This window comes from Daucus carota, chromosome 6 (assembly GCF_001625215.2).
Source record: "Daucus carota subsp. sativus chromosome 6, DH1 v3.0, whole genome shotgun sequence".
Taxonomy (NCBI): Eukaryota; Viridiplantae; Streptophyta; class Magnoliopsida; order Apiales; family Apiaceae; genus Daucus; species Daucus carota.
The window spans coordinates 20280458-20564261 of record NC_030386.2 but is presented as its reverse complement, the minus strand read 5'-3'; the positions used below and the strand labels follow the sequence as shown (position 1 = coordinate 20564261).

General features: G+C 34.6%; 36 protein-coding genes, 2 long non-coding RNA genes and 1 pseudogene across 46 annotated transcripts; 18 read left to right on the top strand and 21 right to left on the bottom strand.

Moving 5' to 3' along the window:
- Positions 1-12019: 12019 nt before the first annotated feature.
- LOC108225217 (ras-related protein RABA3) lies at positions 12020-13911 on the bottom strand. The gene is made up of 2 exons (XM_017400043.2): positions 13524-13911; positions 12020-12686 (listed from the first exon to the last, which is right to left on the bottom strand). Exons 1-2 carry the CDS (start codon positions 13784-13786, stop codon positions 12239-12241), a joined length of 711 nt encoding a protein of 236 aa, XP_017255532.1. The 5' UTR covers positions 13787-13911; the 3' UTR covers positions 12020-12238.
- Positions 13912-20281: 6370 nt separating this feature from the next.
- On the bottom strand, positions 20282-21532 carry LOC108226036 (F-box protein At3g07870). The gene has a single exon (XM_017400992.2). It carries the CDS (start codon positions 21530-21532, stop codon positions 20282-20284), a length of 1251 nt encoding a protein of 416 aa, XP_017256481.1.
- A 3526-nt stretch (positions 21533-25058) lies between these two features.
- On the top strand, positions 25059-30716 carry LOC108227213 (U-box domain-containing protein 44). The gene is made up of 5 exons (XM_017402247.2): positions 25059-25282; positions 25589-26868; positions 27194-27491; positions 27687-28174; positions 29190-30716. The coding sequence occupies exons 2-5, from the start codon at positions 25672-25674 to the stop codon at positions 30183-30185; spliced, it is 2979 nt and encodes a 992-aa protein (XP_017257736.1). The 5' UTR covers positions 25059-25282; positions 25589-25671; the 3' UTR covers positions 30186-30716.
- A 28-nt stretch (positions 30717-30744) lies between these two features.
- Positions 30745-37570, bottom strand: LOC108227212 (calcium-transporting ATPase, endoplasmic reticulum-type). Its single transcript, XM_017402245.2, has 7 exons — positions 35526-37570; positions 35318-35439; positions 33801-34079; positions 33039-33422; positions 32600-32709; positions 32289-32517; positions 30745-31519 (listed from the first exon to the last, which is right to left on the bottom strand). Exons 1-7 carry the CDS (start codon positions 37021-37023, stop codon positions 30959-30961), a joined length of 3183 nt encoding a protein of 1060 aa, XP_017257734.2. The 5' UTR covers positions 37024-37570; the 3' UTR covers positions 30745-30958.
- Positions 37571-40339: 2769 nt separating this feature from the next.
- LOC108226446 (calcium-binding protein KIC) lies at positions 40340-41074 on the bottom strand. Its single transcript, XM_017401408.2, has one exon. The coding sequence runs from the start codon at positions 40776-40778 to the stop codon at positions 40413-40415; it is 366 nt and encodes a 121-aa protein (XP_017256897.1). The 5' UTR covers positions 40779-41074; the 3' UTR covers positions 40340-40412.
- Positions 41075-43242: 2168 nt separating this feature from the next.
- Positions 43243-47498, bottom strand: LOC108227879 (probable serine/threonine-protein kinase WNK10). Of its 2 annotated transcripts, XM_017403250.2 has the most exons (7): positions 46722-47498; positions 45806-45843; positions 45448-45675; positions 45150-45370; positions 44915-45072; positions 44319-44712; positions 43243-44219 (listed from the first exon to the last, which is right to left on the bottom strand). In XM_017403250.2, exons 1-7 carry the CDS (start codon positions 46839-46841, stop codon positions 43366-43368), a joined length of 2013 nt encoding a protein of 670 aa, XP_017258739.1. In that variant the 5' UTR covers positions 46842-47498; the 3' UTR covers positions 43243-43365. The 2 variants fall into 2 exon arrangements, with proteins under 2 accessions (XP_017258739.1, XP_017258740.1); XM_017403251.2 differs by lacking the exon at positions 45806-45843.
- A 2052-nt stretch (positions 47499-49550) lies between these two features.
- Positions 49551-53060, top strand: LOC108227542 (protein LEAD-SENSITIVE 1). 3 transcript variants are annotated; one of them, XM_017402747.2, is made up of 3 exons: positions 49551-49585; positions 49920-50032; positions 52197-53060. In XM_017402747.2, the coding sequence occupies exons 2-3, from the start codon at positions 49939-49941 to the stop codon at positions 52889-52891; spliced, it is 789 nt and encodes a 262-aa protein (XP_017258236.1). In that variant the 5' UTR covers positions 49551-49585; positions 49920-49938; the 3' UTR covers positions 52892-53060. The 3 variants fall into 3 exon arrangements, with proteins under 3 accessions (XP_017258236.1, XP_017258234.1, XP_017258235.1); XM_017402745.2 differs by having other exon boundaries at positions 49582-49720; XM_017402746.2 differs by lacking the exon at positions 49551-49585 and adding an exon at positions 49712-49826.
- Positions 53061-53153: 93 nt separating this feature from the next.
- On the bottom strand, positions 53154-55751 carry LOC108227541 (laccase-6). The gene is made up of 6 exons (XM_017402744.2): positions 55591-55751; positions 55329-55480; positions 54925-55169; positions 54704-54832; positions 53585-54526; positions 53154-53465 (listed from the first exon to the last, which is right to left on the bottom strand). The coding sequence occupies exons 1-6, from the start codon at positions 55699-55701 to the stop codon at positions 53335-53337; spliced, it is 1710 nt and encodes a 569-aa protein (XP_017258233.1). The 5' UTR covers positions 55702-55751; the 3' UTR covers positions 53154-53334.
- A 3791-nt stretch (positions 55752-59542) lies between these two features.
- Positions 59543-59926, bottom strand: LOC108227543 (ylmG homolog protein 1-2, chloroplastic). Its single transcript, XM_017402748.2, has one exon. It carries the CDS (start codon positions 59924-59926, stop codon positions 59543-59545), a length of 384 nt encoding a protein of 127 aa, XP_017258237.2.
- A 2012-nt stretch (positions 59927-61938) lies between these two features.
- Positions 61939-67746, bottom strand: LOC108227544 (single-stranded DNA-binding protein, mitochondrial). Of its 2 annotated transcripts, XM_017402749.2 has the most exons (6): positions 67580-67734; positions 67303-67457; positions 66752-66960; positions 66575-66675; positions 62350-62409; positions 61939-62231 (listed from the first exon to the last, which is right to left on the bottom strand). In XM_017402749.2, exons 1-6 carry the CDS (start codon positions 67641-67643, stop codon positions 62215-62217), a joined length of 606 nt encoding a protein of 201 aa, XP_017258238.1. In that variant the 5' UTR covers positions 67644-67734; the 3' UTR covers positions 61939-62214. The 2 variants fall into 2 exon arrangements, with proteins under 2 accessions (XP_017258238.1, XP_063935669.1); XM_064079599.1 differs by lacking the exon at positions 62350-62409 and having other exon boundaries at positions 67580-67746.
- Positions 67747-69221: 1475 nt separating this feature from the next.
- On the bottom strand, positions 69222-77457 carry LOC108227523 (eukaryotic translation initiation factor 3 subunit A). The gene is made up of 15 exons (XM_017402711.2): positions 77290-77457; positions 77172-77198; positions 76694-76757; positions 76092-76573; positions 74143-74358; positions 73663-74031; positions 73552-73581; positions 72949-73176; positions 72665-72826; positions 71537-71758; positions 71226-71432; positions 70922-71128; positions 70543-70623; positions 70118-70319; positions 69222-69811 (listed from the first exon to the last, which is right to left on the bottom strand). The coding sequence occupies exons 3-15, from the start codon at positions 76737-76739 to the stop codon at positions 69417-69419; spliced, it is 2847 nt and encodes a 948-aa protein (XP_017258200.2). The 5' UTR covers positions 76740-76757; positions 77172-77198; positions 77290-77457; the 3' UTR covers positions 69222-69416.
- A 1103-nt stretch (positions 77458-78560) lies between these two features.
- On the bottom strand, positions 78561-80228 carry LOC108226695 (F-box protein PP2-B15). The gene is made up of 3 exons (XM_017401691.2): positions 79842-80228; positions 79320-79438; positions 78561-79120 (listed from the first exon to the last, which is right to left on the bottom strand). The coding sequence occupies exons 1-3, from the start codon at positions 80100-80102 to the stop codon at positions 78652-78654; spliced, it is 849 nt and encodes a 282-aa protein (XP_017257180.1). The 5' UTR covers positions 80103-80228; the 3' UTR covers positions 78561-78651.
- Positions 80229-83688: 3460 nt separating this feature from the next.
- On the top strand, positions 83689-87564 carry LOC108225443 (putative pectinesterase/pectinesterase inhibitor 22). Its single transcript, XM_017400298.2, has 2 exons — positions 83689-86203; positions 86759-87564. The coding sequence occupies exons 1-2, from the start codon at positions 85264-85266 to the stop codon at positions 87427-87429; spliced, it is 1611 nt and encodes a 536-aa protein (XP_017255787.1). The 5' UTR covers positions 83689-85263; the 3' UTR covers positions 87430-87564.
- A 477-nt stretch (positions 87565-88041) lies between these two features.
- Positions 88042-90165, top strand: LOC108225444 (probable pectinesterase/pectinesterase inhibitor 20). The gene is made up of 2 exons (XM_017400299.2): positions 88042-89159; positions 89455-90165. Exons 1-2 carry the CDS (start codon positions 88256-88258, stop codon positions 90129-90131), a joined length of 1581 nt encoding a protein of 526 aa, XP_017255788.1. The 5' UTR covers positions 88042-88255; the 3' UTR covers positions 90132-90165.
- Positions 90166-93495: 3330 nt separating this feature from the next.
- Positions 93496-95356, top strand: LOC108226712 (pectinesterase). The gene is made up of 2 exons (XM_017401709.2): positions 93496-94491; positions 94625-95356. Exons 1-2 carry the CDS (start codon positions 93594-93596, stop codon positions 95302-95304), a joined length of 1578 nt encoding a protein of 525 aa, XP_017257198.1. The 5' UTR covers positions 93496-93593; the 3' UTR covers positions 95305-95356.
- A 441-nt stretch (positions 95357-95797) lies between these two features.
- On the top strand, positions 95798-98654 carry LOC108226035 (probable pectinesterase/pectinesterase inhibitor 58). Its single transcript, XM_017400991.2, has 2 exons — positions 95798-96944; positions 97035-98654. The coding sequence occupies exons 1-2, from the start codon at positions 95972-95974 to the stop codon at positions 98507-98509; spliced, it is 2448 nt and encodes an 815-aa protein (XP_017256480.1). The 5' UTR covers positions 95798-95971; the 3' UTR covers positions 98510-98654.
- A 3950-nt stretch (positions 98655-102604) lies between these two features.
- Positions 102605-105043, top strand: LOC108226466 (uncharacterized). The gene is made up of 3 exons (XR_001807668.2): positions 102605-102992; positions 103965-104500; positions 104744-105043. It is a non-coding gene; the product is annotated as an uncharacterized LOC108226466 (long non-coding RNA).
- A 2917-nt stretch (positions 105044-107960) lies between these two features.
- On the top strand, positions 107961-110666 carry LOC108192947 (uncharacterized). Its single transcript, XM_017359494.2, has 6 exons — positions 107961-108208; positions 109237-109315; positions 109399-109464; positions 110020-110064; positions 110144-110200; positions 110292-110666. Exons 1-6 carry the CDS (start codon positions 108015-108017, stop codon positions 110382-110384), a joined length of 534 nt encoding a protein of 177 aa, XP_017214983.1. The 5' UTR covers positions 107961-108014; the 3' UTR covers positions 110385-110666.
- A 1648-nt stretch (positions 110667-112314) lies between these two features.
- Positions 112315-116291, top strand: LOC108224469 (uncharacterized). The gene is made up of 7 exons (XM_017399107.2): positions 112315-112950; positions 113541-113627; positions 113752-113796; positions 113909-114004; positions 114122-114223; positions 115616-115770; positions 115854-116291. The coding sequence occupies exons 1-7, from the start codon at positions 112378-112380 to the stop codon at positions 115933-115935; spliced, it is 1140 nt and encodes a 379-aa protein (XP_017254596.1). The 5' UTR covers positions 112315-112377; the 3' UTR covers positions 115936-116291.
- A 2648-nt stretch (positions 116292-118939) lies between these two features.
- Positions 118940-120890, top strand: LOC108226034 (bidirectional sugar transporter SWEET16-like). The gene is made up of 6 exons (XM_017400989.2): positions 118940-119038; positions 119122-119158; positions 119312-119525; positions 119628-119786; positions 119895-120014; positions 120206-120890. The coding sequence occupies exons 1-6, from the start codon at positions 119005-119007 to the stop codon at positions 120593-120595; spliced, it is 954 nt and encodes a 317-aa protein (XP_017256478.2). The 5' UTR covers positions 118940-119004; the 3' UTR covers positions 120596-120890.
- An 11126-nt stretch (positions 120891-132016) lies between these two features.
- On the bottom strand, positions 132017-133854 carry LOC135147242 (acetylajmalan esterase-like). Its single transcript, XM_064080124.1, has 5 exons — positions 133590-133854; positions 132992-133210; positions 132757-132905; positions 132324-132597; positions 132017-132240 (listed from the first exon to the last, which is right to left on the bottom strand). Exons 1-5 carry the CDS (start codon positions 133852-133854, stop codon positions 132017-132019), a joined length of 1131 nt encoding a protein of 376 aa, XP_063936194.1.
- Positions 133855-135439: 1585 nt separating this feature from the next.
- Positions 135440-144152, bottom strand: LOC108224516 (E3 ubiquitin-protein ligase IPI1). Of its 2 annotated transcripts, none has more exons than XM_017399165.2 (8): positions 143938-144152; positions 141586-141749; positions 140394-140563; positions 138050-138108; positions 137115-137137; positions 136858-137034; positions 136650-136773; positions 135440-136135 (listed from the first exon to the last, which is right to left on the bottom strand). In XM_017399165.2, exons 1-8 carry the CDS (start codon positions 143991-143993, stop codon positions 135709-135711), a joined length of 1200 nt encoding a protein of 399 aa, XP_017254654.1. In that variant the 5' UTR covers positions 143994-144152; the 3' UTR covers positions 135440-135708. The 2 variants fall into 2 exon arrangements, with proteins under 2 accessions (XP_017254654.1, XP_017254653.1); XM_017399164.2 differs by having other exon boundaries at positions 137115-137140; positions 143938-144151.
- An 11669-nt stretch (positions 144153-155821) lies between these two features.
- Positions 155822-162959, bottom strand: LOC108227548 (E3 ubiquitin-protein ligase RFI2). 2 transcript variants are annotated; one of them, XM_017402752.2, is made up of 6 exons: positions 162559-162959; positions 160331-160500; positions 158414-158472; positions 157652-157677; positions 157184-157574; positions 155822-156607 (listed from the first exon to the last, which is right to left on the bottom strand). In XM_017402752.2, the coding sequence occupies exons 1-6, from the start codon at positions 162722-162724 to the stop codon at positions 156139-156141; spliced, it is 1281 nt and encodes a 426-aa protein (XP_017258241.1). In that variant the 5' UTR covers positions 162725-162959; the 3' UTR covers positions 155822-156138. The 2 variants fall into 2 exon arrangements, with proteins under 2 accessions (XP_017258241.1, XP_063935739.1); XM_064079669.1 differs by having other exon boundaries at positions 155822-156619; positions 162559-162950.
- A 2579-nt stretch (positions 162960-165538) lies between these two features.
- On the bottom strand, positions 165539-169842 carry LOC108227546 (uncharacterized). The gene is made up of 13 exons (XM_017402751.2): positions 169490-169842; positions 169110-169247; positions 168938-169019; positions 168320-168396; positions 168023-168141; positions 167830-167947; positions 167311-167427; positions 167104-167195; positions 166660-166726; positions 166500-166581; positions 166318-166409; positions 166017-166160; positions 165539-165908 (listed from the first exon to the last, which is right to left on the bottom strand). Exons 1-13 carry the CDS (start codon positions 169643-169645, stop codon positions 165762-165764), a joined length of 1431 nt encoding a protein of 476 aa, XP_017258240.1. The 5' UTR covers positions 169646-169842; the 3' UTR covers positions 165539-165761.
- Positions 169843-171189: 1347 nt separating this feature from the next.
- On the top strand, positions 171190-174514 carry LOC108227545 (formin-like protein 11). The gene is made up of 4 exons (XM_017402750.2): positions 171190-172867; positions 172945-173135; positions 173216-173451; positions 173707-174514. The coding sequence occupies exons 1-4, from the start codon at positions 171312-171314 to the stop codon at positions 174436-174438; spliced, it is 2715 nt and encodes a 904-aa protein (XP_017258239.1). The 5' UTR covers positions 171190-171311; the 3' UTR covers positions 174439-174514.
- A 648-nt stretch (positions 174515-175162) lies between these two features.
- LOC108227909 (F-actin-capping protein subunit alpha-like) lies at positions 175163-179668 on the bottom strand. Its single transcript, XM_017403301.2, has 11 exons — positions 179407-179668; positions 179169-179284; positions 178928-179017; positions 178550-178614; positions 177584-177745; positions 177040-177118; positions 176871-176948; positions 176705-176779; positions 176589-176624; positions 175755-175894; positions 175163-175425 (listed from the first exon to the last, which is right to left on the bottom strand). The coding sequence occupies exons 1-10, from the start codon at positions 179510-179512 to the stop codon at positions 175775-175777; spliced, it is 927 nt and encodes a 308-aa protein (XP_017258790.1). The 5' UTR covers positions 179513-179668; the 3' UTR covers positions 175163-175425; positions 175755-175774.
- A 146-nt stretch (positions 179669-179814) lies between these two features.
- On the bottom strand, positions 179815-183767 carry LOC108227908 (uncharacterized). The gene is made up of 7 exons (XM_017403300.2): positions 183398-183767; positions 182586-182704; positions 182401-182466; positions 182075-182272; positions 181316-181434; positions 180754-180859; positions 179815-180672 (listed from the first exon to the last, which is right to left on the bottom strand). The coding sequence occupies exons 1-7, from the start codon at positions 183606-183608 to the stop codon at positions 180124-180126; spliced, it is 1368 nt and encodes a 455-aa protein (XP_017258789.1). The 5' UTR covers positions 183609-183767; the 3' UTR covers positions 179815-180123.
- A 1092-nt stretch (positions 183768-184859) lies between these two features.
- On the top strand, positions 184860-187740 carry LOC108224485 (REF/SRPP-like protein At3g05500). Of its 3 annotated transcripts, none has more exons than XM_064079873.1 (4): positions 184860-184999; positions 185115-185199; positions 186577-186801; positions 187075-187740. In XM_064079873.1, the coding sequence occupies exons 2-4, from the start codon at positions 185155-185157 to the stop codon at positions 187561-187563; spliced, it is 759 nt and encodes a 252-aa protein (XP_063935943.1). In that variant the 5' UTR covers positions 184860-184999; positions 185115-185154; the 3' UTR covers positions 187564-187740. The 3 variants fall into 3 exon arrangements, with proteins under 3 accessions (XP_063935943.1, XP_017254613.1, XP_017254614.1); XM_017399125.2 differs by having other exon boundaries at positions 184865-185022; XM_017399124.2 differs by having other exon boundaries at positions 184864-185199.
- Positions 187741-189384: 1644 nt separating this feature from the next.
- On the top strand, positions 189385-196945 carry LOC108228084 (ATP-dependent Clp protease proteolytic subunit-related protein 3, chloroplastic). Its single transcript, XM_017403564.2, has 10 exons — positions 189385-189802; positions 192219-192320; positions 192623-192745; positions 194021-194080; positions 194836-194932; positions 195033-195106; positions 195358-195411; positions 195560-195643; positions 195724-195843; positions 196584-196945. Exons 1-9 carry the CDS (start codon positions 189515-189517, stop codon positions 195817-195819), a joined length of 978 nt encoding a protein of 325 aa, XP_017259053.1. The 5' UTR covers positions 189385-189514; the 3' UTR covers positions 195820-195843; positions 196584-196945.
- Positions 196946-204683: 7738 nt separating this feature from the next.
- On the top strand, positions 204684-209326 carry LOC108224612 (putative protease Do-like 14). Its single transcript, XM_017399287.2, has 11 exons — positions 204684-204831; positions 204990-205068; positions 205510-205629; positions 205821-206009; positions 206095-206222; positions 206678-206889; positions 207049-207130; positions 207281-207423; positions 208286-208406; positions 208819-208911; positions 209052-209326. Exons 1-11 carry the CDS (start codon positions 204817-204819, stop codon positions 209166-209168), a joined length of 1299 nt encoding a protein of 432 aa, XP_017254776.1. The 5' UTR covers positions 204684-204816; the 3' UTR covers positions 209169-209326.
- A 4313-nt stretch (positions 209327-213639) lies between these two features.
- LOC108226956 (mechanosensitive ion channel protein 10-like) lies at positions 213640-217236 on the bottom strand. The gene is made up of 5 exons (XM_017401951.2): positions 216138-217236; positions 215886-216009; positions 214639-214935; positions 214347-214549; positions 213640-214189 (listed from the first exon to the last, which is right to left on the bottom strand). The coding sequence occupies exons 1-5, from the start codon at positions 216935-216937 to the stop codon at positions 213979-213981; spliced, it is 1635 nt and encodes a 544-aa protein (XP_017257440.1). The 5' UTR covers positions 216938-217236; the 3' UTR covers positions 213640-213978.
- A 4495-nt stretch (positions 217237-221731) lies between these two features.
- On the bottom strand, positions 221732-223749 carry LOC108226033 (mechanosensitive ion channel protein 10-like). Its single transcript, XM_017400988.1, has 5 exons — positions 223358-223749; positions 223113-223236; positions 222409-222705; positions 222117-222319; positions 221732-221942 (listed from the first exon to the last, which is right to left on the bottom strand). Exons 1-5 carry the CDS (start codon positions 223747-223749, stop codon positions 221732-221734), a joined length of 1227 nt encoding a protein of 408 aa, XP_017256477.1.
- A 13110-nt stretch (positions 223750-236859) lies between these two features.
- LOC108226032 (mechanosensitive ion channel protein 10-like) lies at positions 236860-238101 on the bottom strand. Its single transcript, XM_017400987.2, has 3 exons — positions 237601-238101; positions 237309-237511; positions 236860-237164 (listed from the first exon to the last, which is right to left on the bottom strand). Exons 1-3 carry the CDS (start codon positions 237763-237765, stop codon positions 236954-236956), a joined length of 579 nt encoding a protein of 192 aa, XP_017256476.2. The 5' UTR covers positions 237766-238101; the 3' UTR covers positions 236860-236953.
- A 4750-nt stretch (positions 238102-242851) lies between these two features.
- LOC108226031 (uncharacterized) lies at positions 242852-246459 on the top strand. The gene is made up of 4 exons (XM_017400986.2): positions 242852-245397; positions 245480-245579; positions 245667-245826; positions 245915-246459. Exons 1-4 carry the CDS (start codon positions 242852-242854, stop codon positions 246457-246459), a joined length of 3351 nt encoding a protein of 1116 aa, XP_017256475.2.
- Positions 246460-247570: 1111 nt separating this feature from the next.
- LOC108227104 (uncharacterized) lies at positions 247571-251839 on the top strand. Its single transcript, XM_017402099.2, has 6 exons — positions 247571-247908; positions 247997-248123; positions 248211-248537; positions 249637-249729; positions 249964-250459; positions 251474-251839. The coding sequence occupies exons 1-5, from the start codon at positions 247580-247582 to the stop codon at positions 250225-250227; spliced, it is 1140 nt and encodes a 379-aa protein (XP_017257588.2). The 5' UTR covers positions 247571-247579; the 3' UTR covers positions 250228-250459; positions 251474-251839.
- A 6367-nt stretch (positions 251840-258206) lies between these two features.
- On the bottom strand, positions 258207-259639 carry LOC108227050 (protein SRC2). The gene has a single exon (XM_017402049.2). The coding sequence runs from the start codon at positions 259521-259523 to the stop codon at positions 258525-258527; it is 999 nt and encodes a 332-aa protein (XP_017257538.1). The 5' UTR covers positions 259524-259639; the 3' UTR covers positions 258207-258524.
- A 1261-nt stretch (positions 259640-260900) lies between these two features.
- Positions 260901-265856, bottom strand: LOC108227632 (PWWP domain-containing protein 1). Its single transcript, XM_017402879.2, has 2 exons — positions 264638-265856; positions 260901-263424 (listed from the first exon to the last, which is right to left on the bottom strand). Exons 1-2 carry the CDS (start codon positions 265644-265646, stop codon positions 260948-260950), a joined length of 3486 nt encoding a protein of 1161 aa, XP_017258368.1. The 5' UTR covers positions 265647-265856; the 3' UTR covers positions 260901-260947.
- A 3522-nt stretch (positions 265857-269378) lies between these two features.
- On the top strand, positions 269379-272040 carry LOC108226885 (uncharacterized; annotated as a pseudogene).
- A 921-nt stretch (positions 272041-272961) lies between these two features.
- Positions 272962-278644, top strand: LOC135146971 (uncharacterized). The gene is made up of 3 exons (XR_010284156.1): positions 272962-273298; positions 273964-274182; positions 278002-278644. It is a non-coding gene; the product is annotated as an uncharacterized LOC135146971 (long non-coding RNA).
- Positions 278645-283804: the final 5160 nt, after the last annotated feature.

The following is a 283804-nucleotide window of genomic DNA, read 5'->3' as shown; positions in this document are numbered from 1 at the left end:
TTACCTTGATCAAGTTCCCCTTAGTTATAAGTAGCTATCCTCCATTAGATGAAAGAAGAATCTCCCCCTCAGTAGTACACAGCTAAAGAGTAGTTTAATCCTCCTTAGTTGTAGACAGCTAAAAAAAGCTAACTTACTTTTTCTTCCCCCTTTCATATATTCTCCCCCTAAATATATTCTCCTCCTTAGTTGTGGAATCCTCCGAGGATATGTGGTATCAAATATGGTCAAGGAACGTGTCCAATACATCCTGTACCAAAAGATAATATCCCTGTAGAGAACTAAACAACGCTAAAGCTGGGGTCGAAGAAAGAGTTCAGAAGAAGGGTTTACTTTGATTGGGTTGGTCCCTATGCTGAAAGAATAGGTTCCAAACGGAAAAGTAATGAGTAAAACTGACATTCCAGTAACAACATCCACTTTGTCTTTAGGTATAAATTTGGTAATTAGTAGGTGTCTCACTAAAATGTTCTGCAGGTGTATCACTCAACACTCAATTTTCTCTCGGTTTTTGGGTAAGGGTGTCACTCACGAGTTCTGTAAGTGTATCCCTCCACACAAATACTGAGCTTCCAAAATGCTGAGTACCTGCAAGAAAATCACCTTAGCCACCCTTAAAGGGGGTCACCGGTGGTGCAATGGGAGTTCGTAATTCCCAGTCCCTGCAGACTCATCAGATAAATCCGAATCATGGTCCACAAGTTGCCAACCACTAAGTGGCTTATCCAATTAAGGATCCAGAGTTGTTTGCTCTGGGAGGTTAGACAAAGGCTTAATTATGGCAAAGGCCTAAGTCCTCCTCAATGTCTGTGAAGACACTTGATTCAAGAGAATCATCAACCATAGGTTCACACCGTGAAATGGAATGAACTATAGTTGCTTCCGTCAATTCTTTCAACAACTTGTGAGCTTTCAATACCGATTATTATTATATGTACCTCACAAGTGTTTCACTCTTCTCAAAATCCTATGTGTTTGCACTCACTTATGCTCACATATTTCTCATTCTGATGTCTCACTGGTTCTTCTCAGAATCTCACCAAGTGTTTAACTCTCAGTGTTTAGCTCACAGTGTTTCTCTCAACACTCAAAGTATGGTCTTCTGTACCTGCATGAGAAAATCACCATAGCCCCTTCAAGAGAGGTCACTGGCGGTGCAATGGGGTTTCGTAAATCCCCGATCCTCAACTGACTCATCAATAAATTGACTCATAGTCAGAGAGTTGCCGATCTCCTATAAATAGGAAATCCATTCCAATTGGATCCAGATCTGTTCTTATCTGGGGAGGGAGACGAGAATCCTGAAGATTTGGCAATTGAGATCCTCGTTTCCTCCTTACACCTGTAAAGGCATCAACCATCTTATCTACCGTAAAATGGTAAATGAAGAAGTTGCTTCTGGAACAAAACCTTTAACCTCACTGTGCACTCTCTTGTATTGTGTCCATAAGATTTTTTGTTTAGGCTCTTCATCAGAGTGATTACTGATAATGTGCTTGACTCAATACAAGATGCTCTGGCTGACGAGCGAATTTCAATGGACTCATCCTGTTGAGAGAATGATTCCAGAGACTGTTTAATTGCCTTTTCAGCTCTATATTCTTTTGGGAGAATACAGATGAGCGACAGTTACCTCAAGTTTGAAAACACCTTTTCTTCTTGAGAGGTAGAGCTGTGGGTACACTATATCCCTCACATCCTTATTTGCTGTAACGAGTACAGTTTCTCCCTCATTGACCTCTAGTCTAAAAAGTTCCTTATTACTCCAGGGGAAAAGTTGGGATGTGTTCTGAATTTGGTTTTATAGTCTGGGATAAAGATTGTTGGTTTTCAACCTTATGACTATCTAGGAAAGCCAAGAGGCTGATAAAGTTCCGAAGAACAGAATGAGATATAAATGCACTTTAGAAAATCTATGATTTTGAATGAAAGCAATTGCATTTAATCTTTTGAGGAAAACTGAATCAGTTGTGACTGTAAAATTATTTTCATAAAGAATGACAATCACAACCGATGAAAGAATCAAAGTTTTCCATTAAAAACTGGTTTGAGTACGAGAGTCTGAATCTATGCATAAAAGTTTAAATGAACTAGTCTTTGAAAAAGACACAGACTCCTGTTTCTCACTACAATTTTAAAAAGGAAACAAGAAAATTTATGCGCTACAGTGTATAAAGCACTCGCCACACTAAATAGTGAAAAGGCCTCATACTAGCACATCGTCAAAACAGACGCTGCAAGTGACAAAGATAACCAAGTACACAAATACAAGATAATCAATATCTCGTCTTATGACGCTACATGTATTGATGTAAAATATTCTAAGAAATATTTATGAAATAGAGTAGTGGATATCAATTGTTGAAATCAATTGATAAGGAAATTTCTTGACAGAAACTCACCACTCCAGAACATAAATACGAGACAGAATAAAGATTTTGTTGTCTCCCTTGTACTCAGAATATTAAACACCTAAAATATATTAGCACTAGTGGTTTTAAGAAATATGCAACAATATTTCACTAGTGCCAATACATCACAATCAATTCACAAATAAAACATCAATAAAGCATCAAGAAAAGATACCAATCAAATATTTCAAAGATGAATTAATCATGCTTCTATTATTCTATCAAAGTCAATCATGAAACAAATAGGCATATAATTGTCATAGATCACAATTTAACTGAGATAAAATAATAATTACCTACGCAATATCATATGATTATCAGATCAGCATATAACAACTAAAATCATGACAATCATACAAAGATATTCGCAAGCCTGAGGAAAAGTTGAAGAAAAGTTCACGAGTCTTATACAGATAATCATTTAAACACAAGTGGACTCACACAACTCCTCGCAGAAAAATATTAACAATTAATATTAGTGATCTACATATAAGCATGCAAAAATATCACTAACACTAAAAGTGTCACAACTATATGCAGTTAGACATGAAATAAAATATCAATTAATAAATCATCAAATATCCAACACCAAAAGTTATGCTTCAAATATATACACTAATATAAATGGATTCAGCCTAGAGAGAATCTATGTAACTCCACAAATACTAGTATATCATGACTAAATTCTAACTAGATTCTAACCACATACCAATTACTGATACAAGTTACAAGTCTAGAAACAAATAAGTCATGCTTCAGATTTTATACCTATAAAAAATGAATTCAACCTAGAAAATAATCCTAAGTATGTTCACAAATACAGATATATCACGACAAAATTATGACAAAGTTCTCTACTAGATACCAATTGTTAAAGAAGTATAGGTCAAGAAAAATAACATAATTAAGTCATGCTTCATGTCATCTCTAATCATTTAAATCATGAACAAATAAGTCACTTAATTGTCATGCACCATAATTTAAATAATTTGAAATAACAAATACTCATGCTAAAATATATGATCACCATCAAAGCATGCAAAACAATAAACATGGCAATCATATATAATAGCAAAAAGCACGAGGTACTGGATTTTAAATAAATTCACAAGTCCTATGTATAGACAATTTAATACTCATGAACTCATTCAAGAAATACGATAGACACGCTCATGAAATAAGTAATACCTTATGGAAAATATAGTATGTGATCCACTTTAAGTAAAGTGATAAGTTGAATACCTCTGAGACTTGACATTTCAGTTGATGTACCTTTCTTGTACTGATCAAGTCCAGTGGTTGTTGGCATAAGTCTTGGCAGGTCTAGAATCTTCCAAAATGCGCATACTCAAAAGATCTTTGACTTCCTTTTATCGCCATCATTCTTTAGGCTAGGTAGTAGACCATAAAGAATTGCAACTTTCCAACAAACTCATCATATCACTAATCTGCATTCACTTAGCAATTATCTTGCACAAGTGACGTTAGTCCACATATAATATAATCATGGTATTACAGCACAGATAGTTGTATTGTGTGTGCCTTGTATCATGAGAGGTAATAATTTGGATACCAAATATGACTCTAGCAAACAGATATTAAGATAATATGCTAGTAAGAAGTCATACCATGTCTGTGACGATCATCAGGTGTTGGATAGCAACTCATAGAGAGCTGGTGAAGAAATAGGTATACAAATTCCGTTGGATCTGCAACTGCAAAGTCCTTGAAATATTGTATGAATCTTCATCTTCTAGCTCACTGTAATATCCTGAACCCGAGTCTCGTCAATGGTGCTTTAGTTAAATCATGAAGGTCGTTGAGTCCCCTAAGATGTAGAGTCCTGAACTTGAAGATTCTGTTTCCATCATCTTCATAACCTTCTCCTTTGTAATAACTCTGAGCAACCAAATTGGCTTGTCCCTCGTAACAGAGCCAAAAACATCCAGTTGGAATCTAAATACCCGACAAATACCAAGTACTGAATTGTCATTAGGTCAGGGTATCAGACTCTGCATAATCTGCTTTCAAACTGACTGAGATCATCTTGCTGTGCAATCACTCAATCTGGATCCCATTAAGAGCTTTTGAATCTTCCCCAAGTTTCACTTCAGATTGAAACCCAAAGAAATAACATCCTTTCACCATAGCTCTCCTAGTCTTCACTTCACCATTAGGAACATTTAAGAACTAGAACCCGAGAATGATATTGATTTCAAACCCTTTGTCTAAGCAGATACGTTCTTGATATGTCCTGTTCATCTTCAATTTGGTGTTGAGTTTGACTAGTGGATCCACCAAATGCTCCCCCTAAGCTGTTGCTGGGATCTCCTTAATAATCCTTATCCTTGCAAAGAGATTCTGCTTGGATCTGAATCATTATTAAACCAATACTATCACCTTTAACAGCTTGGAGCAAAGTGTCGTTCAATGTCCCGTCTAGACTTACAATCACCTTCTATTGATCAATCACAATCACCCTGTAGATTGTAGACTTCATAGAGTAGCCGAGGAAAATATTCTTTGAGCTTCAAATGCAAGAGTTGCAAAGAGGCATTTTCCTCCAAACACATACCAAGAGTTAGTGTTTGCTTCTAATTGGCCACCGGAAAGAATGGTGTCTTTCTGGATTTATCAATGATCAGGGTTCATCTTGATCAACCTTCATTTGTGACATCTTGTCCTTCGAACACATAAGAACAACACAAAAGACTCTAGAGTAGTCAACGATCATCACAAAAAGATATCTGGCTTTGTTGTAGATATAACATTAACTGATCCGTAGAAATCCATATGTATCATCTGAAGCGGCTCAGAAATGTTGATCATATCTTTGCTTCTTTGTGATGCTCCTTCGACTTCCCTATTGACATACCTCATAAGCTTCATCCATATAGAATCCCAGATGAGGTAGTCCTCTCACCAATTCTCTTCTTACGAATAAAAAGAGCTCCTTGTTTTGACATACAAGTTTGAGAGCTTCATGTTCCATAGCTAACACTCATCCGATGAAGCTTTACTATCAAAATAGCTCACTCCATCTTCAATTGAAGTTACATATTAGCTACGAGCAAATTCAAATCCTTCCTGATTTGAGATAAAACACTATTCCATGAACTGACATAATGTCCTTTGTCAGAGAACAGTCTGATACTAGGAATTTGTGTGCTTTGACTCTTTCAAGAAAGATATGTTTCCATGATGACATTCCAGGAAAACAGGCATGTCCCGTAAGAGAATCTTTGTTGTCATCTTTCAAAGATTATTGACGGAACTCCTCACACGATCACATTTGCTAACAGGGTACTTTTGTGAATCATATGACTTCAGCTACTCAGCAAACAAAGTGCACCAAAAATCATATGGAACATATGTAACCTGCAATCACAAATGGAAAGAGTTCTATGGTCCCCAATCATAACTGGGTCCGGATGGATTAGAGATTTTTCTTTAACAGTGGTAACAACAGAAGCAGCCTTAACATGCTAATTCTTATCTAGACATTGCCCTAATGTGATTCTCAAACATGCTTTTCTAAAATCAATGCAAGTACAAAGACATGCATTCATGACATGAAAATAAACAGACATGATGTTGAGTACACATGGCAAACAGACAAAGATAAGACAAGAGCAAGACAGGCAGTTATGCAATTCAGAAGATTCAGTACTCTCTACTTAAACCAATTAACACAAGTGTAATAGGTAGAAAGCAGAATTACAGATATTCAATAATCTCCTAAAATCATAATGATCATAGACAAATTAATAATCACATTATCAATTCATACTAATCCCAATCTGTTGTTATATGGCATTATACTATCTCTATTACCTAAGTCAGTTTTAGATCTAACATGAAGTTCTAAAAGTTCTACTGACAGAAGGTAGACATTCCATCATAGAACAAATAAATTCCTTAACAAACAATTCAGATAAATAAGCAAATCTAATTGTACTAGGGAATCTGAAAGTAAATGTTTTAACAAAGTTATATATGCTAGGATCATAACCCCTAAAACTAAGAGTTGTTTTCCAAAGGAAAGCTTCTAATTTCACCATTGCAAATAATCAGATCCTAAATATTCATACACATGTTAAGAATCTGCTAAAGACACATGCACAAGATTATCATCAATCCTAGTTACCAGAATAGTCATCTAGCATACTAGTTTAACATTATCTATTGTAATGTTATCATGCTTGTGCTTGTGTGTTAAACAATTCTACTCAGAGATTTATAACATGCTTTGAATATAATGAAATAAGTATTGCAAAGTTAGAAAGAATTCATACCTGAGATGTGCAAAGTGAATCATCTTCAGAGAATGCTTGGATAGCCAGATAACCATAATCATCCTTCTCATCAGCAACTGATCCAGCTCACACCTTTCCTAAAATAGCATAAGAACTTGTTGTGATGTTTCTTTCAAAACATCCACTTGAATTTCAGACAAGCCCTATCATCCTTGTTTGTCGAGGCATCAAATATATATAGCAACCCTTCTTTGCTAAAAATACCAATCAATATTGTGTGTACTGACCAACTCAGTTTTCAATAAACCTGTCGAACTGAACCCCGAAGAGTCTCCACTTGAAACCAATGGATTCCATCTGAATCTGACATGACTAAACCTCTCAGACAGTGTTATACTAATCCTTGAAGTTCTGACTTTCGTCGACTTGAGCTTCCTCAAATTCAGCAGTTACAAACTCTTCTGTTCAATCCTAAGGTTCTGACATAAATGCACGAAACTGATTTGGTGTGGTAGTAACTCGATAATTATATCCTTAAACCTCCACAGTTCTTTGTCTTTGATCTCAGCTGATTCCAGATAGATTTAGCATTGATACAATTCACTGAGTAATTGTATATTCCTGAATCACTGAGTTAGATTGAAATCCCTTGAAGATTCTTCTGCAAAAACTTCTCTTTTCCTACTACTAGTGGTGCCATTCAAAGTTGACATTCCGAGCCCTGAAAAGATGCTTCATTGTAGATTTAGCAAATTCCCATCCTGATCTGGTGATCTGATAATCAAGTCGGAGTAATTACTCAGATCAAGGCCTGAAGTACCTTCTTCAAAATCCACTTTTAGTAGTACCAAATTAGTCTTCAATAGAATCTTCTTTGAATCACAATCAGCTTTGTCGAACATAGAAAACTGCTTCTAATAATCCTTTGAGAAATCAATTGGATTGGGTTATCAATGTACATCCATTACCGGTTCTGAGAATTTGGTATTAGAAATCCCGGTGTTTGTCTTGTAATCTGTCAGCCTGATCTGTCTCAACTAATGTCAATCTGATTTGTCTTGGAGTAGAATAATTAAAAAGGTTACGGGACACTTGATTATTTAAACTAAGTTTAAATTATAAAGAAAATAAATTTAAAAATAAGTTTTTAAAAAAAAGAAAAATAAAGTATAAAATAAACTTAGTTAAATCTATAAAGTAAATTTAAATATATTTAAAAAATAAATTCAAATAAATTCATAATAAACTGAATAAGTTTAGAATAAATTTATTTCAAATTCATTTAGTAAATATATTAAAATTTATTAGATAAATTTAATTTTTGAAAATATTCAAGTGTCTCGTCTCCAATTAAATCATAGCTTCCAAAACAAACTAAATTGAACCCTTGAACTTGAACTTATATCCATAATCAATAAAATCCTCATAAATTTATATTCTAGATTTTAACTTAAATTTAAATCATAAACTATACAAATTTAAATAATAAATTTATAAAAATTTATGATAAGCTTGGTAAAGTCTAAGAGTAAACTTTACAAGTCTAAAATAAATTTAAACAAATTTAATAATTGAATTTGGTAAAGTTTATAAAGTAAATTTAATTAGGTTTATAAAATAAATTTAATTAATTCATAATAAACTCAATTAATAAGTTTAAAATAAATTAAGTCAAATTTATAAAATAAACTTATTAAAATTTAAAGTATAAATTTATAAGTCCTGGTCCAAAGTTCAGTATCCGACGGATAATCCTTGCTTAGGCCTACGGACAAATTCAGCAACACAAACCGGAAGAACATTTCCCCTAATCAAATATCAAAAGCTAGGTTCTTGATTTTCCGTACGATAAGGATCCTGATTTGTATATCAATCAGCCTGGCTCTGATACCAATTGTTAGGTCCAAAGTATCGTAGAAGGGGGGGTTGAATACGATACTCACTACAATTTAAAATTCTTTCGAATCTTGCGGATAAACAAATTGCAGTCCTGTAATGGGTTTCGTGTTCCGGATAATTATTAGGTCGGTTTCTGAGGATATGAAAATATTAAACCAACACACAATATTTTCCAAGGTATATCTGTATATTGATAAATACCTCGAAGGTGCTACAAATCCAAACCCGAAGGTTGGCTACAATGACCACTCCTCTAAATATTACAAGCCCTATCCACTACAAATATTTATGGTACAAAACTAGGCTAGGGTATGTGTATATTTGAGAGAGTTTGTGCATAGCACTTGGCCATCCATCCCGAAGGATGTTGTAAATTGTGAGAACCACAATCACATATTTATAAGCTTTCATAAACTAACCATGGTTAACGAGTTCGTCCTGGACGACTTGAGTTCGTCCTGGACGGATTCGTTTTAAGAAAATAAATCTAACTCCAATAGGCACAAGAGATGGCGCCACTTTCATATACATATATATATATATAAGTATATGTATATGAAAGTTGCGCTTTATATACATGTAAATGTATATAACAGTTGTTCCACCTGTGAGAGTCAAAGTTGGCGCCCACCAGGTCAAACATTGCGCTCTACAGTGCTCCATATACATGCCTTAGAAGAAATTGCTGAAGTTGCGCTTTGGACAAATCAGAGTCGCAACCTTTGACTTGGTCAAAGGTTGCGCTCGAGCACCACTGTGTTGCCTGTGACTTAGCCAAATAAAGAATTGGCAAACTTGCGCCATGGATGATAGATAGGAGGCGCAACATTTGACCGGGTCAAATGTTGCGCTCCAAGCCTTTGTACAGTGTAGATGTCCTTAGTAGATTTTCCAGAAATGAGCCAAAGTGTACCACTGAAGGAATGGCTTGGAGGCGCAAACTTTGACTTGGTCAAAGTTTGGTCTCCAAGTGAAGTTGCTCCCATGTTGTATGTATGTGACTTAGAAAATATTCTAAGTCCAATTCAAGCTCCATAGTGAAGATGCTCCCTTATTCTCTCTCATCACTTGGGGACGAACTTTGACTTTGGTCAAAGTTTGCTCCTCAAGAGTGCATGTCTTCACTTGTGATGGTACTTAGAGAATTTTCTAAGTGAGGAAGAGCTGTTGACTTCGGTCAAATGTTGTTCCTCACATAGTAAGAGCTTTCCTTGTTATCACTCCTTTGACTGAGATTGACTTGAGTATGCTCCATCCATATATTTATATTATATTATATTCATAATATTATATAAATATATGTATAAATAAAGATATATATATAAATGTATATAAATAATATTTATATAAACATATAGTAATATGTATATATACATATATTTAAATATATTCTCATATATTTAAATATATATAATATACATAAAGTTATATGTAAATATAAATATAAATATATATAGGGATATATATATAATTACTTATGGATATAAATATATACATATTTATGCACATAATATAATATATATATATATACACTTAAATATATAAGTGTTTATATAAAATATAAATACATATACTATATACATATATATTTATTTAAATATATATACATATAAATATACATATACATATGTTTAAAAACATATATACATATATATTATATATATTATATTTAATTAAATATACATATATACATATATAATTATATTTGTACATATACAAATATATAAGTGCACACATATATAAAATGTCACTTCCTGATATGGCTTTCTGTGGAAGCTTTGACATATGGCATTTGAGCAGTAAGCTTTGGCATAGCTGGCATTTGACTTGGCTTGGCTTGGCTTTGGAACAAATGACTTGATATGACTGGATCAATTCTTCGATCGATAAATACTTTGCAAAGCTCCGTACGTGTTGACGCTTAGTGCACTGGTCTGGTTCACAAGCGACTAACACTGAAGTTAAACATTGTATCGTCTTTGTCAGCAAACATTGATCAGTCGGTTCCGGGTTAGTTTATGCTTCAGTTTGTTGATTATAAATAACCAACCAAGATATATAAAAATATCTTGCTTCAGGGGTTGCACCGAAATCTTTCGAGTACTTGGACAACATCTTCATTGCTTCCACAATCTTGAATACTTCAATCTTTATTCTTCACTGAGGCATGAACATATTAATGAACTTCTTCCAGTGAACTTATTCCTTCAAGACTGTAGATGGCTTCTTCAACCTTTGTCTTCGTATTTTCCGATTCCGGTGCAGGCGTAGTGTTATTTACTTGTCCTGTTCTATTGTTGAGTTATCATCCCTATGTAACAGATAGGGTGGTTGTCTTTACATTTAGACTTACAGACTCACTTATCACTTATAATCTACTTCTTCACTTAAACAATAAATATTTTTTTTTTTAGTTAAGCCAAGCGGCCCCTATGTCACACACTCAAAATGTGTGAGATTTTTATGCAATATTCTTATTCAAACATAAAGGTTTCCATAAGTCAGAAACTGACTTAAAGTTAGAAGTCGATGATAAATTTTCTCACTAATGGCAACCAGCCGCCCAATCTCCCTTTCATCTTAATGGTCATCATTTCCCTCTCCACAACTTCTACTCATCTACCTCCATCTCTATCTCATTTCTTTCCATTTCAATTCTCTCTCTCATACCAATCTGAATTTCTAACTATCCCTTCTCTATCCACACAACACCTCTCTTCTCTTATTATCAATTCTTTTATTAAGAAACATTCTCTTTTGTTTGTTTCTTCTTTAATAAAATCGACAAAACTCGATTTTTTCATTTCGTTATGTTTGAGTTATTATTTGTGTTTGAGTGTCTCGTTTTGTGCGAAATGTGTCGCTTTATTTGATGTGGTGGTTGTGTTAAAATGAACTTTATGGTTGGAAGATTTGAGAATATTACATCAACAACACTTTCGACATATTTATAATGGGTATTCGGCACTTAGATAGCTGAGATGCGTTTGGAACGGTAGTGAAAATCGAATGTGCTCATCTCTTACAAAAATTATATGTTCATAACATGAGACCTTTAAATTCAGTTTTTGCAACTGAGTCCTTTGAAATTTCCTCTATTTTTCACTTTGACACACAGTGGAGGGTCTACGCATATTTTGTGATAACTTCGCTGGTACACCATTATTTTCCAACACATCGCGGTCGAGGCAATTAGGACGGATCCTTTGTATTAACTCCGTCGCAATAGCCCATCCTTGTTGTAGTGACATGTGGCCAGATACTTCGTATCATTTTTTTAAATTTATGTAACAGGCGAGGGACTGTGATTAGATTTGTAGATAATGTTCTGAGAATTAGTAAATTTACTGAAGCAATTTTGGTAAGATGATAAACTAGTGCCTTAAGAAACTACTTGGGGTTCACAGCAAAGTAAGAATAGCTTTTCATGTTCACAAGAGCATTGTATGGTACTATGGTAGAACAAATTGCAACTATAATACATGATCCATGTGTTGAAGTGAACATATTTCTGAGATTGAGAGAACAAGCACAACATAAATCAAGCTTTCCAGCAATGTACTGATCATATCCAACTCACATCAACCGGAAAATGTTCCTTCAATGGTCGCGCCATCCTCACAATAACTACTATAAAAGCATTCTTTCTTAAAATGACAAAAAGCTGTGAGATCAACAAGAGCACGTCGACGATTTTTTCAATTCACTCACTTCAAAATCCTTGGAGCCGGAGATAACATCAATAGTAGAGCCTCTAAGATTAGTACCATTAGCTTTACCATCACCACAATCCAAGGCTTTCTTGGACACAACTTTGTATATTTCCTCTAGCAGCTTAAAAAATGCAGCTTCCACATTGTCACCATTGAGAGCTGATGTCTCGAAGAAATATAGGCCTTGATCCTCTGCAAACTCTATTGCATCTTCTGTGGGCACGACCCTGAGGTCTACGAGATCAGCTTTATTGCCAATTAACATGATCACTATGGTGTTGTCAGCATGAGCTCGGAGTTCTTCCACCCATCTTGCCACATGATCAAACGTTTGTCGCTTGGTGACGTCGTATACCAACATGGCTCCTAGTGCTCCCCTGTAGTATGCACTTGTCACTGCTCTATACCTGTTTCCAGTTTGCAAGTTTTAAGTGAAGGGAACATATAGAAACTGATATTGAATTAATTGTCCATGTGGTTATTAACACATTATAGTCAGATTTGACTTCATTTGTTCTCATTTAGAACAAACAACAATTAACATCATGTCCAGCTTCGTCAAAAAAAAGAAAACATCATGTCCAGCTTATGCATAAACAGGCACTTTATAAAAACGTTAAAATTCAATTAGTAATGCCATTTAGATCATAACATCGATGAAATCATATCAAACTGGCCCTTGATCAAAAGCAGCACTGAGAAAAAGAGTGCAGAGATTCATGCAATCTGATGAGTTATGTCTCAGATTAAATGGACCTGATTAAACTGCTTCGATTTCATTTATCAGGTGAAATAAATTTGAAATAATACTGAGTGTATATATATTATCAGACGGAGCTAGGAATTATAGAAAGGGTCGCGGTCCTTGGCAAGCGACTGCCAGAGACATGTCCACCGATCAGGATATAACAAAATTTTTACATTTCCAACGCTTTTTAATTACTCGACGAGGGATCTCTGGCGTTTTTTAACGCCTGACTGCTGGATATTCATTCGACAGTCAAAAATCAATAGCTTGTATAACGCGTCCCGGCAGTCACTTGCCAAGGACCGCGACCCTTAACAAAAAGACAACTCTACATTTTCATGTCATTTCATACACCAAGCCGTACCTCTAACTACTGGGGGACAAAACCTACAACTAAGAGTCCGACGTTCAAGGGTTCTAATTGATTTTGACTAATGTCTCGTGAACTCTAAACCGACTAGTGTAAGATAAATAAAAATGAGAGAACAGAATATACCTTTCCTGGCCAGCAGTGTCCCAGATCTGAGCCTTGATGAGCTTGGAGTTGATAGTAAGAGTCCTGGTCTGGAACTCAACACCGATGGTTGATTTAGAGTCCAAACAGAAGTCATTCTTGGTAAACCTTGACAAAATCTGAGTCTTCCCCACTGCAGAGTCGCCAATGACCACAACCTTGTACACATAATCTATCTTTTCTATATTCACCCCATTGTTAGTATTCTCTTTCATATTTCCCACCACCTCACCACCATCATTCATTCTGCTCTTCCTTAACTTGCAAGTATTCAAGAATGCAAAACAAGAAAGAATTTCGGTTCTGTTCCTCGGAAACTTATAAAACTAGTCACTAGCTTTTGTTTGTTGGAGTAAGTAAAGATAGTGACAGGGACTTGTGAAAACAAAATACCAAAACATGGCCAGACCAGCTGGACTTGTTTCGGTCACTATACATACACATGTCATATATGCATACATACGTATGATCACAGCGGATACAGAGCAGTTCGCAGGTTAAAAATTCTGCTCTCTCAGTGATTTTTCCGCTGAAAGATAATATTTATATTATACATTTAAGATTAATGATATCGGATAGTTTTTCAACTAAAAAAATTGTTTTATAATACGATGTGCCAATTGTATGTTATCGTCGGGGTGGGATCCAAACCTAGGGCGTGAACAGAGCCGAGTCGAGTTTGGACCGGCCTGAGTCAAACTTTAAATTTTTTCCAATCGAACCGAGCCGAACCGAGCTTTCTTATCGAACAAAAAAATATGTTCGAACTCGAGCTCGTTAACTAACAAGCCGAACACGAGCTTGTTCACGAACAAATACGAGCCGAGCCGAGCTGAGCCGAATAGAGAAAAATAAGGTCAAACCGCTACTTTACTCTTAAAATAGCAAACCAAATAAAATTTTTAGTGTGTTCGAGCTCGAGCTCTTAATGAACCGAGCCGAACCGAGTTTTTATCGAGCCGAGTTCGAGCTTGTTCGCGAACAGCTCAAACCCATGTATAATATGATCTTGATATAAATAATGATAATCTGTCCAATTATGTAGACCAGGCTGCTATTGAGTGCGTCCTCGCGAGATTATGGAAGAATATACTACTAATGAAGAACTTTAAGTTCCACAGCCCTCTAATTATTAGTGGACATGGCACTGTGTTGGTCAAAAGGAGGTCTGTGAATCCGACATGAATGAGCAAAATAACTCTGCTTTTGTCTCAGAAAGCAGAGTATTTTGTTTAGTACAACAACAAAATTCCTGCCTAAATTCATGGTCATTAAATTTGAAAAATACAACTTCTTCCCTCTCATGAAACAATGTATGGGGTGAAACACTAGAGATTAAGAAAAAAATATAGGGGCCGTTTGGCTGGGCTCAAAAGAAGTGACTTATTGCTTAAAATAAAGAAGTGGATTAAAAATGAGAAGTTGGTTTAGACTTATAAGCTATTATAAGTGTTTGGATACCGTGACTTATAAGTTTTATAAGTTTTTTAAGTGTTTGGATGACTTAACTTATAAGTTGGTATAGTTTCGTAGTTTTGTAATATAATTATTTGTTATTTACGAAATAAATTGAGAAAAATTGATGAAAATATTATATTAAATTAATATTTATATTATATAGAAAATGATTTACGGTTTGCTTTGTCTCTCATTATGATAGAACTTTTGCTTTCATTTATTTATTTCTTAAAATTATAGTAAAAATATAATTCAGGAATAAATGAAAAGATTTAACCAAACTTCTATTATTATAATTTATTCACAATTAATAACTTAAATAAGTGAAATTATGATTCGAAACTATATATCGTAATGGACTAAAATGTCTCACATTTAGGTGATCTATAAGTGTGTTTAAAAATTTATATAAATATTAATTTATGATATAAATATATTTGAGTATTTTATAAAATTGAAAATAAAAATTTAAATAAAAAAACCATATATTCAATCACATCTAGAAGGAGATAACATGAAGCAGAGGAATAAAAAGTAAACAAAAAAAATAAAAAAGGAAGCAGCATATGAAAGAAGGATAAGCTGAGCAACGAAAAAAGCCACGTTCAGTAGCTTCTTCTTCCGGACTTTTTGTGCTTTTTTTAGGTGTTTGAGATGAACTGCCAAACGGTTAGTACAAAAGACGAAGTTGGCTTCTGGGCTTTTAAGCCCAGAAGTTCCCTTTCCCAAACACCATCATAATTTAGTCAAGAATTGCAAAGAAATTGGATGAAATGATAAGACCAACTAATATTTAATATATAAAATGAGTATAATGGAAAAGTAACCGATGTAGTTAAATTTTTATATTATAAAATTTTATTATTTTAGAAATATATTAAATTGTGTAAAACTGACGGGATAGACGGGTGAAAGGATAAAAGGAGTGCTCAGAAAAAGAAGAAGAAAAGATTAGTTACTCTAATATGTTGGGTGCGCAACACCCGTTAACTCAGCATTAGTATGATATTTGATATTGTCCGTTTTGTGTCGTGACCAAACCCGCTTAAATTTTTTTCGGGCTCCTCCCAAAAGGTCTCGTACTAATGCAGTTCTTTGAGTACTTGTATTCAATTCAAGAAAAATCTTTTTTATTTTTCTGATGTGGGACTTGGGTTGACCCCTACTCAACAATCTCTCCTCAATTCAAGAAGCACTAATCTTGTGATTCTTATACTGCCGCTGTTCATCTGTTCCTCATCTTGCAAGACACGCCGTCCGACCACCTTAATAAGGAAAACTTTCGACATAAGTTGTTCAAGACGTCCAATCAACATCTTCGGAGAGCCTCCCACATCAAGCAACTGCAACCCGTAATCTCAGGATTAATTTCTTAACCTGACTATGATGTCACTTGTTAGGGCACGTAACACCGTTAACCGATATGGATGGTCACCGCACAGATTTTTTTCGAGCTCCTCCCAAAATGCCACATATTAATAAAGTTTTTTGATTACTTATATGTAAGAAAAATCTTCTTTTATCTGTCACTTGGATTGATCACGCTCAGCATAATCTTCCTAAATTTTCTAAAATAAAAACTTGAAATTAGAGTTGTAATCAGGGTCAGCACCAAACGTATTGAACTGGGTTGGTCAGGTTGCTTGGATTGGACCACTTGCATGTAATTTCAAGGTAGGTGTCTATATATTTCGAGGTTTCTGGTAGGTCTCATAGTATTCGTATACATATTATAATAACGGTCTTTCTAATGTGTGCCCAAGGGCACACAATAAGCACCAACTCTCATGAAAATGGCTTCATTTGATTGGTGGAATTGGTGTAAATGCAGGGGGGCCATCAACATTTATTATCCATCCACCAATCAAAAGCTAGTATTTTCATGGGAGTTAGGGACTAATGTGTGCCCATGGGCACACCATAGAAAATTCGTTATAATAAATCTTTAGTGCGATCACTTTCCACGTATAGTATAATTTAATGAAGTGACTCGAAATTTCCTGCATATCGATACATGTTTGTGAGAAATGGAGAGATTATTTGCAGAAATTTCCTACATGTTTATATATGTTTGTGAGAAATGGAAAGATTATTTCCAGAAATATAACCATCTCTTGTTTGTACAAAAGTTGGCACCGACGCATGCCTGGTTGTCAAACCATGGACAGGTGCTCTCTTATCATCTTATCTTCAAACCATGGAAATTTAGTGGTTATTTAGGTTGCTTAAAAAAATACATATTATATTCATCAATTTCAATAAGTTTGAAAAAGTATATTGATAATTTATAATTTCAATAAGTTTGAAAAAGTATATTGATAATTTATAATTTAGAGAAAAATTATCAATAAAAATAAAATGATAATAAATTATAATTTATGTGTTATAAATTGATGTAAAAATAGCAAGCGATAACTAGGGATGTGCATCGAATCATTTCGAGACTGGGGAGGGTTATACCTTATCCCCAAATCTATACCCAATTCCCATCACCGGTCCGATCTCCATGTGGATTATTTTCTGTTCCCTAACTCCGGCCCAAATGGGTTTTGGAGATACATGTAGTGATTGTTTGTTTTAAGAGTTAATTGCATTTCACACTCCTACACTTGGGGTCAAAAGCACTTTGGTATGCAAATTTTAGATAATTGCACTTCGGCACTCACTGGTATTTTGTGCGCAACAATATGCATCCCTTCCGTCAAAAGTTAACGGTATCGTTAAAAAATTGAGGGCAATTGTGGTATATAAAAAAATTAAAATACAAACCCATTATTAATGGGTTAATTAGACAGTTTAATAAATTGAATTCACCCAGGGTTTCGTCTTGGCGACTTTCTAGCTAGGCGAGGCACACTTGAAAGTACCCTGTAGAAGCTCTGGCCTAACCTCACTGGTCCGAGTCACAACCCCTCATCGCTACTAATTTCCCAATTTCAGATGTACTTAATTCCCTCAATCTGCAATGTCATCAGCCATTTGCTTATGAGAGAGCTATTTGCCTATTATAGTTTGATGCTTTAACATTGTATAATCTGAGACCATTTGCTTTTGCAGTTTTTTTAGTCTGATTACTAATGAGTTGAGTCATCAAGATTTTGGAAGAATAGAATGACAGTTTATGATTTCATGGACATGTAGCATGTTAGTGTGAGGACATAGTACTGCAACTTGTAATTCATCTCATGTATACTGCGAAAGAATACTTGGGCATCTTTCCTTTTGTTTACTCATAAGTTCTGTTTCAACAAACACACTCATATCACAACCCTCTTCCACATAACACATTCAATGCTCATAACAATTAAAACACACACACTGCTTGCAGAATTCACAACAAGACAAAACCACAGGACACACAATAAAGCGAGGTTACAACCCCTTTGAATTTGCAGCTTTCCATTGATTAAGATTCTCAACTGGAGTCAGCAAATTCTCAGAAAATCCAGAATCACAGGACTATTCACCTCGGAAATAGTAGTATCGCCCACAGAAAAGGTTATAGAATCATTTGAATCACCAATGCCCTCTTCATTCTCCCCTCATCATCAGCAACGTTGTTGCAGCGTGTAATATTACAGTAAATTAGGGCTAATGAACATGAGATTAGGGTTTATATAAAGTAAAATGGGGAAGAAGATAGTTAAAAAGTTGATTTTCCAACGTTAAACATGAATATTTAACGGAGGTTGACGGAAAGGGTGCATATTGCCGCGCACAAAATACCAGTGGATGGCGTAATGCAATTATCGAAAGTTTGCATACTAAAGTGTTTTTGGGCCCAAGTGCAGGGGTGTGAAATGCAATTAACTCTTTTCTTAATTTGAACTAAAATTTATATTTAAATACTTTAGCTAGGCTTAGTTTTTCATCTTGCAAAAATAATAATTACAACAACATAAATAATATAAAATTTATTAATTTTAGTAGGTGCACACAAGCTAATAGAATTCAAGAAATTGTTATCCTTAAAATCTAGAGCAAAAGTCTGATCACATCAAAACCTAATAGATAACATATTAAAAGTTAGTACGACACATCCATAAATATACACATGACAATTTTTAAAATCTCATATATACAATATAATATATAATAATCGGGTTGGGGATCAGGCCGACAATCGGGAAAAATCAGGTCGGAAAAATGTGAAAATCGTACCCAACCCGATCAGGTTGGTAAAGACAATTGCACGGGGAGGAGTGATCTCTTCGGGTCTAATCACTGAGCATTGACCAGTTACTCTGTATATCATTAAAAAATTTTAAGCAGTTACGTATGCTACAAAAGATATAAACTATTATTAACAATAATAATCAAAAATTAGAATCATGAATTAAAATATATAATATAAAATTAGAAGTAAAATATTAATTGAATATGAAAAGAAAGCTTCTAAAAGGGTAGTATTGGAACATGGCAAAATTACGTAGTATCCGCAATGTTTCATTGTGGGTATCAAGTACCCTATAGTGAATCATTACGGTTAGTTTCCTTCATCCAACAGCCACCATCTGGTGGCTGCTTCTCCATTAGTGGCTGTTTACCAAAGTCCCCCCATATACATATATAGGGATTTACTCCAATACAAATTAGTAAAATACAAACTAAATACAAACGCAATACGATTAAGTAGAATGGTAAGGATTTTGGGACCGTGGATAGACCCGAGATGAGCTTAGACAGGGTCTAAGTGGGGTCTAGTGGGGTCGGGATGGGGCCTACTGGGATCATGGCGGGGTCAAGTTTTGGCTTTTAAGGCTATCTAGAGCCTGTCCAGGACATATGCGGAGCCTTAGCGAGGCTCTAGCGGGCCCGGGGTGGATTGAGTGGGGGCGAGGATGAGCCCCAAGTGGGTGATGACATATAGAAGGGTGGGTGATGTCGTTTAGGTATAATTTCTCTTGTTTTGTATTTTTGTTTTTATTTTAATGGTTTGTATTTGAACAATTGTCTATCTCTGTGTGTGTGTGTGGACACTCTTTATAATTTTCATATAACAAATTCATTCATTACAACAGAAAATGAAGATGCCTTCAAAATAATTCATTTTGAGCATATAAAGGATGACAAGAAACAAGTTGTAGAAAATTGAGAAAGACATTCAGAAATTAATACAATTGAGAAGTTTAATATCTTCATTTTCTTAATAGGTATTGTCTCGACATTATTATTAATCTAACAGATGGAGAGATAATTGTATCAAAGAAAGCAGAATGAAACTAGAAATACAACCTACTAACTTTAAAATATACTCAACTTATCTCAACTAACTAACAGATTCACTTGGATTTGTGCGCAGAACATCTAGCACTCACTTCTGTATCCAGCACGCATCCGGTAGACATAAGATCGATGGGACAAAAGCTTGATGAGTGAATTGTGAGATAGTTAAATTCAGCGAGGAGCTCCACATTATCAATTTCAAACCTGGTGAAATTCATATTCTTCTGATCATAAAAATAGAAGTTACCGCTTCCTGACTTTATGATGAATCCATCATCCTTTAGAGCCGCTAGTGGGTGAATTGTTGACTTACATATGCCAGCAGGAATAGAGGCTGTCAAAATGCACTTTAAAGCCCAAGACTCTCTAACTCCATACTCTTCCATCGACCATATACCAAAATGAGCAGGATGTGAATTATCAAATAAACACAGACAATTGTTCAACATCCCAACACTCATATTAACCTTGTCGTTACCTATATTAGGAGGAAATGGGACCATATAGTTTTGCTCGTCCTCGATGTTGAATGCATACAAAGATGTAAAATCTTTCATCTCGTTATAAAACAACCAATGAAAAGCTCCTTTTACAGTACCACCAAGAGATTCTTGATTACTTGGATATGGAAGATAACCCACTCGCTTCCATGTATTAGTCCCAATAATAAGGACATCAGCCTCTGATCTTTTTTTATAAATTGGGTGCGGCGGGTCAATTGGCGTTGAAATTCTTAAAATCTTATAATTACCAGTTTTGGTGATAATACCCAACCCGTAAACTTCTTTCCTTTTCCCGTTGTAAGTATAATTATTGTTACCGGGCTCCGGAAGCCTAGCATATTGTCCCAGAATTGGGTTACAAAGGTAAAGATATGGTTGTAAACAATAGATGTCAGGACCATAATGCCTTAGTAAATGTTCACATGAAACCAAAATAAGAAGCAAGCCATTGCAGGAGCCGATACTTTTAGCTTTGTTGATTGGGATTATAGATTTATATAATTGACAATTTCCCTTTGCAAGCTCAACTAAATGAACCCCAAAATTAGTGTTAATAACAACAGTGATATATGGGGAAATCTCAGCATATAGTTTAGTAAACCAGTTTTCAGAAATCAATTTCAGAAATAATTTGTTTACGCACCTCCACGCACAAATAGAAGCAATTGGGAGTCCTGCAATAACGTTCGCAACGAGTGACTCTGATAGAATGTCAATCAAACTTGTCTGGTTGATTTCTTTCCCAAATTCTTCTGCCTTGTGTTGCTTTATCGATTTCTTTGTGCGTCTTTTCTTCCGAGCCATAATGAAAGAAGGTGATATGTTAAGTGTAAAAGGGGGATCTATGAGGGAGGCTTGATGTTGGCATAAAACATCGAAGAAATCTTGTCAAATCTAGATTTTATTAATCAATTAAAAATCTCGAACCATCTTTTCAGATTTTGTAAAAACAATAAGTAATAAGATAAAACTGATATATAAGTTACATGATTTCATATATTAATCGGACTCGGGTATCGACACGGGTCCGGATCCACACGCTAAAGTCTCAATTTTTTAAAATATTAGACAATCCTAATGCGGCTCCAATACTTGGTCACGCAAGGACTTAATTCCCGTACCCACATTGTGTTATGTCTGATACGAATATAAGAGAAAATTATAAAATTTTAGATAACAAAGATAAACCATATATATATATATATATATATATATATGGTTTACCAACAGGCCCTAAACCCTCAATCCTAAATCTTAACCATCAATCAATTTAATTTCAAGTATAAATAAATCATTCTAAAACCCAAATATGAACCATAAATGTTAACAACTGTTAATTTACGTCCCAATATTAACTTTATTACAATGGTTCCGAGGCTTTAGGGCCTCATGGCCTCAAAGCCTCGAATTATTTACGGTTTAGGCTCGAGGTTTTGGGGAAAAAGTTCAAGATCTTAAAAATTAAAAGTAGTTCAGCAAAATAATATAATCTTCGGTGTCAAATAGGTCTTCAACATCCAATTTTTTACACTAAAAATTACTTTAACAATCTTGTCAAAGACATGAAATTGAATTCAATTAAAAAATTAAGTACTAACAAATAATGAACAAATATATTCATGAATATAATCTCATTAATGTTTGTTTACTACTTAAATAGATAAATTTAAGGTCATAAATACATTTACAGTTAAACCTTGATTAAGTAATATCCGATAAAGTAATAACCTCGCTTAATTAATAAATTTTGTCGGCCCCAACTTGGGCCAATGTTGTAAAGTAATATTTTCGCTAAAAGCATAAGATAATAAAATTTTAGAAATTCATTAAAAGTCCAGGTAATATGTAAAGTAATAATTCATGAATTATATATATACATAATGTACATGAATTACAAATTTCAGTTCTTTTTAAAATATGAATCTATAGTAGCTTGTTTCTTCTTTCCACCAAAGCCAAAATTAACCTCAACCTTGACTTAAAGCATAAATAACTCCCGGTATGTTTTGCTCATGTTGTAACAAGTAATTGTTTAAAGTGTTAATTGCTTAAGTGCTTCCTTTGATGACACGCTTGGGATGACATTGCTATCGTCTAATGCATGCATAAATTTAGTTTTCACATATAATTAATTATTATAAAAGTAATTTTAAATCAAATATATTGCATGTGACTGATTCTTGTTTTTAAAAATAATGAATTATAATTTATAAATATATAGAAATGCGGTAAAATAATAAAATATTACTTTATCGATAAAGTAATATTTTTTCCCGATCCGAGGGGTATTACTTTAAAGAGGTTTAACTCGTAACAAACAAACAATATACATGTTTGTGCTCCTAAATAAACATAGCAATAAATTTAATCTCATATTCTCATTTATAAATTTAATCTCATATATAGTTTAAATAGCAAACAAAAATTACTATATTAAATCTATGGAGCACACAAATACAGTAAAGCTAAATGGACAAGGCTAATATTTGACGAGATGGATAAATTTAAGATGTTCTCATATTTTTCCATCGAGTTGGGTTGGATTGATTTATAAACCCGAAACTCATGTTCAACCCAACTAAACCGTATTAATACCTTTTCAATCCAATTACTTATCGGGTTAAAAAATTTCGAATTGGATTGGTCGAAATATGGTTGGTTTGGATCGGGTTGGTCGGTTTTACCAACCGGTGTACACCCTACATGTTGTTGGAGAGGAAGGTTGTCAAGATTTATACCAATAAAATGGTGATCCAGTTATTAGTTAAGTGGAAGGGTTATCCCAGTACTGAAGTCACATGGGAGGTAGTAGAAGCTTTTCAACATCAATTTCCTAATTTACAGTTACCTTCATCTTGCATAGGTTTTGAGGACAAGTCATTCTTAAGGAAGGAATTTATGTTATAGGATCATAAATCAACAATAACTTGGAAATTCAGAGTCGAGAAAGTTAGTTGCAATTTCAGTTGTAGTTATATACATGAAGACTGTACTCATTTTAGAACATCTTGAATATAATACAATCTCTCTGTTAATTCTGCTTATATTTGGGGTTAAAATATCATAAAAATTAAATCATTCTTTATTAATAATATAGGTCTATATATATTGAGATTGTTAAAGTTCTATCGAACGGAAGAAACAAACAATTCTCCTGAATTTGAAATCGATAATCCTAAATAAAAAGAATCGATTCAGCTTCATGTGAAGTTAAATACTCCCTCCGTCCCACAATACAATACAAGTCTCTTTTGAAAAAAGTACGCGTATTAAGAAAACATTGATTAGATAACATTTCTCAGTTGTACCCCTAATATATATGCATAAATGTAGACTCTTATTCAATTTTCATTAATTATTATAGAACTTTTAAAAAAAATAATTTTGGAATAATATCAATATATTTGCATTAGAAACCAAAAGTGAACAAGTATTATGAGTTTTTTTTTTTGCCAAAAAAAACTATTATGGGACGGAGGGAGTGTTGAGTGTTGTGCATCCTAAAATTCAATCTTATGTCTTCAACCGAGTGTCGGCTAATGACTGATCTTGGTGTATAAATCAATGGCATTTGTAGCAAGCATGTAGTGAGTCTGATAAAACAGTCACGCTCTGGTAAAAGAGAGAACGAGAGATGAATGAGAATTGAGAGGTGGTGGAAAAGAGCGTTACGACCTGCTGGCAGAAAATATTCAAACTGTCCAATTTAGTGTGAGGTAAGTATGTTGGAGCTGAGCGTATATTTTAAATAAAAACTTGTAAAATGTTGCGTGAAAAACAGTATTATGAAAATGTTAAAAATCATAACTAATCGGTTGAGCCACTTTTAACCGTCAATTGAATAGTTGGGGATTAACATGATTAATCAGATAATTAATTTATTAAATCAATTATATTAATTTAAATAATATTGTGATTAATCGGATGCTTGACAAACTACCTTATACTCCCCCGTCCCCGTCATTTGTTTACATTGAGGGACGTGGGCTCGACACGCATTTTAATACTCTCATAAATCGTAGCTTGATAAATTATTTTGAATTTTTTTCTGAATAAAAGTTTGATTTTTATATTTTTATACAAATTTTTTTTAAAAAAATAAATTATACAACTATGTTTTATATGCGCTTTAAAAAAACTGTAAAAAAATGAGAGGGACATTGAGCAACAATTAATCAGGTGATTACCGTGTCGAAAACACTGACACTGTACATCCGTTTTGTTTAAATTATTAATATTCATATTATATTCGGCAAATAATAAAATAGTCGGAGGAGGGTAACCACGAAAGCTGTCGAAGATATAAACAAAGAAAACGAATAATAATTTCATTTCATTCTGGTTGAACATTTCTGCCATGGCCTTTGACTCTCTCTCTCTAACTGGTTTTTTTCTCCCCCCAAAATAACGTTGCTGTTTCCAGCACAATAACAATTCAACTTTTACTTTTATGCTTTGCTCAGTCTCTGCTCTCCTGTGATATTTCATGTTTTGCAGTGTTGAGGTCAACCCACACTAGTCAACGCAACTCCTTCTCTTCGCTTCATCCACACGGTGTTTCTCCATTTCTACTTCATTCCTTAGCTCATGTCTTTATTATTAATCCATTCTTTTATTTATGCTTATATTTTCTTGTTAATTCTTGAAACCCTACTTATTAGCTGCTTACAATTTTCTTAATTTCTGCTCTTGTTTCTGTTTTTACATCTTTATGCTTTGTGGATTCTTGAAATTAATTATACTAGAGTTCTAGTTGTTTTTATTGTTGTAATTTTAGCAATTAAGTAGATAATTAATGTTTTTCGCAATTTCGAGCTTGATCAGAATTCGCCCTTCTAATCGCAATTTCATGGAATGTAGTTGCTGTCCTTGGAAAACAGAGTTTATATGATGTCGTCGTCGCGAAGTTTATGAATTGTTGAGGTATTCTAGACTGAAGCAGAATGGTTCTGGATGCAGAAACTATTCCTAATGTGATAGAGGCACTTGTGGAGGTGATACATGCTGCGAAAGATGTGTTTTTTAAGGACAGTTTTTCGAAGCTTTCTGCCAGTTTACTTGGGATTATACCTATACTGGAGGAATTGAATAAAAAGAATGTATATGATTCTCAAGTACTGAACAATGCGCTTGAAATTCTTGATCGGGAGGTTAAGGAATTCAAGAAAGTCGTTCTGGAATGCAGCAAAAGAAGTAAAGTTTATCAGTTTGTCAAGTATCGTTTTGTTTCCAAGCGCATTGAAGATATTAACAAGGAGATCATCCATGCATTGAGCCTTATCTCGTTGGCTTCGCTGGATGTTTCAGCAAGTATAAGAGAGAATGTCAACCAGCTATGTGACAGTATGCGCGCTGCTGAATTTAAGACGGCGACAGCCTATGAAGATATTTTGGACAAGATAGATTCAGGAATTCAAGAGAGGAATATTGACCGTGCCAACGCTTATAAATTAGCTCTTATGATAGGACAGGCTGTTGGAATCTCAACACAGACTGCATTAAAACAGGAATTTGAAGGATTTAAGACTGAGATTGAAGATGCAAAGCTGAGAAAAGACCAGGCAGAAGCCATACAGATGGAACAAATAATTGCGCTGCTTGAAAGGGGTGATGCTACTTCCTCTTTCGAGGAAAAAGAAAAGAAATATATTAGTAAACGGAATTCTTTAGGTACTCAGCCACTAGAACCTCTTCAGTCCTTTTATTGTCCAATTACTAGGGAAGTTATGGAAGACCCTGTGGAGACTTCTTCAGGGCAAACATTTGAGAGAAAAGCCATTGAGGAATGGCTTGCATCTGGGAGCAATTTATGTCCCATGACCAACATTGTTTTAGAAACTCCATTATTCAGGCCTAACAAAACTCTTAGGCAATCAATTGAAGAATGGAAAGATAGAAATACCATGATCTCAATTGCATCTATGAGACCAAAACTCTTATCAGGGGATGTAGAGGAAATCATTCACTGCTTAGAAGAGCTACAGGATCTTTGTGAACAAAGAGATATACATCGGGAATGGGTGATATTGGAAAATTACATACCTGTTCTAGTTAGTTTTCTGAGAGCAGAAAACCGGGATATCAGAACTTGTGCTCTGGTCATTCTTCATATCCTGTCTAAAAACAACGATGATACAAAGGTACTCATCTTATGCCATTAATATTTGTAACTTGACATGGATCATGTATACAAGCTTCGTAATTTAGCTTATGATCTCTGCTAGTTATAGCTAAAATTCAAGGTCGGAATACAACAGTACTATATAGGAATCTTGTCATTGAGGGACAGATTTGAATTGAGATTTATTTTCTAATTTGCTGTTATTTAGAGTATTCTTGTCCAAATATTTTCCTATGTTAAAAAGTTCATTAATCTACCCGGATACACGCCTTTAAAATTTATCAGAAACTTTGTTGCTTTCAAAGGAAAAGAAGTTTACAGTCTTAAACTAAAATACAATGCAGGAAATAATAGCAAAATCTGATGATGCCCTTGAATCTATTGTTCGCTCTCTTGGACGTCGTGATGGGAAGTTGGCTGTAGCTTTGCTGTTAGAATTATCAAAGAACGATTCTTTGAGGCAGAGTATCGGAAAGGTCAAAGGCTGCATAATCTACTTGGTGACTATGTCAAACAGCACTGACAGCCAATCTGCTAGAGATGCAAGGGATCTCTTACAGAATCTATCTTTTTCTGATGAGAATGTTATCCAGATGGCCAAGACTAATTATTTTGAACATCTTCTGGAGCGCCTATCTTCAGGTTGACTTCAGATAACCTTTTTTTCTATTTGCTGATTGAGCACACTCATGCACTCATATCGTCTTAAACAAGCTTGATCCCTCGACCTTTCATGAAGGAAGCGGGGATGAAATAGATAGAGAAAGATTTTTATGGTAAAATTACCATTTAATAGGTAAGCATTAATAATTCACATAAATTGCATCTGTTTTACAGGACCAGCAGATGTGCAGTTGAAAATGGCAAGAACCTTGGCAGAAATGGACATAACTGATCATTATAAATCTTCTCTGTTTGAACAAGGTGTACTGCATTCACTTCTTCAGTTGATGAAAGAGGGGGATGATCAGATGAAAGAAGTAGCAGTTAAAGCTCTTCGGAACCTATCAGACCTTCCACAAAATGGGTGGCATATGATCAGGCAAGGTTCTGTGAGCACACTTCTAAGTCTTCTTTACCACCCTTCCTCGTCAACTAGTTTGCGTGAACAAGCTGCTGCCACCATCATGCATCTTGCAATATCAACAACAGTTGAAAATACTGGTGAATCACCAGTGTCATTGTTTGAATCTGATGATGAGATTAACACTTTTTTTTCCTGCATTATCTTGGCTGTACCTGAAGTGCAAGAAAGTATACTGCGCTCTTTCCAAGCTATCTGCCAGTCTCCCTCTGCCTCGAATGTTATGAAAAAGTTAAATCAGGTACATTATGATTACCTTTTATATATGGTTTCTAGATCAAGGCGGTCATCTTTCTTGTTAAAATATCTCACTATGCTACCCAAACTTCACGGCAACTCATTTTAAACACTCAGATCATTATAAATATCGCCACGTTAAATCAAGAAAATGTATTAATAGAAAACATAAAGGAATTCTAGCCACAAGATGAAGTGTACATGTGACTCATATAACAAAAATAAATCACAATTATACGTGCAGATTATACATGTTCAGTCACGTTAAAAGACATATATGAACATTAATGATGTGTGTTTTTTTTAAATTTTCTATTTAGCATCTTCAATCTTGATATTTGCTCGTGTACTTGATTTTTGGTTGCAAACTAAAACTCGAATTGTCAATGAACTAATCCATTAGCAAAAAGAAAAAAAAATCCCTCGATTATGTTTCCCCCCCCCCCCCCCCCCCCGAAATTTAACTGAGTGATATATACAGTGATTTGAGTACTATAAATCAGTGTTATGAAATCGGCCGATCAACCGATTAATGGGGCGATTAAACGGTAATTGGACGGATTCTGATGCGATTTTCAAAAATCGGGTCAAAAATCGGTTAATATAAAAATCTGTCAAAATTCGGTTAAATCGGTCAAATATCGAATTAATCGGCTAGAATACTAAAATTTGTAAATTTTGTTGGAAAAAATTAAAAACTAGATATACATGTATTTAATAAATATAAATAATATTAAATTAATAATGATTAATTATTCTGATTAATCGCCGATTTTCGGATTAATCGCTAATTGGTGCCTTCAAGATTAGTTCTGATTCCCCGCTTTTTACGACACTGCTTTAAATGAGTCCCCATAAACATCGTGAAGAAATAGTAAGCACAGATAGGAATTGCATAACAAATTTTAAAAACAGATATTGTTATCTATAAAATCGTTTTTCCCCTGCGGCTCTTCTTAGTTGATGAGTTTCTTGAGTTATATAGATGCTAATTCTTTGCTGCGTAATTGCCTTCGCAGAGTACATCAATACAAGTTTTGGTTCAACTGTGTGAGCTTGATGACCACAATGTTCGGGTGAATGCTGTTAAGTTGCTCTATTGCCTAACAGAATATGGTACTGAAGACAACATCATGGAGCATTTGAGTCAAAATTTAACTGAGACATTAACCAGAATCATCATGACTTCTATTGACAGTGAGGAGATCGCTTCTGCTATGGGTATTATCTCCAATCTAACAGTGTCACCCCAGATAAGTGAGTGGCTTTTGGAAGCAGAGGGGCTTTCTAAGATCTTAGATCATCTTTGTGATGGCAGGAAAAATGGTCAATATAAGAATCAATTAATTGAAAATGCTTTGGCAGCAATATGCCGTTTCACTGCTCCAGAAAATCTGCAATTGCAGAAAATGGCAGCTGAAAAAGGCATAATTCCAGTGCTGGTAGAATTACTAGAGCAAGGAACTAGTTTGACTAAACGACGAGCTGCCACTTCCCTTGCACAGTTCTCAAAGAGTACCCCTGCACTGACAAAGCCAATCCCGAGGCGTCATGCACTCTGGTGCTTCTCAGCTCAAGCAGAGGCCGGTTGCCCTGTTCATGCAGGATTCTGCACAGTTGAATCCTCGTTTTGCCTGGTTGAGGCTGGTGCAGTTGCATCTCTAGTAAGACTTCTTGGAGTACAAGATACTGGATTATGTGAAGCTTCTTTGGATGCCCTATTGACTCTTATTCAAGATCCAAGACTTAAAAGTGGAAGCAAGGTGCTTGATGAAGCAAGAGCTATACCTTGTATGATCAAATTACTAAATGTACCTTCTCCCCCACTGCAGGAGAAAGTTTTAAGTTGTTTAGAACGAATGTTTACCTTACAAGAGTTGAGACAGAAGTATGGAGGATCATCTCAGATGCCGTTAGTTGAATTGACTCAGCGGGGACATAACACCATAAAGTCTTCAGCTGCTAGGATTTTGGCTCAGCTCAATGTTCTACATGAGCAGTCCTCTTATTTTTGATGGAGGTTTCTGGTCTCCAAACTCATCTTAGTAGAAGACATATTATTACTGCATAGATGAATCTAATGATCGCTTCAAGAAGTTCCTTCAGGTTCTTCAATTTGTGAGATGTAAAGAATCCCTGAACATAGTTGGTTGGTGATCCTATTGGTGACTGCACATTGCAGACCATTTATTTTGATTCTTGGAAGAAATTCGTGTTGTTCGTATATTTTTGGCAAGGTGGGCAGGGTTTATAGGCACGCCCTTACCTTGACATACTTATGCCCACATGCCTAGATTTGAATCCTCAGCATCTCGTCACCATTCTCAGAGGAATAGGGATATCTCCTAGACTACACTCATTATTGTATTAAAGTTGTCTAGTCGGATGAAAGCCTTGTCATCCATAGCAGCATTTAGACTTCTTGTAATTTATGTTCATATGATAGGTAGAAAAGAAAATTCTGAACCTGGCTGTTCAGCCGCTTAGCTGAGATCATATTGTATGAGTTGATATTTTCATAGTCAACATAAATGTTTATTCGATTATGATAAAAGCCATTAATATAGCTTCGTACAGAAATGTGTCATAATATCTTATAGTAGTGTATAATACAAAGTCGTTATGAATCCCGTAAACCATGCACACATATGAGGTGAAGGTAAAGCCCCAATTGGGAGGGGAAAAAACCCTCATAAATAATTTATCCAAAAGTAACCAACTAAAAAAACTACATACAAATAGCAGTAACAGTTTCCTCCTAGCTATTCAAACACCCAGGTTTCAGGCTTCATGCTTTCTTTACTTTGGCTATCCATTTTCTATTACGTCCCACAAACTTCAACAGTTCATCAATAAGAATCACAGGTGCTGATACCAATATAACCAGACGCCACTCATGTAGACTCAACGGAACAATACCAAACACATCTGCCAAGAAGGGAACATATAATATTAAGCAATGCAGCCCAAATGAGATAGACATGGCAATTAGCAGCCAATGGTTTCTCCATGGTGGCATGGTTATCAAACTGTTGTCTTCAGAAAGGGCATTTAGAGAGTTAAACATTTCTATGGCCACCAGTACAGAGAGTGATAAAGTCATTGCCTTCATTTTCCCAGTAGAGAAGTAATCACATGGATCAGAGAAAGTAATCAAGCGGCCATCACTAAGCGTAAAAGGAGTAACAGTGAAATTCGACCATGAGTGACACTCTCCCCAGTTGCGAAGTTGTGATAGCTCAACAAGTGTGTGCCCATCACCCACAAGATTTATTCCCAGAAATGATGGTCTGGTGTACCACAAAATGAAAATGCCAACAGTAGCAATGCCAACATAAGAACCTACTACCTGCCATATTCAAATTACAAGAGAAATAACGACACATAAATGATAAAAGCTGACATTGCATACAAATTTAATGTCATGGCATACAAATTTAGTTTAGCAGTTAGCTCTATGGTAAACAATGTTTAAAGCATACAGGATATTGCAATATACTGAATTACTAATTAATAATATTATCATCCATGCAATAAAAATATTGTTTGTTAAAATGTCCACCATTAAACCTGCAGAACTAGTATTCTACTATGACATTGTGAACTCTATATAAGTATGCAACTGCCTGGAGCTTTATCAGTCACACGTCTTTATGACTTTATTACTATTTACTTGAGAAATTAGCATTAAAAACAAAAATTGGTGGGAATGGAATGAAATTTGAACTATAAAATGGGTAATGTTCAAAACTTCATTCTTTCATCCTTTCCCATTCCTAACAATTTAAACTATAGCTCTAGCCCCTCAATTTAGGAAGGAATGCCCAATTCTCCACCACACCCATTTTCTTCACAATTCTTATTATAACAAATTTGCACTCCCTTATTTTTTTAAAAACCTTACCTCCAAACTTCATTGTGTTCCTTTAATCTCATCCATTGCATTTCATTCTACCCAACCAAACAAAGTCATTCTAGTCCATTTGTTTTTCCGATAGCTCTCACAAGAACGTGGTTAAATGTAGGTCATGCATATAGGATAGCAGAAAAGTAAAAAACATAAGTAAAACAACCGCACTGCTGAAAACAAGAAACATAAGTACTCAATCATCACTAACCAAATAACGGAAGAGAACCCAAGAGTTTATGAGTGCATCATTGCTTTTCCGTGGTGGTTTTCGCATAATATTAACATCCGCGGGATTAAATCCAAGAGCTGTTGCAGGAGGTCCATCAGTGACTAAATTAACCCACAAGAGCTGCACAGGTATTAAGCACTCAGGTATCCCCAGCGCAGCAGTCAAAAAGATTGATATAACTTCCCCAATATTTGATGATATCATGTATCTGCATACTCATGAAATTGAAGCGACTGTTAAGTGAGGATTTGTTTTGATCTAACGAAAAATAGAAAGATTCAAATATAAACCTGATGAAAGCTTTCATGTTGTCATAGATTGAACGCCCCTCAGCAACAGCTGAAACAATGGTACTGAAATTATCATCAGCCAGAACCATATCTGAAGCTTCTTTTGCAACCTGGTAAATCAATCATGTAAACATTACTAGAAAAAATAAATTTCTTTACAAGTTGCATGCAACCAAAACTAAAAGTTGGGCTTCCTTTATAAGATCATGCCTGAAGATCAATGAAGCAAAAAGGGCCTCAAAGAAACTGTTAATGCCATGAGTGGAAAAGATAAAGTTTAAAATCACCCTGTGTTGTTAGGGCTATGCTACAATCCAAAGTCGAACCCGCTAATCTTTCTTTCTATATAAACAAGCCGATATAAGCAGGGAAAATCAATGTTGGACACAGTGGATAGACAAGTGCTTTACAAATCCAAAGGAGTGGTTTTCTTGATTACCTCCGTTCCAGTAATGCCCATGGCAATTCCAATATCAGCAAGTTTCAGTGCAGGTGCATCATTGACACCATCCCCAGTCATAGCAACAACATCACCCATCTCTTTTAAAATTCTAACAATTTCCTGCTTGTGTTTAGGTTCAGCACGAGAGAAAACCTTTGCCCCGGAACTTGATAGTATTTCTCTTTGTTGAGAAGCAGACAGTGCCATGAACTCTTTACCAGTAAAGCTTATCCTTTTAAGATCGTCTCCATCAGAAAACAATCGAATTTCCCTACAGATGGCTTCAGCAGTGGTCTTATTATCACCAGTTATCACCATAACTTTAATCCCAGCTTCTCTACAATCATCAATTGCTTTATGAACTTCATCACGAGGAGGGTCCTGACATTTTAATTTTAGAATTAGCATCACTATTAGTAATTTTGACAATAAAAAGAAGCAAAGTTTAACAATATTACTGCAATAGCAAAACGATAACAGAGAAAACGCAGAACTATATATTTTTTTTATTACCATTGCAAGACAGATAACATATATGTACTTCAAAGGAAATAAACTTACCCTGATAACATACTACATAACTGCTAATAGAAACTGCCTAATTGATTCCTGTAGTTCATATAAACGCAATAACTAAATACACATATCTATTTATTAGTAATAAAGCATATTTTAATAATCACAGAAAAATAAAATATAATGTATCTCTTTGTCTGGTGAACCAATGGAATTCATGTTTACTTGCAAAAGTGCACTCACCCGTATACCAACCATCCCAACAAAAACCAAATCACTTTCAATTGAAGTGTAACAAGCTGGATCCAGCAACTTCTTATGAGCAGGATGAGTTTCAGCATAGTAGTCCGAAAACTCACCCAACTCATCTTTATAAGCCATACCCAAGCATCGCAATCCTTTTGAACTCATCTCCAATTGTCTAAACTGCAATAGTTGCCTACAAGGTTCATCCAGCAGAACAACAGATCCATCTGCAAGTTGCACGTGTGAACTGCGCTCTAGTAAACTCTCAACAGCACCCTGCAGATCCAAACGTTAATCAGAAATCAAATTTGAAATGAAAACAAAACTGTCCACGAGCTATGTAATCCTTACAGAACACTCAAAAGCACACCTGAGGGTCAGCTTAGGTCTTCCTTTGTTATATAGAAGTTCCATGGTACTGCTACTTTGTTTTTAGAAGTTCAATGCTGCTACCACATTACAACTTTTAAAATATAAATATAATGCAACATTCACTCTGGGGTCCTATCACCTTTTGAAATTTGTTATACCTCTGCAATTGGCATTACTGAAGTATATAGTTTGGTGTATCTTCCAAATTCACATGGGTATAAAGTAACTAGCTAAAACCTTTGAAGCAGGGATAATTAGGTTATCCAACATATCTCCACGTCAGACTCGACACTCATACCCCCATGCGCACAAGCCTAATTAAAATTTTAATTTTCACAAATCATATTCCGAATTGGCTTTCTAAGTAACAACAGTTACAGAAGTAAAGTATTGATGTCAATTACCAGATAAATAGCATTAATGTTTATATTTACTGCCAGATTCTGTTTGTTTATATTCACTGCAAGATCCTGTTTTACATGATTAAGTTATGCATATGATGCGATTTGCATTTAGTTTATAGGACGATAGTTTTTCATCATACATGATTCAGATATATTCTATACATTTATATTATTTTTCTTCATGTCGCCTACTCATATGACATATCCAGCACACTAAAATCCCTGCATTACGCACCCGTATCCTTGCTTCATTAGCTAAATTGAACAATTTACATTATTTCTTCAAGTACAAGCTAGACACATTATTTCTTCAGATGAATCCAAGTTACTCATCTTAGGTTGGAGGGAAGATCTCTTAAGAAGATCAAAAAAAGGAAGCCATATATACATGTTGCAACTTGACATATTAATTGGCACTTCGGTCTGCGGCATGCACATAGCCAAGCTGAATAAAAAAGTTAACAAGTGAATAGTTTCTATCAAATTATCAATTAAAAGCAGAAACCTGCAACAGTTGCTACTTTAATATATTGTTATTTCAGAAGCTGTAATTAAGTTATGAAGCCATCAGCTACTGCAAATGATCTTATGACTAGAATGTAGATGTATGTAAGTGATGTGTGGGTAACCCTATAAAATGTGAAGCAAATATTGAACATTGCTATACTCTATTTGCTCTATATCCAGAACAAAAGAAGTAAGCATTTATATACCTTAACAAAAGTTGATAAAATATACCTTAACAAGAAGGCGGTTATGTCCTGTTGACTCCCTGGCAATAACACTCATCGATTTGCGAGCGCGATCAAACTCAAGTGTGGCAACTCTCTTTGACCTTTTTGTCCACCATTCACAACAGCCTATAAAACAATAAATTTATGAAATTGCATGCCTAGAAGGTGAAATTGCCTTGGAGAGAGATTAAAAAAAGTTAGACTTTGTTCACCTAACTTCACAGCCTCATGGTCAATAAGATAATTAGCCGTAATCTTAGAATCACGGATTCTGTTCCTTGCTTTAATATCTGGAACACCCATCTTTTCAACCAAGACCTTAAGAGCTGCCTCAGTAGGTAAACCTGTCGTATGAAAAAGACGGCCATTGCAAAAAACACCAGCATCATTGCAGACAGCACATATCTTCGCCATGGATTGCAAGTTAGCATCCATATTGTAGCATTTCCAGTCGACAATTCCTCCATCCTTAGGATCATAAGTTGTGCCATTAACATGGAATATCTGACAAGCGGTGCTGTTCAGTCCTAATACAATAAATTCCATCACCGACATCTGATTCGTTGTCAGTGTCCCTGTTTTATCAGAACAGATTACAGTTGTACATCCTAAGGTCTCCACACTTGGTAGCTTTCTAACAATTGCATTTTTCTGTGCCATTTTTCGTGTACCTAAAGCTAAGCAAGTTGTAATAACAGCAGGAAGTCCTTCTGGTATAGCAGCTACTGCAAGGGCAACTGCTATTTTAAAATAATATGTGCACTTCTCAAAAGAAAATCGAATATTTGTTGGCCATCCATTAATTAAATCCCAATAGAGAAAATATTTATAGTTGATAACCCATACCGCAAGACAAACAAAACCGATAGCAGTTGTAAGCCTATTCCCAAACTCATCAAGCTTCTTCTTCAAAGGAGTATCACCCTCTTCCAGAGAAGCTTCATAAATTTGTGTCTGTATCTTGCCAATTTCAGTAAGCATCCCTGTGTTCACAGTAATGCAGATGCAGCTTCCATTAACAACTGTTGTTCCAGCAAAAAGCATATTTTCTTTGGCCTGTAATTCACAGTCAACCATGAGTGCAGTATTGGTTCCTTTCAGGACAGGCATAGCTTCCCCAGTCAAGGAGCTCTGCTCAGCTCTTAAGGTCGAAGTTTTCAAAACCGCAACTCTCATGTCTGCTGGAACTTTGTCACCCACATGCAATTCAACAATATCCCCAGGAACAAGCTCTCTAGCGGGTAAATCGGGCACTAAGTACCTATCCCTTAAAACTTTACAAGAGTCACATTGCATCTCCTTTAAAGCCTCAAGAGCTTTCTCAGCTTTATTCTCTTGCCAGACTCCAACAATGGCATTAAGGACCAAGATCAAGATGATCACGAGAGGTTCAACATAGGCTTGCACTCCATTATTCCCAGTTTCTTTCCCGTGCAAATACGCCAAAATGAAAGAGATCAAGGCTGCAACAAGTAAAATCTTTACAAGCATATCATCAAATTGCTGCAAAACCAGCTGCCACAAGGGCTTCCCTTTTTCTTTCCTCAGCTCGTTCCATCCATACGTCTCACGCAGCTTGTCAACGTCATAAGTACTCAAACCCTTGTCAATCTTTACTTTGTATTCTTTCAAACATTCCTCAACAGACCACGACCACGCAGGAAACGGCTTATCCATCACGTCTTTCATACCGAGGTTAAATGAAAGCATAAAATGACCTCAAACACATTCCGAATACCTAGAACAAAGTTTAAAGGGAACTACTCCTAGCGAAGCGGCTTCAAGCCATAAATTCTCATACCCTAAAATCCCAACTCCAGTACAGTGAAATGAAAAAGCAAAAAACTAAATGCCTAAAGCAATTCTCTTAAAGACTGTTATACCATTCCCTACAAGTTGAATGATCATAAATTTATGGCAACTACCAACTAACTACAAAGCATTATTATTGATAAATTCAGGGCAACCACTTTGTCATAATAAAAAAATGGCCTAAATAATTATTCGGTAAATATTAGCAGTAGAAATGGGAAAGGAATAAGATAAAAACAAGCAAAACAATAGCAGCCCAGATAACAAAAGTAGTAGTAACATAGCAGCGGTAAAACAAAGTAAACAAACTGCAAATCTCGAGCCCTGCAGATAAGAAGCAAGAACAGTAGTTGTTGTGTGTGTGTGGACGAGAGAGAGGGAGAGGGAGAGAGAGAGGGAGAGAGTACTTGTACCTTCTTCTTTTTCAAAATCTGAGCCCCAGTATGACAGTATGTTACTCCCTCCGTCCCGGTCAATAGTATACATTGGGGGACGGGGGCGCGGCACGGACTTTAATGCTTCAATATAATATAGTTCTGTAAATTATTTTTAAGATTTTCTTTTTTTGTATAAAAGTATAACATTTATACTTTTATACAAAAAAAGAAAATTTCAAAAATAAGTTGTAGAACTATGTTTTATAAGAGCCTTAAAAAGCGTGTCGAGCAGTGAAAAAGAAACGTATACAATTGACTGGGACAGAGGGAGTAGTATTTTTATCTGGGAGTAATGAGTAACTGAATCCAACTGCTTCAATATTTGCACTTACGTCCTCAGCCTTTCTACATTATACACACTCCCCCCTCAACCCAATTGAACATATACATTAATCATTAGTAATTAGTCATTTCAAATTTATAGTATTTGATTTGATGAAATTCATCCTGCTGATATTTTTTGATCGTCAGGTTTTGTACAGTCTCGTCTAGAAACTCTTAATATACTAATATTTGTAACAAAAATTGGTTAAAAAAAAAAAAAAAATTGGTTCAATTAAACAGCAGACAACTCAAATTCTTTTGTACATGTCATACACGTCCAACTCTAACTCTGTCTTATTTTCTTAAGAAAAAACCAAAAAATGCATATCTTTTTGTTAAAAAATAAAACACTGTCTTTTGTCTGCAAAGAAAATTATTAGATCGTGCAACACCCGTCAACTATGGATTAATATGATATTGTTCGTTCTAGATCATGACTGTCCAACACCTCCAATCGTAGTTCTGGAGAGCCTCCCACATCTCACCCTCATAGAAAGACTCGTAGTTATGGAAAGCCTCCCACATCACATCCTTATGGAAAGACTTACGAAACAAGTCATCTAAGACCTCCGATCGTAGTTTTAGAAAGCCTCCCACATCACACCTACATGGAAAGACTTTCGAGACAAGTCGTCCCAATCACACCCTCATGAGCCTCCCACATCGCACAATTGTAGCCCGCAACCCCATGATCGAACTTCTTAATCATTGTCTATGATACCACTTGTTGGACGGCGCAACACCTGTTACCTCTGGCATTAATATGATATTGTCCGTTTTTAGCCGTGGTCAAACCCACACAAATTTGTTTTCAGGTTCCTCTCAAAAGATCTCATCTTAATGGAACTCCTTGACTGTTTATATTCAAGACAAATCTTCTTTATCTTTACACGTGAGATTTGGATTGACACCCGCTCAACTAAATTAAGCTAATATTACATATTAAAAATGAATGACCCCATATCACTATTCAAAATAGGGCCTCCTGGGAGTTGGGATACCTATAATGAACTTACGTTTTTACCTGATCATGCAATTGGTATCAGAAGTTTCAAGCCAATTTAATAATCTAAACCTGCTAAGCTAGGCTGCTATTCAGCTACTCAACTAATAAAATTTAATTGTATAGCAATGAAAGATGTGATGTACAGGCTGCTAGCAGCTTAGCATCTTTCTTCATCTTTCCCTGTATGCATCTCCGTCTATACATACTCCCTCCGTACCATTTAATTTTATACGTTTCTTTTTCACTATTCGACACGCACTTCAATACTTTTATAAAATATAATTTTATAACTTATTTTTAAAATTTTCTTTTTCTGAATAAAAATATAACATTCAAACTTTTATTCAAAAAAAAAATCTTAAAAATACGTTACGGAACTATACTTTATAAGAGCATTAAAGTCCGTATCGCGTCCCCGTCCCCCAATGTATATAACTTAGGGGGATGGAAGGAGTATAATTCATACAAGAAACAAACATAATAATTAAAATATTTTTGTGTTCTTATAAGTATGTATATTTAGAGGGGTGGATTGGATTGGGATTTTAAAACATTTTTTTTCATTCATAAAATCTGAGGGTATTCGATTGAGATTGTTTGAAATCCATTAAAATCTTGAGATATTCAATTGGTATTTTAAATTATGCTACAAAATCTGGTGGTATTCAATTGGGATTTTAAATTATGCTTTAAAATCCGATGATATTCAATTGAGATTGTTTAAAATCCATTAAAATCTGATGGTATTCAAATGCTGATGGATTTTTTTGGATTTCATAAAATGATGGATTTGGTGGCATTCTTCAGTGTATTTTAAGTTTTTTGAAATCCCACCAAATTCAATGGAATTTTGAAGCATGGTGCTTAAATCCTATCTAACTCCACGACATTTTATTAATAATTCGCACAAAATCAAAATCACATACAGTCTAAAAAAATCCATTAACTAAAAACAATCCATTAAAATCCCAATCAAATACACCCCTTTTAGTAACAACTTACAAAGACTCGTTTCTGTTTTTTAAGTTTTTAAAAGAATTAATTTACGAAATGGAAGTTGAGAAACATGAACAGCCTTTGCCTTTCTAAACAACGCTTCCTTATTTTCCATTTTTTCATAGTATTGAGAACATTTTTTTCCGTTCGTGATATTTTGGACATTATATCTTAAAACTGTGACACACCGAGCCAACACTCTTGGATTTGATCGTACTTAGCCTCTTAAGATCGAGTTATACATAGTCTTTAATCTATTATCATCGCAAACACGTCAATGAAACAATATCAGTTAGTCCAGTAAACCTCTTTTTTATCGATTAATGATAACCACTTATAAGCTGTTAAGCAATTTTAGTGGCTCCCAGAACTTCTGAACTGATATATAAAAAAGAAGAACAAGTTTTCATGTCTATAATCAGATATCAACATTTCACCATCACGAAAAATTTAAGTAGGAGAATTTATTGATAAAAGTAAGAAATTAAGATGAACCATGTATATATAGCCAACTCAAACTCGGATCAAAGCAGACTCTCAACTTCATGCTGGAGAGCCTTATCAAGCCACGCTTCAGCATCTTCCATCATACCAGGACTTAGCCTCACCATCAATATACAAAACTCCGTTTCATTAAGCGATCCATCTCCGTCCAGGTCTCCTTCTTTAACCATCGCTTCCGCGTCTTCTTTGCTCATCCCTTCCATTCCAAGAAGCCCTGAATTTTTCTTCAAACTCTCGGACGTGATCAATCCGCTTGCAGGATCAGCTAATAGCCTGAATCCGCCACACAGCTCTGACACGAACGCCTCCACGTCCAGCTTCTCCGCCATGACAGGTAACAGATCTTCGTACTGATCACCACTTCTCGTATCTCTGTGGCTTTCCATCTCGTAATTTGATTCGACTTGATCAAAATGAAATGGCTATTTATAGCAATACAAGGTCTCAATAATTTTAACTAATTTCTCTGGGAATCGATGCTGACATATCAACTGAATGGCTACATGTGAAATCTATTAAGCTTATCAAAAGTAGGTTGGAAATTTCGGAAAGTTGTATTTACAGACAACAAGTATCGTATTGAATATCAAATTACAGTTTCCAGGAAGGTTCCTAAATTCTGAGGTAAGGTATACGGCACTATGCCCGTCCCGACCATTTTTTTAGTGTTATTTTCAGTTCGTTACATTTTAAAACTTATTAAATATAGTAAACTTTTATAATATGAAAATCAACTACACCTACTATATTTATCCGAATACCAAATCATCTACGTGGCCAATTTAAATGTATACATATGGATGGGACAGAACGAGCAGAAGTCTATTATAAGTTGTGGACAAAACACTTGTTGAGTTGCTAGTGCCATGACTAGATGCTTCAAAATAATGGCTTGTATTTTCCTAACTTCTGCGAAGCTTCCTGCCCTCGTTCACTATTCTTCCCCTTAAATTTTACATAACTACAAAATATAGTGGCCCTGTGACCCTTGGTAATGTTTTATATAATAATACTAAATTTCTATAGTATTCTGCTTGTTTAGATTTATAATATGTGCGTGTGAATTGTAAATGCATAACTCGTGTTAGTTTGTCTGAACTGTAACTAAGAGGGGTGTATTGGATTGGGATTTTAAAGCATTTTTTTGCATTCATGAAATCCGAGGGTATTCGATTGGGATTGTTTGAAATCCATTAAAATCTTGAGGTATTCAATTGGGATTTTAAATTATGCCACAAAATCTGGTGGTATTCAATTGGGATTTTAAATTATGTTTTAAAATCCAATGGTATTCAATTGGGATTGTTTAAAATCCATTAAAATCTGATGGTATTCAAATGCTGATGGATTTTTTTTCATTTCATAAAATGATGGATTTTGTGGCATTCTTCAGTGTATTTTAAGTTTTTTGAAATCCCATCAAATTCAATGGGATTTTGAAGCATTGTACCTAAATCCTATCAACTCTGCGACATTTCATCAAGAATCTGCACAAAATCAAAATCCCATACAATCCATTAAAATCCATAGACTAAAAACAATGCATTAAAATCCCAATCGAATACACTTACCTAAGTTTAAGTCTACGTTTCTAGAGCTGGCCTTAAGAGTTTCATACGTTATTAGTTGACAATTGGATGGACATGAGATTAACAAGTGCTGGAAAAAATTGAGAAAATTGCAACACCCCAATAGGACAGTTACTTAACGACGGTCTGAGTTGGTAATTTTCTGCAATCTGTATATATGGGGAAAATAATGAAGAATTTGCATAAGAGTTACTTCTGTGTAACTGCAAGAGCAGATTGCTCGTTTATGTTGAATAATACATGATACAGTTGGGGTCTTTTCTGATACCCCGGGCCGGCCTTATACACCTAAAGTTGTTAGATGAGCTGGTTTCTTAAAATCGTGACGGAGCTCCCTGCAGGGAGGGGTCGGATTCCTATTCCCTCAAGCCCCTTCATCCTCTTGTTGTCTGCCTGGTCCAGTCTCCAGAGTCCTATCTCGTCCTCCTGCAACTCATTGCATTAAAATACCAGGAAAAAAAACTCCTTCGCAGTTACAAGCTAGTCCAGAATACAGATAGTTCTTCGTAAAACTACAAGCAACTTATCTTTGACCTCGGCAGGATAGATCTCAAAAAGCAGTACAGCAAGCAAACCATGTTGTATACATATTGCAAGCGACTTATATTTGACCTGGAAAGGGTAGATCTCGAAAAGCAGTACAGCACATTGCAACTTGGAACACTAACAGAGAGTGGAACATCATGACCTCAGGAGTTGCCTTAGCGGGCAACCCTGTAACACAGGAAATATGGCTAATAAGCAGTCAATTAACTCCGTTGATGAGCCTTTTAAGAATGTACCAGAAAATAGATCCGTGCTATTTCACCAACTGCTATCTATACGTAGTTAACAACCCACATCAGAAGAAAAACAGAACCAATAGTAGTTGTAGGCCTATTTCCAAACTCACCAAGCTTCATTTTCAAAGGGGGGTCCCCTCTTCCAGAGAAGCCTCATGAATTTGTGTCGGCAACTTGTCAATTTCAGTGAACATCCCACCATTCACGGAAATGTAGATGCAGCTTTCCACTCAGCAAAACTAGGTACATATGTAAACCCACAAAGAATCATTCGCAATCTTGCTCCATCAGATTTGAAGGAATTTTAGTTCCAGTTCTTCACCCTCTCTTTTGCTAAAAGAGATGATGGTGGTCAATAACATTTGTTTTGTAATCGCAAGTTCCTAACAATGTAAAACTGCAAAACCAACTAGTCTGTCATCTAAATTGCAACGAAATAACTTTTAATCTATCCTAGGACTAGACAAAGATACTAATACTCGCACAATCAAAAAAAATCCATTAAAAGCAAAATAACTGTCTAAATAAAACATATGAAAGCCATCATATAAAATAGAATATTTCAAGAAAGTCGAACAATTTGGACAAAGATCATCTTATCGTTAATTCATGGGCGGGTTCTTATCTATGATCCATCTGTTCCTAATGGCATTAACTTCTGCTTCCCCCCTCATCGAGAGTTCTTCAAACCACTGCTGATATTGTACCTCAATTGCATCAAGTTCCATTGTTAGTTCTGCCACCTGTTCTTCATCTGTCGAGGACAAATGCGAACTATTGCAACCCAAACCTGTCGAACTTATAACTTTGGAGACTCCAGCTAGATCTGCCAAAGTCATCTCCCAGTTTTTTGCAATGTCATTAGGTTGAATACATTCGACAACATCAGTATCACTTTCCTGCATTTTAAACTCGTCGTAGTATAAATCCCTGAAGTCCAGCTCAGAATCAAGGCCACTCGAATTTTGCCGTATTTCATTGATATTAGAATTAACATAATCAGCCTTTATCTCATTCTTCATAACAGTATCTTCGCACATCATTTCAGAAGCAGCTGATGCTTGTGACTCTTTATCATCCATATTTGCAAAGTTTGGACTTGCCTGTAATGTGATATGAGAGAGAGGGACTGAACTCTGACGCGGATTATGTCCAACATGCACAAAATCTTCTTGATGTTTTACGCTAGAGGTTAAATTAGAGACAGTCTCTTGATCAGGTGGGGATGCATTCCATGAATTTGGCATGAAAGAACGGTCATTTGTTTCAGGATTGTGACATAAATCCGGCAAAGCCTTTGAGCCTTTTATAATTTTGCTTATTAGATAATCAATAAAATCTGCAATAAAAGCCACATCATGGTCTGCTAACTCCAGCTGTTCAACCATTTCACTAGCAACTGATAATGCAGTGTCAGTTTCGAGATAGAATTGGAAGTGTATGTTTCTCACTCGGCCTGCAAATAAAAAAAACTGGTCACATAATGGCAGATAATTGATGATAATGGTAAAAATCAATGAACAACAACATGAGATATCATTGTTCATTTATGTACCGCTAAGGTCAGCTATTCGCAAGGTCAATGCTATAGAATTGTCTGGATTTTTCATGCCCCTCAATCTAAATTCATTATTCTGATGCTTCCTCTTAAATTCCAAAACAGGATATTGCGGGGTTCCGCAACTAGATTCTGTACATACAGACTGCTTATACTCATAATCCATATCCATGGAAAGAGACCCACAGCTCAAGACACTCAATGATTTGTGGAGCTCAGTAGACAATAACATCTGATTGTGATTTGTTTCTTTCGGAGTCTCAAGTTGGAAAAAGGGGTCCTTAAGAAGCTCCCTTGCTGGCAACCTTTCAGACGCTGGAAGCAAACACTTTTCAATGAATTCTTTAACTTTGGGATCAGACACCTTGCCTAGTGAAGCAGGTTTAATACCCTGCAAGAATATATTTTTTAGGGATGTCATTAATGATCTGTTTACAAGCAAAAACTATATTAAGACAAATTTTTGAATCCAGATGGAATCACACTTTATGCATTCCAAATTTCCAATTATGTTAGTGTATGAATTTTGTGCTACCACAGTTGTTGAACTAGTTGCTATTAGGAAGACATACAGTTGAAGAGGAGAAACTTACAGAAGTGACTTTCTTATAGATTTGAGCAGGATTCTTGCACTCGCAATATGGATATTCAAAGGTAACCATTTCCAAGAGGCACATGCCAAAGGAATATATGTCTACTAGTTCATTGTATTCCTCGTCATACATTTCCGGTGCCATAAATTCAGGAGTCCCTATTTAGAAAAAATAAGTCAGCATTCCATTAGTGGTTTATTCCACAATTTAAGAATCTCCGTAAATGTGCGCTTACCAATGACACTCTTCGCCGTAGGCTGCTGCCTAACAATTGCTAATCCAAGGTCCCCAATTTTAACTTCTCCGTGATTGCCATTTACAAATATATTGTCACACTTTAAGTCCCTGTGAATGATAGGCTGGTTCTGGCTATGAAGATAGTCCAAGCCGCATAAGATCTGTCTTGCCCAGCTTTTGACAGCCTTCATATCAACACATTTATGCTTCTTACGATATCTAGTATAAAATATACATGATTATTTAAACAATGGAAAAGGATGAACATATAGTAAAGGGACATGAAGGGGACTTACTGCCTCATACTCCCAGATGTGAAGAGCTCAGTTATCATGTTTATAGTTTTCTTCTTATCGTCTACCCATGAATCATACAATTTCATGATATTATCGTGTTTCAGTGATCTGAGAAGATGAACTTCAGAATACAATTTTTCAAAATCAACTGCTGACTGTAGCACATCGTCGACTTTTACCCGGCTCCAAGCAACTTCTATTCCATGAAGTTGATCGAATGCTTTATAGCTACAAGTAACCGGAAAGAAGTGCAAAAAAAGGGTCAATAAGAATTTGCCTCAAGGTTAACCACCCATCATTTTCTACATAAGTAATTCACTAAATTTAATAGACAGAAAGCTAAAGTTACAAAACATACACAGTCTTGAATGCACCTTTGCCCAAGATTTCATTGTACTGTAAAGATAGGGTAGAAAAATATATATTAATGATTGCAAAGGCAGATTATATCGCATAAGAATGAAATCTTGAAACGAAAAAAAAAAGTAAAATCCAATTAGGACAAAAAAATCCTCCCTCTATCCCAGTGGGTTGTTTACATTTGGGACGGAGTGCTCAAACACGCATTTTAAGGCTCTAATAAAGTATGGTATCATAAATAATTTTAATTTTTTCTCTATTGAATAAAAATTTAAAGTTGAAAGTTTTGTTCAAAAAATTAATATTTTAAGAATAAGGAAACTATACTTCATATACACCTTGAAATGTATGCCAAGCACCTAAGAAAACCCGTAAAGAAATGAGTGGGACGGAGGGACTAATACATAGAGGAAAACACAATATATAAATACTTACATGTACAAGGAAATTTCTTCTTATTGCTACAAATAGAAAGTAAAACTAAACAATATAACACAGCATATTAATCCGCGTGTTTCGAAATTTTCAGCAATCAAGTAGTGTGCAGATTTAACATCAATTCGGCTCATAAAGACAATGGGAATTAGTGGGACATTGAAATGATGATAGCTATCTGATAAGAGGTCTAAAATGCATTCACCAGGAGATATTAATCAGCGTGTTTCAAAATTGTCAACAATCAAGTAGTGTATAGATTTAACAACAATCCGGCACATAAAGACAATGGTAATTAATGGGATATTGAAATGATGATAGCAATCTGATTGGAGGTCTAAAATGCATTCACCAGTCCACATCAATAAAAAGGTCAATTAAAACATGTGTATGAGGTGATGGGCATATTTACGACATGTAATATAAGCAAATGTTAAATAACGAAATTGATAATAAAGCCACAAAGAAAAAGAAAGTACCCGAACATATCGACCCTTAGGATCCATTTCAACATAATCAACCTGAGGATCCACATTACCAATCAAACCATCCTTATATACAGACAACATAGACCCCCCACTTTGGGAACCCGAATTCATGATTTCGAAGAAATATCAAACAGATACAAGAGAAAAGACAACAGGGAAGATGACAAAAGAAAAGGAGAAACAACAATTAATCAAAAACCACCTCGTTATTGCATACAGCCAAATGGTAACAAATTAGACTGTTTTTGTTGTTGTTTCTGGGAAAATGGTTTTGTAGCAATAGAGTATAAATCGAATGCCGATCCCGTTGGTAATCGCGATCGACATTCGACACCAAAGTCATCGAGATCCAATGAGCTCGATGAAGAAGAAAGATTGAATCTTTGGTTGATTAAAAGCATAACCCCATCATCCATTGCGAGAATAAACAAGTTTGTCTCCTCATATCAATAAAGAATTGAGCTGCCGCTGCTGCTGCTTTATGAATAACAAATTACAATAATAATAAGAAGAAAACAAGACTCAAAAGAGAATCATAATTGGTTAAACCAATGGCGGCCCATAAGAATGAAGCAAGCAAAGGCTCGGAAGAAATGAAAGAGAGTAATTGGCAATTCAAGGAAGCTAGGGGGAGGGGGAGGAGGAGAGAGAGAGAGTGGTGAATTGCTATCGATATTGCTATTGATAGGAGGAGGAGAGAAGGGATTTCTTCTGGATTTTATTACCGGGTATCTTCTCGGGTTTTCCGATTTTCAAGATTTTCACCCACATTTGTTCGGTTACTTTGTTTCCCCTTTTGTTTTCATCCCACCTGCTAGGGGTCCACCTCGAAAAATTAGGTTGATCAAAAATTAATCATATATCAAAGTTAATATTTTTAAAATTTCTTAATATTGTATAATATAAAGATTAGATCAGAGATTTATTGATAAACATAATATAATATTACATTATACAATAATGATAATATTTTGATGATTATATATTTATGATATATCTTATCTTATATATATAATATATGCAAATAGGAGCATTAACAGATTTATTTAAGTTCATCTTCGATATTTTTCAGATTGAATTCTTGATGAATTGGATCCTACCAATTCAGATTTTTTTTTAACCTGATCTATATTCGACCTATTAGCTATTGAATCGGATCGCGTATCCGACTATATATGTCCTTGTCATCAGCTCTTAAACTCAATTACAAATTAAACCCAAATTCATTTTTCGACTTCAGAATGTATAATTTTATAAAATAATTACTTAAGCTTTTGTTTTATTTGAATTCGAATATTATAATATGTTTTATTTTATATTTAATATAATATATTGGATTTGATTAAATTAATTAAAATATGACTCGGATCGAGACGGTCAAAATCAAAATTGGATGGATGTTGGCCTCCATTTTCATAATTCCATCACTAATGCACAGAATATAATGATATGAAAAAATAAAAAAATAGCATCCAATACCATGTATTAACGTTATATCCTGTAACGTTTTGGATATTTATATAAAACGTTACATCGTGTAAGATTTTGTCAAAGTTAAAAGAATATAACGCTATTTTATGTAGCGTTTCGTTGGAGTTAAAAGAATGAACTCTACATGAGATAGCACTCTAATGGCGTTAAAATACAGAACGCTATTTCATGTAGTAATTTACTGGAGTTAAAACAACAAAATGCTATACGATCTATATGGTTCTTCCAAATTAAAAATGTTAAATTATCCGGCAATAATAACTTACATTTAGAGTCATTTTCCCCAACCATGTTATTTTGAATATTAATTATGTGTTTTGTGAGATATGTGGACATTTTCAAGTGGGATCAAGACCTTAACTGATATATTAGATCTTTTTAAGATAATCACAGTCAGTGTGATGATTCTTTTGCATAAATTTGTTTTTTTATACCTTCATGGATCCGTTCCACTTTCTTTGTTTTGTTTAGAGTCATTTTCCCCAACCGTGTTATTTTGAATATTAACTATGTGTTTTGTGAGATATGTGGACATTTTCAAGTGGGATCAAGACCTTAACTGATATATAAGATCTTTTTAAGATAATCACAGTCAGTGTGATGATTCTTTGGCATAAATTTGTTTTTTTTGATATCTTCATGGATCCGTTCCACTTTCTTTGTTTTGTTTGATTTTTTGTAATCAAATTATTTGATGAATAATTTATAATTATTTTTAAATGATTTTGACGATAAAATAATATATTTAAGAGTAGATTAGGCGTAGATTCTAGTAATATATTTTTATATAATTATTTATAATATATGAGAATGGATTATCAGATAAATCTGATATTGCGTATATGAGGTGAAACCGTGAAAGCGGGGACCTGGTGCATGCTGTTCATTTTTTGAGACATCATTTTCTAATTATGTGCAGATCTTTTTTAATTATGTGTATATGAGGTCGTATAAACCTCCTTATTACATTATTACATAATACATAATGATTGGATATACATATGTTATTTTGTGTGTATGAACTAAACTCTTGATTTCTTAAAAAAGAAAATAGATGGAGGCGGATGATACGTGTTACCTGAAACGACAATTCAAATATGTTTGAAAGACAACAAATCATGGAGTTTAATCATTTAAACACACTACTTATATAAGGTTAATCAAATATATTTTTTTCCTCAATATATGAGAATTTCAGTTAAAATTTAATCAATTTAATAAAAAACATACAATGACAAAAAAGTGTAACGGAATTAGTAATAAACAATATTTATGTAGTACAATTTTAGGGAATTTGTCGGTAATAAATAACAAAGCAAAATACTGAAAGAGGAATAGAGCAAGAGAATGATGAGTTGAACAAGGTAAGAAAACAAAAGGCAGTAAAGCAAAAGAGTCTCCATCAATCATCATCATCTATCATGAATGCACATACATACACACACTGATAAAATATATGCATAGATAGAATTGTAACGGTTGTTGATCTGATTCATTTGGTAAGCCAATCATCTCTCTCCACGCACACTCCCCCTCTCTTTAACTATTCCCAGAGATGATGGATGATGAGACCACCCACCTTGCAGGATTACTATTCTTATATATGTATATGTTTATGTATATGTAATGGGTCTCACTCTAAGCTGCTGCATTTGCGTTATCTTTCGTTGACCAGGGCTTTGACTTTTTGTGTTGCAGTTGAAGAGCAAGGGAAGAAATGGGGATACTGAGCAACAGAGTAGAGAAAGAGGAGTTAAAAGGGGGTGATCATATCTATACTTACAGGGCTGTTTTTGCTTACTCTCATCATGGTATGCAATGCAATGCATCCCTTGTTCTGGCTTATTCTTACATAATTATCTCAATCTTTGTTTCTTTCAATTCTATTGTTCAGCATATAGTTGGTTTTTTGTCTAATTGTTTGTGCTTAAAGTAAAGTATCTTAATGCCATTCTGTGTTTTGGAGAGGGTGATTGGTTTGGCTAGGTTGCAAAATTGGATCTTGGTTTCCGACTTCTTACTCTTAAGTTTCTTCAATTCGAGTCGATGCCTCCTAGGACTTCGTTCTTATTTTGTTTTTCCTTGAAAGATTGAGGTGTGGTTTGACACTGATGCTTTGTGACTTGGGTCGTCCTTGGACTCGGGCTGCTGTTTGGTTGGATAAAATGAATATGAATGGAATGGAGAGATGTGGGGAAATAAAATTAATGTTGGAGGACATAATTGAAAGATGGAACTGATGAGCAATTAGCATATTGGTGGGGTTAACTTTAGTTTTGATATGTGTGAATGAAATGTTGTGAGGGAAATTAATATATCAAGCGCCCACATGATAAAACAAATTCTATTCAGTTCCAGTTTTATCTAATATCATTCTTCCAACCAAATGGAGCTAGTAGTTAGGCTTTGTTCACCTGGATCGAATGGAATACGAGTAGAATGAAATGAAATTTGTACTATAAATTCTGGGTGATTAGATAAAATTTCTATTATTTTCATTCCTTCAATCATTCCATTCCAAACTATTTGAACTAGAAATCTAACCTACATCTTTTGGAAGGAATGACCATTCAACTTCTTTATCATGTTACCTTACAATCTTCATCATAAAAAATCTAGACTTACTCATATATAGTCACTATCGTTTCATAAATTCCTATTCTTTCCATAAAACTTCTTTTTGATTTTTCATTTCCTTCTCCCCCCATTCCATTCCATCCAAGTGAACGCAAGCGCAATACTAGAGTTTCGTCTTGTACTCCCTAATCATTCGGTATGAGTTCAGATGGTATGATCTGTTACACTTGTCCACTTTGGAACCAAATGAATGGTGAGAGAACACTATGAAGTTTGATAAAGAAAATAAGAGGCGTGGATGCAGTCTGAAGAATATAAATGACTGCAAAATTTGTATCTTAAGATTTGTAAATAAATGGTACAAGAAAATAATGACCTTCCATTGTGAAATTGAAAGAAACAGCTCTACTTTAAACTTGAAGAATGGAATTGGAGGGAATTAATATTTGTGCAAACATGTTTCAAATTTAGTTGAATTTTCAATTTATTCACCCACCTTTCGATTCGCTCGAGATGGGCACAAACTAATTGATCTGACTTCTGGGTTCGGTAATGGTACCCAATTTACTCTTCAGTTATCACTTAATAATGTTGAGCAATGTGCTCATCAAAGGCTTGGATCTCTTGGGCTGTAAAATTTGCCAACTCCTTGTTAGATATGGTTCGCTCTTGACGAAAATCTGTATTTATGTTGGTAGCCATATACCGTGCAAGAGGAGTACAACATTTTGATTTAAAGTGTCTATCGTTCATCTTTTCATGCTTGGGGTTAGAATATGGATGATATGTAGAGATACTCTATGACGTGGTAACAAAGAAGAAAGAGTGAAGAGTAATATTGTGTTTGGTTGGGATCAATAAAATGACATTTGAACTGTAATATGGGTATATACTCAAAAAATTGTGTCCCTTTTTCATTCCTAACAAATTGAACTAGAGCTCAAATCTCTCTATTTGAGAAGGATTGCTCCAGTCTCCCTCTTACCCATTTTCTTCCCAAATCTCATCACAACTTCTACAATCTTCCCTCCTACCACCATTGTTTTTCCTTTCTTTTTACTCATTCCATTCCATTCTCTTGAATCTAATATGACATAAAGGTTCCTTGTGCTAGCCACAAGTCACAAGGAAAGAAGTAGATAATCAATCGAACTAGATTGAAATTTTGCCTTGTGTTAAAAATGGTTTATTTAGAATTTGCTTCTGCTGTCTTTCCATGCATTTACTATAAATATATTCTTTATATGCAAACTATATCTTTCAGTGGCAGAATGATGTCAAAGAAAACTTGCAAGTGGTACACCTTGCTGTTGTCAATTCCTCAGTTGTTGAGATGCTACTTAAGCACGGGTTATGTTATTAATAATTCTTAATTAAGATTATTTAAAAAAAATGCAGGTATCTTTGTTGGGGGAAACAAGGTTGTTCATTTCACCCCTAAAAGAGAAGAGAATTCAAGCACTGAAGCACCTCTTATTACCTTTGATGGTATGTCAGACACAGCATTTTCCTGTCCGACTTATCCAGACTGCGGATTCAGACAGCCTAACAGCGGGGTAGTGCTCACCTGCCTAGACTGCTTTCTTCGGAACGGATCTCTTTACTCCTTTGATTATGAAGTTAGCCCCTCGATTTTCCTTACTAGAGTACGAGGTGGGACTTGTACCACTGCAGCATCTGATCCACCTCAGACGGTTATTCATCGCGCAATGTATCTGCTCCAGAATGGATTCGGAAACTATGATGTTTTTCAAAATAATTGTGAGGATTTTGCCCTATACTGCAAAACAGGTCTTCTGACAGTTGATAGGCTCGGGGTTGGAAGAAGCGGCCAAGCTTCTACGGTTATTGGTGCTCCTTTGGCTGCCCTTCTCTCCACTCCTCTGAAGTTGTTAATGCCTAGTCCTGTTGGTGTGGCAACTGTAACAGCAGGAATGTATTGCATGAGCAGATACGCTACTGATATTGGCGTTCGTACTGATGTTATCAAAGTAGCTGTGGAGGACCTGGCTGTAAATCTTGGCTGGCTCAATAGCGATGAAGAAGAACTTGAGAAAAATAAGGCCTCTGGCGAGCAGCTTGTGAAACTCTGAATTCCCATTAGTTTCTTGAGGAAGTTCAATACATGTACATACATTCCTGGCTTTCCTTGTTAAACATATATTCAATTTAAATGTGTTGCAATTGTGGGTTATTCCAGCCCATGACTTTGTATTTCAAGATTTCTATTTTCGTATAATAGTTAGTGCAGTTCTGAATTCATCCTCCTAGTCCTTGTTCCTTAACATCAAGTTTCTTTATTATGCCACTTTCCAGTCTGTGGACTTGATAGTTCTGAAAATCTAGGGAAAAGAAAAATTTTAATCATTTCTTGCAATTCTATTGTTAGTGAAGGCAAAATGTTGCAAGTACAATTCCCCCAATAATTCCTATTCCATCCAATCTTTTTCCTTGAAATACAAAAATGTTTTTGTAATAATAAAAATTACTAGTAAAAATGCACCTCCAATAACTAAAAGAAAAAGAATTTATCTCTTCAACATCTTGGCAAGTCTGCTGGAGGACGAGGAAGGGTCTGAAGCGGACCTTTCCCATTCTTCACTATGAATACAGTGGACAAACCCCATGTCAAATGTATCTCCAGGTGACAGTGCATAAACCATACCCCTGCAACATTTTATATATTACGCGATTAGTCTATGTACATATTTGTCTGTGTTTAAGTTACATGCTAGCTACGTCTACGTGTGAATGAACCAGATGTGTGTGTGATTGTGCATTCTTACCTGGATTGTCAGCAACGAAACGAATGGCTGCCCATCCACCTACAGGAACTCCTATGGTGTTCATATAAGGGGGATCCACTAGGTTAAATTTTGACGACTGTGGATTGTAGTTCCCAGTGCCATATCCTACGACATAGAAGCTGTAGCCATGAAGATGAACCGGGTGATTCTCTGTTGTGACTGTACCAGTATCCTGCAAAATAAGTTGAACCCTGGTCCCGAATTCAAGAACTTTGGTCCTTGTTCCAGTTAATGACTGAGTGTTGTTAGGAGCTGTATTTGGTGCCCCATTCACAAAATCATAGAATTTTAATGGCACCCCTGGGAAATCCTCTGTAAATAGTCCATTAATCTTGCTGTAGTAAGCTTGCAGAACTGAAACATTAGGCCTGGTAAAAGTTATGTTGTTCATTGATGCAGCCATGACACCTCCATTGTTCCCTTGGCAGTTTTTCTTAGGATTGCTGGACTGACATTTTTCAACGTTCAATCCTATGGTAAAGAAAAGATTTTCATCAATCTCTTTTGGTACATCACCTGAATTGAGGCTTCTGAGCCCATCCATCACTGTTGCAACCGCAAGATTATCATTAAAGCGAGGTAGACTAGCTGCAACTGCTGCACTATTTGGCAAGGCTCCTAAGTAATTGAAGTAAGCTAGTGAAGATATATTTTGAAATGACACGTTTTTGCCAGAAATGTACGGTCCCATGGCCATAGAATATCTTCCTATGGGTTGATTTGCGGTAACAAGAACATTGAGCGTCTGTCCAGGTCCTAGCATTACACGGTCTGTGGTAAATGGTTTGGCATACTCCCCATCCGCCTCAACAATTGTTATCTTATGATTAGCGATTGTGAAGAAACTCTCTGTGTTCAGTGTTGCACTTATTAGCCTCAAGAGGTATGTTTTGCCCGGAACAACATCAATCTTGTATACATCTGAGAATAAAAAGAACAAATTGATATCCAGCAGCATGTTTTTCCAATCAAAAATATAATAACTTCAATTCCAGACCAAGGAATTACCAGAAGTACTTGTAAAATGATCAAACCTAAATAGTCTAAATGGCAATCATATTCAATAAAATATTTCTTGTATCGTATTCATATGAGTACCATTGTCGGAGCAATTGTAGTTAGGACCTGGATGGCCATTGATTGTAAAAGCATCTGCTGGTGGAGGAACCCCGCCATCTGCTATAACAGCCTGCTCAAGCTTTACGACATCTCTCATCCAGTATTCCCCTGATGTGAGATTAAAGTCATACAAAGAAATATATAATTGAAGCCTATATATATTGAACATACTAAAAGTGATGATATGAAAATATATGTACCTAAAATTATGATGTGCTCTTCATGAGGTGATTTAAAAGGATATGGAACCCCGAGCTTAGGGTATATAACAATGGCACCATAAACAGTTGCTCGGAGCCATGAGAAATGAGCATGCCACATAAGTGTTCCCTTCTGCTTCACAAGACTGAACTCATAGGTGAATGTTTGTCCCGATTGAATGGGGCATTGCGTGATATAAGAAGGACCATCGGACCAGCATGACAGCATCTGCCTCACACCATGCCTGTAAAGTGAGCAAAATCAATATTGCAGCTAATGGACATTATTGTATAATCATTCAAGTCACAAACACACAGAGTGGTCTTAGGTAATTTAAGTAGCTTAGACACCATCTAAACCAGACCCGAAATTGAGTAGATTTATACATAAAACCAGTGATTACCAATGGACTGTGGCATTATATGGAGTCTCATTGATGACCCTTACAATCACTCGGTCATCCTCTTGAGCATACACAACTGGTCCAGGAAACATCTGGTTGATGGTCACAATTTTGTTGGTCTGACATAGTTTTTTGAGCTTCATGGTTTGCACCTGAAATGATATCATACATTTAGCAAACTCTTTCATAAGGCAAGAAACTAGTAGTAATTATAACTTGGGAGAGTGCATTTAGATATCTTGACAGAGAGATCAAAGAATACCCTGAATTCATAATATCTTGTTGGTCCTGCTCCTGGCCATAATGCCGTGACATCCATAGCATGAGCATATATTAATAAGCCTAAGCTGAGCGAAATGCCCAGATTTGCCATTCCTTTGTGAGTGTGTGCAGACAGTAACTAAAAGAGGGAAGATGGGAGCCATTGAAATGGTGATACTAGTTATATATAAGGTATATTACAAGGGGGGCAGAAGAAGCATCAGAAGCAATGTAGCTATTATGGTTGTGAGCTCTGTATCATGATTTGTGTCGCATGGTTTTGTAGTAATAAGTGTTGGGGAGATGTATGTTCAACATGGCCTCTAATGAATCAACAAATCTAAGCTTTAACATACATGTTCTTTAAGACCAATCATGACAGAAGAAGATTAAGCATTTTTCACCAGCTCTGAAAACAATTAACCGCAGAAACAACATTAAATAATAACCTACAAAAAAGAGAGAGTATTTGCATTTATGTAGTAGTAAATGGAACATGATTTTATCAGAGTCGGGACTAAAACATTATGTACATTATGTTTCATTAAGTTTTAGAACTCACTCCGGAATTGAAATATTTTCAACACCGCTGAAACAGTAATCCACCTCACCTCTCGGGTGTCAATTGTCATCCTGTCTGCATGCATAAAGCATTTTATTGCTTCTTGTAGTCGTATCTTAAAAGTAAATATGAGGTCAACTGGGTGATCACAAGTTCACAACTACAAACACAACTGAGGTGAGGTGAGGTGGGAATACCAGACACTATCCGAACCCGACTTGAACCCGACCCGATCCCGCAATCCGATTTACTGAGACAAAACCTGAAAGTGACCTGAAAATCATCCGATTGACACGAAATGGACCCGAAATGACACGAAATTAGAATTTCGTTTCTAATCACTTCAATTTTCAGTTTTATTTAATTTTAAGTGATTTTAGCTTGACCCAAAAGCGAAAGTCGACCCGAAATCGACCTGATTGCTGACACGAACACGACCCGTTATCCGAAATTGCTACCCCTTTCCACAAGTACGTACGTATGTTTTTCAGTAGCTTTTGGTGGACATTGATAGTTTAGTCAACCACAGACATCTTGCTTCACGCCTTCCTACCTATTTACTCCTACCTTCTGGGACTTTTTCATTATAATTTGGAACCTGCCTCAGGCCCTCTGTCATTTTTATTATATTCCCGAATGGCAACTGTGTCATATTAGAGAAATTTACATTTAGTCAGATTCAACTTCCACCCGAATATCCGAAAATTCTAATATAGTATTTAAATTCTGAATTGGATATATATGAATTTCATAAATGATTTTTTTTCATTAAAAAAATCACAATTGAATATCCCTGGATACAAAACAAAACGCCCGACTCCCCCTAAATAAGTAGGACAGTAGAATGATGAGAGAAGAATCTGATAGGTCACGCCTCACGCTTGTAGTATACGTTACACTACAGGCCTGCTCTTCTGTGGTGATGCTGTCTCTTTTATATTCTTCTCCGTCCCTATTTAGACCAATTCCAATCATGATATCAAATAACTACGTATCAGTACAATGGCTCATACTGTAAATGGAAAACACTTTCTTCTTTACTGTTAGTAAGAGTGCAAGGCAACAACATTATCTATTTGCTCAAGTTCAACAAACCTTCAAATCTACTTAAACCTCACAAGTGCAATTTAGATTCCATCAAGTAAAATTTCTACTTCTCCAAATATACATGACACTTTTTGCACTTTTGCTTCCTCTATTTCGATCTGATGAAGTTGGAGACACTGACGGGATCAAATGTTGGGACATCCAAAGCATAAAACCTCAAGAGAATACTTGCATGCCTCGTAGTAAAACAAACATAAGAAGAAAAGTACGTCTCAATACTTTTCTCTCAGTGGTGATTACAACAATGTTGTATGAGACTGAGTTTCGGAATAACTAAGTAACACCAGGAAGCAAATAAGCAACATGCATGAACTGGAATATGGGTGCACCCAAGAAGCACAGAATCGACATTAACATAAGCTGGAATATTTATGAGCCTAGGATACAGTTGTCATGTCGCAATGTTTTCACCAAAACTATGAACCCTAGACTTCCAAACCTCCTACATACATGTGGCATCAATCCCAATGTCATATCAAAATAACAATTTTGCATGTGTACAAACAGGAATGAAGGCCTATGCAGACCTCTGAACAAATTCTGAACATGAAAACATGATAAAGTATTGAGAATCCACATAAACATAAGCTGAAATATTCAGAAGCCTGAGAGACCGTCATCATGTCTCAATGTCTTCACCAAAACCTTTAAAGTAATATTAGTAGTGCCACTCCTACCTGGCATTTGCCCTCCCTTGCCATTCTAGAATCTCCGTTGAATTCATTTCATCTTGAGCACTAGAACAAGGGGTCGACAGCCAATATGGAAAATCACGGCTTTCATATCAATATTACTATGTCTATGCCAAATGCACCCGCTTTCATTATGTACAAAGCAAGAGGGAAGCAATAAGCGTGCCGCTTAATAATTTTGGTTCTATTCCAATGCAAGAAATATGTCCACGGAGGTAAGTATGCTATTCGTGAAGGATATGATTATTAAGTGAAATAGATCATTAGCATTATGATGAAGCTGAAGGGTATGAGATGAAGTTGCATTCAGAGAATGGAACCAAGGGAGTTGAAGAGAACAAAATAGTGTTTGTGTCTATTAAAATATAATTTCTTCCCCCAAGAAGCATAGTGAATCAACACATCAACTAAAGAGCAAAGTTTGTCTATTTGTGCACAGATAAGGGGAAATTCTGACATATATCCACAAGTAATATCTAAGAGTTACATTACCAGCATTCTTCCAACTACAATGCAAGTACTTGCGACTAAATAAAAAAGGCATTAAGCACAGAGGAGGTAGTGATCAAGTACTTGGATGTCCAGCCACCTGCTTAGGCAATAAAATCATAAGGTGCAAATGAATGGGCTAACTCGATCAGCTAGCTCCTGATCAAACAGCTCTAACATCCAGAAAAATTTCAGTGAATTTAGCTACTTGAGTTCAATACTAGCAGAATTTAAGCAAGTGCAGATTCCTCGTAACTCTATGTGATTTCAGGAACTAAAGACCTAAGTTATCTATTAATCAAAGCCAGTGAAGTGGTATTATTTTGTGAAGAGGTAACAACACCAAACCCCCCCCCCCCCCCCCCCACCCCCCAAAAAAAAAAAAACACACACACACACACACACATTTAAGCACCCTCACACGGCTGCCAACTATTGTAATGAAAAGTTGACATATTTGACATAGATGAAAAAGAAAATAAAAACTATTATTATTAGTGTGTTTCGCATCCCCAAAGGTGCCTGAGTGCCTCTATTGGAGATGCTCCGCGTTCAGTTCATGGCTAATGAGCCGTGTTAATGGAAAAATCTGAACCTCAATCCCATATGATTATGATTGGATTAGCAATTTGGTTGTTTGGAATGGGAACGTCATTCCCATAGGTGGGTAAATCACTCCCTATAACTCCTTGGGATTTAGTATCATTCTCATTCCCAATTGGCAATTCCGTTCCCTCAATGATCCAACGCCCTCAAATTTATCCCATAACATCTTAAATGGCAAGATTAAGTAAACTCACAAACATTGCATTATATCCCCACAAAGGCACAAAGCTGTATAACTATTTAATGCTAGCAAATGTTACATATTTGAAGCTATAAAATTATTAATATCTAAAGCAAATAGAAGAGGCAGGCAGTACAAATTAACATAACAAAAAGAAATCACCATTTGTATTTAGATGTTTACTATGTTGTAACAAATTGACAAACAGTACAGCCACCAAAATTCTTCATATAACATCTAGTATCGCAACAATATGTAAAATTACAAACCTCCATACCAAACCACAAATTCATTAACCTGTGCAGCATTTCTAAGCTCAATAAGGTGTGGTTGCGGCACCAAGAATCCCAGCAAGCGACCCCAAAACCGCAAATGCCAAAAGTGGACTAACATCCAAAGTATTGAAAAGCGGAGGAATTATATTTCTAAAAAGATTCAAATAAGGATCACACAAGTCCCGAATCGCTGACAACGGTTGACGATCCCATGGAATATTCGGAAACCAACTAAGCAACACCCTAACCATCAACACAGCACTATAAATCTCAAGCCATTTGGACATTCCTGCAGCTACCACAGTCAATGGTGTGTTCAAAGACCTGGGCCCACTACTAATTGCTGCAAAAAACAAAGGACTCATTGTGCAAACCAATGTATCTTGAACACCCTGAATAGCTAGTAGCTCATCTGGGTCAGGCATTGCAAAAACACCCCTTAATTTTAGGGCCAAAATCCCAACTTTTTGGGTCAAGAACCTTGAAATTGACAGAGTGATAGCTAGGAGAGTTGTAAAGTTTGAATCTTTTGATGAATTGGCTGGTGGGTCAGTGGGGAAACCTGAAGAAGATGATGAAGCAACAATCTTGGATTTTCTTGAAATTTGAGGACTGAGCTTTGGGTAAATAGATACACAAGATGTATGTATATGCTTTGGGTGTGGAGAACAAGGAAGAGATAGAGATGAGGAAGGGAGTTTTGAGATGGGAAGATGGATAGATACATTAGATGTATGTATATGTTTAGGATGTGAAGAGTGAAGAGACAGAGAGGTGTTTAGGAGATTTAGGGTTTGGGAAGCCATGGAATTGGATGAAAGAAGCTCAAGAAGATAATTCAATAAAAATCTCACCTTTTGTTGTTGTTTGCTTACACTGCAACACTTCAACAAATCCGTCAGTTTTGTTTTGTTTTATTCTAATTCTATTCTAATTTAATTATTTAATTAATAGTCAATATTTGCTAAAAAAAATTCAAAATTTATAAGATTTATAATTAACATATATTTATAAATAATTCCGGATGGCGAAGTATAAAATTGAATAAAGACGGTTTAAATTTTATATAGATAATATACCGATCAACACAATGACATTTAATTTTTTTTCTTTAATAATATATTTAAATATTTTTCATTATAAATTAATGATCATATTCGCAATTATGTGCAATTCCACACTGAATTTCATTATATAACACATTATAAAATTGTGCGAATAAGTCTCATAATCGATAAAATCAAAGATAACATGCAAAATAAAAAATAAAAAATAAAATTCTTGCATGCATGTCTGAAGAACAACTCATCTATGATACACAGAATCAAAATCAAAGAAACGAAGGAACTAATTCATAGGCCCAAGTACGGAAACAATCTCAAAAAATATAGTTTAATTTACATTGATGCAAGGAAGAAGAAAAGGTTGAGCAGAAATCAAGAAGTGAATGCAGTAGATCTGGTGCGGGGAAGGAGAGGCCGTCTGTAAGTGTTTGATAAATCAGCATGTCCATATCCGTAAATATAGTCATCATCTTCTTCATCTATATCGTCATGAACCGTGCTCAGGTTAATGCAGTAGCAGCGTTCTAATGACGCGAAGAACACGGTGACCACGCTGTTGCCTACCCAGTTTGCCACTCTATCCAGCTTCTCGCAAGCTATGGACCTTCCACAATGGTTGTCCAACCTCGTCTTGATATTCGATGACATTTCTTTCGAGCACATTGTTGCCTCTGCAGCTATCAGCTTGATCCAGATTTGAGTTTTTGTGTTCCTGGAGCATAAGAAAAAAGAGGGAGGGAGGAGTGGTGATGGATTCTTGTAATTTTACCTGTTCTAATGAATTTACCGTGCTTGTAGGAGTCTATTACCAAGTATTCTCCACAAAAAATGGAGAACCAGTCCTCCTCTGTACATGTAAGATACAAACATTAAAAGCCTCAGAGAAAAAACAGACATCAAGCCATACTTTTCGCCCCAAAATATCACAACATAATCAAAAGGCTGTTGAATAAGGCTCTAAAGTAGGGGTGAAGGTGCCCATTGCAACACAATGCAATAGCTCCGTGAGTCGACAGGCAGCAGAGCAAGCTACTACTCTAGTGTGATTCTATGTGAAGAACTAGACGTGTCCAGCAGAAAACTACAACAGAGTATTTCTGCATCTATTCCCCTCCGCAGTTTTCTCTTGGAACAGCCTACACAGGCTGTTTGAAGAGCAATTCGAAGGAGACAACAGTATAGTATCTGAACGGTAAATAAACTGCTTTGCTTCTCCCAGAAGAACAAACAAGCTAATGCAATAATGATAAAAAAATATGCAGAAATAAGTAATCCCCCAGAAACCTTTTTACATTCTACAATCGAATATGAAGAGGATATGTCTTGATCTATATGCATATCCATTTACTCGACTGAATTTGGCTAGAATAAGATTGATTGTTCAAATATGAATTTTATAATCAATTACATGTACATAAGAGTACTAGGCATTATACTTAATTAACTGAAGTAACAGCTAGAAACATATTGCAAGCTGCTGAGAGAGTGAGAGTATCTGAATTGAGAATAAGAACAACCACAAAACGATACCAATTCTTTTTCAGTTACAATAAAATCTAATTGGATCAGTATACAGCGTTACTCAATATCCAGACACCTTATTCTGCAGCTGCTAAAACTTTTTCAGTTCAGAAAAGCTCAACTTTAAACTAGAGCAATCCCTCTCCTGCAGAGGATAAACAAAAGTATTGGTACAACATAGAGTTTGCTCAATCATAACAAGTATCATGAAATTATCAGCTTTTTCAGTCCCAAAAAGCCAGTGAACTAATTGAAAAGCTTACGTAGTTCATCCAAAGAAATATTGCTGACACTTTCACCTGATTTTATAAGACGAATCCTACCTACAAAGGAAAAGAAATCCCATTGTAATGATGTTCAACAAAGAATATATTTGTCTTTCATTTCAGATTCTACATAATAATTTTATTAGTTTCGAGTCACGAGTCAATTAAGAAATTCTCTGTTGTATCTAGCGGTAAATAAATATGCAATTACATAAATAATATTCTACAAACATGATTGTTGAAGAATCAAACTTTTATAGTTAAACAATATGCAAGGCTTGAGGTCTGAGAATACAATCAGGAGGCTTAGGATAACCATGGTGCATTAGTAGCTTGACTATACAATTGGAGTGTTCATTAGACAGTCGTTACAGTAATTAACGAATAGTCATTTTCTTTGCAAGTTTCTGTTATTACCCAGTACATGAAAATAGAAGTGATAACACCATCTTTCTCCTCTAATTTATTCTCCTCTCTATAGATTCCCCCCAAGTACTTCCATAATTTTGCTCTCACATATCCTTTCTGTCTGATTTCATTTTAATATTTAAATCTAACAATTAATCTCCATTATCCTAATAGATCATAATGTCAACATATAGAAGAGAATGTGAACAATCACATGGAAGGAATAAGAGAATGAATGAAAATATAAGGAAGCAACTGGCAAAAATATTGGTAGGTTACTGATACAGGAAACATAAGTTGTCTAGCCATATTAACATGTTTATATTCACAAATATGATCTTGCTATGCACTATCTCACATCAACAGTTTGATTACTATATTATCACTTTGCACACAGGTATTAAATGACTAAATGATGTGTGATATTTATAATCACACTTTTTCCTCATATTTTAATTACTTTTGCATGAAATTGGATTTTATTTAATATATATTTTCATGTTTTCTTGTAGAAAATAAAGAATTCTCATAATAGAAGGAATGGAGCAAAAAAATGCATTATTTGAAGTGATTTCTAGCAAAATTCGGAATTTGGGACTAATTGTGTTGTGTTCATTGTTTTGATCATAACCGGAGTTCTGTAAGTCCGTTTTGGGCCCGTAAACAGCCGTTGGAAAGCTTGCGAGAAGACCTTTAATTCAATTAAGGTTTCAGAATTTATTGACATTCCAATCAGCCCAGAATATGGCCAGAAGCAGAAAGTCCGAATTTTCTACTTTGAACTCCTATTCTATTTGAGAAACTTATTTGTAGTAATTATTTTATTCAAAATATAGTATAGGTTAAGAATAGATCAGTTATTGTTTTGTTTTGTAATGGGCTTGGGAGTTACATGGGCCAAGAGACACACACAAACATTACACTAGAGCAGTTACACGCAAGAAGAAAAAACAGAGAGACACAGGGGAGAAAGCAGGGGGAAGAAAAGAGAAGAAGCAATTCAAGGGGGAAGCTAGTGATTGAAGATCAAATTCAGAGTTTCATCTTCTCCTATTCATTTTCCTTGATTGTATATTTGATATCATGTCTACCTTCATGTGTTTAGTTTATTTTCTTGTAATGTTGAACTAGAACTCTTGCTAGGCCCGTAATGGATTCTTGTGTCTATATATAAGATTATTCTTCAATTCTTGGTTTCTGTGCTCTTATCAATTGTTTATGATGATTTGTGTATATTGCTTTTCAAGGAATGATCAACCTTGAAATTGATTTGGTAATTCTTGTTGACTTGGGAGAGAAAACTTGAATTAAGGCCATATCATAATAACTTGGGATTAATACTTGTGTTGATTTGTGTTTAGGATAGGAATATACCTAAACACCCCAAGTAGTCTATCTAAGGTAGCTTTTAATGCTGTTCTAAGGCTTAAATTCTTCATAGGAATATGGGAATTGGTTGAGGAATTAGGATCACTTGAGATTCGGAAGGACCGTGTGATTAGTAGAAACCTTAGACTAGCAGTTGGAGCATAGAAATAAAGACTTGGGAGTGACTTATTGATGAACATAAGATGAAGTTATTGGCCTAGTTTTGTTAATCTTGAAATTATATTGTGTTAGTAAATCTTGATGGTTAATTACTTTGTCATTTTCAAACCATTGTGTAGTTTGACTTGAATTAGAAGAACAATTGTGTGTGGTATTTAGCAGCTTAGAATAAGTCTCAGTGGGAACGAATTTTTATACTACTTGTAACGATACGTGCACTTGCGTATAAGTTGTAAAATCGCTAACAAGTTTTTGGCGCCGCTGCCGGGGACTGATTTTAAGTATTTATTTGTTAATATCATTACATTGTTAAGTATTTTAAGATCAAGTTATTTATTGTTCTTTTGTTGAAATTTTGTAGGAGTTCTACAGTGTATGCGTAGAGTGCGCTCATCTTCACTTATTCCACTTGACTTGGAGATTGAGAAAACTGCAAAAGCAAACAGAAGAAAAGCTAAAGAATCTAGGAATCGATCATCCACGATGGGTGATAATGCAAATGTTCCTCCCAGGCGTTTGCGGGTGAAGGATTATATTATGCCTTCTTTCGATGGCATTCATTCTAGTATTGCAAGGCCAGCTATTGCAGCAAATAATTTTCATGTTGATTCAGCAACAATGCAAGCTATTAGAGACAACAAATTTAATGGCCTTTCTGCTGAAGATCCCAATGCTCATTTGAGGAATTTTCTTGAGATTGTTGATAATTTCAAGGTCAATGGTGTTCCCGAGGAGACTATTAGATTGAGATTGTTTAGTCGCTCACTTGATGGAAGGGCTAGAGAATGGCTAGATTCTTTGCCAAATAATTCTATTACTACTTGGAATCAGCTTGTTGAGAAATTCTTAAACAAGTACTTTTCTCCTGCAAAGACCGAGCGCTTGATAAAGGAAATTCAGAATTTTCAGCAGTTTGATATGGAGTCTTTGTATGAAGCTTATGAAAGATTCAAGGACCTTTTGCGAAAGTGCCCACATCATGGGTTATCTGATACACAGAAGATCCGTACATTCTATAATGGGTTGACAATACAATGTGCCACTCAAGTTGATGGAGCAGCTAGAGGTTCCTTGACAAACCAATATCCCGAGGATGCTTTTGAGATATTGGAGGATATTACTTCAAATAATTGTAGAGCCTATGATCGTTCAAGTTCAAAGAAGGTAGCAGGTGTACATGAAGTTGATCCATTGACATCTTTTTCAGCACAAGTGGTGTCTCAATTTGAAGCTTTGAACAAAAAGCTTGAGTCTTTATCAGTGGATAGACAACAGCCAGTTCAGTCGGCTCATCAAGTTCAGAATATTCATGTCTTTTGTGATATGTGTGGGGAAGGCCATCCGACTCAGCAATGTCCATTGATCTATCATGATGTGGCACAGTCTAGTTCCGTGAACTATGTGGGAAATTCAAGCAATCAGCAAAACAATCCTTTCTCCAATACCTACAATCTAGGTTGGAGAAATCATCCCAATTTTTCATGGAATAACAATGTTAGGTCAAATATGCCTTTCAAGCAGAATGTACCACCAGGTTTTCAACAGAATTCAAGGCCACAAGAGATGGAAAAGAAGCCTAACACTGAAGATCTTTTACTTCAATATATGCAGAAAACTGATGCTTTAATTCAGAGTCAAAGTGCATCGATGAGAGCGTTGGAGATGCAAGTGGGTCAATTGGCTAGTGCTATCAACAACCGACCTTCGGGTTCTTTGCCTAGCAACACGGAGCCAAATCCCAAAAATGACAAAAGAGAGCATTGCAAGCCAATTACTTTGAGGAGTGGGAAAGAAATTGAAGGAAACACAAAGAAAGTTGATGATGGTGGAGATCCTGAAAAAGTTTTGAATGAAGAACCTAGTGTACTCTCAAATCCTAAGGCTGATGCATCAACACCAAAGAAGCATGTATATCCTCCACCTCCATTTCCTCAACGTTTGCAGAAGCAGAAGCAAGATAAGCAATTTCAAAAATTTATGGATGTCTTCAAGAAATTATCAATCACTAAACGACTACCCATATATAACTTCCCAGCAGAACTTTCTTACAAATTGAAACAAAGGAACCACATCACCAGGAATGATAAGAAAATATAGCTGTTTAGTGAGTCTTTTCACTTTTGTAATTGAGCAAAAGTTTACATCAGAAACACGTTTAAGCAATAAAAGGGTTGATACCAAGAATCGGAGCAAGGATTAAATCAAATAAAAAATCAAATATGATTACAATTTTTAAAAAAATATTAATTAAATTAAGTTTACATACCATCACGACGTACACAGATCTCTGGTATGTTCTTAACAGTACCATTGATACTATCATTGTAGACTCTGGTTTCGATATCACCCTCCACATAAACTGAAGAGCTGAAGGAACATTACAACATCAGCAAGGCAGAAGGAAACAAAATAACCTAAATAGCAATAAACTAATGTCACATACTTTTTGACAAGTTTTTGGATTGCATAAGCGCCGAGGTCATCATTGTGCACAGCAATTCTATGCCACTGAGCTGGCTTTGGCAAGTCTCTAGTTCCCAATAGTCTTTGATCGAACATACCTCCTGTCCCAACTGTAAAGATGGTAACAGTTCGACCATTTCTCAGAATCTTCTGAACAGGAACATTCCCAATTTTTCCACATATAATTGCCTGCACAAGTGACATTTAAGAAATGAGAATTACAATTAACAAATTGGCTTCCACAAGAACCGAGTGAAATCTGAAAGCGTTGTCTTTCATGTTTCCATGGTACAGCTCCGAGCTTAAGAAATAACTACACTAATCATATTACAATCAAAAAGCATATATCTCTGCTAGTCACACACTCACACTTGAGACCAACATGTCCTGATCACATCCCGAAACGCCATCACTTAAGTAAAGTATGAGTTGGTAAAATACGGTTAGCATTAGTTGGTAAAGTATAACAGATGAATTTAAAAACATACAAACATTCACATTGTAATAACATTTAAGGACATATATATAAACCTTATGCACACCGCGAAAATCCCAGCCTTTTCGGGGATCGACAGTCTGTAAATGCAACTCTTGTTTCGGCGGAATAAAGTCATCAACTTTATCAGCATCAGATTCACTACCAGAAGAGGCAGTTGTATACAGTGCATTGCTTCCGCAGCCCGGCACTACAAATCATCAAACCCCATCATATCATGTGAAAATGTGAGTGCTCTGCCATCTATTTGTTAAAAGTCCTCAGAGAAACATATAATAAATCTTAATAACTTAACAAATGTACAGTAAGTACCGGGAAATAGAGAGCGGGTTCGAGTGAAAACCGAGAGATTCAGATGCTTTGAGATCGAACTCATTGTTATAACAACCTAGTTATCTATGAATGTGTGTATCACATGCTACTCTTGTCTTGTTGCAAATTCATGAACAGGGGTTTAAAAAGGGTTTAAGAAGGATTTCGGATCCACCCGGTTAGATTCGACCCGATCAATTTATGCAGCCGTCTATTATTTAAGAATAAAATTTGAGAGTAATTCAAATTATTATTGGATAATATTCGACTATATTTTATATTTTTGCGAAACAATATTATCCCATATTTTAATTTAGAATTGATTATCTGATACATAATCTTTTATATTTATAAAAATATAAATCAATTATTTACTTACAAAGTCAAACATTATTTTAGCTAAACAGTCAAAAGCCACTTCAGCTCACCTGGGGTGAGCATTCAGTTCGGTTAACCGAAAACCGTACCGAATAACCGAAATTTTTCAGTTCGGTTAACCGAAATATATATTTCAGTTCGGTTTTCGGTAGTGAAAATTTTGAAATTCGATTTTTCAATTTTTAATTTCGGTTAATCGAAAAATCGAACGGTTAACCAAATTTTTAATATTTGATAATATTTTATTAATAATAATATCTGTATTATACTACGAAGTATCAGTTTAAGTTTAAATAGCTTCGTTGTCATATCAAATTCGCTTCTTGATTAGGATTTGTACAGGTGAACAAAAGAAATGTGTGGTATGAGCTCTGCTGCTGCTCGCTGATTCAGTCACTCAGTCAGTGTATTCACCACTTCACGTTACAAAACACAGTTTATACAGATATTTGCTTTCTTATTAGACGAATCAAGTTGTGTTTACCTGTATTTGAGAAATGTCTAAACACCAAGTGTTCCCTGATTTGAGTTGCAGCAAAATATTTGATGCATTAGTCACTAGTTCAAAAATTATTCAAATTTCGGTTATTAATTTCGGTTTTCGGTAATAACCGAAATAATAATTTCGGTTTCGGTTATAAACCCAAATAAATTCGGTTCGGTTTTCGGTAGCTAGTTTCCACTAATTTCGGTTTCGGTTAACCGAAAAAAAATTCAGTGTCGGTTTCGGTTAACCGAATACTCACCCTACCTAAAAGTATCCCTACCGCATATCTTCTTGAGAAGAAACTCAATGCTCGCAACTCCACTGAAATTGCTCTTCAGAAATGCTATTTTGTATGAGGTTGAAAGAGCTTTCGAAGATTATGACGAAAATAAAATCATATAATTTGAAGATACCAACTACAAGGACGTCATTCTAGAAACCCACATTCTAAAATCTACTAATGCTTTTCAGCTTCTTACAAACTTTCCTCATTCTTTAGAAAGAAAAAAAAAACTTATAAAGTTCGAGTATAGGTGGCGCCGTGGTGGACACTTGCAAGCAAATCTTTATCCTCCTTTATCCTACACGGATCTGTAGCATAATTTATGTGCATCCACAAAGCAGCCAGGTGGCTATTATTTAGCAAAATTAACATTATTCGTTTTATTGAGTTCAATCACAAAATGTTTAAATACGAGGCTACAACATCTAAGCAAGTGAAAGAGTGATCATCCCTGCGGAAAAACTCATAAAATCTTCTACTCAAAGTCAATCAGCTGTCCAAATGAAGAACTTTATTGCCCAAAACTTCATCACATATCTTAGTACCAATGTTTAGCGCGTCCAGGTCTAGATATCATGAAAACTCGATTTGAGAAACAATAAAACCAAAATCTTAAGCACTTTCATCAAGTTCCGAATCCACTCACTATTTCACAAAGAATTATATTTCACCGCCTGTTGGGTACAGAATTAGCCACCCCTTGGAGGGATCCTGGATGCTCCCCAAGATTGTCTTTGACCACCACCACGCCACCTGTCGCCCCCAGGAGGCGGCAGTGTCCGATCATCTTGTCTGCCGCTGCCCCACCGGTCAGGTTCCGGAGGGGGAGCCTGCCCTTCAGCTCGACGGAACCTAGGCACATATTTTCCTGGAGTTGGTGCAGCAGCGGCAGCAGCAGGTGCTGCTGTTGGGGCGGGTGGTGCCTCCAATGGACGAGATCCACCAGAGAGTTCAGAAGGCCTGGAAAGTCCTTCACTTGCTTTCCTCCTTTCTTCAATTTCTTGCTCCCTTTGCCTCTGGATCTCAGCAATTCTATCCAACCTTGCCCTCTTCTCAGCTTCCTCTTTCTTGAGTCTCTCAGCCTCTGCATAAAGTATGTCATAGAAGACAACAGAGATTAAATATTTTCCCGGGTCAATGTATCATAATCAATACAGGGTACAGGATAAGATAGCATGTGTCGGAGAGAGCAGTTCAACAATAAGGGCTCCTGCAGCGACCACTTCCACTACAAAGAGTGTCCTTTTACAGAATGCATTTGCACTATTCTTGTGGACATTTTGAGGTAGTATCCCATATTGACCTCCAGAGTATAATTAAACATACTTGTCAAACATGCTACAGATACTTTTCCAAAATATTGCATAAATAGTCTGGTAAAAGGAAGTACCTATAAGCTTGCGAGCTTCCTCCTCTTCCTGCAGCTTCTTCAGCCTCGCCTCCTCAACGCTCAAATAGAACAACATTTTTCTTTTACTTTCTCTCTCCTGCTTCCGTGCCCGAAGAATTTCATTAATCCTTGCATCTCTTTCAACTCTCAACCTCTCATACTCAACTTGCCTACCTTTTACAACTTTATTCTGGAATTGTGTCTGCAGAAAAAAAAAACCATAAAAGGAAATATGACATTTTCTTCATACCAACAGAAGTAGACAAACCATCCCCAGTATATATATTGGATGGCACTAAATTCCTAGGAAATATAATCACTAAAACATATAGAAGATAAGAACTTGATTCTGCCTGGTTGGGAAACACATACTAGAAGTCAGAAACTAACTAATTAGGCCATACACAATGTTGACGAGTACCTACCTTATTCTCCGATATCCTCAGCAGTCTATTCTTTTCCTTAAGGTCTCCATCATGACGCTGCCTGCTTAGCTCTATCTCTTGCTAAAAAGTAGTACATGGAACACAAGTTAGCAAGTAAAAGGAACTCTTAGGTTATTACCTAATCATTCTTCCCACCAAATAAAGAACTAATAATACGATAGTATACATAGTTGTTATATTTATCAGTGTGACAGCCATGTCAGTTTAAGATAGATATCAAAAAACAATAAACCATACTTAGTGTTCCAGCAAGCTTTTAAGCATCAAGATTATGAGGTAGGATTCCTCTGGAAGAACATAAGTTTGCCGATCTTAAAATTTATTTCTGCCAACAACATATAAAATTAATACATAATACCTGTTGTTCATGTTCATGAAGCACCTTTTCTTCTGACAAGCGACGTTGAAATGCTGCTTCGATCAACGGGGCAGCCTCTTCTCTTTTTGCCCTTTCCAAGTAGTCCATTGTTTTACCAAGTTTTTGCAATCTTTTCTCCATTTCTTGCTTTTCTCTTATTTGTTCATTAAGAGCCAACTCCATCAATGATTGCTTTGTCACTTTTTCCTGATTACACAAGTAAATGTCAATTTTGGCATCTAACAAGATAAAATGTCAATATTGGCTCTGATTCTTTTGAAAGTTGAATATAAGTTTAACTTACTCCATCTATGAGTGGCTTCTTTCCCTTCTTTTTACTACGCTTTTCGGCCTCTTGAAGCAATGCTTGTGCTTCTTCAAGCTCCCGCTCTTCTATTTCCCTTAAGATTCGTTGGTTTTTCCTCTGCTCATATTCAGATGCAAGCCTTTTCTGCTCTGCTTCTTCAGTTATTTTCTGCAACTTAAGCCTTTTTGTTTCTTCCTCCCGTTCCTACCAAAAAAGAAGAAGAGCATATTACTGATCCTAATTCCCACAAATAATAATATTCAAATTAAAAAAAAATAAGAAATGTCAAAACATCTTATTTAAGATACCAGTTCCAGAAGATGGCGTTCTTGTTCTTCCTTTCTTTTCTCTATAACTGACTTCCGAGCAAGAAGCCTTTTATGTTCCTTATCAACAACCTCAGCTAAACTAGGCAACATTTCACCTAATTTTGATATCTTCCTTTCAGAAGGGTACATCATTGCCCTTGATTTAGTTAAAGATTCAGCAAATAAGCTCAGGTGATCATGCAGACCATCAGATTCAAGGCCCTGAAAGATAAATACTATCAGTAACATGGGACCAGTATTCCCAATGATGTAAGCTAGCATAGACTAACTAGAAACAATGTAAGGATATAGTACCATAGCAACCAAAGATCCTAGTTGTATGAGATGGAAGATAAAAGATTATTAACAATAAAATAAAATGTGAAATGCAGAATTTTTACATAAGAAAGTGCAATGGCTTGCTCCAAAGAGAAACTATAAGCAGAAAGTTGGGGACTCGGATGAAAGCAATATTAATCTACTACACAGTGATTTGTGTTGTATTGATTCCCAAATTATAGGTAACAATTATATAATGCAAAAAATAAGTCTCAAGTGAACCGTAAGATAACTAATGATAGCTCCTTTCAATAAAAAAACAAATGGTAATTGGTAGCTATTACCTAACCAAAAATGAGAAGCACTTGTAAAGAGATGCATTGACAGGTAGCTCGTGTCAAGAAATTCAATAGTATGTATAAGGGGTCTAGCTCAAATGAGAATCGTGAGAACCACTAAGATTTAATACATGTTGGATCGTTACTTTAATAGTCATTTTTATTAACAGTTTGTTGTTTCCAAAATAAGGTATTGTATAATCTCATATATCAAGTAGTTTAATATTTCATAAAAATCTGTTCCTAATTTCCCTATGGCTTTCACTTCAATAGGGTATTGGCAAAGATTAAAGTAAATTGTTAAGTGTTGCCCGAATAGGGTACACACACACACAGGTAATTGTGATTTAACATGTCTAATATGTTGAATGTTGGTGGCATTCTTGGTTCTCAGGTAAGGAGGTTTTAAAAAGTAGTTTCAAGTATCTGCATATGAGAGAAAGATAGGTTAATGTACATATTACTATATTAGACATGACTACCTATAGATAGGTTAATGTACATGACTTACCAAAGTGCTAAATATAACAGCGCCCTTCATATGGTCGATTTTCATTGCAACAAAATTATGTTTGACAGCGTCTACAGAGAGTTTCTCCACAGCAGAAAAACTGAAAAAGGGGATCATCTTGGCTAAACTCTCAGTTCTCATTGTTTGGTAAACATGAGACACCTGAATTAAAAAAAATACTAAATTAAATAGAGCCAGCATACTTCTCTGGATTTTTAATTTGTACAAGCACTAATGTATTACTAAGACTAGATAATAACAGCCAGCAAATGACAAAAATTTACCTGCTGTAGCAATCTCAAAGTGGCTAGCTTTTTCAACGCAGGAACATACTGAGAAAGCTGTACTTCTGGTACAGAAGAGGCTGATGAAATCTTACCCCCAACTGTCGAAATTTTTTCCAACAAAGGTTGAACTTTCGATGCCAGATCTAGAGGCAGAAATTCATGTTCCAAGAGATGATAAAGATCTTTTACTTCTTGGGTAACATACGTCATCACACCTTTTGAAATCTACAGAAGAAAGTGTTCGGAAAGATTAATTCAGAACAAAAAAGCAATCATGCACCTGATTTCAGTAAATAAAACACCAGAAAAGTGCACCCATCCATAACAGGATCTAATAATCAGATGACCGTTGATTGCAAAAGCAGTAATGGTCTCACAAAGAATATAAGTAACATACAGAGTTGTACATGCTGGGAAATAATACTATCGACCATCTCCATAAGGCATACACCATTAGTGTTTTATTACCCGCATAAGCATGATATACACACTTACGTTACGGATATGTACTTGTACATTTTGATTTGGAGATGTCAGACATGATATAATTACATATTTAGATTTGTACATGACATGAAATGGCATTCACAGCATACTTACCAGATCTGCAAGAAGTGCTGATCGGGAGAGCTGTGGAAAAGAGAAAAAAATTAGAAGTCAATTGTAATATAGATTCTAGGATGCTGAGACCCAAAGAGCTAGTGAAAATACCATGTCTCTACCCTCAATCTTGGTGTCAAGATTGAAACCAATAAGATTAGACATCCTCAAATTCCGCTCTTTCTCATGTTCAAGTTCCACATGAGACGCCCTATGCGTGTGGTCATAGGGGGGGATTGACAGTGCAGCTAACAGAACGGAGGATGCTATTAGCTGCAAGTCCTTCTGATTGAGGTTCTTATTAAAACTTTTCTGAAGTTGAAAAAGTTTAAACCATGCATATGCATGATAAAGATGACTAGTTGAGATCCAAAATATCTCTGTTAGTTTAGCATAATATACAGCCATCCAGGACGTCTTGGGCATTTTCTTCACCAAGCATGTAAACCCATAAATATCCTCAACAGAACGAAAAGCTTCCTGCAGAAAAAATTACAATCAAGGAACATTCTCTATCTTATGATAAAGCATCACATACAAACACATTAATACATGCAGCGATAAGATTCTTTAGAATAAAAACTTACAAACCTGCCAAAGTTCAAGTTCGGTGGCAATTTTTAACTGCTCAAATCTTGTATCAAGATAGAATTGGATGCTTTCAGGTGCAGAAAGATCAGGCCGGTCCCTCTGGTCTCTATATTTGTTAAGATTAGCGAGATGATTTCTGATGATCTCACACAGCCTACGGAACTCTGTTGTTCGTTTGTATTGCTTACAGAACTGGAAAGCACGGTGTGCAGTATCCTGAAAAATATTATTAATATTTAGGAGAGCTCAGACAAATAAACATCTGCATGTTTAGATTAAACAACCTTAATGTATTCTACTAAAAAAACTCGGTCACAATAAGGTGGAGAATTCAGCCAACACCGTCAGTTAGAATAGGCAATACACTTTACCAATTTAATCAGTATACACCAACTTGAAATCTGAACCAGCAGATTTTTGTTAATAAGATATATATAACCAGAGTAGTATGTTATAATCACTTGTTTCCTATTCTATTTAGACAATAGCCAGTATAAAGATTAACCCAAAATATCATTTCCTCCACTCCAAATCACATAGCAACAAATGCAGATGCACATATTTTCTCCCAAGAAATATTCCAATTTACTGGAATCAGATCTTAGCTAGAACCACTGGTGCTAAGTTTTCAGAATAGTAAAAAACATATAGGACTTATACGGTGTTAAATATATGATGTTAAAATAGGTTTCAATCCTGAAGTTTTAAGGCAAGTAGTTCTTTTTATCATAAAAATACACATTGAGCTTGAGGTTTTAACACAAATGTAGGATTACCAATGACCACACAATCAGCATTTCTTGTCATTTTGGTACAACACCAATATCCCCACCCCCCCCACCCCCCCACCCCCAAACAAAAAAAAAAACTAGATATAGAGATTATTAGAGTACAGCGTCTTTTTTACAGTATAGAAGTGATTTTGGCATTAAAAAGGCAAGTTAACCAAATACTAGTTGTAAGGCACTCTGCAGCACTTCCAAAGTCCGGATATGGCAAGTGGATTCACAGAGCAGGCACATAATTAAACTAATTGACCAATATTTGTTATTTGCACTAAATTTTATCCTCTAAAAAAACAACAAAGGTTCTGAGGAACATAGACAGCAAGAGTATGGTTTAGTTATTCTTGAATAAAGTATGTTATCTTCAGCATCTACGAGCTATCTGTGAACAATCTACTTTCTCCGTAGAGCTTCACTTTTTCTATAGCTTGCTTAATCATGGCGAGATGAAGAGTTCGTGTTTTTCAAACATACAACATGATTACAGGCTTGACATAATATATTTAAAAGGAACCTCTCGAAACAAAATGCAACAGTGAACGACCAAATAGATAATAAATTACAGTACTACATCTCTGACCTCTCCCATTCCACAAACTCGAACCTGCAACCTCTCTTATATATCAAGTGGACGCGTTATAATTTGCAACACCCTTTAGATCAGTTGTAAGGTGATTGACCAGGTGTAACTTTTTCCCACTTAGATAAACAATCTGTACCTTTTAACCAACATAAAGATACTAACTAAAAGGATATGTGCTAATCATATGACATTAGCCAAGGTGGTGAGTAGTACTAGTATTCAGCCGCTGAGGCCTGAGAGAACTCCTTGTACGATCTACTTAATAAAAGATAAAAGGCATTAAATCAGTCTTTAATCAGATACTTGCAAGACATCAAATCATTCTGTAACGCAATAGGTATATAGATCCTCTATGAGCATATCAAGTCACATATTATTGTCCATGCTAGTGAAATGCAGAAAGCTAAAAATTAGCAAAACAACACGCCATCCCTTTTTAAACTCAAATTTATAGATGAGCATTTTATAGTAATTTTTGCCGCCGCCAATATAAATTATAAGCTGTTCTGTATTATTAAAAAAACAGAATCAGAAAATTTGCCTCCAGTTCTGAGGGGAAGATATGATCGGGGAAGTTTTACCGCATAGAGCGCCATTAACTTGGAGTTGTTCCTCAGTATTTCAAGAACTGTTCTATAGGTCTCCCACAAAAACTTAAACCACGGGGTGACAAGCTCACGATCAGATCGGTCCTTCCCTTTTTCGCCGCTGACATAACTCAACATAAGATCTTCAGGTCTATTATCAGCTTCCAGGTCATCTACATCAAGAGCTTCTTCCAGGGCTTGTGCCTGACTACGAGCTGCTTCAGCTCTCTTAGTAGACAGGTCCATGAAGTGTTTTATGACCTCCTCCAGTGAACTAACATTTACTTGTTGACATATTATCCGGTACTGAATCAGCCCATCCTTTGCAAACCTGCCTCTTCTCATGTCCACACAAAGCTCAATATACTTGAACATAATCTTCTCATGTGTCTTCTGCCATGCCCTATACCTCTTCGAAGTAATCAGATCGTGAAGAGACTGTAAAGCATCTTGCTTCTGACCCACATTAATCAGCTCTGCATGGTCAAATACCAAAAATCATTATAACAACCCAATACACTAATGCCACAATCAAAAACATAAATATATTCAAACCCCGCTAAACTAATGTAAGAAATAAAAAAGTTGCATCTTACCCTCAGCTCTCTTAAGAGCATTCTCCGGCTTAGCAAAATTCGCCATATATCTCCAACAATAAGCCTGTCGAAATCATTTCACACGCCAACATATAAGATCAATAGATCATCATATAAAATGTTCCATAGTAGAGGTAAACACGAACGAAAAGAAGATGCCAAATATTCAACATTTCTCGGTCCCTATATATAGGAAAATGAGCAAAACCCCAAACTTACGATCCATATTAGCTTATAATACCAACTTGCAAAAACTAGGTAAATTAAAAAAACGAATTGGAAAAAAAATGAACGATTTCCAAACCGAATTCTGTGGACTAAAAATTAACATATGCGACTCAACTGAGCTATAAATCTTCGAAAACATGAATTGTAAAACAAATTTCCAGAAAATCGAATTGATGCAAAGAATCGATTATGCACAAAGCAACATATACACAGATTAGAATTAAAAAAGAGAAGGAGAGTGTAATAGTACCTTTCTTCAAGCTCAAGCTCAATTAGCCTATATAATAGCAGAGAGCGATTAGAGAATTTAGATACAGATGTGTGTGTGTGTGTGTGTGTTTGTTTGTATTCACGGAGAGAATTGTTACCTTTGCCTGACGGAGTGGAGATTAGATAGATTTAGCCGCCGATGTAAGAGTTTGTGAGTGTATCAGTATACTCTTTTTCTAGGGTTTTACTCACTATTACCGATTTGTGCATTTAGATCGTCCACTTTTATGATACAGTCCCTGCTTTTGTAATATTCACAAAAAACTCATCTTATACGTAAGAATTAATCAATTTAAATATAAATTTTCCTCTCGCGTTTGTAAAAAAAATTAGAGATGGGCATTAATCTCATCCCGATCCGATTCCCGCACCAAATGATGTGGGAATTCGGAGATTTTTCTATTAATATAAATTTTAAAATTAAAAAAGATCATAACTAAATCATTGAAAATCTGTTTAAAGTAAAATAATTAAGTGTTAATTAGACATGTTAAAAACTAATCCTAATTATGAATTTAAATATACATTTTAGTTTAAATTAAAATCCCCGAATCACCGCAAGTAGTATTCCCGAATCCCGATCGGGTCGGAGATGGGGAACGAAAATTAATCCCCGATGGAGATTGGGTTTGGATTTGGGGATCAGGACCGGTATAGCAATATCTGATCCGATGTGACCCAATTATCCTTGGCAAGAATCATTATATAAAATTTTGTTAATATCAAAATATGAATGTGTTAGAGGATTAAAAACAAGTCTATAATTTAAGAATGTGTCAAAAATACAAGAAAATTAACAAAGAACTAAAGAACTGATTGTTATAAATAATTTCATGAACAATACAACGATACTACTAAACAATAATGAAGTCGATGGTCAAAAATGAAGCGTGTCCAAAATATCAGATAAGAGTTTAGTATTGTACACATAATTCCGACTTAAAAAATATACAATTTCATATTTTATTTTATTTTTATTAAAAATAGTGATTTATTATCGACATAACCAGCTAACTAACATTACATAATTTCATGATATTAGCTTGTTGAATACAAATCTCGAGAGTTTAAATGAAAGTGTGCTATATTTTCTTCAAATTTTTAAAATTTGTTTAATTTATAAACATTAGTGAGAGTTTTAGCACCGGTAAGGTGTACATAACTCCCCGTTCTTGTAAAAAGTTGTAGATTTATAAATTTACTATAAATGATTAAAGATGTATTTTCTCCGTCCCTTTTTAGTATAAATTTACTATAAATGATTATAAGTCACTCTTTTATTATTTTAAAAAACTGAAAATTACATCTTAAAGTAGATTAAAAATTCTTTTCAGTGACATATATTTTTTTATTTTTTCACTTGATAAAATATTAATAAATTTCAGACTTGGTCAATTTAATCGGCACAAATTTGGTGACAATTAAAAAGGGACGGGAATAACTATGACATCATGGCTCTGCTAATGTTTAGGTCTCACTTCAATGCCTTCAACAATAAGTCCTCCTTTGAGTTGACGACCCTTCACCTCCACCAAACTCATCTTCACTTCCTCATTTCCGTGATCACCACTGTAAAATTCTCCCAATTCGATTTCCAACCATCCATCTTTCCGCTCCTGGACAGAACATTCTTCACCTTGAACCACCCTCTTTTTCAGCATTTCTAGGCGGTTCCCATACAGTAGATGCAGCATTTGTACTTTCTTGCCATCAATGTTGTGCCTAAGATATGCGGTGCGTGCAACTTTATGATCATCACCCACTTTGATAGATAGCTCTGATGGTATTGCATCAAGACCATATGCACCACTAGGTATTTTTATAATAATGTAGGCACCATATTTGGTATTCTGAGATAACATTTCAGTGTTTATCCTACCATATATTTTTAGATCAGATATTGTTTTAAGCTCAGCCACCTCCGCAAACCTGTGCATGTAAAATGAAGTTTTCATCGTAACTAATTAACTATACATTTAACTCAATGCATTCAGATAATTAGAATTATGTATAGACAATGGTCTAGCATATATATCTAATATCTCCATCGTTGCACGCTACGGAGAACACGTTTTAACGGAAATAATCGTTGAACACAGTTAAGAAGATGCTATAAATAATTACTAACCTTGAATTAGGGTTCGATTTCCAACTCCAAAGCGTTGGATCATTGCTGCCGAAAATGGATAGTTCTCGTGCCGAGATTATGTAAGACTTGCTGCCAGATAGTTTGTCCAGAGAAAAACTCTGCATGCAGGACAATCCATTAGAATACTATATATGAGACGAGACCGTTTGGGTAAATTTAAAAAAAATGACTTTTTAAAATAAAGATATGGATTAAAAGTGAGAAATAAATAAGTTAATAAGATGTTTAGAAAATAAGTAGAAGTTTCGAGAGAAAAACTATCATTCTCACCTTAAATGTTTCTACTAATTTAAACAAAGAGGTAAAAGAAAACAGAAGCAACTTCTGCTTTCCTTAAACAAACAAGCGTTATATACTATTGCAACGTGCTTCTTCAGTAGTATATATCTTGTATGACATTAATATAAAAAATCCTGAAACTAAAAGTACTAGAGTGAGGAAGACGAGAAGAAGTTAAAAATTAATGAATCACGCAGATACAAGATGGAGGGGATTGCTTACTTTTCGACCACCGTCTATAATTGTCGTCTCACAAAGCCTGAAAAACAACTCTTTTAGGGAGGAGAAGTGCAAGGGAACGACTGAATCCTCAACAATGCTTAGATAATCAGACGGTAAAAATCTTTTCCATACGAGATCAGATCCGGCAGCTAATCTAAAGAAAGAAGAGACCGGCTTGCATGCATCTGTCGGAGAGGTGAAAGATATAATGCTCGAAACACAATCTTCCGGTAACATGTTAAAACTTAAATTACTACTCATCTCTCTCTCAGTCTCTCTCTCTCTCTCTCCCTCTCTCTCTCTCAATTACTTTCCGACTTTCCGAACCTGAAAAAATGCTTTCCAAGAATGTCTTTGTCACAGCGCGCTTATGATGATGAATGAAGCTGACAGTGTGGTTCATCTCATTTTATAATCACGATAATACGCGGAAACAGATTACCAAACGACTCATAATGGTCAAAATTGAATATAAACAGCTTATTTTAATTTAAAGATATATAAATCATTACTTTAATTTAAAGGGATGCATGGGTTGTTTAAAAGAATCTTCGTTAACATTTTTATATGAAAATTTCTTGGTCTAGTGTTAGTGGAATAGGCGCACACACGGACAGGACCATAGATTTAGACTAGTCATTTGTTCTTGCCACATTTTAGTACTCCCTCTTCCCTCTGTCCCATTTAATTGTATACGTTTCTTTTCAACTGTTAGACACGCATTTCAATGCTCTTATAAAATATAGTTCCGTAACTTATTTTTGAGATTTTCTTTTTCTGAATAAAAATATAACATCCAAACTTTAATTCAGAAAAAAAAAAATTTAAAAATAAATTACACAACTACAATTTACAGGAGCATTAAAGTCCGTGTCGCGTCCCCGTCCCCCAATGTATACTACTCAGGGGGACGGAGGGAGTAATAAATTAATAAAATCTCTTCTGGAAGTTAACATCATGTTCATGCTTTAAGATTACCTGCTGATAAAAATAGTATTAGAATACAATTACCACGTGTTTAAAGAACTTTCGTCATATTTTTTCGTCAATGCCCCCAGCTTCTAACAAACCCGCAGCGACATCGGACGACAAACATTGATGTACAAATTTCGACAAATAATTGTCCAAGACCATTGTGTTTAGGGTTAAAAATAGGACGGGGAAAATGGAGAACCCGCCTCGAATGAAGCAGATGTGTCCGTTAATCTGGAGAATGGGGTAGTGACGAGGAATAATTTTCTGCCCCCGCCCGCCAAAATATGGGGAGTATGGTATATGTTTAATTCCTGCGGGAATTCCCGCCCCACATATATCTAATATAAATAATGAATAATATTTAATATTATATATTTATTATATTTAATAGAGAAAAGTGTATATGAGATTAACTACATATAAGGATGTGCTTAAACGACTTCACATTGGACGTTTTAAAAACACAGGACTAGCAAGGGAGCAATTAACTTTTTTATAAGAAATATAGTTTCAGTATAACCTTGCGCTCCATCCTTGTCCCTTGATAACAATAAACAAGCGATGAGGACGAAACTTTCAAGAGCAACATCCAGAAATTATTATTTACTTGGTTTTAATGAAGGATTTTTGAATCAACTTTTGATGGTTTTGCCTGCACTTTCTTTGCTTGTGAGTTACTCCCTCCGTCCCCTTGAGTTGTATACATTGGGGGATGGGGACGCGGCACGGACTTTAATGTTCCTGTAAAATGTAGTTGTGTAATTTATTTTTAAAATTTTTTTTTTCTGAATTAAAGTTTGGATGTTATATTTTTATTCAGAAAAAAAAATATCAAAAATAAGTTACAGAATTATATTTTATAAGAGCATTGAAATGCGTGTCGAGCAGTTGAAAAGAAACGTATACAATTAAATGGGACAGAGAAAGTATTCCACATGTAGCTATAATAATGTATATTACGATTTTATAATGCAACCATCTCTAAGTTGGTTCGCTGCTCAACGTCATTTCCAGGGTGTGGCACGTCATTTACGGAATGTAGTGACACGTCTCTGTTCTCGACATCCGACTTCATCACTTCGACAGGAGGTGGGTTAACAAAAATAAATTATCTATACTCAACGATATTTGCTAATGTTTATATAAGTAACTATCTTAAATGAGGTTAATCTCAGCTCTCTTATTCTCTATTTAATATAATATATTTAATATTATTATTTTATAATACACAAAAGTATAACTTTACAACTAGTAGACATTACTTCAATCTGATATGCATGTATTATTTTAGTGTTATACTTTTAATATACACATATCGTATATTTTTATTAAATTTTGAAGAAAAATTTACTAATTTTTAAGTTAATTATTTAAAAACGTATTATTACATATAGTAGTGGAGCCGGGCGGGGCCGGGTAGGGCGGACGAAATTATATTAAATCCCCAGTGGGACGGGGATTGGGATTAAAAATATATCCCCGCGGGGAATGGGACGGGGACGTGGCAGGAAAAAATTATATAGGGCGGGGCTGGGAAATGAAGTCCCCGCCCCGAACCCGCCCCATTTTAACCCTAATTGTGTTCATGAAATGAAACGAGGAGAAAATTGAATAAAAAGTTATATAAAATTTTATCAAAGAAAATATGATATAATGCTGAATAAATATGAATGAGTTTAAAGTTCGTGCGATAAAGATTATAAGAATATATGATGTCAAAATGGAATGAGCAATTCTTCCCCGAGTTAGAATTTTAAAATTTTAGTTAAAATAATAACAATAATTGAATTTTCTTAGAATACAAAATCATTCATTCTCAACGCATTCTATTTCACCCAAGTAAGAACAACTTAACAATGCCGTCCTTACAATTAAAAGTATACCTATATATAAATGGACTTGATGGAATAAGCATCAAATATATTCAATTTATGAGCACATTTTAGAGTAAATTCTAAGAGTTTGGCTAAAGTTTACACCAATTAACAAATTTGTGGCTGCACTTTAAAAATGACAAAAACATGGCTGGAGTTTGCCTCCGCCTTTTAAAACTTTGGCTCCCATTAAGTTCATTAGTTTTCGTCCGTTAACTCACTTAAAAAATATAAATTGAAGGGGTAGTTATGTAAAAACAGAAAATTAATAGGTAGTCTCTCCCTCTCCCTCTACTGAGCCCTACTTTTCTCTCCACCGCTGCTGCTACCTCAACTTCTCTTTCTAGCTTTTTTCTTCGAATCATACATCATGAACTTCATACTCTTACATGCTTCAGCATCATAATATTTTCCCCTGTTAATACTTTCGACCTCCACTTCTACCGAACTCCGGCCACCACGGGCAGCTAGCAATCCCGCACAACCACCAAAAATCACAATAACACTTAATTACATAAATTAATATAATAAATCAGGGATGCTGTGATGGTTATGCTGGCGATATTTCCGTTTGCTTTGGTAGAGGTTAATCAATTAAGCTCACCAGTTATTGCCACCTCTTCCGCGTCCTCATCCGTCTTCTGCTTGATATGATACAATAATTGCATTTCTCGTTGTGTGTGTAGGGTTGCAGGTCGGGGAGAGAAAGTGAGTAAGCGAGAGAGAGTAGTGGAGGGGGTAGAGAGAGCAGTGAAGGGGGAGAGAGAGGTGGTGTCGCGGTGGAGACTGTTCATCGGGATATTAAGCAAAAAGAACCACTGATAGTGAAATTGGTGAAGAAAAGGGGACTGATAATAATTCCATAAAATAATAAATAATAATAATAATAATAATAATAATAATAATGATAATAATAATAATAATAATAATAATAATAATAATAATAATAATTCAGAATTACTCTCAAGTCTGTTAGCTCCGTCAGAGGGCATTTGACGGGAACCAAAGTTGTAAAAAGCGGAGTCGAACTCTAAGAGCATCTCCAACGGCGTTGGTTATAATCGTTGGCTAAATTGAACCTGTAAGATATTATGTAAAATTTGCTGAACCCGTAAAACATTTTGCTTCAATGGTATTGGCTATATTAGTTGGTTATAATTTAAAAAGAGTATGTTATTAATATTTTATATTGTTAAAATAGAATATATCAGTTCAGTATAGTAATAAATGATGTGCAATTTTTCTATAGATTTCTTACAGACCTGTAGAGGTTCGACAAATTTAGCCATCCATAGGAGGTTGGCTAAATTTATAGACAACAGCTGAGCATGGTTGGAGTTGAGTTTTTCGCACTGTTGGCTAAATTTTTTTATTTTAGGTATGCCAATTCACCTTTTAACCAAGGGCTCTCAATGGTTGGAGATGCTCTAACCACGCTTTTGTAATGTTTAAAGTTCGACCACAAATTTGCAAATTGGTCTAAACTTCAGCCACACTCTTGGGATTTACTCGCACATTTTATGTTCAAATTTTATCTTCAATAACAAATAAATATGTGTATTCTAATAAACGTTTTAAAATTCTGTTTGAGGAGATTATTTGAAAGTCAATTTGACTCCCAAAATATTTCCCCACCATTTTGTCAATTTCATATCACATAAAATATTATCAAATTGATCGTGTATCATATTTTCAAGCGAGTTTCAAACCATTATGACAAATTAATTTACTGTCCTGATGACATCCATGTTAGAGATCTAGCACTTCTGTACATGCCAACGAGGTGGTATATGAGACTGTGAGCTGTTTATTAATAGCACCAAAAGTTGATACTCATAAAATATTGCGGGGTTATAATTTAGAAATGAAAAGATGTGATACATGAGTACTCACACTTTTATAAAGATGGAGATCATGCTCGATCTTCAGCCTTAAGCTTCAACTTTATATTTGACAATGCTTATTTTGTTTTGGTATAAATCATCAGAGAAATGTTACATATTAAATTATGTTTAAGTGGTTTTTTCAAATAACGTGACAAATAAATGTTTAATTTAAATTGAAGATTTATATCATTATTATTAATATGAGTGTAACCAATCAAACATTGTCGGTCGAGAAAAAATTTGAAAACAATTTTTGATATAGCTTACATTTTTCGGATCATTAATTGCGACTCCCTCCATCTCAGCAGGTTGTTTACGTTCACTGTTTGCACGCATTTTGAGTCTCTTATAAAGTATAGTTCAATAATGTTTTCTAATTAATTTAAATGTCAAATTTTTATTCAGAAAAAAAATTGAAAAAACATTAATATTGTTCGATATGAACATATAGTTATACTTATCGATCGGAATGAAGTAAAAGCAACTTCCAAGCAAAAGAATGTTTTGTGCAACTACATGCAAGGAAGCTTAACTTGAGCTTTTTCATGAGAAAAAGCATATAATCTACAAAAGACAACCCTTTCTTTATTAACAATCAATACCCTCCCCGGTTTCTACATATATGAAATATATCTTTTGTGTAAGATTAATTGTTACCACTTGTCATTTTTACAAACAAGAAAAACAATGAATGTATTTCTTCTTCTGATTCTTATTTTACCCTGCCATACAGTCCTCTCTCATGCTCCAGTTTCAGAGAACCACGAAAACCCAGCCATGCAGGCCTTGATTGATCAAGCTTGCATGAACATCAAAAACCACACTTCCTGCCTCTCCAGTGTCCGATCCAAGATTAATCCCCACACAAAACATCAAAACCGTAACTCCATCCTCAAAGCCGCCCTCGAAACCACACTCGACGAGACGCGGCGAGCCATTGAAACGGTCACCAAATTCCACACTTTATCCGTGAGCTCCCGCGAGCAAATTGCAATACAAGACTGCAAAGAATTACTCGATTTTTCGGTCTCGGAACTATCATGGTCTTTGCTGGAAATGAAGAGCATCCGAGCTGGCTCCGGAAACAAGCACTACGAAGGTAACATGAAGGCGTGGCTCAGCGCTGCCTTGAGTAACCAAGACACGTGCCTCGAAGGATTCGAAGGCACGGATCGACATCTGGTCGGTTTTATCAAGGGGAGTCTAACGCAAGTCACGCAGCTTATTAGTAATGTTCTAGGTTTGTATGTTCAGTTACACAGCACACCTTTTAGGCCTGGTAGAAATGTTACATCGTATAACGTTGACATGGATTTTCCGAAGTGGATTACTGATGGTGACAGAGAACTTGTGCTTTCGGGGCAGAATGGAATGCATGTTGATTTCGTGGTGGCTGCGGATGGCACGGGGCATTACAGATCGATTTCGCAAGCGATTTATGAAGCGCCGAGTTATAGTAAGAGGAGGTTTGTGATATATGTGAAGAGAGGGGTTTATAGGGAGAATATTGATATGAAGAAGAAAAAGACCAATATTATGCTTGTAGGGGATGGAATTGGAGCCACCATCATAACCGGTAATAGGAATTTCATGCAGGGTTGGACTACATTCCGAACAGCTACTGTTGGTAATTAATACTTCTTATGTCCCATTCGTTTCTTTTTTTAGGAGTAATTCGTCTAGAGTTGTATGTATATAATTCGAATTAGGCGGCTCGCGAGCTGATCACCCGGCTCGAACTCGTTTAACTAAGCTCGACTCGACTCCTTAAACGAGTCGAATTCGGACAAAGGTTCTAACTCGTTTAGTAAAACGAGCCGTCTCGACTCGACTCGGGAAATTAAACGAATCAAGTTCGGGTAGAGGTATAGATTGAGGTATAGGGTTTGATTAAGCGTGAAAGTATATACGAACCGGCTCGCACGACTCATTAAAACCGGCAACTCGACTCGACTCGTGAATTAAACGAGTCGAGTTCAAGCAGATAGAGATATAGACTCAATTAGGCAAACGATCGACTCCATTAAACTTGACTCGAATTAGGCTCGAATCGAAACTCGACTCGAATTACAACATTAATTGTGTCTGTCCTATTATTTTTTAACATTTTCTATTCTAAAACAACTACAATTGGTAATTAATACTTCCTCCGTCTCATTCATTTCTTAATTTTGCCTTGCAGCTGTATCTGGAAAAGGATTCATAGCAAGAGACATTACATTCCGAAACACAGCCGGCCCCCAAAACTTCCAAGCTGTCGCCCTCCGTGTCGACTCTGATCAATCTGCATTCTACAGGTGCAGCATGGAAGGCTATCAAGACACACTCTACGCTCACTCTCTCCGCCAATTCTTCCGTGAATGCAGCATTTACGGCACCATAGACTTCATCTTCGGCAACGGTGCTGCAGTCCTCCAAAACTGCAAGATTTTCACAAGGGAACCATTACCACTCCAAAAGGTCACCATCACAGCCCAAGGCCGGAAAAGCCCGAACCAGAGCACGGGCTTCTCGATCCAAGATAGTTATGTTTATGCGACCAAGCCCACCTACTTGGGAAGACCATGGAAGCAGTATTCCAGGACTGTTTTCATGAATACTTTTATGACAGCACAGGTCCAGCCCAGAGGGTGGCTAGAATGGTATGGGGACTTTGCTTTGGGTACGTTGTGGTATGGGGAATATAAAAATTATGGGCCGGGTGGGTCGCTGTCTGGACGGGTTCCGTGGCCCGGTTATCATAAGATTACGGATCCTTCTACTGCTAGCTTTTTTACTGTAGGACGTTTTATCGACGGGAGGGCATGGCTGCCGGCTACTGGCGTAAAATTCTCAGCTGGTTTAGCAAATTAATTATATCAATATCGACTAGATACAAATTAATACCGAGTTTCTTTCATCACTTTATCTTGAAGACACCCCTTGTTTCTCCTCGAATATATTCTTTTTAAGATGATTAGTTATCAATTTTCATTATCTTCTTATAACTTTCTTGATAATACTAATTGTAATCGAAGACAAGAAGATTAGAGGGAAAAAATTTATGAAAAACAATATTGTCTTCCGAAATTTTTTAGAGATTGTATCTGATTTTGATTTTGAATGTCGCGGATTGTAAGTTGATAATAAAAAACAAATATTACTAGCCATTATTGCATCCCGCCTAAAAATTATTTGGTGGAAATGTAAGTTTAGATTCTGTATTTCGATGCATTGCTGCACCTCTTTTTCTTTGTTTTAAACAAGAATCTAAAACCTCCGACATAAATATATTTTTACTTATGCATTCGGGAGACATTTTGTTTTCTTTTCTTCCTCCAAACGTGCTCAATCACACCTACTTAATTGCTAAAACATTCACCGAACCAATTAAACAACCTTGTAATCAAGTGTCGGGTATAACGAACAGAATGTGCGAAGCTTAAACAAATCCGATCAGGTCTTACTTCTCTGCATTACTGCAAAGAACTAGTCATATCTACATAAACGAATGCTGGTGTAAGAAGTGTCGTACATAATATAGTTTGGTGTTGTCCCCGCTAATATTTATAGCACGTCTGCCCAACTGTATGTTGAGAGAATTGTTTGACCTTGTTTCATCTAATAATCAAACAACGTATAAATACACGCACTGTGGCACCATACTTTTCACACACAAAGAAGCACTAGCTCCATTGTAATGGCTACTACTCATTCAGCCAATTTGTTCTTGTCTTTCTTTTTCATTCTTTTTTTCTTCTCTTCTACCACATCTGCTGCATCAAAAGATACCATCTGCAACAACACTCCTTTTCCGAAATTCTGTAAAGCTGTTCTGCCAGATAACGATGCATCCGTAAATGATCAAGGCCGATTTTCAGTTCAGCAATCCTTATCGATGACACAGAATGTTCTGTCAGTAATCAACACTTATCTCGGCCAAAGATCTGCATTATCTAAAAATGTGATTCAGGCTCTTGAGGACTGCCAGAATCTCTGCAACCTGAACATGGATTTCTTGTCAGAAACCCTCGGAGCCATCCGTCAGACGGATAGCGTTGAGAAGCTGAAAGGCAGAGATTTGTTGACATTTCTTAGCGCGGTGATAACTGATGTACAAACTTGTCTAGGGGGACTTGAGGCCGTGGCCTTACCTTCGGGTCTAGAGAGTGTTATTGTGCCTCCACTATCTAATGGGAGCATGATGTATAGTGTAGCACTTGCAATTTTCAAGAAGGGATGGGTTGAAAATCTGGTTGAAGGCCGAATTTTGGCTGAGAAAAAGCCTCCGACGTCTAGTGGAGGTTTGAAGCTTTATCCAGGGGGAGACAATGTCAAGGTGAGTCAGATGGTTTTTGTGAACCCTAATGGAAGTGGGAATTTCAGTACTATCAATGATGCTGTCGCTCTAGCTCCGAATAACACTGATGGAACTAAAGGGTATTTCGTGATACGCATAGCAGCAGGTGTTTATGAAGAATATCTTAATATAACTAAAACGAAAAAGTATATTATGATGATCGGAGATGGAATCAATCAGACTATAGTAACAGGCAATCGTAGCGTCACTGATGGGTGGTCTACATTTAACACTGGAACACTAAGTAAGTTTGTCTCTTGTTTTTATTAATGTCTTGTTATTTGTTGAGAAACAGTCCATCTAAAATTTTGAAATGTCAGAGGAAGGCCCCCTTTTTGGGTTGACCTCTGACAAACCAGAGCTCTGATATAATGTTGAGAACTAGTCCATCTAAAATCTTAAGGTGTCAGAGAAAGGTCCCAAATGGATCTTATGTTATACTTCAACCATATTATTAGATTGAATTTAACTTAAGGTATTGTATAATTCCTTCAAGTATTTAGACATTGACTCTGCTATTCTTCCTGTGTTTGTTCCAGTTGTTGTAGGACAAGGATTTGTTGCAGTAAACATGACATTTCGAAACACAGCAGGAGCCATCAATCATCAAGCTGTGGCGGTTCGAAGTGGTGCAGACTTATCTGCATTTTATCGATGCAGTTTCGAAGCTTATCAAGACACCTTGTACACTCATTCGTTAAGACAGTTTTACAGAGAATGTGATATTTACGGAACTGTAGATTTCATATTTGGCAACGCCGCAGTTGTTCTCCAAAACTGTAACATTTATCCGCGGCTACCAATGGAAGGCCAATTCAATGCCATAACCGCACAAGGCAGAACAGATATCAACCAAAACACCGGGACCTCCATCCAGAATTGTACTATTACAGAAGCAGAGAATTTGGGCTCAACTGCTACGTATCTGGGACGGCCTTGGAAGCTGTATTCAAGAGCGGTTTATATGCAATCGTTTATGGATAGCTTGATTGAGCCTGCTGGTTGGAGCATATGGTCCGGAGATTTTGCATTGAATACCTCATATTATGCTGAATACAACAACAGAGGTCCAGGATCCGATACCAGCAACAGGGTTACGTGGGAAGGTTATCACGTGATTAATGCTACGGATGCTGTTAATTTTACTGTCTCCAATTTCTTATCGGGAGATAGTTGGTTGCCTGCGACGGGTGTTCCATATTATGGTGGTTTGTAGATCAAATTCAGTTTTAGCTGCAGGTTTGAGGTTACTAGGTTCATTAAAGATCTAATGCCTGGATGTGTATTTCTTGAATGTAAAAGCTTTAAATTGTAATGTTCATACTTTTGTTATTAAATTGATATGATTACAATAATTTCAAATCAGCACCATACGTGGTACGCATGTCTCCTGAGAACTTAAATGTATTAATTCAATTCTTTATAATTTAGTTTAGGTCTATTATGAAATTGGAATAGCCGAATAGGTCCTTACATCTGCAAGCACAGCCCGCACAGATTAACAAGTAAAAATTACAGGCCGGTGTTAAACAATTAACAGAATTCAATGACATACTGAGTTGAGAGCCGATTAGCCGAAGGCAACAATATTAAGTATGATATAACCGTCCAAGGTTCGTAGCTAGCTAGTTAAACATACTGTAGTAAAGAACAAGGAGATCCAAGCTTATTCTTCTTCTTCGTCCATATCCTCCACTCCTTCCCTTTTTAGCATAGCCATCCTTTGCCTGTTTCCGCCTGCCCCGTACACTACAAAGAACTCGCGTAATTTTCGAGCTATTTTCGACGAGAATTATGATTAGTGGAAGCTACCGCCTTGAAAAGAGAGGAATTCCGTCCTTCCTTGAAGTCAGGAATATGACATTCATATGATTGGGACAATCATGCACTAAGAAATCATCTTGAAGAAAGTTCAGCTTCTTTCGGTCAGAATCATTATGAGCGAGGGGGATCCTAGCTAGCATGCTTAAAAGCTAACTAAATGCTTCTCCTGTGATTGTTTTGGCTCTTGTGGCTCCCTTCTGCACGAAGGGGTATTCAACCCTAGAGAAGGTGGTAATCGCAAGATAGGTTGGCAGTACTTGGATAGTTGACTGTTGACGTGTCGAATCTTTAGGATCAAGTCTTATAGTGGTGGTTCAAGTTGAAAGATCATTCCTAGAATCTTTTTTGCATGCCTGCTTCTCGTGGTTGGTATGCAACGTTTCTCCAAGATGAAGTCGGATATTTTTGCAAGAGAATTAAGGTTAGAAAAATATATGATAATTAACTCTCCACATTCGGCGGTACGATCATACCAGCACCAATGCTCAAAACTGTCCACATTCGTTTTACTATATCAATCTATTATTGGTGATAGTGTTTGGCCAAAACTTATAAGTTGGACTTCTGTCTTTATAAGTCAGAACCACTTATTTCCATTCTCATTTGTTGTTAGCATACTAAACCGGGGGTTAACCAGTCTAATCAAACTCAGAATATTAAGCCAACAACTGTTATATATTCAAGTTTCAAACGCGTATCCGAGTCGGAGAATTATCAGTTGACTTATAAAAACGCTTATCGACGGCTTAACCTTTCAAGCATTGTTTACTGGAAACCTAACTGAAGAATATATATGAGATCAACATCATACATTCATATATCTAGGAGGAACTAATTTAGAAGCCCTGCAAAAACCAAACACAGACCAAGATTCTGACACATGTATTATATATACTAAAATTTTATTCCAGATGCTAACGGATTGGAAATTAAAAATTACCGATAATTAATACATGACTTATTTATTGCTCTTGACTTCACTTTTGTTCGTTTCTCCTCTGCTCGATCCATCAATATATCTTCTAAAAACTCATCTTTCTTCGCCATTTATTTTTGTTATACTAACTATTTCTTTCAAAATATAATTTTTATATTGAAGCTGAGTAGTTGCGCACCAAACCAAGTCTCATATCTTAAATATACAATATAAAGAAGATTTATGTCGAATATAAGTAATCAAACAATTTGGCACTTTCGAGAGGAGTCCAAAATTAAATCCGTGATGGTTTTGTCACGTCCCGGTTAATATCATACATACTAACTCTGGTTATGTTTCCTCATGCAGACAATTGATAAGACATGGTTGATCTGGTTGGTGCAAACAATGAAATCCCAGAGCATTGCAAGTCTTAATTACTAAATCAACAACTTTTCTTATTAATTGAGGCGCTAGCTAGGTAATACAGGGACCGCTAACCATGCGAGAGAATATTGACCGATAACTTATATATATCTTTGCTTGCTACACAAGTTTGGTTTTGTCTGATACATGCTGCCGGGGCTGCTTAATTGTTTGGTGCTTGTGAGGGTGAGAGTTTAACCAACATATATATCAGAGACCTCTACCGCTGATTTAGGGAACGAATAGTTTCAATTCTCTAATGTGTTATAGTTGTTGATATGTATACTACACAAATTCAAGATAATATTTGTCTCTGCAGGTCTGAAGATAAGACAAATTAAGATATTAAAGTGTACATGCACATATTTTAGTTAATTAAAGGTTACCTTATATGTGAACGCGTGTACATATACAGATGTATATAATCTAGGGTTGTTAATTAATTTGAAGCTTATCAAAGAAAAACAAAATCAAGAGGAGGCTAGCTACATGTATGCTTGCATCTCTTCACTGTCTTAAATCAAATTTTGTATCTATTACTAACTGATAATAAAGTGGAATTTATTATATTTGAGTTTATGTTGATATACTATAAAAAAGTTTAATTTTTTTTTTAGCCCAACTTCAATATAATTAACTATTGAAAAATTAAGTGTCAAGTTTTTTATTCATCAGTTTGAAGTTGACTTGAGTTTCATGGTACGTGTTCCCACGAGTTTGACCCAATCACACTTAAATAGTAATCAGCAAGTTTAACTTACTTTAATGTCACAAAAACACTGGCCAATTATTTTTGTGAAGGGGTATGTAATTATAAAAATATATTGTTCAGAAATAAATATTTCTCCTGAATACATTCAAAAATATATTTATTTTGGTAAATTATAATATAAAACGCTTTATCCGCGTGTAATTCTTAAAATTTAAAGAGTAAATTGTAGAAGGAAATCATTTTTTAAAGAACTATATTTTGCCAAACTCAAAATTACCGATTTTAATTATAATAATTACAAGTTCACAGTTCATCAATTAGCAAAAAAAAAAAAAAATCTATTGTTTGACCAATATATCTCTAAATCAAGTACCCATTCAACACCTACTCCAGTAAATCCCCAGTGCACTCTACATATTAATGATGAACAACGAACACAGGGAAAAAGAACGACAGAAATATACAACTAGTTACCATACTCGTTGCAAAAGGAGGAAAATAAGAACCCTAGAAATGTATTTTAATGCTAAGCAATGTCAAACGCGTCCTCATGCATCCGGGACGTTTATAACATTGACTATCCAATTCTTTTTTTTATCATATGATGCGTACTCATCACCTTACGACATTTTCAAATTGCAAAATCAACTCTTTGCAACTCGGATAAGCTAAATTTATATCGAAACTCTATATTCTGCAGAAGCCATGAGCTCAGAGCATGTTAGTAAGTAGCTATAAATACAACCAACATTCAGACACTGTACCATATCCAACTACATCATTCTCCATTAACACAATCAATGGCTAAGATGAATCTTAATGCTTTTGTTTTCTTTCTTGTTCTGTTCCTTTGTTCAACTCTTTTAACAAATGCCTCTAGAGAGACAGTTTGTAAAGACACGCCTTACCCTCAGTTCTGCACTTCGGTTCTCCCTTCCAACCAGTCTGCCTCCATTCAAGACCACGGCCGCTTTTCAGTTCAGCGATCGATATCGACTACTTCGAATTTACTTTCGCTTGTCAATAGCTATCTGCAGCGCCAGTCGGGGTATCCAGAGTACACGGTCCGTGCTCTCGAAGATTGCCAGCTGCTAATTAACATGAATTTAGAGTTGCTATCTGATACTCTGCAGACTATTCGCGGTGCGAATAGTCTGAACAGGCTTAAGGGAGACGATGTCGAGACGTTTCTCAGTGCAACGTTAACGAACCAGGATACTTGCTTGAACGGCCTTGAAAGCGTGACCTCGCCTTCGACGCTGAAAAGCACTCTCGAAGCTTCGCTCAGCAACGGAACGAAGCTGCACAGCGTGTCGCTTGCGATTGTGAAGAAGGGATGGGCTGGCCCGAATAGACGAAACGGCAGACGATTGCTTTCGGTTGAGGAATATAACCGGAAGAGGAAGCTGTACACGATCGGGGCTAATGTGAAGGTGAACAAGACGGTGACTGTGAATCCGGATGGGAGTGGGGATTTCAAGACCATCAATGCTGCTGTTGCCGCAGCTCCTAATAAGACCGACGGAAGCAAGGGCTACTTCGTCATTCACGTGGTGGCAGGGGTTTATAATGAGTATGTTTATCTTGACAATAACAAGAGATATATTATGATGGTTGGAGATGGCATTGGCAAGACTATAATCACCGGAAACCGGAACGTGGTTGATGGCTGGACAACATTTAACACCGGGACATTCAGTAAGTGCATTTTGTGTACCTGTACACAGGAAGCTCATTTCAATCAAAACTTAATACATGTCATTTTATAAAATATTTTGTACTCAATCTTGTGAATGAAGCATTTCCGTAACCTAAATATTATGCAATGCAGTTGTAACGGGAAAAGGATTCGTCGGAGTAGACATGACCATCCGCAACACAGCTGGACCAGCAAAGCACCAGGCCGTAGCTCTGCGAAGTGGCTCCGACTTGTCCACATTCTACCGATGCAGCTTCGAAGGCTATCAAGACACGCTCTACACCCATTCACTAAGGCAATTTTACAGAGAATGTGATGTGTACGGAACCGTGGATTACATATTCGGAAACGCAGCAGTGGTTATCCAGAACTGCAACTTATATCCTCGGCTTCCGCAGCAGGGCCAATTCAACACAATTACTGCACAAGGCCGAACAGATATTAATCAGAACACGGGGACTTCGATACAAAATTGCACCATCAAAGCCGCTGAGAGTTTGGGATCAACTAAATCGTACATGGGACGGCCCTGGAAAACGTACTCGAGAGTTGTGATTATGCAGTCATTTATAGATAGTCTGATTGATCCGGCTGGCTGGAGCGTGTGGTCCGGGACTTTTGCCCTTGATACATTGTACTATGCCGAATACAGCAACACAGGACCGGGATCGAGTACTTCGAATAGAGTTACATGGACCGGATACCACAGCTCAATTTCTTCTACAGATGCTGCCAACTTTACTGTTAACAACTTTGTAGCTGGTAATTCTTGGTTGCCTAGCACTGGGGTTCCATTCAATGGGGGATTGTAGTATAATTGCTTCTGTAAGTTCTTCATTTTATGTTTTTTCGAATTTGTGGATATGTATATCTCAAGTCATTATAAAATAAATGTGTAAATTTCTATGTTATTTTAGTTTCTATGTTATGTTATCTTGCAAGTAGGAATAATCTTGCTATAACCATGACATATTTAGTAGATAAACAACATGATTAACGCCTTAATTAAAGGGATATCATCCTAGGAGACATGCATCTTGTCTTTACAAACTATAATTTGCTAAAAATATCAGACGTCCACAGGTTAAGTAACCGATCTCTGCGGCATGAGTTATATGCAGAGCATTCAGAAGAAAGGCTGCTCAATGGCCACAAAATGATCTAAAAACACACAAAGATATATATAGGGAGATTAGATTGAAGCCCAACATTCTGCACAATTACATCGAATGCACGATATATGTATCAGTATCATTCTGTTCTGTCACTTCTGTTCTGTAGAGCCACAGAGTGTGGAGGCTTTCTTGCACAACTTCGAAATTTTGGTTAATTATCAGAGGGGCATTAGCTTTATTTAGGCCCTCTTCTTAATGGTTGATAAATATCTACCATTGCTCATCTCATGCAAAACAACATTTGTGAAACTAATAATCATAGATATTATTCATCCAAAATTCTGCATTGATCTGAGATCAAAAAATGGATGAGGGTAAAAAGAGAATCCTCGTGCTGAGCGTGTCTTCTTTGCTTTTGGTGGCGATAGTGGTTGGTGTGGTAGTATGTGTAGTTAACACCAAAGAGGAAAAAACAACGGAGGTGTCAACATCGACGAAGGCCATTAAAACGCTTTGTGAGTCCGTGGATTATCAAGATACATGTGTGGAAGGCCTTTCATCCAAAGAGTACAACCAAACTGATGACCCGAAAGAGCTGGTGAAGATCGGGTTTGCGGTTGCAATGAAGCAGGTCAAATCGGCTCTTAATAAGTCCAGTACATTGCAAGAACTCGAGCAGGATCCAAGATCGAAAGAAGCTCTGAAAACCTGCAGCGAGCTAGCAGATTCATCCGTGAGAGACCTTGAGCGATCATTCGAAAAATTTTCAGATCTTGACATTGCTGAATTAAATGCCATCCTTGCTGATTTAAAAGTTTGGATCAGTGGTGCCATGACATCTGAACAGACTTGCTTAGATGGTTTTCAGAATACAACCGGAGAAGCCGGAGACAAAATGAAGGAGGCCTTGAAAGTAGGCATGCAAATGACAACCAATGCCTTGGCCATGGTTTCTGAAATTGCAACAGCTTTTGAACAGATAAATAATAATCAGCAAGCGGCTACTCAACGTCGTCTCCTGTCGTTTAGTGACTGGTTTGATCCTGCAATAAGGTTACTCATCCAAGATCCGCCAAAAAAATTCGAGGCAAATGTCGATGTTGCACAGGATGGAAGTGGGAAATACAAAACAATTAATGAGGCCTTAAAGGAGATACCGAAATCTGGTAACAAAACATTTGTGATACACATCAAGGAGGGTGTTTATGAAGAGAAAGTTGAAATATTTAGGAACATGACTAATGTATTGATGATCGGTGATGGCCCCAACAAGACGAGGATCACAGGAAAACTGAACGTGATCGATGGAACACCAACTTATAAGAGCGCAACAGTTGGTAATGAATTGTCATTAATGAGTAGTACTTATCTATGTATTATTTTCATCAATCAGTGCTTATAGATGTATCATGAATGTCATGCTGCAGCCATCGGGGGAGATAATTTCATTGCAAAGGACATTGGATTCGAAAATTCAGCAGGCTCTGAGAAGGAACAAGCCGTGGCTCTTCGTGTAAGCGCGGATAAAACCATCTTCTACAATTGCTGGATGGATGGATATCAGGACACGCTTTACACGCACACATACCGGCAATTTTATCGTGATTGTTCAATATCAGGGACCATTGATTTTGTGTTCGGTGATGCAGCTGCTGTTTTCCAGAACTGTACGTTTCTAGTGCGTAAGCCCCTGGAAAACCAGAGGAACATTGTCACAGCACAGGGCAGAAAAAATGTGAGACAGCCAACTGGACTTGTCCTGCAGAACTGCACCATAACTGCTGATTCGTCTCTTCAAGCCGACAAAAGTAAATTTGAAACGTTTCTTGCTAGACCCTGGAAGGAATATTCAAGAACAGTTATAATGGAATCGTTTATTGATGACGTGATCAAGCCTGAAGGATACTTGCCATGGAATGAGACATTTGCACTTGAAACTCTTTTTTACACCGAGTACAACAACAGAGGTCCTAGTTCTTCGAAAGATAAAAGGGTTAAATGGCCTGGCATTAAGGAGCTAACAACAGAACGGATCAAGCGTTTCACTGCTGCAAGTTTTATTGAAGGTGATACTTGGATTGCACGGACAAAAGTGCCTTATGCTTCCGGCCTAATACAACCACCACCTCAAGATGAACCAGCAGCCAGTCCTATATCGCCAGAGGAAGATGTAGATTTCAACCGTACAGAGTCCAAGACACAAAGTGAATTGCTAGCAGTATTGAAAACACCACCTTCATCACCTCAATCTAGTGGTCCTCCTCCTCCTCCTTCTTCTTCTTCTGGTTCCCCTTCTCCTTCACCCTCATCTGGTCCCGGATCTTCTCCAGCTGCAGCTCCCGCATTCGATGATTCTCCTGGTCCTGGGCCATCTAATTCAGGACCTGTTTCAGCCCCTGAACTGGATCCGTTTGATTTTGGAACAGTTTTTGATTCTCAACCAAGCCCCCCACCACCTGCATCCTCTAACTCAAGCTCAGCCTCTAAAGGAGGAAGCCCATCCCCATCCCCTGCTTCAAGCTCAGCCTCTAATGCCACACATGGATCTGCCTCATCCCCCAGCTCAAGCTCAACCTCTAACGCCACGCACGGGTCTGCCTCATCTCCGGGATCAAGCCCGACCTCTAACAACACCCATGGGTCTGCCTCATCCCCAGGATCAAGCCCGGCCTCTAACACCACCCATGGGTCTGCCTCATCCCCAGGATCAAGCCTGGCCTCTAACACCACGCATGGGTCTGCCTCATCCCCTGGATCAAGCCCGGCCTCTAACGCCACGCATGGGCCAGCTGCATCCTCCCCCAGCTCCAGCACACATGATTCTACCTCATCCCACGCATCGGGCCCAAGCTCTGCCTCTACCCATGCACCGGCCTCAAGTCCTGGCTCAGGTTCACATTAAGTCCTCAAGGCTTATCATTTTCGGGCGTTAGCATGCAATATATATTTAATGCTTATTGATCACTGTCAATTTATAGTTATGTTGTTTCTTTACTTTTTTACTGACACGACTGAAATGTATACATGATATATAGGTTTTTTTCTTCGAATTTAACTCCATATTTGTTGCATGAGTAGAATTTAGTCACCGTGAATATGATCAAAAAAGATATATATGAAAACATGTTTTATACAGGAATGTATGCGTTGCAAAAAACATGTATTATTCAGATAAGTGTCAAAAGATTAGGGTGTGATGTATAGTAGAAGTTGGAAATAAAACATGTACCCTAATTTTGTTGGGGAATGAAAAGAAAAAAGAAAGAAATGTAATTATTTTTTCTTTAGATAATCAAAGAAGAAAAAGCTTATTCATATGAGTTGCATTTTCTTAATGTTTTCTGCAGTGAGAGAGTCTCCACCTGTGCTAACTCTTGGTATAAATAGTGTCAAGTCATCAAAATGTAAAAGTTTATTTTCTCTATAATTAGTATTTTGATTATAGTTTCTTGCAAAATTTTACTCCTCCAACGACTCTTACCAAAATTTACTCCAACAACTATACTCAAAATTGTCAATATATTCAAAAAGATAAAATATAAATGAATTCTAGAATTCATGTCATTATTATTGAGGTATTACTATCAAAAATCAATCGTCATTACATATTTCACGATCGAGAACCTATTCAAGATTAAGCGGGGAGCAATCAAAATCTTACAAAGACCCTCTATGATAAACAAGGTCCTCTCGGACCAACATGTCCTCCCAGATAAAAATATTCTTTTAGATGGAGTTCTTACTTTAACTCCTGGACCTATCAAAACTTAAGTGGAGGGCAACCAAATTTTTATTAAAATCCTATTTTTTTAACTACATCATTTACTTATTTAGTACTTCCCCATGCATACCCAAAAAAAAGGAGTTGGGGGAAAATAATATTGTGTGTTTTGTAGAAGTCCAATTAATAGTCAAACATCATGTTTACATCGAAGAGCAAAGGACTCAAAGACTACAAGACCTGCAAAGTCAAGATTTGCAAGACCAAAGCTACAAAGTCTACAAGATCAAGGCTACATGGCTCGCAAAGCCTACAAAGCGTGTTAAAATATGCTATATAACTCTATAATAAATAAAGTGCATGCAAGATAAAGTCTGCATAAGAAAAGGCCCTAACAATACTCTATAACCTTATTATTGACAAAGGACATGCATGCTTCATAAAGCATGTAGAGGATAAAGTGCTAACAACCACAACAAGACAACTACAAATACTTGGAAAGACATATAAACTTGATAGATGGTTAATGTCGACTCTTCATCACCCAAGGGAACACTTGGTCATGTGCAAGCACGTGAGCCAAGCCTATAAATATCCTCAACCACTTCATCACAAGGATCCTTTTTTCTCATTCATTTTACTCTCACCATATTCAATTTCAAATAAGTTTGCTCTACCTTGTCTCTACTTTCTCTCTCTGGAAATAACTCACATTTACACATATGAATTACATTTTTCGATCACCAAACTTATTCACATGGTGGATGTGCTTACGGGACATAACTCCAGGGGTATTTCAGTTTCAGGAGTTTAAAGGTGATTCACGTAAAGCTTACCACTTGTAGAGCCTCCTACTTGCAAAGCCTCCCAGCTCCAATGCCTATCCTAATAGTTGTGAACCCTATTGCAAAGCCCAACGAACCCATGCAATATCTATTTACAGCACTACAAGGAAAGTGGAGCCCGATAATAGAAGGACTTGACAATATATTATGTTGAGTGAAAACTTACCAAGAGTTGGGGGTTGATAATGCACACACAGAGAGAGAATAATTAAAACTAGGGGAATAATTAAAAATGGTTGGTAAAACAATCAGTATTAACTACACAAGATATTATATTTTTTAAAAAAATTCATGAAATTTAAATTAAATTTAAAATTAAAATAAAAGAAATGACTGACTAGCTAGTTGTTATGGTGGTCAGAATAATGCTAACACGGAAGTCTCAAAATGGTCAGTAAAGAAGTGATCCATTTCCAGGTCGGTTAAAAAAAGCAGCCAGAAAAGATATTAAAATGATCGATTATCAAAGTCGAATCGACCGTTTAAGATTTATCAAGTGAGAAAGTCAATCAATTGGAATTTCCTGTTCAGAAAAATCCTTATTTTTTCGGTGTATACAACCTTTCTCTCCAAGAAGTGTCAACAATTTTATTTAATTCCGGTATCATTTCAATAAAGAGTAAAGATAAGTATCATGTCACATGATATTTCGACACTTTTTTTAACAGTTCTATTAAAGTTATTCCAAAAAAAATTCGCCTCTCTCTCTCTCTCTCTTTAATATATATATATATATACATATATATATATATATATATATATATATATATATATATATATATGTATATATATAGGGGAGGTATCTGGTACAAACTTACAAACTTACAAACTTTTTTTGTTCAACACATATATAACTTGAGTTCAACATTTTTTAAAGATATTTTGTTGAACATCAATTAGAATTGTGTTGGAGAAGTACATAAACTAGTTTTTCAATATAAGAACTAAGTTAAACTTATTATATAACCAATATTTATCTTTGTAGACCCTACCCAAACCTCATAGGTATAGTTCAAGCATCTCTTTAAATATATTCAACACAATAATAATTGATATTCTACACCCAATATTGAACCCCAGTTACGAATGTGTTGCGCACGATTTGTCTGTGCGTTATTTTTAAAATTGTGATGTTTTTTCAATAATTTTCAACATGGATACTTTCTATAACTAAGGATTAACAGGTTAGGAAAATTAAAAAAAATTCAAAAAAAAAAGTTTGTGAGTTTGTAACTTAAAAAAGTTTTTATTTGATCTTATCCCTATATATATATATATATATATATATATATATATATATATATATATAGGGATAGGATCAAATAAAAACTTTTTTAAGTTACAAACTTACAAACTTTTTTTTATTCTCCCATCGTGTTAATCCTTAGTTATAATAAGTATACATGTTGAAAATTCTTCAAAAAACATCACAATTTTTAAAAATAACGCATAAATAAATCGCGTTTTCAACACATTTATAACTGGGGTTCAACATCGGGTGTTGAACACTAATTATCATTGTGTTGAATATATCTAAAAAGATGTTTAAACTATACCTCTGGGGTTTGGGTAGGGTCTAGAAACATAAATATTAGTTAAATAACATGTTTACCTTAGTTCTTACATTTAAAAATTGGTTTATGTACTTCTCCACCACTATTTTAATCGATGTTCAACGAAATATATTAAAAAAATGTTGAACTCAAGTTATATATGTGTTGAACAAAAAAAGTTTGTAAGTTTGTAAGTTTGTACCAGAACCCTCCCCTATATATATAATGTTTTATGACCAATTTTCTCATATTTTTCTTTGAAATTAGGAAAATTAGAAAAAGATAAATCTGGTTCATACCAAATTTTGGACCATTATTGACGAAACTACCATCCAAAAAAAAAAAGATTAAGAAGAGAGGATATTGTCAATAATGCCTTGGCAATAAAGATACATCAACAAAGTGTAAGTGATTAATTGTTCATTCCACCTCAATCAAAGCAATTGACAACCCTAAAAAGCTCGGAATTTATAATTTGATTACATATCTTCAATTGATTCAATTTTTCTCTTTAAAACTTCAAAAACCTAATATAGAAAATCAGAAATAACTTATTTTTCTGGCATTTTTCATTCACTACACCAAATATGAGCTATTGCAACCCCAACATGCATTTGTGTTGCATAAAATGTTACAATAGACAAAAAATTTACGAGTCTATAGCAATATTTTGAAAAGTATTGCATAAAATAGAAAAGTGTTACAAACAAAAGTGCTAAAAATAATTTTCAGATCAAATGTAATACTTTAAAAAGTGTTGCAATAAATTGCAACGAATTTGGCTATTATTTGAGCGGGTTTTGAAATTTTATACTTAACGGGCATCCAAATATTGGAGCCAAATATCAAAAAGTTTTTACATAAAATAAAAATTTAATACAAAAATAAATAACTCTCCTCCTCTCGCCTCTCTGCTCTTCCCACCCCCTCTCCCCGTTTATCTCTCCCGTCTCCCCTCTTTCTCACTCTCTCCTCTCCGCTCATCTCTCTCGCACCTACTGCTCTTCTTTCTCGATCATCTCTTGTGCACATATCTTCAAATCTTAAAATCGATTAGGACAGTAATTTGAGCAAAACCCCAAAATTGATTAAAGTTTTAATTGATTCTGTTAAAGCTTTTATTAGAAGTACAGTACTCACAAAATTGATTTAATGTGTTTCTCACAAAATCTGTCCTAGATTATATCAGTGTGGTGAGGATGGCCATTTTGCCAGGGATTGTCATAATGCGAGCCGTTAGGATTCGGGATGTGCTGCTGCGATAGGGTAATTTGTGTTTACTTGATGATTTTGCTCTGTCGCTTTCTTTACTATTAATTAATCCATATCCTATGTTGATGCTACTCTTGGTCTTTTGATTATTTAAAGATTATTATTATGTAGGTTTAAACTATTTTAAGGATCTTTATCATATGCTGATGCTTTCGGATTTACTTGTCGTGAATGCTTATCGTTTCTCATTATTATTATTATTTTCATGAATTAATGAATAGATGTGTGGAATAGATGGTATTCAATTGCGTCAGTGGTTCTTATTATTTTGTGCTCTGCTTTCTTTTTTCTGTCTTATTATTATTATTGTTGGATGTTAATAATGTTTGTTATTAAGCTGCTGATTGTATTGAGGATGAATGTGCTTGTCTATATAATACTAAATGCTTTGATGAATGTTTGCCTCTACAAATTCCATCAGAATTCTGCTCTTTAAACTCTGTAATTGGGGTTGAAGTTGATGAGAGCTTTAATCCTAAGGCTCTGTGATGGTTTGATCTGATGAGTCTGAAAGTTTACTTTTTGTCAAACATTTTGGTTTTTTTTGTCTCCCTTTTTAGTTGTCAGTGTACTCTTTTAAATGCTCATTATGTTTAAGCATTCTTTTGAATGCTCATTATGTTTAAGTTTATTTTTTCGATTAAAGCTCTTGTATAATCAGGTGTTAGATTAGTAGGATTCTTGTTAATTTTGAGTTAATTGGTGGAATTATGTGTTAATGTTTTTGCTGTTTCGGATTTGCTTTGTCTGAAGATGGTCCAAGACGATACAAAATGCTCCCTTGCTGCTAATATCTGTAATATGTACTTGGTCTCTGTTGTTCAGGATGATAGCAAGTTGACATTGTTCCTAATCTCTACTAATCCACTGAGGATTCTTATTATTTTCTACCGCTGCTAATCTTTGTTAATCTTGTCTGATTATTAGTTGTGGCTATTGTTAAGATTTTCATTTTTGATATCTCAGTTGTATAAAATACTGCTTATAGTCATCAAGCAGAGTTTTTCAAGGTGGAAACAATGTAAAATTTCACCAGAACAATGCTCAGGAGCTGAAAATTTAAATGCAGACAAGAGGATTTCAATATGTATCGTAGTTGTTGATATAAGGTTACTTGACTTGAGCACTGATATATATGGAAGGAACAGGTACACTTCTTAAATAAATACCCTGGGAGAGCAAAGTTTGCATGTATACTGAATCATAACACCTCCAATAACATTAAAGATGGAGCTTGGTGGAAAAGGGCATGTACTGATGCTATTTTCATCCTAATAATTACGGCTTCAGTGAGTCGGACAGGTTAGAACAGAGAAGGTCTAGTTCTAATGGGTTGCAAATGGAAGGGAACCAACCGAATGATGTTAGTAAACCTTTTTTGTCATGATATGAGGCAGTTAATAACTGCTTTGTGGAGCTCACTGAAGTTCACGTAGAAGAAGATGAGTTGAACTGCTTTATGGAGCCACTCAACATATGATTTGATTCTTATGGATTGTTAGGTATAATGTCATTACTTTCTTTTATTGGTTACTTTTGTGGATGGTTTTTTCCGTAAAGTTTTACAAGTAAAACTGAAGAAAAGAATTACTTGAGATTCTGGAGGAAAGCCTTCTCAAAGTATGGAAACTAGTGTACACTAGAAATGCAGTATTGTGCCTTAAAGCTTATGAATACACAATGCAATTACATACTACCATATATTGTTATAATTTTTGAAGAATTTTGTTGTTATGACAAAACAGATGCCAAAGAGGGATGGTTATGAAACAACAAAAGCGATATGGAGAGCAGAGGTGGGCAGCAGTTCACTCATCCCAAGTGCTTGCAAGTTGGCATGGATTTAAGCTAGCTCCTAAAGAACCATCCAAGGCCGAAGGACGTGCACAAGCCATTATGGGTCATCTATAAGAAATTATTATAACTAGCTATTGTCGTGTAAAAAAATGACAAGATTTTTTTGTTTTTCATTCTTTTATTTCTTTCTTATTTAATTTTAGTAAATTGTAATCAAGGAATTTTTAAATGTGATTTTTGGTTTGATATGATTTGGTAATGGTATATTTAAATTTCAAATAGGATTTTGCAATATGGACCAATAAAAAATGTTGCATGTAAGCGTTGCCAATAAAATATGAAAGTATTACAATATAACAAATGTGTTGCTGATAAACGTTGCAATAAATTACTTTTGTAACACTTTTAACTACCTAAATTTTATATAAAAAAATTGCAGTAGCCTATTGTAACAAATTATTTGCGTTACTATAACTTTTAAAAGTGTTACAATAATGTTTCTATTGTAATACTAATAAAGTGTTGCAATAAACACTAAATTCGTTGCTATAGGGTTCTATTGCAACGGCAGTAAACGCAACGCTGATTTTTGGAAAATATGTTACATTAGAGTATATTGTAACATTTTTGGGGTCTAATATTACGCTTTCTTAGCATTGCAATAGGTCATATTTGGTGTAGTGATTTTTTCCCACTTCGACATAAATAGCACCAAAACACAAATTAAATTCATCGTAGTTTTTATATAAATTTTCGACTTGAATTTATAAATTACCTATATTTACTCCAATACAAACCTAATTAGCCTGCAAACTAAAAATATAATGTTTAATCACATTTTTAGTGGCAGTAGTCACTATTTTGTACATCACTTATCTTGTATATAACATCTCTCAAATACACACACACACACACACACACATACATACATACAGATATATACAATTAATGTATAAGACAATCATCTTCATCTAAACTGTAATAATTGACTTCTTACCACCATTACCAACTGTTTCCATGACTTGCCACCATCGCCTACCATCACCGATAGTCACGGACACTTACCATCATAACTTGTTAAAACTAGCGACTACTTGTCACCATCATACACCTTTTCTTACGGCTTGTTACCGTTTCTTAACATTGAAATTGATCATCTATAATCAATCATCAATAGTTTAGGTAAATAGATTTTATCAAATTTGAATGATGAAAATCGATGTTTATATACTGTATAAAAATAGTTGATTAGTTCAGTATAAATTAGTGATAGCCGTAGTTATAAAGAGTGGTAGGGAAACTGGTTTGTATATAAGAATTGATTTGTATTTGATCACTTGCCAAATGATTAATTTAAGGCATATTCGTATCCGATAATATCCGAATCCGAAATTAAATATATATGATATTAAATATTATATATATATATATATTATTCAATAACTATATAATATGTGTATTTATATATGTATACATAAAATAATATATTTATATAAATTTTGTATAATTTTAAAATATTATAGACATATATCATAATTTTATTTGAGTTTAATATTTTAAAGATAACAAATTTATATTGAAAGATAAATAAGAATTAATTTTTGAATTAATATAAACCTTCTTTGATGATTTTAATTTTTTTACTCAGTTTTTAAAAATTAATTTTTAATTTTTATTATTTTTTAGAAATTTTAACAGAAAAATAAAAAATCTGATTAAAAATCAGATTCGGATCCAGATATTATTCGAATCCGGATAGTATCCGTCGGATCCGGATTCGGATATCATCCTTTAAAAAATTTCGGATTCGGATACGGATATAGATTTTCGGATTCGGATTCAGATCCGGATACAGGCAGATCCGTATCCGAATTATCCGTTTGACACCCCTATCAATGGATCATCACGGATGTTGGTTTATCGAAGGATTTGGCAAAGTGTCACGGTTTTGACGTGGCAACCATATTCTTGTGGTGGTGGTGTCTGAATTCGTGTCAATATAGTCTACAATGCATGGATAAAAGAGAAGACACATGGATGGATGACTCAAGAAAGAATCAAGTTAATTCAAGAAAGTGTGTAATGACAATTCTTATCCAGTTTGATATCTCCGTTTCATATCATTATCACTTATCGTCAACAAACATAATTGTTTAGGTAAGTCCCATGTAATATATTACTATTACTAGCTTTTAACCCGTGCGAAGCACGGGCGGGTATATAGTTCGTAATTTATTATTTATATTTAAATTTTAACGTCATTTTATTAGTATTTTAATATTAATAGATTGAATTTAATTAAATTATATTATTCGACTGATTATATTCTCTCCCGATTACTTGAAAATGGACAAACCCTATATATATATAATACATTTAATCCGATTTTAGTGCATGTAGATTTAAAAATTAAAAAAATCAGAAAATTTAAATTTTTTCCAAACATAGACGATCTTGTAATACATTTGAAAGATTCAGTAATCTAATCAATCGAATTTCAACATAATTCTGTAATGTTGATTTTTTTGACAACAGAAACTTTTAAGATTAGAATTTGAAAGGGTTATGTAATGTGTGGTGTTTATATTGATATAAAACACGTTAAAGTTAAAAAGAGTTATATAAAGTTTCTTGTTAAAAAAAGATATTCAAAATTATTATTTATAATTTTATTTATAACATCATTATAATTTTTAATGAAATATTATATGATAAGATATTGTTAGGAGTGTTTTTAATATTTGAAATTGTTTAACAATGTAAGACTAATAGACTCCACATTTGTAGAGTTGTAGTACCAAAAGGAGAGTACCAAACCAAAAAATATAACTAAAATCTAGGACTACAAATTATACCCATGTTGGCTTATTATAGTATAGTATAGATATCACACACAATTTTATTTATTGTGCACTAAACTGTTTTCACGGAAACATCTTCTCTACTTGAAGGATAGGGGCATGGTCTGCGTACAGCTTAACCTCCTCAGACTCTGCTCTAATAATAATATACCGAGTATGTTTGATTTGGTTTGGTTTTTATTACTCTTTACTCAAAAAAAAGTTTTATTATTCTGACTTTTTACGAAATTAATCTGACATTATTCGAAAGCGTTTACGACGTCGTTTTGACGGAACCCACGGCTAAATAAAACTCAGAAACCCAATTGGATCTATCGGTCCACAATCTCCCTGGCCTCTTCCCCTCTCTCAAGTTGACATGGCCGCCTCGTCGTCTTCGTCGTCGTCATCTTCCGATTCATCGATAAGGCGCCACAGAGAAAGGCGCCGCCGCCGCCGCATGGATAAAGACCACAAGGTAGACTCTCTTAAAGTCCGCAAGAAAAGTAGTCGTTCACACTCCAAACGACGTCGTCGCTCACTTTCTTCCGACTCATCCTCTTATGATTCCAGGTCATTATTTTTCTTTCTTCTGTTTAATTAACATAAAGATCGGCGCTTTTCGTAATTAGGATTGTTAATATATGCTTTTGTGAAAATTATAGCGAGCTTGGTGCTTTTGTGTTTAGGTTTGTGAAATTAATGTTAAGATTGGTGCTTTTTAGGAATACTGTAATTTTGGGTAAGGTTGGTGCTTTTGTATTTAGGTTTGTGAAATTGAATTGAAGATTGCTGCTTTTTGGGCATATTATAATCTTGGGGTTGGGTTTTGCTGAATTTCAATCCTAATTGCTCGATTTTTGGTGAACCGTGAATGTTGTATGTTGTTCATAGTTGTGCATAGTTCGTGTTAATGTGCAAATCAGCAAATACTAGCAGAATAGTGTTTTTGGAAAATTAGGGTAGTTAAATATTACAAAGGCTAGGTCTTTGACAAGTAAGATACTGCAAAAAGAATTATCACTTGATTGGATTAATGGTTACAAGGTTGATGGGTTGAGCTTGCATTTATATGTGCTGTATGAGACTACGCAGCTGGGCACTTGCAAGTTCTTTCTGGGGGGAATTTGAAAAACCTTATTAACTATCATACCCCGGTTGAAACTGAGTGGGGGCCCCTCAGCCTTCCTCCCCCCTTCCCCAAAAAAATAATCAATGTGCCCATCATCGAGTTGAAGCATAAGGTGGTGACTCTGGGGCCATAATCGTGATTTTAAGTATTACTCTCGGACATTGGTCACGTCCCCTACTGCTAAAGTAATATGTATAAAACATAAAATATTCTATGTTTTATTCTTAATTTAAATTTTACTATATTTATCCGATATATACATAGTGCTGATACACTATGATAAAGGTTGAGAATTTTTTGTCAAAATTTCTTAAAAGTGATGATAGAATGAACAACATTTTCGTTATGTAGTGTACTTGTTTAGTTGTTTCAGTGAAGCATGGGCTTCGCTTTGTGCTTATGTTCTGAAAGCGACTGTATGCTCGTACTTTTCACCTCTAACGAGTATGGTTATATTTATGCATTGCAGAAGTGATAGTTCTAGCGATAGTGAACGTGAAGCTTCTAGTCGTTCTAAGAGAAATAAAGACACCGACAAACAGAAGAAGGTTTTTGGTTTATTTCTTTTTCACTATTTATACCATTTGCTTTGTCTGGTAAATTTATTCTGTATTTACTTGTCTGTTTGCAGAGCAAAGAGAAAGACAAACGAAAAAGTCGTCATCAACATAAGCGGCACAAGCATAAAGCTAAGGAGGTAGGGCTTATTGTCTTTCTTTTTTCTTTCCTGTATATCAATTTCTGCTCTAGACATCAAGTAATCTTGGTTCTGGTATCTGTTTATATGTTTTGTTGTGTTGTAAAATATAAAAAGTCATGTTTTGCTCACATTTAAGAAGCGATATACAATTTTTGTGGTTTGTGCTCATGCCCCAAAGTTTTTCTTTAAATATATTTTGGATGTAAACTGACACAAAGGATATTGGGCCCGCCGAGCTTCTAATATTCCTCGATTATTATAAATGCTCAAGTTAGCTGTTCTCCTTTAAATGGTTGTCAGCGAATTGCATGTTTGTGGTAGTTTTTTTTTGCTTGGAAAGCATACTTCATATACCATGCAAAGTGTAGTTTTGTTTGCTTGGAAAGCATACTTCATATACAATGCAAAGTGCTTATAGTTTTTCTTCCTTTTTATGGAATGGCTTCGAAATTGGAGCTGCCGTCTGTAACATGATGTCTGGGTGCTTGATTTGGGTTTCCCGGGATGTGTTTCTTGCTCTGGTTTTATCCTGCCAATGTGAGCAATCTATAGAACAAGCAGGATGCAAGTAGCAGTGGCCCTGTTCAGCTCTCTAAGGTGACTATTTCATTGGATTCTTAAAGATTCCTGTTTTTTATCCATAATGTTCCGTTAACTTTGGTCCAATGTTTTGCAGTTTCTTGGGCGTGACAAAGATGACAGTGTCCGTCGTAGTGCTGTCTCTGGCAAAAAGGTAACTGCTTGATCACTATTTACTTGGAGCTTTTTGCTCACAAGATTAATTTATGATCAACTGTGCTGACTTTTTACAATATATTGGGTAGATATTGTTGAAGCTTGACAAGTCAAAGGAGGACAAGGTGGCAGAGAACAATCGAAATCAACTGCTCAAATTTTTGAATTCGAGTTATGATTGAACGGGCATGATCTCTACTCTATCAACCACTATTACTGCGACAACTAAATTAATTTTGCCTCGTAAAAGATACTTTTTGTGTGTGTGCAAATTACAGACGTATGTTGTAATCTTAAATGGAGCTTTCAGTTTGAGCAGAAAGCATAGACCGGATATGTAGTCTGGTATCGAAGGATCAGCTTTTGAACCTCTCTACCTGTGTTTGTGTTATAGTGTATGAGAGCATCTCGGACACGAGTACCTTTTGGTCTAATGGAAAATACAGTAAATGATTTGCGCTTAAGCTGTAAAATGTGTCTGAGTTGAGATTTTGATTTTATTTCAACAGGAGTTCATGTTTTGATGAGATTTGAATCCTCAATCTCCCGACAGAAGGGCAAGTTAGATAATGGAGACAAATGAGCTGAGAGCTGTATTTTTATGATGCCTGGATTTAAATGATTCAGGAACTACATTAGTATCTGCAGCTTCTGTACTATGTGCAACCATACGTCTGACATATTTTAAAGCATCAGATACTTTCATTTGTACTGCCACTAGATAACACTAAAAATACCTTAACAAATATAGGACTTTCATTCTTCTTTCATCATATCTTCAGTTTAGTAGTTGTATTGTAATTTTCTTCTGTCAACTTTAAGTGATACTGAGTTAATGACTACTTCAGTATCCTTGGGTATTAATATCCATGGTTCTTGCATCATGTTCATGACAAAATCATGTCAAATTGTCAGTTTGCAATAGGTTAGTTGTGACAACTACTACCAAGTTAATCTCTGATTCTACATTGGTAGTTGCGGCAAGGACCACAACACTTATTAAATTGTTTGGAAGCTTCATTATAGGAAATCATGACCTTCCCTCTCTTGTTCATGTATAAAGTTGATCGTTTACGACACGTCATTCTTAAGCAAGTTTTCCAGGTGTGGCACAGTCTGTTTATTTAACAGCATCTCTATTAAACATATGTTGATCACAATTTTGCCATTTCCTAAGAAGTATCATAAATACCTCATTCTTAAGATGTTGTATCCCCAGTAGAGGATGATCAAGTCGGGCAGATTAATCAATAAGACTCCTGCATGCTGATTTTATAACTCAATTCACTTGGTTGATGCATAACATAGACCTTGTAACAAAATTATGTTGTTCTATGCATTTTAATTTATGACATTGAGATGGTAGCTTCTCCTTCGGTATGTTTGGTTTGTATTAAAATTGGTTTGTATTAAAAGAGGATTCTTACGAAAAGTTTTATATTGAGAGAATGATTCTTAAGAAAAGTTCATAAATCATATGAAGATCAAAATTTGATCCATCTTTTCGTCATATGTTTTTAAGATAGATTAAGAACTCTCAATATTTTTTTAGGTAACAATGAATTTGTTTAGTTGAGGAAAATAGACGAACGAGAATATATTAGAAAAGTAAAATTGTTACGAGAAGGTATACAATATTTGGGTCACAATATCATGAAGAACAAATATTACAAACTTTAAAATTTGAATAAAAAATACGGAATTTGGATAAGAAATACATATGATTTTAAAAAAGCTTATGTTTGAAGGAATATAGTGTTAAATTTTTTATTCAAATTAGAAAACATAAGACATTAAAAATTCATTCAAACTATTAATCAAATTAGTAATATATTCATATCAAAATTTAGCTAAAAAGTCTAAATATTTCACTCACATAATCTTAGTTTAACATTATTTAAAAAGTTTATTTTATATATTTTTCTAGATATTTAAATTATAATATTTATTTTACAACTTTTATCAACTGAAAATCTAATAAATATGAAATCAAGTGTACAAAATACTCGAACAAAACAAAATAACAATATCATGAGAAAATAATTGTGTGGATTTCTAAAAGAATCAACTTCACAATTTTTCATAAAAAAAACCTTTCGCACGTTTTACTCTCGTACATATATACTACACATTTCTCTCCAAATCAAAAACCTCACCGCCCACTAAATCCCCAAAATGAACTCCGTTAGCTTCACCGGAACTCAACTCTTCCACGGCGGCGCCGCCGTCAAACTCTCTCCTTCCCGTACTCAGCCGAATCTGAGAGTTTCGCCGTTCACCGTCAATATGTCCCTCCAAAAAGACGCCCCCTCCGTCGCCGTCGTCGGCGTCACCGGCGCCGTTGGCCAAGAATTCCTCTCCGTCCTCTCCGACCGCAACTTCCCCTACTCCTCCATAAAACTGCTCGCCTCCAAGCGCTCCGCCGGCAAGAAATTAACCTTCGAGGGCGTCGAATACGTCGTAGAAGAGCTCACCGAGGACTCCTTCTCCGGCGTCGACATAGCGCTGTTCAGTGCCGGTGGAGGTATTAGTAAGAAATTGGGGCCAATTGCCGCGAAATGTGGGACCGTTGTGGTGGATAATAGCTCGGCTTTTCGGATGGATGAGAATGTGCCTTTGGTGATTCCGGAAGTTAATCCGGATGCAATGAGGGATATTAAGTTGGGGAAGGGTGCGATTATCGCGAACCCGAATTGTTCGACTATCATTTGCTTGATGGCTGTTACGCCTCTTCATAAAAGAGCTAAGGTGAATAAGTTGTTATGTAATGATATTACATTGTGTGCAGATTACAGTGTTTTAAGGATGTTACTATTAATTTGATGATGAATTTATCTGTAAAAATGTGTTAGTTGATGTTTATGTATAGCGAATGAGGTGTTCTAATAACTAAAAAGATAAAGGGATTGACAGTTTTTTAATTCTCGATGTTTTAGATAGGAAAGGGATAGGGATTTGGAGTATAAATTATGATGAATGGGTTGATTCAGTCATCAGATAGGTTATTGAACTCATACCCGAGTGCCTGAAGACCTACATTTGTACATTTTGTCAACTTCAGCTTTTAAAAAGAGGGAGCACTTGCATCTTAATTATAACAATGCGAAAATAATATATGAGGTGTTTAAGAGAACAGATTCAATCGAAATCCTAGGAGGCCAGACACTACACACAGAAGAAATAAAGTAACTGTGATGTTCATAAATGCTGAAGAAAGAATCGAATTATCTTTCTTGTATTTCCTCTGTTAATTTTATAACCATGTTCATTTAGAATGCATTCAAATTACCAGCTAGTAGATTTACATGACTACTGCTCATGACGTAAAAATGTTGCAGGTATTACGTATGGTTGTTAGCACGTACCAGGCAGCTAGTGGTGCTGGTGCGGCAGCAATGGACGAACTTGTGCAGCAGACTCGTGAGGTTTTCTTTAAAACCAAATCTTGTGTTTTGGAATTTCATGTTGGATCCATCCAGTATTGTATATCTTGTTATGCTGAATCTTTGGCATTTTAAATAATTATATTCCTTCATTTGCTGATTATAGGTCCTTGAAGGAAAACAACCAACTTGTAACATCTTTAAGCGACAGGTCTGACTGTTATCTAATTATCTCCTTAAATGTAGAGTTGAAATAAATTTGTGATGACTGGTGGTGTGGCTTTTTGCATGCTTAACTTCTTTCATATCTTTTGAACATGCAGTATGCTTTTAATTTGTTCTCCCACAATGCACCTGTTCTTTCAAATGGTTATAATGAGGAGGAAATGAAGTTGGTAAAAGAAACCAGGAAGATTTGGGTAAACATTAACATCCAATAGGAGATAGTTCTTACTATTTGTTGGGTTCTTTAGTTGATATTGGTAAGAAGACTCTTGAATAACAATCCTCTCTCTTCATTTTTTTTGAGGATGCAGAATGACACGGATATTAAAGTGACAGCCACATGTATACGTGTCCCTGTTATGCGTGCACATGCTGAAAGTATAAACCTTCAATTCGAGAATCCCCTGGATGAGGTAATCTTGTAATGATCTGTTTTTCTCATCTTCTATATGGGTTTAAAATATCTATGTACAGTATTTGTTGAAAATTACAGTTTTATTTTCTTTTGTAATATGGATTTCTGATTATAGTTACCAAGACTCCTAGAGGTTATATTTTATTAGCGCCACAAAAAAAGGGCATTACAATATTAAGAACAGCATTAATGATAACCTGGGATTTTTGTCAACCAACCTCTGTTCTTCTTGAATTAGTTTGGGTTTTTAATATTTCTGTAACTTTTAGCTATTATTACATTGCAGTTGAAGCAACCATCTGATTTTATGTACACACACACACACAAACACATATATAGGAATGGGATCAAATAAAAACTTTTCCAAGTTACAAACTTTTTTTAAATTTTTTTATTGTTTCCTACGTCTTAATCCTTAGTTATATAAAGTATCCATGTTGAAATTGATTGAAAAAACATTGCCATTCTTAAAATAACGCATAAATAAAATTTTCATTCAACACATTTATAACTAGGGTTCAGCATCATGTGTTGAACACTAGTTATCATTGTGTGGAATAAATTTATAGAGGCGTTTACACTATTCTTTTGGGGTTCACCAATACCCAACTAGGATATAGAAACATAAAATATTGGTTATATAATACATTTACCTTAGTTCAATCATTAGAAAGTTAGTTTATGTACTTTTTCGACACAAGCTAACTGATGTTCAACAAAATATGTTTAAAAATGTTGAACTCAAGTTATATATGTGTACGCAAAGTTTATTTATGGGTTTCTAATGAGATGGTGAGGTTTTTTCAATTAATTTTAACATGGATACTTTATATGACTAATAATTAACACGTAGGAGAAGTATACAAAAAAAAATATATAAGTTTGTAACTTAAAAAGTTTTACTGGAACCCTCCCATTTTACACACACACACACACACACATATATAATTGGTATTTAACTATATAATTACAATCTTACGAAATCATTTTCTATAATGAAGTATTATAATAGTGTTCTTTGTTGTTCTTTTTTAGAGTTCTTTCTGGAGCGTAACCAACCATGTATCGAATGGTGGCTTTAGTTGAAATTATTTCTTCTTTTTTCCTCTTTTGTTGGAAACATAATGTTAGTATGTTACTAACCATGGATTCCTCCAATTAGTTGATACTTTCTTTGCCTTAAAGAGGAGTAGCATGTACTGTTGATTACATGTATTACAAGTTGAGCTGATCTTTTCCTGATTGAAATTATTATCCCACTCACATGTAAAAGTTGTAGAAAATCAATTGCTTGTATATTGCTCCTCCATTTTAGCAATGTAGGTTTGAGTTTTAAAATAACTTGCGTGAGAAGTACTAAAAAAACATATTAGCGCTTTTTATTTTCCAGGATACAGCAAGAGAGATTCTGAAGAATGCTCCTGGAGTTGTAATTATTGATGACCGAGCATCCAATAACTTTCCTACACCATTAGAAGTTTCAAACAAGGATGCTGTAGCAGTTGGCCGAATACGCAGGGATGTCTCTCAGGAAGGCAACTATGGGTAAATTGAATAATGAACATATTAACCTGTCTGCTTTTGTAGTGTTTAGTGAAACATGAAACTAAAACGGTACATGAAAACAGGTTGGACATTTTTGTTTGCGGTGATCAAATACGCAAAGGAGCAGCTCTAAACGCTGTCCAGATTGCCGAGTTGCTTTTATAGTTGACTTTCTTTGCCAGTTTCATTTAGTGTAAGATCATACCATCTCACAAGCAGGGAGCTGAAGATTGCATAGAGACATGCTTGCTTTTGGTATGCGCGGAGGCCCAAAGGCCCTCGGGGGTTGTTTCTTTTACAAATGTATTTTCTGAATGTTCTGTATGGGAATTCACCACAAAGGTGAAGTGTGTTGCCATCATTTGGATCTTTAAACAAATTTAATAATCCTTGTCGACAAGCCTAAGAAAGAGAGGGGACTTCTCCTCTTTTGTTGACTAGCATGTACCTGAATAAAACTAGTAAAAAACATTTTTGGAGGTAGTGAAGTTTGAGGTAGTGATTGAGCCTTTGTCGTGGCATGTGATTATTGGTTTGTCTGAGATTTCTGTTTTTCAATAATAATTCATTTACCTGTTTAAAAAAAGAAAGAAAAAGAAATCTTCCTGGTTGCTACGTATTTAACTTTCCTGCTCTTCACTCTGTTCATCTTATGTACTAGACAAAAACCGACAAGCATGTGTCATCAACCATCTCAGGTAGTTGGCCCAATAATCTTGATGATTCAGATAATCCATGGGATTATCAAATGTTATAAATAGATTCTGGATGTGAACTGACACAAAGGATATTGGGCCCGCCGAGCTTGTAATATTCCTCGATTATCATAAATGTTCAAGTTAGCTGCTTTCTTTTAAATGGTTGTCAGTGAATTGCATGTTTGTGGTAGTTTTTTTGCTTGAAAAGCATATTTCATATACTATACAATGCAAAGTGCTAAGTTTTTCTTCCTTATGGAATGGCTTCGAAATTGGAGCTGCCGTCTGTAACATGATGACTGGGTGCTTGATTTGGGTTTCCCGGAATGTGTTTCTTGCTCTGGTTTTATCCTGTCAATATGAGCAATCTATAGAACAAGCCGGATGCAAGTAGCAGTGGACCTGTTCAGCTCTCTAAGGTGACTGTTTCATTGGATTCTTAAAAATTTCTGTTTTTTTAACCTAATATGTTTTGTAACTTTGGTCTAATTATTTTGCAGTTTCTCGGGCGTGACAAAGATGACAGTGTCCGTCGAAGTGCTGTCTCTGGCAAAAAGGTAACTGCTAGATCACTATTTACCTGGAGCTTTTTGCTCACAAGATTATTTTATGATCAACTAAGCTGACTTTTTACAATATATTGGGTAGATATTGTTAACGCGTGACAAGTTAAAGGAGGACAAGGTGGCAGAGAACAATCGAAATCAATTGCTCAAATTTTTGAATTCGAGTTGCAATTGACTGGGCATGAACTCTACTTTATCAACAACTATTACTGCGGCAACTAAATTAATTTTGCCTCATAAAAGATACTTTTTGTGTATGTGTAAAAGACAGACGTATGTTGTAATCTTAAATGGAGCTTTCACTTTGAGCAGAAAGCATAGACTGGATATGTATTCTGGTATTTAGAAGGATCAGCTTTTGAACCTCTCTTTCCTGTGTTTGTGTTATAGTGTATGAGAGCATCTCGGACGCCAGTGAGGAAAAATACAGTAAATGATTTGAGCTTAAGCTGTAAAATGTGTCTGAGTTGAGACTTTGATTTTGATTTTATTCAAACAGGACAGGAGTTCATGTTTGAGCCCTTTGCATTCTGTAGGGATATGAAATGTTACGCCTTCAATGTATTTAAGAATTGGTTCATCGCAGACCTTAATGTCACTTGTATTTTATTATCTTATAAGTAGAAAGGACAGAAATTTTGTACAGGCAAAAGTTATACTCCGTGGTATGTTTCAACTTTGAGTCTTTGATGATTACCAGTACTTTCTCATTGTCGACTTCAATCAACTGTTGACTGGAATAAAGCTTATTATTTTTTGCAATTTTTCTTAATTGCAACTTTTGACTAAGTTATATGATTTCATAGTAAAACAAGTTGATTCATTTTTGAAGTTTTTCACCTTCCATCATGGTGGTAGAAATTGATTAATCGTGATTCAAAGCCGCCTGTCGATTTAGGATTTATCGTTTTATAATAAATTGTGATTTTTTTAGTCAAATCAGAATTTGATCAATAAATTAAGGATTAATCAGGGATTTTCAGGACTTATCGGAGATTTTTTTAATAAACTGTGAATTTTAGTTAAATCGGAGTGTAGTTGATGAATTAAGAATTAGTAGGGGAATTTTTAATAAATCAGGATATTAGCCAACCATCATCCTCATTGCAAAAGACACAACACTTTGGACTAGTAGACTGTTTTATGAGAACTGCAGGACACTGAATTTTGATCTGCCTAACAAGTAAATCCAAAACAGCGAATTAGATTTACATCAAAACACATCGTCTTTGATGAGCAAAGTAATTTAATTTTACCAAATAAGGTCTCGCATTTGTGGAATTAGATTTAATTATTCTCATATTCTGAGCTCGACTTTTCTAATTTTATATGTAACATTTGTTTATATCAATAATAAATACCCACGCTCACACATTCAACTTTTTGACGAGATTTGAAATCTCGAAACGAAAACAAAATAGCAAGTTCGATAATGGAGACAAATGAGCTGAGAGCTGTATTTTCATGATGCCTGGATTTAAATGATTCAGGAACTACATTAGTGTCTGCAGCTTCTGTACTATGTGCAACCATACGTCCACATATTTTAAAGCATCAGATACTTTCATTTGTATTGCAACTAGATGTCAACACTAAAAATACCTTAACAAATATAGGACTTCTCAAATGGCAAAAATTAGAGTAACCTCATAATTTAAATGAAGGTAAATATATAGTCTTTTATACTGAAGTCTGTTTCATAAATGCTGCAATGCAGCCATTCATAGTACAAACAAAAGAGAAGAACCAAACAAAGAACATGCACATAATATAACAATAAAAAGAACATTAAAGTTTGAACTTGCTGGAATCAAAATTTGGCCAACAAATAATCCAATTACAGGTACTCTTTGGACAACCTATAAAACTATCACAACCTTGTTTTAGCATTCTCATCCATTGCCTCATTCCTGCCTCCTATCTTCTTCATTACAGAGCTATTCCTATCTGCAATTTAAGACTCCGGAGAAATGGTGGCCATTGATTTCATAGTCGGCATCATAGGTCCAATAAATATGTTTCTTTTCTTCGTTGAATTTATCTTGTAGATGATCAGTTTCTGAACATATCATTTTTTTTATTTTCAGGAAATGTGATATCAGTAATAAGTTATGTGGCTCCAGTGTAAGTAGCTACATTTTGGCCTAATGGTTTCGACAAACTTCTGATAAACTAAAATCATGCCTTCTAGGCAGAATCTTCATTTTTTTCCCATATAATGTAACATTTTACCTTGATGAAAATTTTTAACATGTACTATACAAATGGATATTACAGAGGGCAGTTTACGGAGATTGTGAAGAAGAAATCGGCTGAGCACTACGATGGATCTCCCTACGTGACATCTCTGTTGAGTTGCTGTCTGTGGACATTGTACGGTATTCTTGACCCAGATGATGGTGTGCTAGTTGTCACTGTGAATGCCATAGGTGTATTCTCGCAAGTCATTTATCTTGCTCTGTTACTTCTCTACTATCCTAAAGATAAGAAGGTGATTATAAGTCCCTTTGCCTCATGATTTTCGAGTAATTCACTACATTTTTTATCCTCCAAACTATTTCAATATCTAATAATTCAGCATGTTGATGTACAGGTGAAGTACTCAGGCTTTATTTTAGTTGACATACTATTTTTCGGAGTTGTGATTGCTGTTACGATGGCTGCATTCCATGAAGAATCAAGGCGTACCTTTGTTGGTATATTATGTGCATCATTCACTGTAATAATGTATGCATCACCTCTGACAGTCGTGGTAAGCCACATTCGTGTCCCTGTTAAGTTATCAGTTCTCCTAAACCCGAGAGTGTTAGTTTATGAGCTTATCAGGATGATATAATTTTTTAAATTTTTTTTTGTGCAGAGAACGGTAATACAAACAAAGACAGCCGAATACATGCCTGTTTTCCTAATATTTACTCTCTGGCTAAATGGGGTGATTTGGATGGTGTTTGCACTGCTACTCAGTGATTTCTTCATCTTAGTAAGTGATCATAACATTGCTGCATTTCAAAAAAAATCTTGTCATGACTAAAGTACTGTTAGGTATTACTGTGTTCAAGACATCAACAACAGTATTTTGCTGGAAAACAAGTGAAAAACTGTTTGATAAATCTAAAAGCAATTTTTTTATACAACAAAGGTTCTGATAATTGATATTCTATCCAAATTCAGGTGCCAAATGCAGTTGGAATTCTGTTGGGCACCATCCAGCTTCTCGTATACTTCGTATACAGAAACTCATCACCATCCGTGCCCGAGGACTACTCCGAAGAAATGCAGAAAGGTGGTGTTCTCATGCAAGCCACAGAGGAAACCGAGGAGTTCCCAAAAGGCGTTGTTATCGCGCAAACCACAGAAGAAACAAATGCAGCTGCAGAACAGAAAGTTGAGGCTCCCCCAACAGGATCAAACATGCGAAATCCTTCACTTTCCAGAATGTTCAGCTTCAAAAAGGCGCAGAGTGGTATTTCTTTGTCACGCAATGCGTCGCGCTCTGTTTCACGCTCAAGTTTGCAGAATGGATTTGATCTGGAGAGTGGGAGGAGCTCACAAGATTCTTGATCAAATTTTATCAAACGCATAATAAGCGAAGTGCTCCAATTCGATGAGGCCAGCTTTGTTTCAATACTTTACGTTTTGCCAAATCTTTTAATGTATTTTTTTTTATAAGCTCCGGTTAATTCTATACGGTTGATATATCAAGATAATGGTATGAAATTTTATTGGGGTTGTATATGGGCCTAATCGTGTTTGATATCATGCCAACTAATGGGCTTAACATAATATTATTTCCTTTAGTCCACGGCCCAACACCAGAAATTTGGAACTCGTTTTCATATTACGGGCTGCGGGTTTTAAACTCTGCCATATGTATGCACATTTTTAACAGTGTTGGGTTCCTTACAATCGATTGATTTTTATTATTTTTTTATTTTCTGAATTTTATGTGATGGTCACGTCGTTTATCCGTATTTTATATATTCTAACAATATTTTTAATTTTGTGCTATGAAAATTGGTGGAAAATTTATTATTAAAAATCGGTTGTCACCATTTTCCTTACTAATATCCCCTAAATAAAAAAATTAAAAGAGGCAAAAAAAAAAAGAAGAAGAAGAAAGCTAGCACTTTATGTTAGTTGATAGTGTGCAACGTAGGAGATGGTAGAAATAGATGCAAGTAACTTGCGGCCATACGCAAAGCCCAAACGTGCAATACATGCACTGTTTTGGCATTCCTTTTTTGTCCGGAGAATCATTTAAAGTCATTACCTTTGCCCGTTTGCCAAACAATGTCTTAATTTCACTGCCATCACCTCCTGGTCAAAACTCTTGTGCTTTTGATTCTACTATATTTCCGTCTCTCCATCGATCTCGAGTCTTGATGCTTTTATTTCATGCTTTTGTGATCAAAGTCTGGTAGGTCGGTTCGAATTTTAAATTTTGTTGGAATTATAAAATTTTTAACTAAAATTAGACATAAATGATTTATCTTCTGCTTGAACTAAAAATTTATCATTTTTTAACTAAAATTTGACACAAATCATGTCCTCGTGATCAGAGTCTGGTTGGTCAATTCAAGTTAAAAATCTTGGTGGAACTTTAAACTTTTTAATTAAAATTTGACATAAATCATTTATCTTTTGCCTATAATAAGAATTTTACCATTTATTTAACTAAAATTTGTCACAAATCATTTACCTTTTTATCGTACCTAATGTCCATTTAAACGAGAATTGGGTCTAGAAATTGTGGAGTTGGATAAGAAATAATAAAATGTTGTTATGATCTTCGAAGGGTGTAAAAATCTTTGTTATTACCGGAAAATAAACGTTGCTAGATAATTAATTTATTTAAAATTTAAAAACATTAGAGAAAATTCTCCGCATAATCTTGTTTTATTCAATAACAAAATAACACAAATAGTCAAATAGGATTGTTTTCCCTCACTTGCTCTGAACTACACGCAGAGTCTACAAGTCCACGCGTCATAAAGAGCGTGAGGTAGAAAGTACAAGCGGAGGTCTGAATTAATCTCGAGGTTGTGTGTTCGAGTCTTGAAAATTTCAATCATTTCTATCTATCCATCTTTCTCTCTTCCCATCCATGTAAAAAACTTCATATCACACCATCAATACTCTCTTAGTAGAGCCTAGTAGCCTACAACTTTTAACTCCACATCAAGTAAACACATTTGCATGGCCAGAGCGCAGATTGGCAAACTGCTAGTCTTCGTCGTATTTAATAAAAAGACTTAACCACAATCTATCTACGTATGTAAATTGCATGCACTTGATTGCTTTTATGCCTCCAATGGGGCTGATTGTCTTTAAAGATTGCCCACTCCAAGACTCCACCTCCCTCTCTCTCTCTCAATCTCTCCCAATCTCTCTCCCTATAAATACCCTCCTGCCTTCATTTTCTTCTTCACTCTCCTGCTTCACTCAAACACACAACACTTAAAGAGAAGAGTGAGCAGCCCTTGATGGAGAAGCAGGGCACGTGCAAGATGAAGTTGAGAACCTCCTCCACACTCTCATTGCACGTGCTCCCCTTCTCCAACATGGGTTTCTACACTCAAGTTCCCTAGCTGCCTCCTCCAAAGTCATGTCTTGTGTTGTGTGCACCAGGCCCATATATATGCTACATTGTGTAATATGTACCTGTACATGTAGCATAACATGAAAATAGGGATGCAGGTATGTTTCAAAGAATAAAGTAAAAAAAAAATCAGAGGAAAAGGTAAGTGAAGAAGATCCCTGGGTCACTGGGTGGTAGTACACAAGGGTGACCCTAGTGTCTCTTGTTTTGTTTACATTGTTCTGCAACTCAGTCAAGTTTGCATATATTACCTACCTACTATTATCAAGGGTATATATCTCATGTTCTCCTGTATTTCTTTCTAACAAGATTCAAGCCACAAACCAACCGCATCACCTAAATATATGAGTGCTATTGTTGTTATTTCTAAATATAGGGGTCATTTGACTAAATTTATTTTTTCAAAAGAGGTTAATTTTGGAGAAGATTATATAAAATTATATTATTTTTAAATAATTTTTTTGTCATAAACAATGTGAAACACTTCTTTAATATTTATGTCAAAAAAGTTAAAATAAAATTCAGAAAAATAGAAACTTAGATTTTAAGAGGAGAAGTTGCCGACCAAGACAGCATGCCCATAATGTATTATCAAATTTATACTCAAAATTCAAGAATCTCATTAGTTCATACTTCATACGAGTATTTATCTTTCTTTTAAATTTACATTTTACTTAGGAGTACTGGTGATGCTGAGGTGACTGTGAAGACTAGCTGGAGAAAGTAATGACTGGGGGTTCAGAACCCTACACACTTTATCTACTTTTCCCAGATTCTTCTCCAATGCCATTTGAAATCAAGTCCTCTTCTTCCACATGATTCACGGATTATTCATTATGGCGTATCTAAGGTTCTCCAGGCCTACGTAACATTGCACCATGTATAATTATGGGACGAAAAACAATAAGACTGATGATGTTTTGGTTGACAATAAAGTTGAATTAGTAATATATTGTGAGCGTGTTTTATTTTATAAATAATATCTAGTATTTAAATATGCTAAAATTCCGAAAACAACATTATCGGATTTTTTAGTATAAAATTATTGGATTTTGTAAATTTTCATTAATAGTTCTAAGGATTATGCGAAGTTTACAATATTATAATACTCAAATAAAGAAAAAAAATAATTTTTGCTTGCTAATATCTTCTTTTAATTTTATGATTTGGATAATGTTAATATAAATTTCTACAGTTAAGTGAATTTATGGAACGGGGGACGAGTGAATTTCATGAATTCATAAAAGCATATTAATTTGAGAAAAAACAATATTTATATATTATTTTATAAATAAGATTATAGTTCATGTGCATAATATTTTGGGAAATTATCTTGTATACTGTTTTTTCAATCTTATTTTTATAAATACTACCTTCTCCAATCTTATTTTCAAAAACACTACTTTCTCTAAAATCTTTCAAATATACTATTTTTTTGAAAATATTTTCCAAAAATACGTTGGTTGCATTTGCAACTACAATTCCTGATTTGAAAATGACATTTTAAAACTGAATTTGAAATCAATAATTGCAGTTGCATATATGGATTCTAAAAATGAGGTTCGAAAATGACATTTGAAAACTGAAATTTGAAATCAGGAATTGTAGTTGCATATATGGTTGCATATGCAACCACCGTATTTTTGAAAATATTTTAGAGAAGGTAGTATTTTTGAAAATAAGATTGGAGAAGGTAGTAATTTTGAAAATTAGATTGAAAACTTGGTTATGAATAAAAAAAACCCTAATATTTTAATATTATTATAAAACTTGTTAATTATTTGTATAGTATGTATATTATGTAACATAAAAGAATTATATTCATGCATTTGTTTCTAGTTTTTATCGAACATGATGAAACTCTAAATTGAAGTGCAAAACTTATATTTCTTAACTTGGGCTTCTTGATGAAATCATCACAGTGTCTACTCAATTCGGGCGAGCTCATTCTACTTCGTACACCTTGTCATCTTAAGTTCTTAACATTCACCTTAGTTCTGAGCTACTGTGAAGTTCGCAATTCACCTTAAAAAGTAGGCTCATTTCTAACCTGCAAATTGTTCATTAATAATTGCATCTTTTTGATCAATCAAACTAATTTATGATGTTTGTAACGAATCATATCAAAAGTAATTTCTGCAGCCTTTACTAACATGATCGAGTAGCACGACTTATGAAGATGCACCAAAGTCAGAAGTCACCTCTCATCATAATGCACATGATGATAACGACTTATGAAGATGCACCAAAGTCAGAAGTCACCTCTCATCATAATGCACATGATGATAACGATTATGTGTGTGTTTGCGGTCACTTTTAGTCGGATTTATCGATTTATAAATTAGAAGCACTTATTTACACCGTTTGTGTAAAAAGTCAAGAAGCACTTATAAAAAGTTAGCAATGCTAACTTTTGTTTCAGGACTTCTACGTACTTCTTTTCCAAACACTTTAATCACTTATAAATCTTATTTTGCTTCTAACTTCTACTCCACTTATTTATTTTAAGCAATAAACACTTATTTTAAACTCACGTAAACGACTCCTTATATATAAACGGGGAGGGAGGAGTATTTTATGATCGATCTGCAACGAAATAGTCAAAAATAATAAGTGCATTGCGTGTGCAGACGAGGCCTGGGAAACACAGAGAATATAAATATCTTGTCTCTCCATTCATTCCATCTCTGTCATTCAAAAACATGCATATAATGGCTGCCTACCTTCTCTTTTTTCACCTCGCAACACAATTACGCCATTGCTTGTAAGTCAAGGTACCTCCAGCTCTTTAAGGGCGCCTCAGGAGCTCTTTATAATTACACTGTATCTACTATTTTATACTAAATTTTATTTAATTTGTTCATTTGTTCTTGTTCCACACCACCATGATTCAGCAGTACTAGTTGTCAGTACTTCTCCACTGCCATTATTTGCTTCCATTTCAATTTCCAATAAAATCAGATCATCTCAGCCCAGCTACCCTAATGTTTATACTTACACGTATATGCTCTACTGCCTGCCCCCACTGGAGTCTACCATAATACATACTCCCTCCGTCCCACCAGGTTCTTTACCGTTTCCTTTTTGGGATGTCCCATCCAATTCTTTACATTCCAAAACTTACCAAAAATAGTCAATGGGTCCCACCGCTCCCAAACTTTTCCTCCCTTTTCACACTACTTTTTCTTCCTTTTCACACTACTTTTACTCCACTATTTCTCTTTTATTCATTAAAAATTGATGGGTCCCACCACTTCACCCACTTTTCTTCCTCTTTTCCACTACTTTATACATATTTCTTAACCTCCGTGCCCAAACCAAACGTAAAGAATTGGCTGGGACGGAGGGAGTACTGTATTTGTGTTATTAGTTGATGTTATTTCAATTAAAAAAGAATCAAATTATCTCATTTTTATTGAATATCAAAATATATTCATACTTATTTTAAAAGCCTTCTCTGTTATATTTTAAAATAGACAAAACATATTTTTTTAATATTTTAATTTTTCGCAATAACATAATACAAATAAATTTCAGTCAAATCATGATTAATTTAACCAATCAAAAGTCATAAGACAAATATATTGAGGGACTAAGAAATCACCTTGCTACTACCCATCCATGTCTCAACAAATTCTCAGTATATATATCCGACTCATACTAAAGAAAATTATCAATAGAATCAAATTTTAAAATTCAGATAAATGCACGAATTTTTGTGATAGAACTAAGTTAAATATTACAATATTCCGATCTTTAGTTAATTAAATCAATTACCGGATCCGCCAAGGCTACCGGAGTTATCATTTTAACAACATTATTAAACTTTAAACTTGGATATGAATGTATGAGAACATAGTAGTACGTAGTATATACAGATGCATATGCATGTTGCATAATCCCAATCCCAAGTTGGAAACAAGTCGCCCACTTTATAAGGAAAGAAGAGGGAGCACAGATAACTTGCATGGTGAGGCAAGTGTAGCTTGTTGTTGGTAACATAAATATAAATGGACTGCCAAATCAAAACTTGTGGGCTTAAAATCTAACGCCATCTCAGTCAAATCTATCCTATCAATCTATCTTCCTCCGCTAATGCAGCGCAAGTAAATTTTACAGACCTGTGCCTCCTCCTTATTTACACTCTTCCGTACTTTACGCACGTAACCATATCTTCTTGAGAGAGAGAGAACTGCCTTGATTTTTGCATACGTCTGGACATGGTTGTGATACTAGTCTGGCGGATCCCGCAAAAAGCACGGAAGACACTGTGAAATTTTATGTTTATCATTTTAAATTTTTCAAAATTATAAAAGTATACTCACATAATTTGAAAATATAGATGTTTTTCGAAAATTTTCTCAATACCCTCTAAAATTTGAATCTTAAATATGTTCCAGATTGCAACCAAGTCATCCATGTAATGAGCACGGTTGGATAACTTAGTGGTTAAGAACTTATCCTCTGTCGTCCCAGGTTCTGGGTTCGACCCTGGCTCACCCCGAGATTTCCGGGGACAGATGCTTACTTGTAAGGTTATAAGTCATATTTGTCAAAAGAAAAAAAAAGAGTCATCCATGTACTTAATCCGACACCGGAACGACAATTCAATATTTACTTATTTATTAAAATAGAATTTGAAACTAACAAAAAATATTCGAGATGATGAATTCCTGCCATTTATAATAAAATATTCAATTTAACTAAATTTCGTATAATTTTTAAAACTCAAATTGACTCATTTACAGATACGAAGAAATCCTCACATTCTGCCTAGGGTATGCATGTTCTCGGAGAAAATGCACTGAAATGGATCACTGTACATGTGTCACCATGGACACACATAAGCCAAGAGAGAACAAAACACACACAAATGTCAAATGTGTGTAAAACAGAGTAGCAATATAATATGAGTGAAGCTGATACCTTGGTCTGAGTAGATCCGACATGGGTCTGTTTATACTCATATTCATCTGTTCAATGCTCTCTGCTACTTGCTACTGACTCCTACTTAACTTCTACTATACATTTTAACAACTCAACTTCTCTACCCAATCGCCATGCACTTCCTTTTCTTTTCTTGCATGGAATTTCCAACCAAAATCTCAATGCGCACCCCATTGGTCTTGCAGATCTTCTTAGGATTCCAAGACCCCAGGGTCTTACTTTGGGATAAATTTTGACTTTACTATACAGCTTCAGAAAGGCCCAACCCAAATAAGTTAACCCAGCCCTGCTAATTAGAAACCCATGGCAATTCTGCCAATAGGCCCAATACATTGCCTTCAGCGGGTGTTTGTTAATTACTCCCTCCGTCCCCTGAGTAGTATACATCGGGGGACGGGGACGCGACAATACATTGGAGTAACTTATTATAAAGATAAGTTTTTATTTTTCAAACTTTTTAATAATTTTTTGGACATAAATATTAAAAAAGTGTTTTATATTTGTTATTTGATGGGAAAAAACTTTTTTAAGGAAAAAAACAGAAATTTATATACTTTTTCTTCAAAAATAAACTCATATTTTTAAAAAATAAGTTTAACCAAACCGCCTCTTATTTTTGAAAAATAAGCTCTTGATGTGTATGTGTATTAAATTTCTTTTATTTTATTATCTTTTTCTTCTTTATATACATGTTGATGGGATGAGGAGCCGAAGGCCTCTGCAAACCCGAATAGGCTCGGCCTACAGTTTACGGTTCACGCAAGCCTATCGCGTCATCGTAGCCTTACGTAGCATGTTATAAGATGTCTCGTGGTTTTCTTATTTATTTCTCCCAAACAGCTGGATACGTGACAACCACTAGACCAGCTACCTAGGCATCATAAAAATCCGGAGCATATATGAATAAAAGAGGGACGAGAGGAAAGGGTTCTTTAAGCCGGAAAGCAAGAAAAAGACCACCACTAGCACCATGATAGCTACGGATCATAGCTAAAATCCATACGGCCATCACATGTCTTTGAGGCTCATCAACCGGCTAGTTTAATATTGATCAACGGGACGGGTTATTAGTGTCGAGTATGAAGTAACTTTAATATTAGAGAATGATGCAATATTGGAGAGACTGTCACATGTCCAGCTGTTTCATGGCCACGTGGACAACTGTCGCTTTATATTTCCGTTAAGACTCTTCAATTTTTTGGTGATAACTCTGGTATTTGTGTCTTGTAAGGAGCCTTCGGTTCTGCAATTTTGATAATAGATCACCTTCGCAAGGCTAAACCCGTCTCCGCGGAGCCTTATACCTGGCTCCATAATACTTTTTAACAGTTGCAATGTGTATATTTCATCACACAAATACTATAACAGAAAGAGGACGGGTCAAGATGGGCATTCCTTATAAAGGTGATAGTATCACTCTCTCACATACATTTTCTCGTAATCTCACACTCACATACTCTCTTATCAGTTCCTTTATAAATCGATTCTCATCCTTACAACGAAGGTGCTTGACAGCCACCACTCCCGGTAAGGCATTAATTTGCAGGCTCCCCACCTAGCCGCGGCAACATCAGAGATCAAGGAAACAAGTGGGAATCGAGGCTTCATATAGTTGGACTTATCAAGTTTCAAGTCAGGAAGGTCGCATGATAGGATCCCGTAGGACTTGGTTCAAGGGGACCATCATATCAGCGTGGATACACATACTGTCTCAGAATTCGATTGTTCCTTATAACGATACGATAAGAATCTAAGTGGATGAAGATACGGTGCTATTCACCCTCCAAATGCTGGCCGGACACCCGTATAACAAAGAAAGAAAAAACAGGTGTGCAAACATTAAAGGGCTAAAACAAGTGAAAGAAGATTTACAATTTACTGAGACCTTGAGGATTAAGAGCGGCAGTACCCAACACATCAATACCCTTTATTAATAAGCGAAACCATTTTCGGTGGAACTTCGGTACCAAAAGTTATATTAATTAGGATTTATATTCATTATTATACTATTATCAAAATATTTCTATATTGAATAGAATTTTATTATCAAAAACCTCAATATTCATCAGGACAGTGAAAGAACTCTATATTGATTAGAATTTTATTGTTAAAAACTTCAATATTGATTAGGATAATGTTATATAATTTTTTTATTTAATAACAATAATCATTATAGAATTATAAAAAGATTTTCATATTGTTAGGATTTTATACTTATTATTATACATTTTTAGGATTTTATAATTATTATTATACAATTATGAAAAGACTTCTATATTGATTTGGATTTTATTATGTAATATTTTAATATTGCCTAAGATTATATAAAAAGACTTCTATGGTGTTTAGGATCGACTTTGTAATATAACATTTATCTTATCCGCACAGTTAAATCACTAACAATTTAACTTATGAAACAATTCTAGAAAATTCATATCAAAATTTGGCTATCATCATAATATTTTTTATTTAACAATTATAACTATTATCAAAAAACTTCTATATTTGACAGGATTTTGTATTATAACAATTATCTCACTAATAAAAATATATTACCAACAAAATTATTTGTTTTAATTTTTAAAACTCAAATAATTTAATATACGGAACAACTCTATAAATCTCTTATCATGCTTCCGAGTTCAAATAAATAAGGAGTTCATATTGATATTAATATAACATCCTATCAATAGAATAATAATGTCAACAAAATTATTCATTTTAATTTTTAAAACTCATACAATTTAATTTACGAAATAAATTTTATAAAATTTCTAATATATTTCGGAATTAAAATAAACAAAATTCAATATTCATACCAAAGTACCAAAAAACTTGGTCATATATTTTATAATAATTATTATTATTATCATTCGGTGTTTTTCAGAAGATTGCGATAAAGACGAATAAGGCGGTGGTAACACTGACTTGACAAATAGAAACTCAAAGAAAATAAAGTCATTGTCCATATTGCAACATATAATAAAGAAACCGAAACTCTAGACATACGTCAAATATTCGTTTTAACTTTTAAAACTCATACAATTTAATTTAGGAAACAAATCTATAAAATTTCTATCATATTTCAGAATTAAAATAAACAAGATTCAATCTTTATACCAAAGTACCAAAAAACTTGGTCATATATTTTTTAATAACATTTATTATTATCATTCAATGTTTTTCAGAAAATTGCGATAAGGACGAATAAGGTGGTGATAACACTGACTTGACAAATTGAAACTCAAAGAAAATGAAGTCATTATCCATATTGCAACATATAATAAAAGAACCAAAATTCTAGACATACGTCAAAATATTTGATATCAAATAACTTTTAAAAAGTTAATTAATTTTTTCAAACTACGATATTAGTTTATCAAAAAACTACAAGAACGGTTAGATTTACAAAAATTCCAACTAGAATTATATATAATATTCCTATTAAATGAATAAAATAATCGCGACTAAAAATTTTGAATTTTTGTTCAAGATTAAAGACGCTATAAACGAACTTATATGTGTTGATTTTCAATATTATTTTCACAATTTAAAAATCATCAAACAACATAGTAATTTTACTAAAATAAAACATACTGTTAGAGTTAAGTTTCATAAAATCCGCATTTAAGCCGCAGTAAGTACCAGTCATAATCTTTTAGTTTAATCATAAATAATACCTTTAATTATTCAAATTTTATATATAATTTACCATCTTTAAGTAGTTTTAAATATATAATTATCAATTAATCATTAACATCTTTCAATATTAACAATTATTAAGATCATTATTCTACTTATGAGTTATATTTTAGAACATATATAATGTTTAGTGATTTATAAAATAATTGTTTTATCTTTTGATTGCAACGATTATATTATAGAACATAACCTGCAAACTTTCCGATGTTTACAAATATTGTAGACTAAAAAAATTAAAATTGAAACGAGTAGATTATTTTTAAATAACTTTGGACTCTAATACTCTTATTTTGTGGACGCCATAGAACATAAACTCATATTATTATGAAATAAATTTAAAGTAGGATCAAATTTTAATATATAGAAAGTCTTATATTAAATAACAATAATTTAAATATCTTTGAAAAACAATAATTTAAATAAGTATAATAAAAATATGATAATGTAATTAAAAAAAGATATTATTCTTTTAATAAATAACAAATTTTTAAATTTTATTTAAACCGTGCTTGGCACGGATTATCAACTAGCAATACAGAAATAGCAATACAAGGAAAAATAAGTAAAAAAGCCTATCAGACTACTACATTTCGGAATAAAGTAGAAGTTCTGCAACTTCAGCTTCAGTTCCTTAAAAACTCTGCAGGACAAAAAAAGGATCTTCCCTCGGCTAATTAGCAGCTAGCTAGCTAACTCCTCCACCGCAGTCAAATCTAGAATTTGTCGATCACAACTCAAGGAGGAGGGCAATCCAGAATCGGTAACATGTTAGTAATGAGCCAAGTTGTGACATACATGTTCGCTTGTTGTGTTGGATGAATCCCGTCCCAACTTAAATGTTCATTCGGGTTCCTACACACCGGAACTCCTGGCAATCCACAAAATTTTTCATATCCTCCCACGTTATAGTCTCCGCCTTCTCCACAACAAGCTTTCAACAACGATTTTTGATCAAAGCCTTTAGACAATTAAGATAATAGTCACGTAACAATGTATTACTAGGAAAACAACGTGTAGTATGTATGATCTGAGGACACAAACCTAGAAATGGAGCGCGAGGGAGAAGCCACTCGACAGCATTGAAAAGGTCCCCGTAAACAATTTTGAGATATGGGTTTTCTCTTTTCAGCCTTTCGATTTCTTTCTTCAAAAAATCATTGTAATAATTAGCTAAGCGGTTGTATTTCTTAAGGCACTGATTTTTGTCAAATATGGTGGAATTTCCGCTTCCAAACATTGCGAGGTAAATCGGCATACAGCCAATTGGAAGATTTCCCGGTATCACAATGTTTCGAGCTCCAAATGAGATGATTCTCTGACAGGAGTTGTCAACAAAATAAAATTTCACGAGTTATTAATCACAACATACCTGTATATGGACACGAAAATTGCAAATCCTTACAGTTAAGTTCTCAGTTCTCCTAAAACTTCAAGATGTCAGAAAAACGCTTAATTTGGATGATATCACACTTACCCTTGTGGCGTTCATTATGGCATGTACGATATCTGGAACGAGGGCCCTAATTTCTTGAATCGTCTTGTTTCCTAGCACCGCAGCATTCATATCGTTTCCTCCCGACTCTCCCATCACAAACAATGAGTGTTCAAGCTTCGTTTTGCAATCTGTTTACCAAAACCATATCAATCTACAGGATTCTCTTAACACCCTGCTAATGAATATCGAAAGAAAAATGCAAAGCTAAAAGAACCTGGTCCAGGCTTGCAGAAAGTCCTGAGATAATTAGCCATCCAATCTACTTGCACACTGAGAGAAGAATTAACTGTTTCAGGACTTACACTAATATTTCTTGCAGCCAAATCTTCTATAGACATTGCAGTTGAACTGGCCACCGCGAAATTTACTCCATGCTCAAAATCAGCCTCTCTTTTCAGGTAAGGACTCAAAAATGGAAGCCCCGCGGCCATTGCTGTCAATTAATCAAACAAAATTTCTTTCATCTTCGCATACATCAATATATAACCAATTACTATTTTATCTGATTCCTAGCATTATCCCGAGTAGCTGATACCCCTCTTCTCACGGTAATACAATATTGTGATACAGTTTGAAAACATTATCAAACAAAATTTCTTTCATCTTCGCATACATCAATATATAACCAATTACCATTTTATCAAATTCCTAGCATTATCCTGACTAGCTGATATCCCTCTTCTCACGGTAATACAATAATGTGATACAGTTTGAAAACATTATGGGTGAGTACTTAAATTTCTGTAACGTCATGCATGTAAAAAACTCGTCATGCATGTAAAAAACTCGTGGAATTAAGGATTACTTTGTACCCAAGTAGTCGACCATAAGAAGTCCGTTGGAGCAACGGCCTGTTGGCTTCTTGAAATACGAAAAACCATAAGGTGGTTTGCCCGAAGGTCCATTGGCATTCTCGAAAACTATATTTCCCGTATCAGAAAGCGAATCTCCGAATTGAAATATTTTATCGTATCTGCAATTTCGGAACAGGATTAACGAAGGATCACTCATCTGGGCATTACATATTACAGAAAATGAAGTTATAATCATAATGGCACCAAACAATGTTAAACCCATCATTTCGGATATGAAATTCGGATTGATTGAAAAAAGATTATATTCTCATTTGATTTAAGATTTTAAAGGCCAGCAGAATGTTACTATATATACATGGTGCTTTCGAACGAGACATATGACCACCAATGGTCCTAGGCCTAATATTTAGGAATCTCAAACAAAAACATGAGGATTCTGCTCGCCCGGGATTCGGGCAAGTTGATTCGTAAATGTATCTTAAATATATTTGAGATATTTCCTACCAACGAACTATATTATGAACCTCTGAGAGTTTTTTTTTAAAAAAAATAGAAATTTTATTAAGCTAAAAATTCAGCAATAATCATCTCCAACAACAACGATGAAGAAGGCACAAAATCATTTCTGACAATTAAGCGAACAAGGTACACGTGCCATCAAATGGACAACCTTGTTTGCTTACCTTTTGACATAATGTTAAGAGATTCCGTTCAAGAATTCAAGCAAAACACGAACACTTCTCAAACATATGACAAACTTCATTCCTGTAGATTATTTCCTTCGATATTGCATTGACTGTAGTGACCGAGTCAACCTCTGAGAGTTCTAAATATCATAAGAATTTATAAATATCATAAAATATCCCAGAGTCCATTGTATTTATAAAATTAGGAGCCATTATCTCCTATTAATTTAATAATTTATGTGGAGAGTGTTTTTGATTAATTTTTTATCGATCGATGCGAAAATTGAAGTTACGTTGAATAGTTGCGGACTTGTGGTAGCTTTTTATACTTACATATTAGTTGATTGGAAATTGAAGGTGGCATTTAGAAAAGAAAAAAAAATTGAAGGTGGCATATGATAAAATCCGTTATTTTAGCTGCTTTTGATTAATTTTAGTTGATTTTTATAATTTTGTTAGTTGATTCAAAGAAATTTTAAGCTCTTGTGAATATTCACAAATGCAGTTACAAAGTTAAATTAGTTGATTATTCAAAGATATTACTTATAAAAATTGAAATTACATCCAAAATATTGATCGATTTTGTTCACAAAATTTTTACATTTTTCATTATAAGGTTATAAAATACAAAAAAAGATGTAATTATTATGAATGACATGATTGTCGTCATAAATTCTCAACTTTAACACTAGTTTCAGTTAAATGTCGTCTCTTGAAATTCATGTAATTACTGTATTATTTAAATCCTAAAATGTCATTCAATAAAATCTGCAATTTCACAAAATAAATCAAAACTTTAAACATGTCATAACATGTCATTTCGGTATTTACCACCATGTGACTAGAAAGTAGAAAGACAGAAACCAACGAACACATAATTCACAATCAGGGTTTTCTTCTCTTTAAACCTACCTCCTCCTCTTCGTTTATCAGTACAATTGATGGTTACTTTCGTCGATTTTTTCGATAAAAAGCCCGGAACACTTCGATTTAGTGATAAAATTTTGTACAAAATTGTATTTATAATAGCTCAAATGAACTAGGAAAAACACATCATATTTTGATTCTCTTTATAATTTTTTTATATTTGTCTGACTAGATTATTTTTGTAGATCCTTCAAAAACAAACACATAATTCACATACCAGTCACACTGTCTACCTGACAGACCAAACATACATATATATTAGTCGAGACTTCACGAGACGGATTTTTAAGTTTCAAGTTTCAAGTCACGGTGATAACCAACAGAATTCACATACCAGTCACTATGTCAGCCTCACAGACCAAACATACATATACCATTAGTCGAGACTTCAGGAGACACACATTTTTAAGTTTAAAGTTCTAAGTCATGGTGATAACATCTTTAACCAACAGAAGCAGATAGAACAGAACAAGTTCAGGATAGGTGTAGAGATGGCATTCTCTCTACCTAATGTTGGCAGGCCTGACACCAGCATTAGGGGCACCCAAAAGCTCATGAGAGGGCACCCGAATTGGTTCTCTCTCATTTCCACTTGATGGAAGGGAGGTAGACTGTTCTCTTTCCCAGGCATGACAAGGATTTGGCATAGAGTTTTGTGTTTCTGAATGATTTCTTCCCGCTAACGAGGTTGATGGGAACCCGCTGGCCTGCTCAGACGACGCGGCACCTGGTTCAACTTGAGTCATGTTCATCTGCCCGTTGGATTCTCGCGTAGGGGGCAAGAGGGGAGTGTGCACACCTTGTGAAATTACAGGAGGATGCTGATAATATGCCTGGAGAGCTAGCATACGTTCCCGCGAACGAGCAGCACTATCCGGGTATGGAGTTCGCATCGAGGTGGCAACTGAGATTCCAGCTCTACCATCAGTGCTGGACAATCACAAGTGACATAAATAGTTAATATCCTAGATGGAAAGGAGAAATTATCAACGATATAAAGCAACACGTTCGAGGATCTAAGAAAATACCTCAAAAGTACTATATTTGGTAGACCCTTAATAAAAAACACACAGTTTAAGAATATATGATCAGTTTTTATGCAGTACCACAGAGAAGAAAATTATGTTTATTCCGAATTATAGAATATGGCTGATCAGTTATTTGTTTGTATCACACAGCTCAGCTTAATAATTATGTTGCTAGAGCCTAGAGTACTACTCACAAGAACTAATTATGATATCCTGTATGCGATGGAACAGTGGAACCTGTTATTTAATTGAATGCAAACCGTAGATCGGGTGCATAGGCGATAGCTTTAATGGACTACTGTACAAATCCATTACTAATAACAGCATTTATTTGGCCATTTTTACATACAAAACAATTGATAACATTAAGAAAATCAAGCTTAGGAAATGCAACTACATAAGGTGGCTTAGCTTACCCATGGTCAACAGCAGATGGATGGACAAAAGATCCTAATCTCGGCATACTAATATTGTCCCTAGCTACACTCTGAGTCATCGATGGGAAGAAGGGCTGATCAGGACCATCAATGTGGCTGCTTGCTGTAGGGAAGAGAGATGAGTGCTGCCTCCAGCTGTGATAATAGACATCTATAGAGGGAAAAACACAAGAGTTAGGTATCTCACTTGGAGCTGTTCGGCTATTCCACCGACTGCTTAAAGTAGAGCCATTAGAAACACTTCGACTGAAATGTGAAGATGAAGAATTTGTTCCAGAGTAGGCAGCATATGGCCGAAGATGATAAGCAGGCGATACAGCTGTAGGTTGAACAAGCACAACATGTTGTCTGCGGAGACCATCATCTAGCAAAAAAAAAAAAGCAGGTTTGCCATTACTAAGGGTCATAAGGAGTGTCACAGAATACGCAGTAAACTAAACTTACACACGATTGGCAAAAGAACACCTCTGCTGCAAAACAGAGAACATATGTCAGCAAACCATTTATAAATAAAAGAAAGAATAATGTGTGTTTTAGTTAAACACTTTAATTACTTGAAAGAATAAATGATGCGCAAAGGCTAGCTCAAGCACACAAGTTGTTTAAACTTGAACCACTCATATAGCTACAATGCACAGGGAACAGTTATATAGCTACAATGTACTGGAAAATAGTCGAAGACTTTACTGGAAAACACACACAAACTTTGTGCAGCTAATATATTACTCATCTATACTCTTATTAATAGTAGAAACCCTTTTCAGTGACACACGCAATAGTAACAAACCAAATATGGGTAATCACCTATATATGAATTACTTTAAATCATAATCTTCACAAAATTCAATTAAAATTCAAAATCAATGCAACTCTCCGCTACCTAGAATCTTCAGATTTGCCCTTATACCTGTGTCAGCCGGACAAGGCACGGATATCAGATCTGAGTCAAACATAAGAAAACCGGACACTTCAACTTGAAGCACTCTAGTCCAAAGCATTTTGAAAGGCCTAACAACAAACTATTCCTAAAGAGTGATGTCCATAGGTGACTAATTTCCATGTGGAGAGTTAATTGGACCTTAACTATTTTTAAATTATTGATTTGCGTTAGGCGATGGGCGATTCCTTTTAATTGTATAATCGTATTTTTCTATTCTGATGGAAAACATTTTTGGTTTCTCATCTGGTGTAATACCACTGATCTAGATAGCGGCTCTTAGGATAAGCGGTAAACGAAGTGCTTTGTTGGCTGTTGTAGGTGAGGAACCCTGGAGAAGAATAAATAACAAAACAAGGCGGACAACTTTGAAATTAAAAAAACAAAATCATGACGGAAAAGAGTAAATAACAAAGAGAATTCCGGATGCAGCTGTGCTTACTCAAAGGATGTTGGAAGTCGCACAAATCCATGAAGAGGACCCTGGGCAACTACAAGCCTCTGCAAAACCCAACAAAAAGAATATATAGTGGCCACTAAGATTCCAGGAAAAAAAAAATCTACTTTTATAATTCTAGAAGAAATTAATGGCAAGCAACAAAAAGATTGTCAAACATTTGGAGATAAACAGCCTTGCTGCAGGGCCAAGTGTTCTCGCTTAAAAGCTTAGCAAAATCTCTAATACAACCATCAATATATAAGAGAACATGTCATGGTTTAAGGCTTTAAGCGATAAGACACTGATGTCTAGTTTTATACAGAATAAAATCAAACAAATGGAATCAAATGTAATTCATGAAGCAGCTAATAGCTTAACTGCTAACTTATCAAGGAACAGATGTCCAAGGATAAACACAAATAACCATATTGAAACAGATGCAAATTGCAATACACCATATACCAGATTTTGGCTAGCATCAATATGTAGCTTTTTACATCTGATATGTATCATATAGTATATAATTTAATTGTTTTTAGTAGAATTCTTTCAAAATTAGAATTTTTACTAGAATCAGATTAGAATTGCAAATTCAATCAACATAAAATTTTATTATCACTTGCGTAATTTATAAACATTTTGATACAGTAACAATTCCATTATAAGCTTCCATTACCCCCTCCATTAGATCCATTCTGCTGAGGATACTTGGCCGTTGGACTCCAAGATTTTAAGTTTTTCTTTTCGTGTGTGCAGTTTTTTAAGTAAAATAAAATTATCAAAACAAAATTGAAAACACACTAGTAAAATTTAAATGTAATTAACATTTGGGTATATAATTTATACATTGCATAAAATGTAACAAAACTTAAAAAAGATTTATAATGTATTAGTTGGCAACTATTACGATTACCAGTAATCTAGATTCTAGATTTTAATTATACAGAAGTTAAAATAATTCTTTTAATTTGCAATTCATTTTAAGCATTACATGGAGGCATCAATAGTCATCTATAAAATGCAATATTTTTAATGGCTCTTGCTGTAAATCAGAGTGCTCATCAATCTCGGCAAAATATATGAAGCTAGTACAGTACCTGATCTCCACGAGGACTCATTTAAACCACTAAAATAGCTATATAAATCATTCAGAATTTGCCAGAAGTTCATGAATGTCGTTTCTCTTCACTTTGTCTCTTAATGCTTTATATTTTCTCTTCATATTAATTAATTTTCTGCAACCATATATATTTCTTGCGAGTCTGCCATTTTCTCAACAATGATGAAGTGCACAGGGATTCTACAGCAGTGTAGACAATTATTGGCCAACTAGTTCCAACCTTGTTATCAAGGTGAGTTATGGAATCAACTTTTGTTCTGATCTGTTTCAATTCATTGAGCAGGATAAATGAGATATTTAAGTTTCAAATATTAAAAAGAGTTCATCAATGTTGGACAAGTGTCTGAGAAAGATGATGATAATCAACATAAAATTTACCCCCGGCTTTCTTTTAATGGTGTTAAACCATAAAAGCGCTAAAAATTACCACTGGCTAGTTGAAGTAAATTTGAAGGTGGTGGATGACAGATACGGACTGTTTGTTTAATTAATGACAGGATATGAAACATAGAAGTGTAGATGAATAATGGAGGCATATCAATTTTCATTAAATCAAGAGACCACAGAGGCACAAAGGGTCATCTAGAGGCATGATTTGTGAACCTAATCGAAGAAAGGCACAAGAGTTGCACAGATTTGAAATTTATTTTTATACGCATATAAATAAACTATACTCAATAAGTATCATATGAAGCATATAAAAAATATATTTATTGACCAAACTTGAAATGAGGGGGTAAAATATTACAAAATGATCTAAACATAAAATCAAGAAACTAATTACCTTAAACAGTTTCCTCAACATATTCATATTAATTAACACTGTGCCAATATTTTTCTAATTTATTGACACAGTTGCATCAGATATATTTATCAACAAAACTTTTGAAGGGTCTGTTGCATATATACATAAAATATATGCTTGTCACAAAATAATACTCTATTGACTTTCAAGGTTTTTTTTTATCTTACGTATTCTTACAAAGAGATATGATCGTCTGTTACATATATACATAACATATATGCTTGTAACAAAATAATACTCGAAATTGACTTCCAAGGTTTGTTTATCTTATGTATTCTTACAAAGAGATATGATCGACATAACGCACATAGAAAAGAAGCCATCCGTATTAAGCAAGTATTAGTACACATTACGTGACCACTAACTAGTAATCTAGTATAATGTATTAAACATTGTGTGCAGGTTCAAAAGGAATTTCTCACCATTGTAGCATTGCTAGAATCGTAGGGATTTGCATCATGGACCAAGTCCTCTATGTTAAACCCAGCATGTGAACGGGAACCATTTGAATAAAGCCACTGACCTCTTTCTGTTTCTCGACAATTTGGACATTGCATAGCTCCCTTTGCATTGAAGGCAGAGCCAATGCAATCTGCAGATAACCATAAAAGAAAAAATATTTATCACAAACATCATCAAGCAGGAGGACATCTAGGATAAAAATTTCAAGAAACCAAGATATGGAGAATATGGTCTAAAAGGGTACCGCCCAAACAGAAAACTGTACAAGATACTTCTTTAGTCATATAAAATTTTTTCCAGTTATTGACATGACTCTAGAGTAAGTTCCGCACGTGCCTTGAGACACAACTTCATCTTATTATGTGGTAAGCATGTATGACAAGTCTAATAGATGGACTAGAGTTAATATAGTTTACTCACTATAGCTTCAACCAAAATACACCTAAACCTGTACATCAGTGAAGTAATGACAAAGAGTTAAAAAACTTCAACAAATATACACTATCATGTGCTACTATAAATGATTTAGCTTACAATCATTACAGACCAGTTATAAATTACCAGACACAGTAGTAGAAATTACTGGTTTAAGTATTATAAATCACCAACCTCAGTAGTACCAATAGTTTGTAGTTTGTAGCAATTTAGTTTGTGTTTACATAAACACACACACACACACACACACACACATATATATATGTCTGGTCAATTTAAAAGTAATGGCATAAAACTAAGTTACCACTCCCCAATTGAAACATGGCGATAACACTAGACCATCTCTTTATACTAAGACCCCTTTTACGATAATCACATGACAGGCCATCTCTTTACATAAGCTATAACTCCTAATTTTTATATAAGGGATTTAAGTGATCGTATAGCATTCACAAATTTAAGATTGCTGTAACATTTACAATCATTTTTTAGCTACAATTTGCAATGCACAAGCACAATATGTAAACAAGCAGCCAACTACAGACTTACTGAAATTTACCTAATATTGTCATTAACCATTTTTAGAATCAACTTCAATCTCAACAAAAAAATTACAAATATATATATTCCATCAAATCAACCAAACTAGGAAAAAATTAAAATGGTAATTTCAAAACATTTGTGAACAAAAAAATCAAATCAGATCTCCACAATTACCCAAATGGAATTGATGCCCGCATTGCAGTTTTACACTTGATCGATCACCATTATCAGTAATGATATCGAGGCATATCGTACAAGAAACCACCGGAAAAGTATTCCCACGTCCACTACCATTACCCACACGGTCGAGATCTCCAAATTCCATAAATAAAACCTTACTTATACATTCAAACAATACATGTATAATCTAGAGTAACAATTCTCTGGAATGATACTAAACTAAGATATGAATGTGTAAAATAAGGAGAAACTAAAAGCAACTGCTCTGAACAAGAGGGTTTTCCGGAGACACGCGCACAGAAGCGTGAGGCCGCATGGCATTAATGTATCTATGCATATGAATATAAAGAGATAAGGATGAAAAGAAAATGAAGATAAATGAAAACTGCACACGCAGCAGCAGCTGGTATAGCATTTGTATTTTTCTTTACTTTACTTTTTGCAGCGGTTTTCTTCTCTTTCTCACATCCTGTCTCTATACTTAGCTGTTGGATGTAAATCGTGACGTATTTTGTAAGGAGGCCATGGTCAGTGCAGCTTATTTACCACAGTAGCAAGGTTTTATGTGTGTGTGTGTGTGTCGACATTTTAAAGAAAATATAAACAAACCATCACATTCTTACATAATTCTAAAAACTAGATACCATAACTAGAGAATTAAATCTTTTTATTGCCTTATATACGATATTTAAGGATGCATGTCCCAAAAAATAAAAAAAGCATTTACGCTTATTGTAAAGTAATATGTATCTATAGTGTGCATCAACAAATACACATTCATGTTAAGTGTAACATCAACTGTGCATTATGAGGGTCACCGAAATATATTTGGGCACTCTGCTCTGGTTGTGCATCTTGCCTGATGCACATGTTAAAAATGCATGTTTATCGTGTTATAATCGGTATATCATGCACATATTGGATATGCATGTTGCTCCTTAGGGTGATATTTCAGAAAGTATACATTTGTTCTACTCTTCTAGATCGAAATCTTAAATTATAGGAGTATTACTTGGTCAGAAAACTTATAAAACGTGATATTGTTCCAAAAAAACCCCGTGTCTAAAGACTAAGGAGGGTGTATTCAACTAAGAATTTAAAACATTATATATAATCTATGGAATTTAATGGATTGTATCTGATTTTGATTTTATGCGGATTCTAGATAATATGTCGTAGAGTTGATGTAATCCCATGAATTATGGTGAAATCTCAATAAGCATATAATACACTGAACAATCCCACAAAATCCATAATTGTATTGAATCCAAAAAATTCCATCAGCATTTGAATACTATAAGATTTTATGGACTTTAAATAATCCCAACTAAATACCATCTAAATTTTTAGCACAATTCAAAATCCAGATTGAATACCACCATATTTTGTAGCATAATTTAAAATCTTAATTGAATACCTCAAGATTCCGATACATTTTTTAAAATCTCAGTTGAATACACCTGAATTTCATGAATGGAAAACAAATCTTTTATAATCCCAATTGAATACACCTCCTAAAATAAGTTTTTGGAAAACACTCTATTGATAAGAGTCACTTACTAGTTACTTGTGCTTGGTATGGATTCTCTTATGTTTTGCTAATTACAGTTATTTCTGCTTAGACTAATTCAAATAGTAACAAGCCATCGTTTAAATAACTAGTTCCATGCTGTAACAAAGTCAGACATGTTTTGACATCATCGATTCCTCACTGTTTTATTATATGTTCTGACCCCCTTGATATTAAAGCTTGAGTCCACAACTGATCATGTACATACATTCTAAAGATTAGTATAAGTTGTATAATCTGTAGTCATCCAACTCAGTATAAACAACAAAAACAACAAATATATAACACTAAAGAAGCTTGAAGAAGCGGTTTAGAATAGCTATCGAGCTGAAACGAATGCACAGTCTATATCTGGTTTATGTTGAATATAATACCACATTCGATTAAGCCATCCTAAAACCTTTGGTTTACAGTATCAGCACTGAGTATCAGCACTCAGTTCAGGAGAGGTCCAGGTTCGAGTCGTCCTACCCTTGGTATCTAAATTCATATGCTTGTTTAGCTATTTGGTGTTATATGCTGCTGTCTATTGCGAGGACAGCCAATAGCACTTGTGCTTAAATTCTTAGTCGAAATTCAATCAAAGCATTCTAGTATTCATTGACAGGCTAAAGCACACTCGAAAAATGAGTGAATATATAATAGAGAATTGCAACTAAAATTGAGAAATATGCATCTACATATATACAGACCTAATTCTGCCACAATTTGGAAAATGTGAAGATTAACAATAGGGATTTGATAGATTAAAAACAGAGGGATGTTAATATACATACATAGTTAAGGAGTTAGAAGTAACCCTCATTTTCACCACCGACGGCGACGGCGACATTGTGCGTCTTTTACATATTTCCTTGAATTCAACACAAAATTCATTCTTATGAATTTGTAATTGCTTAGGTGACGGGCGTTTAAACTCACATGAAACTTTACTCTTTTTTTTAGCATGGTTAATTTTCTTTTTGCCTTCTCTGCTTACGATTATTTCGACGGACAAAAGGTTAAGTAATAAGTACCAAACTGATCACCGTTAAGTATTAAATTTGTCACCGATAACATAGTCTCAAATAGACCCTTTCAAGGCGGTTGGTCTCAAATTGTTCATTTTTTTAAGTCTGTCATAACCTAATAAAATCTCATATTTATCACCGAAAATTAGCAATTAAGTATTTGCGTGGAAACTCATCAATTTGAGACCCCGAATTTATGAGTATTAAATTTGAAATTTTATTAATTATATATTAGCCAATTTCATACTTAACCTTTCGACAAAATATTGTCTAAGACATACAAAAATATTAAAAAATATTACTGAATATTATATAATAAGACTTTAATATGCGCTAATATGATACGGGGTACACACATTAAAGAGAATATAAATTGATATATAAAAATAAAAGATTATATTTTTCTTTTTAAAAAATAAAAGATTATATATATTATCATATAAAGAATAATATAAATTTTGACTTTAATTTGTTTAGCATCTATATAATTCTTAAAGCATGAGTCATTTTTTAAGGCTGGTTTAGTAATTTCACATTCTCTTGGATCAACCCATTAAGCTCCGGATCGACCCAGCATCTTCCTTATTCAAATTAACACTATACTTTCAAATTTCGGATCTTCATATAACCCGATCCAGATAATGTTGGATCTCATAGTATCTTCCAACCATATGAGAGTTTGAAAAATGCATTAAATTCGGTTCCTCCAATCATGGCACTCATTACTACGTCTGATTGATTTCAAATTCAAACATGATAGTTAATCATAACAAATCCATGCTTAATTATCTTAATCAATCTCTTCCTCCTCCATTATGCTCTATGCTATTTTTTTATTTGAAATTTAAAATTCGAAATTCTTATAATCTGCTTGCATCTGTAATCATTTGATCATTTTTTCTCTCTCGATTTGCAGAGTGTTTGGTACTAACATTTTTTTTTATATTGCAGTGATAACGGTGGTCGTGTTTTTTTAGCATGAAGACGGATTCAACATCGTCAACAAGTTTTGCAATCCTTTCTATGGTAGGTCATGTTGTAGTATCGAAATCCTCGATTATAATCGTAAAATTTTGTTTCTGCAGGTGCGAAAAGGAAAGGATGTGGTTCAAGTGTTGAAACAATTTTCAAGAATCAAAAGAAAGCACATGCACCAGGTATTTGATAATTTGTTCGATGACATCCATGGTTTGGTATCAAAGGATTGTGGAAGGAAACCAAATGTTAAAAAAAGTTAGTGTTCTTACTGATTTTATCAAGAATGAACACAAATCCACTTTTAACGCCTTTGATCACGACATCAGTTTAAGAATCCTGGTTTTCAAACTAGAAGAGCGGTATATGCTGTTCTTTTTGGTGTTTTTTTGAATCTTATGGTTTCTACTGGCTCCACCCGCGTCTTATGGCTTTTCAACCGTGTCTCCGATCTCGGACGAATTCTGAAGCAGTGTTACTTTTCCTGGCTCCAATCTCGAACGGGTTCTGAAGTTTGTTGTTTGAACGCTGCAGGTATCGTAATCAATACATGATTTTGTATATAGCGTGTTTGATAATTTGCTACAGAGAAAAGCTGAGAGATATGTCCTCACGATTTCTATTGATTTCAATTTCCAGGAATTTGAAAAAAGATCTAATGAAAACCCGATGAAAGTATACGATCGACCTACACATATGGGATTGTCGCTTAGCATTGGTCTATTTTCTCCTTTTTGTATTCCTGTTCCAGTTTTTGAGTTTTTTTATATTGTATAGATGACATTATAATTTGTAAATTTTTTTTACATTATTTTTGCATAATTTCCCTTCGTATTGATAGTGATTATGATGCATATATGTTCACCAGCACTGTATTTATTGAGACTTTTTTTGTTATTGAGTTTTCTTTGCAGCTGCTGAATGGAGATGCTTCATCTCCATGCCACTGTCGGATGCTCATCGTGTGATGATTTATATTCACTTTTCCTCAACATCTGCTTTATTGATCTTGAGTTTACTTCTTATCGTGTGTAATTGTTTTTTGACAAGAGCCACGGAGAATGAATATGACACAATTTTCGTCCAGATACATGAATCTAGCCTGCTATAAACCATATGTAAATAGGAAAAAGTAGTCATAATATAATTGATTTTCAGTGATTTTTGCATTTATTATTACAATCCTTTTTTGTATAATATGCAGTGGTTTCTATATTCACTATATTCAATTTTCAAATCTAGATTTTTTGTTATAATTTCAAATTAAAGTAGTCTTTTTTCACTCCACAATTTTAGCTCTTGACAAGAAAGTTTTTATATATTAGATTTTTATATATTCAGATACATGGATCTAGACTATTATAGCTCATATGCAAATAAGGAAGTCAAACTTTATTTGATTTCCACTGATTTTGAAATTACTTACTAAAAGGCTTTTTCATTTAATTTTTGTCGTTTCCATGTTCATTATATTAAATTTTAAAATCAAGACTTTTTGTCGTAATTTCTAATTAATAGAGTATTTTTTTCACTCCATAATCTTAGCTATTGATAGGGAAGTTTTTATATATTCGATTTTTTAAATTTTTTGGATGCATGGGTCCCATATGTAAATAAGGAAAAATAATCAAAGTTTATTTGATTTAACTGATTTTGGCCGTTATTATTATAATCCTTTATTGTATAATATATACTGAATTCCAAATTAAATACATTTAATTTCCAAATCAAGACTTTTGTTATAATTCCTAATCAGTGGAACACTTTTTAACACAACAATTTTAGCTCTTGATAGTGAAGTTTTTATATATTAAATTTTTTATATTTTTCGATACATGGGCATATGCTATAACTCATAGCAAGTAAGGAAATGTAGTTACATATATTTTGATTTCCACTTATTTTAGCATTTATTACTACAATATTTGTTCTTATAATTTGTGCGGTTTCTATTTTGTAAGTCTAAATGTAAAGACAACCCTATCTGTCACATAGGGATGATAACTCAACAATAGAACAGGACAAGTAAATAACACTACGCCTGCACCGGAATCGGAAGATACGAAGACAAAGGTTGAAGAAGCCATCTACAGTCTTGAAGGAATAAGTTCACTGGAAGAAGTTCATTAATATGTTCATGCCTCAGTGAAGAATAAAGATTGAAGTATTCAAGATTGTGGAAGCAATGAAGATGTTGTCCAAGTACTCGAAAGATTTCAGTGCAACCCCTGAAGCAAGATATTTCTATATATCTTGGTTGGTTATTTATAATCAACAAACTGAAGCATAAACTAACCCGGAACCGACTGATCAATGGTTGCTGACAAAGATGGTACAATGTTCAACTTCAGTGTTAGTCGCTTGTGAACCAGACCAGTGCACTAAGCGTCAGCACGTACGGAGCTTTGCAAAGTATTTATCGATCGAAGAATTGATCCAGTCATATCAAGTCATTTGTTCCAAAGCCAAGTCAAGCCAAATGCCAGCTATGCCAAAGCTTACTGCTCAAATGCCATATGTCAAAGCTTCCACAGAAAGCCATATCAGGTGACCTATCTTTTATATGTGTGCACTTATATATTTGTATATGTACAAATATATTTATATATATGTATATATGTATATTTAATTAAATATAATATATATAATATATATGTATATATGTTTTTTAAACATATGTATATGTATATTTATATGTATGTATATTTAAATAAATATATATGTATATAATATATGTATTTATATTTTACATAAACATTTATATATTTAAGTGTATATATATATTATATTATGTGCATAAATATATCTATATTTAGAGAGAGTTATATATATCTTTATATATATATTTATATTTATATTTACACATAGTTATATGTATATTATATATATTTAAATATATGAGAATATATTTAAATATATGTGTATATATATGTTACTATATGTTTATATAAATATTATATATATGTATATATTTATATATACTTTTCTTTATATATTTATGTTTATATTTATATTTATAAATAACTATATATATCTCTATATATATTTATATATATTTGTATTTGTATTTACATATAATTATATATTATATATATTTGAATATATGAGAATATATTTAAATATATGTACATATATTATTATATGTTCATATAAATAAAATATATATATGTGTATATATTTATATATACTTTTATTTATTAATATAATAACAACATAATATATTATATTATATATATTATGCATGCATATGATGATGTCAGGTGTCTAGGGCACCCTAGGGTTTGCATGTGCATGTAGGGTTTCACACAAGATATTACCTGGCGCAAGTTCACGTGAATGATTTTGTCTAAGTCATTTATACTGTGAACACACTGGAAGCATACATGGCCCAATGTTTGACCTGGAAGAAGTCCGAGGAGAGATAACAGTGGAGTTGTCTACTGTACAGGCGCAAGTTCATTGACCTAGAATTTCTCTAAGTATATAGCTCTGTCTCCAGTGTGCAAGAAGGCGCAAGTTTAAGTCTTGGCGCAAGGTTGAAGTCAAAAGAGAGACAACAGTGATATACTTCACTGTGAGGCGCAAGTTTCTTTTAACCTAGAAATTCTAAGTCCCTTGTATGAGTGTACAGGAGGCGCAAACTCCCTCCCAAGCGCCAACTAGTGATACAAACCCTAGATTATATATATGTATAATCAAGTGGCGCCATCCTCTCTCTCTTGAGGCGCCAACTTGATTTATATGTATATAATCTAAGTAAGAAACCTCCTTCCTTGGCATGCATGAAGCAACTGGCGCAACTTCAGTTAACCATGGTTAGTTAATGAGAAGTCTATAAATACTTGAGATGTGGGTTCATAATTTATACACTCTCCACCACCTTTATGGTGGAATGGCTTTGTGCCTTGCACACTACTACACACAAATAAACTCTAGCTTAGTTTTGTATTATATATATATTTAGAAGCTAGGGTTTGTGAGTGTAAGTAGTAATAGCCATTGTAGCCAACCTTCGGGTTTGGATTTATAGCACCCTTCGAGGTATTTATCAATATACAGATATACCTTGGAAAATATTGTGTGTTGGTTTAATATTTTCATATCCTCAGAAACCGACCCAATAAATATCCGGAACACGAAACCCATTACAGGACTGCAATTTGTTTATCCGCAAGATTCGAAAGAATTTTAAATTGTAGTGAGTATCGTATTCAACCCCCCTTCTACGATACTTTGGACCTAACAATTGGTATCAGAGCAAGGCTGATTGATATACAAATCAGGATCCTAATCGTACGGAAAATCAAGAACCTAGCTTTTGATATTTGATTAGGGGAAATGTTCTTCCGGTTTGTGTTGCTGAATTTGTCCGTAGGCCTAAGCTCCAAAATCGTAGGCTAAAAAGTGAGTTGACTTACTTAAAATAAAAAAATTTAGCCAACAGCTCCAAAAACTCAACTCCAACCATGCTCACCTGTTGTCTATAAATTTAGCCAACATCCTATGGATGGCTAAATTTGTCGAACCTCTACAGGTCTGTAAGAAAATCTGTAGGAAGATTGTACATCATTTATTACCATATTGAACTGATATATTCTATTTTAATAATTTAAAATATTAATAACATACTATTTTTAAATTATAGCCAACCAATATAGCCAGTACCATTGAAGCAAAATGTCTTACAGGTTTAGAAAATTTTACATAATGTCTTACAGGTCCAATTTAGCCAACGAATATAGCCAACGCCGTTGGAGATGCTCTTATAATTTCAAATTAAAGAAGTCTGTTTTCACTCCACAATTTTGACTCTTCACAAGGAAGTTTTTATATATTAGATTTTTATATATTCAGATACATGATCTAGACTATTATAGCTCATATGCAAATAAAGAAGTCAAACTTTATTTGATTTCCACTGATTTTGAGATTAATTACTAAAAGGCTTTTTCATTTAATTTTTGTCGTTTCCATGTTCATTATATTCAATTTTCAAATCAAGACTTTTTGTCATAATTTCTAATTAATAAAGTATTTTTTTTCACTCCATAATCTTAGCTATTGATAAGAAAGTTTTTATATATTCGATTTTTTAAATTTTTTGGATGCATGAGACCCATATGTAAATAAGGAAAAATAGTCAAAATTTATTTGATTTAACTGTTTTTGACCGTTATTATTATAATCCTTTATTGTATAATATATATTGAATTCCAAATTAAATACATTTAATTCCAAATCAAGATTTTTGTTATAATTCCTAATAAGTGGAACACTTTTTAACACAACAATTTTAGCTCTTGATAGTGAAGTTTTTATATATTAATTTTTTTTTATATTTTTCGATACGTGGGCATATGCTATAACTCATAGCAAGTAAGGAAATGTAGTCAAATATATTTTGATTTCCACTTATTTTAGCATTTATTACTACAATATTTTTTCTTATAATTTGTGCGGTTTCTATTTTAACTATATATATTCAATTTTAAATCGACTTTTTGTTATAATTTCCGATTAATGGAGTATTTTTCACTCCACAATTTGAACTCTTGATAAGGAAGTTTCTATATATTAGACTTTTAAATTTTGAAATACATGAATCTAGCTTGCTATAACTTATATGAAAATAAGGAAACATAGTCAAAGTCTATTTGATTTTCAATGATTTTGGCATTTATTATTAGAATCCATTTTTATATAAAATGTATTGTCTTCCGTATACACTATATTCAATAAGCAAATCAAGAGTTTTGTTATAATTTCAAATTAATGGAGTCCTTTCTCACTCCATAATTTCAGCTTTTGAGAAGGAAGTTTTCATATACAAGATTTTTCAAAAAATCATACCTGTGTGCGTAGCACGGGCCAAAATGCAATGAGCATATTTTTATTTAAATAAAAATTTGATAAATAAGCATATTTTAATTTAAATAACTTAACAATAAAATTATTTACATACAGGTTATTATAAATTTTTGTTATTTTATTTAAGATAGGCGGCGACGCCGAGAAATTTTAATTATATAGTCATTACTATTTTCATGACTTTTATATATATTTTAGAAAAAATACATAATATATTTTATTAGAGTAGTCATAATATAATTGATTTTAAATGATTTTTGCATTTATTATTACAATCCTTTTTTTAATAATATGCAGTGGTTTCCATATTCACTATATTCAATTTTCAAATCTAGATTTTTTGTTATAATTTAAAATTAAAGGAGTCTTTTTTCACTCCACAATTTTGACTCTTGACAAGATAGTTTTTATATATTAGATTTTTATATATTCAGATACATGGATCTAGACTGTTATAGCTCATATGCAAATAAGAAAGTCAAACTTTATTTGATTTACACTGATTTTGACATTAATTACTAATTAAAAGGCTTTTTCATTTAATTTTTGTCGTTTCCATGTTCATTATATTCAATTTTAAAATCAAGACTTTTTGTCATAATTTCTAATTAATAGAGTATTTTTTTCACTCCATAATATTAGCTATTGATAAGAAAGTTTTTATATATTCGATTTTTTAAATTATTTGGATGCATGAGTCCCATATGTAAATAAGGAAATATAATTAAAGTTTATTTGATTTAACTGATTTTGTCCGTTATTATTATAATCCTTTATTGTATAATATATACAGAATTCAAAATTAAATACATTTAATTTCCAAATCAAGACTTTTGTTATAATTCCTAATCAGTGGAACACTTTTTAACACAACAATTTTAGCTCTTGATAGTGAAGTTTTTATATATTAAATTTTTTATATTTTTCGATACATGGGCATATGCTATAACTCATAGCAAGTAAGGAAATGTAGTTACATATATTTTGATTTCCACTTATTTTAGCATTTATTACTACAATATTTTTTCTTATAATTTGTGCGTTTTCTATTTTAACTGTATTCAATTTTAAATCGATTTTTTGTTATAATTTCAGATTAATGGAGTATTTTTCACTCCACAATTAGAACTCTTGATAAGAAAGTTTCTATATATTAGACTTTTAAATTTTCAGATACATGAATCTAGCTTGCTATAACTTATATGAAAATAAGGAAACATAGTCAAAGTTTATTTGATTTTCAATGATTTTGGCATTTATTATTAGAATCCATTTTTATAGAAAATGTATTGTCTTCCGTATACACTATATTCAATAAGCAAATCAAGAGTTTTGTTATAATTTCAAATTAATGGAGTCCTTTCTCACTCCATAATTTCAGCTTTTGAGAAGGAAGTTTTCATATACAAAATTTTTCAAAAAATCATACCCGTGTGCGTAGCACGGGCCAAAATGCAATGAGCATATTAATATTTAAATAAAAATTGAGCATATTTTCATTTAAATAACTTAACTATAAAATTATTTACATACAGGTTATTATAAATTTTTGTTATTTTATTTAAGATACGGGGCGACGCCGAGAAATTTTAGTTATATAGTCATTACTATTTTCATGACTTTTATATATATTTTAGAAAAAATTACATAGTATATTTTATTATTTTAACTATACAAATAATGATTTGATAATAGATCCACAAACTTATAAATTTTATTCGAAACATGAAATATTATTATTATATTAAATATTTGGTAATATTAATGATACTAATGAAAAATCTATTCTGTTATAAAAATCAATACAATATATATTCCATCATAGATATTTATCACGTATATCTTCTTATTATCAATTTTCAATAGGCAATAATTGTAGCATATAATTTCTGGCAATAATTGTAGCATATAATTTCGGTAATGTAACTGAATTATGACTACATATGTATTCCTTTATTGATGAATTCTTTTAAGGTTAACTATTTATTAATGTATTTATCAATTTTTATTAAGGTCGGGAGGAAAGTCTATCATCAGCATATTCACTTTAATTAAGGAATGGATGAAAGCTTTATAATCTGCATAATCTGGTTAAGTTTATAATTATTTATGTTTATAAATACAAAGATTTATATAGTCCGCGTCGTTATAATTTCTGTTACGTGATTTTATTTTTTTCAATCGATATTTGTATATATATTATATTTTAACATCTACAACGTACTGATCGCAAATAACATAACTTGAGTATTTTGAATCTTACATACGTTGTTTTTCAAAACTTATATCATCATACTGTTTGTTAATAAAAAATGTATAGGTTATCTAGATAAAGAAAAAAAAAATCATACCGTGTGCGTAGCACGGGCCAAAATGCTAATAAACACATAAAATTTTATAATCTAAAACTCATAATAAATAGTCTGACTACGCCAACTACCCGTCAGATTTGGGGTTAATCACGAGAAAAAGTATAGATTAAGTTTTTTTTTTTTTTTTGAAAGAAGTATAGATTAAGTTAATAAAAAATCAGAGAATCAATACCCGTGTGCGTAGCACGGGCAAAAAAAGCTAGTCACTACTAATAGTTACTATCTGTAGTTATATAAAATAAAAAAATGATTATTTTATATCATGATTGAACGATAATGGAGCTCATTAGGCTTGACGAGAAGATGATCCCTTTTTTTTAATTCCATTTAGAAAATCATCAATATACTTATATAAAGGAGAAGCGAGAGGCGTATAGGTGGCACCTCTCACATCGCTTCGGTTTTGAATCATCTTAACACAACCTCCTCTCAATACCACAACCTACCTCTCTCTGGTGATAGTTCTCTTGTTGTTCTTCTGCAACGATAAGTGGAGGCTGTTTATACATAAAGGTTTAAAAAAACAAAGGTTGTTGCAAGCAAAGGTAGTTATAGACCGTTATATTGGAGTCGACAAATCCAAACACGGGAAAAAAATATAGTCGATATTGATGATCGACATCAATAAATTAACTATTAGTGATGTATGTTTGTTGATTATTCTTTTATAATATTTGTTTTGTTCATCGGACATGTTTGTTGTTGTTAATTTTTATATAAATTATTTTGTATACAGGAAAAAATTATTCATGCATTATTTATTTACTCCGTTCAAGCAGTGTTACAGAAATCGGGAATCGGACATAATCGGTTGAGCTACCGATTTAAGGATTAATCGGAAATCGGGGATTAATCGGAGGGAAAATCGAATTTATTTTAATATTAAAATATTATTTAATATTTAGTTATTATTATATTAGCTATATAATAACTAATATATTTACTATATTCATAAACTCCATAATTATTCATATTTAAAGTAATATAGTATTTTAATTTTAATAATATACCATATATACTTCGATTAAGAAATATATATAAGGATTAATCGGATTTCAAAAATCGAATCGGTGACCGACCTTGCAGGGGATTAATCGGGGATTAATAGATTAAATCGGGGATTTTTAGAACACTGCGTTCAAGCAACTTTAAAGTAAATGTTGTTTATGGAGTATTAAAAAATAAAGGTTGTTACAAGCAAGGGTATTTATAGACCGCTATCTCACAGATTTAAATTAAATGTTTTTGTGCACAATCAATCTAAAAAAATTGGAGAAAAGTGACAATGTAAGAACATGATTACTTAAAAAAAACAAATAAAATTAAGATTCGTCATGCTTTATATAGTTAATTAGGTGTATAAATTTATTTTTAATTTTTCACTATGAATTATAGTCCAATTTTACAATTTTATATATTGGTATTGGTATTACGTCAAGATTTTTATAATATAAATTTATTTTTTCCTACAAATATTAATTTTGGAACATTAATATAATTTTTATAGACAGTTACAAAATTATTTTATTCCACAAATATTAATATTGAATCATTAATATAATTTTTATAAGTCGACGCAACGCGCGGCTTCTCAACTAGTGTGTTATAAATTAACATACAACTTCTAGTGCCAAATTACATTTTCTGTAATTTTCTAAAAATAAAACTCTAATTAAATATTAAAAAATAATATTTAAACAGCTAGCAACAAACCAGACTTGTCAGTTCATCAATCAAATTTTTTATTGCACAGATGATAGATATTTGATTTATTTATTTTTTTCCTTTGCAAAATGGGCGTGATACGTCATACGTAAGATATCAATAGGATGAATGAAAACATTTTCTATCCCTCTCCTAAAAGCACTCAAGAACATCTTTATAACAGAACATAATCTATTCTTGCAACTCTGGAACAATTTTTATATGTATAACAGTATAACAGTATAAGCACAATTCTCTAGTTCTCTAGTCTCCTATCTAGGACATTTTTACCGAAGCTATACCACTATAGTACTAAGAGGTCGTTTGGGCAAGTAGGTAAAAAAAAAACCCAGAAGGGAGAAGCAGCTCAGCCCCTAATTACACATTTGTCCAAATTTATTATCATGAATTCCCTGTTCTCGACGCCAATTAAGAATTGACAGGTAATATTCAACAAGATTAAATTACTTTTTCTACTTCGAAATCAGCAAAAGCATAAATATAAGTTGCTAATATATACACACCCCAAATTTATTTATGCACATCCTTCCATTTAATTTATACTAAATTACCCCTTTAAATTAATAAGATATTTGGTTGAAATGATAATGGACAAGGATAATTTGATATAAAACATGGTATACGATGTGCATAAACAAATTTAAGGTGCGCATAAATCAGCACCCTAAATATATTTCCCCTCAAAGAAAATCAGAAAGCTGGACACAATGTAGAGTCTAAAACTTCAGGTCCTTTAAATAATATATATACAGAGTGAATGTGAATCAAAGGCCAAAGGATGAAGTTCTTTTGTTTACCCTTCACCAAATCACCTTATTTCTAAAAGCAGAAACCAGCAATAGCCAATTTCCACTACCACGGGTGGCAGCCAAGATAGATCGTTTCTAGGGGCCACAAACAGTCACAGTTTCTGCCTAACAGACAGCAAACATCACAACATACCATTACTCGGGACATTCAAATTGTTAAGTTTAAAGTCATAGCAATGATACTTTCAATCAACAGAAGCGACAAGAGCAGGACAAGTCTATGACCGGTGCTGAGATGTCATTCTTTCAGATCCATGCCTCTGACGAAAGCTGGCAGGCCTGATGCCGGTGTCAGGGGCACCTGGAAGCTGATGATGGACGAGCCCCCATATAGGATCTCTATCAGATTCACTTGATGGAAAGGAAGGAAACTGTTCTCTTTCCCAGGCATAGAAATGATTTGACATCGAGTTATCTGCTTCTGCAAAATTTCTTCCTGCTGTTGGGCTTGATGATAAGAAGTAAAAGCCATTGCCGTGCTCAATTGACAAGGCAAGTGTATCACCTTGAGCCATGTTCCTGTGACCATTGGACCTTCGCAGGGTGGGCATGACCGGTGTATGTAAGCCTTGTGAATTGCCAGGAGGATGCTGGAAATAAGCCTCAAGAGCTTGAGCCCGCTCCCTGGCACGAGCAACACTGCCAGGGTATGGAGGAAACATTGAGGCAGCAATCGAGCTCCCAGACCTAGCATTAGAACTATTAATCACATGAAAACTTAACATCCTAAATGGAAAGGGACAAAAAGATTGAAAGAGATGCACATGCTTTGGATGTCTAATGGAATAATTCAACAGTTCTTCAATGATACTAAATGTTAGTATCGACACTTTACACAGATTCATTCAATGAAGTCGTGCTAATAATGTACAAGAAGTTACAAAAAATATCATTTATTTTTAAAATTATATTTTATACTCCACAAATGACTGCCCGTTTATTGGTTTGTGTGGGTCACTTAATCAGCACAATGACTCAAAATTACATTGCCAGAATGAAGCTTATAAAAACTAACAATGAACCCACATAAGAGATAAAACATGCACTTGATTTAAATTTGGCTCGTCCTAAACAACCCACGGAGCGGTAACGAAAAGATAGGATGCCAGTGACCCGCAGATTGGATGCATTCTAATATGCTTTTGTCAAAACACTATCCACAAAGCATTTTCTTTTCCAGTTTCACATACAGAAGATACAGAACAATTATGGGAATCAAGCTACCTGATAGTGATATAACATAATAAGGTTGTTTAAGCTTACCCATGGCCATGGCCAACAGCAAACGGATGGACAAAAGATCCTGGTCTTGGATTATCAAAATTGTTCCTCGCTGCCCTTTGGGTCATTGATGGCAATGAGGCCTGATCAGGACCAGGAACGCGGCTGCTTGCTGTAGGGAAGAGAGATGACTGCTGTTCCCAACTGTGATAGTGGACATCCACAGAGGGAAAAGCATAAGAGGTGGGCATCTCACTTGCAGCTGATCGGCTGTTCCAGTGACTGCTGAAAGTAGAGCCATCAGAAACACTTCCCCTGAAACTTGAAGATGAGGGAAAAGGTCCAAAGTAGGCAACATATGGGCAATGATGAGAACCAGAAGATACAGCTGCATGTTCAGCAAATACAGCATGTTGTCCAAGAAGGTCATGATCTGACAAAAAGAAAACAGAGGTCTATAATTGCTAAAGGTCACAGAGTACTATGAATTACACAAAAAACTAAACTTACATGGAATTGGCGAGAGATCACTTTCACTGCAGATAATAAAAGCACGATGTCAGAAAAATATATATGATTTGAACAATGAATATTTTCCAATTCTAAATATAAAGAAGAAATCCTAGTGTTATGTTTCTTGACGTAGGATCTAGTCACACGCCTTGACACAAAAGAATGTTTAGATGAGTCTATATCGTATTGGTCTGAACAAGACTCGTCTGTGAGAGAGCCTCTCACACTTAACTTGGAATCCAGATAAATTAACTCTCAACTCCCTGTCCCAGGCCTTATATAGGCTACATATAATAGACAGACTTTTTTTTTAAAATTATAATAGACATACTTGGATCCATATCATTTCAGGGTCGTAACTAGTAAAACAAGGTTTTTTTTTTGAAACACCGGTATCAACAGAGGGATTGTGCTTTGTGCATGCTGAGTGCTGGTAAACATTTACATGGTTTATATTACAATATATGCAAGTTAAGTGTTACTTAAACACTAGTATCTATTAATTATTACTTGTGTCAGCTAAGTGCAAGTGCTCATTGGTATTACTTATGTACTTCCATCGGCTAGAGTCTAATAGAGCAAAATAGACAGCTTTTGGAATATGCAAAAAACAAATAAAGTTGCTCATAGAAAGGACTCAGAGAAAAACTGGGGAAAAGAAAAAAATAACCCCCACAGCTCTAAGAATTAAAATACGAAAATGAAATGAAAACATTCCAAGGCAAAAATAGAAAATTTTCAGATGGAATGTGTGCTTACTCAAAGGATGATGGATGTCGCGTTAATCCACTAAAGGGACACCAGTGAACTCCAAACGACTGCAAAGATTAGCAACAAAAAATATATTAGCCATTATGATTTCGGAAGTTAAAAAAACTTTGTTTGTAGTTCTAGAAGAAAGAATAACACTAAGCAACCATTAACTGTCAAAAACTTGAAAAAAGCAGCCTTGCTGCAGGAATGAGTTCACTCGAAAGGTTAGCAGTAAAAATGATGCAACCATCAATGTGTAAGAGAGCATATCATAGTTCAAGCAATAGACCGCTAAGTATTGATCATGAACAGCAAGCAAATGCAAACAAAGTGATTTCGAACAGCAGCTAACAGCTTACCCGCTTCTAAGGTTTACTAAACCAGCCAAGAAAATCAAACAAAAGTTCTTGAAGCAATCATGGAACATTTGTCTAGGGATGACGACAAATAACTAAAAAGAAACAGTTAAAGTAATAGTTGAGCCTAAATAGACAGACTTATTTTGATAAAAATGGGAAGGCATATATTGAGGTCATACCTACTTATAGGACCATAGTTTCTTTTCTGTACTTAAAACCCTTTTGAGAAAAAAATTTATCCCAAAATAGTTGAGCCTCTCACTTTTCTATGCATATTTATCAACAATCTTCTATTGTTACCCTCTCTTATTTATCATTTTCAATGTACCACTAGCTAATATACAAAAGAAGTCAACACAATAAGTATGGGTAAAGATGGAAAAAGGAACAACCCTTTAATACTCCTTAATATGTGTGAAATGAGCAAAAGGCTCATCTAAATTGGTATGGAGGGAGTATTAATTATTAATTGGACACCCAATCCCCATTCATTCCCCAACTGATCTAAAAGACGTCAACGATCTTTCATTTGAGCTACGTCAAATCTTTCAGTTGCTCACATATTTCTAAGTGGTCCACTCCAATGAAAATAAATTTAGTCACCAAGAGCGATATCTATCTCTTCCTACGTATCTTTTTTTTTTCCTTTTTTAAATTCTCTGCATCAGCAAGCCTAAAAAATCGTCAAAAATATCCCCATCACAATTCGGTTAAAACATTGAATTTAGACCTTCATATCAGAACAAAATTTTCCTTTTCGATCTAAAATATGCAAGTACAATCCCCCCCCCCTCCAAAAAAAAAAAAATATTAAATATATATATAGATATAATTATAATAATAATAATAATAATAATAATAATAATAATATAATAATAATAATAATAATAATAATAATAATAATAATAATAATAATAATAATAATAATAATAATAATAATAATAATAATAATAATAATAATAATAATAATAATAATAATATAATAATAATAATAATAATAATAATAATAATATAATAATAATAATAATAATAATAATAATAATAATAATAATAATAATAATAATAATAATAATAATAATAATAATAATAATAATAATAATAATAATAATAATAATAATAATAATAATAATAATAATATAATAATAATAATAATAATAATAATAATAATAATAATAATAATAATAATAATAATAATAATAACAACTACTATAACAACAACAACAAAGTTCAGTAAACTAGTCCTAGCAGTAACTGGAGCATATATTGACCAATGCCGCAATCAAATTACGCAGGAAAATTTCCTGGATACAAAAACCCCACACACCACAGAAGTATTCAATCAAACTTTCTGTATATACAAACATGATCTTCAACACTATACATCAACCTCTTACATGTGTGTGTGGTCTACAAGGTCTTTAATGCACTAATTGTTTACTTGGAAAGAAGAAACAAAGCTAAATTCTAACATTAATGACTGAAAGCGCAATAGCGCTTCAGATATGATTCTAGAAAAAATTACAAAAGCGATAATTATGTAAATTGCCTTATAAGATTTTCTTACCATTTCTGAATGGCTGTGATCATAAAGATCCTCGTCAGGAACCCAGTCCTCCATATTAATTTCGGTATATGGACGGGAACCATTTGAATAAAGCCATTGACCTTTTTCAGTTTTCCGACAGTTCGGACATTGCATAGCTCCCTTAACATTAAATGCCGACCCAATGCAATCTGCACACAACCATAAGATATTAATCATTCATTCCACAATTATCCAGCACGGGAGCATCTAGTATACATGATAAAAGAGATACACGGATGAGATCATGTAGTCTTAAAGTGTATTCCTCAGAAAAAAACCAAAGAATAGTTAGCTAGTAATTTATATATAATATTGTTATGTTTGGTCTGCGGAACTGAAATGGCAAAGTTGGGAATAAAATTTTAACGAGGAAAATGGAGGTAGGAAATAAGAGCGAAAAACTATGGTATTAAAAACTTCCTACAATGAGAACTGTAAGAAAAAATGAGCAGAATGGGGGGTAAAGTATTTCTTCTTATAGTAGTGGATTTAAGCTTCAGCTCAAATTGCTAGAATATGGCAGGACTAAATTATGAATGTTTACACATAAAAATAGTACGAATGTCAATATAATATTAATAAGTCTGATAATCCCCTGCAAAACAATGTTCCATCTGCAATGAGAATACAGGGGAGCAGTTTCGCCATCGCATCAGCAAGCTAATCGATGTTATTGACTATTCACATAGGAAACAACAAAAAAAACCTATACCAACTGCATCGATTATAAAGTGTAGATCAACTGATATATGTTTCATTCTAAAATGTTGCACATGATGCAACAAAAGACCTGTGGCACCGATGTCATCACAAAATAACACAACTGGCAGAGCAAAAATCCGATTTTCCAAACGAATGTTGAATCCACCAAGCATGTACCAAGGCGTAGCCTTAAGACAGCAATTTGTTTTTGTTTATCATGATTACCATGATATTGGATTTTGGCCAAGAAATACCATATAGGTTAAAAAACAATGTGTCATCTGTACAAGATCACATATACATATAGACCAATTCCATTTTCAATTTTCCAGCAGCTTGACACTTTTAATGAAGCATACATAACATTGTGATTAACAAACTTGACCGTTGAAAATATCATTGTAATACTTTCAGTGGTCGAATACCCAAGAAAGATGCACCAACCAGATGGTATTTCAAACCTTCCAAAGTTGTATGTGGGTAACTACGGAAAATCATCTGAATGTCCTCAATTTTGGATAGTTACACCTTACTAATATTACTCGAAAATGTGATATGCTATATAATAGAGGTATTGGCAGCCTACCAGAAAGATGCACTGCAATTTGGAAGGTATAATTCCCAACTTTATGGCAGTAATGCAAGAGTAATTTAAGTACAGATCAACCAATAAAAGATAATAACGATTTTCATTCATATAGGGAATATTTGCAGGCCCTCAGACATTGGCATAAAAATAGTGTAATGAATGCAAAGATTTAAAAATATCTTTTAAAAAGAAAAATGATGACTCTTACAATACGCAAACATTACAATGTTCAGGACTACCAACATTGTCATGATTACATGGCAAATGAAATCGACTAACAAGGGAACTTTTTTCCTTAGATTCATGGCCTAGATACTTGTGACAAAAAATATGTACGGTCACCAATAAATGCTTGAACAAACCACCTTTTGCAACTCCACGTGATATACTCCATTAGTGGTCCTAAAAACAACATGGAAATAAAAACAGTCCATAGCTAAATAACAACTGAAAAACTTGGGCTTTCCATGACATAGGGGGTTTCATGGTGGCAGAGTTCGAGTTTGCATATGTACCATAGTGGAGTCTAGGATAAGGTGTTATTAAGTTGAAAAAGAGTAGCACGACAAAGCCAAAGACATAGCAATCAATTCTGGTGCGAGAAAGAAGGCTGTGACAGCATATAACACTTATAGACACTCAATTGCAATTAATTGACCTAATACGGACACATACATACAACTCAAGACAGAACAAAAAAACCGGAAAAAATCCCTTAAATACAATTCGATTATAAATACGTCAGCAGCATTAAGCTCGAAGTGATGCATAGTATACAAGAATCAAAGAACAATCAACAGCTACTACTTTACATCATAGTGAACGAAAAAATCGCACGAGCTCGAGATAAATAGATACATAAACAAACAGAAAAACAATAACGATAAGAAATAAAAGGAATGAAGAAAATGGGTACCGAGATGAAAGAGATGGCCGCAATGAAGCTTGGCGAAGGATCGATCGGCGTTATCGGAGACAACGTCCAGGCAAATCGAACACGCTTCTTTTCCGGCGTCGGCGCCGGAGTCGGCGGGAGGGGGAGGGGGAGGGGGATGCATGAGATCCAGATCTCCGGTGGCCATAATTGAGTCGGCCAATTCGAAACCGATACGAGATTGAAAATAAATAAAATAAAATTAGGGGAAGGTGAGAGAGTGGTCTGAAATCTAGGGGTGGGTGGGGTTTTGATAGAGAAATGAAAAGCGCGGAGGGAGGGTTTGTCTAAACAATTTCCGCTGCTTTTCTTCTCGTTATCTTAATCTGCTGCCTTGCCTCACCCGTTAGACCTTAGACGTGGCCGAGTGTGTGGGCTTTTCTTGCTTGCTATTTACTCTACTCACCACCCCCCTTTCACTTTTTTTTTTTTACTTTTTTCAAAAATTAATCACTTAATTTTATAAAAATATATTATATTCTTAAAATAACTATTTATTTTTGTAAGTAAAGTATATTAACCATCTCGTAAATATTTAATTCCAAAAATTCTTATATAAATATGATTTTTTTATCAAAATATGCTTTTACTTTAGAAATAATAGAAAAACAATCTCGTTGTTATTTTTCCCGAGATTGTTGCTCATTTATAGATATTGGGCTCACGTACCCATCATATGTAGATATTTTCATAAGCTAAAATCTAAGTATCAATAAAATTAGATTTTTTGTGGAAGGGTATACGCTCAAAATCGGGTATACATTCAAAATCGAAGAACTTTCACTATTATGTTGAAAAGCGGTTCTGATATCACGAATCTATTATCTCATTGGTCAAGTTTAAGTTTAACAGCTCATTCTAATTAAAAAAAACTTCAATAATAAAGAAACCATATAATATATTCATAATTATCATTTAGTGTATATGAACAAAACCTTAACCCTAGTAAGGATAATTCATAATGTCTCCCCAAGATCATCGAGATACGATCATTCTGATCTTGATATGGAAATGACCAATTATAATAAATGATCAAGTTATGTGACAAATTTCAAATAATCGTGAAAATGTTTTCTACAAGTTTTAAATCTCTGTACGAGGATAACTCCAAATATATAAAATTAAAGATTGTATAATCAACTTGATGAGTAAATAAACCAAAGGATGAAGTGTATGCTCTCTTGTCTCAACCATTTTTCTACCAAGTTCCGCATTGCCATCAAGATCCACAAATCGTTCATCATGTGTGACATCTTGAAAGTAGGTAGGAAATTCCTTTTTAACTTCCATAATATGAACTGGCGATAATTCAGACGGATACAATTTTGCATAATCTATCAATCTCTCCTTGTGAAACGCATAAAATTAATTTTGAGGATCAAGATATGACATACCGGAATTTATTCAGTACCAATATCATCAAACTGGTTATTTAACTCTTGAAATTGTCTTTCCAAAATATCTATAAACATTTCATTGCGGTAGTGGTGTAGATTTGTTAACACCTCAGAATTGTGTAAAACTCATTTAGGATCAACAAAACTTTAGCTCATAGCAACAACAACAACAACATTATGACTCTCACAAAACAAAGTAACCTCTTGTAAAAAGATTCTCATCCATCTGTTCTCATAGATCTTAACATGTTTTTCGTGACATTAACTGCATTCATTTCATTAACAATGTCTTGATCCTTTTCTTGTAAAGCATGTAGCAATTCATCACTAATTCTCATAATATTTTTTATAAGATGTAAGAGAAAAATGAAGTAAATGCATTCATGGTTGACAACACATTAGTTCACTGTAATTTTAATTTTTGGAATCACTAAAATCTAAAATCATAATAAAATTAAATAAATGACCTTAAATATGAGTTTAGAGAGGGGTGACAAAATCAGACACGACCCGAAACCCGACTCAAAAAAATACGAATTAAGGTCGGGGTTTTCATATTTCGAATCGGGTATTTTTTTACCCGAAAAACTCGGGTCGGGTTCGGGTTGACCCAGTGTACCCGAAACCGACCCGAAATATTTATATATATAATATATTATGTTAATTATTTATTTATATTACAAAATAAAATACATTTATGATATATTTATATATTATTAAAAATACTTTTTATTCACATATGATCTTAATAAATTATTATTTATATATTTTTCTAATATATTAAAATAAATATAATTATTATAATCAAAATATTTATTTATTAATTTATTTCGGGTCAAAACGGGTATTTTCGAGTTGAATGGGTACTAAACAGGTTGGGTTCGGGTTGAAAATTTCAACCCATTTCAAGTTCGGGTCGGATTTGGGTTGATCCAAAAACTGGAGCGGGTAAGACAACCCGACACAAACCCGACCCATTACCTGAAATTGCCACCGCTAGTTTAGAGTGTAAAATTAATATTAATTGAGTCTTATTATTTTTTTTTAAATCTTACCACAATCAGAGTAACAAATTATGAATTCTAATATTTTAAATAATATATTTAGATTTTTTTTATAAACGTAATATATTTATATTTTAAAAAATGTTTTTTAAATTAATGATTATTTTTTGTTTTAATTAAAAGTAAATAGTAAATAAATTTCTTAAAATCTAATTATATAATCTAAAGTGCTAGATAGAGAAATATGTAACATTCAAATATATATATAATTTTATTCAACGAACATATATTTAGAAATATGATTTTAGCTATTATTCCGTTGAAATCTAAATATATAATCTAAAGTGTAGTAACAAAGAAAATATGTAAAACTCTATCAATATTAATTTTATTCAAGGAATACTTAGAGAAATGATTTTAATTATTATCTCGTTGAAATTGATAGCAAAATGATATATATTTCTGCACCAGTTTTATATTTAACCCAAACCAATATCCTTTTCTTAACATAGTATTAAAACTACGAAAACATCAGGTGCATGAAATCTTTAAACAGAGGACTAGGAGCACAAAATCTTTCTTTAGACGATTCTTAATGCTTATTCAAAATGTATGAAGACTATTAGTCTATTATCATGTTCCATATGAAGACTTAAATAGCTTCAGACAGAAGTTTAACTACTTATGGATCATGAGACTTGTGACCCTTAAGCAAGAAAGTGTTCATGAAATTGCATTAAGAGCTCGAGTTTCATGAAGTGGCGAATAGCGTCTTTGTTTCGAGCTAAAGCCTCCAATAGATGCCCTGCCAATGCAGAATGCCAGACACAACAGCCCAGAAGAGTATTTCTGCAAAGATGACATAGAGCAGAAGTCCTACTCTTCTTGAATGCCAAACTCCAAAGAATATGTGCTTCTGAATCCAGTATATCTGTAACAGATAGATTAAAAAGATCGTCACAAATTATCAATAATTGACAAAAATGCAGGACCTTGCTGGCCTATGGTTAAAACATTATTCAATTTAAAGAAGAAATACCAGTGTGTTGTGGGGGTTCTTGTAATACCACCCGTTAATGAATCCTGCAAAGATGCCCTCAGCAGCCATGACGTAGACCAACATAGCATTCATACCGATCCATTCAAATGGTAGAAAGACATACTTCAGCTTCAAAATATCTACCTGGCTCAAAAGATAATCACAATCTAGTTAAGAGAAAGTCATAGATCGATGGAAACATTATATATCTGTTTAATTGTCATCATAGCTAGGGGAACTTCATACTGAGCAATGAACATTATAAACTTCAATTGATATCCGACATGGATGACATTAGTACCAGTATATAGAAAGTTGAGAACGTCAATGCTGCTGCTCCAGACGTGACACATACATAGCTGAAGGTGTAGAGCTGTTTGTTTAGAGGCATTGCTGCAAACAGAGGAAAAAAGTTTAGAACAAAGAAAATGCAGGATGGTAAGAGGAAAAAAGTGATTTATTTTCAAACAATACATTTCTTACCATGTGTAAAATGTAGAACAATACCAAGGAGAAGGAGGGACAGGCCCATCACAATCCAATGTTTCAATCTAGTGGAATGATCCTACATTTTATTTATACAGCTTGTATTAAAAGAAGGATTTACTATTATCACAATTTAACAGTAATTTAAAGGAAAAACCTTTATATGGATGAGAACATGGCCAAAATGCACCCCTATAACTGTTGAGAGGATAGCAGAGATAGAGCTGCAGTTGTAAGATTAGTCCACAGTGCTTAGTAACATATTGAACAACTCTTCTAAGTTATATCCTATATAGATTAATTTGGCAGAATTTTGTAAACTTAACGTGTCTTGATAACAAAAAACCAGGACTTTTATCCAAAAACATGCATAAATATAAAGACCTTTACAAAGAGAAGACCTCTCTACACACCAAATCCATTTACAAACTTCTACTATTAAATACTGAATAGCAATAAGCTATTCGCATCTATATATAAACCAAAATAAATAACTTGCTGCGGTTCTATTCCCAGTGAGGGAATGATTATCAACATTACACGTGGACAAATGTCCTCACAACGCTGAGAAACTATGAGTAAAAAGGGTACAGAAAAGGACCTTAGAATTCCTTCGGGTTCAAAATGTGCCAAACACCATGCTGGAGCATCCTCTAGAAGAGGTCCCTCATAAGGAGAGTTCATAGTGCAAGCCTACAATGATATTTGCAAGAAACATGGCTGTCAAGTAGCAAAATATAGACTTAAATGCACCCAGAAATGTAGAATGGTATACATTCATCATTAGAAAAAGTAAAAAGAAGCTCACTTTAGATCTCTTCCAAGCTGGTTTCTGATACATGTGCCTGATTCCCATCAATTCTCTGTCAACATAACCAACAGCATTACATGGAGAATCAAGTTTCCCTCTTACGTTGCAAGATACCTGTTGGAACCAAATGGATATTTCATAATCCAAAGCTGAGACAAAACGTGAAGTTGTTTATAGTGACAGTAGACAAAAAAATCTCATTCTTGATTGTCATCTAATATATAGCAATTTATTGTCATGTCTGTTCTAGGGATTTTAATAATTATTTGATCTTTCTGTAAAGTAAGATTCTCAGTTATATGTTCTTCTTTTTAAACTTAGTTCGTGCAGATTTTGCAACTATTATATTTCCCAGAATGCTAATCAGAGTTATCAGAGTTCTTTTGTCACTTATAGAAGGGATCTACTTCTAATGTTGTCTTCATTTGTGGAGGAAGCTGGGACTTTGTACCAGCAGTCTGTTTGACCCTATAAATACTTTGATATTGAACTGAATACGGGAATTCAAAGACTTACACTCAAGATCTTTCCATAGTCGGCACTATTTGGATCATCGACCATGAAGTGCCAGTCAGGAACATAAGCTCCATACAGAACAGCCAGGTAAACTATAAGAACACATGCTCCTAGCAACCTAAAATTAAAAGAACAATATGTAAAAAAGTTCATCCACTATCTTGTCTAAGGATAGAAAAGAATCAATACTTACCAGTGCCAAATATATGTCTTGAATATGAGAAATTGACTAGTAGACGAATCCTCCTTGATTTTTACACTTCGCGTTAAGATTTCTATTAGTGCCACGACAAAATACGCCAGTGCAATTCTCTGCAAGAGGAAAATTAAATTGCTGCAAACCTGTTAGTCACCCGATAGTAGAGGGCCGAAAGCTGATAAAACTAATTCATTTGTTTTGCTCAAAGAATAATCTATATACCTCAGCATCTTATACACATTCAAAGAAATCTTTTGGCTTTCTTTGGGTGGAAAAGTTAATAGACCTCACCTGCAGTATACCACACCACCTTATTCTTTGCATGTCGACCCCATATGTTAATTCGTCGGGAGCATGTGAAAAGCCTCCTGCAATGGGATAAAGATTTGTAAGTACATAACAGGTATCTTGATGAAGAACCTTGGTACTATGATACACTTTTTGTCTGTCTTTCTTTTTCAAATGATTTTTCATAGATGTCAGCTTATCAAGCAACATAGATCAGTTTCATCACAGCAATCAGAACTATAACATCAGTTCAGACACCACAAATGCAAGATTTAATCTAATTTCAGCATAATTAACCGTTGGTTAGAACATAGAGGCTAATGTCACTTTGGTTTTAGGGCAGTGAAAAACTGAGCAAGTATATTAGTTGAAACACAAATTAAGAAACTTTTAAACTAAAAGCCATAACCTTTTTGAGAGGAAATGGAAGGAAGTTAAGCTATGTCACAGTTTGGGATTCCCAATTACGACACACACACTATGAAATATTAACGGGAGCAGCAGGCACCTAATGTATTAATAGTTGTTCTTTATGAGCAGTAATGTGCTAGATATCTAATTGCTAGCTTTACAATGAAGCAGAAAGAGGACAAAATGAACGGAACTGAAGAAAAAACTGACCTTGAAGCAGAATCCCGAAAAAGAGCAGTTTTAAAGTTCTTAAAACCACCTTTCTGATGGCCAAGTGACGGCTTGGTATTCTCTGGACAAGGAGAAACACATGTCCATAAAGAAGTACCAACACATAATTTGATTTCAACGAAGAAAATAAAAGAAGAAGTGAAGAACAAACCTTGAGAGCAAGCGCAATGGCCATTCCCACAATAAATAGAAAGAATGGCATCACAAAATCAGCAAGATGGACACCATTCCACGGAGCATGACCTATTATAGGCCATTCGCCTCCAGCATCATCAACCAGTATCATCAACTACAATTCAGCGTTCACACACATTTCAGAGGAACAGTATACTAATTCTACCAACTATACAACACTTTCCCAAAATCCATTATTTTTAAGTATACAGGAAGGGAGCGTGAGAATCCATCCCCATGAACTTGCCACCAGGCTATCAACAAATCCTCGACTATTTGACTTCAATTACACAAGAACTAATATTAAAAAACTCGCAAGTACTTAAAAATGTTAAGAGCAAGAAAGAATGAGATTACAGCAACAGTGAAGCCTCTGAAGATATCAATCGACGCGATTCTTTTCTTCTTTTGCTCATCCTTTGCATCTTTTTCCCCGAGAGCGGGTCCTTGTCTACTTTCTCCAGCCACTTCTAGGAGGTGCTGATGTGCAATTTCACCTTTTGTATCAGCCATAGATCACTTACACTCTACTGAACACTCTTCTGCTCACTGCAAAAATTTCAGACTGATCTTTATATACACATATGCACATATGAGACGGTGCAAGAAAGGAATTACAGACAAGTACAAACTAAGTATTACAGTAACGTTTAGTAACAACTTTTGTCTGTTACTAAACTGCATTATTTCTTGCCCACACATACATTATTGTTGATGATGATAAGAAACGTGATCAATAACAGTTTCGAAATTATTATTCTTTTTTTAAAACTAGACATTTTTCGTTAAATGCTTAAATAGTTGGAGAATTATTAAAATTTCTCCCAGGATTCGAAGTTTCAAATAAATTGAATATATGCATCCCTATATAAAAGACTGTGTGAATTTTACGCTTCTTTGATCCTAGTCAGTGGCGGAACCAGAATTACATCTAACCGGGATATCTCATGTACACATGATTCTACTCTGCACTTATACACTGGTACCTCATAATGCTTTATTTTTTTATTTTTGTAAAAAATAAAAAATTTACTCTACATTTTATAGAAAAACAAAATTAAATATGGATGGTGGGCAGGGAGAGTAGCATGTGCAAGTTGGTACAGGAACTGCCTTACTCCATAGTCCTCCAGATAAACAAAATTTTGGCCACCAAGCTATGTTAGACCTCAAGTCTCCATCACATTCGTTTCCAGATTCTTTAATCCTGTTAGCTTATGGTTTATAAATCGGCATATCCAGAAGTATAGAACAAGGCATAATCAGATGTAAACACACTTTAAGATTGATACTCATCCGGTCCTTAATTGATTTTCTTCATCAAGTGGTTTTATAAATGGCGGAAAAGACTCTCGAGTACTTGATGCACATTATTTAAAATCCTGATTGAATACTAACGCGACTCTAGTAAACTGAGTCATTGACATCTAATGTTGCTTTCATATATGTAACCTAGTATCATAACACGATAATAATGAAGATCACATGGAAAAGTGATAGATCATATGTATCTGTCTTCTCAATCCTAACTAACAATGGGGGCCAAGGGATGTTGGAGAAAGTTTACACAATGACTACCTTGAATAGTAGGTCAAATCTAACTTCAATACTGGGACCCAGCAGCATACATATTAAAATCACAATTGCATGGTTCATGTGTAACAAATCCATGCAGTTAGATTCAGTCATTCAGAGCCTTGAAAGATCTTAAAACACTTTAAAACATCACCAAAACCTTAAATAGATCAACTTTTTCTCTTAAACAGACATAAAGATATGACAGCTGGTTAGAGGTGATTGTCTACAAAAATCCTAGGATGATCCCATGTATTTAAGTTGAAAAATTTTGGGTTAAAGCTTCCGCCGAAAAAAAACGCTCAAAGATTATTGCATCAGTCGGGACCTGGACCCTGTAGATTTACACATTTTTTATGAAATTTATAAAATTAAAATCAGAGAGAAGAGACAGAGAAAAAAATTTAAGTAAATAGTTCAGTACAACTGCTAACTGCAACTGCCATACTCAGGGATTACTTGGAGTAGCATTAAAGTCTCTCTTTACTTGTACTTCATATTCATAACTCATAAGACTAGTAGATTTATATGCAGAAAGCTAAAGGTGGTTTGATTGGTAAATGATCTAGGCTTGAATGATACATAAATATAAAGAAGAGAAATCATGGGTTATGGATATCAGATCCTCTGCATGATGTTCTTGATAATCTTCATGTTCATTTCATTGCATTTTTCCCACTTTTTGATTCCTGGTGCTATCCTGAATGCACCATCTTATTTCGATATTCGAAGTCTCCATGGAGGAGGCAAGGGAAGTTATCATCCTACTAGAAATGCAGGAGAGGATACTAAAAGCTTGAATTTGGGGAAATTCAGAGCTTTGCTTGGCCTAAGGAGCTTCAGCATTCGAAAAGAATCATATTATAAAGCTAAATGCCCCATTGGTGGTCCTGCTCCAGCTCCTGCTCCAGCATTGCCTCATCAAGTATATTCTCATCGTTATCATCATCATCCATCACCGCGGCCTCAGCCTCTGCCCCGTGTCACAGTACCATTTCGCAAGATTCACAAGGATAATGAAGGAAAAGGTAGGGGTAGAAGAACTTTGGTTGCAATCCTTGTGTCTACTAGTGCCACATTTGTGCTATGTGGGATTGGCCTCATATGGGGATGCCAGAAGTTCAGGAAAAAGAAGAAATCAAGAAGCACGGTGTCGATAGTACATAGCATTGAAGGAGGGACACAAAGTGAATCAAAGTATGTTTTTGCTTCTCACAGTTCAGTGTCAAAGGTAACTTCTCATCCGAGCCCTCGCCTTTTATACCTTGATTCTGTAAGGAGTGCTTTAGAACCACAACCTTTTACCATCAAACAAAGTTTTCTTAATGTAAATGCATCTCCAATTCATACAACACCTTATGGGAAACATTGTGAAGTCGCAGAATTAGAGAACGCGTCAGATTCTGTTATTACAGTCGCAGAATTAGAGAACGCGTCAGATTCTGTTACTGCAGAAAGTTCTGCTGTTGGAGAAATTGTATCAGTAAATGAAACTGATGAATTACTTAAGCATGATGTTGACAGTAGCTCTAAACTTAGTGCAATAAATAGTACTGATGAAGCTCATACGTCTGATGACGAGTCCTTCCATTCTCTATGCAATTCACATTCATCAAGTGCAAGATTCTCCAACGCTTCAGAGGGTAATAGTGATACTTCTGAAATAGAATCCTTGTACGTGTCAAAAGCATTAACCTCCCCAATGAACTTCCATATCTCATCACCTGCTCCTCTTTTGAAATCACCGTCAAGTCCTCCCCCACCACCACCACCACCGCCTCCACTCATTCACACACATAAATCTCCTTCAGAAAAGGCATCTATGAACCTGAGTTCTGCTAATAAGCCTAACTTATCATCACCTAGAACTTCATGTTCTTCTTCTGGATCTAATCAAACCCCAAGAAGCGATTTGCCACCATCCCCTCATGACCATCCCAAAGTGTCCACCGGAATTCCTCAACCACCAATCCCTCCTCCACCTACAAAAGAATATGGAAACTCATTAAAAGGTCCTCCACCACCACCACTTCCACAACAAACTCCACTGAGCAAAGATGGTGTCCCATTAGCAAAGCTGAAACCACTTCACTGGGACAAAGTTAGAGCTGTGTCTGATCATTCAATGGTATGGGACAAGCTGAGATCAAACTCATTTGAGTAAGTAAGCTTATGCTTTGCTCATAAATTAAGTCTTGCTTCAGTTTCATATAGGATATTGATGAACCATGGAACAGGTTTGATGAGAAAATGATTGAGTCACTCTTTGGTTACAATCTGAAGAATTCAATGAAGAATGATGACACAAAGAGCAAAAGTCCTTCTCCAAGCAAGCATGTTCTCGAGCCCAAACGGCTGCAAAATATTACCATACTTTCTAAAGCCTTGAATGTGACTACTGAACAAGTCTGTAATGCACTTGTGCAAGGTAGACAATCAATAATTCAAATCATACGGATACAATTTATACGAGGCAGCATAAAGTTTTTTTGTTTATGAATGGTGCAGGTGCTGGATTGTCTTTGCAACAACTAGAGGCACTGATTAAGATGGAACCCACTAAAGAAGAAGAGGCCAATCTTTCAAGCTATAATGGAGACATCAACCAATTAGGTTCAGCAGAGAAATTTGTGAAGATAATGCTCAACATACCTCATGCATTTATGAGGATCGAAGCCATGCTTTACAAAGAAACCTTTGAAGATGAAGTTGATCATCTGAGGAAGTCCTTCTCAATGTTAGAGGTAAAACAACTGAGACACCTGATACTATAACTTCCGAATAAAATAGCCTTCTTTCCATCGATCAAATATTTTCTCCTCCCGTGTAGCTGTCATCTTAAAACCAGTTCGTACCAATATTTTTATTGCATAATAAAGAAAAGAGTAATATATGTTTAGGTTTTGAACCTAAGAAGGCAAACTTGGAGCTCTATAAACATTTTAAGTAGTTCAGGGCCTTTTACCTGTGTGTGTAACAAATATTTCTTGACCGTACAGGATGCCTGCAAGGAACTGAGATCAAGCCGGCTCTTCCTTAAGTTACTCGAGGCAGTGCTGAAAACAGGGAACAGGATGAATATTGGAACAATCAGGGGCGGGGCCAGAGCATTTAAGCTAGACACCCTCCTAAAGCTTGCAGATGTTAAAGGAACAGATGGAAAAACCACATTGCTTCACTTCGTTGTCCAGGAGATCGTACGGGCAGAAGGACTCAAAATTTCAGAAAGCATCATCGGAAAGATTAACAATCAGAAAATCAGGAGCAAGAATGTTGAAGATCGAGAAGAAACTTACAGAAAAATGGGCCTTGATCTTATTTCTGGTTTGTCAACGGAGTTGTTCAATGTCAAGAAGACGGCTACTGTTGATTTAGATGTCATTGCAAGCTCAGTTTCAAACTTATCAGATGGAATGACAAAGTTACAGCATTTGGTGAACAAGGACTTGACAGAAGAGGAAAAAAGTAGTAAATTTGTGCAGGTAATGAGATCATTCCTAAATTGTGCAGAGAAGAACTTGAAGGAGTTGCAAGTAGATGAAAGTAGAGTCTTCTTACATGTTAGAGAGATAACCGAATATTTCCATGGAAACGTAAGCAAAGATGAGGCAAATCCTCTTCGTATATTTGTGATTGTTAGAGACTTCTTAGGTATGCTGGATCACGTCTGCAAGGAACTAAGAAGCTTTAAAGTTCCAAGTTCTCCAAATCCTCTAGCACCATTCCGCTAGAATAGACAGACACATTATGATTTGATTTAAGTAGATCAGGTTTCTCCTTTGTGTGTTTATACTTCCACTTTTGTAACTTGAGACTTGTGTGACGTTTAACTAGTCCTGTAGAGAAATTTGACTTGTTTGAAATAATTAACTGCTTTACATTACACTTGAGCTAAAATTTCTATCAGTACCACAACCAAATGTGAAATATGCAAGACTGATTCTATGTAACAGACAAATATTATCACTGCAAAAAGGCACAGACTCATCTTATACATTTCTTGTTAGAAGAAGCATCTCTATACCTTGGCATCTCATACATACTCAGCTACAGCATAAATTTACTGGGAGGCAGATTAACAACAAACGAGTTCTTTACCTATCTTCTGTGAGGATCTTCTCAAGTAATAATAGAAATTGCGGGGAGGGAAAAACTGATGATCTTCTCAAGTAATAATAGAATTTTCAGGGAGGGAACTAAACTCGCGTTCTTCAGATTGTTCTAATGCTCAAGTTTAGTAAAAAGTGACTGTTTTCTTATCTTTCTCACTTCATCCATTTTCGGGGGTTCCTAGGGCTTAACTTCATGTTCTCTTATCTACAAGTTAGGTTGTGCTAGCAATCTTTGTGTTCATTCAAGGAGGAACCTTCATATCATAGAAGGTTGAGATGCACCTAGTGGTGAATAATGAGGGCATGTGTATATGCCCTTGTATCTCATTAGCATAGACAAAGATTGCTAAAAACTGGTGACCTGAAGATCTTTATATATATGCTTGAAATTACTTCAAATGCACAATGTATATAGGTAATTCAGATACAAAAAGTCATCCCTGAATTATACTAATAAAATTTAATCATATGCACAAGGGAAACTCCACAGACATCAGAAGAATCTTGTCTAAATTTTTTTTGACATGTTTCAGCTGTCCAGGTGCTTGTCAAAACAGCCATCAACAGCATCTTCACATGAATCAACAAAGCCTCCAGCAGCCCCACCTAAATCAATAATAAACATACAAAAGTTTCAAAAGCAGATTCATGTTCATATAATTAGTGTCCTGTGCATTTCATGTCTCCAGAGAAAGTATGTGGTAAATTGAATAAAAAGGATTTGGCATAACAAACACATGATAACAGAAGCATATCAAGTATCTAGTGTCCTGTGCATGAGATCAGTGAATGCAAATCAAACTAGGCCCACTAGCAAGGACGAAATAGTAAAATGGCTCTAAAAGATATCACTTAAGAGATAAAATAAATCCAATCAAAAAGTTAGGACACTGAAAAGAAAAAAGATCCAAGTATTGAGAGGTGCATCCTACAACCTTAGGAAGAAGCATACAATCTACTGATTGGTCTGCTTTCCGATTCCAAGCTCTTCTGCAAGATCTCTAGTCAGGCTAAACTGCACAGTGTTATGCCACGGGAATAATGTTCGAGTAACTGGAAGTTTCCTACGGAGATCCTGCATTTTATTTGCAAAAGATTAAAGTTACTGGTACATTAATACTGATTTCTCTATTTGAGGCTACATCAATACTGAATTTAATACACAAGAAACTAGAAATACAAAGAGCTCTATTTATTTAAATTTTGAATGTCGGTATTGGTGGAGTAGAGCTGTGGAGCAAACTGGGAAATACTAACGTACTCTAGAGTATGAGGATAGCTGATCAAGTTGAGTTATATGAAATCTGAATAGAGTAGAAAGCTTGAAAATCTGCATACAACACCTTATTCCTAATTTTCTCCGACATTCACAAACATGGGTAGATTCACCATTGAGGCAGTGGAGGCACTTGCCCCATTACTTATTCAGTTACATCTATTCTTTTAGTATTATATCAGGAGAGTATAAGCCTTGCCCCCGCATGTAATTCAATTGGGTTCGAATCCTGGCTGAGTTATACACTATAGGTTGATTCTCAGGAATTATACATATCAGTAACCTTCTTATATTTATTGATTTAATATGCCATTACCAGACATTTATTGCTTAAGGCCTATATTTGACATGCAGCTCATGGAAGCAGAACCGACGCCCATACAGTGTCATACCGTCATACAATTACTTCCATGTATCAACACAAAATGATTAAATGGCAGCAATAAGGTACTAAACCTATTGGCATCTTCTTTGTGAAAGTTCAGAAACAAACCTTAAAAGTAGTATCTGGTAAGTTTGAATATGATGCCTGTATAATGCAAGTGTCAGTAATGATTAATGAGTTGAAGGAATTCAACTTTACCTACTTAAACAAACATATGCTTCAACCTGAAGAGAAGTTAGGTACTCTGTCTCATGATGGCGAATAATGTTAGTCAAGGAAATTGCACAATCATCAGCAGCCTGAAAAACACAGAACATATCAGCCAGCACACCTAGCAGGGGCAGAGCAGAAAACAATTAAAACCAACAATATGGATCTTTGGAGATTTACCTGAATGATTGTTGAGTCCTTGCACTCATGTTTTGCGTCTAACTGGACATTTCCTTCTTCAAAGTAGTGAGCACCCACCTGAAGATAGTACAGTAAGTAGTGTTGGTTCAATGAGTAAATACAGTTTATACAAAAAATTCTTTCTCACACTATTTAGAAATTACTAAACCTGCAGCCTGCCTTTTATTTCCACAATTTGCAAGTCCTCTTTCAACTCGATATTCCATACAGAGCGCCAGCTTCCATTACTGAGACATAAACCAAAAAATAATTGTAGATAAAGAGTAGGGTACTGGAATAGCCAAACTACTGTCTTATCCTTGCAAAAGAAGAAGAGATACAATGAAGCTGATAGCAACCAATGTTCGACAAATTAGGTCAAGTGGTACAATATATAAATTGGCATCTATGATTCAGGCATCGATGATTGGTGCTGTCAAATCGCTCTGTAACCATGTTATTAAACAGCTAATGCAGTAGTCAATAAAAGGGTATATGGTCTAAACTTATAATATGTTTAAGGTTCATTTTGCATCAACCAAAGGAATCCTATATAAACTGATTACTACGTATGAACTCAAACAATATATTTTAGGATTACATATACATTATAAAGCACAGGGGCCAGACCATACAACATGCCGAGATACATACAAATCTTTGGTTACAAAAGGTTGATAAGGGCAAGGTCAAGTAAAGAATGTATGACACACCAGAAATTTTGTGGGCTGTGTCGAGCAGCTGAAATAACCACAACAAGTTCAAAATCGGATCCAGGTTCTTCCACATCCTTTCCACTTGTGCAGAAAACCGAACAAACACCTTTAGGATAAGCTTCACCGACATACTTACTTACTTCTGCATCAACTGCACATCTATGAGGAGGGGAATTAGGAGATTGTTGTTTAATTATTAAACAAAAAGATATTGGAGATTGTTGCAATGATCAAAATTAAAAAAATTACTACAAGCTACGAGCACCCCATACTAACAAATTAACTCACTGACGCCATTTATTATTTTGGTGAAACATCAGAATCAAAACAGTGAACCAGATAAATTAACTATCGTTATCGAAGTCATTAGTAAATATAACATGCATATTTAGCTGACATATTCTACCAGTCTGTGACACTGTGGTCAGAAAATAATCACACCAGTTGCAGGTATGAAAAAAAACAGTTGGCGATTAAATAACTTATTGACCGCATTTTTGCCCAATTATCCATTTTACATCAGCTAGACTGTTCATGAAATTAGAAATAAACAATGGAATGAATAGAAGAAAGACAGCAGAATACAACAAGAATTCAGAACAATGTGCAGCCTAAGTATGATAGAAACTGTTAAAGTATTGTAGGTCTTGCAAATAAATGTAGCCTAAGTATCATAAAAAATTCCTTGCCAAAGATCATACTGGCCTAATTGTTCGATGATAGTATTAGAAACAATTAGGTAATATCTTCTAATAATATGCAAGAGATCAGTAATACTTATACCACCCACGCAAATGTAGAGATGAATTTCAACACAGATTTAGTGAATGTAAAAACATGTGTAGACATGGATATTCTTTAGAAACTTGGTCATCTCAAACAGGGTAGAATTTACAAGCAATGCAAAGAACTCTCACAAATTGAAAGATAAATCCTATACAGAATAGGTAAATATAATAATACCGATATTCCTCGACATATGGGAATGGAAGTTCCTCATCATTTGCCCGTCTCACTTCTGTACAAACCTGAACCGATTAAATATATCCATCATATAGGAGAAATCCGCTAATGAAAAGCCTTACATATACAAATTATAGGATTTTATCCAAAAATTGTACTGCAGTTTACTTCTAATAAATTTTTATAAATATTGACACTATTTTGGTGCAGATGTATTATTTTGAGAAGGAAAAAACTACAAATAAGGAGAAACTACACACTCAAGAAGGGTGAAAGGAGAAGAGAATACTACAAAAGCTCGCACCTTCGAGCTATACTGAAGAGTATTGCATAATCCCAAGAACAATGAAGAAATATTTGTATAAGGGTATAACTTACTTGCTTGACATGGTCAACTTTGGCAACTTGAGCAGTGATAGGATCAAGATAATCATTGGCATCAATTTCGTTAAACGCAGTTATCAGCACCTAAAACCATTAAACACTCAAAAATGAAAGAGGATAATACTTGTAGAGGCACACATTAGCAGAATATATTAGAAATTATTACATTAAACCTTTCTTTCTCTATAACATCCCAAAAAAGCAACCTGATTTAAGTTAGAGAGGGGGCGCTTACATCCCCAGAGTTATTAGGCATTGGAAGGCAAAGGAGATGAGATTTATTATAAATGGAAAACGCCTCAGAAGCCGCGGTTTCATACACATAATCATCCTTCAATATTGCCTTAACATCTGCAGTTAACAACAAAAATAGCAAATGAATAAACTACAATGCTGGTAATGATCAATCTTACACAAACAATATTACATATCATTAAGTATACGTTCAGGTAAAGGAAAAAGAGGAAGACTACCTTTAGCAACATACTGAATTTCACCGGGAGGAGAATTAAGAAGGAACCATTTCGCTATTTCTATCTTCTGCTCCACACTTAGTTCGCTTTCTTCTTCGTCTGCCATCTGCTCTTATCTCTATATATTAATATATGTACTGAGGTGATGTTCGTTGTATATGTTATTGTAGTTGAAATGTGGTGGGGGATTCCAAAGGAGGAGCTTTGTTGAGTGTGTGAAGCAGAAGTGATACACAAAGCTGTCAAGTGTGTGTTAGAGAAAACAACACAACAAACGCCAAAAATTTATTCAGATTTTGAATTTATGGGGCCCTTTTTTATATTCAAATCAGGTTCAATTTAAACAAGGATAATCTGATTATCACGATTGCAAAACGTATTACGAATAATAATATGAAACTAAATAACTAATCAAAACTAGCAAAGTAGATAACGGACTTCAAATTGCTGTTTTCTGGTACAACGTACAATGTATATTGGATGACAGTAATTTTGCCCATCTAGCAATGTTAAAGCTACAACTGGCAGTATTATATTTTATTCCAGCAAGTTCCAGCTCGGGAAATCCAAACCCAGAAAACATGCGTCTGAAACGATTAATACTAGCTTCCAAACCTCATTTAGTTGTTAACTCATACATCATCACTATATATATATTCCTCAAACAAAATTTTATTTACATAGGCCGGTAGAGCTGGGTTGATACAAGTTCCCCAATCACACCAGATGCCCTTCCATGAAGTTTTTCCAAGCCTTAAGAGGGTTATTGTTTTGAAGATTTACAAAACCTTCGTCTACCCGGGAGCTTGTAAATATACCTCTAGCAGCAAAACCCATTAGCTCAGTTGGGTCCATATAACCACGAATCCTTGATACGATCCCACCTTCATAAGATAAGCCCATCCTGAAATATCGATTTTGTGCATTGTTCTCTTTCACATTAATGTGTTCTGCCTTCTGCTCAGTAACAACATTTTGTTTAGGTGCCTCTTGCTCATCGAGACCAATATAATGTTCCATGCCAAGTGACTCCCAGTCAACCTGTCGTAAGATTCCAGCAGCACGGTCAGTGCACGTCCAAGGATAGTTTTGGGATTGCAATAATTGTTCCAGGGCCAATCTATCAACTTGGGCTTTCATTTTTCGTATCCGTTCACCAATCCTTGCAGATACAGCATCATATAGTTTTCCCCTTGACATCCCTGGCTCTCCTTCCATGCCAAGTAGATCGTCAAACTCAACAGGATCGCCTACGAGTACAGTTACCTACCAGGTACAAGATTTGTTATATAAAAACCGAAGAAATTTATTTTCGAACAAACAATTGTCCCAAGAGAGAAAATTTACCGTCTTTCCAATCCTCGGAAACTTGGCCCCGATGGGCATAATATCTTGCATGCCAGTGTGCACAAACGGCACAACCATGGGTACATTGTCAGCATCCAGGACCAACCTGTCAATACACAAAAAATATTAAACAAAGACACCAAGCCACACACACAACTATTCATTGTGATAATCAAAGCCTATTAAACTATTTATAAGATAAAAAGTTAAATGGACTGCAAATGTCAATTTATTGAACAATTCCAGCCCATTTAATTCTTTATATAAAATCAGAAATTTTATATAAGCTTTTGTAAGATTGTCTTGCTCACTGATCAAGCCCATCAGCTTATTGATGATTAATAATGCTAGTCTGATAATACAAAGAAGTACAAAAAACTAGGTAAACATTTGACTGGACCAACATCAGCTCAACCAGCAGATTGCAACATAACTTGATGATCCTGCTAGCTAAAAACCCGGATTTCTAAGCTCTACCAAGCAAAATTTCAATTCGAAAAGATGCAAAGGTAAAATAAATCAAGGAAGCATCAAACTTTGAATACAGAGCAATCATCCTGACCTTCCAATGCCTCGTTTTGCTGATCCAATAGTCTTTCCACCATCTAGAGAACGACTTCCTTCAGGAAATATATGAACCCAGCCACCACGATTCAACTTTGCAATAGCGATGTCCATCCCCTGTCACAGGATCGTGTGTTAAAAATATCCAAATCAACTCCTTTATGGCCATCTCTTTGTCCTTTGTATATGTCCTTATCACTTGACTTATGTTTCTTCATTGTTTCTGACTGTAGAGGACTCACTTCCAATTCTACCTCTGGTATATATTATTTAAAATTTCAAATTACACCAAAAGTTTTTGTATGTGTACAAGGGACTTGAGTGAAAAAATGTTGAATAAGGATAATATTGACAAACTTAAGCATATAGAATTTTGTATGTGGTTGGAGGATATGAAACAACTAGAGGGTGAAATAGATTTATCAAACAAGTTCAGGCTTTTCATTGGTCGAAGGTTTCTTGCAGAGGTAGTAAGCCCCTATCAGCCCTTAGTGACCAGCATTGCACAGAGATCACACTGAGAAAAAAACTCCTAAAACCTCTCTAGCATACACACAGAAACAGCTGCCAGAAGCCACAATGTTGCAACCCATACAAAGTAAGAAAGTACAATAAACGAGGAGATGAGAAACTCAAGTTACAATTTTAGTTATAAATAGGATAGTGCTAAGTAGGAACCGCCTATACCGATAATTCATAATCCGCCGTCTAACAACTCAAGCTTGCTAGAACTTTCACATACTTGTAAATAACATACCTTTTGATAAATTCCTTCACCACGAGTAAGTGGTAAAACTTTGACATGCTTAAAAAAGGCGGATGTAACTGGATTTCGAAAACAACGATCGCTTGCACAAAGTGTCCATCTCAAATTATGAGCATCCAAAAGAACGCTTGGGGGAAGCAGAGCAGCAATAACAAGTGGATCATCAAGAGAAGCAACATGGTTGCTAACCTACAGTTGTTAAAACAAGACCAGCAACCATGAGACGGGTTAAATTTCCATATAGTTATATGACTAAAGCAACAATAACAACAAACGAATTATTTCAAAATCAACAACTCAAGTCAAATGTTCTGCACCGTTATAAGAGGCTTGTTGCTAGGTCGATGCTGCAATGCTTTATGTAGTTTCTCTGCACCATATATCTGTAATGCAAGCGAATATAATTTTGCAATGTATATATCTTTTAAAAAAAGATGGTGGCAAGGAAAATTCGTTGATGACATTGAAATTTTAAAATAACAGAGTTACCAAATAGAATTACCTGTACTTTGTTAAGACCATGCATAAAAACATAACAAACATTCCCAATAACAGGAACCGCCACAGCTTGCAGCATGCGAGTAAGAACTGAGTCTTCTTCCATGTCGATATCCTTGCTAACTGAACATGTAATGAAAACAAGACTTACTTATTTTTGTTCTTAGTTGCCTATTAAAGTTAAGAATGACAATTTTGTGGCACAAAGGTTATATAAAGGAAAAAAAACAAATTACAGGTCATGTGCCTGCAGGCTGCTGCCTCTGTACACCTGGGGATGCACTAAGGTGAGAAGGTGCCCGTCCCAAGGGCTCAAAGATGACAAGTTGTTTGTGTGGCTTGCCAACTAAGAAGCCTACACAAGGTGCCTTTATCATGTATATTTAAGGCTAATCGGCAAGGGTGAAAGAAAAGTTTACGTCGCTTTATGTTTTGGATATTTAAACTATGCAAACCCATACGTTTGTCGATAATTTAACAAACTTGACAAACTTCCTCCAACAATTTCAAAATTACCTATGGAATCACATCAACTTCTCCAACAATTAAATTACCTACAGAACTAAATCAATGCACAATAAAAGCTATACAGGTCAGCCAAAATCTACTCCCGACAAGATAAATGGAGAAAGCAAAGTTATTTAACATCATCCATTTACGACAATACGTGCATCATTAACAAAATAAACGACAATTAACAGTTTTCCATACTAACTACATAGAGCGAGTAATCGAATAATTATTACATCAATCGAGCAACATATATCAAACACGCTATAGTGAATAATAATCAACATATAGAGAATGAAAAATGACCTCTTTTGAGATAAAATTTGGTGGAAGAAGGCAAGGAATCGCGACGAAAGTTGCGGAATCGATCGATCCAGAGCTGAATGCGCGTAGAGAAATAGCCGTCGGAGAGATTAGGGCGGTGGCGATCGACGGCGACTCTGAAACGGTGTCGTAGGAGGAGCTGAAGTGACCTGGCTTTGTCTCTCCACTCTTCTCCTTCCATCTCCATCACCATTGTTCACAATACAACCCAGATTGTTTAATTTTCGTGCTCAACAATTAATGAATATGTGTGTGTAATTTTTAGAGGGGTTTTCTTCGGCGGCAAGAAGGTAGGTTAGTGCGGTGCAGTGGATAAGGATATATTCGATATTGATGGAAAAGTCATAAAAAAGTAATATTTCTAAGGAAAAAGTCATAAATGTATTTATTTACCCTCCATCAATTCAAAATTGCTTGTATTGAGTTCGGTTTTTTGTACGTACCGGCTTTTAACAAGCATGTTAATATAAATTTTAAATAATTTAGTTAATATATTATATTTTTATATATAATAAATATAATATAATGAGAATATTTGATTGTCTAGTATAGCCAGTGTTGTAAAAAACGGGAATCGGACTTAGTCGGTGAAGGCATTGTCCAGCGATTAATCGGATAATCGGAGATTAATCAGAGTGATTAATCGGATCATTAATCATAATCAATTTAATATTATTTTTTTAAATTATATATATATATATATATATTAATATAATTATATATAATAAAATTTTATAGTCATATAAGATCAAAATATTAATGATTTTTTATAACACAAACATGCCTTTATATAAATATACAAGTTTAGTCATCTCATATATAAATTTGAATTTGATTGAATGTGAAGGAAGATATTACAAATTTATGTAATTAGAGTTTATGAGCTAATATTAAAAAGTGAAAGGTAATAAAAAAAACTTTAATCTATGTGTTTTGTCATTTCCGTGCCTTTTGTTTTATTTAAAATTAAATTTATTTTTTAATTTCTATTTTTAATTTTTTTAAATTCACCGATTTTTGACCGGTTTTTTTCGATTAATTCCGACTTTTGTCCGATTAATTCCGATTTTGACCGATTTAAAAAAAAACGATTTTTTCACCGATTAACGCTTAATCGAGACGGTGACCGACCGAACAGCGATTAATCGGTAATTAATCCCGATTAATCGCCGACTTTCAGAACCAGTATAGCATAGCATAATAGATGAATTAATTTTTTTATTATTTGATAAAAAATAATAAAAAATGTATCCAATGACAGTGGGCTGGAGGAGAAGATAGTTATGCATCCAATGACTTTTAGGGCCAGTCGATGGTCCACACATGTATGAGATGGGTCCACAAAATGGGTGGCTCCATGATGTTCGCACCTGCCGAATAATAATATTGGGCCGTGGGCCGACTGGTTTCACAAATCCACACATACCGCTTTCACGCAGCGCCCACCAAATTAAACAAAACCTTCGTTTACAAGTAATTAATAATCCTTTGATTCACCAGCTTCAACACTAATCTACACGGTTTCAACAGCCCCCTTCCTCGACATCCGTGCCCGATATCTGCACCGCTGCTGCTGCTCTACACGCATACTAATACACACACAATACGTGATATTCTATACATTATATATCACTATATATACACACACATCTTACTTCAACTCCTCATCACATTGCTTCTCTTTGTTTGCGATTCACAGCTGATTTTTCTTTACTAATTCAAGCTCTCTCCCTCCGATCATGGCCGAGATTCAAATCACTGATGCTAATCAGAACCCGCAGAAGGTACATCTCTCTCTCTCTCTCTCTCTCCCTCTCTCTCTATCGATAGGGTTTAAGTTTATGGTATGTAATCAATTGTTTGTTAGGTAGTGTAGTCTTGTGCATATGAATTTAACAAATTTGTATTCTCCAGCACTCAGATTATTGTACATATAAGTATGTAATCAATCGAATTAATATGAATATACCTACTTGTTATTATCCTGAATCACTTCACTAATTGTGTTATGTTCATTATAGTTTGTGAAACTGGTTCGATCATGTTTAGATTCGTTCTTGCTGATTCTTGTTTATTGTTTTACAATCAAGTACAAAAGCCCTATGTTTGCATCTCGGGATTATGGGCTGAGTTGCCTAACTTTTAGGCTATGTATTATGCTTTATTACTTTTTACTTACAGTATTATATCTCGACCATTTCTTTTGGTTTAGCTCTATTGGATTAATATAAGCTTGATTCTTGGGAGAGGCCATACAAATTGGGGACTAATTTATGGATCAATGTGATGAAATCAGTGGAACATATAACTAGCCCGTTTGATTAGAGATCCTATGAAACAAACCCACCCAAACTATTTAATAACCAACACTGATGTGTTTCGTTGAGGAGAATGGAATAAAATGACTAAAAATAAATGAAAATAGTAAAGGTAGGATGAAAGTTTTGAAAAAAAAATATTGAGTGAGTGCAAAATTGTTATGATGAGATTTGAGAAAAAAATGAGTCTAGGAAGGAGCATTCCTTCCCAAATTGGGAGTGTCATCTCTAGTGTAGGGTGCAAGGAATGAAATATATAAACATTTACCCATAACATAGTTCAAATTTCATTCCATTCCATTCCATTCCTTCCATATTCATTCACCCCAACCAAACACTATATAAATATTGGGCTTAAATATGATATACCCGAGTCTCCAACTTCAGGTTGGCAATTTGCTGGTACACATATGATTTGTTTGTAAAAATTTGGTTCGACAGATAAGATAAAAGGCATACTCGATAGGTAACATTCATAGTATCGAAATACTTGATAAATATTTGATGTGGAGCGTATTTTATGTTCCCTAGTTGCACATAGTAGATCAGCACAGAACAAGAACAAACTTCTAACATCTACCCAAATAATCTGGTACTTCTCATGTAGGCTTTCAGTGCTCTGATCTGTTCAGAGAAAGTATACAGTTAGGCTTTTAATCAAGATGTTTTAATGTGTTTATCATATTTATCTTTACCAGTTTACTATAAAATTGCGCCACAGAGAGAAATATTCAGAAGTATTTGCATTTCATAGGAATATCAACATGCAGGTCTTTCATCGGACATCCATGTTTGATTGTTTGCTCACGTCTAATTCAGATATTTTTTATGTGCAATTTGAAGGTTCAAACTGAAGAAGAGAAGCTAAAGTACCTTGAGTTTGTTCAAATTGCAACTTTCCACACTGTTCTGTATGCTTTGAAAGCTTATAGTTATGCTAAGGACAATTCAGGTCCCCTGAAGAATGGAGTTCAGACTGTTGAAGGAACTGTCAAGACTGTAGTTGCTCCTGTCTATGACAAGTACCATGATGTTCCCATTGAGCTTTTAAAGCTGGTTGACCGCAAGGTGAGTTGTGCTTCTTGCATACTTTTAATATGTTGGAACCTTTATTGTTTGCACTTTCTCTGCTTACCATAGCCAGAGGTTTATAGAATAATTCAGTTTGCGTTATTTGTGATTAAACATGTATTAATGTTCACTGATGAGATGTATAAATCTGCAATTTGCAAGTTTGCATAAGCTCTTGATTGTGATGTACATGCTATATCTACATTTAAAAAAAAAAAAAAAAAATCCTCTCTCAGCTGGGCGTCTTATATCCTTGATGTATATTTGCAGGTTGATGAATCTGTACACAAGTTGGACAGTCGTGTTCCCCTTTCCGTGAAACTACTATCAACACGAGCCTTATCTGCAGCTCAGAATGCTCCCGCCACCGCTCGGTCTGTGGTTTCTGAAGTAAAAGGTGTCAGCCTGGTGGGTACTGTGTCAGGGCTTGCCAAAACTGCATACGCCACATATGAACCTGCTGCCAAGGGGCTGTACTCGAAGTATGAGCCGGTGGCTGAGCAATATGCTGCATCAACTTGGCGCTCTCTTAATCAGCTCCCTCTCTTTCCTCAGGTGGCTCAGGTTGTGGTCCCAACTGCAGCCTACTGCTCTGAGAAGTACAACGAGACTGTTCAGCGCACAGCAGAGCAAGGCTACAAAATCTCTTCCTATCTCCCATTGGTGCCCACCAAGAAGATTGCTGAAGTGTTCAGTGGAAGCGATGCACAAACTGAGACGGTTGATCCCAGTGCAGGAGCTGGAGCTGTTTCAAATTAGGTGTCTTTGCTTTGTTAGACTTTTCTCTTTTCAACCCAGTTTCTTTTCATTATATGCTTTATTAATTCTTTTTCTTGTTGTTTCTTTTTTTTTGCAAAATTGCTTTGGTAACATTGATCGATTATACCGACGGTTGTTAAATGTTCTCTTATTGTGAATATATTAATCTTGATGCAATTTGTGTTTTCTTTTATTGTCAGTAATCCGTGGATATATTTTACCGATAAATATATTCAGGTGTTGCTTGGTGTAACGTTATTCCAGGGGAAAATCGGAAATTCCTTTGTTATTGAAAAGTCAATTCCGTGTAAAAAAAAAAGTCAATTAATTTCAATAGGCGCATATATTCTACAAGTCGGTGTATCTCTTGCATGGAGGCAGCAATTCCTAGTAGATTAACTATAATGAGGCGGCAAAATATGGTTTTGGTTTGGTTTTGGTTCTTACAAAATGGATTTGGTTTGGATAAATGAACCAAAACCATTTTCAAACCATATATTAATAAATGTGGTTATGGTTTTAGTTTGAATTATGGGTAACTAGTTTAGTAAATAAAAATAAGTGTTATTTATTGAGCAAAAATTAATACACTCAAGTGACAATATAATGAATACTAAATATAACAATAGTGTGTTTGAGTGTGTGAGTTGGTGTAGTGGTTTAAGCTTTTGGCTTCTCCAAGTAAGGTCATGAATTCGAATCATGAGATGTGCATGTGTGGTAACTAGCAAAACAAAAGAAAGAAAAGGAAAATAACATAATAGTGTGTTCGAATCATGAGATGTGCATGTGTGGTAACTAGCAAAACAAAAGAAAGAAAAGGAAAAGAACATAATAGTGTGTGGAGAGTTATAGAAAATCTTAAAAGTGAGACAAAATGTGGTTAGATCCATATTTTGTGAGAAATGTGAGACTAAAAACCAAACCAAATCTATTTTTCTAAGTGTGATTTCAAATGGATCCAAATCCACAATTTTGGTTTGGTTTGGTTTAATGGTTTTGCAACCATATTGCCACCTCTAAACTACATGTAGACATGTAGTAGCAAACGAATTTTGAATTCAGTGATAATTTATTTTTATTTTTTATTTTGAAAGAATTCAGTGATAATTTTTGAGTTCACAAAGAAGTTCAGCAGATGAAGCTTTTAAATCCAGGATATGAAGCTTTTTCTAGATTATCTAGTAGATCAGTCCATGTTATCAGTCCATGTTATTGTATTACTGTTATTTAGACGGGACATGTCCAGGTCTCTGGAACGACATACTGGATACTCTTTCCGTCTCAGTGATATTGTTTGATTAACACGATGTCTAAGAAATTAATACTTGACTTAATGATATCCACAAAAATGACACTGTGAGTAAAAATGAGATAGTGATTGTTAAAGTACGTGTATTATATGAATGTATAGTTGTAATAATTTAAATGTTATAAATAGATAGTTCATTCTTTTTGAAATATTCAAAAGAAAGAAAAGAAGTCATATAAAATGGGATGAAGGGTGTATAATTTAGAATAAATCTTAATAATACATAGAAAATAGTCAGACAATTATATGAACCGAATAAACAAAGAGTTATGAATTGATAATCATAAAAAATACAATTGCACAAATAAAAGAAAATAAGTTTTAAATTTTATGTTTCTCTTTACTTGCAATAATATGTTAACACAAATATCTTTGTACCGATTCACAACTTTTGAAAAGAAAATAATTAATCAAATTAAATAAACTAGTTTTTAGCATGATATTTTACACCTCAATATTTTTATCAAGTGTTTCCTTCAAATTTCATGGAAAAAAGAAATTAATAATCCACGATCATTGACTTCTAAAATAATTTTAACCACTTGATTCGCCAAACACCCCCTTAAATCCAGTAGCGTGTTCAGTTCATTTCTTCCAACACCCACACACACTAATCCAAAACTGTGTGTGAAAAGCCCCATGGCCACAGCTCTACGAATCCCCATGGCCTCTTCAATCTCGTGCTGTTCTTCATCTTCACCGCAATCAATGAAACGCTGTAGTTTCAAGCCCTGTGCTGCGCTCAATTCTCGTAACAGCGCGAAAATACCGTTGCCTCCTATAAACCCTAACGACCCGTTCTTATCGAGGCTCGCTTCCGTGGCGGCGAATTCGCCGGAGAAGCTGCTCAATCGGCCGGCGAACTCCGATACTCCGCCGTATTTGGATATTTTCGACTCGCCTACTCTCATGGCTACTCCTGCACAAGTATGATACGCACACATATGTAGATTATATGCTCATGTTGCTAATTGATTGTCGTGGTTCTCGATAAGTTTGATTATGTTATTTTGTTATTTTTGCGGCGAAATAACATTAATTCTGTTGGTAATTGATCGATGTGGTTATTGACAAGAGTTATATCATTTTTGTGGTGAATGAAGGCTTATTTGTGATCAAGTGATTGGCACATGTATATGTGTGTGTGTATTTGTGATATTGTTACTTCGTATCGGGTAAACTGTTTTTGTAGATGAGGTAGATAATAGGTGGAGGTTAGAAACATTTATGATTTGTGCTGTGATTAAATACAATTGTTGCCTCATGCAGGGAACAATAGGTTCTTTATAGCGTGACATACGAGCTTTATTCTGTATGTGCGGAAGGTAGTGGAATATATAAGTAAGAGGGAGTTCGGTATTGAGTTTAGTTGAAAGCAGTTAGTAGGTTTTGGAAATTGATGTTTTTTTTGTGGCCTTCTTAGGTAATAAGGAGTTTCTTACAAATAATATATTGGTGTTGCAACGGTTATCTTGTCTATGCGCGCCCCTTTTAGAGATAGTGATCATTACTTGCAAACCTTATTATTATTCAATTTTTTTGTTATTTTATGTATGATAGCAGAAGGAATGTTTACATGACTGGTTCATGATTTAGAGTGATTTTTTTAAAATTTGTTATCTCAAGAGTTTATATCTGTTACAAACTATATAATCAGTGTTTCATGATGTGGTCATTATTACTTTTGTTAGGATCTTCATATTATATCAATGTATAAAGTACAAACGTACCAGAATTGAATCATAATAAAACAATTTTCATTTTGTAATTAGGAAAACATGAAAGCTTTTGGTTGTCTGTTCCTTTGATGCTGAATGTGATCAGAGAGGGACATTGTTTTTACTTGATTTTTATTTTGTTTTTAACTCTTATAATCTATTGTTTTATGTGTTGGGTTCTCTTTGTTGAATGTAATTATTTAGAGGAACACATGTTATCAAATTACATGATATAACAATTTTAATGTGATGTACTGATGTATACGTCTCATAAATCTGATCCTCTTTACTTCCTAGACTAGTTGAAATAAGAATGTTGGTGTTAGAATTTTTGTCTCGTTTGTTATTTTCATCGTGTCATACTTCACAAGTTTATTATTATGGCATATATGCCACCATATGCTTATACATGCTTTCCCTTTCTTTGCAACCTTTGCCTATGCTCTAACAAGGCACCTCTAGACCCCACCTATGATTCAGGTTTTATATTCTTCATTATTGGTGTATTTTGTATAAGAACCACCCCAACGTATTCTGTATGCCCCCTTTGGAAGTAGGGCCTCGTAAAGGGTGAGCTGTACACAGATTTGACCTGTACTATGAGTAGTGATGTTGCCATGAAAATCCTAACCTGTGATATCTCTTTTTGAAGTTGCTGATTGCTGAATAATTGTGTTTTTTTTTCAAAAAAAAATTGCGATAATTATAATTTTATTTTTGAACAACTGTAAAGAAGCATCAAAGGGAGAGAATGTGTGAATAGTAGATTAGAATATATTTTATGCAATATATGCACTTGGTAGTATATACCCCCTCCGTCCCCCTAGGTTATTTACATCGGGGACGGAGAGCTCGGCACACATTTTAAGGCTCCTATCAAGTATAGTTTCATAAATTATTTTAAACTTTTTTTTTCTTCTGAATAAAAGTATAATGTCTAAATTTTCACACATGAAAAGAAAATTTTAAAAATAAATTATGAAACTATACTTTATAGGAGCCTTAAAATGCGTGCCAAGTGTGGAAAAAAGCTGTAAAGAAATGAGAGGGACGGAGGGAGTAGTTAAGTACCATGTAAAAACACACTGTCAATCATGCATATAGCTCACTTCTATCTTTAGAGAAACGACCCCTTCCCATTGTTTATCATAATAAATACTGTTATCCAAGATGATGATTCATGAGCCTTATTGATCCTACAGTATCACCCTGTTCTGATCATATGTTTTCGGTGGTCTGTCTCCTCATCAGTTTGCAATCAATATGATATATATCTTATTTACATGTGATGTTGTCTGTGGATGTGGCCAAACTACTTTCAATTGGTTCTGCCAAGAAGACCTCATTCGGTATTACAAATAATACATGGTACCACAATGTGTCTCCTCTGCACTTACAACTCCTACTTTTGTGCTTTATTTATCCCCAGCACTTGTATCCATATTATATCTAGCCTGATGTTTATGTATTAATTTTATTTAATTACACACACACACACAAGTGTAGGTACATGTGCGTGTGTGTATTATGTGGTTGTGATGGTTTTGGATGATCACTATATCAGTACTGGCCTTACATTATCTGAGTTATATCATGTGGTAACAAGTTTGCTTGGCTTGAATTAGGTTGAAAGATCAGTCTCATACAATGAGCACAGGCCTAGAAGGCCTCCACCTGATTTGCCTTCGTTGCTTCTTCATGGAAGGATTGTTTATATAGGCATGCCAGTAAGTGTATTTTAAGATATCATTGTATTAAAAATGACATACTACTTTGAAAATACTGGATTGATAACATTTGAGAACAAGTTCCGATTTTTGCTTTTTTAGTCTATACATATCTTTGCATGGCTTTATTCTATTCCAGATTGTGTGGGCTAATGAGTAGTAATATGAGACTGCCACTCTTCCCATTTTTTGTTAAGCTAAAAGGATTTTAATGTGACGGTTCAGGGGAATTATATGTTGGAGTTCTAATATTTTTGTTTCGGTTGCTCAATTCACCAATAAGATAAGTTTTTTTTCATTAGTTGGTGCCAGCAGTGACAGAGCTCGTGGTTGCCGAACTGATGTACCTTCAATGGATGGATCCTAAAGATCCTATTTATCTTTATATAAATTCTACGGGAACTACTCGAGATGATGGTGAAACGGTGAGGCTTCTGATAATAGCTGTTTGAATTTTTTCCTTTCAAATATATATGTTCTATAAATGTGTTAGCATTATGCATTAAATTATGTTTGACTTTTTAATAAGTATATTGATATGTACAAAAACAATATCTACACTCAATAAAAAAATTCAATTCTTATATCAAATAAAAATTTAGATTCTAAACTTTTATTAGATATAAACTTATAAAGAATAATTATGTTTAAATGTGTTTTTCTTAACACCTTAAAATACTTGTAAAAATGTCAAAAGCAGTTAAAATGGGACGGAGGGAGTAACTAAATTTTGTTCAGCACATAGCTCATATGTGCTCATAGAGTTTTGCTTGTCCATGTAACAATTTGTGATTGTGATTATAAGACATAGAAGTGTCTTGTATAGTATCTGTATTCGGAGTAGTTTCAACCTTAAACTGCTATTACTGAAATTAGTCGATATGAATAATGATAACCTGAAATGTCTATTCAGCGATGGCTGAAAGTAAACTCATCCTCAATCATAAGCAACATATAGCCTTATTCCATCTGTCTGAAGTCATTTTAAAATGTTAACTGTACTGTCCAGTGATTGTTGAAGGAGGGAGAGTCTGAATTGCGGATAATCCTTTGAGATCACACAGAGTATACAACAGCAGCACTAGGTATCTTAGTCTTTGAGGTTTTTTGGCGATACCATTTGATCACTCTAATCTTTTTAAAGAGAGTAGTCGTTACGAAATTCTGGTGGTTAAATAAACGTTATGTTTTCAAAAATTTGTTACTCTATGTAACTGTGGATGCTTTTATCTTATAATCTGATAATTTGATTCACGGGCTATATCATTATTACTTGGATATATAACAGGTCATAGCTTTTGGACTACATTTCATGCACAATCAGAACCACAATTTCTAGACAACTGACTAGTTAATATTACAAGTGTTCGGGATAGATATTTTTTATTGTATTATCTAATTTGTTTGGGATAACGGAAGATATTCTCTAATTTTATCATTATCCTTTTGCTGATATGGTTTCATTTCACCCACTGTGGCCTATTTTTGATGAACCCCATATTGTAATATATCGTGAATACTGAGACTTAGAAATTTACAATTGGCCTGTGTTGATGACAGAGTATCTTTAAATGCTAATACAGTTTTTTAGAGTTATCTTTATATTTTTGTATTCCAACAATGTCCCTTCTATTTTTATATCTATTAATCAGTAGTACTAAGCATGATAATTATAATTATTTTGAAGTGTTTACATTCAGGTGGGTATGGAGACTGAGGGTTTTGCAATATATGATGCCATGATGCAGTTAAAGAACGAGGTAGGGTTTCTAATGTGAAATATTGCTTAGTTGGTGTTAATTTTCACGATTTTAGATCTTAAATTTGATTAACTCTCTGTTTCCTTCTGCTCTCCCCCCTGTTTCTTTGTTACCATGTCAACCCTTTTCATTTGGTATATGTTTATTCATCAGATCTGTATATCCGAAGGTGAATATATTGTGACCACTACCATATCATCTCAGCATGTTTTGGTTGATGTGTGGTTGCTACCTTTTGTGTGCTTAAAAATGTCAATTTCCACCTTAATTCTTAATCTATGCTCTATTAATTTATTCTGCTTTTTGCTTCTCTAGCAGTGTTATTTGATAGCATATGCCATATAGCATTCTATCTAGTGTTAATATGTAGCTGCATAGAATATCTCCTTCGTAGTGTCCAATGAAACTGATATGATTTGTCAAGGGATGCAAGATTGATTTTTAAAACTTGTTCATACTCAATTTTTAACTGTATTTTGCTGCAAATAATATTTTTAAAGAGTTGCATTATCATTATCATTAATATATCTCAACTTGGCACAAAAGTGACAGTAATGGACCTTCACTTACAGGGTAAATAAAACCTTGTGCAGTATTAATGATTTACTCTTTTACTCTTTCGGAATCTAACAGCCTCACGTGTCAACTCTTGCATCTTTCTCTACTTTCTGAAGAAAGTTTTTCAATTGTTTTGCCCCGGAGAAACATACTAATACATAAAGTGTTACTGATGCTTATGAATAATCCATTTGCAGATACATACTGTTGCAGTTGGAGCTGCTATAGGTCAGGCATGCCTCTTACTTGCTGCAGGATCTAAGGGCAAAAGATTTATGATGCCACATGCCAAAGGTATTAATTGGCTCCTGATAGCTCTTGCAACTTTGTTTTTTTTCCAGTATTTTATCAGTCACAAATCAAAAATTCCAAGGACTCACTTGGTAATGTTCAGCTATGATACAGCAGCCCCGTGTCCCTTCATCTGGGTTGATGCCAGCAAGTGATGTGCTTATTCGTGCAAAGGAGGTCGGTTTTGATTTATGTCGTAGCTATGTCTCTTCATCATATAAAACTCGACTGTGAAGCTATCTAACATTAAAATTGGTCAAGTATTGTGGTCCATGAGCATTCCTAACTAAAATGTGATTGTTTCCTATTATTTACTCTATCATTGAAAAATAGAACTACGGAATTATGGATCTGCATACCTACATGTTTCTGTAGCTTGCGTGATTTGTTTTTCAATAATTTTTATACTTTTATGTATGTGTTTGCAGGTAGTAATAAACAGAGACACCCTTGTAGAACTCTTGGCCAAGCACACTGGGAATGTAAGTGCTTAGTGTGTAACATGAAATTGTTCTTAGTTGTGATTACTGGTTAAATTTGAAATGAACATATTTATAAGACCCCTCCCATACTTTACCAAGAACATAGAAAAAGGATAAATGATTACTAATATTAAATTCTCTCTACCAGTCAATTGAAGCTGTAGCCAACGTGATGAGGCGACCATTTTATATGGATTCTACAAGAGCGAAAGAATTTGGGGTCATTGATAAGGTAGTCCTTCAATCTGTACCATGGTCTGCAGGTTTAGTTTTTGCTGCTATATTCTTCTGAATTCTTTTACTTGTTTTCAGATACTTTGGCGTGGCCAGGAAAAGATAATGGCAGATGCAGCCTCACCAGAGGATTGGGACAAAAATGCTGGCATTAAAGTTCTGGATGCAGTTTGATCTGTTTAATGAAAGATATACAGTGTAAGTTATTCCGTCACAATTGTATCTGTGTAGTTCTTAGCAAATATATATTCGATAAGATTCACTAAGGACTTACTAGCAAACAGCAACTAACCAATTGATTGAGAGCCTCTGTTCTGAGTCCCATTTTGGATCGTAAAATTCCAGTCTCTGTCCACCCAGTGATGAGAAGTAAAAATATTTGCAGAGTTGTAAAGGGAGAGGGAATGAGTAAGGTATTCCTGGAGTGAGATTATGGACAGCTAACTACTAGTTAAAAAAAAACACAAGACATGCCTTGATTATAAAAACAGATTTAGATCCTCTTAAAAATACATGTTAAAGGTCCTCACAATTTTATAAGTAATCTTAAAATTTCATTTCTTGTTACTAGGTGAATGTACTTGGGATATGTTAAGTGCAAAATATTGGTCCCCATATTACTACTGATGATTATCAAGCATTATACTAGGTAAATGGTCATTCCGAGTAATGACGAAGCACTTTTACATTTGAAACTCCGAAAGGGTTCGGGGTGAGAGCTGATGTGTGTCCCCTTGTGTTTTTGTATCTGTATGTTATATTATTTATTAATGTTGTGTTTGGTTGGGGTGAATGACAATGAAGGGAATGGAATGAAATTTGAACTATAATTTAGTTAAATGTTGTTAATGCCCACTTGGCTATCAAAATCATGTAAGAAATATATGACGTTTAACTTAATCTGATTGAGCTAATATGGCATGATGATGTTGTTGCAGGATTCCCAATTAGGTTTACCCATATGGTTGGATGTTGTAACGAAAACTATGACGAGGAAAGTTGAACATTGTGGTGCTTTTAAACTCAGACAGTTATTCACATAATCAGAGTGAGAGAAAGCTCATCATGTTAGGCTGCTTCAGATTTTCAAATTGGAGCAGTTAAAAGATAAAATGATTTTGACAAAGCTTGTTACACTGAAGAATGTCATGGGGTTTACCTCAGTACGTAAGGAGATAGATCCTTGTGCTCCATTCAAATCACAAAACTGGAGTATTTTTCCAGCATATGAATTGTTTGTATATTTCAAACTCAGGAGCTTATTTTTAAAAGTTAATTCCAGCGATATTGCAGTTATGTCGGTCTATTGGTTGCTTGCTTCATGAATATTAGTAATAAATGTGACCATTAAACTTTGAATACTTTGAATTGGGATGGGGGACTGGTGCAGGGGTGCAATAGGAGCAAATGTTAAAGCCCAGGAGTAGATGAAGTGTCATTGTTTCATTATGGCTAATTATTGTATACAAGCTGTTGGTTTCTATACTTTTCTTGGAAACTTGCAGGGTTTGGACTTTGGAGTATGCATATAAATTGTGCTTTTTTTTTTTTTATTGTCATAATAAATTGTGCTAGTTGAATAAATTGAAAGTAGATAATGTCGTGATACTCCTTCTGTTTTTTTTATATGACACTTTTGACTTGAGCACGTAACTTTAGGTGGGTTGACCGGGTAGTAAAAATTACTCCCTCCGTTCCAAAATGTTAGTCTTGTTTGTCATTTTCACACATATTAAGGTATTTTGAATGTGTATGTTTTTCTTTTTATTTTTAGTGCTATTTAATGATTGTGACCTTGAAAGCTAGCTAACTGCATTTAATCAGATTAAAAACTGCATGAGACTTTCACCAGATAGGTGTATCCACTACATCTAGTCAATTTTGGAAAGATAAATTCAAAGTTAAGTCTTGAAAAAATGTATTGAAAAAAGAGTAGGACACATATTATGGAATATTTTTTTTTGGCAAACAAGACTAACATTTTGGAACGGAGGGAGTATTATTTTTAATTGATTTTTTTTGTGAATTAAAATTTTGATTTCATATTTTTATTCAGAAAAAGAAAATTTCGAAAAAAATGTTTTTAACTATCCGGTCAAAGCACTTAAAAATTTGTGTCAAAAAGTCAAACGTCATATAGTAGTTTACTAGGCTGTATTTACATGAATTGAGAAGCATATTAGCGGAGTTCGGATCATAGTTAATGAACATGGTTAACTGGAATCTCAAACCGAATGGTTTGTTTTAGCAATTATTGTATAGAACGGGAACTTCATCACTCCCACTTGTGACTAAATAATTTCCTTACACCTCTCGAAATACCCATTTGCCTCTCATTCTTATCAATCGTCTAAATGTCCCATAGGTTATATTATCTCGTTCCTAGATAGCCTCTTATAAAATGCATGTTATTAGTTACTACTGTTCTGTAATGGAATTACTATTCCCTTTATCTTTTATGCCCGTCTGGTGGATTAATACAGTTGCAGAAACCAGAGGCCATTGCACAGTATAATTTGCATTACATGAACATTGCAGTTTATCCTCTATGAAATTATGCAACGCTTTCGACAGGAAAAAGAAATTCCACATGTAGTTGTCAGAACATTTGGCAAAATGCTTGGAATTTGTGGAGGACCCAGATTCATTTATATACGCAAGGCCAAAATTTTGATGGGTGGTGGGTGAAGTAAGGAGCCTGAAAGTGAAATCATAGGACCCCTTAGTTCTTTCTGGAAACGTAAACTTCTGTTTATCCTGTGATTTTTTCCATGGCCACGAGCATAACTATTACTCAAACTTAATCATTGTACTGCTATGTTGTGTTCTCAACTTTTGACTGTGGTAAATGCTTATACAATTTGTAATGTGTTTAGTGCCCGGTGTTCGAAATATTGAGATATCTTATTATCTTGGATGAGCGGATTTAAATGTATCTGATTTTTTTGGCGTGTTCAGCATATATATATCTGCGAGTTGGGATTAGAGCTGTAATCAAGTCGGGCGGCTCACGAGCTCGCCCGGCTCGAACTCATTTAACTAGGCTCGACTCGGCTCGTTTAGTTAAGAGCTCGGGCAAAGGTTCCAACTCGTTTAATTAAACGAGCCGGCTTGACTCGACTCGTGAAATTAAACGAACCGAGTTCGGGTAGAGATTTAGGCTCGATTAAGTGTAAAATTAAACGAGCCGCTCGCCCGACTCGCTAAAACCGGCTCGTTTAGCTAAACGAGCTGGCTCGACTCGACTCGTGAAATTAAATGAGTCGAGTTCAGGCAGGGATTTAGGCTCGATTAGTTAACGAGCTGGCTCGGCTCGAATTACGCCCGGCTCGAAACTCGGCTCGCTCGGCCCGAATTACACCCCTAGTTGGGATGATGTCCCAATTATTTCACGAAAAGTCGTTTCGATCTTACTTTGATCAATGGCTAAGAACTCCTAATTTTCTGCATCAGTCTGTATGAATGGAAAAAACCAGCTGCATACCAGATGCATAATTTATGCTTTTCATGTAACATTGTTTAGTTTGTCGAAGAGAACATCCAGTTACCTACAAACAGTTTACGGATTCAACCTCTTCTACATGAACTATCTTGAATTTTGAAAGATAGTACTTCCTGAATCATGCAACTCACAGTCTACGAGGTGGCTTGCAGTTTATGATTAACGAGTCAGATTAACGAAAATTAAAATTTGTATCACATTGTTGATGCTTGAGTTAATAATTTAGTTGCTTGAAATATGAATCTCAAGGAGGTATATGCAAACACAATGTTAAAGGCTAACATTTAAATCCCAAAGAGGTCTGCGTATTATGCAACTAAAATGTTACAACATATTTATCATGCTTTGTATCCACGAAACAGATCATGATGCTAAGCACGGAAATAAGTAGTCTCCCCACAGAATCTATACAAATAAAAATCATGCATTCCTCCTCTGCTCCTTACAGCTAAGTAAGATATGTATTCCAATCTAAAACTGAATTTTCCATAGGAGTGTTCCAGCAAACTAATAGAAACTATTGGCCTGCTCTAACATTTCCCACTAACTATTTCATGATCATGTTCTTTTCACAAAGAGCCATAGGCGAGTTAAAACTCACAAGTAAAGAATTGAAAAAAAGGACATGAAGCCTCTGTGCTATAGTGCTATAAATTGGTAACTTTACAGCACTGCAGATAGTCCTTTCGGTTAAAGAGAGTATCAACCATACCAACTATGAACTGACAACAAGATAACATTAACTACTGCCATTTTCGTAATTTAAAACACCAATCTCATCATCAAACAAAACCAGTCAATGACAGTGAAAACAAGCATATACAGAGTGCACAGATTATAAAATCACTTGTTGCCACCAAACAACAATTATTGCCCAATTATTATGTTACATACTATAATCTTCACTTACTCAACAAAAAGAGTTATCTTGAACCTTACTATGCTCCATAAAATATGCCATCTTCTCTGCTTATATTGTCACATAATTAACGATTTTTCGGAATTCTAGTTCCGTCACATTCATAACCGCCGATTTTTAGAATTCTAATTCTGTCACATTCAAAATTACCGATTTTTGGAATTCTGGTCCCGTCACATTCTTGATCAGTCAAGCTTCGAATAATGCATTATCATTAACAAGAAAATATTCATCACAAATCTCTCTTTGCAATTTGTATACAACAAATAATAACGCTATTTTCAAAAAAATAAACATCGAAATTTAATTTTCTTAAAAAGATCAGTGGATACTTAATTGGTTCTGCAACGAGTAATGGCGCTACAACCTCGGTTGTAGGGGTTGGCTTGTGCACCTTGTTTACAATTATAATAAGAAGCTCCGCGTTGCGAGCAAGGCGCATTGTTCCTCTGCAGCGCCCCGTAGCTGATATGCCTGCTGGATGCTAAAATGCGCCTGTTTGACTCTGAGTCAAGCCCAAACTCCTCATTCTCATCTTCGCCGGGGAGGCAGTCGGCGACGGTTCCGCGGCAGCCGGATCTGGCGGGCATCCACCCAATGGAGTTTTGGTGTGGCCCACTTGCTTCAACTGAGTGGGATGGTAGAGATAGTGTCATAATGGTGATGATCATTACTGCAAGAACTGCATGAAAACCTAAAGAAGCTGCCATGTGTGTGTGTTTTTCTTGAAATGTGTGTGTGTTGAATGAAATGTGAGGAGAGCTACTTGTGTTATAAGGAGATTTGGGGTTTTGAGTTTGGTCATAAATCTTTAAGAGTTGTTATGGATGGCCACTACTTTGTTAAATTCTAATTCTTTTTCTTATAATATTGATCCTTAATGGAAATAAAGCTTAGGTGTGTTGTTGACAATCATTAGTTTGATGTTACCCATAATATCCGAGTTTATAGAATTTTTTATAAATATCGGGATAAGCAGAAATCGATTATTTTGAATAATATAGTATAATTTTTTCATTTTTTTCATCATATTATTATTTAAGTAACTAAATTATTCATCAACACTACATAGTGCTTGTTGGCAAGACGAACTTCTGACTTTTCTCAACAAGAAGCCCACTTCCATTTTTTAACTCGTTTTTATAAAAATTAAGAAGCAATTATAAGAAACTTAATGTTAGTTTTCGTTTCAGGTCTTCTGCTTCTTTCTAAAACAATTTAATCACTTATTAATTTATTTTTCATTTATTGTCCATTTCTTTACTTTAAGAAAAATACATCTTTTTAAATTTAACCAAACGACCTATCAAGTAGGTTTGTTGTATATAATAAACATCCAATTTATTTGTGTATAGTATGAAGGATTAGAACTGATCAATTGATTTATCAATTTAGAAGTCATAACTTATAAGAGATTTATCGGAGATTTTTTAGATAAATTGGAGATTTTAATCAAATCGATAGGATAAATCGGTGACTTTTTCAAAGATTAATCAGAAATCTTTTACTAAATTGAACATTTTTAGAATACAAATGGTATTTTTGATTTTTCCAAAAAATTATTCTTCATGTGCTAATTATTCATACGAACAATATACAAAATTAAGAAAGAAATAAAGTCCTTGTTTGGGTAAGAGAAGCATGAGTTACTTGTTATTTCTGATTTTCTTGACTAGTTTTTATAAAAAAAATAAGAAGTATTTTAAAAAGTCATGAGAAATAAGTTGAAAGTAGAAAATGTTATCTTCTTTTTATAATTTCTATTTATTTTTCAAAAATTAAATTAACTTATAATTATTAATTTATTTTTCATTTCTATTTCATTCTCTTACTTTAGTTAAAAAATTATTTTATTTTAAGTTAACCCAAACGAGCGTAAAGTAATTTGTATATTGAAGTGATATGCCAAAACCCAAAACTAAGAGACAAAGAAAAGTGAGTAGATTGAGTTGTCTTCGCTTTTAGTAAAGGTAGATAAAGCATCTATGTAATATATCAACATAATAATAGAACCAGCTTTTTAATACTACTATGAAACTAAAATTTACTAAAAAATAAATTTGATAGAAACAATAGAAAATGAATAGAGTTTGTGGGGTTCGTTTTCCGTGTCTGTGAACCAAAACACGTCTCATCCATGATCCACTTGTATAATGTACGACCTGGTCAACTTTTGTCACCTTCTGATCGATTTAATTATTTTCTCTGAAATAAATGTGACGTGACCCCTCATATGTATAATTATCCTTTCTGATTGATTTTACTGAATTTGCAATTATGTTATATTTTATTTTAATGAAAAACTTGTTTAGTGGGTGTTTGGGCGCGACTTCTTCTTAAAATTTTAAATTAGAAGCATTCATTCGCACTGCTTGTGTAAAAAATCGAGAAACACTTATAAAAAGTTAGGATTTCTAACTTTTATTTTATGACGTCTAATTTTTTACCAAACACTTTTTATCACTTATAAGTTTTAACTAAATTCTAACTTTTAATTTTTACTTCACTTTTTTTACTTTAAGCAAGAAGCATTTATTTTAAACTCACCCAAACGATCTCTTATTCTCTAGTAACAGCAATGGTTTTTTAGATTATAATAACATAATTCGTTTAAGAACCGAATGATTTCTTCATTTCACGATTCAGAGCCTATTGCCTATGGTTAAAAATCTGGATGTTAAGTCATTTTGACTTTAAGCTAAATAATGGGACCGTTTGATTGAGTTTAAAATAAAAAAGTGGACTAGAAGTTAGAAGCGGATTAAGACTTATAAGTGATTAAAGTGTTTGGGAAATAAATAGAAGCCTTGAAACAAAAACTAGCATTTCTAACTTTTTATAAGTGTTTCTTATTTTTCACACAAACGGTACAAATAAGTATTTCTAACTTATAAACCAGAAGCCCAGTTTTTAAGTCGGAAACAAACGCCCCCATTATGTCTGTTAATGTCATAAACAAGAATCCATTTTAAGATTAGAAATAAATCAGAAACTGACTTAAAGTTAGAAGTTAGTTTGAAGTACTTTTTTCACTAACTTAATTTTTTTCCAAATTTTTTTGACAAAACAACTCATAAAACATAAATTATTTATAAATCACTTTTATTTTGTATTTATATTTTTAACATAAGTCATTAATAAGTTAAAACATACATTTTAAACTATCAACTTATTACATAAGTCGGTCATAAACTAAAGGCTCTTAGTCAAGCCACTCAATGGTAGGAGGGAATTTCAATCTTACGAGATATATTTTAATATTATTATTTAGACAAATGATTTGAATAATATAATTATCGAATATAAGGATTTAAGAAAAGTTAAACATTTTGGAAAGACAACTACTTATTAGAAAAAATTTATGTAAATAAATTGTGTGACATATGTAAGAAGTAGGGGTGAGTAAGAAATCGAATTAAAACTGAAACCGAAATTGATAAAAATCGAACCGCATAAAAACGGACCGATTCGAAAGCGAAATATTAAAAACCGAACCGATTATAACGGTTGTGGTTCTGATTTTAAGTCAAAACCGAACTGAAAAAATCCGAACCAAATCGATTATTAAAATAAATTTATTATATATATATATATATATATATATGTATATTACACATAATTTATATAACTACTTATATATGACATGTATACTAGTTTAACATAAACAAAGTAAAATGGAGGCAAATGAGGTTAGTAGGAAGTGGGTTGAATTGGGCTCAGGTTATTTTGTTAAAATTGTTTTATGAGAACGAGTTCTTTCACCAATTGAGTCGTTAATCTACCTCTATCATGATATATAAGTTTCATTATAATCTAATCTTATTTAAAATCGATAATATAATAATGTAGTCCATTATTAAACTTGGAGTTTATATATTGAATCAATATAAATTCTCTATTATTTTAATTAGAAATATGTTTCTTACTTTTATTTATTGCAGTTTTAAAATCAAAACTTAATCAAGCTTTTTGAAATCAAAATCGATCTGACAGTTCAATTGCGTTTCGATTTTCAATTTTAAAAATCAAAGATTTATGATTTCGGTTACAGTTTTATCCTAAAAAGCTAAAACCGCACCGATCCGCGCCGATCGGCACCGCACACTCCCTAGTAAGAAGTGTTTCAACTTGTTATTTTCAAAAAAAATAAATAATATATTTGGTCTCAAAATTAAAAAAATTACATAAATCAAAGATCTATGGTTTCAGTTACAGTTTTATCCTAGAAAGCTAAAACCGCATCGATTGGCACCGATTCGCACCACACACTCCCTAGTAAGAAGGGTTTCAACTTGTTATTTTCAAAAAAAATAAATAATATATATGGTCTCAAAATTAATAAAATTACATATTCCAACACTGTTTTATTCCAATTTCCTTAAATATCATGTCAAAATCGAATTTAAAGAATATTATATAGGACGGAAGGATTAATAATAAAAACCGAAAAATATTTTAGTAAATATTTTAAAAAATACACTATATAATGTATCTATTTTAATTATAAATTTGAGATGAATGATATTATTTAGTGAAATTAAAACAAAAAGTCATAGTTAGAGATTGCTTTGCAAAGTGATTTCGGGTTTTAATAAAACTTACCTTGTTCGTAAAAAAAATAAAAAATAAAATTCGTAGATTTGTAAGCCAATTAGAAGTTTGTGGAGTTTTATAGTTGGGGCTTTTGTCAGGGTTTTGCAGCAGCTGATCAATCCTCGCCCATCCGAAAATCTTCCAGTTTCTCCTCATCATGTCTTATCTTTTGGTACGTTTTGTCAAATCTTGGCTTTCACCCATTATTTTAGCTAGAAAAGAGTGTAAAAATCTGAGCTTTAAGCTCCAATTTTTATGGTGTTAAAACTGTTGGATTCTAGCAAAATTTGAGCTTGTAATGATGAAATTGTTGGTGGTTTTTTTTTGTAGAGAAGAGCTCCACTTCGTTTGGGGGCTATGGTTGCTGTTGGGTCAGGCCTCATTTACTCTAACAATGCCAGTAATTATGGTGAGCAATTTTCTTAGTACATTTTTAATTGTTACTTTTATGTTCTATATTCTTGGAAATGTAATGAAAAAGACTAGGGAGGGTGTTTGGGTGGTGGCAATATCCGGCACGACCCAGAACCCGACACAGATTTTGCATAGATAATATTGCAGGATGACAGACATGGACCTGCTATAACATGATTGTTAGTTTTTTTATAATTTTATTTTATCAAGCTTATATATGCATTTTTATCAATTTCGGGTAAGTCTTAGAAGACAAGAAACTGGCACATATATGGATATGAACATGACTTGAGACTGAAATTGCTAGACCTATAAAAAACACATGCTTTATGGCTGAAATTTTAGTTATGGTTTCTTACTTCTTGTTTTCTTAAAATCTTGGAACACAAATGTGTTTTTCCTTGTGCTCATATTATTTTGTCGGGTTGAACTGCAGAGACATCTGTGTGCGGTGTGATGCCTGTACAGTTTCGAGATACGTTACATTCGTCATGGCTGGTTATGCAAGATATGCTTCCTCATCAGTATTTTTCATCTATGGACCCTTCAAAATATGGTTTGTTTCCTCCTTGAGCTTTTTTTGTACATTGTAAGTGATTTGAGAATATGATTATTGGTAGTTTCAGCTAAAGGTGAAGCGGATTGAGATATTTGTGATGGTTGTTACGTATTATAATTAAGTTGTTATAATGTATGTGATTTTCAGATTGATAGCTTAATATATTACATCTTTGAAATTGTTTACAGGACATTTTCCATTTCTTTTTTCAAGATTTGCCTCAGCCGAATCAGCTCCATCTGAGGATGCAAAAAAATCAGCCCCATTAGATGGTGGAGATGGTACAAAACCTTGTTGTGGATGTTTAGGCAGAGATACAATTGCCAATGCTGCTGCAAAGGTTGGTCCTGCTGTAGTAAATTTGTCGGTTCCGCGTGGTAAGTTTAGGTACTAGCTAATTCTTATTTTTGTATTTTTTCTTTCTCTTCCTATTTTCATCGCTTATGATTTTTTTGTTGACAGGTTATCAGGGACTTACTGTTGGAAAGAGCATGGGCTCTGGATTTATTATAGACAAAGATGGTACTATTCTGACCTGTGCTCATGTGGTTGTGGATTCTCAGTACTTAAGTACTTCATCAAAAGGCAAGGTCTGTCTGCTAATGCATTTTTGCTCCATAGCCTTTTTGTATTTTGTAAGAGGTCTTGTAGTTTAATTTAAGGTCACAAAGGCATATCAAGATGGTAGATGCAGACAACTAAAGGCATATCAAAAACCTACCAAAGGCATATCAAGATGTTGTACATCGATTGTCACTTTCATATCTCTTGCAATAATTATATACACTGACATATTTATTTGCAATTTGTGTATATAAGAAATTAGCCATTGATTGACTCTCTGAATTGGTTTGATTTTGATATTTCATAATACTAATTGACATACAGACCCATTCCACTCTGTTCAGCTACCACTAGCTCATCTATTTCCTACATTTGTTTCCAGTTTGCCTCTTTTATTGGCATATACCGTACAGTAATAGTGTATATAATTTTTTGTGCTGAATTAGTATAATATTAAATTAACTCAGCTTTGTGTTTTCAGGTTGAGGTGACTTTGCAAGATGGTCGAACTTTTGAGGGTACAGTTGTCAATGCTGATTTGCATTCAGATATTGCTATTGTAAAGATCAATTCAAAAACTCCGCTTCCCTGTGCAAAGCTTGGTTCATCAAGGAAGCTACGCCCTGGGGAGTGGGTAGTAGCTGTAGGCTGTCCCCTTACACTTCAAAACACCATAACTGCGGGTATTATTAGGTAGTGTAGTAAACATATGGCAACATTTTAAATTATTTGTCCAATTTAGGAAAAAGTTGGAAGTATCATTCTGATTATGTTCCATAAGAAAATATCGCTGTGGTGTGTATTAATTAAAATAATGCTTGACCCCCTCTATTTTACTTTTATTTTTTGCAGTTGTGTTGATCGTAAGAGCAGTGATCTGGGTATTGGAGGAATGCGAAGAGAATACTTGCAAGTAGATTGTGCAATTAATGCGGTAATATAACTGTGATAAAAATGAGATGCGTAACATAAGACCTACATGCCTATGCTGGAGTTATTAAGGAAAGTTCTAAATGCTATCCAGTGTTTATGTAGTTAATACATGAATGTATTCCCCTAAAATACAGTAAATATATGGCTGCAGGGTAATTCTGGTGGACCCCTTGTCAACATTGATGGAGAAGTTGTTGGTGTTAATATAATGAAGGTGGCAGCGGCCGATGGACTAGCATTTTCTGTTCCTATTGATTCTGTAACTAAAATAGTAGAGCACTTCAAAACAAAGGGGTATAGTTTCCACTTCCAGCACCCAAGTACTTATCCTCATAGCATGACACATAGCTTTATTGTTAACCAGGTTGTTGTGTGACATATTTTTACTCCAGCACACATTTTGTTGTCTTAAAGGGAGTTTTTACAAATTATGTGTAATGTTTTAATTCAAGTTTTGCTGTCCAAGCTGCAAGCATTATCTTTTAAGTTCCAACTTCAAGTGAATGAAATATAAACAGATAGTAGGTCAAGTATTTCCTCTATATGTGTAACAATAAAACTGTTCTAGCAATTGGTCAGATCGGACTTCTTTCATTTCTGCTTTTGATGCCATAAATCTCTAATAGGTTATATAGCTGATATTGCTGGGGTTTAGTCCCTAAGGAGCCACAAAAGTGCTTTAACACTATGGCTTGGCCTTTTATAATTTTAGTTTTGGCAGATGCACAACTACTCTGATGATTTTTAGAAAGTTATTCAACATTTTGTGTTAATTGTGAGTTGTGACAAACAAATAATATACACAATCGGTAGTATAATATTTTGGGTAGTATGGGATTTCCTCCATTTGTTCAACTGTTTTGATCTCTATTTTTCACTGGAAAGTTGCCTTCCAATCTAGTATGTGTTTAGCCAACATTTTTGATGTCTAAAAGAATTTTTGGGGTCAAAACTTAAAACACATCCCAAAATGCGTATATGATGCATCTTTAAATACGTTTGGTTATTTGCGGCATCTTAAATTATGCCCAGTTGACATTTTTCTTGTGGGCAGAGTAATTATTTTAACTGTCACTTTATTTCACACGCACAACAAAATTGAAAAAGAAAATCACACGGTGAGTGATATTAACATCTGGGTTACGGTTATGTGCAGGAGGGTTGTTCGACCTTGGATTGGCCTGAAAATGCTTGATCTTAATGATATGATTGTTGCTCAACTTAAGGAAAGAGATCCATCGTTTCCTGTTGTGAGTAAAGGTGTTCTAGTACCTGTGGTATGTCCTCTGTCTATTTTCCCCCTAATCCTATTTGACATGAAGTCAAGTAAATTTAACTTATTTTTCCCCCCACATAACAGATTCTTGTGGTTCAGATTTATTTTTCATACGAAATTAACCAGTGCGGTATGTTTCAAGCGGAATTGTACCTCTGGCATTATGATATATTGAAAAGTTAAATAGTCTAATTTGAAATGCTGCACAAACTGATTAATTGCCGAGTATGTATGTACTATTTGCGTACTCTCGTCTTGCCTTGGTATATTTCAGGAAGACATAGGTTAAGTATGAAGTTATCAGATACTTGATTTGCTTTTGAATGTTCATTCCCAAAATGTGTAGTACTATATTTGATAAGATGTTATTTTACTGTCACGATGCCAGATGTTTGATAGTTTTGCTTGACCAGGTCGTTCCAGGCTCCCCTGCTGATCGCTCTGGTTTTCGTCCTGGTGATGTTGTTGTTGAATTTGATGGAATTCCAGTTCAGAGCATTACTCAGGTTGGTAAATTTATTGAGAGGCGCCTGTAAAATAAAATAGAACAAGTGGAAGACATGAATTAAGCATAATTTGTACAACATGATGCCTATAATAGGTGCTAATGACCAATTTGTGATTGACAATCTGTTTTATGTTGCAGATCACGGATATATTGGGTGACAAAGTAGGGAAACCCCTGAAGGTCATCGTAAAACGATCTAATGATATATCAGTGACACTAACAGTGATCGCAGAGGAGGCAAATCCAGATATGTAGACTGTAGGGAGTTCTTATTTTTGTACCGGATAATATTTATGCACCGTTACTTTGCATCATAAATCATTGATCTCAGCTGGAAAACTAACTGTGAAGGGAAAACACAAAATGTATAGAAATTTTTATCTTTATATGAACCAACAATTTTTGCTTAATAATTTCAGTTTGCTGTTCTAGCAGAGAAAATACTGAATAGTGAATACTATTGTATGAGATTTTTTTTCCAGCAAGAGAGAACCAAAGCCATTATCATAAGTCATAGTTCATAACCTGAGGTTTTTTGTGGCACATTCTTTAATTGGTAATAACCTCAGGATATCCCAAAAAATACGTATAACCTGAGGTCTCAAAAAGACGTCCCAAAAATTATCAGGAAAAAAGTCAAAAAATAAGTCAAAAAATGAAGTAAAATGACTATCGTTAACACAGGTTGTGTGTTTGGAAACAGTAAAAGGTGAATTACCGAAGCTAAGATGCCGAATACTTCACTAGAACAGTCCACACACAGTAGACAATTGGAGCTTTTGTTATTTCTATTTTGCTGTGGTATATTTAAAACGTGCTGTTCTTGTACAATCTTGGTTCTGCAACACATGACATTGCAATCAACGTTACTTTTTTAACCCCCTTGCTAATTTCATTGGACTATTCACCCTTCCGCTCCAAGATTATACCTATATATAACATCCAAACTGCATGGATTGCTTGCAAGTATCGGAAACAGATAAAGAAAAAGAACAGAAATCATGATCAAGTCTAGCAACATATCAGAAATCATGTGCTCCTCTTTGTTCAAAAGGCCGAGAGCAATCAAGTGTTCAGCAGTAAGTAACTTTTGCCAATAATCATCAAATTCTAATTCTCGTTTGAACAACTTATTATGAACATGTCATTAATATCTTGTGTTGTTGAATTTTCAGATAATGCAGGTGAATCAGTAACTGCAAAAGATGTACTGTTTTGTACCAGTTTCATCGATCATACAGCTGGGGAAACTTGCTTCAGTATAACTCAGAAGTTCAATTTGACAATGGATGAATTTAGTGACTTCAATCCAAACCTCAATTGCGATAAGCTTTTCGTAGGGGAATGGCTCTGCCTGCTGGCTGATATTGGACACTAATGAGTGAAAAGATGATGAATGGTGCATAGAAACAATGCTTATTTTCTTTGTTCCCCTTTTAACATATTTTATTTTATCATAACATCTTTTGACGTAAATAATATGCAGTGACATTCGGGCTTCTGTACAAGTGCGCCATTCGAACTCAACAAACTAGTAGATTCACAATTAGTTCTATAACAGAAGGTCCCTAATTACATTCTTCACAAATCAGACAAATTATATACAGCATGTGTTCATGATAATAAACTCAAGAGATAATTACATATAATTGTACAAACCCTTCATAATCCATGGACATAAATAAGTCTAGCAAACAAGAGCCATGAACTTGAGGCCATGTCAAGTTTATAATGCATGGACATAAAAAATAATTAACTAAAATTTAGATATAAATTAATAAATCAAGATAAAAAATAAAACACCATGTCAATATGACACCAAGTAAAAGTGATGATCACACTAATCAGTAATCAAGTTGTTGGGAGAAAGAACAAAGTGATAGAAATTTATTTGGTCGGATTCAGAAATTACAATAACCGTAAATTCAACCAAAAATAATTCGAAATTACTAAATCTGCTAATGACCCCAAATCAATCATATATGACTAAAAGGTTACAAATATGCCTCAGAAATATATGATATTCACCTATTTTTTATTTAAATATTTTTGTATTTTCATTGTGATTACAAGCGGCCACTTGATGTATATATGGAGAAAAACTGCTATTAACTATTAATGCGATACGTCCCAGGGGAATTATGAGTTGGATAATGAAGGAGGGACCAGGGGCTTGGAATGCTACAACAGATGACTCTGTACTTAAGGCCAATTCTGACAGTTATGGTAAACCAGTTTTTGTAGTAACATTAAGGCACCAATGTCAGTTATGGAAATTAAGTTATAATATGGTATGTTTCATAGTGAATACAAGCGGACACATCTTGTTCTGATGGAAACAGTTTGCAAGTAAAGCAATGAGGTCCCAGAACCAAGCTCCAGCAATATACCAGCAGGAATGTCTCTTTAGCATTTTCTTTTTGATGACAATGAATTGGTTCCAAATTTCAAGATTGAGAGTAATTCTCTCCTCACAGTTCGAGCTTTGGACAAGAATTCACCAAATTTTATGAAAGTTGATGATCTTTTTGATAGTTTCTGGTAGAAACTTCAGTCAAGAGGTGATTCCTTTGTTTGTTATGCTAGAAAGCAAGTTAACAGGGCTACCCCTTAAGTCTACAATACCTTGTTTGCTAAATTGCTACAATATTACTATGAATCCATCTTCTCATATGTGGGAGACTTTGATGCTCATGGTTTTATAATAAAGTTTTCCACTCCCTTAAAAGAAACACATTTTAACATCAAAAACAAATCAGCTTGAGCTTGGCAACAGCCCTGGACATATATCTTAGTAATGTGGAGTTACAAACAGTTTTCACGAATAATCTTGCAGGAAACACACTACAGAGCACAGTTATACTTGTCTCGAAAGTATTTAGTTCACAGTTTCGTCTAATGCATACTCAATGGCGACAACTTTTGGTTGAGGACTGGCTGTGCTTAATGCACCTGTTTTAGCTGCACATTGGTTACAGCGTATTAAATGACAGATGACCATTTCTCCTGCAACCTCAATGCTCTGATACCATGTTAACTCACGAGTTCTTCTAAAACTTCAAGATGTTAGGAGGGCGAGGATCATATTGTATTCTTAAATTTAAGATAATTCAGAGATTAACCATTATCTTAAATTGATATGATGATTTGTGCTTGTATTCTTTAAAGAATTTTGTTATTTCTATTCTTTTAATTAATCTTCAACACTGAATTTTTGGTTGTACAAAAAAGTTAGGGGACCAACTGAACCACTTGATAACTTGATACAATTGCACAAACAGGCCTACCTGCCACTTTTTTGCTCAATAGGACAGTACAAAGAAAAAAAACATCATTATATTACACTGGGCTGTTTATTGACACCTGTTAAAACTAAGTAGATCAGGTTACTTGTTTTTTCTTTGGTTCTATGGAAGCGAATACTAATGTCAGTACTGTATTTCTTGGATCAGCTTCTTTGGGCATGACTCCGATTAGCTGTCAAAGCTTCGTTAGTATCATTATAGACATACACGGAATCTATACCTAGCCACCGGTTAAAATTTGAAATATCTTCCAATAATACAGTAACAGTTTTATTCCACTTACATACAGTGATACAGAGCTGTGAAATTCTTTACCTCAAGCTCGTCCAGAAGCTCTCTGATCTTTGGTATTTCTTCCCCCTGTAATTCTTAAAATAATTTTACATGAGTGATCCGGAGTTCATATATATGCATCGAATTTTCATTTTCTTGTGGTCGAAACAGTGTTCAGAATGCGCCAATCTTCAGGCTTACTTCCCAGTTACCTGCAAAGATCAAGATATATATGTAGATTTACTATAGAAAATTCTTATGTGTGACACATAAAAAGATTAATGATGTTGAGTAATTTAGAGTCGCTATAATTTTCAGAAAAATTAAGTGAACAGGCTATCAGAATTCAGAACACAGAAATAGAGTTAATCGAACTCACAGGCTCATTTATTGTATGCTTTAGTCTTTAGAGAGCTGCAATAACTACAGAGGGAATTTTACTGGAGTACTAATACGAAGCTCTCTAGTATCCATCAACTCAGAGTTCTGGTTTACACTGCTGAGAGATTTGGTGAGCAATGCACATTTTAGAGAATTCACATTTGCATTCTGAACCTTCAAAAACTCTGTACTGATAAGCCCAATATCTAAATTCTACTACGACCAAATGTGGATTGTGTTGCAGAGTTAAGCACATCTACAAGATCATGGTGTTAAAGTAATAACATTGGGACCACGGAAAGTATCACTGTATCAAGTTTATAATTTTATCAAAAGTAAAAATACATGTCCTCTATGTTAGGACCGGGAAAATATTACTTTAGCGAGGTTATTATTTTATCGATTATTACTAAGCTGAGGTAATGCATATATGTAACTCCATTGGTTCTTGTCTTAATTCTAACATGAAGCCAATTTATGAGTTTAAAACGGCAAACAAAATATATACTACAGAATTTGGTTGATCTTGCTACACCACATAGGCTTTACTTAACTGTTAATTTCAATTTCAAGCCTGATTCTTAATTCTTTGTTTAACTAATTTTAAGATGGACCCATATATTAAATTGCCATTGTTACCATGTCAGCTAGTGCAGCATCATCGCGATGATGCCAGCAGGCAGCAACAGCATCACAATGCTGACATCAGATTGCATAAGAGATCAGGTTTTCAAAGTAATACAGAAAAAAATTATTAAATTCATAGTTGATAGGCGGCTCACTGCAGGCTTGAACAATGCACATAAATACAACCAGACAAGCTTAATGTAAATTCTTGATACACACAGCACACGGCATTTAGCATCAATGCAAACCTATTTACAATACTAACTAGCAACCTGTTTTATTGATGCAAACCTAATTACAATGCTAATTAGGAACTCCCGTTCTTGATGCAAGCCTATATACAATGCTAACTAGCAACTTCCTTAATAATGCAGGCCTATGTACAATGCTAATTAGCAAATATTTACGTGTTGTTTTGATGGTGATCAAGAAGTTACCAAGACAGTAACAGAACATAGATTTCCGGGACCCCACATGCATTACTGAATGGCGAAGTTCTGAATATTGAGCTCTAACAAAACTGCTCTCAGATTTTGAACGAACTCAGATCTTTGGCATTTCTTCTCCTTGTAGTTCTGAAATTTTCTGGCATGAGTGATCACGAGGTTATATTTAGCATTCACATCATCTATGACTATAGTGTTAAAACAGTGCTCTGCATGCCAACTTTCAGGATTACTTCCTAGTAATCTGCAAGGATAGTTAAATATTAGGAACTTCATATACAGGACCTATCGTTAGTTCTCAACTTAAAATAATTGCCGCTTTTATTAATCTAGCTAGAGCCGATTAAGTTCAAAGCACAAATTTAGATAATAAGATTTGGAATAGAGAAGAGTTTACATACTCTTTTATCTTAAGCTTTAGGACTGCAATAGTTTCCGAGGAAGTTGAACTACTGATAAGAATCTCAAAATCATCAGTCAAATCAGAGCTCCGGTTTAAATTGCTGATAAACTTGGTGAGTAGTACAGAATTCAGACACTGTACTTTCCAATTGTTATCCTTCAAAAAATCTGTACTGATAAGCCCTATTTTTTCAATGACCACCTGCAGATCATGCTATATATCAGTACAGACAAAACAAAGAAACTTCTTATGCACAATTTAAATATGAAATTGTTGAAACATTCTATCACCTGCTCGTTGTCAATGATACAAAGGTCGCCTATGTCAAACGGATGCATCACAATAGCAAGCATAATTCCATCGCAAATCATTTTGCAGAAATTTCCAAATATAAATACCAACAGGAATAGATGGTCGGATGAGATATAGACTATAAATCTGGTTGTTCCGAACCCCATCAGAAGATACCACACAAGAGCTACCAAGGAGAATAAGTTTACCAAGATAACTTTATTTAACTCCTCGATGACAGTGCTAGTACTATGCAACAGATGAACCAAAAGTTTGCGCTCATTGCTAAGTTTCACCTGTTAGAAATGGCTAAAAACTTTTAGAACAAAGAGTGTGTGACGAAAACTTTAACAAAAGAAAATTTCCATCAAAGGTGGAGTATTCTTCAAAATAATTAGAAACTTCTGCCGCAAAAATATGTGGTAAAATCCTTTGTTTGACATAAGATAATTTACTAAATACTTAGTTTTACTCCTGACAAAAAATAATTTACCACATAAGATAATTCTTCAAAATAATTAGAAACTTCTGTCGCAAAAATATGTGGTAAAGTATCTTTTATGACACAATTTTAGGTCAATTAAATGGAGCGCACTACTCCTGACAAAAAAAATGGAGTGCTAATGAGTGTAATTCAAGCTAAGCCGAGCCAGTCGGGTATTAGGTATAAATGAGGAGAGTCAAGCCACTTGTTTAACTAGACAAGAAAAAAATTCTAATCAAACCCAACCTGTATAATAAAAGAGTCGAGTCGAGTTAGTCGCAAGCTAATCGAGCCAAATTTAAACTAGTTTAATCGAATATATTCATGAATCTAATGATAAATATAATAAAAAAATGAGAAAAATTATAATTATATATGTGTGTGGGTGTGTAATATTGATAAATTCAATTAAAAATTCATTGTAATTTTTCATAAACATGAGCTGAGCCGAGTTTTCAAGTTCGAGCCGAGCAAGACACAAACTTTATTTTACTCATTTAACTTATTGAGTTCAGATTGGTGTTTGAGCTCAAAACGTCTGCAAGTTCGAGCAGAACAAAGCTTTAATTAAACGAATTTAAGCTCGAGCGGCTCGCGAACCGCTCAACTTGGATTACAGCCCAAGTCAATTCAGCCTTGTGAGATGATATAGAAAGAGTAAAAACAAGAGTACCATCCTTCAGTTCTTCGAATGCATGGACAACATATATAGCAATCCGGAAATTTTAAGGAGCATGGAAAATTGAATAGATTAGTAATTACCATCCACTTTCTTAAAGAAGCTTCAGTGATGCTTTTTGTTTCGCCAGCTCCTTCGAACAACTGAAGAACCTCTGTTATTTCTTCTTTCTTCATGACCCATAAAAGGTCAGTTTCTTGTATATCTCTATTCATCAACATCAAGATTCATTGTGTTACAGATGAAATATAAGATAAAACAGAGAAAATACAATCATGGGCCAAACTATCAAAAATAAAAAGGTTGATTGGTTGGTTTAACTATGTAATATTTACCTGTGCGTATTATTTGTTAAATTCTTGAAAACCATGGAGATAACATATTCAACTTGATGCTCGTCGACAAAATTAGAGCTGTCTAGTCCATCGCAGATGGTATGTAATCTTGTACACGCGAGAAGCAACATATTACCAAATGCTCCTTTGATCCATTTCAGTTGAGCACCTATAGTACTGTTATTAGATTCATCAAATTCTCGTGTAGGTTTCATTAACATCGTCTGAAGAACGTACTCGTGATAGATCTGATTTTGCATGTTCCGGAAGAAATTCTTGTCATGAAAGTGACAGTCCAATACCTTCAATATCACAATCTTAAATATCCACATCCCAGTGGCAATCACAATAGTAGCAAGTGAACTCGTAATAAAACGAATAGCAAAAGAACTCATCAGAGGTTTGAAATATAAAATCCAAGAGGAAAGGATTGAACAAGAGCAGAAGAAGTACACCACAGTTGTTTTCAAAGCAAAAACAAAATACAGGGTCTTGTCTCTTCTCATCACGAAATATCTTTCAGTGAGAAAAACGAGAGCAGTGACAATCATGCGACTAAAAACACAAGTACAACATACAAAGAGAAAAAATGCAAGCCATTCGAAAAGCATGGAAGTGTCTATGAGTATATTGATTGTGGAAGTTGCCAAGCAAAGTGCTAGCAGTATCGATATAAATGCAGGAGAGCATACCAGATGTTTTAGCATATCTGGAAACATGTTAATATTACTGGAACCTGTTGTTTGTAAAGACGAATCCTCAGTTCCAATCACGACTTCAAAATTATCTCCCATTTGCATTAGCTCTAATTGCAAAAAATTCTACCCAAGTTAGCTTTGAGAAAAATGTTACCCAAGGTAGCTTAGAGCCTGGACGGAACTAATATGCAGCGAAAAGTAAGAAAGCTGTGAGATTGCAAGGTAGCTTCCTAACATATAGTGGTTCTTAAATTATTTAAAAAGGAAATCAAACTTTCTCAAAATAAATAATCAAAAAAATATGAATCCTCCCTTTACAGACAAAATCAGGCACGTCCAGTTAATTCTTTGCTTAATGCTGACTGTTTGAGTAGTACCACAAATTGAAGGCCCTAATTTTTTTTATAGCTAAGACGTCATTCCATCATCTTTAGATTACCCATTAAGAGAAGTACATTCGATTTTCGAACACCTTCAGCGAGTATAACAGTTCATCATCATTTCATTTCACATTTAGTTACCTTGGTTTCCATTCAATTATAAATAAACAGAAAGATCCTAAATTCAGATAATGAAAGCACTGTTAGGAGTTGTCCCACACATCGGTTGTGGGAGGGACAGAAAGTTAGAATATAAGCAACCTGGTGCCCAAAAACGACAAAGCCGTGTCGGCTAGGCCCAAAACGGATAATATCATATACTATTGTGGAGCTATGACTCGCTTATGCGTGAAAGCGGATAATATCTTATTATTGTGGAGTTATGACTCGCGTAGCTGCCCCCAACAAAGAAAAACATTGTTAAAAAACTCAATCAGGTTTACATATATTTTCTGTTATTGTTCTAATTTTTTGTTTCATTATAGTCATGGTGCTGTGATAGTGTTTCGTTATGAACACTTTTTTCACATCACACCAAAACAACAGAGGTTTAACCAGATTAAGTTATCTCATCTCCTCCATGAAACGAGACCGATTTTTTTGCACGACCCTGATGATATTATATTCTACTGTATATGCTTTAATTTAATTTCATCGAAAAAACCAGAGCCGTCATATATGCTCTGCTAACGTGCACAGCAGGAACACTTTACTTCTCCTCTGGTTAAGATAGAGACATTAAGCTTATTAAATGTCTGCTTTTTAGGTTTCGAACGGGTTCCACAGTTACTCTGTCCCGTTTGACCCTCATTAATCAAGCACACCAGCTTCTGGCTTATATGATCGGCTTTAGTTCAGCTCTAAAAACTTCAATATGTGTTATGTTTTCGTAGCAAACAGCTTATATGTGACAAAGATGTAAATAAAACAGGGCGTGATCTACGGTTTTATTGCTGGTCAACTCTGCCGAACTTTAACCTAAACTGAGTCTGATTTCTTTTAACCACGCCAAGCTTTCTTATTGAACAAAATATATATGGATTAATCACTAAGGGAACATGCATGAGTTGGATAAAAAACATTAACAAGCTATATGGAAAGTTTGAGACATATTTTTAATATGTTCATGATGTAATTTTTGAAAACTAAAAATTTGAGATAGTTCCTTATTGTGAGGACTTAAATTTTTATATTTGGGTTTAAGATATATTTTTAGTAGAATCCATGAACGAATTAAGTTAAAAAGGCTACCTTACACAGGATTATGTGGTTGCTTGAGTATAACTAACTAGAATACATTGCAAAAAAAAAAAAAAACAAACTAACTAGAATGTCTCGTTTAGTTAATTGCTAAATTGGTGATTTATATTACATCACAACTGCTAAGACCTAGGTTCGCGTGTGCCTCATGGGATAGTGCATGATATTATCATGTGCCTTGTGACACTGTCATATTATGTTACTTCATGACTCGATTCGGAGGGTGATTTGGGTGAATGTCTTGACGTTTCGCATACGCGAGTGACACCATCATGTTATGTCACTTCATGACTCGACTCGTAAGGTGATTTGAGTAAATGTCTTGACGTTTCACATATGCGAGTTGACCTGTGCGAGAAATTTTATTATCTAGTAAAATTAAAATAATTATTAATTAACATTATTTTAATATGAATATACAAATCAAAATTGTTTTTGTATATTATATACTTAAATACTGTGTCTGTTATGAGAAATCGTAATTGTATATTCGAATATTAAAAATAATTAAATTTTAATTATTATATTTTTATTGAATATTTGCAATTATGTTTCAATTTTGTATGATATATAGACATAAAATGTGTGAGTAATAGAAATGTAACTGAAACACAAATCCTAACCGCCTCTCCCTCTCTTTTTATCCACTCACTGTTTATACATTGCATATTACATAATTTTTTTCCGACAAACTAATGTGGTAATTGAGAAGGAGAAAACACCTCCTCGCCTGGTTGAGCATAAAAATCCTAAAATCAGATCATCCAACACCTCCTCGCCTGGTTGAGCATAAAAATCCTAAAATCTAATCATCCAACAATTGTCGAGAAATATTTTTTAACTAGATTTTTTTTTAATTTAACATCGATTTTAACAGGTTAATCTTGAAAGAATACATGTTAATAAATATTATGCTTTAGTTATTATATTTGACATTTCAATTTCGACAGTCGTTATGGGGTGTATAGTTAGACTGGGAAAACGGAATGAAATTTAGAAGGGAAAACGAAGAGGAAAAAAAACGAATGATACTAAATTGTATTAGCTGTTTGGTTTTAATCCGAAAACAGAATGCAAAATATATGATTATCTTTGATTTTTCAGATATCTTATAATTTTTATGTCAAATATATTTATTTTTATAATAGTATAGTTTATTTATATTTTTTTATAATTGAATACAATTTATTATTTAAAATTTTATTATTTTTCAAGTAACTTGACTTAAAAATTATATCAACATTATTTTTAATTTATAAGAACTTTTTTTTTGATTTCCAAATATATTTTATATTCTACTTTTGTTTGTAAATGGTTTTTAAAATAGATTATAATTGAAAATAAAACACAATCCGGAAAAGAAATACCTAACGGGATGGGGAATGGATCATGAAAGATCTGGGTAGGGGATTTTATGGTAATGGGGTGCATATAACCAAAGGTAATGTGTTTGTCGTATTTGTGCTAGATAACACAGGCCAATGAGATGGTAATTTCCACCATACCTTTAAGCTTATGGACGAAAAGACACTAAATAAAGTGAAACAGAACTGCATCAGCATTAAGGTATATATACAATTTCTCGGATGTTTGGTCTGATACTTTCTGCAATAATATATTTCAAAGCAGAGTAGTCTAGCGCATGGCTTGATACAGTAGTACAGAAATCAATAAATGTTTGATTAAGCTCTTGAACTGTTGAAAGTTTAAGCTCGACTACTTAAGCCCTGAAGACAGACGCCAGAGCTGCTCAGTTGTTGCAAGCTAAAACTTACCTACATAAGGCCAGCTAGACATTCGACTCATCTTGTTAAGATGCCAAATTTCCAGCTCAAAAAATACTTGTAAAATTTATTCCAGTCGATATTCTTAGCTATCCGCCTTAAAATGTAATCTGAACTCGGCTCATTTATTAATTGGTTAAAGTTTGATGAAAATATATTGTTAAATATGGAAAACTTTCTCAGGTTAATCAACAACTAGGTGAGATATTCCGAGATTCCTCTCCTTGTCCGAGGTGGATGAGGGGTCAAGAGGGGTCATGTGACCAAATACCAGGTAGTATTAGCATCATACTTATTGTTTAAGCAGCAGAGTGATCTCACTTTTCTTGTCCCCATCCCAAATCCCATATCTTATTGAATCATCATAAATAAACTGCATGTTCTTAAAATTTTGCCATATTAACTTAATATGAACAACTGATGACACTGCATTTCTGACAGATCGTTGTTGCCGTGGATGCATTATTTGCAGACATTGTAGTGACAATATTTTAATGTGTCATAATGACTGCATTAGCAGTAAACCTATTGCAATCACTAGCTCTCGTATTTCTTGGTTGAGACTTGGGTTGCTAATTTGCTATGCCAGTCTGGATATTCATCTAATGCAAAATATTTTCCTTGACATGAGCTCTTAACTTTAAGTAGTCACATACTATAGACTTATCAACAACTTTTCTGTTATCTCTTAATTCTCTTGTCTTTCTTAGAAGTAAATCTGATAATAATAGATGCACTTTCATAGATTATTGCTACGCATCCAAAATACAGGATTAGGTGGATTTGCATCTAGTTTGACTTAAGTGCCATCAACGAATCCCAAATTATGCTTGACACATAGAGCAACTTTTACAGATCGGCTCCAATGACGACAAGTTTTATGTGTCAGTAATATTTTGTGAAGGAGGAACTATCAACACCAACTAACCTGATGAGATCATCTACTTCTATATCTTGGGTCCAATGGACCTAATTACAGACCGAACTGTTAATTCTCTGCTATATTGATTTTAAGATGGAGATTCATAATTTTAAATTGACATTGTGCTTATGTCAGCTAGTGCAGCATCATCATGCCGATGCCAGCTGCAGGCAGCAACAGCATCACAATGCTTACATCAGCATGCATATGAGATCAGATTTTTTAAAGTAATACAGAAACAATAATTAATCATAGGTCGTAGGCTCAAAAGTTTGAACAATGCACACGAATACAACCACACAAGCTAGCTTAATGTAGATTCTTGATACACACAGCATTTAACATTAATGCAAACCTATTTACAATACTAATTAGCAACCTGTCTTATTGATGCAAACCTATGTACAGTGCTAATTAGGAACTTCCGTTCTTGATGCAAGCCTATATTCAATACTAATTAGAAACTTTCATACTAAATGCAGGCCTTAGAAAATATTTACGCGTTATTTTGATGGAGAAGTAGTTACCTAGACAGTAATTTAGTAATGCATTACTGAATGGTAAAGTTCTGAATATTAAGCTCTTCCAAAACCGTTCCCAGCTTTTGAACAAACTCAGATCTTTGGCATTTCTTCTCATTGTAATTCTGAAATTTTTTGGCATGAGTGATAACGAGATTATATTTAGCTTTCACGTCATCTATGACTAAAATGTTGAAACAGTGCTCAGCAAGCCAACTTTCAGGATTACTCCTTAGTAATCTGCAAGGATCAAGAAATAAATGTGATTGGCTAATCACATTTTAGGAACTTTATATCTAGGACCTTTTAATAGTTTTTCTCTTAAATAATTGCTGCTGTTTATTAACCTAGAGTTAGTTAAGTTCAAAGCACAAATTTAGGTAATGAGATTGGAAACAGAGTAGAATTACATACTCGTCTATCTTAAGCTTTAGAACTGCAGTAGTTTCCGAGGAAGTTGTACTACTGATAAGAATCTCAAAATTATCAGTTAACTCAGAGCTCCGGTTTAAATTGCTGATAAACTTTGTGAGTAATACAGAATTCAGACACTGCACTTTCCAGTTGTTATCCTTCAAGAAATATGTACTGATAAGCCCTATATTTTCAATGACCAACTGCGGATCATGTTAGATATCAGTACCGAAAAAATAATGAAACTTTTTATGCTTAATTTAAATGTGAAATTGTCAAGACATTAAATCACCTGCTCATTGTCAATTATACAAAGGTCGCCAATGTCAAACGGATGCATAACAATAGCAAGCATAATACCTTCGCAAATCATTTTGCAGAAATTTCCAAATATATATACCAACAGCAATAGATGATCAGATGAGATGTAGACTAAAAATCTGGTTGTTCCAAACCCCATCAGAAGGTACCATGCAAGAGCTCCCATGGAAATTAAGTTCACCAAGATAACTTTATTCAACTCATCTATCACAGTGCTAGTCTTATGTAAGAAATGAACCAAAAGTTTGCGCTCATTGCTAAGTTTCACCTGTTAGAAACGGCTACAAACTTTAAGAACAAGGAATATATACCGGAAAACTGAACAGAGAAATTCCATTGAAGGTGGAGTAAACTTCATGATACCTAGAAACTTTTGTGGCAAAAAAAAATTGTCATAAACTCCTTTCCTTGACGTAAAATATTTTACCAAAGAAATATAGTCTTTTCGTACCTATTCTGCTAAGGATAATACACAAGACTCAGAAAGTTGGTGTAATATTTTACAAAAATTTTATTTTCTGCACCAAATATCTTCTAATATTCAATTGGAATCCTGGTAGTGTTATAGACAGAGTAAAAAGAGTACAGACTACAATCGCTCAAGTGGATGAATAATCATATTGATCTATAAACGACATATATACCAATTTGGAAATTTTGAAATTGCTTTATTACCATCCACTTTCTTAAAGAAGCTGCACTGATGCTTTTTGTTTCTGCAGCTCCTTCGAACAACTTTAGGACATCTGTTATACCTTCGGTCTTCATGATGCATAAAAGGTCAGTTTCTCGTATACCCCTATTTAAAATCAAGATTCATGGAATTACGTGATGAAATATAAGATCAAACAGAGAAAAGAACTTATTGGGTGAAGCTATCGTCAGTAAAAAGGTTAACTGTTTTTACTATTTAATATTACCTGTGCTCGTTGTTTGTTAAATTCTTAAAAACCATAGAAATAACGCTGTCAACTTGATCCTCGTTGACAGAATTAGAGCTGTCTAGTGCATCACAGACAGTATGTAACCTTGTGCACAGAAGAAGCAACATATTAGCAAATGATCCTTTGATCCATTTCAATTGAGCACCCACGGTACTGTTACTAGAATCGTTAAATTCTCTTGTAGGTCTCAGTAGGGTCTGAAGAATGTACTCATGAGAGATCTGGTTTTTCATGTTCTGGAAGAAATTTTTGTCATGAAAACGACAGTCCAATACCTTCAAAATTAAAATTTTAAACATCCACATCCCATTGGCAATCACAAAAGTAGCAAGCGTACTCGTAACAAAATGAATAGCAAAAGTATTCATCCGGGATTTGATAAAAAATAACCAAGAGAAAAGGATAGAACAAGAGCAGAAGAAGTACTCCACACTTGTTTTCAAAGCATAAATAAAATACAAGGTCTTGTCTGTTTTCATCATGAAATATCTTTCAGTGAAATAAACAAGAGCAGTGACAATCAGGCGACTAAAAACACAACTACAGCATACAAAGAGAAAAAATGCAAGCCATTCGAAAAGCATGGAAGTGTGTATGAGTACATTGATAGTGGAAGTTGCTAAGCAGAGTGTTAGCAATATGGATACAAATGCAGGAGAGCACGCTAGATGTTTTAACATAACCAGAAACTTGTGTAAATTACTGGAACCAGGAGTTATTTGTAAATAAGAATCTTCAGTATCGATAACGACACCAAGATTATCTCCCATATTCATTAACTTTGGAAAACTTGTACAGAGTGGCGAGACTCTTGAATGAATTAATATACGCGGCGAAAATTAAGAATGCTCAGTGTCTTCCAGGTAGGTTCCTAGCTAAGATATACTAGCAACTGGTTCATAAAATATTAACTTGAATAAGAAAAAAACAACACTACTCAAAAATAATATATTAATCCTCTCTAAACAGACAATTTTGGGCATGTCACCTCTCATGCTTGTTAGTAGGGCGCTTTTTTACTTGGCATCAAGGTGTTTACTTTCCTTAGGCAGCAGAAACAACATTCCTGCATTTTCAGTTTAGCTTTTTATAGTGAAACATTCAGTCATCATCTTCAGCTTATCCTTCTGATATTTAAACATTGCATCATCGTTTTGAGTTTGCACTTTTATAATGAAACAATGCATCGTCGTTTTAGAAGTTTGAGAAAAAAATTAGAGACTTGAATCATATTAGAGGTATGAGCATTTGAATCCTCTTATATAGATTGATTTTTGGTAGTTAGCAGAATAATAAAGCAGCGCGCTTAATTGACTAAAAAAATTACAATTTTGCAATTAGAGATTTGCCGTGTGTACGCTCTTAATACCCAAACAGGCCTAAATACTGTGTGCATAGCAATTTAGGCTAATACAATCATCATAATAAAAAAAATTGACAAAATCTACAAACAAATATGATCGATTACGGCTCGAAACGATCAGTTTTAAAGGATAACCGACCACTTAGGTGGTCGGTCTTTGATCGAAAATTCGTGACAAAACCGACCGACCGACATCGGTTTTATTTGGCACATGGCTAACTATAACCCACCACGTCGCGGTTGGTTATAAGTTGTGCAGGATTGACCAGTCAACGCTCAAAAAGAATAAAACCAACCAGTATTGATCGGTCATAAATGATTAGTCATGTTTATTCTGGATTTTGTAAATAAAGTTAGTTACGATGTAAAAAAAAACTCATCATAGTTGGGACAAATTTGGATGAGTCTAGTATTAAAATTCCGTCATAAATATCCTTTTTATTGCCGTATCTAATATTGCATGTCAATACTTCACCCTGACTTTTTTATTATACACTTTGATTTTTGGCTCATATCTTTAAGTAGGTTTACAGGATAGTAAGATTATAATACGGGATAGTAAGATTATTATTATTTAGTTATTTTTTTATAATTAAAATTGTGGTTGTATATAAATTTTTTTAGAAAATTAAAATTTTTAACTATCAAGTTAAAATATTTGTAAGAAATCAAATCTGTCATGTAAAAAAACAGAGAATACATTAATTTGCTTGTTTCCCCACCTACTTAGCTCCGTAAAAATTCATATAAATGTTAAATGAGACAGATATTTCTACATCTCTACTATACTATAATAAATCAATTTGGGTGTAATTTGAAGTACAAATTTTTAGTTATGTTTTTTGGTTTGGTATTCTTCCTTTAAAACTACAAGTCAACAACATGTGGAGGTCTATTACTCTTACATTGTTAAATAGTTTTAAATAGTTTTAAATATTAAAAACACTCATGACAATACATTATCATATAATATTTTTATAAAAAAAATTAGGGTTCTTTTTAAAAATACCCATCTGTAAAATTATTTTTTTAAAAATACTACCATCTTTATCATTGTTTTTAAGAATATCTTTTCATAAATTGTTTTTTTTCCAAAATACGATTTGCAACTTTTGCAACCTCATTTGCAACTCCAGGCGGCGCCAGCCGTGTTGCAACCTCATATGCAACTGAATTCCTGATTTCAAGTTCCAGTTTTCAAATGTCATTTTCGACCTCATTTTTGGAATCGATATATATGGTTTGTAATTGTATATATGGTTGCATATGGCTGTATTCAGTTGCATATGGTTGCATTCAGTTGATTCTATTGTTATCTAATGGCCCCGCCAGGGGCACACCATACATCTGTTGTTACTTACAGTTTTCAGTTGCATTTAGTTGCAACTGAGGTTGCAACTGCAGTTGCAACTGCAGTTGCAACTTCATTTGCAATCTCATTTGCAACTATATATAGTTTTCAGTTGCATTTAGTTGCAACTGAGGTTGCAAATGAAGTCGCAACTGCAGTTGCAAAAGTTGCCACTGCAGTTGCCACTTCATTTGCAACCTCATTGCAACTTTTGCAATCTCATTTGCAACTATATATAGTTTTCAGTTGCATTTAGTTGCAACTGAGGTTGCAAATGAAGTCGCAACTGCAGTTGCAAAAGTTGCAACTGCAGTTGCCACTTCATTTGCCACTTCATTTGCAACCTCATTTGCAACCTCATTTGCAACCTCATTTGCAACTATATATAGTTTTCAGTTGCATTTAGTTGCAAATGAAGTTGCAACTGCAGTTGCAAAAGTTGCAACTTCATTTGCAACCTCATTTGCAGCTTTTGCAACTATATATATATATATATATATATATATATATATATATATATATATATATATATATATATATATATATCTGTCGAAACAGAGGTCGAAAATGGCAACTGAAAACTTGAAGTTGCAACTTACAGTTTTCAGTTGAACTACTTGCAACAGTTGCAACTTTCCATTTTTATTTGCAACTTTTGCAACCTCATTTGCAACTGAAACGACTGCGCCGCCCAAGGTTGCAAATGAGGTTGCAAAAGTTGCAAACCGTATTTTTGAATTTTTTTTTATGAAAAGGTATTTTTAAAAATAATTCTGAAAGGTAGTATTTTCGAAAATAATAAAAGAAAAGTTTGGTAGTTTTGTAGATTTCCCAAAAAATTATAATGATGTTAAAAAATAGATATAAATATCCGATTTTTAGTATCTTTGTTTAATAAGAACCCTGATATAACTTTTCCATTTCAATACGAACACGATAAATATTTTTTTTCATACATAGGAAGATATACGAAATATGAAAAATCTGATTTAAAATTAATCTAATAACAAATTCTCACATATTAATAACAGAAAAATAGTTATAAATAGATAATAAATTGTAAAAGCTAAAATTACGTGAGAAATTATAATCAGCTGGTTAATATAATTTAATTAAAATTCAACTTATTAATATTAAAATAATAATAAAATGATGTTAAAATTTAAATAATAAATTACGAATTATATACCCGTCCGTGCGAAGCACGAGTTAAAACATAATAATTTTTAGGGGTCATTTGTTAAATATGGATCAAATTTCTGGATGAGTGGAAAATCTGAAGGAGTAAAATTTATGGACGAATAATTTTTTTTTATCATTTGTTAAATTTGGATCAAATTTCTGGATGAGTAGTATATCTAAATAAATTTCTGTATAAATAAATAATATAACTAAAATGTTTTGCAAATTTCCAAATAAAGACAATAAACTATGTTTACATAAAATATATTATAAATAATAAAATTTAAAATACATAAAAACCAGCATGCATAGCAAAAAGGAACTACTAGAAATTCAAGTATCAGTAACCATTCAGATACGTTTTAAAGCCCAAGTCGTCCAGCAAAAAACTAGTCTCGTCCAGAGACTTACAAAACATAAACAAATGATTTGAACCATAAATGGCTCATGGTTCAGCTATTTTATTCACGTTATACTAGTGGTGGCCAAACGGGCGCCCCGTGACGAGACGAGACGAGTCGGAGGCGAGACGAGTTCATGAAAGGTGAACTCGCGGACGTCTCGTTTAAGGCTAACGAGACGAGACGAGCCGAGACGAATCTCGAATTATTAAACTCGTGTCCAACTCGCGAGTTTGGCGAGTTGGACGAGTTATGATATTTTTTCGAGTTGGTCTGCGAGACTGCACGAGACGAGTCTGCACGGACGAGGCGAGTCACAGCATTATGAATGGCCCTGGATGGAAAATACAAAAGATACACACATGCACTTTTTTGGTGATTCTTTTTTCAAAAATAATAAAATAATATATTTTTTCTGCCTAATAGATAATTAAATATTCAGATATATACTATCTATCATATACTTAAAATTTGATAAGTAAAAAATGATAGTTTATCATATACTTAAAATTTGATAAATAAAAAAATGTGTTAATATACAGTAAATGTGTTATGTTGAGATGAAAGAATTATTAATGTAAGGAAAATCATTTATCAATTGAATATTAATTGAGACAAGTGTGACAGAGTGCTGATAACATTGTCTACTCAGTATTATATTCAACAGTATTAAAGCATGATTTTTAGTATATAATATGAATGAAAAGGTGAAAATAAGGTGTAAATAGGAGAATGTACAGTAGGTTTGGCATGAGCTAACTAATCTCTGCACGGCTGCACGAGACGAGTCTGCACGGACGAGACGAGCTCGTACGAGGCGGGCGAGACGTCTCCGAGACGAGGCGATACGTTCTAGCCGAGACGAGACGTTCGCGTTTTCTCAAACCCAGGCTCGTGATCGTCTCGTGTAGCTTAACGAGATGAGGCGAGTTTTAACTCGTCTCGCGGCATACCGGTATTCAACGAGTTAAAAGGCGAGCCGAGACGAGTCGATCCGTTTGAACTCGTTCGTTTGGCCACCTCTACGTTATACCTCCTCCAGTCAATCTCATCGGTGCGTGATGAGATGCATGTCTTTAATTTCCACTCAGTACCAACTATAAATGCAACAGTATGGAATGTAAACCTAACCTAATTAACATAATTAGGTTTATAATATGACAGATCCAGTGCTCTTATCTCCTTTTCATGAAACGAGATCGAGTCTGCACGATCTTAATATTTAATCCTAGGTTATTTTCATCGAGAGAATTGTAGCCCCCCATACTTTCTTTGCTGATGACACAGCAGGCGGCCACTTCTTCCCTGGAGCGACTTAGAGAACGTGTATGAGCATTAAAATATATATACGTCTGCTTTTTAGGTTTTGGACGAGTTTTACATTCAATCTTTCCGTTTAAACTTCATGTGCATAGTGGTCATTGATGACTGAGTTTGAGTTACTGATCTTTGAAAGTTATGAATCGAATACTACAAGAAACATGAATCAAATAGTACAAGACACAAGGGTTTTACCTACCACAATATTATTCCGATTGTTATTTTTTCCGGACCCGAAAATCCAACATCGTCAAATATAGGAAAATGCTAGGTACCCCAAAAACTTTTCGCAAATTTTTTTCTTAAATTTGCTTGGCAAAAACTGATGATAATAATGGGCCAGGACTTTGTATGCACATCAACCACCCAATTAAACTTATGCCACGTCATTTGGGAAAAAATTTGAGGTACCTAGCATTACCCGGATTATTATCTACCTTCCTGTGGTGGTTAATATTTTATCTTTTACTATTGATATTTATGACAGACTTAAAAAATGGGATCCACTTCTAGGCCAGCTGTTGTTTGCAAAATTCCTGTTTGTTTCCTGTAATGGAGGACCATGAAATAAAAATATATTGTGTGCTAAGACCATTTAGATAAGGGAACTAATTAAAGTACGTTAAAGAAACATGCATTAGCATTAAGGTAAAGATACAATTTCGCGGACGTTGGGTTTGATTAAGAAAGCTTGCTCCTCGTCATTTTTTATTTAAGGCAAAGTCTGCTATATTTTATAAGCAAAGCAGTGTCTAGTATTATACCCTTCTTGGAGACGTCCACAAAAAGCACTAACCAGAGATATGGATACAGTAAATTTGTGCTCCAACAAATTTTGGGGGATTGAAAATTTCAATATATTGTTAGACTAATTTATTAATCTGCAGATCGAGTCTGCACTAACGAGTTCTAGGATCTAGTGTTCTGAGAAAACTCGACCTGATGGTAGAGTTCTTTCACGCCTGATAGAAGCACCAGAAGTTATATCTGTTTGTAGGTTAACAGAATTGGGGCCGTTTGATTAGCTTAAAAAAAATACTTCTTGCTTAAACTAAAGAAGCGTAATAAAAGTAAAAAGTAAATAAGTTAATAAAGTGTTTGGAAAAGAATACAAACTGTGAGAGAGAAGTGAGTATTCTCAGCTCCTTAAAACGCTTCCACTTATTTACACAAACGGGTCAACAGAAGCCGAAGCCAAAAGCATAAGGTCAAACAAACAGCCCCATTATACTGGTTCAAATCCCATAAAAATTATCTCCGTGACCAACAAAACACACTTAAACTGGCCTGAGTTTCAATGGTATTTTTATACGAAAAAGAAGTTAATCACAATGATGATAATATATAAATATATATATAAAATATAATTTAACCATAAAAAGTCAAATCATAATCAAGTAGCGATAAAACCCCCTAATCAGGACGGGATTCATGATATATTCATTTATCTATCTATTAAATTTGTTGACCGAACAATTGGTAGATGGAAATTTTAGAACACCAACTTCCTGCAAAAATATTTAGAACAAATTGCTTTGAGGCGTGATACTATCGCTTTCTTTAAGGATTTATTTCGCCCCAATTGTTTAACAATTTGCTAAGAGGTTACTAGCGAAATTATTCCTACAGGATACAACAAAGCATGAAGGATCCTTCCTAATTACTTAGGAACAAGATTTCATAATTGTGTATAGCATTTGTGTCGTGAGAAAACTCAGAAGCTTTTCTTGTACATCACATACAAATACGTCTCTCTATATATAATGTGTTCTCAATAAATATAACTCCCTCAGTTTTAATTTTATTTATGACTATCTCAATAAATATAGTCATTCAATCTAGGAGTTTCACATCAATAAAACCAACACATTATCTGCAGCTTTTATTTTCTCATCTGCTTTAAATATTAAATATTTAAAGATATAAAAAGATTTCACAAATATCTTCTTATTTTATTGGTTCTATAAAACAAAAATCCAACAGTGAACACAGCCTAAGTTCAACTTCTCGTTCTTTATTTCTTTTCTTACTTCTCTCTTCTCATACACCCTAGATTTTTGTGGAGCAAACAGTAGTGGAAGTTGGGCCATCTTTGTGCTATTCTCGATTTTTGCCTCTAAGACACTTATACTTTGGGGGTACTTCATTAAAAGTTAACTTTGAATCTTTAAGAAAGACTGATAACTTTGTATGCGTCACAAAATGTATGTTAGTAATTATATAATAACCATGCACAGTGGTTAGCCCAACATGATCACAACAAATTTATTCAATAAGCATTCCCCAACTTATTGAAGGGTATAATTTTTTTTAGTTTTCAAGGTCTTTAAATAGTTTTCTCGGCCTAAGAACAAGCTCAAATCTTTGGGTACTTCTCCACGTAGTTCCGAAATTTTCTTCCACTGATTATCAGGAGATGGCATATATGTGTTAAATTGATCCTCTATTCCTGCCAAAACAGTTCTATGCAGCCTGCCAAAACTTTCGAGATTACTTTTAAAAGTATCTACGGCCATGTAGAAACCTTGATTAAAAATCATTAATACATACTATATGCAAAAAAATTACAGATTGTTTAAAAAAAAAACTCAACTCCAATATTAATACACTCCCCTTGTCTATCAATGGAAAAATGCTAGCGACCCCAAATATTTATCCCAAAAATTTTTCCCAAATGACATGGCGAAATCTCATTGGTTGCATTCATTCCCATAATAATGAGGCACCCCCTGCAGATTCATCAATCACCCAATCAAATTTCGCCACTTGTTAGCCACATCATTTGGTAACAAATTTTGGGGAAAAAATTTGGGGTCTCTAGCATTGCCCGTCTATCAATATAGTCAACCTCCTCATGTTGACTATATTTGTCGAGACTCTACACACCTGTAATAAATAAGATTCCATGTTGTTTATTACTATATTGAAGTGATATACTCTATTTATAACAAACTAAAATATTAATAACATATTAATTTTGAAATATAGCCAACCATTATAGCAAATACCATCAAATCATAATGTCTTACGACTTGCAGGGTTTGACAAATTTTACGCAATGTCATTACTAATACAATTTAACCATCCCCGTGGGAGATAATATTCTAAGTAATCTACAGGGATCAAGATTAGTAATAGTTGTTATCTAGTAGTCTAGAGTTTACAAAATAAGATAAGAATCCAGAACACGTAAAGTTCATCATGACATGGAAATCGTTGAGATTAATTAGAAATAGGTGAAAATGCAGTACTCATTTATTTTAAGCTTCAAAGCTGCAATATATGGTCCTAGTGGAAGTCGTACTTCCGACAAGAAGCTGTAAAGTTTCCTTCAGCTCTAAGCTCCGGTTCAAATTGCTAATAGACTTAGGTTGGTTTCACTTGAATGAAATGGAATGATGATGATTTTTAATGGAAAATTATAAAGAAGTTTTATGGAAAAAGAAGAAAGCATGCATGATAATAATAATTAAATATGATCGTAAGCCTAAATTTCTTATGATGGGAATCTTAGGGAAACATGACAAAGAAGTGGAATGAGTATTATTTCCAAAATATGTAGGTTGAATTTCTAGTTTAAATAGTTGGAATGGAATGATTGAAGGAATGAAAATTGTAGACATTTTCTCCCATTATCTCTAATTCAAGGAACAAAATTCATTCCTTTCTCCCTGCATTCCATTTCATTTAAGTGAAAGCGGCCTTAGTGATTAGTAATGGATTCGGAAAATTCACATTTTCATTGATGTCCTTTAGGGGTGTGCACAGGTCGGTTCGGCTCGGTTTCTACCTAAAATCGTTACCGAACCGTGTATTTCGGTTCGGTTCGGTTTTTAGGCAGAAACCGTAACCGAACCGTTTCAAACGGTTTTTTTCGGTTCGGTTAACCGTGGGTCGGTTTCGGTTTTTTTCCGGTTTTTATACGATTAGAAACTACTATACAAATTTAATACTTTTATTAATTTTAGAAAAATATTTATATACTTATTATATCAATTTCTCTTACTAAAATATATAATTAATATATTGTAGCACATATATAAATATATATATATATATATAATATGTTATATATAATAAATATTATATTTTTATTATATATTATATAAACGGTTCGGTTTTTCGGTTCGGTTTTAGGGGTAAAACCGTAACCGTTATATCGGTTCGGTTATGGTTTTTTCCGGTTTTTGTCGGCTTGGTTTTTCGGTTTTTCGGCTCGGTTTTGGTTTTTCAGTTTTTTTTATGCTTTATTTCTTGGACATTTAAGAGCAGATGATGTTATGCATCAGGACAATTAACCAAAAGGGCAATCTCCTGAGTTGAATGCTAGCGCTAAATATCCATAAGAACCAGGTAGAGAACTATCCATAATACCTTAAAACTTATGATATAACGAAATTCTTATAAGAAATGATTGTTTGAGTGTCTGTGCTATATATAGAGAATATTATGATGTGATGAACAAGTAAAAAATAAAGCAAAATGAATGTAAATATTTCCTTGTCCAACTAGTTCATATATTTCCTAAACTTGTGATGAATTATGTGACAATTTGGTTACGTTGAAACTTTTTAATGTTTGTGTTTGTGGTGGTACTTTGAACTTAAATGTAGTTTGGATTAAAGTTTGGAATGTATATATTGAATGATTAATTAGAATTTAATGTTTGTGTTTGTGTTTGGATTAATGTATATGTTTGGTTGTTGGTACATGATTGGTAACTGGTATATGTTTGGTTGTTGGTACATGTATATGTTTGGACTGGCAACTGTTACTGCAGAACCTGCAATTTTTTTTTTCAAAAGTTGCCCAGAAAACCGACCGATGGTGATTATAACCGACCGTTTTTTACCATAATATGACCATAAAACCGACCACCTTAGTATAAAACCGACCACATTCTTGATCACTCTCCCAGAAAACCGACCACTTCCTTTCTGCCACGGTCGGTTATGTGGTGGTCGGTTTTAAAAATTACCAAGCGTACTGTTTTAAAACCGACCATGTCATAACCGACCGGATATAACCGACCGTGTCAGAAGGTTTGACCACGGTCGGTTTTATGTCAAAGTCAACAATGAAAAAGGAACATAACCGACCACTTCTGTCGGTCGGTTTTAAGGCTCGCTTCTGACGTGTTCTGACACGTGTTGCCACGTGGTGACAGGTGGCAACAAGTGGGCCCATTTTTCTGGGAATACAACAGCACATAACCGACCACCCCTTCGGTCGGTTCTATGGGTTAAACACGACCAATTGACGTAACCGACCAAGGTTTAACCGACCACTGTTATCGGTCGGTTTTAGGCTTATAATCGACCGATTTCGTTCATAACCGACCGATTTTGGTGGTCGGTTATGTCCTGTTTTCCTGTAGTGACCAGACAATTCCAGGAAACACAGTGAAAGGAAATACAGTTTTGGGAGATTGAACACAGCATAAATATTTTACTAGATTACCATCCGCTTCCTTAAATGTTTCGGTAATAATGCTCGGTGTTTCTGCAGCTCCTTCAGACGACTGAAGGACAATCGCTATGTCTTCTTTCTTCATGATGCCCAAAAGGTCGGTTTCTTGTATATCTCGTCAACATTAAAATTTACCAAAATAAATAAATTGAATTCAAAGGAAAAACAGAAAAAAGAAAATATAAGGGTGGAAGGTATGTTAAAATGTTATATTATCACTATTTTCCACCTAAGCTATTGTTCGTTAAATTCTTGAAAACCATTGTAATAAGTTTTTCAACTAGATGATCTTCGTATGTCAGAGTTAATATCTGCAAAAGCATCACAAATGGTACATCTGAAGAAGCATATAACCAAATGCTCCTTTGATACATTGCAGTTGAGCTCTCAGAGCTAGTACTGTTGTAGTGTTGTTAGACTTGCCAGATACTCCCACCATCCCTAATTTTCAAGTTGTCCACTTTTGTTTTTCAGTGATCAAACTAGTTGATAAACCGCGCGTTGCGACGGTTTATAAAAATTATATTGATGATTTAAAATTAATATTTGTAGAATAAAAAACAAACATTAATATAAATTCATGAGATCGTGGTCTATAATTATCGACCTTACACCTTCACTTAAAAGGTGCTTGAACCGAGCAAACAAATATTGTGGAAGTGTTGCATGAATAATATTTTTCTATATACAAAACAAACCATATAAAAATTAACAACAAACATGTTTGATGAATAAAACAAATATTATAAAAGAATAACAAACAAATTTGTTGGTTATGATCTAGCCACGTCAACTGTAAAACCGACCGATATGAATTCGGCAGGTTTAAATAAGTCGGAGTCTGGCCAGCATGACAAAACAACGTCGTTCTTATCTAAACCGACCGATTTAGGCCGATCGGTTTTAACTCGACACTTTTTCGCGTTGGTCGGTTTTAGGCGGTCGGTTTCGCCCAATTTTTTTTAGTCAAACATGCATCGCTAACGGTTAATTTATTAACCTTTTCATCCATCAATGTCATGTCAAGACCATATTCTTCTCCCGTGTTTGGATTTGTCGACTCCCAAATCAGACAAACTCTTACTCTTATTGGCCAATCATCTCTATCGTAAAAAGGTAGTTCTGAAACTTGCTTCAAATATATACGAAACAAAAAAAGATAGTTTTTATTATTGATATTTTCATACAAAAATTCCTGTAAATTAGAAAAATAGAACGGAGCTATCTGAGACACGTCACTTATACGCCTCTCACTTCTCTTTATATAACTATATTGATTGACTATTATTTAAGCAAAGATTAAGAACAATTTTTTTATTAGTTTAAAAACCTGAAAATTTACATTTTAAAATAGATTGTATATTTTATAATGATATAATTTTTTAATATTTTTTCAATTATATAATATGAACAAAGTTCCATGTTGTCCACAGATTTACTTTAGTACCGTAGACCACGTATGTTCTGCAACTATAGAATGGCATAAAAAACATTGCAAAATGTGTTATTTTGCAAATCATGTTCTATAAAAATCATTATTTTGTTAAAAATTTTGACAATCCTAAACATTCTACAAGTTAAATAGTGAAAAACGCATTATTCTGCAAAACATGTTAAGTTTGCAGAACATATTTATATATTACAGAACATATGTGTTCTACTTGTCGAACATAAATGATTTTCAATATTTTTCATGAAATAGTGATATTTATAGAATGTATTTCACAAAATAAGAAGTTTCATATATTTTGCAATGTTTTTATGCCAGTTGCTGAACATACGTGTTCTACGGTACTACAGTAAATAAATATGTGGACTACATGGAACTTAACTCTATATAATATATATAAAGTTTAGTCAAACTTTTGTCAAATTTGACTATTAAAAATCAAATTTGCATAATTTAAAATAAAAGGGAGGGAGGGAGTAATAATGAATAATGAACATCCTAATAACAAACTCTTGAGAGATTTCATCTTGAATTTGCCGGAAGAAATCCTTGTCATAAAACGACTATCCAACAACGGCAAGATCACAGTCTTGATCAACATACACATCCCGGTGGCATATAAGTCGGAATGAGCTTGTTTGCACCTGCTACTCATTTGTGCAAAAAGTTATAAGTCAAGTTTTGACTTATAAATCATTGAAAATCTGACTTATTTGTTTTTTTGAATTGTAACTTAATTTTTTGATCACTTTCAAAGATAATTTATAATATTTTGTTATTGTATTAATAATTTTTTTACCTAATAAGTTGTAAATACAAAATTTTATCCAAGAACATGAATGAAAAGTTTTTTTTTTTAATATTTCTTTTAAGATAAGTCAAAGGGCCCAAATAATGAAACATTAACACAGATAAAATTGTTCATTACAAACATTAGGGTACAAATTTAGAATTCCTTAGGATACATTGAAACAATTCATGTAAAATTTTTGGAGTCTAATAGATATTTTAATGTGTTTTCAGCTGCCCAAAATACCTATTGTATGGTGAAATTCTTTATATCAAGCTCTTCTAAAAGCTTTCTCAGTTTAAGAACAAGCTCAGATCTTCGGTAATTCATCTCCTCGTAGTTCTGAAAATGTGTGGCATAACTGATCTGAAGATTATATTTATGTGTGACATTGTCTGTCCCTTTAAGGTCGAAACTGTGCTCATCACACCAACTTTCTGGCTTGCTTCCAAGTAACCTAAACTACATACATTTTGTTAATAATTGCATTCCGAACTTTATATGATGAATGTTCAGTTGATCTGCACTTTTAAATATTCAATAATGTATATAGAGCTATTGAAATTTAGAACATGTGTAAGATAGAGTCGAATTCACATACTTTGCTATTTTAAGCTTGAGAGTTGCAATGGTCTCAGAGGTAGTCGTGCTACTGACAAGAAGCTCAAAGGTGTCTTTCAACTTAGAGCTCCGGTTTAAATTGATGATGGATTTGGTGAGTAACACAGAATTCAGACAATTCACTTTCTCATTGTTGTCTTTGATGAAAACTGTATTAATAAGTCCCATGTCTTCAACCATCAACTGTATAGTAATTAATTAGGTCATATAGAACAGGACACTGAGAAAATAATATATATGCTCTGCTTAGCAATTGTTGGACATCGCATTACCTGTTCATTTTCAATGATACAATGATCACCTATGTCAAAAGGGTGCATCACAATCGCAAGTAAAATTCCTTCACAAATCATTTGGCAATAATCGCCAAAGAAAAGTACCAACAGCAACAGATGGGATGAGATGAACAGTAGAAATTTGGTTGTTCCTAATCCCATTAGAAGGCACCACACGAGAGCAACCAAAAATGATAGATTCACGGAAACAAGTTTATTCAACTGTTCTATTACATTGCTTGTATTGTTCAAGGACTGAAGCACAAGTTTGCGCTTATTGTAAACTGTGATCTGTTAAAATAGGAAAGCTCGTAAGATTTAGAAGTGTAGACAAATTCCATCTATTTACCTTGTGCAGGAAGGCTGACCATGGCCTATAAAGTGTTAAGTAATAGCAGCTCATCTAAAATTTAAGATGTCAGATAAAGATCAAAACCTATCGTTAGGAGTTGTCGCACATTAGTTGGGAGGGACAGATAGCTAGAATATAAGATGTTAGATAACTCTAATAATACGAGACCTTTTTGGGAAGTGCCCAAAAACAAATTTGTGCGAGCACGGCCAATATCATACTATAGGCTCGCCTAAATAGCTCAACAAATGGCATCAGGGCCAGGTTGAAACAGTCCATGCATGACAAGCTCACGTGGGCTCCAGAATGAGAGCAAGAAGAAGCGGATGGGCTTAAGGATAAGGCAAGTGGGTCTTCCAGTTTGGACTAGGGGAGCAAGATAACTAACTAGACGGACTTTCGATATAGGCTTAGAGGGAGCCAGATAACACAATAGGAGGCAGTATTCGACAGGTGTCGACCCCATGCTGATAACTCCAAAAGTATTAGATCTTTTGAGAGGTGCCCGAAATCAAAACCGTGCGGGTTAGGCCCAAAGCGAACAATATCATACAAATTATGGAGTTAGGCTTGTTTAGCAAGCCCAATAAATGGTATCAGGTTATGACGGTCCGTAACAATCTTACATGAGCTCTAGAACGGGCCTAAGAAGAGGTAGCTCGATTACTGAGGATGAGCTTAAAGATGAGGCAAGTGGACCTTCCAATATGAGCCTAGGGGAGCAGATAGCTAGACCGACTTCCAGTAGAAGGGAGCCAGATCACACATCGATCAAGAGGCAGTGTTCGACAGGTGTCGAGCCCGATATGTGAAAGAGGAGATTGGTAGGAGCTGTCTCACATCAGTTGTAAGAAGGGCAAAAAGCTAATTAATAAGCAGATAATTTCACAAATATCAAATGTTGAGCCGATGTGTGAACAGAGAAATTCTTAGGAGTTGTCCCATATTGATTGTGAGATGGGCAAATAGCTAGAATATAAGCCATCGGTTACTCCAATATTAATAATGAAATTTTTGGAAAGTGCCTAAAAATAAATCTTTGTAAGCGATATATATTCAGGTCTCTCCATTCTCTAGAAATGAATTTTATATTCCTAAATATGAACAAAAATACAGTTTATACATAATCTCAAGTTATAAATTAGGTTACTTACCATCCACTTCCGGAAAGATTCTTCACTAATTCCTTTTGTTTTGATGGCTCCTTCAAACAATTGCAGTACATCTTCTAGGTCTTCTTTTTTCATGAGCCGTAAAAGATCGGTCTCATTTATATCCCTAGTCAAAATATAGTTTATCAACTTTTACATAGCAAATCTGTATCAAGTTCATAGGCAAAACAATGAGGGATAGTTGGTAAAATGTAACAAAGGCTTTTCTATTTACATACCTTGGCTCGTTGTTTGTTAAATTATTAAAAATCACACGACCATCATTTTGCACTTGATGCTCGTCATCTAGATCAGTCTTTTCAAGTGCATGGCAAATGGTATGTAACCTCGCACCTCTGAGGAGCAGCATATGAGCACATATTGCTTTGATCCATATTAGTTTAGCTCTAATAGCACCATTATCAGAAAAGTTAGATCCTCTTGAAGGTCTCAATAGCGTCTGAAGAACATACTCATGAAATATAACATCTTGCATGTTGAGGAAGAAATTCTTGTCACGAAAACGACAATCCAATGCCCTCAAAATCACAATCTTTATAATCGACATTACAGAGGCAATCACACAAATAGTGATTGTACTCATAAGTAGATTAATTAAAAAATTATTCATTCCTGCAGGTTTGGTAAACAAAAACCAAGCTGACAGAAGAATCGATGAAAAGCAAAAGAAGTACTGCACACTTGATTTCAAAGCCAAAACAAAGTAAAGAGCCTTAAGGTTCTTCATCACAAATCGTCTCTCGATGTAAAAAATGAGTGCACTAACAATCAGATGACTAAAAACAAAAGAAAAACCTACATGAAGAAGAAATGCAACGCATCGAAAAGGCATGGCTGCAGTGTGTAGGAACTGTTGGAATAATCTTAAATTTAGGTGTTATTAATTATTTGTTTTAATTAAATATAGTTGGTATGTAGGCAGAAGTGATAAATCAAATAGCTGGTATGTAGGTAGAAGTGATAAATCTGAAGTTGGCGTAGTGCAGGAGGAATAAAGTAGTGGAGTTAGCTTAGGAGTTTGTTTCCAGTAGAGTTTGTTTTGAGTACTTCCTAGTTCTTAGCATCTAGTTGTATTGCTATATATATGGTTTTTGTAGGTTGCATGAAATAATATGAACAAGGTTTTACGTTCCTCAGTTTTATATACATACAGGTGTGTGTGAGTTTATGTATTAGTTCTACACGTGGTATCAGAGCGAGGTTGTTTATGCCAAAATATATGTCGAGGGTGATGACTATGGAGGCATCAAAAGTCAAGGAGGGAACAGTGAGTATAACCTATCCGATGTTGTCAAAATCCAACTACACGGCGTGGTCAATGAAGATGCAGGTCTTCATGGAAGCTCAGGGAGTTTGGGAGGCTGTGGAGCCTAGTGACCCGAAGGTTGATGTAACAACACGGATGGATAAAATGGCGCTGGCAGCAATTTATCAAGGCATTCCAGAGGAGTTTATGTTAACTCTGGCCGGTAAGAAAACGGCTAAAGTGGCGTGGGAAGCAATAAAGACTATGTCTATGGGGGCAGAAAGAGTTCAAGAGGCAAAGGTGCAGACACTCAGGTCTGAGTTTGAGGCTCTGTCCATGAAGGAGACAGAGAGTTTGGACGAGTTTTACATGAAGCTAGGTGGTATTGTGACGAACATACGCACTCTGGGTGAACCGATGGAAGAGTCCTACGTGGTGAAAAAAATATTGCGTGCTCTCCCACACAAGTTTGTACAAATTGCTTCTACGATAGAACAATTTGGTAATCTCAAGACAATGACTGTCGAAGAGCTAATTGGGAGGCTAAAAGCTCATGAAGAGAGGGTTCGTGGGCATGTTGAAGATAATGGGAATCAGCTGCTTCTAACTCAGAAATGGAAGGCAAGAGGCCGTGAAGGATCATACGGCAAAAATGATGGACGTGACAAGAGTAAAATAAAATGCTATAACTGCAACATCTTTGGACACTACGCTGCAGAATGTTATAAATATCGACGAGACAAAGAACAGAAACAAGAAGTGAACCTCGCACAGGTCGAGGATGATGAACCAGCTTTGTTATAGACAGAGTGGCGTGCCAGACGGGCAAAAAAAAAATGCCAGACGGGCAAATAAGACATGCCAGACGGGCAAAACAAAAGGCCAGACGGGCCAGCCAGACGGGTTAAGTTGAAAGCCAGACGGGCGGATCACAAATTTAAGATTAAGGGGTTGATTGTTGGAATAATCTTAAATTTAGGTGTTATTAATTATTTGTTTTAATTAAATATAGTTGGTATGTAGGCAGAAGTGATAAATCAAATAGCTGGTATGTAGGTAGAAGTGATAAATCTGAAGTTGGCGTAGTGCAGGAGGAATAAAGTAGTGGAGTTAGCTTAGGAGTTTGTTTCCAGTAGAGTTTGTTTTGAGTACTTCCTAGTTCTTAGCATCTAGTTGTATTGCTATATATATGGTTTTTGTAGGCTGCATGAAATAATATGAACAAGGTTTTACGTTCCTCAGTTTTATATACATACAGGTGTGTGTGAGTTTATGTATTAGTTCTACAGGAACATAGCCATAGTGGAAGTTGCTAGACAAAGTGTTAGTAAAAATGCTGGAGAATAGAGTAGGTTATAATGTAGCCTACTCGGGAATATGTACAAACTGATAGCACAACCCGAGATTGAAGTAGCACTACAAGAAAAACCGGTTATTTTTGACCGGTTATTTTTGACCGCCTTATTTTTGACCGAACGCGGTCAAATATAAGGTCAAACTCGCATGCCACCAAGTCAAGGCTAAAATTGACCGATTAATTTTGACTGCCTCATAAATTTGACCGTTTGCGGTCAAAATAAGATTTCGGTCAAATTTAGTCGGTCAATTTAAAATGGTGGGCCCCGAAAAAAATGGAGGGAAAGTTCCCGCCAAACTTTAATTCGATGACGTCATTAAAATTGACCGCGCTCGGTCAAATTTGCCTGCGGTCGAAATTATTATCTAGGCGGGAATTTTCCCGCACAAAGTTTCAAAAATATGTGAAAACTATTTTTGACCGGGTGCGGTCCAAATAATACAATTGACCGCCGTCAGTCACTTTTAGTTCGGTCGAAATTATTTGTTAGGCGGGATTTTTCCCGCACAAAGTTTTAAAAAAAACTGAAATGTAGTTTTGACTGAAATTGGTCAAAATTATTAAATTGACCGGTTCCAGTCGTTGTTACCTTTTGACCGCTGTCGGTCATATATATAAAAATGACCGTCTGCGGTCATTTTTATTATTTTGACCGAAAGCGGTCAATTTTAACCTTCCCAGCTTGAAAACCTACTGCTCTCTTCCTTTCACGCCGCTTTCCCTTTTTTTTGTTTCTTTCCCTTTCTCTTTTCTATTCTCCCTTTTCCACCATTTCTCTTTTTTTATGCCATCATATATATCATATTCTTCTCATCAAATCTTTGAGATCATCAAGTAAGTATCACATTCTAGTATTTAAATTTTACTAGTTTTTTTCCTTTAAATAATGTAAATTCAATACCAAATTATGATAGCTATATAAGTTAAATTGTGTTTCCTAAATTTGTTAAATTAGTGTAGAGTGTTGTTTTTGAACTTGGTATGAATGTTTAATGTTACTCATGTATGATGAAATTAGTATAGGTGTGTGTATTAGTATACATTTTAGGGTATGAGTTAATTAGAATTTTGTGATTTTATTTTATTTCCATTTATATTTGAATTGTGTGTATATTTTGTAGATGACATCCGATCGTAGTTGGGTTGGTCGTAGTCGATACAATGAGTTCAAATATATAACGGAAGAATACAAGAATGGTGTGGATAGTTTTCTTAAATTTGCTTGTGATAATCTTAAAGATGAAGATGAAGGCCTTATGAGATGTCCATGTCAAAAGTGTAAAAATAGGTATTTCAAAGATCCTAGTGGTGTGAAAGTTGATTTGTATCTTCATGGGATTATGCAATGGTATACCAAATGGGAGTTACATGGGGAGAAGGATATGCCCCGAGTTGAAGTTGGAATGAGTTCCGGTTGTAATGATGATGCTGACATGTATGATGCTCATAACATGCTAAGAGATTTTGCAGATGCAAATAGATATTTTGAGAATTTTGAGGAGGAACCAAATGCCGATGCCAAAGAATTTTACAATATGGTGAATGATGCCTCTGAACCAATCTATCCAAATAACAAGGATTACACAAGATTGTCATTTGTAAACAAGCTACTACATTTCAAGAACAAGCATCATTGTAGTAATAATGGCTTCGATGAGTTACTTTGCCTTATTGGATCGGTGTTACCTGATGGTCACAAACTTCCCGGGAGCTATTATGAGGTGCGAAAGATGATATCGGGTTTGCATATGGGATATGAAAAAATTGATGCTTGTGAAAATGATTGCATGTTATTTTACAAGGAAGACATCAACAAGACACATTGTGATATATGTTATACAAGCCGATACAAGGAGCAAAAGGATCCAAAGAAGAAGAAGATCGCACGAAAGATCTTGCGCTACTTTCCTCTTACCCAAAGGTTGCAACGCTTGTTTATGGCTGAAAAGACAGCTGAGTGTATGAGGTGGCACCACAACAGAGTTGTAGTTGAAGGCCAGTTATCTCACCCCGCTGATGGTGATGAGTGGAAGCATTTTGATAGTAGATTCCCGCACTTTTCAAAGGAGATTCGAAATGTTAGACTTGGCCTTTCCACTGATGGATTTGACCCATTTCGTGATGCACATGCAAGGGAATACACAGTGTGGCCTGTGGTGGTTGTGGTGTACAACCTTCCTCCATCTATGTGCACGAAGGCTCCCTACATGTTCATGCCTCTTCTCATTCCTGGACCGAGTGATCCTACAAAAGACCTTCATGTTTATCTTCGACCACTAATTGATGAATTGAAACTATTGTGGCACACCGGGGTGGAAACATATGATAGATTCTCACGTACCAATTTCATGATGAAGGCAACACTAATGTGGACAATCAGTGACTTTCCCGCACTTGCCATGCTTAGTGGATGGTCAACTAAAGGCAAGTTGTCTTGTCCAGTTTGTATGGGAGAAGTTAAAGCCACTCAACTAAAACATGGTGGTAAACCTAGCTTTTATGGCACTGCTCGATATTTCTTGGACCAAGATGATCCACTTAGAAGGAGTACAAAGTTCGGTAGAACTAAGGCACTATCAGTCACATATCGACATTCTGGAATAATAGCAAAGACAATGTGCGAGCAGATACAGTTTCCCCCTCCGGGAAAGACAACCTGGAGAAAACCCAGGGATTATGGTGTGACACATAATTGGACTCACTTTTCACCATTTTTTGAGCTCCCGTATTGGGAGACACTTAGACTTCGTCATTGCATTGATGTCATGCATACTGAGAAAAATGTTTTTGACAACATATTTTGCACATTGATTAATGACAAGAAGAAGTCGAAAGACAACTTGAAGGCAAGACGTGATTGCATGGAATTGGGTATACATCGTGAGTTGTGGATAAAAGAGGATGGCACAATACCAAGCGCGCCATACGTGCTTTCTAGGGATCAGCTCCATTTGTTGTTCAGGTGGATTTCTAAACTTCAACCTCCTGACGGGTATGTCTCAAATATAGCTAGGTGTGTGAATTTTGAAAAGAACTCTATTCATGGTATGAAATCACATGATTGTCATATTTTTATGCAAAAGCTGTTGCCTATCGTTTGTCGTGACTTGCTACCGAGACATGTAGCCGACGTTCTTATTGAGTTGTCCAATTTCTTTCAAGATTTGTGCTCAGCTAATTTGAAATACAGTGACTTAGAAAAAATGGAGAAAGACATAGTGAGAATAATGTCCAAGCTTGAAGTGATCTATACTCCTAGTCTTTTCGATCCAATGGAGCATTTGCCGCTACATTTAGCTACCGAGGCCAAGTTGGGTGGCCCATGTAATGGGAGATGGATGTATTTTGTTGAAAGATACTTGCACAACTTGAAATTGAAAGTAAAAAACAAAGCTCGAGTAGAGGGTTCGATTGCAGAACGATATATTGAGGAAGAGTGTGTCCACTTTTGTTCGTTATATTTCGACTCTAAAGTGGCAACAGTGCATAATCAACTTCGGCGAAATGAGGCACCCCGACAATCTCATGATCCCAATTTGTTAGAAGTTTACACCTATCCGACACTACTTGGTTTACGTATTAGAGATAGATACTTGAGTGATGATGAACATAAACTTATAAAATATTATGTTCTTATCAATTCACCCGAGGTTGGAAAATATTTGCGGTGAGATCTTCTTCTTTACCATCTTAATAGACATATTTAATCCAAATAATTATTTAACTTACGAATTTATTTGAATGTGCAGTGGATTCCAACGGTTGGTAAAGAAGCATTACCCGCATTACAATGATGCTCAAATGGATGAAATTCAAAAGGAACAATTTACGGATTGGTTTGAAAGAAGGGTACATTTTTTAATCTATACATAATTGTCATACTCATCCTTAAATTTCAAAGAAGGGTACATTTTTTGATTTTCTATAATATTTTAGGTACAACATGATGAAGAGCTAAAGGAGAAATTTATGGAATTAATAAGAGGTCCTATATTTAAAGTTGAATCCTATAAAACATGCAAGTGCAATGGTTACAAATTTGCTTGTGTAAATCCTCATGACCTCACTTCATCTAACTCCGGCATCGTTGTGATTGGTAAGATATTTAATACAATTGTAATATTCACATAGTTTGATATTTGTGTGCGTATATATATATATATCTCATAAAATTTTCATTGTAGGAACTTCTTACAAAGAAAGTTATGAAAATAATTATGGACGATTGGAAGAAGTTCTAAAGCTTAATTATCATAATGGTCATGAAGTTGTAGTATTCAAATGTCATTGGTTTGATCACACAAGGCACGTCAAAGTTGATAGAAATCGGATTACTACGGTGGATATCAAATCAAAGTTAAATGTTGAAGATGTGTTTGTGTTGGCTAGTCAAGCTCATCAAGTATATTATGCGCCAAGTATATCAAATCCGAAGTCATCGTGGTACACAATTCTAACAACAAAGAGTCGAGAAGTAAATGAAAGCGTGACATCTAAAGAAACAAATAGAGCAAATGAAGATGCTTTCCAAAATGAGGTATCAAATTCGTCATCATCAAATGTGGAAAGAGTGATTATTCGTGATCCCACGAATTTTTTTATTGATTTGACAATGTTTGAAAGCAATCATTTGGATGACTATGAAGAAGAACAAATTACAAGTGACAATGAAGATCGAAATGAAGATATGAATGATGATGACCAAAGTGATAATGATGATTTAGTTTAATTTAGTGTTGGTTGAATCAAATTTGTATTAATACTTATTGTGATAATTTGTACTAAATTATCCAAATTTATAAATATGCCCTTAATATTTCTTTTGAATATTTAAAATCAAATTGATTTAATTGCTCTGTTTTGTTACTCTGTTTTATTTGGTTGCTCTGTTTTACTCCAGTAGCTACTGCCGAGAATCCATATGTTCGCTTATATTTGACCGAGCCCGGTCAATTTACCTATCTGACCGAAAACGGTCAAATTTACCAAACATATAAAAACAACTGACGTTGCCCTTTTTCTCTTGTTTCTCACATTTGCCTCTTCACAGCGCCGCTCTTGAGACTAGGGTTTATTCACTGTCATAAAACTCTTCCAATCCATGGCTATATCTCAGATAATAACCTCGATTGCTTATATATACATGTATATATATGTATGTTTAGTCCTGAACATCGATTTTTCTTGGTGTTCAACCTGCGAGTTTCAGTCTCGTTTGGAGTTTGTTCTTGTTTGTGAGTTTGTTTTTGTTTTTGAGTTTAGTCCTTTCATTTCAGTTTATTTTGCGATTTCAGTTTGTTTTTGTTTGCGAGTTTGTTTTCATTTGCGAGTTTGACTAGGGTTTATGTTCTCATTTCGACTGGGTTTGAATTGAACAATCAATTCGATTGCCCCCTTTTCATTTTAGGGTCTTGTTAGCTTAATCTTTAGCTTATTGTAGCTCTGCTTCTTTAATTTTTGTTTTTGTTTTGTTTTGGTTTTAATCCGGGGTACTGGTTTTTAGGAGCTCGTGGGTGATGATATTGCAGACATATCAAGTGTTTTCAGTACTTAATTAAGCTTGTGGGGAAGTAGATTTAAGTATATGTATGTACTTATAAGCTACTTATGGCTTATTTTTGTTGAATGTTTAGCACTAACTTATGAGTTAAAACTATTTGTAATTTATATATTTGTTTGTAACTTGTAATTTATACAATTAAAGTCTAGAGAACCAGTGTCACTTATGTTCTGTGTTTGTGTAATTTTTACAATTTGTAGAAGGAGATTTTAAATGGTGTTGACCTGCTTACTTATTAAATATGCAGGTTGGCAGGTCAAGTTTTTTGTTAGTTGTATTCTGGGTTCTTATGGCAATGGGAGCTGGTACCAGCGGTGGTGGAGGGGGCAAGGGCAGGGGCAGTAAAGGGTGCAGGGGACGGGGAACCAGTAGTGGGGGTCGCGGGGCTGGTGGGAGGGGAAATGATAGTGCAGAAGGAAGGGATCGTGGGGCTGGTAATGAGGGATCTGATAATGATGAGGAGAATTCGGGGGATAATGGTAGTGAAGGACAGGAGAGCCGTATCGTAGTACGAAATACATATGGGAGAGCCAAGCGTAGCTGCTCTGTTGGTGATTATGGTAAGGTACCAGCCACGGAGGCAGAAAAGCAGACCGTCCATTTCCTGAATGGCGCAAAGTATGTTATATTCCATCTCATATATATGTAACACGCATACACTATACACTTGTTTAATATATTCTGATTGTAATGTTATGTATTACAGTATTAGAGATAAAAGGAAGAAAAAGACTTTAAGTTATATTATGAAAGTGAAATGGAATGAAGATACACATGAAAAAAAAGGAAAGGAACGTGAAGGCTTCTTTGACTCATGCCTCAAAGAATTCAAGGTTGTATTTACTCTCTATGTCTCAAACAATTAGAAGTTGTATTTAATTACATGAACTGCATATGTGATCTTTACTGTTTTTTTATAGGACTATTATGTCTATGAAAAGGGACTGAAGCCAGGAGAGGGGGATAGAGCTGCTAAAGAGTTCATGAGCAAGAAATGGAAGAGTATCCCTTATGAGGAAAAGAGTCGGGCTGATTTATCAGCTGAAAATGCAAGGAAAGGGGGACTGAAATCAGCTACTCGGCGTGATTTCAAGCCTCATTACTTCAACAAACGCACCTGGGATAAACTGTGTAATTATTGGGAGAGCGAAGAGTTTCTTATTAAGTCAAAAAATGGAAAAGAAGCCCGAAAGAAGGTGGAACACATCCATCACAGCGGGGCCAAGTCTTTTGACGAGAGACGTCAGGTATATTTTGCTTAACTTATCGTAGTTGATATTTACTGATTGCTATCCTGGAAAAATATTATCTTGTTTTTCTCTGTCTTATTTTGAAGATGTTCACTGCTCTGCTGAATCCTGTTTTGCGAATGTATTACAGTGTCAGAACTTCCTAGATAAACATTTTGTTTAGGCAACCTGGATTTTAATTATCTCCAGAATTGTAAAACTATTGCAACTTCTGCACTACAATAATGTTAGTAGATAGTAATTATGCGTACTTGTCAAGTTATAAATTAGGCAAAAGCAACTGATCAGAGTTATCAGCAAGGTTTACCGGAAACTTTTGTTGGTGGCCTGTAAATATAATAATAATTTGGTACATCCTAGTTTCCTTTGCAAATGTTGTAATGACAAATGAGGCCTTTTTTCCTAGATTAATACTATATTTTAGATGTTATTGATATTGTTATATATTATGGGGATAGATTATCTAAAGCACATAATAGAGAAGTTCCTGTTAATACGGTTTAAAATATAGTTAAAATGAATAATAGTAAAGGAAATCTTTTTTAATACAGCTCAAATTTTATCTGTCAATGTGCAATGTGTTCAAGCCCGAGCGCTACAGACTTGGTACCTTGTCTACTAGAATATTACTTGTTAGGCTGTCCTGTTCAGATCTTAAAACTATATATTACTTGTTAGGCTGTCCTGTTCAGATCTTAAAACTATAAATATGTTATTTCATACACGATTCACTTTGTTAGAACAACATACCCTATACAATTGGTGATACCTAATTTGTAAATGCTGTCATGTCTAGATATCTACATTAGATTCAAGTGAAGTTTGTTTACTGTGATTTATTTTGGCAGGAATTATAACTAGATTTTATTTGTTAAACAGTTTTCTTTCTTCCCTGATTCAGAAACTACTTTTATTTAACTGATTTATACTTTATCTGCTATAAATCTGTCAACTAACCGAATGGAATTGTCTTGCCCAATATTGTGGATTTCAATGTTTAGTACCCCCTCTGTTATTGAATGCAATTTTCTTGCTCAATATTGAATGCAATTCACATGTTCATGGATATTAAAATATATTCTACTTTGGCATACAGGAGCTCGAAGAAAAAAATAATGGGAAAATTTCTGAGTTGGACTTCATATCCCAGGTGTACTGCCTTGACGATCCAAAAACTCAGAAATTAAAGGTATATTAATATTATGCTTATTAAATTGATATAGTTTGAGTTGCTTTTTCGCTGCATAAATTATGTTATAAGTAAATGCACTTTTAATTATAAAATAAAATCTTACATTTAAATAGATGTCCAAGTTATTGGATCTGATCTTAAATATGTAGATTAATTTGTCTATCACAAATGCAGCTCTTTTAGTTATTTACTGGATTAATTTTTATTTTTTCAAATATTACATATTTTCAGGAAGATATTGAAAAGGCATTGGCTTCACAACCCACAGAACCAGAGGATGAGGAGATGACAGATCCTCCACCATCACCGAATACTCTCAAAATGAATCAGCGAAGGAAGGCATTGAGCTTAATAATACAAGTGAGGCCTCCGAAAAAGGGAAAAGCTATCCTTTTCCCTCGACATCCAGTGACAGAGGTTCTCGGAGCCTATGAGGCAGCCAAGTTTGCGCACCCAGCCCAAACAGAATTCTACTCCATCACAGCTGTCTACTGATTCAGTGGATCTCGTCGTGAGGGTTTCAGCAGAGGTGCATCGAATGGTTCGTTCTTTAGAGATGCGCGAGGTCCCACGTAGCTTTTTAAATGAGCAGATGCATCGCCTAGCTGATGAGGCCTTTCCAGATCGTGATAATCTGATGCAGCAAGAATCGTGGAGTCTGTATATGCGCTTGGCAACGGCTTTTGTTGTGGATGCCCTCAAAATGAACGATAAGGTCATTTTAGAGGTAATGTTGTACATCATACTTTCTTTTTCTATACCTGCTTCATACTTTCTTTTGATTAAACGTGCTTCATTGCTTTTCTTTGTACTTTTGGGGAAATCTTGGCAAAAATAAGTGTCAGTGATCCGATTTAAGAGTCATAGCTGGTGCAACAGATGTGATATATTGATAGATGTAGGTGATGGGTCAAGTGGAACTATGTTTGACTTTGTTTTAGTTTAGTATCCAAGGATTATAGGCTGGACCAATTCTTTGCATGCTGATTGATTTGTAGGGTTGGAATTTGATCTTGATTAGGCCATACTTGCACAGTAGACAATAGTCCCTCTGCTCTTTAAGGTCTGCTTATACTGAATATGTTTGATTTTGTTTTGACACTTGGTTTGGTTAAGTAATGTACAGTGATCAAAATCAGCAAGATAGTCCCTCCGGTTAAGTCACATTCATGGATTTTGCTCAAACTACAATAGGAGCTCTTAAAAATTTCTTGCATTTAGATACTAGTTTCATTGGGGGAAATACAGCTGGTCCAGATTTCTACTTAATTTTCTGCATTTCTTGCATTTTGTCATCGTTCATAGTTTTCTACTTAGTTTTCTTGTATTTAAGTTGCTATTTTTGATATCACTGTTTTCAGTGTTTTCTACTTAGTTTTCTTGTATTTAAGTTGCTATTTTTGATATCATTCTCTGTTGTACTGTTGTAATATATAACCACCACCAAGCTGTACAAATATAAGCTTAAAGTTCTGACCGAGCTAATTAACTAGGCAGTTGTCTTTAACTAAAAAGACTACAGTTTTCAATGATAGAATTGGTAACAGTGAGTACAGACAACCATATAATTTGCGAAATTAAGTCTGCACTCCATCTGGTGCTATAATTTTCACCAGCCTTAATAAAACATACTTAAAAATAGTCCTTATACTGGAAATTAGTTTAAGTAATAGTTTTCTCAGGCTTCAAATAAGAATATTAAAGTGATGCATAATTAATCATCAATAATAATTGCATGCAGGGTACTAGTATTGAAAAAGCTCCAGTGGATCGCGACATCTCAGGAAACCATGCTGATGAAGACATAGACGAAGATGCAGATCAATTTCCCTTGTAACTGATGCAAGGTTTATGAGCGACTAACTCATCTTTTGAGGCTAACTTTTTGAAACTCACTTAGACTTTTGAAACCATGTGGATGTATGCATATAATGTTGTAAGTTGTTAGCCTAACCTTGGTGATACAATTTCTAACTGCTGTAGTTATTAATTTTGCAGCGTAAAACTTATTCTATCAGTTATGAATGGTATCAGTAGTTATGAATGGTGCATAGTCAAGTTTGTTTACAATGTTTATCTAATTTAAGTTTACATTAAATTGGTTGTTGTGATTGGATTGGATTGAATTGGATTGTTGTGATTGGATTACAGGTGGGATAGTAGTATATACAGCAAGGTCATGCCGTTTTTTTTTGGTAATTTTAATGATAAATTTGGCTGTTTTCGGTCGAATTAAACTTATTATATTTGAACGAATCCCGTCAAAATTATAAATTTGACCACCCAATGGCAGTCAAAATTATAAATTTGACCACCCAACAGCAGTCAAAATTATAAATTTGACCACCCAAACATCAGTCAAAATTATAAATTTGACCACCCCAACTAGTCAAAAATATAAAATTGACCAATTGAAATAAGTGGTCAAATTTATAAATATGACTGGATATAAGTGGTCAAAAAAATAAATTTGACTGAGTTGGTCAAAATAAATTAAAAATAGGCGGGATTTTCAAATTTTCGTGAAAATTTGAAGTGCGAAAATAACAGTCAAAATTGACCGCAAACGGTCCAAATTGTCGGTCAATTTTAACCGGTCAAAATTAACCGGTCACTTTTATCCGGTCAAAATTAACTATTTTTGACCGGAAATGACTAAAATCCACTACGCTAAGACTGACCGCCGTTTCCGGTCAAAATTAACTAAATTCGACCGAACCCGGTCAATTTTAACTAAAATTGACCGAAAATGACGGTCAATTTTACCCGTTTTTCTTCATCCTCTATGAAAACTTCAAAATGATCGCCCATGGAAAGGAAATTTGTAAGAAGAAAACACTAGGGTTGACACTGAACTAATATTTCCTAGGTATTGAGTACTAGAAAACAATTATGTACATAGACATAGTTTAACCCGCTTAGGTAATTCACTTGTGAAGAACTTCCATGAAATTTCGCTTCTAACCAAAACTCGAGTATACCTAGACAATTGGTTGTTTTTTTTTTGAAAATACGTAGACAATTGTTTTAATAGGTTAATTTTGAGCACGGTTGGAGTTTGGTTAAGAACTTATCCTCTACGTACAGATATTTATTACAATTGTATAATTATTGAAACTAAAGTTTGAATAAAATAAAATGATAGTTGAAACTTAAATCTAAGTATTTTAGCGAAATATAATAAAATAAAGTTGAAACAGTTTTTTTTTAAAGTAAGTATATAATTAATTGGTAATTGATCGGAAATCTAGAAATATTATCATTCACTAATTCACAATAAAAGAAAAGAGAATGGTTTCACCGATAGAATAGATCATTCATTATTTTATTACAAAAATCCTAACATATATAATATATATATATATATATAATTATTATAAGCTAAAGAATTAAATTACTCCAACAAAAATTTCTCTCGTTTCTATACCGTCTTTTCTTATTACTTCCAAATAAAAAGTAAAACAATTAATGAAATAAGAGCATGTATATCAAACACCTTAGGATAAGACACGAAGTATATTCTAGCATAATTAATATTTAATTTAACTTATTTATTCACGAAAGTATTGAATTTTTTTATCACATGTATGTTCATAATTTGATTTTGGTTTTAAGTTTACTTTGACAATGGTATATAAAGTTTACTTTGACAATGGTATATTCAAACTCTATAATACTAATCTGTGTTAATGATAGATGATATTTTTTTTATTTCAAATTATTTAATTTCAATTTTCTTATATATATGTATCTTTGATTCAACTTTAATTTATAAAATATTTTTATATATGTATAATTTTTGGCTTTAGTTTTAATCTTTTAATTTTTATTTCTTAATTTTATTATTTATGTGTAAATGCGAGTACTATATATTTATTATATAGATTTATTGGTAGCCATGATCCTATAATAATAAAAAAGATATATATTCAAACTATATATGTCTTAGATAATTAATTTACTTATGAGTTCAATATATCATATATTATATACTGAATACTTGAAAAGAGCACGAATAGGACAATTTAGATATGTCACATATTCAAAATTATAAACATACAACTCTTGCTGCATATTTTCAATATATGCTATCTTCGGATTTTCTAATCGTGAAAAAAATAAATTAGTATTATATAAGTTTTACTAAAATTTATTATATCACTTTTTATGTTTAAATTATATATTATAATATGGTGATTGTACTGTTATATATAATAAAATAGAAAAAGATATAAGATATAAAAGGTTCGATAACTGTATCTACAAGAATATAAATTTTAAAATTAAAATTTTAAATATAATATAACAAAAATACTTTACACAAAAATTAAATATTTAAGTATATTAATATCTCTTATATATATAAAAAGACTTAAAAATATTTAGAAAGCTCCAAGTAGTTTCAAGCAACTTGGTAACGTATTCTTGATCCTAAGTTTTGGCAAATCGAACCAGGAGTGCTTTGGAACAATACGTCAACACTCCCTGTCTAATTTTAGCTAAAAAAAATACTTCAAAGATAAGAATCCTGAAGATCTTATATTTAAATTTAAAAAGAAAAAGAAAAAAGGAGGAGGATGCTATGTATAGACTGACTGATGAATGTTCTTGAGTGCGGAAACTTACTTCACCAAACAATAAGCTTAATTGATGTTCATAGACGAGCTCAAAAGAGCTCAGGTGCCCGGTACTCTGTTTGCTGGGCTTGTTACTTACTCCCTCCGTCCCAGTGAATTATATACTGTTTTCTTTTTGAGACGTCCCATCAATTATACATTCCAAAAGTAGTAAATTTTTATAATATAAAATATCATTACACCAACTACTTTCCTCCACTATCTCTATTCTATAATAATATAAACACTATTACACCCACTACTTTCCTCCACTACCCCCACCACTATACCTACTTTTCATCTCACTTTACTCATTTTTTTTACTCATTTTTTACACAATTTCTTGGTCTCCGTGTCCCAGCCATTTGTATACAAATGGCTGGGACGGAGGGAGTATTATTTAAACCGAAGAATTATTAATGATTTATGAGTTATTAAAAATATAATAATAATAATAAAAGTGATTTATGGTTAACCTATGATTTACAGGTTATTGTTATCAAAAAAATTAAGTCACGGCAAAAAAGTACCTCAAACTAATTTCGGATTTTTAGTCGGTTTCTGGCGTATATTTGACTTGAAGCCGACTTCTGACTTATTAGACAAACAAGACATCCTTCGGCTTAAAATCACAATGGCAAACACGCTCCTAGACAAATGATCCATCAAGAACAGAAGTATGTGTATCGCTGAAATGCTGTTGAAAACATTGGAAGAAGTCAAGTCATCTAGCTTTGAAGATTGAAGGTGAAAGAAATAGAAAAGTGAAATTTGGTCTGCAATACTCATAAAAATAACATAAGACAGGATTACCATGAGCAATGAGTTCTCCCAGTCCCAGATTATGTATTTCAGATTGTCCATGACCAAGCTGAGTATCATTATAGAAGATAACATCCAGACTTATAACACATATGTACTCATGACTTGTTTTCAGAACAAAAAGAACAAGAAAATCAGAGCGGTGAGAATGCAGCCAGCAGTACAAGATGCGCGGAGATGAAATGCAGGGCATCGGAAAACAGAGGGAGTCTTGTGATTATATTGGTGATCAAAGTAGAGGCACTATTGCTACTAGTTGCTATAAGATGCTAAGATGCTAAGATGCAGGAGAGCATACTACAATATCAGAGAAGGAGAAGGAAAGGAGAGTTTAAATGAATGTCAGCATTAGTAAATATTAGATTCTTAAAATACATTTTAAGTCACATCATATAAATAGCACGGCTGCTAACACCTTGGCTTCACTCTGTCTGAATGTCTTAATCCGTGTAACTAAAGTTAAATCTGTGATTAATAACTATCATAAACATCCAATTGAAGTTGCGTAAACTAGTAGAAGTGCTGGAACATAAACTTGGATGTGAATAATTGTGCATATCAGTTTTGACAAGGTTATTCGACCGACTGACAAAAAAATAAGCTTTTCTTTGCTAATTAGACAAAGAAATCTTTAGTAATGAACGCATGATTTATTTCGTAGCAATGTATGTGCAATATCTTCTTAATAGTTACACTACGAACTCCAAATTACTGTGTGTTTTGGACAGAGTCTGCTTGGTAACACGTGCAGTACCAGGATCCTTGGAAAGGCCGGTTTTCCTTTATAAGACAATTTTGTAGCACTGGTGATCGAACACGAGGTCAATAATCGACAAACATATAATCTATCAAAGCATATACAAGCTCCTTGGCTCGATCTCTCAAGAAGCCAAGGAAATACCATCGAATTATCTAAATCGACAAACATATTATCTATCAAATCATATACAAGCACCTTGTCTCGATCTTCGAGGGAGCACGGACACATAGCCAGATCAAGGATTTTTACCAGGATCATAATATTCTAACTCTCTCTCAGTCGAAAGCCCATTTCTGGATGAGAGTGGATAACATGCACCCATCCTTGGGGCATAAATTTGTTTTCATGTCAATAATAAATTACGAGAATATTGGGAGCAGGAGAAGTCGAATTGTAATACCATGTCAAGTGACTTGTTCACCTAATCTTGAAGGTGTTAGGGAAAGGCTATTTAGCAGAATCATTATATTCTAACACAAGCAAATTTAAAGAGATCTCTACTAAAACTGAACTTTTGTATGCAAGAATTTAAGCTTTGTCGCAGTGTGTATGTTTTAGATAAGACATTTATACTTTTTTATTTATGATTTTGTAACTATGTTATCATCAGATCTGATTCACTCGGAAGTCTAAATTTTACAGAAAACCAAACTAGTGTTGTAAGTTAATTACTTGGCGATTGATGCTGAATTTGAGATATAATTTGAGACTGTTGCCATATTTTATACGGACTACAAAGACAATGGGATATACAGAGTAATAAGTTATTACCACTAATCACAAAATATCTGGCGATGAACTCTATAACCCAGCAACAAGAAATTCCTTAATTTGTTTTAGTTATTAGTCTAATAAACAAGAAAGTCTCATCAACAGCTTTAAGGTACGAATAGAGGATGATGATACCGAGTAGCAACAAGAATACCATCGATACTAAGAGTGAACTGTCTTGAATTGAGAGAACTATCTGCAAATATAAATTTCAGAACCTTTTATCTGGTCTGCGCCTAATGGTGGACGACATTTGGAATATTGAGGCATCGCTGCTGCAGGGGTAGAGTTTCGGGATTAAGACAACTGATTTAAATGTTACTTTTATGCATAATGATGATTCTTCGTAGATAAACATAAGAAATAACATTTGATGTGATGAACAAACCAGGATGGCCAGATTTAACTAACCTGCAACAGCAAAGAAAAGGGAAAATAATTACATCATTCTGTTACCGTCCATGGATGAAAATGTAGACTCCATTACGACAAACTATTTGTACTAATCCAAATCCGAGTATGCAAACAAGAAAGACGAGGTTCTTCTCAATACAAGGTTGATCAGAGAAAGTAGTCAAAAGCCAGTGGTAGTTAGTGTGAGAACAAAGATTCTAGTATCCTTATGAGAATAATTAGAGATCAAATCGCTTATGCTCAGGAGAAAATCTGTGTCAAGAAAAGGAAAATCCAAAACCTTCAAGTTCACAACCTTTAAAATCCACATCCCAGTGGCCTTGACGATAGTAGCAAGTGTATTCGTAACAATATAAATAACAAATATAGCATTGTCCGGCTTAATTAAGAGAAACCAGGCCAAACTATTTGAAGAAGAGCAGGAGAAGTACCTTCAAAATTGTAATTAGAACAAAAGGAATATACAGAGCCTGCTTTTTCTTAGTAACAATTTTTTCCAATGCACAACCGGGATCAGTGACAATGAGCCAATCTGGTGACTAAAAACAGAAATCCAACACACCAGGAGGAGAGATGCAGAACATTCGAAATCATGCATGTATGTATGAATATATTAATAGTGAAAGCTGCTGACACAGTGCTCTCTGGACAGCATACCAACTTTCAGGCTAACTTCTCTGCAAGGATCAAGAATTGAGAACACGAAAAACTCATGACATACAGATACAAATAGATTCAGTTACTCGCCTATTTTAAGCCTTATAGTATCCCTCAAATTGAACCTCCGGTCTTAAAATGTTTTCTCTAATCGCTTTCTTGAAAACTTTTATGTGCAATTGTTACAATTATCCATGAAAGTAAACGGTGTAATAGAAACCAGTAGTTATATTGTAGGCCAAAATAGTGTCTCAAAGTAAGGTTTTGATATTAATTAAAGAAAAGTCTAACATCTCCAATTATTCCAGTCTAACACATTGTGTTTCTGAAAGAATCAATCTGCTCAAGGCTTGTATAGACCAGAAGGGATCGTAAAAAGACACCATTAAGATCATAAAAAACTTGATAAACAGATTTCAGTAATTTGCCAGAGATAGAATTTGGAACACATTATAAATGCTTACAGTTACATGATAGCCAGATATACAATCTCAATACTTTGCTGCACTAATATTCAGCATATATTGCAGCGAGTCCACATGAAACTCCTAAAATCTATGATTAACAAGTTTACCAGTGGATCCTCATCACAATGTATGCTATTAGTTGCATACATGTAGAGAAAGAGAGTGACAAAATCAATGATCAACTCTAGTTTCAAAAACTTAATGAAGGATGTTAAAATATATCAACCTCATTCCACTAAGCGACCAAAATTGCCTTCCACCGCCATTTCTCTATGTTACACAACCTCATTCATCTGTTTCTCTGACATCTGTATCATCTGTATGTCTGACATCTATGGCATCTGTATTTCCGACATCTATATCTTCATTACGGGCCTCTGCAGCATCCTCCAGTGCCATTTCTGCAGCCTCGGATACTACATCCCCAACCAAAACTTCTGCTACCATTCCAGCTTTTTCGTTCATACCAAATCCTGATTTTTCGTTCTTTTCTGGCACTGGATCAGGCTGCTGGACAGGATTATACGCATATGCCACAAGCTGTCCTGGATAGCTATAGACAGGAGGCGGTGGGTAAAAAGCTGGAGCATATGGATAAATATAACCTCCACCGCCATATCCTCGATAACTATACCCTGGTGGAACCGGGAATTTTCCTGGTACCGCCCCTGGCTGTGCATGCAACGCGTATGGGGGAATAAAAAATCCCCCATGACCAGCATCCGTTCCATTACCTGGGGGTGGTAGATAATATCCACCATTACCAGCAACATCAGTTCCATTAGATTTCGGTGGTGAATATACCTCAGGAAGTGCAGCAGTATTTGTGACAGGGGGATTAGCCTCAACCTGTTGTACAAATTTTTCTCCGAACCTAAAGGAAATTTTAAGGCTTCCTTTAGCCTTTCCTGCTGTTGTTGAGACCTGATACTCTGCCTCTGTGTCCTGCGATGTCTTGTTATCTTTAGAATCTTGAAGGAGATCCATAAGAGGAATCCGAACCACTCCAACAACCTTATCACCAAGTCCACGTTCCGCCTTGAGATAAAAGTTGATGAAACTCTTGAAAATGGAAGCTTCCTCAACGGTGAACTTGAACCTGTGGTTCCATTCTGGATCACAGCCCCCGCTCCTGTCCATATGTGTCTTGCGCTTCGTCTTTGGTGACTCCTCATGTTCACCGCTTATGTAAACCTCCACAAAAACCGCCATTTTCATGAAAATGTTCACATTTTTCAGATCTGTTGCAGATATCACAGTTATGTCTAAGGGTCGATACTCCATTCTCAGCGTATCGCCCTTAGCATAGATGATAAAGCTGCAACTTCCTTAGCCGGATAAGCGAGAAAGGTTCAGGAGTTTGGTTATGAATGGTGCTTCTTGGAATGATGCAGTTACGTTTTGTTTTGATCGTCTAAATATGGCAAAATAACAGAAGGATGATGAACAAGGATAAAGAAAGATGTAGTCATTATTATTAGTTTTTGGTGTCACGGGAGCTGAGAATTGATATCTTATTAAAAAAGAGATGGTGTTACGCCAATATAGGTTGACACTAGTATGAAACGGTCAAAAGAAATCTCTAAAACCAGAATAAGAGAAGTTGTCGAGTACAATGGTGATACGTTTTATTGCACTAAGAAAGTTGGCAAGTACAACTATTTTTATTATGGTGAACTTACAATATCCTCATCGGTGAACTCCGATGCATATTATGTATTTATGTTATTTACAATACGGCTCTTACCGGGGTGAACTCCGATACATATTATGTATTTATGTTATTTACAATAGGCCTCCTACCAGGATACTCTCATAGTCGAACTCTAATGTATGTTAGAGTACTCATGTTACATGTTTCTCTTTTTCGTGATATTCCTGTCATTGAATCATAGTTCTCACTACAATACTCTGTATGCGACTTGTACATTTGTAACAGGTAAATCGCCGTCACATAAATTGACTTCATATAACATGGTTCAACTATGTTGAATTTTGTACATGTATACAAGTACGTCAAAGCAAAAACATGCTCAAGTTTCGGGTCACCATACGCCAAGATTAACAAACATGACATTTATCAATCGGTACTCTACCTAAGACCACAATAAAATTAATGAGAATACAACAAAATTAACGAGAATAAAAATTAAAACCATAGTTTCGCTTTAGAAGCAAGGGGTTCTTGAAACTAACGTCAAAGTTCAGCGGCAATTTAACATTACAACGATAATACTATATAGACCCAGTTCATCAGCAAATCGTCTACGGAAAACTTATAAGCCAGATAATTTATCTTAATTGCCACTAAATCACAAGTTGAATCAGAACGAAGTAAAAGCTTCACCTTCAGCTACACGATACATAGAGCCCAACAAAAGCAAGTTCATATCTTTATCATGTAAAGAGCGCAGAATAATTATCCGGTTGAAATCTTCAGGATGACCACTTGCTCCCTTTGTGCTAAGAAACCCACTTTGTTCAGCTCTGAAATGACCATTTATTTGGCCGAATTATATCTTCATTCTTCAAGTCCTAGCAAACCTTTTAACCCAGTTCCACATTTCTTCATTCTTCATTGTACTTGTAAGGGCTTTTCTTATTTGGTACTTCTGTATGTTCTTTTGTTCATGTATGATGATTTTTCTTATATTTACCCCCCCTGCCCCTCCCCCTCCTCCCCCTCCCTCTTGCTACTTTTCTCAATTTTATAGAGGATGCATAGGCACATATCCTAGATAATCTGTCACTTTACTAACAACATCACTGCACTTATTTAAAAGGCCCATCATCTGCTGTGAGATATCCACATTAGGGGGAGTTGGGATAGTGGATGGTGCATTCACACTGTTAATATTATGACCATTTCTTGGTGCTAATTCAGTATGGTTCAAAAAGTTCGGCGGTCTTAAAATATCAACAGCAGTAGGTACAGGAAGTATAGGCAAGGAAGATGTAGGAATGACAATATTCTTACTATTAAAACCCAATCCATGATTAGTTGAAGAAGATGCACCACCATCAACAAAACTAGCATTGTTGTTAATGTTCTTATTACCAATCATCGATTGTTCTCCCCCTCTATCTGTTTCTTCCTCACCCAAAATGAATCTTACACGAGTTCCCTTACCACCGCCATTTGTGCCACTGGTCTCGTCACCATTTGACTTCTTAAGGATGGATTTCGGCTGACCTGGTTGTTGCAGTGTCCGCTGAGGTAGGGATCTGGCTGGTCTTTGCTCAACTGCTGAATCTGTCAACTGTGAGTTTCCCACTGATGAATCATCCTTGTGCACTTTACCCTGTTCAGCTACAGATGCCGCAACTTCAACCTCCCGCGTGAAATACCTGACATCAGCATTCCCGAACAAGTTATGAGTAGAAGCAAATCTACATGCCGCCTCTGCATCAACCCTGCGTCGATATACCAGACGACATGTTGAGCTCTTCCAGAATATACGTGTAGCAGAATGATCTAATTGCCCAAAACGGGCAAACCGAGCCTTAAGTTCCATCATAGATGGCAGTGTTCCTTGGGGTGGAAACTTCATCACCAACATCAACGGACCTGGTGCTTTTGCGGAAGGCTCCGTCTTCTTGAGAGGTGCTGGTTTAAGTGATCTCATTGTTGGCACACTTGCTTCTGAGAGAGCTTTCGGCTTCGTTGATTTCATTGTGGGCCCGCGTGCTTCTTTGAGAGGTGCTGGTTTAATTGACTTCATTTTCTGCCCGCTTACTTCTTTGCCCTGCTGCATAACTACAGTTTTCTGACTGGCCTTCATTGTTTTTAATTCTTTCGCGTCATTAATTTTTTTCTTCTTCTTTGCAGCAATTTCTTCTTGGCGATCAGATGGTCCCCGTTTCAGCCCGCCTTTAGATGGATCTTCAGGCCTAGCCACTTGTCTATGGGGTTTGATTAATTGTCTCTCTTTAACATCTTCAGCAGGGATATCAACGGTTTTGGTACCAGTTGGAGGCTCACTGATATGAGTTTCGGCCAACCCACTGTCAGCTGGCAATAGGACCAAGCTCTTTTCAAAAACAAGTGAACGATATCTAAGGAAAGCTTGCCGAACAGCTTCCATACAGCTGTTGCTGCCTCCCTTGTAACTGCGAGCAAAAGCTTTCAAGGAATGAAGTAATTCTGGAGACTCCAACTCTATCTTCTCCGCTAGACTCATCTTCTGTGCCAGAATAGTTTCGACCGTGATCTTACTTCCATTCCCCTGAAGCTCCACGTGCAACTCCTCTCGGGAGGCGGTAGCAACTTGCGCAGGTGATTTAGCTATGCTCCCCACTGACGCCTCAACTTCTCCACAAGACTGATTATTTTTCAAATTTTCGGAATTTAATGTTTCTTTCTTTCTCTTCTTCTTCATCAATGGCACAGAATTCTCACTGTTCACTTTATCAGCAGGTCGCTTACGGACCTTGACTTTCTTTGCTTGAATGCCATCATTTATATCTAGACCATCTTTATTAGACTTTGCATTACCTGTTCCCAAAGGATGTCCAACACCACCATCATGAGCTTGTTCTCCATGTACTTCAGTTTTAGCTGCTTGACTCGAAGACAGCTCAGGACTTCCAACAGATGCAATGGTCATTAAAGGTGCTTTGTCATGTTTGCCATCAACCACTGAATCAGATCTAGAGCTCTCTTGACTTCTCAGCCCTACAACCGTTCCCTCATTCTGGGAAGATTTTGCTTCATACGCTTGGCAAGAGTGAGATGGAGCTTCACCCACTGGTTTATTATTGGAAGAATTAACCGAATTCATATGGGAGTCAGAATGGCCAAACTCCAAGCCAGAAGGCTTATCATCCCTTATATCTCCTTTCCCACCTGCTTCTTGTCTCAGATCTGAGATTGCTCCTCTCACTGAACTTTCTGCTCCTTGCTGTTTTAGTGAATCCTTGTGCTTTTTAGAGACCTTTGCTGATTTTTTTTGCGAAGGGCACTCATTGGCTGATATTGCCAAAGAGCCATCTACAAAAACTGGCTGCTCTGAGGAAGCAGCTTCGCCGGGAAGGACAGGAACATTAGTCTTTGAGTCATTTGTTTCATCTCTCCGCTTAAATAGATACTGATCCTTCTTTGCACGCTCCCTGGATTTATTAGACTTTGAAGAACCCTTCCCCTTACCAAGGACTTCAGCAATTACCAGAGGGCCACTTAATGGAACTGAAATACAAACAAACCATCAAATAAGTATAAGAAAGGTCACAATACATGGAACACACTTGCATGTAATGGTAAAATATGCTCATTATTGTGCTGCACGAAAATTTCCAAAAAGTAGGACGACTAATGAACACAAAAGTTCAGGGTAATTGATTTAGCAAAAAAAAACAAGAAGTTCAAGATACTTGCAACAAAACATAAGATACAACAACAAAATATAATCTCAAATAAGTATTTTCTCAAAAGCGATTGAATTAAACCATCAAGTTTCTTTTATTCTGCGCAAATAAATTATAGTCGAACATCACTACAGTCTACAAGAAATAATGTTTCCAGTTCTGTTAGTACATATTGTGTATCTACTATTTCCGATCAAAAACACTACAATGGAATTGTTAACAGTTTTTTTGCCTCATAATGGATTTTCTTTAAGAGAGCATTACAGTTGCCCTTTAAATGGCACATTTGTTTAACTGGAGTTTACAGATAAAACTCCTTGTTTTGTTTACTTTTGTTATTTTATATGTCTTGCTCATCTGTGCTCCATCAATCAAATCATTTTGCTAGTATTGCATATTGTGTATCTACTACTTTTGATCAATAACCTTTTTTCTTCTCTACATATAGACATAACAGGTTTATATATTACTTTCTCCGCTAGAGAACAGCCATGAGCTATCAAAATTCCAATTCTTTTATGCTTTTCAGTAAAATCAAACAGATCTCTGTATCTAAATGTCAGTCATCAAAATATTCCTGAGTCTTAAACTTGTCAATATCATCCACATTCTAGGATTTCTAAAACTTTCAGATTAGAAAGACTACTCAAAAAATATGTCAACTAAAGTGTAGCCATAGCAAAAAATGATGCAGAAATAGAGATGCATGCATTAGAGTAATCAATAAATACTCACCAAAACATAACAGTCCGTACACAAACCCTTTAGCAAGTTCAGAGAGGAAAAGTTAAACACAATGGAGAATACGAACACAAAATGTCCTATAGAAGCAAATACATACTGTATCATACATGAAAATGTTCAAGTAGGAACCGTGTGAAAACTTGGCTGTCAGAGACATTAATCTGATAATGAAGTAATACCAAGGACAGGGCAGCATGTATCAGAATTCAAAAGCATGAAAGATCAAAACAAGATAATGCATGTAACAACCTAAAAGACATATATCAACTATGAAAAAAATAATTCAGTACCTGGATTTGCTGCTTTTGGAAGCTGGTTCAGGGCTAGCATATGTGCACGAGAAGGGTGCTCAGGCTCTAAACCAAATGCCTGTGCATAGGTCTCATCAAATTCCGCATACACTGCTTTCCTGTAGGCAAGAGCAGTGGCCTTATCCTTCACAAATTCTATGGCCTCATGCTTGACTTCAGTAGGTGACAACGCCAGTTGATTCACAAAACCAAGCACCTCGGTAGGCTTAAATTCATCCCTTGATCTTCTTATCTGATCAACAGAGTATACACTACCTGACTCATACTCACCAACATCAACAGAAACATACCCCTCAACAGCTGTTGGATGAAAATTATACAAATTTCTACATCGACAAGCCAAGCCCAGAGACCGCCTCCGGCTCGCCTCATCAACAGCTTCTTCAACAGCTCTAATAAAAGTCCTAGAACTCACCTGCCGTGATTTCTCAGCATAACCAAAGTCAAACCGCACAAGCTCAGCAGGATCAAACCAACCATAGCTACAATCACCAAAAAATGCCACCAACACATACCCTGCCGTCTTCAACCTACAAACCTCCGGCGACGCTAATTTCTCGTTATAGATCTGTCCCGGCCACCAAGGATGCGATTTCACCTTCCCCCAAACTAAATCCCCTATCTCAAACCCCTCATATTTCTCGACTTTTTCAACCCTTTTCATCCTTCTCTCCTTCCCCTTCTCCCCTTTCCGCACTCCACTATCACTCACCTCCACCCGACCACTCTCGTCATTCCGACCACTAATCTCCTTCCCTTTTTTAACTTTCTCATCGCCACCAACCCAATCAATCAACCCCTCATTTTCCCCCAAAATCTTATCTTTTGAAACTTTCTTCAATTCAGAAACCCCAGCTTCATCACCATCGTTACATTTAACATCTAGACTATCATTACCATCACTAGATTCATCAAAAGCAACAATCTTTTCACCTAAATCTTTGATATCTGTATCTACATCATCTTTATTATTCATAACTGATAGCATGTAATTGAGCAATAATAGCGAACTGAAACCCTAGCACGCAAATCGCGAGAGCATAAACATATCTCTGTATCAATCAATTCATGGGATTTGCTGATTCACTGAGAAATTAAACCTAGGGCTTGTAGAGAGAGATATCGGGAGAGATGTGTAGAGAGACGCAGCGAGAGAGATGGGTGTTTTTAGATTAGTGATAAAGGGAGGACGATATTACCCATTTTAGTTTTCATATTTAGTTTTGTGCCGATTAAATGGACCAAAATTTGACTACAATTTTTTAATATTTTATCAATTAAAAAAGTAAAAAAAATATGTCACCAAAAATACCTTTTAATCTACTTTAAGATGTAACTAGTTGAGAAGCCGCGCGTTGCGGCGGTTTATAAAAATTATATTAATAATTTATTTAATATTTATATTTGTAGAGTATAATAATTTTGTGGCTGTCTATAAAAAATTTTATATTATAAAAATCTTGATGTAATACCAATACTAATATATAAAATTTCAAAATTGGACTATAATTCATGGTGAAAAAATGAAAATAAATTTCTACACGTAATTAACAATTTAAAACACGACGAATCTTAATTTTATTTGTGTGTTTTTTTTTTAAAAGTGATCATGTTCTTACATTGTCACTTTCCTCCAATTTTTTTGGATTGATTGTGCACAAAAACATGTAAGTTAAATCCGTGAGATAGCAGTCTATAACTACCCTTGCGTGGAACAACCTTTATTTTTTAATATTGTATAAACAGCATTCACTTAAAAGTTGCTTAAACGGAGCAAACAGATAATGCATGAATAATATTTTCATGTATACAAAGTAAATCATATAAAAATTAACAACAACAAACATTATAAAAGAATAACCAACAAACATACATCACTAATAGTTAATTTATTGATATCATCCATCAATATCAAGTCAAAGACTATAATTTTCCTCCCGTGTTTGGATTTGTCGACTCCCACATAACGGTCTATACCTTTGCTTGCAACAACCTTTATTTTTTATTACCGTATAAACAACCTTCACTTATCGTTGCAGAAGAACGGCACCACCGAGCTAGAAATCGAGCAAGAGAACTATCACCAGAGAGAGAGGTAGGGTTGTGGTATTGAGAGAGAGTAGGTTGTGTTTATATGATCAAAAACCTTACAACCTATAGGGGTATTTATGGGTGCAGAGAGACTTGTGTGCTACTCTTTCCCATATATAAACAATCTGAAACAAAATCAGATTAAAATTTTTAAGCTGCTATATTCCATAAATAATCTGAAACAAAATCAGATTTTGAAACTTACTTCTAATATATCCGCTGAAACAAAATCAGATTAAAACTTTTAAGCTGCTATATTCCATAAATAATCTGAAACAAAATCAGATTTTGAAACCTGTTTCTAATATATCCGAAACTAAAAAAGGTAGTTCTAATTTTTAATATTTTTCATTCGAAAATTTCATAAAATTAGAAAAATAGAATGGAGCGACTTCTCCTTTATATAAAAACAAATCATATAAAACTTTCAAGCTACTATATTTCATAAATAATCTGAAACAAAATCAGATTCTGAAACTTGCTTCTAATATATCAGAAACTAAAAAAGGTAGTTCTGATTTTTGATATTTTTCATCCAAAAATTTCAAAAAATTAGAAAAATAGACGGAGTGATATGAGAGGCGCCACCTACACGCCCCTCGCTTCTCCTTTATATAAGTATATTGATGATTGTCAGTTTTTTAAAATAATGAAGGAGTGACTTGTAATCTTTGGTCAAAAATTAGTCAATTTGACCAACAAAAAAGGAAATGTGACAACGGGACGGAGGGAGTAAAAGAAATAGTACATGTATTAGATGGGTACTTTCAATGTGGAAAAAGAAAAAATGAAATACTAAATAGAAATAATAATGGGCTTTTTTCATAACTGCCTAACCTCTTTAAATTTTTTACAAAATTTACTTTCAATATTTTTTAAAATATCATTTTTTATAAATTATTTACAAAAATACGACTTACAACTTCTGCAACCTCATTTGCAACTACGTTTGTCAACAGTTGAAACGACTTGCAACTTCAGCAACCTCGTTTGCAACACCATTTGCAACAGTTGCAAATGAGAAATTTCATTTGCAACTTATGCAACTTCATTTGCAACCGTGGCAAACTGAGGTTGCAAATGCAAGGTTACAGAAATTGCAAGTCGTATTTTTGTAATTAATTTGAGAAAAAATTGTATTTTAAAAAAAAAAATTAACTTGACAGTATTTTTGTAAATAGTTTCTAAAAAGTTGGTATATTTATAAATATATGCCAAAAATGAAATATTGAATAAATAGGTTGGGATTTGGAAGTGGTCATCTTTTGAATATCCATATAATTGAATAAAATAATTTTTTAAAATAATCAGTTTTTTTTTTAAACTATAAATTCAAAACCCGGCTTTTTTCCTAAATTAGTTGAGAAATTCTTATTTTAATTAATATGTTTTTTAATTTAAGTGAATAATAAATAAAATATTGAAATTCAGTAGAGATAAATTCAACTAAAATTTGTGAAAGAAAAAGATTGTATTTTTATTATTTTTAAGTAGAATATTAATAAGAGTCAAAGATCTGACCATTGATATTTACAAAAAGAAAAGAATAACCTCTATTTGTGATGAAATAAGTTATATATTGTTTTTTTTTTGGAAATAAGTTATATATTGTTATAAGAGATATAAATATTTAGAGGATATTTAATGTTATAAAAAATAACTATATCTATAAATCATCGAAATTGATTAGGCCTCGTTTGTTTCGTCAACTTTCTTTTTTTTTTTTTTTTGACAGATTGTTTCGTCAACTTTCAAGTTGCATAGGAAATTGAACTTTCTTGTACCTAAGTTAGTATCACACAGTTTCAAGTTAAATAAGATGTTTGTGTTTGATTTATCACTATGTAATTAAGAGTTACATAATTAATTTTGGTAAGTAATTAATCTTTTCATATTAAAAAGTTATGTAATTTGGAGTGACCATGATGAACATATATAACTAAGTTCCCATGTTTTTTTTTAGCACGATTGGATAGCCCAAGTGGTGGGTTTATCCTCAGATACTAATTTGTAAAGCATATATGCCTGCATTGTCAAAAAAAAAAGTTTCCATGTTTTGAGATAAGTACAAATATCATAAAATTTAAAGTTCCCTTGCATATTTTTTTTTAACGTAGGAACCCGCAGCCGCTACCCTTCGGGTGCGCACTAGGTAAACCCACGAGTTCACGCAATAGCCTGCAAACTACGTGAACCAAGGTAAACCGCACCTAAGCACGACAGGCTCTGATACAGGAGGCATAACCACAAATTCTGCTCCCTTCGGGAGTCAAACCTGTGATCAAGAAGATACATATCCCCTCTTTAACCAGCTGAACCAACCCTTGCGGGCCCCTATCATATTTAGATATCATCTAACCAAACACTTGCACTTAATCTATACTATACTATACTATACTACTATACTATACTATACTATAATAAGACAACATAGGTATAATTTGTAGTCCTAGTTTTTGTTCACGTTTTTTCGTTTCGTCCCACTTTTTTTGGTTTGGTCTCAGTGTTGTACCGACTATCGACGTTTACAAACAGTATCCTATCACGTCTCTCTCTCCCAACAGAGATCACCACAATCGCCTCGTTACTAACATCGCAATTGCATCAAGACTCTTACTACTAACCCTAATCATCTTCTGCCGATCTCTCAGTCTCTTCCTACGATACATCTGTTTCTATAAACCCTAATTGGCTTTCTTCACCAAATAATCAATCAATTCACATCAAATTTCCGTATGTGGCTTCCTTAATTGAAAACAGCATTGTCTGGGATAGCGTTTACTTTGTTCGTATCGCGCAATGCGGATATGAATACGAGCAGTCCTATGTTTTCTGGCCCTTGCTTCCTTTCTGCATTTTCGTTTTGTCCAAAACTGGTGCGTTTCTTTACTTACAATTTCAGTTAATTTGATTGTCCTAAAATGTGTGTCTTTTTTACTTTCGGCTGCGGTTATTGTTATATTGTATAATATGTGTTAGATATGTATTAAAGTGTTTCGTGTTTCGAGTAGTATAATGCATTCTTGTTAAATGAACTTGTTTCTGGCTGCGTAATGAAGTGATTTATCTTGGACATGGATAGAGTATTATTTTAGTTGTAAGCCTGAATCCGGCTGTTTTTATGCCTTCGGAAAAGAATAATGAATTTGAAAATTTATTTTAGTAAATTATAACTTGCAAATATGGAATATTGGGGATTATAAAGAAATCTGAGGTCTCGTGACCAACATGCTTGTGGTATTTCAGATATGTAGAACTGGTTTTATTGAATTTATAGGAAGGGTTGATATTGCAAGATAGAATTTGGTAGCATTGATTTATGACAACAAAAACGATTAAAAATTGACTGGGGATCAGAAATTTACAACCTCTAAACAAATAGACCTAATTTGATATCCAAAAATGTTTTGGTTATCAAGTCTTATGAGGTACAACCTTAAGTGAGAAATAAAACCCCGCCCATAAACAGTTAAGCATATTATAGATAAACTAGATAACTTCAGCCTACTTAACAATATATATTTGAATACTTGATGTATATTAACTGAATAATAAATAATTCAGAATCTCATGACCTAATAAGCTACTGGTCACTGTTGAAGACCTGCAATCTTAAATATTGACGTTATGAAGTTGTATTGATACTGTTACATGCTTGTGTGACTTGCAGTTTTTGCTTCCTTGGTTCCGCTTGTTGGATACAGGGCTGTGCTAGGCTTATCTGGTTACGTGCTTAATAACATAGCATATGTCTTTGCGGCAGTGTATTTCCATAGGTGAGTCATGAGTTGGTTGTTACTATATCCTACATGACTACCGGTGTATGTGCGTCTACAACTATCTATATTAATGTCTATAATTGTTTGACAATTATATAAAGCCGAGTAATTTAGTTGCTTATAGCTCATGCGCAGGCAGTAGTTATATGCTTATATGAGTTACAGTTAGTGGGTCTATCTATTATGTGTAAAATACTTTGGACCTTTTGCGTCTTTCAATGGAAATAATAAACTATATGGATAAACACTTCAATGATGTTTGCGTCACTGGCGAACAGATGTGATGTCTAGATTAAAGTTGAAGAATAAGATATACTCCCTCTGTTTTTTATTATTTGACGTTTTGACTTTTGGCACACATTTTTTGGCGAGTTGACCGGATAGTAAAAGTTATTATTTTTGATTGATTTTTTTTGTGAATTAAAATTTTGATTATATATTTTTATTCAGAAAAAGAAAATTTTAAAAACAATATTTTTAGCTACTCGGTCAAAGCACTTAAAAGTACGTGTCCAAAGTCAAAGCGTTAAATATTAAAAAATAGAGGGAGTACAAAATTAGATTTAGAAGTTTGGGGAAATCTAATCAGAGATTTATAAATGTAGCATTCAGTTTCTAGAGAAATATAGTTATATTTATAATTGTGTGCTTTCTCTTTACGGCCTCATGTATTGGATAATATTGTTTTGTGTATGATTTTGTATACTTAAATTGCAAATTTTCATCAAGTTGAGTAGTGTGCTACTCTCTTTTTAACAGGTTGTCAGTTATTGTGTTGAAGTATAAGAGGACAGCACTGAGGGCCTCAATATTGTTTTGTTTCAATCCAGCTTCCATATTTTTCTCATCAATGTATACTCCTCCCTTTATTCAATATTTAATGTGGAAGTTGAAAATGAATGTTGATCGCTGCTTAGTGCTGTTATGTGCAGATATTCTGAGAGTTTATATGCCCTGTTATCAATTGGAGGAATATGTCACCTTATGTCTGGTGCAAAGAATAAGTCTACACTTTGGTTTGCTCTCTCTGTACTAGCAAGGTCAAATGGGGTTCTTAATGCAGGCTATATTGGTTTCTAGACAATGCATCAAGCTTACGATGCTGCCTACTACAAAAAGCGGGTTTATGTAAGCCATTGACTGAAGCTGCTTGGCATAGTTGAAATTGAAAATTTCTACATTGTCACCGGAACTTCTCAGTTCTCAAATTCTCATTTTAGTTCAAGTAGGCCATGCCTTTTATCTTAATTATACTATGTTAACTGTGTAAAGTTAGCTTTTTGTTATAATAAGTTTTCTGATTGATCATTGACATTCTTATAAATTTATCTACTTCTCAACTAGATGACAGTACAAATTCTTCTTGCAGGAGCATTGTGTTGTTTATGCATATGTCTACCATTGTTCATTTTCCAAGCATATGGATATGTTAATATATGCCATGGTCGTTCCACAGATGAATTAAGGCCTTGGTGCAAGGCTAGAGTTCCTATGGTGTACAATTTTATTCAAAGTTATTATTGGTATGTCTATTTTTTGCTTCTGTATTCCCTTTATCAGCAATTCTCGGATGTATTATGACAGTTAAAGAGATAAACCTGGGTAAATTGTGTAACTATAGAATTATCATTCTATAAAATTCTTCTTCAACTCATTTCTATTTCCATGAGAAGTTTCCTGCTAACATCTAAAGTTCGCTATATGAATGCGAAAGAATATACATTTAAAAGTGTGCTTCTTTTTCCTTTGTAATCTTAGAAGTACATATACTTTTGTATTAACCTTTGTGTTGTTAAAATGAACTTACATTTATTTTTTCATTCATTGCAGGGGAGTAGGGTTTTTAAAATATTTTAAAATAAAGCAATTACCAAACTTCCTACTCGCCTTCCCGATTTTGTCACTAGCAGCAAGTTCAATAATTTATTATGCGAAGCTAAGATATGTTGTTATACTATACTATAATATTCCAACACAGGTATAATTTGTGGTCCTACTTTTTGTTCACTTTCTTTGGTTTCGTCTCACATTTTTTGGTTTCGTCTCAATGCTATACTAATGTTTAAAAACCGTCTCCTATTAGGACTCTCTCTTCCAACAGAGATTGACTTTGCAGACAAAACCAAATACTACACATAACAGTCCGCTAAATAGCTCGATGTCTCTCTCTTCATCTCGGCGAGCTCATGTGCTACTTTTCGTTCCATCTCTCAAGAACACTACTTAATTCATCTCCCCCGAAGGTATGTTCTGCATACATACATATATATATATATATATATATATATATATGAATATGAGTTCTCTATGTTCTAAATAAGTAGTTTTCTTTGTTATCCATTGTTTACTTATCTTAAGTTCAGTAATTTAGTTGCTTATAAGGATTGTTATAAGGATTGTTATATCAGTCCTTATATCTGCTTATAAAGAACATAAAGAAGGATTGATACATTCTCTATGTTCCTTATAAGCAGATATAACAGAGATATAAGAAGCTGGTGATTGATTTGTCAAACTACTTTGGTGTTATATCATTTTGATTTTCAAGGCATTTCATATATATATATTTTTATAATTAATATTGGATATATCTCACACTTTGCAAACATCTGCGAGTGAATGATTTGTTCAGCTGCTCTTAATTTATGAACTGTGTTAGTATTCTAGCAGCTGGAAATTGATTATGTGATCGGAGAGAGTCACGAAGAGTTGTCGCCTAATTTTTCTGGTCCTGCTGCTATTATTCGAATCTTTGGCGTCACAAGAGAAGGTATCATACTGATTTGCATCTTTCTAGCTTTTCACAAAAGAGACCCAATCAAATCCTCGGGTCAACTCCTCCACCCCGTCTCTACTTACAAGCTTCCTATATCTCTGTTATATCTGCTACCTATCTATTGTTCAAATTAGAAATGTATGCTTTTCTGGGGTTTGTCCAACTCCGATATATTGTATGTTTAATTTAATTATTGATAGTATTAAATTGATAATTGGGCTATTTTTGTTATTAATGTTCAGATTCTTTGGTTATGTTTGTTTACAATGATTATAATCTTTGGACTATTATTGATTAATGATAACTGTATAGTACTTTTTCGGGGAAGGTTAATCGCATTTTTTCCCAATGTGGTATTATATCCGGGGAAATGAACTTCGAATTGGCTGACATTTGAAGAACAATTTTGCAGTGATTATGAAATAAATATCGCTTTGAGTTGTTTACTGTGACCGGAAGATAGGAACGTCTTTTTGTCAATTTAGAAGAGCTGAAAATGTAAACTCTGAATTGACGTAATTTCAGGTCATAATTTGTCGGAGTAGTATTATTCGCTTAATATTTTGTTTGCTGGATTTAATTAATTTACTTCAGACTTGAGATTGGTGGTGGGATTTTCTAATGGGATAGAGGGGTATTAACTTGTATGTGATCTACAGTTGGACATGTTGCAGCACAGCGTAGAAAGCAACATGCAGTTTCAATCGGAAAAGAACGAAGAGACCGCTTGTGCGAACCAAGCGACTTTGCAGAGTGGGAGTTAGTGGTGATAGTGATGTTCCTATAGATAGGGACATGATGATTGAGGAAGACCAATCCATTTTGGAAGCTCAGACTTCAGCAGCTGTTGAAGAATTAAAACTCTCTGTTGCCTATCAGTAAGTAATTTCTCACACCATAATATGTAACTTAAGAACTAAGATTTTTTAGGAATAGTAGTAATTTTTATCTCATGTACATGCAAATATTCTATGTTGGTTTGCAAGCGATGTTAGCTATACTGCAATTTTGGTTTTCGCAGTATATAGAGTTGCCTATAGACTATTCTCAATATTAGCATTTGCAGACGATTAATGTGAGCATAACAAAAAGTGAGAGCACAGCTCATATATCGCCATAGCTACAAGCTAAAAAGATTAGTAAAATTTTGGCGGAGAAGTTCCCATGTCCAGTGGTGTCTAAATAACTAATATGTGCTACCGATTAAATAACTAGAGCTTACATAAACTATGGGTGTCCAGTACTTGAGTACTATCCACTCCCCGGTGCTCCATATATCTCTGAAGGGTCAAATTCTCCATATTCTTCGCACGATATCACTTTATAAGAATATAATAGTGTCATATATCATCACTTTATATTGATTTAATTGAACAAATACAATGAAACAGGGGCGGGCAACCAACTAAAGCTCGGTTGCTTAAAGTTGACGCCTGATAGCATCAGGCTGATAAAACTGTCTAATTGATCAATGTTGAAAAAGAGAGATCAACTCCCATCACATAAAAAGATAACATTAATTTATTTTAAATTTATTGATCCTGATAACTTATTCTAACATCAAATCATCACATCAAATTGCATCTAGCAGTAATTTTATGGTCATTAGATTTTATAATATTATACTAAATACATGATACAAAAAGGTGGTTAGTGTATCCAGAAAAGCATATATAACTTATCATTTCAACTCCACTCGACAACTGTAATCTCAAAATGATTAATCATAGTTAAGGTTTATTATCTAGACACCAAGTGTCTACAAAAGTTGAAACAATAGTCAATTAGTTTATAATAGCGAAGTTTTCCTTTTTTGGTATCTTGCTTCTATTAAATCGTTGAATTAACAAATGTAAAGTTAGTATTTAAAAATCATTTTTGCGTCTACACTCTGCAAGACTGCAACTGTATAATATATCAGCACGTGCGTGTCTCGCATCAAGACTTCTGTTTTTTCTAAGAAGTCAGGCTTTTGTTCATCCGTTTATGTAAAAAATATTAATAATTTATAAAAATTTGAGAATACTAATTTTTATTTGGGCATTTCTACTTCTTTTCCAAGCCGCTTAATCAATTATAAGTCTTAATTTAACTATCACCTTTAGTCTGTTTTTTTTACGAAAAGCAAAAAATTTAATAAATTATTGAAATCCAGTCGAGACAAGCTCTCGACCTGTTAATTACAACCTGATTATGAAACAAAAAATTAGCTAAATATATAGCCTTTTGTTTTTCAGATCGCTTAACACATAGAATATTCAAATTTTTTAATCTAAAAAGTATTACAATTAAATCTCGAGCAATCCAAAATACATCAATTGTAAACTTAGTAGCATTGCAATTGACCTTCACATAAGCAGTAGCAATTTTAGCCCAATGTTCAGAATTATCAGTTATATCAACTGGTATTAGATCAACAAATGACCCCGAAACATGTAAAATTGTTAGTCATGTTGAACTCTTCCGATATTCGCCACCGTGTCATATTTGATACAAGTCGTGCGGATCACCCAAAATATGTAAGTCCTTCTTAGAAACACCATCAAAACCCGTAACAAAACACACCAAAACATCAAAACAAACACAAACATCTCAAAAAGATAAACACGACTAATACGGAATTATTTAAGAAATGATTTAGGAGCACAATTAGAGATGCTCTTACTCCATTCAAATATTCAATTATACTCTAGCTGTCTAATTCAATTGTATACTTAGGTTTTTGAAACATTTTCTAAAACTCCTTTAAAATATAGTTTTATATTACATTTAAAAAAAATTCTCTTGAATAAAAATTTGCTGTTTAAATTTTTATTAGAAAAGATTATAAGATTATATATTATAAAAATCTTACATATAAATAGTAAATGTATACATTCTCTAGGGGCACGCAGTATTAAAAATCCTACTCACTGTTATAAAAGTTTCTTCAATAGAAGGAAGAGGGTTGTCACACCTGCCCATGTGGACCAAATTGACCGTATGACAGTACCAGCGTGATGATTAATTATAGACGTGTGGTAGGAACAGAGGATACGATAACAGCTGTCTGGAAGTTAGAGATTTGAGCAAAATTAGAGGTTTGAGGTATTTTAGAAATTTGACCACTAAAATAAGTTAATATTAGTGTTTGGTAGTTAGTGGATTTAAATAGATGATTAGATCCAAAAAGCTAATTTTGAAAAAACTACTCTGAGGAGTTTTTTGGATTATTGCTTTTGGTTTGTGTCAGAAAAAACTAATCAATCAGCTATTAACCAAACAGTTTTACGAAACAGCTGATTCAATCCGTTAGTCAAAACATCTCATTCAATCGATTAGTCAAAACAGCTAATTCGATCCGTTAAATCGCTAACAATTAACCGATAACCGCTAATTTTCAAATAGGGTCATAAATTAAATTGAGATGAGTAAATGACAAAGTGGTGGCTGAGGTTTGACGAATTTTACAAAACGGTGGCTGGACTTCAAAAACTACAGAATGGTGGCTCGGTTTTACCTCCGCGTTTTAAAATGGTGGCGGCCGTCTGTCTCCGTTAGATTTGCACCGTTAACTCCCAAAAAAATTTAAAAAAATTAAAATAAGAAGGGTAGAAAGGGGTTTTAGGGTATAACAACGGTCATTAGCGAGTGTAGGGGTAGTCTTTAGAGAAGCCCGCGAAAAAACGAGTCTCTTGCCTCCCTTTAACTAAAAAACCCTAACCCCTCTTTCAATCATAATTAATCTTGTAACGAAATCGAAGATCATGGACTGGTTCATGCGCCCCCGTAAGGAAATGCACAAATATGGTTTGCACGAGTGCCCTGACTACAAAGGTAACCCTTTTTTAACCTAAATCTCTTTGATCTGTGATGTATATGTGTATGTGTGCTTAGTATAGTATAATACTAATGTTGTGGTCCCGAACATGTCTTTATGTCAGCCAACATGAGTATAATTTGTAGTCCCACTTTTTGTTCCCGTTTTTTGGTTTCGTCGCACTTTTTTGGTTTATACTCTCGTCTCATGAATCGTATCCTATTACAGTTCTACCTCCCGAGTCCTGACAGAAGTTCGGTTTACACACAAAAACAAATACTACGCATAAAGCCACTATCACCATCGCCCTCTGTCTCTCTCTCCATCTCTGCGACCTCGAACTCTTTCTTATGAATCCCAAGTAATGAAAGAGAGGTATGACTGTATCTATGTCTAATCCGAGCAAATTGCTCATGATTTAGTTTGTGTATAGTATGAATGTAAGCTCTTGATTTCAGATTTTTACAATTTATAGCATTCAAATTGTATATATTCAATTTGTTTTGTCTTGTTAATTATCTAGAATTTGCCAGTTTTTTTTCTTCTGAATATGATTGATTTTATCAGTAGCAACCTCCATCTTCGCATTTGATTCTTTAGGAATTTCAACAATAAAATTGAAAACACCATCACCCACATGCAATGGTATATCATGCCAAGGAGAAACCTACACAGCAAACATGCTAATAAGTTTGGTCTTGGCAACAAGGCAGCAAATAAGGTATCAGATTTTGCCGATTCCTCATCGTTATATACACAATGCAAAACATCTTTCGTTTTTATTATCTAAATCGTCTGCTAAAAATATCCGAAGTTTAGAATAATACCAGATCATGCCATTTTCATCTAATGAGAGCTCTAACTTTATTTATATTGTGTACTTCATTGACCTTAACAGGATAATGGTTTCTTTGTGGAGTATACGGAATTTTCTCGGACGTTTTGGAGCTGGTTATGTATCAGATGTTTACCTCCAGAAAAGAGGCTGGCCAAGGCCAGTTTTTATGATTCTTACGCTAGCAACCATGGCTTCTGGTCATTTAGTTATCGCATCTGGATTTCCTGGGAATTTGTGTTTGGGTTCTGTTATAGTTGGTGTTGTTATGGTTCTCAGTGGTCCTTGATGCCCACCATTACCTCAGAAATTTTTGGTGTGCTGCATTTAGGAACCATTTTCAGCACCATTGATGTGGCTAGCCCCATCGGATCTTATATAATGTCTGTTCGAGTGGCTGGCTATATTTACGACAAAGAAGCATCAGGGCAACGGACATGTAATGGCACTCATTGTTTTATACTTTCATTTTGCATATTTGCTGTTGTAAGTCTTTTCAATACAATACAACATTTGTCAAGAGGGTAGATGTGCATTCAAGCTCAGGTCACTGATGTTATGTCATTTTGTCTCAAATCTGCTTTGATAGTTATGCCATTGTATTGACTCTAATAACTTGTAAGGCATATCAATCTTCAAGTAGTCAAGACCCATTACCCAAGTGGTAGCAGATTTGCAAGTTACATATAATTTTGGTTTTGTGTAATGTATCCTGTGCAACTCTTTACTTGCAGATAATGTAATTTACATCAGTTTATTCGCTCACAATTCCAAATCAAAGACTCAGCCACAAACATAATTTCAAGATCAAGGTATTCTCAAATATGTTCCAACTTCCAAAACTTGAGGTAGCTCTTGTATGACACTCTTCTAAATCAAATGAAGTAGACCTGAATATTCTTGTCAGATGATCGAGTGACTTGCGGAACATCATTCTACCTATCAAGCCATCCATTGCTGATCTAAATAAGGACCAACAAAGTTTGCATACATGATAAAACTTTATGTGCAAATATAATCCAGGTCCAGATATATGCACTTTGGTAAACAAGACACGGAAGATGACAAAATGTCTCATTGCTTATTCAATAGTAATAAAATAATGAAAACAATTGCAGAAGTTCGACCAACCTGTATGGACCCAAGCATTGCTCATGAAACTCCCCGTCAATGACACGCAAGTTCTATGTGCACCAGTTATCGACAAAGAGCTCCGAAGACATCACCCTTATTGTCGTAGCATTTTACATTATTATCATATATTGTACTATTAAGAAAAAATTCACGTATAGATAATAAAAACATTTTAATAACTAAATTTTTTAAATGTATAGATCTTTTACCAATAACTAACAATTTCAGCTCAATATTTTAATATAACTAAATTTTTTCAAATACAATAGTATCATTTGCTATGCAATGAAATATGAATAATTTGAGGTGATATTAATCAGAAACCACATTATCATATATTAATATTAAGAAAACATTCACATATTGAAAAACAAATTGATTGTTAATATTAATAATTTCTAATATAGAAAAATATTTCACAAGACAAACTTTCAAAAGTTAATATAATCAATCGACTAATATAATTTAATAATATTTTATTTAATTAATAAAAAAATATAGTATTAAGCTTATATGAAAGTTGAAACATTCACATATGGAATCAACTAATATAATTTAATACCATTTTATTTAATTAATAAAAAAACATAAGTAAAATGATATTAAGCTTATAAATAATCACATTAAAATTATATGGTCGCCCGTGCTTCGCACGGGTTATAGGCTAGTATATATTAAAGGAATTTCTCGTTACGTAGTTGGTTACATCAAAACAAAAAAGGCCTTAATTAGTCAGACCAATGCCAAACATGTTTTAAGAGATAGACTCCACATTCGATCATGATTCTATTATAGCGGATGCAATAAAAAAAAAACTTGAAGCAAGAAGCATTTTTTTTTTAATTTACTCAAATGGCCTCATAATTTTACATAAACATTCCAAGATTACACACACAACCCTAATGCAGTACATAGCACATAAGGTCCTTAACTGAATTTTTATATAATCATCTTAGTAAAGGAATATAGCCCATTAATTACATAGAGTTAAGTTCCATATAATCCACATATTTACTGACATAAGAACATTGCAAAATGTATGAAACTTGTTATTTTGTGAAATACATTCTATAAATATCACTATTTCATGAAAAATATTGAAAATCATTTATGTTCGACAAGTAGAACACATATGTTCTGTAATATGTAAATATGTTCTGCAAACTTAACATGTTTTGCAGAATAATGTGTTTTTCACTATTTAACTTGTAAAATGTTTAGGATTGTCAAAATTTTTAACAAAATAATGATGTTTATAGAACATGATTTGCAAAATAACACATTTTGCAATGTTTTTATGTCATTTTATAGTTGCAGAACATACATGATACGTGGACTACATGGAACTTTGTTCTAATTATATATATTATCCTTGGAGATGTTTCTATCTCCCAAACTTGAAAATGAATTAAATTTGTTCTTGTTAGAATGTATAGAATGTGTATACTAAATCTATGTAAACTCCATTAAAGCTCTCAAAGTGTATTTACAGGAAAGAAATATAAAGGAACATTACTTAACAAATAAGCTAACTGGCTAATATAACCACTACGCCTACTGTCTTTATATACAGGTTGTTACTCATTTCTAACTAACTCCCACTAGCTATGAGAGCTGTTGCCAGCTGTGACTTTGCTGATTTGGCATCACTAGAATATTCTGTAGTATCATTAACATCCCCCCTCAAGGGAGGAGTAGGAAACAAGTTGAATACTCCTAACTTGGACAGTAGATACTTGAGCTGATAACCAGGTAATGCCTTAGTGAATAAATCAGCTGGTTGCTCAGTTGTAGGTAAATGATGAGTAACGACAATGCCTTGTTTGATTTTCTGGCGAATAAGGTGGCAATCAATTTCAATATGCTTTGTACGTTCATGAAATATCGAGTTGGCAGCAATGTGTAACGCAGATTGGTTATCACAGTAGAGCGATACAGGAGCCAGAGAGGGTGTATGTAACTCTTTGCACAGAGAAAGTAGCCAAGTTATTTCACAGCAGGCATCCGCCATGGCACGATATTCAGCTTCTGCTGAAGATCGAGAAACAGTGTTTTGGCGTTTGCATTTCCAGGAAACAAGAGACTTGCCAAGAGTAACACAAAATCCAGTGATAGATTGTCGGGTTTTCTTGCAACTACCCCAGTCTGCATCTGTGTAAACACGGAGGTCATATGCTGATGAGCTTGAGAGTAGTATACCTTGACCACATGTATGTTTAATGTATTTTACCAACTTCAGGGCAGCTTGCCAATGTATCTCTTGTGGCTTATGCATAAATTGAGCTAAAATGTGTACAGCATAAGAGAGGTCTGGGCGTGTTATAGTCAAGTAAATCAATCGACCAATTAAACGCCTGTATGCTGAAATATTATTGAGCAAAGGAGAGTCTGACTCAGCTGTAAGATTATGATTCTGATCAATAGGCACTTGAACAGTTTTGGCTTCCTGATAGCCAACATCTTTGACAATGTCAAGTGAGTATTTGCGTTGATTGAGATAAATCCCAGCACTGGACCTTGAAATTTCTATACCCAAGAAATACTTTAATGGACCCAGATCTTTAATTTTGAATTTGCTGGCAAGAAAGACTTTGACCTTAGCCATGAGATCTGGAGCATTTCCAGTGAGCACCATATCATCCACATAAACAAGTAAAACAACCATCTGGGAACCAGTTTTAAACACAAACAGACTTGAGTCACTGAAAGCTTGCTGAAATCCAAATTCAAGAAGTGCTTCAGACAAGATAGAGAACCACTCTCTTGGAGCCTGACGTAAGCCATAAATGAATTTAATGAGCTTGCAAACTAAAGTCTGAGCAGGATACTTCCGCTTGACATCATCAGGAATATGGTAACCTAGAGGAATCTCCATAAAAACCTCCTCGTGTAAATAGCCATGTAGAAAAGCGTTTGTGACATCAAGCTGAGTTAAAGACCAATTGTTCATTGCAGCCAATGCCAGAATAACTCGAAATGTGGTCATTTTTGCAACTGGTGCAAAGGTATCAAAAAAATCCAAGCCTTCAGTTTGAGTGAAGCCTTTAGCCACCAATCTGGCTTTATAACGATCAACTTGACCATCTGCTTTGTACTTGACCTTGTAAATCCACCTACATGCTACTGCTTTTTTATCAGCAGGTAAGGGAACAACGTCCCAAGTATGATTTGCCTCCATTGCATCTAGTTCAACATCCATAGCTGTGCACCAATCTGAAGAAGTAACTGCTTGCTGATAAGTTGATGGTTCTGGAATTTTGTACACATTAGCAAGAAACTGAGCATATGCTGGATTAAAGGTCTGTGCTGAGGCAAGTAAGTGAGAAGGCAGATTTGTGTAATCTTTAAATTTTGCAGGCAGTTGTCTTTGTCTGTGAGGTCTCTGTACAGGAACAGGAGCCTCATGTCTAATAGAAGCCTCAGGTCTAGTAGGTGATGTGTCAAGATCTGTAGTCTGAGACACAGATGGTGAAGCTGTAGACTATGGATCACTGTATGCACCAGGTGAAGCATCAGAAGAGTCCATATGACTATTATTAGGCACATGCTCAGGTACAGGAAACTGTGTAATAGGATCTGCTAAGATAGCCTGAGCAGACGTATCAGTAAACATAGGTGATGTAGTTGGTGGTTGATGAGAGACTATTTGCTGAAAAGGAAATAGAGTCTCAAAGAACTTGACATCCCTAGACACAAACACCTGTTTAGTGTTAAGATCTAACACTTTATAACCCTTTTTATTAAAGGGATATCCAAGAAATACTGCTTTAATACTTCGAGCAGAAAACTTGTCTGAGGACTGGGGAACCACAGTAGCAAAGCAGAGACATCCAAACACTTTCAGTAGGGAATAATTAGGCTTGCTATCAAATAACACCTCATAAGGTGACTTTCCCTGAAGTAATGGTGTTGGAGTCCTGTTAATGAGATAACAAGCAGCCAAGACACAATCTCCCCATAAGGAGATAGGAATACTAGCATGAAACTTTAATGCTCTGGCTACATTTAGTAGCTGTCTGTGCCTCCGTTCTACAACACCATTCTGCTGTGGTGTGTAGGCACAAGTAGTTTGGTGTATAATACCATGAGTGGCACACAACTGCTGAAATTTGTGGTTAACAAATTCAGTTCCATTATCGGATCTGAATATTTTAATAGTGAGTTTAAATTGCGTTTGAACATATGCAACAAATTCAGTGAGAACTGACACAACACTCACTTTATCAGAAAGGAGAAATAGCCAAGAGGCTCTAGACTTATCATCTACAAGAGTGAGAAAATAAGTGCAATTGCCATTTGTCTTTACTCTATATGGACCCCATAGATCCATATGCACTAGATCAAAAATATTGTCACTGCAAGATTCACTAGTATTAAAAGCATGTCTAGACTGTTTTGACAAATGACAAGTATCACAAGAGTGAATTTTAGGAGCTTTACATGAAACTTGAAATAAAGTCAAAACAGAAGAAGGTACATGACCAGTTCTAGCATGCCAGAGTTCAAACAAATCTGCTTGAGAAGTAGCAGTAAGACACTTGGGTGTGGAAGAAACTGATGCAGAATGTAGAATGTATAAGCCATTGACTGCTTTACCAATCTCTAGGTCCCTCATCAAGGTAGGGGCCTGAAGAGAACAAACACCCTTGTGAAAACTCACAGTAGAAGATAAAGAGTGAGATAACAATTGAGAGATAGACAATAAATTGTACTGAAAATGTGGCACACACAA

Bases quoted from the DNA above. Each gene is read 5' to 3' on its own strand.
- LOC108225444 (XM_017400299.2), top strand. From the start codon at position 88,256: ATGGCTACTACTCATTCAGCCAATTTGTTCTTGTCTTTCTTTTTCATT. The intron at 89,160-89,454 runs GTAAGTTTGTCT...TGTTTGTTCCAG, and splicing joins ATTTAACACTGGAACACTAA to TTGTTGTAGGACAAGGATTT.
- LOC108227541 (XM_017402744.2), bottom strand. From the start codon at position 55,701: ATGGCAAATCTGGGCATTTCGCTCAGCTTAGGCTTATTAATATATGCT. The intron at 54,833-54,924 runs GTACATATATTT...ATCTCACATCAG, and splicing joins AGAGCACATCATAATTTTAG to GGGAATACTGGATGAGAGAT. The intron at 54,527-54,703 runs GTACTCATATGA...TTTTATTCTCAG, and splicing joins CTACAATTGCTCCGACAATG to ATGTATACAAGATTGATGTT.
- LOC108228084 (XM_017403564.2), top strand. From the start codon at position 189,515: ATGGCCACAGCTCTACGAATCCCCATGGCCTCTTCAATCTCGTGCTGT. The intron at 192,321-192,622 runs GTAAGTGTATTT...TTTTTTCATTAG, and splicing joins TTGTTTATATAGGCATGCCA to TTGGTGCCAGCAGTGACAGA. The intron at 192,746-194,020 runs GTGAGGCTTCTG...GTTTACATTCAG, and splicing joins CTCGAGATGATGGTGAAACG to GTGGGTATGGAGACTGAGGG.
- LOC108227909 (XM_017403301.2), bottom strand. From the start codon at position 179,512: ATGGCAGACGAAGAAGAAAGCGAACTAAGTGTGGAGCAGAAGATAGAA. The intron at 176,625-176,704 runs GTTGAAGCATAT...TGCATTATACAG, and splicing joins AGTACCTAACTTCTCTTCAG to GCATCATATTCAAACTTACC. The intron at 175,895-176,588 runs GTTTGTTTCTGA...AATAAAATGCAG, and splicing joins TACCAGATACTACTTTTAAG to GATCTCCGTAGGAAACTTCC.
- LOC108226034 (XM_017400989.2), top strand. From the start codon at position 119,005: ATGGTGGCCATTGATTTCATAGTCGGCATCATAG. The intron at 119,159-119,311 runs GTAAGTAGCTAC...TGGATATTACAG, and splicing joins ATAAGTTATGTGGCTCCAGT to AGGGCAGTTTACGGAGATTG. The intron at 120,015-120,205 runs GTAAGTGATCAT...ATCCAAATTCAG, and splicing joins TCAGTGATTTCTTCATCTTA to GTGCCAAATGCAGTTGGAAT.
- LOC108227542 (XM_017402747.2), top strand. From the start codon at position 49,939: ATGGGGATACTGAGCAACAGAGTAGAGAAAGAGGAGTTAAAAGGGGGT. The intron at 50,033-52,196 runs GTATGCAATGCA...AAAAAAATGCAG, and splicing joins TTTTGCTTACTCTCATCATG to GTATCTTTGTTGGGGGAAAC.
- LOC108224612 (XM_017399287.2), top strand. The intron at 206,010-206,094 runs GTAAGTTTAGGT...TTTTGTTGACAG, and splicing joins AAATTTGTCGGTTCCGCGTG to GTTATCAGGGACTTACTGTT. The intron at 208,912-209,051 runs GTTGGTAAATTT...TTTATGTTGCAG, and splicing joins CAGTTCAGAGCATTACTCAG to ATCACGGATATATTGGGTGA.
- LOC108227879 (XM_017403250.2), bottom strand. From the start codon at position 46,841: ATGAATTCGGGTTCCCAAAGTGGGGGGTCTATGTTGTCTGTATATAAG. The intron at 45,844-46,721 runs GTACTTTCTTTT...CTATCTTTACAG, and splicing joins CTAAGGGTCGATATGTTCGG to TACAATGAAATCTTGGGCAA. The intron at 45,371-45,447 runs GTAAGTCCCCTT...ATTTTATACTAG, and splicing joins ACATCTGGGAGTATGAGGCA to ATATCGTAAGAAGCATAAAT.
- LOC108226695 (XM_017401691.2), bottom strand. From the start codon at position 80,102: ATGAGTAGTAATTTAAGTTTTAACATGTTACCGGAAGATTGTGTTTCG. The intron at 79,439-79,841 runs GTAAGCAATCCC...TCCTGCATGCAG, and splicing joins TTATAGACGGTGGTCGAAAA to AGTTTTTCTCTGGACAAACT. The intron at 79,121-79,319 runs GTTAGTAATTAT...TTACATGCACAG, and splicing joins AAATCGAACCCTAATTCAAG to GTTTGCGGAGGTGGCTGAGC.
- LOC108226035 (XM_017400991.2), top strand. From the start codon at position 95,972: ATGGATGAGGGTAAAAAGAGAATCCTCGTGCTGAGCGTGTCTTCTTTG. The intron at 96,945-97,034 runs GTAATGAATTGT...GTCATGCTGCAG, and splicing joins TTATAAGAGCGCAACAGTTG to CCATCGGGGGAGATAATTTC.
- LOC108226033 (XM_017400988.1), bottom strand. From the start codon at position 223,749: ATGAATACTTTTGCTATTCATTTTGTTACGAGTACGCTTGCTACTTTT. The intron at 222,320-222,408 runs GTGATTTAATGT...CATGATCCGCAG, and splicing joins GTATAATTGACAATGAGCAG to TTGGTCATTGAAAATATAGG. The intron at 221,943-222,116 runs GTATGTAATTCT...TGATCCTTGCAG, and splicing joins CTAAAGCTTAAGATAGACGA to ATTACTAAGGAGTAATCCTG.
- LOC108226032 (XM_017400987.2), bottom strand. From the start codon at position 237,765: ATGGGATTAGGAACAACCAAATTTCTACTGTTCATCTCATCCCATCTG. The intron at 237,512-237,600 runs GTAATGCGATGT...ATTACTATACAG, and splicing joins GTATCATTGAAAATGAACAG to TTGATGGTTGAAGACATGGG. The intron at 237,165-237,308 runs GTATGTGAATTC...TATGTAGTTTAG, and splicing joins CTCAAGCTTAAAATAGCAAA to GTTACTTGGAAGCAAGCCAG.
- LOC108227104 (XM_017402099.2), top strand. From the start codon at position 247,580: ATGGCAATGGGAGCTGGTACCAGCGGTGGTGGAGGGGGCAAGGGCAGG. The intron at 248,538-249,636 runs GTATATTTTGCT...TTTGGCATACAG, and splicing joins CTTTTGACGAGAGACGTCAG to GAGCTCGAAGAAAAAAATAA. The intron at 249,730-249,963 runs GTATATTAATAT...ACATATTTTCAG, and splicing joins CAAAAACTCAGAAATTAAAG to GAAGATATTGAAAAGGCATT.
- LOC108227908 (XM_017403300.2), bottom strand. From the start codon at position 183,608: ATGGTGATGGAGATGGAAGGAGAAGAGTGGAGAGACAAAGCCAGGTCA. The intron at 182,705-183,397 runs GTCATTTTTCAT...TTACATGTTCAG, and splicing joins CAAATTTTATCTCAAAAGAG to TTAGCAAGGATATCGACATG. The intron at 182,273-182,400 runs GTGCAGAACATT...TAACAACTGTAG, and splicing joins GCAACAAGCCTCTTATAACG to GTTAGCAACCATGTTGCTTC.
- LOC135147242 (XM_064080124.1), bottom strand. From the start codon at position 133,854: ATGGGTTTAACATTGTTTGGTGCCATTATGATTATAACTTCATTTTCT. The intron at 132,906-132,991 runs GTTCTTTTAGCT...TTTGGTAAACAG, and splicing joins TTTCTGCAAGCCTGGACCAG to ATTGCAAAACGAAGCTTGAA. The intron at 132,241-132,323 runs GTTTGTGTCCTC...AATTGTCTAAAG, and splicing joins CCCTCGCGCTCCATTTCTAG to GCTTTGATCAAAAATCGTTG.
- LOC108227545 (XM_017402750.2), top strand. From the start codon at position 171,312: ATGGGTTATGGATATCAGATCCTCTGCATGATGTTCTTGATAATCTTC. The intron at 172,868-172,944 runs GTAAGTAAGCTT...ACCATGGAACAG, and splicing joins CTGAGATCAAACTCATTTGA to GTTTGATGAGAAAATGATTG. The intron at 173,452-173,706 runs GTAAAACAACTG...TTGACCGTACAG, and splicing joins AGTCCTTCTCAATGTTAGAG to GATGCCTGCAAGGAACTGAG.
- LOC108225443 (XM_017400298.2), top strand. From the start codon at position 85,264: ATGAATGTATTTCTTCTTCTGATTCTTATTTTACCCTGCCATACAGTC. The intron at 86,204-86,758 runs GTAATTAATACT...TTTGCCTTGCAG, and splicing joins ATTCCGAACAGCTACTGTTG to CTGTATCTGGAAAAGGATTC.
- LOC108227544 (XM_017402749.2), bottom strand. From the start codon at position 67,643: ATGAGTTCGATCTCAAAGCATCTGAATCTCTCGGTTTTCACTCGAACC. The intron at 67,458-67,579 runs GTACTTACTGTA...GATGATTTGTAG, and splicing joins AACCCGCTCTCTATTTCCCG to TGCCGGGCTGCGGAAGCAAT. The intron at 66,961-67,302 runs GTTTATATATAT...TCACTTGTGCAG, and splicing joins ATTTTCGCGGTGTGCATAAG to GCAATTATATGTGGAAAAAT.
- LOC108226446 (XM_017401408.2), bottom strand. From the start codon at position 40,778: ATGGAAAGCCACAGAGATACGAGAAGTGGTGATCAGTACGAAGATCTG.
- LOC108226031 (XM_017400986.2), top strand. From the start codon at position 242,852: ATGACATCCGATCGTAGTTGGGTTGGTCGTAGTCGATACAATGAGTTC. The intron at 245,398-245,479 runs GTGAGATCTTCT...TTGAATGTGCAG, and splicing joins GAGGTTGGAAAATATTTGCG to TGGATTCCAACGGTTGGTAA. The intron at 245,580-245,666 runs GTACATTTTTTA...ATAATATTTTAG, and splicing joins CGGATTGGTTTGAAAGAAGG to GTACAACATGATGAAGAGCT.
- LOC108227632 (XM_017402879.2), bottom strand. From the start codon at position 265,646: ATGCTATCAGTTATGAATAATAAAGATGATGTAGATACAGATATCAAA. The intron at 263,425-264,637 runs GTACTGAATTAT...TTTGTATTTCAG, and splicing joins TCCAAAAGCAGCAAATCCAG to TTCCATTAAGTGGCCCTCTG.
- LOC108224469 (XM_017399107.2), top strand. From the start codon at position 112,378: ATGAACTCCGTTAGCTTCACCGGAACTCAACTCTTCCACGGCGGCGCC. The intron at 114,005-114,121 runs GTAAACATTAAC...TTGAGGATGCAG, and splicing joins AAGAAACCAGGAAGATTTGG to AATGACACGGATATTAAAGT. The intron at 115,771-115,853 runs GTAAATTGAATA...ACATGAAAACAG, and splicing joins TCTCAGGAAGGCAACTATGG to GTTGGACATTTTTGTTTGCG.
- LOC108227546 (XM_017402751.2), bottom strand. From the start codon at position 169,645: ATGGCTGATACAAAAGGTGAAATTGCACATCAGCACCTCCTAGAAGTG. The intron at 167,428-167,829 runs GTAAGTCTTTGA...TGGTTCCAACAG, and splicing joins ACTATGGAAAGATCTTGAGT to GTATCTTGCAACGTAAGAGG. The intron at 166,727-167,103 runs GTCCTTTTCTGT...TTACAACTGCAG, and splicing joins GAACCCGAAGGAATTCTAAG to CTCTATCTCTGCTATCCTCT.
- LOC108192947 (XM_017359494.2), top strand. From the start codon at position 108,015: ATGGCCGCCTCGTCGTCTTCGTCGTCGTCATCTTCCGATTCATCGATA. The intron at 108,209-109,236 runs GTCATTATTTTT...TATGCATTGCAG, and splicing joins TCATCCTCTTATGATTCCAG to AAGTGATAGTTCTAGCGATA. The intron at 110,065-110,143 runs GTGACTATTTCA...AATGTTTTGCAG, and splicing joins GCCCTGTTCAGCTCTCTAAG to TTTCTTGGGCGTGACAAAGA.
- LOC108227050 (XM_017402049.2), bottom strand. From the start codon at position 259,523: ATGGAGTATCGACCCTTAGACATAACTGTGATATCTGCAACAGATCTG.
- LOC108224485 (XM_064079873.1), top strand. From the start codon at position 185,155: ATGGCCGAGATTCAAATCACTGATGCTAATCAGAACCCGCAGAAG. The intron at 185,200-186,576 runs GTACATCTCTCT...TGCAATTTGAAG, and splicing joins CTAATCAGAACCCGCAGAAG to GTTCAAACTGAAGAAGAGAA. The intron at 186,802-187,074 runs GTGAGTTGTGCT...GTATATTTGCAG, and splicing joins TAAAGCTGGTTGACCGCAAG to GTTGATGAATCTGTACACAA.
- LOC108227523 (XM_017402711.2), bottom strand. From the start codon at position 76,739: ATGGCGAATTTTGCTAAGCCGGAGAATGCTCTTAAGAGAGCTGAGG. The intron at 73,177-73,551 runs GTAAGTATGCTG...TTTCTTCTGTAG, and splicing joins CAGCACTTCTTGCAGATCTG to ATTTCAAAAGGTGTGATGAC. The intron at 71,759-72,664 runs GTAAGTCATGTA...TTTATCTTTCAG, and splicing joins CTGTTATATTTAGCACTTTG to GGCCTTGAATCTGATGGTCT.
- LOC108227213 (XM_017402247.2), top strand. From the start codon at position 25,672: ATGGTTCTGGATGCAGAAACTATTCCTAATGTGATAGAGGCACTTGTG. The intron at 26,869-27,193 runs GTACTCATCTTA...AATACAATGCAG, and splicing joins AAAACAACGATGATACAAAG to GAAATAATAGCAAAATCTGA. The intron at 28,175-29,189 runs GTACATTATGAT...TTGCCTTCGCAG, and splicing joins TTATGAAAAAGTTAAATCAG to AGTACATCAATACAAGTTTT.
- LOC108225217 (XM_017400043.2), bottom strand. From the start codon at position 13,786: ATGAATGATGGTGGTGAGGTGGTGGGAAATATGAAAGAGAATACTAAC. The intron at 12,687-13,523 runs GTATATTCTGTT...AACTGGAAACAG, and splicing joins GACACTGCTGGCCAGGAAAG to GTATAGAGCAGTGACAAGTG.
- LOC108224516 (XM_017399164.2), bottom strand. From the start codon at position 143,993: ATGTCGCCGTCGCCGTCGGTGGTGAAAATGAGGGTTACTTCTAACTCC. The intron at 140,564-141,585 runs GTAATTGTGGAG...GGTTATCTGCAG, and splicing joins CGGGCATCAATTCCATTTGG to ATTGCATTGGCTCTGCCTTC. The intron at 137,035-137,114 runs GTAAGTTTAGTT...TTTTTTTGCTAG, and splicing joins TGTTCTTTTGCCAATCGTGT to ATGATGGTCTCCGCAGACAA.
- LOC108226956 (XM_017401951.2), bottom strand. From the start codon at position 216,937: ATGCAAATGGGAGATAATTTTGAAGTCGTGATTGGAACTGAGGATTCG. The intron at 214,936-215,885 runs GTAATTACTAAT...CATTTCTAACAG, and splicing joins CTTCTTTAAGAAAGTGGATG to GTGAAACTTAGCAATGAGCG. The intron at 214,190-214,346 runs GTATGTAAACTC...CTATCCTTGCAG, and splicing joins CTAAAGCTTAAGATAAAAGA to ATTACTAGGAAGTAATCCTG.
- LOC108227543 (XM_017402748.2), bottom strand. From the start codon at position 59,926: ATGCCTGACCCAGATGAGCTACTAGCTATTCAGGGTGTTCAAGATACA.
- LOC108227548 (XM_064079669.1), bottom strand. From the start codon at position 162,724: ATGGCCACCGGAGATCTGGATCTCATGCATCCCCCTCCCCCTCCCCCT. The intron at 157,678-158,413 runs GTAAGCACACAT...TATTATCTGCAG, and splicing joins CGACATCCATCATCCTTTGA to TGAAAGTGATCTCTCGCCAA. The intron at 156,620-157,183 runs GTAAGCTTAAAC...TGTGATTAATAG, and splicing joins GCTGTTGGCCATGGCCATGG to TTCTAATGCTAGGTCTGGGA.
- LOC108226036 (XM_017400992.2), bottom strand. From the start codon at position 21,532: ATGGCTCGGAAGAAAAGACGCACAAAGAAATCGATAAAGCAACACAAG.
- LOC108226712 (XM_017401709.2), top strand. From the start codon at position 93,594: ATGGCTAAGATGAATCTTAATGCTTTTGTTTTCTTTCTTGTTCTGTTC. The intron at 94,492-94,624 runs GTAAGTGCATTT...TATGCAATGCAG, and splicing joins ATTTAACACCGGGACATTCA to TTGTAACGGGAAAAGGATTC.
- LOC108227212 (XM_017402245.2), bottom strand. From the start codon at position 37,023: ATGCTTTCATTTAACCTCGGTATGAAAGACGTGATGGATAAGCCGTTT. The intron at 35,440-35,525 runs GTGAACAAAGTC...ATTGTTTTATAG, and splicing joins CCATGAGGCTGTGAAGTTAG to GCTGTTGTGAATGGTGGACA. The intron at 31,520-32,288 runs GTTAGTGATGAT...TGAATATGGCAG, and splicing joins GGGTTCTCTTCCGTTATTTG to GTAGTAGGTTCTTATGTTGG.